This window comes from Rhinatrema bivittatum, chromosome 2 (assembly GCF_901001135.1).
Source record: "Rhinatrema bivittatum chromosome 2, aRhiBiv1.1, whole genome shotgun sequence".
Lineage (NCBI taxonomy): Eukaryota > Metazoa > Chordata > Amphibia > Gymnophiona > Rhinatrematidae > Rhinatrema > Rhinatrema bivittatum.
In genome coordinates this window covers 500,354,628-500,642,985 of record NC_042616.1, presented here as the reverse complement: position 1 = coordinate 500,642,985, position 288,358 = coordinate 500,354,628, and the positions used below count along the sequence as shown (strand labels likewise).

General features: G+C 44.8%; 1 protein-coding gene across 3 annotated transcripts; it reads left to right on the top strand.

Moving 5' to 3' along the window:
• The first annotated feature begins 61,175 nt into the window (after positions 1-61,175).
• Positions 61,176-279,429, top strand: MAK (male germ cell associated kinase). 3 transcript variants are annotated; one of them, XM_029590648.1, is made up of 14 exons: positions 61,176-61,505; positions 86,233-86,287; positions 93,214-93,335; positions 131,750-131,829; positions 148,366-148,498; positions 150,963-151,134; positions 170,925-171,092; positions 183,895-184,179; positions 220,348-220,535; positions 237,375-237,505; positions 240,468-240,599; positions 259,706-259,831; positions 276,053-276,206; positions 278,357-279,429. In XM_029590648.1, exons 1-14 carry the CDS (start codon positions 61,405-61,407, stop codon positions 278,403-278,405), a joined length of 1,896 nt encoding a protein of 631 aa, XP_029446508.1. In that variant the 5' UTR covers positions 61,176-61,404; the 3' UTR covers positions 278,406-279,429. The 3 variants fall into 3 exon arrangements, with proteins under 3 accessions (XP_029446508.1, XP_029446510.1, XP_029446509.1); XM_029590650.1 differs by having other exon boundaries at positions 276,053-276,211; positions 278,357-278,455; XM_029590649.1 differs by having other exon boundaries at positions 276,053-276,242; positions 278,357-278,444.
• Positions 279,430-288,358: the final 8,929 nt, after the last annotated feature.

The following is a 288,358-nucleotide window of genomic DNA, read 5'->3' as shown; positions in this document are numbered from 1 at the left end:
CTCGATTTAAATATTGTAATCAATTTGAAAGGCAGTCCATCGCAAAATGAAGTAGGTTCAGGGCTGGTGCAAGGGGATTAGGCGCCCTAGGCATCTTCTGCCCGTACGTGAAGAAATACTTCCTGACATTGGTTCTGAGTCTTCCTCCCTGGAGTTTCAAATCGTAACCCCTGGTTCTGCTGATTTTTTTCCAATGGAAAAGGTTTGTCATTGTCTTTAGATCATTAAAACCTTTCAAGTATCTGAAAGTCTGTATCATATCACCTCTTCTTATAATTTTTCAGTACATCTGAAAAGCACTGTCTGTTTGAAGGCATAGTATAACTTTTGCTTAAAGTGGACAATGAATGAGAATCTAATTAGTGAATATATAGTAATTGTTGCATCTGTCGCTGCTCGACGCCCTCACTCCGCCCTCTTTACCTCTGTGGCGACTCCCTCAGGGTCTGATGGACAGTTAGCTGCCGCGGCGTCTTCTTGCTGTCTCCCTCCGGCGTCCCTGGAACAGCACGATGCTGCAGATCTGCCATGTTCCTGATGACATAGGGCGCGCGTGCTCCGATTGATGTACTAGCAAGGGCGCGAACCTCGGGGGCGTTCCCCTGAGATGACGTCATCCGCTTCCAATATAAAAGCACTCAGTATTCGCTAATGAATTGAGTTAGCAAGGAGAAATTCTTTGCTTCTAGCGGGGATTGACAGCAAAGATTGACTTTGGACTTACTTGTCTCTCTATGCTATTCTGCCTCCTCGGACTTACCAGGGGTACCCGCTCCTCAGGGGCCTTGCTCTCTTTTCTTTATTTCAGATTGCAGATAGGAACCGGTACTCACTCCACGAGGGCCCTTGTTCCTGGACACTCTGAAGATTCTCTACTGCCTGGAAGCTATCGCAGATACAGACATTTGTGAGTTACCATCGCTCTCTCAGAGCTTTCCTTGGAACCAGGTACTTGCTCCTCGAGGGCCTAACCCTTTCCAGCTACTGAGCTTTCTAAAGATCTTATGTGAGTTTTGTCATCCAGTTCTGGCAATGAACACAGCATACCCTGTCTACTCACTATCTATAGTTTCTGTACAGCTCAGCAACCCTGGGATCGTTGTTCCAGTACCTGAGGGACTTCAGCCCTGCCGGGCATATCAGCTCACTACTGCCACCTCTGGTGGTTCTACTAACCTGTCTAATAAAAGAATTATCTGTGTCTGTCTCCGTATTCAAGCCTAGCTGGTGGTCCCTCTCAGGATATTCTCCTGGGGGCGCACCATCTGCCATCGGCCTGGGGGCGCAGTCATCTGCCATCGGCCCAAGAATCTACCTATCTACATTCCTCTACAGCTGAGTGCCCTCTCCAAGCACTCCGCTGGTAACAGATTGCTACTCCTTCGCCATCAGGAGTCTTCAGCAACAGATTCATAACAGATTGCTATCTCCACAGTCTAAACCCTATCAGATTGTTAACTACTCCCTCTACAGGAGCTGAGCATATCTGATTGCTAACTCCTCCTTCCACAGGAGCATATTCATTACAGATTGCTAACTCCTCCCTTCTTGAAGAGTAGATCACAACAGATTGCTAACTCCTCCTTCCACAGGAGCAGATTCATAACAGTAATGATTTGTCCTGTCTGCACAGCATGTTGCTTGTGGTACTTACTGTCGCTCTGTGCAAGCCTTCTGTTAAAGGTTGTCACTGCCGCTTGGTGAAGGTTACCTCAATGCACCCCTTTCTTAATTTCCAATAACCTTTAGGGATTCACATTGTTTATCCGTTTTCCTCCTTTCCACTTGTATCAGGATGGCATTCCAGGCATCCATCACTCTCTCTTTGAAGAAATATTTCCTGTTGGTTCTGAGCCATCCTTCTTGGTGGATGACTCAGAACTCGTGACCCCTAGCTTTACAGTTTATTTTTCAATGGAAAATTTTGAGGTTCGTGTATCATTAATACCTTTTAGGTATCTGTAGATCTGTATCATATCTCTCCTGCACCTCCTCTTCTCCAGGGTTTATGTATTTAGATCCTTCAGCCTTTCCTCATGTTTTTCAATTATAGACCCCCACACCATTTTGGTTGCCTTTCTCTGGGCTACTTCCATCCTGTTTCTGTCCTTTTTGAGATATAGTCTCCTGAACTGAATACAGTACTCCAAGTGAGACCAAAGGTATTATCACCTCCTTTTTCTTACTGGTTATTCTTCTCTATGCAGCCCAGAATCCTTCTGGCTTTAGCTATCGCCTTGACACATTGTGTCACTGCCTTCAGATCACTAGATACTATTTCTCTAAGGTCCCTCTCCCAGTTTATGTACATTAGGCTTTCGCACACCCCCTCCCCCCATTACATACAGCTCTTTTGCATTCTCTTAGGACAAGCAGGATGGCAGTCGACATACTCCAGAAGGAGTACTTTGTCCATATTTCTTCTTTCCAAAAAAGGTTCTCGTCTGCTGAATGTAACTAAAGCATTGGGGATTGAGAGCTTTTGGCTGCAAATTAGCCCTCAAGAAATGGCGTCACCTACTTGAAGGAGCCTAACACTGTGTTACAATATACACGGATCACAAGAACCTTGAACACCTACATCAAGCTCAGTAGCTAAATGCAAGACAAGCCTGTTGGCCTTTGTTGTTCACTCGTTTCGACTTTGAATTGCGGTATTACCTAGCACTCAAGAATCAACAGGCAGATTCCCTCTCTTGCTCTTTCCAGTTTGAGGATATTCCAGAATATCCCAGACACATTATTGATCCTGCTAAAATACTGCTGGCTACTACAGTAACCATCTCTTCAGAAAAAAGGTCGTACTCTCCAGACTACATGAGAAACTGTTAAAATGGGCCCATGACGTATGTGTCACAGGTCACCCTGGGTGGGCGCGAACTCTTGAAATGCTTCAGTGACATTACTGGTGGCTTCCTGATTGAGAGAGCCGTTGACAGAGCCAAGTGAACTGCGAATGCCCATAGAAGACCAGCTTCCTATTTCAAGATTGGAGAGAAAGTGTGGCTGAATACTTGGCATTTATGCCTGTGGCTTCCTTACATGTGCCTGGTTCCACAGTATGTTGGACCTTTCCCCATTCTTCAACAATTGAGGCCCATCACATACCAATTAAAATTACCACCGACATTGAAGATTCACAATGTATGTCATGTGTCACTACTCAAGCCAGTGGTACTCTCATGGCTCTTTAGGGCATCATCCGAACCACAGGATGTGGCTATTGATGGAGATGTCATATACGAAGTCTAAGAGGTTTTAGACTCCTCCATAAGGACAAAAGAATTGCATACTTATTTGCATGGAAGAAGTACGGCTTGGAAGAAAATTCTTGGGAGCCAGCCTCCAACATCTTGGACCGCAATCTCTTGAGAGACTTCCATCGTTGGTACCCCAAGAAACCGAAAGGGAGGGGACTTAAGAGGGGGGTACTGTTAAGTTTGGCAGTCTGTGGGCTCCTCCTTGACTAGGCCTTTTCTGCCTGCTCCCTACGCAGCCTTGTCCCATGCGACAGTCCACAGTGGCAAGACACCACAAAGCTCCCATGCAGCCTGATGCTGCTGGCTCCAGCTGACGCACCTCTCCTTAGGCATGCATGCACCAGACCTCTGCTGATTTAAAGGGCCAGTGGCAGAAAAAAAGCCTAGTGGTACAGGATGATGAGGTCACTGCTAAAGCCCTATAAAGGGCTCCCTTGCTCCTGCCCTCATCAACTCAGCAACAGGTCCTCCTACACTTCTGTAGGGCATGTTGTTATCCAGCGTCTTTGTCTTCATTTCTTCAGTTCCTTCCTCATTACCTGCCTGTTGTTCTTCTCGCTTTCCTGCCCTGCTTATCTGCCCCCCTTTTACTTTTGGATGGATTCCTGGTTTTGACATCAGCTTGGTTCTGGATATGTTTGACTACTTCTTTGCATCAGATATGCTCAACTGCTGCCTACCACTGACCACTGCATGCCACTAGATATGCTCGACTGCTGCTTGCCACTGACCAATGCCTGCCACTAGATGCACCTGACCACCACTAGCTCCTGACCCCTGCCCAGACCTTGGATTCGTCTGACCTCCATCTGCTTCAACTCAGCTACCCTACGTTATCTACTTCCTCCATCAGCAGAGGTCCCCACCTAAGACCTGCTGGCCCCGGCACCCAAAGACTCAATCTGAGGAGAATGAGGGCTGGCACAGGTGAAGCTCCAGCTGGGCCTCTGCTTCGTCTTGGTCTGCCTGCTGACGATGGGAACCTGTAGGGCTCCTCCCTGCAGGTTACACCAATCCTGCCTTGGCTCAAGGGTCCACGAATGCAACAAACAGTCTTTTAACCTTTTCAGTGCTCTGTGCACAGCTAGGGGCTCTGCTTTTGTCCCAAACTGCTTCTATGACAGAATGCAGAAATCTCTGAAATGACACCATGTGTGTGATAGCCGAGTAAATTCTTAGGCTGGAGACATGTACCACACTGACTCCAGCCTTCTTTCTTGATTCCACTTTATTGTAACACCAGCATTCATAACTTGTAACCTGTTTATCTCTAGCAGCTTCACTTCAGGATAGTTCTGTTTCAGGAACTGCCTTTTCTTGGAGACGTGGGGCCTGTCTGTTCCCAGATGCCCTCTCAGAGGATCCACCCACAGAGCTTTCGCTCTGTTTATTTTAAAGTGGTCCAGGCTAGATGCCTGTTCCTACACAGGTAGGGTCACTCCATTTCAGACCTTATCTTCCCTAATTGCCCCTTTAAACCCTCAATCATCCAAAAAGTCCAACAGACTCCCTCGCAGGCTTTCTGCTTCGGCCCGCTTATCAATGTTTTATATCTAACTTGCAGTAGATACGCTTTTTCCTATTTTCCTTAGATGGATCCTTTTCCAGTTTTTGAAATAAATCTTTCATTTCACCTTTTAACCATGCCTACAGTCGTTTGGCCTTCCTTTTGCCTTTTCTAATGCATGGCAGACATCTGGTTTGGGCTTCCAAGTGGTATTTTTTAACAGTGTCCATGCCTGATGTAAACTCTTTACCTTTGTAAGTGCACCTTTTAGTTTTTTTTCTAACTATTTCCTCATTTTATCAAAGTCTGATAGTTTTTATAGTTAAATGCTAAAGCATTGCATTTACTTAATGTCTTTCCTCCAGTATTTAACTCAGATTTGATCGCACTATGCTCACTGTTGCTGAACGACCCCACTAATGTTACCTCTTGTACAAAATCCTGCATTCCACTAAGAATTAGGTCTAAAATGCCTCCCCCTCTCGTTGGTTCCCAGACCAGTTTTTCCATGAAGCAATCATTTATTTCATCTAGAAACTGTACCGCCCTAGCATGTCATGGTGCGACATTTATCCAGTAAATATTGGGTTAATTGAATTTTATCCAAAAGTCAACAGAAGCAAATCTTGCACATAAGCAAGTATTCAAATGAACAGGTGCAGGAAAGAAAATAAAGTTCCATTCAGAATTCAAAAATGTATTTATTATATATCTAAAGTCTTATAGTTCATTTAATACGGCAACTCCTTCTGGTAAACAAAGAAAGTTTCTAAATACATGTCCCCCGACACGGTCCGTGTTTCGTGTGAACTGCATCAGGAGGGACCACAGCATATTATAATCTACAATAAAACAATATATATCAGAAATGGAACAAGTAGGCTGCAATAGATATAAATGTAACATGACACGTACATACCTTTAAAGTTAAACACAGGAGCGCAAGCGCCCTCTAGCAATGACAGCCATTTAAAAGGAAAAAAGGTGCGAAAGGGAAGTCTCTCGCGAGATGCTGGAAACCGCAGGAACGCACAGCAACACACATGTCGAATTAATAGGCAATTAATAGAATAGGTACCACTCTATCTCCTTGTTCAAACCATTGGGGAAAACCGAATCCAAAGTGAAAATCCAACGCTGCTCTCTCCGTCCTAGCATCCCGGAAAAGTCTCCCCCCCGTTGGGGACATGCGACCACCTCCAGGACCAGGAAGGAGAGAGCATCGATGGAATGACCAGCCTGAAGCCAATGTGATACAAGGGGCTCATCAATCCTAGAGGATCTAATATTACAACAGTGCTCAATAATCCTTGTCTTAATCATACGCGAGGTTTTACCCACGTATAGTAAAGGGCAAGGACATTTAACCACATAGACCACTCCTCTGGTCGTACAGTCAGTATTAGAAAACAACTTAAACACTCGTCCAGTCTTGGGGTGAATAAATTCCGTGGATGATTCTGTATGCCGGCACATAGAACAGTGACCGCAAGGGGAATGCTGACCTCTCCTATCTGATCGCGGGTCACTAGGACGACTCGCTGTGTGAACCAGTCGGTCCCAATACGGGACCGACTGGTTCACACTAGGACGACTCGCTGTGTGAACCAGTCGGACCCAATACGGGACCGACTGGTTCACACAGCGAGTCGTCCTAGTGACCCGCGATCAGATAGGAGAGGTCAGCATTCCCCTTGCGGTCACTGTTCTGAATGGAACTTTATTTTCTTTCCTGCACCTGTTCATTTGAATATTTGGTTAATTGAATTTTCCCATTATTACTGTGCTGCTAAACATGTTAACTTCCCTAATTTCTGTTAGAATTTCATTGTCCGTCTTCATTTTGAGCAGGCTGATGGTAGATACCCTTACCACTATACTCTTCCCCATCACACATGGAATTTCCATCCATAAAGTTTCTTCTGTACATTTATTCTTCTGCAGGATCCTGCAGAATCCTGTTGGATTCTAAGCTATTCCTAACCTAAAGTGCTACCCCCCCCCCCCCAAACCAAGTTGATCCACCCTATTGTTGCAATATAACTGTCCCATTTGTTATCCTCCTTCCACCAGGTCTCTGAAATGCCATTTAAGTCTACCTCTTCATCCAATGCTATACACTCAAATATTCCTATCTTACTTTTTAGACTTCTGGCATTAGTGTACAGACATTTCAAGGTACATTTATTTGTATTTACAACTTTCTTAGCAGTTGACCGGGATAATTTCAAATCTTTTAACTCAATCTGTTCTTATAGGCACATGGGCTATGTTTGCTTTTATTGGAACACCTCTATCAGGATGCCCTAATTCAACCCTATTATTTTACTATCCTTTTAAACTAAAACGTGGGGGAAAGCAGATAGTTGCTGCTGAGCAACTATCTGCTTTCCCCCACGTTTTAGTTTAAAAGTTGCTCTATCTTTTTATTTAATTTTAAAAAGTTAACACTCAAAGCCAAGTTGGTGAGTGGTTTTTGCACATCTTCCTAGAACTTCACCTTACAGTAGCTATAATTGAACCAGTGATAATTCAAAAGGTTAGCACCAGCAGCCTGGTTCCACTCCAAGTAAGGTGGAGTCCATCCTTTCGGAATAGGCTCCCCCTTCCCCAAAATGTTGCCCAGTTTTATTTTTTTAAAAGCATTTATTACCCACCCCTCTGGAGAAACTGTCTGGGGCGGGGTACAACAAAGCAAGTTTGCTTACTGTAAACGGTGTTTCCGTAGATAGCAGGATGAATTAGCCATGCTGTCATGGGAACTGTCCATCAGGACCCGGGAGGCGGAGCTTCTTAAGCAGAGGTTAAAGTTTTGCATCCTCTGCGGCTGCGTGTGTGTTTCCGCGCAGGAAAGCAACAGATTCTCCTCAGTCTGTAATTAAGCTTAGGCGTAGCCGTAGAAGAAAAAAGGGTGACTAACAGGGAGGAGGGTGGGTCAGCATGGCTAATTCATCCTGCTATCTACGGAAACACTGTTTACGGTAAGCAAACTTGCTTTTTCCCATTGATAGCAGGGCTGAATTAGCCATGCTGTCATGGCAGTCCCAAGCTCCCGATCACGCTACCCTACTTGAGTCATTCTTGTGCATGATCCGAAGAAGTGGTAGTTGACCCCTTGTTTCATTGTGCAATTCTTCTGTCCTCTTTTTTTTTTTATTTAAGAGGAAAAGGACTGCAGTACAGCTCGACCTAACATTGCATCAGTCATTGATTGTTGGTCTGAGCAATAAGGAGAAGTGAATGTGTGAAGAAATGACCACGTAGCCGCGTTGCAGATGTTTACCGGTGGAACATGGCGGAGATTTGCTATGGATGTTGCCATAGCTCTAACTTGATGAGCGTTTGGAAAAGATGCTAGAGTTAGATTTTGCTTATTATAGCAAAATTGGATACATTGTGCTATCCAGCTAGAGATGGTCCGTTTAGTTACCGGAAGTCCTGGTGCATTAGGATTGAAGGAAACAAAAAGTTAAGAAGAACGGTGATCAGAATGCATTCTGTCCTTGTAGTATGCTAATGCACGTTTGCAGTCAAGCGAGTGAAGCATACGCTCCCTGTTGTTTGAATGGGGCTGTTGCAACCATCCCTTCCCGATAGCTGCACTCCTACCTCTCTCCTGTTGCTCCTCCTCTTGCTGTTAATGGACGTCTGTCTGCCATCCTCTCCGAACTGGCTTGGGCGCTGCCTCCCGCCATGCTCCTTCTGTACCTTAGTGTGTGCGCGCACCACGCAGCCCTCACTCTTATTTCCTACTTGGCACGAACCTTGGGGGCGTCCCCCTGTGATGACGTCATGCTGCCCGGATATTTAAAGCCTACACGGGATGGGATTCGCTCTCCGTACCCAGCTACTCTGCCTCCAATCTTCATTGGACTCTTAACGCTAATGGGGTACTCGCTCCTCGGGGGCCTCACTTGCTTTTCAGGTCGCTATCAGGAAACCGGTACTCGCTCCTCGAGGGCCCATGTTCCCTGACTCGCTGCATGCTCCTACCTTCTCTTCTGCCTAGAGGAATTCGCTATCTTCAACACCAGTGAGTACTACCATCTCCACCTCAGAGCTTTCCCTGGAACCAGGAACTCGCTCCTCGAGGGCCTGCCTCCGTTCCAGCCCTGGTGCCATCTCCTACGTGGAACCGCTGTGTGAGTACATCTCCTACAAGCCTCTCAGCTCTCAGGGATCAGGTACTCGCTCCTCGAGGACCTGCTCTTCCTATCCTGGGGTTCTCTATACTGGGGCTTGTTCATATTCCACTGTACTCAATATTCTCAGTTCTTTCCACTACACCACTACTACCGGAGGAGTCGCTGGTCCAGTGCCTGAGGGATACTAGCCCAGCCGGGCTACTTCAACTACTCATCACTGCCACCTCTGGTGGTTACACAACATTGTTTAAATAAAGATCAGAATTCTGAGTTAGTGTGTCATCAGCTGAGCCTGACCTGTGGCCCCTCACGGGACTGACCCCCCGTGGGCGCGGTTAGCTGCCACAGTGTCCAAGGGTCCACCCTAACCTCACTAATTATAACAGGGGCTTGGGAAAGAACATTGGTAATTCAATCGTTTGATTTAAATGGAATTGCAATACTACTTTTGGAAGGAAATTTGGATGAGTTCGAAGAAATGCTTTCTGGTGGTAAAATTGCAGATATGGAGCGTAGTGGACTAAGGCTTGTAATTCACTGACTCGTCTTGCAGAAGTGACTGCTACTAAGAATACCACTTTCCAAGTTAAGTATTTTATGTGAGCAGAGTCCATGGGTTCAAATGGTGGTAACATCAGCTGTTCCAATACTACGTTCAGATTCCACGGAACTGGTGGTTTAGCGATTGGAGGACGAAGATGCAGGAGGCCTCTGATGAAACGAGACACCAAGGGGTGAGTGGATATAGGTTGATTTTGGTACGGCCTGTGATAAGCCACTATTGCACTAAGATGAACTCTCATTGAGGAAATTGCCAAGCCAGAAGTATATAATGTATAAAGGTAGTCTATGAGTAGCTCCGGGGAACAATCTAAGTGGGAGATCTTATTAGATGTGCACTATTTGGAATAGTGTTTCCATTTAAAACTATAATTGCGTCTAGTTGATTGTTCCTAGACTCTATCAAGATTTATTGGGCTGTTGCAGAAATGCCCTGTTCTTCTATTAGGAACCGCTCCTCGGGGGCCTCACTTGCTTTTCAGGTCGCTATCAGGAAACCGGTACTCGCTCCTCGAGGGCCCATGTTCCCTGACTCGCTGCCTGGTCCTACCTTCTCTTCTGCCTGGAAGAATCCGCTATCTTCTACACCAATGAGTACTACCATCTCCACCTCAGAGCTTTCCCTGGAACCAGGTAATCGCTCCTTGAAGGCCTGCCTCCGTTCCAGCCCTGATGCCATCTCCTACGTGGAACCGCTGTGTGAGTTCATCTCCTACAAGCCTCTCAGGGATCAGGTACTCGCTCCTCGAGGACCTGCTCTTCCTATCCTGGGGTTCTCTATACTGGGGCTTGTTCATATTCCACTGTACTCATTATTCTCAGTTCTTTCCACTACAGCACTGCTACCGGAGGAGTCGCTGTTCCAGCGCCTGAGAAATACTAGCCCAGCCGGGCTACTTCAACTACTCATCACTTCCACCTCTGGTGGCTACACAACATTGTTTAAATAAAGATCAGAATTCTGTGTTTGTGTGTCCTCAGCTGAACCTGACCTGTGGCCCCTCACGGGACTGTCCCCTGTGGGCGTGGTCAGCTGCCACAGTGTCCAAGGGTCCACCCAAACCTCACTAATTATAACACTGCCATGTCCATACGCTTGACCATTCAGAGGTTGGAGTCACTAGGGTTCAATCTCAACTACCCAAAGTCCCATCTCATTACATCATTTCAATTGGACTTCATAGGAGCCGTGCCAAGGCCTTTCTGCCGTGCTTGAGGGCTGTCGCCTTGGCGACTTTTGCAGAAGACGTTCAACAGAGCCAGCAGGTATGAGCCTGGCACATGTTGAGGCTGTTGAGCTACATGGCCACGACCATCCATGTCACTCCCTTGGCACACTTACACATGTGCAGAGCCCAATAGACCCTGAGGTCACAGTGGCACTTAAGAACATAAGAACATGCCATACTGGGTCAGACCAAGGGTCCATCAAGCCCAGCATTCTGTTTCCAACAATGGCCAATCCAGGCCATAAGAACCTGGCAAGTACCCAAAAACTAAGTCTGTTCCATGTTACCATTGCTAATGGCAGTGGCTATTCTCTAATTAAACTAATAGCAGGTAATGGACTTTTCCTCCAAGAACTTATCCAATCCTTTTTTAAACACAGCTATACTAACTGCACTAACCACATCCTCTGGCAGCAAATTCCAGAGTTTAATTGTGCGTTGAGTAAAAAAGAAATTTCTCCGATTAGTTTTAAATGTGCCACATGCTAACTTCATGGAGTGCCCCCTAGTCTTTCTATTATCTGAAAGAGTAAATAACCGATTCACATCTACCCGTTCTAGACCTCTCATGATTTTAAACATCTCTATCATATCTCCCCTCAGCCGTCTCTTCTCCAAGTTGAAAAGTCCTAACCTCTTTAGTCTTTCCTCATAGGGGAGCTGTTCCATTCCCCTTATTTTGGTAACCCTTCCCTGTACCTTCTCCATCACAATTATATCTTTTTTGAGATGCGGCAACCAGAATTGTACACAGTATTCAAGGTGCGATCTCACCATGGAGCGATACAGAGGCATTATGATATTTTCTGTTTTATTCACAATGCCCTTTCTAAAAATTCCCAACATTCTGTTTGCTTTTTTGACTGCCGCAGCACACTGAACCGACGATTTCAATGTGTTATCCACTATGACGCCTAGATCTCTTTCTTGGGTTGTAGCACCTAATTTGGAACCCAACATTGTGTAATTATAGCATGGGTTATTTTTCCCTATATGCATCACCTTGCACTTATCCACATTAAATTTCATCTGTCATTTGGATGCCCAATTTTCCAGTCTCACAAGGTCTTCCTGCAATTTATCACAATCTGCTTGTGATTTAACTACTCTGAACAATTTTGTGTCATCTGCAAATTTGATTATCTCACTCGTCGTATTTCTTTCCAGATCATTTATAAATAAATTGAAAAGTAAGGGTCCCAGTACAGATCCCTGAGGCACTCCACTGGCCACTCCCTTCCACTGAGAAAATTGTCCATTTAATCCTACTCTCTGTTTCCTGTCTTTTAGCCAGTTTGCAATCCACGAAAGGACATCGCCACCTATTCCATGACTTTTTACTTTTCCTAGAAGCCTCTCATGAGGAACTTTGTCAAACGCCTTCTGAAAATCCAAGTATACTACATCTACCGGTTCACCTTTATCCACATGTTTATTAACTCCTTCAAAAAAGTGAAGCAGATTTGTGAGGCAAGACTTGCCCTGGGTAAAGCCATGCTGACTTTGTTCCATTAAACCATGTGATTTTGATGTTTAAAACACTTTCCACTATTTTTCCTGGCACTGAAGTCAGGCTAACCGGTCTGTAGTTTCCCGGATTGCCCCTGGAGCCCTTTTTAAATATTGGGGTTACATTTGCTATCCTCCAGTCTTCAGGTACAATGGATGATTTTAATGATAGGGTACAAATTTTTACTAATAGGTCTGAAATTTCATTTTTTAGTTCCTTCTGAACTCTGGGGTGTATACCATCCGGTCCAGGTGATTTACTACTCTTCAGTTTGTCAATCAGGTCTACCACATCTTCTAAGTTCACTGTGATTTGATTCAGTCCATCTGATTCATTACCCATGAAAACCTTCTCCATTACGGGTACCTCCCCAACATCCTCTTCACTAAACACCGAAGCAAAGAAATCATTTAATCTTTCCGCATTGGCCTTATCTTCTCTAAGTGCCCCTTTAACCCCTTGATCATCTAACGTTCCAACTGACTCCCTCGCAGGCTTTCTGCTTCAGATATATTTTTAAAAGTTTTTACTGTGAGTTTTTGCCTCTATGGCCAACTTCTTTTCAAATTCTCTTAGCCTGTCTTATCAATGTCTTACATTTAACTTGCCAATGTTTATGCTTTATCCTATTTTCTTCTGTTGGATCTTTCTTCCAATATTTGAATATAGATCTTTTGGCTAAAATACCTTCTTTCACCTCCCCTTTTAACCATGCCGGTAATCGTTTTGCCTTCTTTCTACCTTTCTTAATGTGTGGAATACATCTGGACTGTGCTTCTAGAATGGTATTTTTTAACAATGACCACGCCTCTTGGACATTTTTTACTTTTGTAGCTGCTCCTTTCAGTTTTTTTCTAACAATTTTTCTCATTTTATCAAAGTTTCCCTTTTGAAAGTTTAGCATGAGAGCCGTGGATTTGCACACTGTTCCTCTTCCAGTCATTAAATCAAATTTGATCATACTATGATCACTATTGCCAAGCGGCCCCACCACTGTTTCCTTTCTCAGTAAGTCCTATGCTCCACTGAGAATTAGATCTGAAATGGCTCCCTCTCTTGTCGGTTCCTGAACCAATTGCTCCATAAAGCTATCATTTATTCCATCCAGGAACGTTATCTATCTAGCGTGTCCCAATGATACATTTTCCCAGTAAATATTGGGGTAATTGAAGTCTAAATAGAGAAGAAGCAAAACCTTGCACATCCGCAAGTATAGGAGAACACTGGTGCAGGACAAATCTTGTGACCACCAACAATTTCAATAGGCACTTTATTATTGTTCCAAAAGTATTGAGTATATCAGAATTGTAATGGCAACTCCGTGATTCATAACAATAATCTATGACGGTCCCCCGACACGGTCCCGTGTTTCGCTAGGCTGCATCGGGAGGGACCATAGGTACAATTATAATCTGGAATATAAGGCAAATATAAATAACAGTGAGTAGATGGTGGAAAAGGCTACTGTAAGAATACAACATACAGTTCACATACCTTTAACAGTGGTACCCGGAGCGCGAACGCCCTCACAGGTGACAGGCATTTAAAGGGGAAAAAAGGCGCGAAAGCGGTTAATCTCGCGAGAGCTGTCAAAACCAAAAACCCTCACGGATCCATTCACTCAGTCAAAGTGATACCATTTGATATCTTTATTAAGTCCTTTAGGGGAAACAGTGTCCAGGGTAAAGATCCATCTCTGTTCCCTCCGACCCAGGATCTCAAAAGAAATAAAAAGTTAGGTGGATGGTCTATGGACTTCAGTCCACTCCAGTTAGAGGCTAAGGCTTGCTTGTAGTCCAAACTGTGCAGGAAGAAAACGGGCAGGATGAAAGACTGGTTAAGATGGACGTCTGTCACCACCCTAGGCAAGAACGTAGGATACGTACTTAAGACATCCCTGTCATGATAAAACTTAGTGTAAGGTGGATAAAGTCACCAGGGCCTGGAGCTCACTGACTCTGTGCACTGAAGTGACTGCCACCAAAAATATGACATTCCAGGTCAGGTACTTCAGGTCACAGGTGTGCAGCAGCTCAAAAACAGCTTTCATTAGCTGAGCTAACACGATGTTGAGGTCCAAAGACACAGCAGGAGGCCTTAGGAAGAGGCTTCAACTGAAGCAGGCCTCCCATGAAACACACAACTACAGGCTGTACAGAGATGGGCGTACCATCTACACCATGGTGGTATGTACCAATTGCACTAAGATGAACTCTGATAGAGTTGGTTTTTAAGCTAGTCTCCGAAAGGTGTAGAAGATAATCAAGCAGTTTTTGTATGGGGCAGGAAACAGATCTAGGGCCTTCTGCTCACACCACATGGAAAACCTCCTTCTCCACTTCAGTCCACAGAATGGAACCCCCTGTTGGAAGGCCTTCGTCAAACGGCCCACCACTTCCCCCTCCGACAAGCAGCACAGCAGCTAATCGATCTCGAGTGGAATGCGCCGGAGGCCTCATTCAAAGGGGGTCGGGCCTTGTCTGGCATGTACCCCCTGGACCCGGCAACCAAGGAGCTGCTGGCGTGCCCCAAGGTAGACGCCATAGTTTGCGCAATTGTGAAGCGCACCACCATTCCGGTGGAGGGAGGGGCGGCCCTCAAGGATGCACATGACCGGCGCATGGACGCCATTCTGAAACAAGCTTTTGAGGTGGCAGCCATGTCCCTACGAATTGCGACCTGCTGCACCCTGGTGACACGTTCCTGTTTATCACAAGCCAGGAACAACACCCCGGGAGAAGAAATGGAATCAGCCCTCTCGTTCCTCACTGACGTTGCCTCTGACCTAGTCCGTACGGTAGCCAAGGGAGTGTCATCCTCAGTGGCAGCCAGGAGACAGCTCTGGCTACGAAATTGGTCAGCAGACTCCTCCTCCAAGACGCGCCTTACAAGAATGCCCTTTAAGGGATCCCTCCTGTTCGGCAGTGACCTCGAGAAACTGGCTAACAAATGGGGCGCCTCTCCATTGCCCCGTCTACCAGAAGACAAGTCAAGGAGGAACTAGTGCCCTTTTCCTAGGCCATCCAGAGGTAGAAGCTTTCAACGCTTCAACCCTTACAGGACTCGCTACCAAGCACCTCGTTCTCAGACCAGGAACCAGTCCTTTCGGACCAGGCACAGCAAGCGGGGAACCGGCTCGGGTTCGGGTCCCAGCCTCACCCCACAATGAGAATCAGCCGACCCATATGGGGGAAGAAGCCATAGGGGGCAGGCTAACCCTATTCTGCCGCAGGTGGGTCCTCGCCATTGTCCGGGAAGGGTATTACCTGGACTTCCTCCACTTCCTTCCGGACAAGTTTGTGGAATCTCCTTGTCCGCCCCTCAAGAGGGGGTGGCGCTGGAAGCTACCTTGGGGAGGCTCCTGTCCCTAAAAGCCATAATCCCAGTGCCTGCATGGGAGATAAATTCTGGGCATTACTCCATTTATTTCATCGTGCCCAAGAAGGGGGGCGCCTTCAGACCCGTCCTGAACCTCAAGTCTGTCAACCGGCACTTAAGGGTCCCAGGATTTCGCATGGAAACTCTGCGGTCAGTCCGAAGTGCCATACAGCCAGGGGAGTAGCTCACATCCCTGGATCTGTCAGAAGCTTACTTGCATATCCCAATCCATCGGGATCATCGGCGCTACTTACGCTTCAAAGTCCTGGGACAACACTTTCAGTTCCGGGCTCTACCCTTCGGGTTAGCCACCGCGCCACGGACCTTTACCAAGGTAATAGTAGTGGTGGCGGCGTCACTCAGGAAGGAAGGAATTCTCGTCCATCCCTACCTAGACGATTGGCTGATCAGGGCAAAGTCACCGGAGGAGAGCCACCGGGCAACCAACAGAGTTATATCTCTTCTGGAAAGCCTAGAATGGGTAGTCAACACAAACAAGAGTTCCCTATAGCCTTCGCAATCGCTGGAATACCTCGGAGTCCGATTCGACACCCTGGGAGACAAAGTCAGCCTGACCTCCAAGAGGAAATCAAAACTCCGGAATCGTTTGCAGACTTTGCTGAGCGCCACCCGGCCCACAGCTTGGGATTACCTACAGGTCCTCGGCCTAATGGCCTCCACTCTGGAAGTGGTACCATGGGCGCGGGCTCATATGAGACCGTTACAACGCGCCCTTCTATCTCGGTGGAGCCCACGATTACAGAACTATACCGTGCATCTACCTCTACCGGCCAGAGTACGGCATCAGTTACGGTGGTGGTGGTTGCAACCCGGCCACATGAGCCGGGGGTCAAAAATGTCCTCTCCAACCTGGACCCTGCTCACTACAGATGCCAGCCTGAGCGGCTGGGGAGCACACTGCGAAGAACTAACCGCCCAAGGGCGGTGGAACAGAGAAGAGTCGGGGTAGAACATCAACCGACTAGAGGCACGGGCAATCAGGTTAGCATGCCTGTGATTTGCCCACAGACTTCACAACAGAGCAGTCAGAGTGATGTCGGACAATGCCACCACGGTGGCATACATCAACCGACCGGGCGGAACCAGAAGCTGACAGATATCCTTAGAAATAGCCCCCCTGATGGCTTGGGCGGAAGCAAATCTCCAGGACATCTCCGCCGTCCACATCGCCGGGAAGGACAACGCCACGGCAGACTTCCTCAGCAGAGAAAGCCTAAACCCGGGAGAATGGCAGCTGTCGTCCACGGCCTTCCAGATGATCACGGATCAATGAGGGACGCCGGGCATGGACCTACTAGCGGACAGGTCCAACGCTCAAGTATCCAGATATTTCAGTCGCAGGTGAGATCCTCAATCCCAGGGGATCGACGCCCTGGTACAGACATGGCCTCAGGGGATCCTGCTATATGCCTTTCCCCCATGGCCCCTGCTGGGTGCCATTATACACAAGACTCAGCGGCACAGAGGCCTAGTTCTTCTAGTGGCCCCGGACTGGCCAAGAAGCCTCGCAGACATGAGAAGACTACTGGCAGGGGATCCTCTACCCCTGCCTCCTCACAGGGACCTGCTGCGGCAAGGTCCCATCCTCCACGAGGATCCAGCTCAATTCTCTCTTACGGTCTGGCCATTGAGAGGACTCGACTGAAGAAAAGGGGATACTCGGGGCCGGTAATAGATACACTCCTCCGAGCATGCAAGTTCTCCACATCACTAACTTATATAAGGATCTGGAGAGTATTTGAAGCCTGGTGCGAAACTCGCAGCACCAATCCACATGCCGCTAAAATCCCCATCATTTTGGATTTCCTGCAAGATGGGCTCCAGAAGGGTCTGTCCCTCAATTCAATCAAGGTTCAGGTGGCAGCGCTATCCTGCTACGGCCCCAGGAGTGACGGCAACAGCATTGCCACACACCCAGACGTTTCACGTTTCCTGAAAGGAGTCAAACACATTCGCCCACCACTGAAGTGGCCAGTGCCCCTGTGGAACCTCAACCTAGTTTTGGAATTCCTAGCGGGACCTGCCTTCAGACCCCTCCGAGGCCTGTCCCTCCATTTGTTAACCTTGAAGATGGTGTTCTTGCTGGCCGTGTGTTCAGCACGCTGCATCTCAGAGCTACAAGCACTGTCCTGCCGCGATCCGTTTCCCAGGATCACCCCAGGGGCTATCCATCTTCGCACGGTTCCTTCCTTCTTACCCAAAGTAGTCTCGCACTTCCACCTCAACCAAACCATATCCTTGCCAACCATGGAAGGTTTGAAGAAGTCGGAAGAAGGGCGAATACTGCGCCATCTCGACATCGGCAGGCTGCTGTCCAGATACCTGGAAATGTCGGAAGCAGTACGAAAGACGGACCACCTGTTCGTCCTTCACAGCGGGAAGAAGCAAGGGGAAGCAGCCTCACGGGCAACCATTGCCCGCTGGATCAAAGAAGTTATCAAGGCGGCCTACGTAGAAGCGGGAAAACCACCACCTCTACGGGTCAAGGCTCACTCTACCAGAGCGCAAGCGGCCTCCTGGGCAGAAACTAGGATGCTGTCACCTGCAGAGATATGCAGAGCGGCAACGTGGTCCTCCCTCCATACCTTCTCCAGATTTTACCGTCTGGACGTCCAGGCCAGGGAGGACACAGCATTTGCAAGGGCAATCCTAAACGGACCTCGAGCAGCCTCCCACCCAGTCCGGGAGTAGCTTTTGTACATCCCATTTGTAATGAGTCCATCTGCTACACGCTAGGAAATGGAGAGATTATTTACCTGATAATCTCGTTTTCCTTAGTGTAGGCAGATGGACTCAGCATCCCGCCCGGCTGCCGATATACATGGGAATTCACCGATTCAAGGTAAGCCATGTTTTCTTACATAGGGCATCCACCCTGCTGGGTGTTGACGCCTTCCGGTTGAGAGCACTGGCGGTCTCCAGCTACTATCAATCGGTCAGGTTAATCATGTTCAGTTAATCAATCAGTCAGTCACACATATATCCATGAAGCTTTTGCAAGGAAGATTACTGAGCTGCTGCACTTCCTGCAGGGGTATATGTACCACGTGCTGACATCAGATCCGTCTCCAACTGCTAGCACGAGCACACTATACCCATTTATAATGAGTCCATCTGCCTACACTAAGGAAAACGAGATTATCAGGTAAGTAATCTCTCCATTTAGATATCTGTATGCAAATGCAAGAAGTCTAAAAAAAAAAAAAAAGATGGGAGAATTAGAGTGTATGGCACTAGATGACAATATTATCATAATAGACATCTCAGAGACTTGTGGGAAGAAGGCCAGCCACTGGGTCACAGTGATCCCAGGCAGGAGTGCTTAAGCAATCTGTTGCCTGAGGCAAAAGATGATATGACACTCCTTCCTTCCCAAGGCACAATACAGGACAAATCACCAAGAGGCCCTTACAGTTATTTGAATTGCTTAGAAAGGGGAGAGACAGGGGTCAGGGTTTCCGGAGGAGTGGTGGCAGATGAGTATAACGTTTTTGCCAACCGTGGGGCCTTCCTGCAGTCAGTCTCACCCCGATGCCACTTCTGGTCCTGCATTATGATGCCATAACACTCTCTACACGTGCACTTTTCTCAATTTTGTGAGCCCTGCGTTGGGAACTTGGCTGCGGCACCCGAAGATGATGTCATGGGAGGCTGGGTATTTAAACTCCAGCTGTCCCACTCACCAGTGCCTCAGCAACAGGAATCCTGCTGTGCCTTGCCTGCAGTGCGAATTGCTTTTTCAGTCTCATACAAGCTGTATTCCAGCCTTGCTTCGTTCCAGCCCAACCTCAGCCTTTCTTTGTTCCAGTTCTCATTCTGCTCCTGCCTAGTCCCTGCTGTCTCATTAGCTTCCTCTTTCTGTTCTCCTCTCTGACTGTTCTCTTGTGCCTTGACCTCTGCTCTGATACTGACTCCGTCTGATTGCCGCCTGCTTTGACCCCCTGCTTGGATACGGACTCTGTCTAATTCGCTGCCTTCCCTGACCTCTGCTGTGTCCAGACACTGCTTGGCCGCTCTTTTGCTGGTTCCTCACACAAGTCAGCAGTTAGTTGAAGCATTGCTACAGTAACAAAAGCTTGTAGAAGAAGTTTCTTCTCCAGGAAAGTTGGACACTGCATTGCACATGGTACCCAGGGATAGAACTCTAGCCAGAGAAGGTTCTGCAGATACAGTGCAAACCACCTTGGAAGTTGAGCCAGAGGAGCTTTGGATCAATGGCGGGTAGTGTTGGGAGAGAGCTGCCATCCTGGAGTCACTTAGTCTGATCCTTCTGGATTGTGCCCTGAGCTTGCCTTGGCTCTCTCCCTCCCTCAGGCACTATAGGCTGCACTGACGGAAGGCTGCAGGCATGGTTCTCCTATTGCTGCTCTCCAGGAGAGGCAGCAATATCAGCTCCAGGCAGCATAAAATCACCCTTTTCTCCTCCTCAGCTGCAAACAGCTCTTGGATCTGGCAGCTCCACAGTGGTCCCTGGAACATGTGCCTGGCCGCCTAAGCAAATAGCATGCCTGAGTGGCTACTGTTCATTGTCAGCCTGGGGTGACTTAGCTCTGGGGTAGTTGAGCTGCTGTACTTTGTGTGCTTCTGCCTATCTATTCCACACAACTCCATCCTTTATCTCACGCCCACCTCCACCAGGTGGTGGTCTTCCTGCCAGCAGGGTATGGGAACCTTGCCAGAATGTTGTCATCTAGAGCTGCCATGTGGGTCATGTTCCTGATGGCGGGTTGTGGGAACACCACTAGCTTGTTATGAAACTTGTGCTATTGGTGTTTGCATGCAAATTACAAAATGAGGCAGCCATGGCAGAGGTGTGTTTGGGGGCACATGCTGCCACTTGAAACTTTTGCAGCTTGAGACAGCCACCTCACTCTGGCTAATTTTACAACTACCCCTGGACTAGAGACACTTCATAAAACCATGGGTAGCATATATGAAACAAACTGGACAAAGTTTTTTTTTTTTTTTGTTTTGTTTTGTTTTTTTTACTCCATGCACAATTAAGTTATGGAATTTGTTGTGAAAGGAAGTGGTCAAACATCTAGCAGAGGTGAGCTTAAAAAGGATTTGGACAAGTTCCTGGGAAAATGTCTATAAACTATTAGCCAGATAGAATTGGAGAAAGTACCGCTTGTTCCTGAGAGTGGGCAACAAGAAATGATGTGCCAGGTAGTTTCTAAAGATCTGGATTGGCCACTATTGGAGACAGGATGTTGGGCTAGAGAGATCTTTGATCTGACCCAACATTGCATGTTTTTTGTTATCAAGTTAATAAGCATTGTATTTTTTGGGGGGTTGGTTAAGTGGCAGAAGTTACCTGCTGTACCACTCTGCTTCTGAAACAAGATCTTAAGGAACAGCTTCTGAACATAAGAACATAAGAAATTGCCATGCTGGGTCAGACCAAGGGTCCATCAAGCTCAGCATCCTGTTTCCAACAGAGGCCAAACCAGGCCACAAGAACCTGAACAAGTACCCAAACACTAAGAAGATCCCATGCTACTGATGCAAGTAATAGCAGAGGCCATTCCCTAAGTCAACTTGATTAATAGCAGTTAATGGACTTCTCTTCCAAGAACTTATCCAAACCTTTTTTTAAACCCAGCTACACTAACTGCACTAACTACATCCTTTGGCAACAAATTCCAGAGCTTAATTGTGCGTTGAGTGAAAAAGAATTTTCTCCGATTAGTTTTAAATGTGCTACTTGCTAACTTCATGGCGTGCCCCCTAGTACTTCTATTATCCAAAAGTGTAAATAACCGGTTCACATCTACTTGTTCAAGACCTCTCATGATTTTAAAGACCTCTATCATATCCCCCCTCAGCCGTCTCTTCTCCAAGTTGAACAGCCCTAACCTCTTGATTTTCTAACAACTGTTTTTGTACTGGAAAGACCCCAGAATATGGTACAAGAGTTAAAAATGAACAAACTAGGACTGATCATTTGCTCCTTATGACCTGAAGCCAGGTAATCGCCTGAAGCTCGGCAATAATTTAGTAATGTCACTCGATTGATAGTCTTTCTTGTTAGATTATGCCCTTGGACCAAAAATATGATAGACCTTTAAACTGCCATTTTCATCACCATGCACCCACTTATTTGCTTTCAAAAGAAAAGATAAAAGACTGGTCCATAGTGCACAGAGAGAGGGTAATTTTAATAAGAAAATGTTTTTTTTTTAATAATCATTAGCATATATTACATTACACGTTTTATAAAGATTTTAAAATTAAGAATTGCTGTCGTCATGTCTATCCCTCTATCCACATGTATTGAGGGCCCTCTCTATGGACAGACTTAACTGAAATTTGAGAGTCCCAACACTCTGCTAAATATCAGCCAAATCTATCTAGCAAGGACAGCTGTCGATAGATGTATACAGAAAGTATATATGGGTTGCCATCCATGAACTGGCAGAAGCAAGCAGGAATAAGAGCCTAAAACGCACACCAAAAAGCTATGAAGCACGCCTTGCTAGTATTACTAGACACTTATTTTTCTCCAACTTGTTTTCAAAACAAGAATAAGGAAAGACCTTACAGAATTCCTACTAACCTGACAAGAACACACAGTAGTGAAAAAATATAAAATAAATAAATACTTGGCTACAAATGTGCTTTGCATTGATGAAATGTGCCTAAAAAACCTCCCAAAACATCTATTTAATTTAAAACATTTAGCTTAGGCCTAGATAACTCAGGTCCTCAAATTCTAAATGCACCAGGTTTTCAGGATAATCAAAACATGAACATTTATTGATGAATTTTCAATTTGGATATCCTAAAAACATGTCCTGTTTGTAGCTCCAGAGCAATATAGTTGCCCTGCTTAAGCCACTGCTTGGCACCATCATTTAAAAAACCTCATTTCTGAAAAGTCCCAAGTCACACAAATGATTGCAAATCTGGAAAAATTTGGTCTAAGGTAGCAATTAAAGAATATTCAAGTTGAGTTGGGGAGCATATAGATTTGTCCTACTCAAATATATTCTTGTGCATAATTTTTTGATTATCCTTGAATTTCATTTGATAGAGGCCTTTGATAGAATTCTATCTTACCTGAAAGAAATTTCAGGTAATGTGGATTTCTGCTTTTAATTAATTCATTAGAGAAAAGGAGAGAGGAAATGAAAATGTACAGACTGACTCAGTTTTATTCCTTAGAGGTGGTAGGAAACAAAACAGTGACGTCAAAGAATGCCTCAGAGGAGGCTTGTGCTAATTAGATTGGATAGTGTGCAGTTTTTATTTACAAGAGTTTAAGAAACCTTGTGCAGTAGGTACTTTGTGCTTTCAAAATTCACACAAACGAGTTGATTTTAATAGATAATTCACCATTTTTGTCCAGCACATGCAGGTATAGTTTTGTGTATAAAGTAAATTACTCCAAAGCAAAGAAAGCAGAAGTACTTTCAAAAAAAAATTTTTTTTTGCTTTCAGCACTGGAAAAGTAACAAGCAAAAGGTACAAAAGAATAGGATACTTTTGTGTCTGTAATGTTTATAAAAACAAGATTGATTGAGATGGCAAAATCATACAGAATACCAGAGAAAAGCATTATGTCTCTTATGACATCCTTTCATAAACTCTCAAAATAGAACTTGCATGTTTTGTAGGGCAGCGGGTCTGTACAATTTTGTTCATAAACACAAGATTTGTCATGATGGATCAGAACAAGATCCATCAAGCCCACCATCCAGTCTCTTACAGGTTGCAGTACCTGGCAGATATAAGAACAAGTGCATCACCCTCCCAAAACTAGACAGAAAGTCCCTGAGCCTTCCCCTGTTTGTTCCCAGAATTAGATGGGCTGCCCCTCTCCTTTCAGTGATTTCTCATCCCACCACTTTCCAACTCTTGTAATGCATCTTCCATCATCTCAGATTCTCAGCACTCTGTTCCTTACCACTCCATCTCCCTTTCTTTGATTTTCCTCTCATACTGTCTCCCTATGTCTCTCTACTTCCATCTTTCCTTCCCTGTCACCTTTCTCAGTAATTGTCTTCTCTGCCATTTCTTTCACCTGCTTTTCTCTCGAGTTCTTCTGAAAGCTGAAGGCACTTTTTGTACGAGCAGTGCTCCTCCTCTGTTCAGTGATAGTTGGTAGCATGGGCTGTTTTAATTCTGATTCATTTGCTGCATTCATAGTAATCCCTAGCAGCTAGTTTGTTTCCCCTAGTTTGAAAACTCCTGTTGTATGGAGTGGTAGCTTGTGCTGGTTAAACATGATGGGATAGAGCAAAAGTTAAGTTTGGCATAAATGCTTTTTACTGTTAAAAATTTAATAAGCTGAACCTGAGTTTCCATAGGGAAACTATAATTATGTGAGCAATTGAACATAGGAGAAAATGATTTTGTGTGGACTTCATCTCATTTTCACCATGTATGCCTCCCAGCAGTGCTGGAGGAACCACTAGACGAGCTAGGCCTGTACCTAGGGTGCCGCGATTTAGGGGGCGCTGCGGCAGGCGGCAAAATTTCAAAAGGGCAAAAAGTGCCCTTTCAAAATTCTGCCAGCCCCCGCCTCACCGTGCCACCCTTCCGATGCCCCCCTTGTGGTCCAGTGGAGGGCCCGGGAGTGATCTGCCACTAAGCAAAATGGTGCCGGTGGCCTTTAGCCCCTACCATGTGACAGGGGCCAACCAATGGCACCGGTAGCCCCTGTCACATGGTAGGGGCTAAAGGCCACCGGCGCCATTTTGGTTAGTGGCAGCCGAGGCCCCGGGAGCGGCAGATCTCTCCCTGGCCCCCACCTGGACCACCAGGTATTTTTTTAAGTTTTCTTTTGGGGTGGGGGAGGAGTTGGGGCTGGGGCTGCGGCTGGGGGCGGCGCCAGGCTGAAGATGCCTACGGCGCCCAATCCCCTTGCACCGGCCCTGCCTCCCAGACAAGCTTGTTGCTCTGTAGTGCACCTCTGTTTAAGAGGGCAAAATGTCCAACGTTCTCTGAGCATATTATCAGGATGAACATAAGATAATCCATACTGGGTCAAACCAAAAGTCCATCAAGCCCAGAACCCTGTCTCCTTCAGTGATCAATTCAAGTCACAAGTACCTGGCAAGTGCCCAAACATTAAATAGATCTCATGAAACTAATGCTGGCAACAAGCAGTGGCTATTCCTATTGATTAATAGCAGTTTATGGATTTATCCTTAAGGAACTTATCCAAACCTTTTTAAAACCCAACTACACTAGCTGTCGTAACCACATCCTCTAGCAATGAATTCATGAGCTTAATTGTTTGTTGAGTGAAAAATAATTTTCTCCAATTTTTTTAAAATGTGCTACTTGCTAAGTTCATGAGTGCCCCCTAGTCCTTGTATTATCCGAAAGAGTAAATAACAGTTTCATATTTACCCGTTCAAATCCTTTCATGGTTTTGTAGACCTCTATCATATCCCTCCTCAGCTGTCTGTTCTCGAACCTGAACCTCTTTAGCCTTTCCTCATAGGGGAGTTGTTCCATGCCCTTTATCATTTTGGTCCCCCTTCTCTCAACTTTCTCCAGTGCTACTATATCTTTTTTGAAATGCAGCGACCAGAATTGCACACAGTATTCAAGGTGCGGTCTCACCATTGAGCGATAGAAGCATTATCACATCCTCCATTTTATTTGCCATTCCCTTCCTATTAGTTCCTAACATTCTGTTTTTTGACCACCATAGCACACTGAGCTGACAATTTCAATGTAATATCAACTATAATACCCAGATCTTTTTTTCTGGGTGATATGTCTCCTAAAATGGAACCTGACATTGTGTAGCTACAGCATGGGTTATTGTTCCCTTTATGCATCACCTTGCACTTATCTTCATTATATGTAATCTTCATTATATGTCATCTGCCATATGATGCCCAATCTTCCAGTCTCGCAGGGTCTTCCTGCAAAGTTATCATAGTCTGCTTGTGATTTAACTGTTCTGAAAAAGTTTGTGTCATCTGTAAATTTGATTACCTCACTTGTACCTCTTTCCAGATCATTTATACATATATTAAAAAGCACCAGTCCAAGAACAAATCCCTGAGCCACTCCACTGTTTACCTTTTTTCCACTGTGAAAAAAGACTATTTAATCCTACTCTCTGTTTCTTGTCGTTTAACCAATTAGCAGTGCACAAAAGGACATTGCCTCCTTTCCCATTACTTTTTAGTTTTCTTAGAAGCTTCTCATGAGGGACTTTGTCAAGCACATTTTGAAAATCCAGATACAGCACATCTAGCGGGTCACCTTTATCCACATGCTTATTTACCTCTTCAAAAAAAATGTAGCAGATTTGTGAGGCAAGACTTCCTTTGGGTAAATCCATGATGACTGTGGCCCATTAAATCATGTCTATCTATATGTTCTGTGATTTTATTCTATACAATACTTCCATGATTTTTCCCAGCACTAAGTCAGGCTCACCAATCTATAATTTCCTGGATCACCTCTTGAGCCCTTTTATATATTGGGTTACATTGACCATCTTCCACTCTTCAGGTACAACGGATGACTTTAATGACAGGTTACAGATTAATTATAATAGGTCTGAAATTTTATTTTCAGTTCTTTCAGAACCCTGGGATGAATACCATCCATTCCAGTTGTTTTGCTACTCTTAAGTTTGTCAGTCTGGCCTACTACATCTTCCAGGTTCACTATAATTTGGGTCAGTTCATCTGAATCGTCACTCTTGAAAACAGTCTCCGGAATGCGTATCTTCCCAACATCCTCCTCAGTAAACACTGAAGGAAAAATGTGTTTAGTCTTTCCACAATGGCCTTATCTTCTCTAAGTGCCTCTTTAACACCTCGATCATCAAACGGTCCAACTGACTCCCTCACAGGCTTCTTGCTTCAAATATATTTTTTAAAGTTTTTTTATTATGAGTTTGTACCTCTGTGGCCAATTTCTTTTCAAATTTTCTTTTAGCTTGTCTTATCAATGTTTTACATTTAACTTGCCAATATTTGTTTTTTCCTATTTTCCTCAGATGGACCCTTCCAGTTTTTGAAGGAAGATATTTTGGCTAAAATAGCCTCGTTCACCTCACCTTTTAACCATATTGGCAATTGTTTGGCTTTCCTTCCACCTTTCTTAATGTGTGGAGTACATCTGGACCGTGCTTCTAAGATGGTATTTGTTAACAATGTCTATGCCGGTTGTACACTCTTAACTTTTGTAGCTGCACCTTTCAGTTTTTTTCTAACTATTTTTCTCATTTTCTCAAAGTTTCCCTTTTGAAAGTTTAGTGCTAGAGCAGTGGATTGACTTATAGTCCCCCTTTTAGTCATTAATTCAAATTTGATTGTTATGTTCACTGTTGCCAATCGACCCCATCATGGTTACCTCTCTCATCAAATCCTGCGCTTCACTATAAATTAGATCTAAAATAGCTCCCTTTCTTGTCTGTTCCTGAACCAACTGCTTCATAAAACTCTCATTTATTCCATCCAGGAACTTTATCTCTGATGTTACATTTACCCAGTCAGTATTGGGCTAATTGAAATCTTCCATTATTACTGCACTGTCCTCAAATTACAGTGTCATTCAATTGGTTGTTTTGTCTCTGTAAATTGTTTTTTGACTTTCGCAGTAGTCTAGAATTGAAAGATGAAATCACATTTCTTAAAAATGTTGTTGGATTGACTATTTTTGGTTTGTGGTTTACAATTTTATAACAAGATATTTCTGCAGATAAAACACTTATTTGCAGACATACAGTACCTTTTTAAAATATCCTCTGTATGACTTAAGTATTGGTTTTTATTGTGTATGGCTGATCTCTCAGTTCTATATTGTATTCTATAAGGCAAGAAAACCAATTGCTTGCCACTAAAGAATCAAATAATCACAAGAGGTCTGCTGTATCCTCATTAATGGAAAACACCTCCTACTTCCTGGAGATTGCTCAGCAGCAGAATTGTTTTTATTGTTAGAACAACATTCATTGTTCTAGGTGGCATTGCAGAGCCAACACTTGTTTATGCAATAGAAGAATTTTCAGATTATATCATGATCACAGACCCTCCAAGTCTTCAGCATTTTACTCATGACAACAGTATTTAAATCATATGCATTTTCCTTGAAAGTCTGTTTGCATTTTTGTGTTTTAACTAAAAAAGGAATGAAAGAAACACCTATTTAGAAAATGGGATAAACTAAAAATCAGGTTTTCTCAAACTTGTTCCTTAGGACCTTGAACCATGTCTGCTATTCAGCATATCTGTAATGAATGTACATGATGTATGTTTTTTTTATGAACTAAGTTAATTGTACTTTTAGAGACCAGTGTTCAAAATAATTTAAAACTGATAAATGATCAGGCTAACATTAGCCTGATAATTTATCGGGAATATTCAGTGGGATAATTGTCATACTGAATATCCCTGAATAAAGTTTTCTGGCTATCTTTGAATATCGCTGGTTAAGTTTCGAAGTTATCTGGATATGTAGACCCTTAACTGGCTGCATTCAAAAGATATAGCAGTTAAGAGCTGAAACTTGGGGAAACCCCCTCCCCCCAAGACTGCATTACAGGCCTCCTAGCCCAGTTCCCACCATCCCCTTCACTCCAGTTAAATGTTTGACTTGGTGGTCCTGCTCCTCTCCCCCCAAAACCCCCAAATTGAGGCTTAAGGGATCAGATCTATAAACCTAACAACCCCGTCCCTTCCCCACCAGAATCGCAGAAAACACAAAGGCTGAATATGTCAAGTTCCCCCTTCCCCCACCTCATATTTCCACTATTGAACTTGAATACTGCCCTTTGGAAGAGATGGTCACAGATAAGCTGACAAAATCGCTGTCCAGAGACTGCCACTATGACCTCAAGGAAAGGTTGAATCTCAGTGGCTGACTGAATGGGTGCTGGAGGATGACATTCTGCTATTGGTCCTCCAGTACCTCTTCTCAACAGCTGAATGATCAGAACTGAGGTTCATCCTTTCCATGAGGTCACAGTGGAAATCTCTGGGCAGCGGTTTTGTCAGCATCTGTGACCGTTCTTTCTGATGGGCAATATTCAAGGTCAGATGTGCCCTTCTCTTGCAAGTCTCTCAGAAGATAATACTTCACATAATTCTCAGTTTTTGCTAGCTTTGTGCACTGCTGGTTTTCTGCTAGTAGATTTATGGATTTGTGCATGCCCTCTGCCCTGTCAGCAATTGGCTGTGCCAGATTATTTTCTGGCACACCTGGGCTGTTGCTTCAGTGGATGAGAGAGCCACTGTTTACTTCTTCTTGCCAGCCTAACTGATGGTTCTACCTCCAAATTGAAAGACTTTGCCATCTGGTAGACCAGACCAGGATGTAGATCTATCTACTATTGTCTTTAGAGTAGACACAAGGATCTGTCTTACTTCTCATGAATCCTCTTAGGGTGAGGACTTTGTTGACTTTTTTGTTCCAGGCTCTGGCAGTCTGAGTCCATAAATGCTCTTTTGGAGTTTACATATCAGGTTGTTGTGCCCTGGAACTGTGAATCCACGTGGTTGCCTCATGTACAGATTGTCGCTGATGTCTCCATACAGGAAGGCTGTCTTCACATCTAAATGTCTCACTTGTGTGCCTCTACTGACTGCTATGCAGAGTAGAGTACTCATAGCGGTGAGCCTGACTATCTCATGATAGTCTTGGCCATTCTTCTGCGAGTAACTTTTGGCTACTAGTCGGGCCTTGTAATGTTCCACTTCTTCTGCTTTGGCTTGACTTTGAATGTGTTCACTTACATCCAAGTGTCTTGCACCTTGATGGCAAGTGCATACGTTTCCATATGGTGTTCTTACGAAGGGAATCTATCTCTCACTTCACTGCTGCCTTCCATTTTTCAGTTTCACATCTGGGCAAGTTCTTGATATCCTCCCAGGTGGAAGGTTCTGGTGTGTCTTGAATTTGGTCCATATACAAGAATCTGTGAGCTGGTATGCCTTTTGGTGTCAGAGTGAACCATCGAAGCATGGCCTCCTATTTAGGCTCTGCCTATTTGGCATCACTTGAACTTTTCTTCCTTTGCCTCAGCTTGTTGCTCCACAGTCTCATCTGGATCTGCACTGACGCTACTGTTTATGGGTATTATCTATCCCGAGCTTGGGGCTTATGATTTTTGAGGGTGTCTCACTGAAGTACATGCTCCAGCTTACTATGGGCTTATCTGTCCCTTGGAATAGGATTCTGTATCCCTTGCTCTGTTTTGCTGTATTGCAACAACACACCCTCTGTGGCTCTGTCTACCAACTTGGATTGTTTTTCACTCAAGATGTGTGTGTAGGCTTTGCATCCAACCACCCTCAGGTGGTGCACATAAAGACTTCTGCCATACCATGTTTTGTGTGTTATCTCATTTACTTTTGCTTGCAGAAGGTTCTGCAGATAATTCAATCATTGCCTGCCTTCAGAACTTATTCAGAGGGTTGGTGTCCAACAGTATACTCCTTGTCATCTCCATCTGCCCAGTTCTTCCTCCCATCTGTGCCATTCTGTTTGGGAATTTAGGGCACTGTGATCTGATGCTTGATCCCCTGTCATTTGAGATATATCTGAGTTTCTCCATTCACATACTATCCTCTGTTGTCTGCGCAGATGGTTCCAGGTTTACACTAGAACTTATGTCACCACCAAGTATTACTTAAATTTCTCCAGTGTCTCATTTTTGTTTCTCAAGAGATAGGTCTTTGTGCATCTGGAATAATTATCAATGAAGTCAGAAAATATTTGTTTCCAGAAAGGGTTGCTGTCTTCATTGAGCCATACAAATCACTGTGGATTAGCTCCAGTGGTTGACTGGCCCTGTGGCGACTTGCCCTCAGCAGTGGTGCAAGTATTGCTTTGCTTTTGAAACAGCACCTGTATTTCAGTATCTCTGTGCATGGAGCTATCTTTAGATCTACAATTTTGTTTTGTTTTTTGTTCAGCCGGTTGTTTATTGCATTTTGGCCCAGGCGCATGTGCCGTGTGTATGTATTTCTAGTGATGGGGTTGGGTATCTGCTTTAACTTCCTCATTTGTACAAATGAGTATGTAGATGCTGTTACCTGCAACCTGTAGAGCCTCTATTCTTGTCCCTTTTTTAATTCTGCAAGTATTTTTGCAAAAGAGAACATTGAATCCCTTATTTGTCATGCATTTCACTGACAATAGGCTGCCCTTCAGTTCTGGTACAAATAGCCCATCTTTCATGAGCATTAAAGAATTTTCACAGACATAAACTATAGCGTGAAAGAAAGTATTTGTGGCAGATGGGAAGTGCAATCATTTATTTATTTAATTAATTTAAATCTTTTATATACCGACGTTAGTGTACAACTTCATACCGGTTTACATTTGAACTGCCAGTTAGAAAATACAATGAACAGGTTAGGGGAAGGGGGATAACAAAATTGCACAGCATTAATAGAAGGAAAGTAGGAAGTGAAGCAAATAAAACAACAATCATCTTCTTAGAATAAAATGTAACAATGAGTAAAGGAAAACAACGCATCTACAAAGGGATGGTAAGTAGAAAATTATATACAAGGGGAGGCTGAGTGGGAAGAGTATATGACCTTTGGCGATTGAGACTGGAAAGATACAGGAAGGTTGGGTAGCAGGGTAGTAAGTGATGTCTAGTCGGGGAAGGCTTGCCTAAAAAGCCAGGTCTTTAGTTTCTTTCTGAATTTGGAGGTGCAAGGTTCAAGGCGGAGCTGTGTGGATAGGGAGTTCCAGTGTTTGGGACCTGCAATGGAGATTGCACGATCTCTGGTGGAAGAGAGATAAGCCTTTTTGAGTGAGGGTACGTGGAGGGTTTCTTTATTGCTGGTCTTGGTGGGCCGGTTCGAGTGTGTGAGGTGGAAGGGTTCATCTAGCCAATTGGAGTTGTGGCAGTAGATAGATTTATGAATTATAGAGAGGGTTTTGAATAGGATGCGTGCGGGGATGGGGAGCCAGTGCAGGTCTTTGAGTATGGGGGTGATGTGAGCGGATTTGCGTGTGTTGGTGATGACCCTGGCAACTGCGTTCTGGAGCATTTGTAAGGGTTTTACGGTAGTGTAAGGGACAGGGGTGACTAGAATGTACCATTATACCTGGATACACGCACTTATGTCTTATGTGTCTAGCAGTGCCTGAATCAATGCACCAGTTTCCTGTGTTGCTTCTGTCAGGGAGTTTAAATCTGAAGCTGTAAAACAGTTCAGTGTTTCTCTGCTGCTTGCAGTCTTAGCTGCTTTTATTGCCTCAGCTGATAACTAATTGCTGTCAGGTATTCAGGCCAGGCAGTTCCCTCTAAAGTGGTCCATCTCTTTGCAGTGATAACAGTTTGGGCATAGATCACTCCCCTTCTGTATAGCTACATCTGCTTTTCCCAGGCCGTGCTTGCCCACAAGCTTTACTCCCTGCTCCTGAGGAATTTTTTTTTCTTCTGGGCTGCCTTCATACACCAGCCCCTCCCCCAGCCGCAAGGGCAGTTTGAAGATCTTTTGTTTCGTTTTTTCCTTTTACCATGCAGGGCCGGCTCATGGTGCTTGGATGCTTACCTTTGTTTCCTTTAGTTTTTCATTTCTATGAACAAATTTATCTGAGTCTTTTTCATATAGTTTCTAGTTTCTAAAACATTGATGAGCACATCACAGGCATGCTATACAGTAACATTGCAATCATATGACTATCTTTCAACTCTTTTTCCATACATTTCAATTTCTCTGTGATCTCTAACAAGGTATTATGCTCTATCATTTTTTTAGGATTTTTTCAGCCTTAAACTGTATAAATTGTGAAGCAGAAACAGTTTTTTATTTAAATTAAACTGTTCATGTAATCTTTTCAAACTTTCCAACATCTCTTGCGATGGCGCAACTGTATGTATTGATTATATTTAACAAGAAAACAAAGCAGAGTTGCTTACCTGTAACAGGTGTTCTCTGAGGACAGCAGGATGTTAGTCCTTCACACATGGATGGTAGTCGTCATACATGGGTGACATCATCAGATGGAGGCCCGATTTGAAAAACTTATGTCAAAGTTTCTAGAACTTTGACTAGGCATCCATGTGGGCTCCCTCTCCAATCTTGTAACACAGAATTATAATTAAAACAAAAAATAGGAGAAGCCCAACTCCGTGGTGTGGCAGATGTGTTTTGTGAGGACAAACATCCTGCTGTCCTTCAAGAACATCTGGTGCAAGTAAGCAACTCTGCTTTCTCAGATGACGAGCAGGATGGTCGTCCTCACACATGAGTGAATCCCTAGGTACGGGCTGCTCCCTAACACAAAAGGTTACCAGTGGGCACAACAACAGTGCTGTTGGTAACAGATGGTGAGGATAGCCTGAACCCAAACAACGGGCCCTAGATGGGAAGAGTTGAGTCCTACAACTCAAAAAGGTTCTGAAGGACAGACTGGCCAAACATACTGTTGCGAAGGCCATCCCTATCCAGACGAAAATGTGATGTGAATGTGTGGAGAGAACTCCATGTTGCAGCCTTGCAGATCTCCTCCACAAGAACGGGTTGCAAGTGGACTACCAACGCTGCCATGGCTCTTACAGAATGAGCCTTGGCATGATCCCCAGGATGCAGCCGCACCTGGGGATAACAGAAGGAGATGCAATCTGCTAGCCAATTGGATAAGAATATAAGAACATAAGAACATGTCATACTGGGTCAGACCAAGGGTCCATCAAGCCCAGCATCCTGTTTCCAACAGTGGCCAATCCAGGCCATAAGAACCTGGCAAGTACCCAAAAACTAAGCCTATTCCATGTTGCTAGTAATAGCAGTGGCTATTTTCTAAGTCAACTTAATTAATAGCAGGTAATGGACTTCTCCAAGAACTTATCCAATCCTTTTTTAAACACAGCTACACTAACTGCACTAACCACATCCTCTGGCAACAAATTCCAGAGTTTAATTGTGCGTTGAGTGAAAAAGAACTTTCTCCGATTAGTTTCAAATGTGCCATATGCTAACTTCATGAAGTGCCCCCTAGTCTTTCTGTTATCCGAAAGAGTAAATAACCGATTTACATTTACCCGTTCTAGACCTCTCATGATTTTAAACACCTCTATCATATCCCCCCTCAGCTGTCTTTTCTCCAAGCTGAAAAGTCCTAACCTCTTTAGTCTTTCCTCATAGGGGAGCTGTTCTATTCCCTTTATCATTTTGGTTGCCCTTCTCTGTACCTTCTCCATCACAACTATATTTGTTTTGAGATGCGGCAACCAGCATTGTACACAGTATTCAAGGTGCAGTCTCACCATGGAGCAATACCGAGGCATTATGACCTTTTCCGTTTTATTCACCATTCCCTTTCTAATAATTCCTAACATTCTGTTTGCTTTTTTGACTGCACACTGAACCGATGATTTCAATGTGTTATCCACTATGACGCCTAGATCTTTCTTGGGTGGTAGCTCCTAATATGGAACCTAACATTGTGTAACTATAGCATGGATTATGTTTCCCTATATGCATCACCTTGCACTTATCCACATTAAATTTCATCTGCCACTTGGATGCCCAATTTTCCAATCTCAGAAGTTCTTCCTGCAATTTATCACAATCTACTTGTGATTTAACTACTCTGAACAATTTTGTATCATCGGCAAATTTGATTACCTCACTTGTCATATTTCTTTTCAGATCATTTATAAATATATTGAAAAGTACAGGTCCCAATACAGATCCCTGAGGCACTCCACTGCCCACTCCCTTCCACTAAGAAAATTGTCTATTTAATACTATTGTTTCCTGTCTTTTAACCAGTTTGTAATCCACGAAAGGACATCTCCACCTATCCCATGACTTTTTACTTTTCCTAGAAGCCTCTCATGAGGAACTTTGTCAAACGCCTTCTGAAAATCCAAATATACTACATCTACCTGTTCACCTTTATCTACATGTTTATTAACTCCTTCAAAAAAGTGAAGCAGATTTGTGAGGCAAGATTTGCCTTGGGTAAAGCCATGCTGACTTTGTTCCATTAAACCATGTATTTCTACATGTTCTGTGATTTTGATATTTAGAACACTTTCCACTATTTTTCCTGGCACTGAAGTCAGGCTAACTGGTCTGTAGTTTCCCAGATCGCCCCTGGAGCCCTTTTTAAATATTGGGGTTACATTAGCCACCCTCCAGTCTTCAGGTACAATGGATGATTTTAATGATAGGTTACAAATTTTTACTAATAGGTCTGAAATTTCATTTTTTAGTTCCTTCAGAACCCTGGGGTGCATCCCATCCAGTCCAGGTGATTTACTACTCTTCAGTTTGTCAGTCAGGCCTACCACATCTTCTAGGTTCACCATGATTTGGTTCAATCCATCTGAATCATTACCCTGAAAACCTTCTCTGATACAGGTATCTCCCCAACATCCTCTTCAGTAAACCCTGAAGCAAAAAAATCATTTAATCTTTCCGCGATGGCCTTATCTTCTCTAATTGCCCCTTTAACCCCTCGATCATCTAATGGTCCAACTGATTCCCTCACAGGCTTTCTGCTTCAGATATATTTTAAAATATTTTTACTGTGAGTTTTTGCCTCTATGGTCAACTTCTTTTCAAATTCTCTCTTAGCCTGTCTTATCAATGTCTTACATTTAACTTGCCAACACTTATGCATTATCCTATTTTCTTCTGTTGGATCCTTCTTCCAATTTTTGAATGAAGATCTTTTGGCTAAAATAGCTTTTTTTCACCTCCCCTTTTAACCATGCCGGTGATCGTTTTGCCTTCTTTCCACCTTTCTTAGTGTGTGGAATACATCTGGACTGTGCTTCTAGGATGGTATTTTTTAACAATGACCATGCCTTTTGCACACTTTTTACCTTTGTAGCTGCTCCTTTCAGTTTTTTCCAACTATTTTTCTCATTTTATCAAAGTTTCCCTTTTGAAAGTTTAGCGCGAGAGCCGTGGATTTGCTTACTGTCCCACTTACAGTCATTAATTCAAATTTGATCATATTATGATCACTATTGCCAAGCGGCCCCACCACCATTACTTCTCTCACCGAATCCTGTGTTCCACTGAGAATTAGATCTAAAATTGCTCCCTCTTTTGTCAGTTCCTGAACCAATTGCTCCAAAAGCTGTCATTTATTCCATCCAGGAATTTTATCTCTCTAGCATGTCCCGATGATACATTTACCTAGTCAATATTGGGGTAATTGAAATCTCCCATTATTACCGCATTACCAATTTGGTTAGCTTCCCTAATTTCTCTTAGCATTTCACTGTCTGTCTCATCATCTTGACCAGGTGGACGGTAGTATACTCCTATCACTATAGTCTTCCCTGACACACAAGGGATTTCTACCCATAAAGATTTGATTGTGCATTTAGTCTCATGCAGGATGTTTATCATGTTGGACTCTATGCCATCCCGGACATAAATTCTCCCATCTTACTTCTTAGACTTCTGGCATAAGCATACAAATATTTCAAAGTTTGTTTTTTGTTTGTATTTTCATTCTGCTTTTTAATTGATAGGGATAGGTTAGAATTTTTTAGCTCAAGTGAATTTTTAGTTTCAGGCACTTGAGCTACTTTTCTTATTATTGTAACCTCACTGTCGGGATGCCCTAATTCTAATGCATTATTAGTATCCTTTGAAGATACCTCCCTCTAACTTCAGTTAGAAAGCCAGAGTGATTCACTGCTCACTTGATTAACAAATGTTGGTACCTAATCAAACCAAATCACACTACCTTAACACCTTTCCAAGGTGAGTGCTGAACTTTTCAACCTTTTTACTTAGGTATACACTGCTTCTAGCTTCTGGCTACTTTTTTTTTTTAATATACAGACACTAACTTCAGTTTATTCCCTGCCTTACTGACTATTAAAAGCACAAACACACTAAATAATATTCTCAAATAGTTAACTTCATCCCAATACTTTTAAAAAAGAAAATTTCCCAAGCAAAAATTTACTGATTCCTTTCAGCCACCAGCAAGGTGATCCTCTCCTCTCAGTGCTCCCACTGGAGCTTGTCTTCTGAGAATACTTTTTGTTTTGATATCCCTCTGGTCTCAAAGTTCTATATTTTCGGTAGATCTGAACTTGCATATCACATCGCATAATTTATCCTTATTCAGCAGCATTTCCACCTTTAATTTCCATATCTGAAAATTACTTGCATGTAAGTTAATGATAGCAGTTCTGAGACCTACAATGGATGTCGAACTCTGAGTCAGTTGCTTTCTTTTGTTCTACTCACTGTTTGTGCTCACAGTGGTTTGCCTGCTTTTTTTTCAGCTTGTGTCAAGCTTGTATTAGCTCTTTGTTTCCCTGGGTCACTGCAGCCTGGAATCGGAACTTTTCTCGGGGCCCATAATCCGATGGATTTTTTCTCCTTGTCCGGTAGCAGTTCTGGCCTGATTTCAATATTCAGGGTCAGAACTGAATGTGTGTGTTAGTGTGTATATAGCAGACACCCTTACCCTTTCAGGAAACACACTTAACGGTTAAGCAGAAATGAGTCTGAGCTCTTCTGTGGCAGCATGCAGTTTGAGGCATGGGAGATTTCGGGTGATGTGGGGTGGGTTGACTGGGTTGGGAGTGGGGGACAGAGGAAGGTTGGGTAGGCTTGACCACATATTCAATTTTTGTACAGGGGGGAGGGGAGGAGGTATGAGGCATATGGACCCATTGCTTTTAAGCCTTATTTTGGAGGTCTTTGGAGGGAGGGCCTGATCACCAAGGACATTAAGCATTTAACTGAGGTGGGGAGAATCTGTCCAGGAGGCCTGCACTGCCTTTGGTTGTCTTTTTTTTTTTTTTAAGCATTGGCACTTAACTGGCTATATGTTTTGAATATAGCCAGTTATGAGCAAAGTTATCCAAGATCATATTCCTGGATAACTTAACTTTGCTTTTGTCAGTGTCTGCAGTTAGCCAAATAAGTTATTCAGCAGCTCCAAATATCAGAATTAACCAGATAACTTGTTCGGTTAACTTGACTCTGCCCCTGAAATGTTCTTTACTTATTCAGTTAGACTTTAGCTGGATATTGACTTATCTCCTAAAATTTTTGAGGTAAATGCAGGGATATTCAAAAGTAGTGATTTATCTGGATAACTCCAGAGTTATTTGGATAAATGCCTTTGAATATCAGCCTCTTAGCTGTGAAAATTAGATGTTGGTCAAGGGTCCTTAACATATCTAGGAGCTTTTCAATTGTTTTCCCTCAGATAATCAGGGGGTGGGAATGGGGAGATGGGAGTATTCCTGGGGGAGTTTTGTGCAGTGCGGAAGTTGCATAGATTTTGGTTCTTGCGAAGAAATTGATGGGGCATCAAGAGCTGGCAGTGTCACATAGAGGTCACAGTGTTACAGTAGTAGTGTCTGCTCATGCGGCCTGGAATACAAAGTTTGCAGTGGCAGCATAGGCCACACAGACTGCAGAATGGAGAAGATGGTAGCTCAGAAGGCATAGAGGCCATTTGTGGCAGCGTCAGCCAGCACAGCTAAAAAATTGAGGAGTCATCAACGAAAACTGCAGGGTTGGAAGATAGAAGAGGAAAAACGGGGATGGAGTTTAGGAGAAAACAGCTGTGGCAAAGGAGAGCGAGAGAGAACTGAAGGACTTGCAGTAGAGGAAGGAGAGAGCTTAGAGTCTAACTGGAGCATGTGAGAGAGCTGGGGGTGACAGTTGGAGGTCTTGGTGAGGGAAGGAGTTTGGGGTCTTGCCTTGAGGAGGGTGGCTGACAAGGGAGAGCGAGATGGGGACATTGCTAGGGAGGTGAGGGCACTTGCTGGTAAGTGAAGGGGGAGAGAGCAAGCTGGGGTTCTTGCTAGGGTTGGAAAGGGGCACAGAACAAAAAGTGGGGAACTTGTTGAGGTATGGGGGAAAGGTAAAAAGCCAGGGAGAGAATCAACCCCAAGCAGGGGAACCAGAGATAGTGGGGAAGAGAGAGAAAGTTGTGGGGAGGGTTGAGTTTGGAATGGGTGGCAGAGGGAGAAAACTGGTGGGAGGGAAAGCTAGAAGTGGAGGTAACATTAGGCAGGGAGGGTAAGGAGAGAGCAAACAGGGGGGAGGGGTTGGGAGGGCACATCCAGCCAGAGGAGGATGAAAGCTGGAGGGAGTTGAGCCTTGGAGGCAGGGTGCAAGTGAGCCTTGGAGGCAGGGACTTATAATGGGAGAATTCTGCACAAAAGTGCTAATTACAAGACTGAAGGGATCCCTCGTAGATGCTTGATAATAGTAGAATGCAGTGGGCATGCCCAGTGAGGCTCAGTCAAATTTCTAGAAACTTTGACACAGTTTTTCTGTGCAGAGCTACATCGGATGACGTCGCATGAAGTGGCTGCCACCAACAGGTCAGGTACTTCATATGTCAGGTGGAACAAAAGCCTCGGGCCCTAGGTGGGAAAAAGTGACAGGGACTTGAATTTGGGATGGTACAACCTGCCTTTATCCTGAGAGATGAGATCAGGGGAAAACCCCAGCCTGATCAGTTCCCAGTTTGACATTTCCCATAGGACTGGGAACCAGATCTGTCTCGGCCAAAAGGGGAATGAGAATCATGACTCCCTTATCTTTGATCTTCAGCAAAAACTTCACCACTAGCATAATCTGAGGATACACATACAGGTGGCCCCTTCCCGAATGCAGGGCAAAAGCATCTTAGGCTATCTTGCCACACAACCTCAGCCTGGAGCGAAAAGTGGGACCTTCCAAGGAAACACAAACAGATCCACCTCTGAAGTTCCCCCAGTAGCAGGTTTAGGAACCACTTCTGGCTGTCTGCTAACATGTTCTCCACTCCAGCGAGATTAGTGGCTCTGAGAACTATCCCCTAAGTGGCTTAGCCTCGCAAGTGGACATCCTCCTAACACAGACGTTACGAGCCCATTCCTCCCTGCTTGTTGATGTTATACATTGCCACTTGGTTGTCCGCCTGGACAAGAATAACTTTGTTGGACAGCCAATCTCTGAAAGCCCATAGAGTGTACAAATCACTCGGAGCTCCAGGAATTTAATCTGATGTAGCTTTTCCTGCACAGACCAAGAGTCCTGGGTACAGAGTCCCATCTGCATGAGCTCCCCAACCCAGGTTGGATGCATCCGTTGTGAGGACAATTTGGATCGAAGAAATTTGGAAAGAGACTCCCTTGACCAGACTGGAATTGTCCCGCCACCAGGACGGAGAGTCCTTGAGTGGCTGGGTGATCTGGATTCTGTCCCGGATATCTTGCGTGGCCCGCAGTCACTGAGACCTCCAGGTTCTTTGGGCATTTTGCATGTATAGAAGAACAATGAGAGTTACCTGCACTGTTGATACCATTGTGTGGAGCAAGAGAAAAGATGTAGGACATGTTGCTCACACCATATGGGAAACCTCCTTCACTTTAGTAGTTGGGAAGGGGCTTAAAGAGAAGAGAAAAAATGTCAAGCATTTTTTGCTAATGCTAGAATCACTATGTAAGCTAATTTGTCTACTTATAGGAGATAACACAGCAATTTCTGCAGTATCATGTGCACCAAGACATTGAATAATTTTCAGCTTCCTCTTTTTCCTAAATTTTTCCTCCCCTTCTCCCAATGTCTCCTCATTACCATCTCCATTTTCGGTCACCTTTCTTACATTTCCTCTGCAGCTTATCTCCCTTAGTTCTGCTTGCATCCTCTTCCTCCAGCCTTTGAGAAGGCCCCAGCTTTTCCTTCCCTGTATCTTCTGTCTTTCTCCCCTCAATCTCCTGTGACCAGGTCCCCCAAAGGAAAATTAATTCTTACCTGTTAATTTTCGTTCCTGTAGTACCACGGATCAGTCCAGACAGTGGGTTGAGCCTCCTTTCCAGCAGGTGGAGACAGACTAAAACTTGCAGGATGCCCTATATCAGGACAGAGCCTATCCTCTCACCCTTCAGTATAACATATGTCAAAGCATAAAACAATAAACCCAAGAATAGGATCAAGCAAGTAACCAAAAAGCTCAACGGAGCAACCATAGATTAATGTAGAAGCATGGTATACCTATACGCTCTTGCATAAACTTGGTATAAAATAACCACCAAGGCTTCTGGTGTAAATGCTCAGTAATCTTGCACCAAGGAAAATATGAAAATCTGCAGACCTGCAAGAAAACAAGCTTCGAGAGGACAGAAGACAGACAGGGAAGGGCGTCTGGATTGATCCGTGGTACTACAGGAACGAAAATTAACAAGTAAGAACTAATTTTCCTTTCCTGTACGTACCCGGATCAGCCCAGACAGTGGGATGTACCAAAGCTTCCCTAAACTGGGTGGGACCGAGACAGTCCCGCTCGAAGCACTTGCCGCCCAAAGGAACCGAACACCGGAGCGTGGACATCCAGACTGTAGTGCCGAGCAAAAGTGTGCAGAGACGTCCAAGTGGCAGCCCTGCAAATCTCCTGCGGGGAGACAGACTGACTCTCAGCCCACGAAGTAGCCTGAGAACGGAGAGAATGGGCTTTCAGACCCTGAGGAAGCGGACGACCCTGACAAAGATATGCCGAGGAAATGGCTTCTTTCAACCAGCGCAATCGTGGTCTTAGAAGCCTGTTTACCCCGGTTGGGACCACTCCAAAGGACGAGAGATGGTCCGATATGCGGAAGTCATTGGTGACTTGAAGATAACGAAGCAAGACTCGCTTGACATCGGAGGTCGCCCCCAGCTGTACCTGCAGTCTCCTCTGGAGAGAACGCGGGGAGTTCTACCGACTGGTTGATGTGAAAGGCGGAGACAACCATAGGCAAGAAGGAAGGAACCGTCCTGAGAGAGACCCCGGAATCAGAAAAACGCAAGAAGGGCTCCCGACAGGACAGCGCCTGAAGCTCGGAAATACGACGAGCAGAGGAAATATAGACTAGAAAGACAGTTTTAAGAGTAAGATCCTTGAGCGTAGCGTGGCGAAGAGGCTCAAAGGGAGCCGCACAGAGAGCACGAAGGACCAGGTTGAGACTCCAAGATGGACACGTGGCCCGGGAGGGGGGGCGGAGGTGTCTAACACCCCTCAGGAAACGAATCACGTCCGGGTGAGCAGCTAAGGCATGACCGTCCACCCCACCCAGGAGAGAGCCGAGTGCAGAGACTTGAACACGTAAGGAACTGAAGGAGAGACCCTTAGAGAGACCCTTCTGAAGAAAAGACAGAACCAAAGGGATCAAGGCGGAGCGCGCCGGGACACCCGCCTCCGTACATGCGGATTCAAAGACCTTCCAGATGCGCACATAGGCCAGAGAAGTCGACTGCTTCTGGGCTCGCAGCAGGGTGAGATGACCTCCTCCCTATAACCTTTGCGCCTCAGGCGACGCCGTTCAAAAGCCAGGCCGCTAGACAGAAGCGATCGGCCTGGTCGAAAAATACAGGCCCCTGCCGGAGGAGACGAGGGAGATGATTGAGGCGCAGGGGCCCGTCCACCGCTAGATTGATGAGATCCGCGAACCACGGCCTTCGTGGCCACTCGGGAGCGAGAATCACCGGACCCCGGTGGAGTTCAATTCTCTTGAGAATCTTTCCTACCAGAGGCCACGGGGGAAACACGTACAGAAGGACGTCCACTGGCCAAGGGAGAGCCAGAGCATCCATGCCCTCTGCGCCGTGCTCCCGCCAGCGGCTGAAGAACCAATTGGTATTGGCATTGCGCAGAGTCGCCATGAGGTCTAGATGAGGAGGACCCCACCTGTCCACTATCAGAGCCATGGCTGCGTCCGAGAGTTCCCACTCTCCCGGATCGAGCGACTGCCGGCTGAGGAAGTCGGCTTGAACATGGTCTTTTCCCGTGATGTGAGAGGCCGCAAGGCACTGTAGGTGATGCTCTGCCCAGGCGAAGAGGCGGCTGGCTTCTAAGGCTACCAGGGGACTGCAAGTACCCCCTTGGCGATTGATGTAGGCGACTGTGGTGGAGTTGTCGGACAGGACTCGTACCGCCTTGCCGCGGATCAGGGGAAGGAGCTCCTGAAGGGCCAGGCGGACCGCCAAAGTTTCCAGTCGATTGATGTGCCAGCGCAACTGAGTCTGAGACCATGTCCCCTGGGTGGACTGAGAAAGGCAGACCGCACCCCAGCCCAGCAGGCTGGCGTCCGTGGTTACTATCGTCCACTGTGGAGCTTGAAGAGGCATCCCCTGCAGGAGATGAGGAAGAGACAGACACCACTGTAATTTGTCGGTAGTAGACTCCAAGAACGGAAGGACTACATGGAACTGCTCCGACACTGGTTGCCAACGAGACAGCAAAGCTTTCTGTAATGGACGCATATGAGCAAAGGCCCAGGGGACCAGATCAATGGTAGAAGCCATGGAGCCCAGGACTTGGAGATAATCCCAGGCTGTTAGGGAAGATAGCGCAATCAGATTCTGGACCTGATCGATCAGCTTGAGGGCTCGCGCCCGAGGTAAGAATACCTTGCCTACTCGGGTGTCGAAGTGTGCTCCCAGAAATTCCAACTCCTGGGAGGGCTGAAGCTTGCTCTTGGAAAAGTTCACTATCCACCCGAGAGAGGCAAGGAGCTCCAAGACGCGATCCACCGCCCGCCGGCAAGAGGTCTCCGACTTGGCCCTGATGAGCCAATCGTCCAGATAGGGATGGACGAGAATCCCCTCCCCACGCAAGGCCGCTGCCACTACTACCATGACCTTCGTGAAGGTGCGAGGAGCGGTCGCGAGGCCGAAGGGGAGAGCTCGAAACTGGAAGTCCTGGTTGAGAATGTGGAATCGGAAATACTTCTGGTAGTCGCGGTGGATGGGAATATGAAAATATGCTTCTGCGAGATCGAGGGAAGCAAGGAACTCTCCGGGACGGACCGCCGCAATGACCGCCCGTTGGGTTTCCATGCGGAAGTGGAGGATCTTGAGGGCCCGATTGACCCTCTTGAGGTCCAGGATTGGGCGGAAGGACCCGTCCTTTTTTTGGCACGGTGAAGTAAATAGAATACTGGCCGGCACCAATTTCCCCTTTTGGGACTGGGACCACCATCCCCAGATCCAGAAGCTTGGAGAGAGTCTGGACCACCGCGTCCCTCTTGGCCTGGCTGCAAGGGGAGAACAAAAAGAGATCTGGAAGTTCCCTGACTAGGTCGAAAGCGTACCCGTCTCTGATAATGTCGAGGACCCACTGATCCGACGTGATTTTGACCCATTCCTCGAAAAACAGGGAGAGGCGTCCGCCGAGGTAAGGGACCGAGGAATGGGTCGGCTGAACTTCATTGCGTGGCAGGTTTAGCGGTGGTACGCACGGGCTGGCCCTTGCGAAAAGGCCGCCTGCCACGAAAGGACTACGACCAGGACTGCGCACGAGAAGACCCCCTCGCAGCACCGCCCCGCCCGTGAGAAGCGGAGCGACGCTGACCCCTGAAGCAAAAGCGAGAGGCCGCGAAGGACCGAGAAGACTTAGGGGCGGTCCTCTGGAAGCTTATGGACCTTGTTGTCAGCCAAGGAGTCCATAAGCTTGTCTAAGTCCTCGCCAAAGAGCATCTTACCTTTGAAGGGCAGCATGCCCAGCCAGGTCTTCGAGGACTGATCAGCCGACCAGTGGCGTAGCCAAAGGAGCCTCCGGGCAGCCACTGCTGAAACCATCGCCTTCGCCTGCACACAGACCAAATCATAGAGGGCGTCTGACACGTAAGCGATTACCGCCTCCAGACGTTCAGCTTGTTCTGCCTCACCTGGCGGAAGCTCCCGGGCGCAGAGTAACTGTTGGACCCACTGGAGGCCCGCCCACATCATGAGACTGCTATAGCAAGACGCCCGAACCCCGAGGGCTAGGACGTCAGAGATGTGCTTCAGGTGAGCCTCCAGCTTACGATCTTGTGAATCCTTCAAGGCCGTGGAACCTTCCACCTGAATCGTGGTGTGCTTGGCCACTGCAGAAACATAAGAATCCACCGATGGATATCGTAACAGCTCTAAGCCCTCTTCCGGGAGGGGATAGAGCTTATCCATCGCACGCCCCACCCGAAGCGCACCCTCAGGAGCCTCCCATTCCCGCAGGATAAGGAGCTTAAGCATGGGGTGGAAGGGAAAGGCCGAGGCCGGAGCCCGGAGCCCTCCCAAAACCGGGTTCATATCCTTAGGGAGTGAGGCCATGAGATTATCCACGGAGGGACTTTCCAGACCCAGCTCCTCTAAAACAAAAGGGAGGAGGGGCTCTAACTCCTCCTTACGAAAAAGACTATTTATTTATTTATTTATTTAGAAACTTTTATATACCGGTATTAGTGGGGACATCATACCGGTTCACATAATAACTGAAAGATTGGAAAATACATTTCAACAAGGAGAATGTAACTGGGCGAGGGTAGAACAGAGAGGCAGTAGAAAGGAAAGGGAAAACAAGAAAGTCATAACCAAAACAATTTACAATTTACAATGAATGTCTCCTTAATATAAGGAGAGGGTGGTCACCTGAAAGGGGGGGACTACGAGGGGAATGGAAGGAATTATTCTGTGTAGGCATGGTTGAACAGGAGAGTTTTTAGTTTCTTTTTGAATTTAAATGCACAAGGTTCAAGTCGCATGTGGACAGGTAGAGAGTTCCAGAGAGCCGGACCGGCAATAGATATGGCACGGTCGCGGGTGGAGAAGAGATGAGCCAATTTCAAGGATTGGACATGTAGGGTGCCTTTGTTGGTAGATCTGGTGGCTCGGGTGGACAGGGGGGCAGTGAAAGGGAGGTCGAGCCAGTTGGAGTTGTGGGTGTGAATGGACTTGTGAATTATGGTCAAAGTTTTGTAGTGTATACGGGACATTATGGGGAGCCAATGTAGATCCTTGAGGATAGGGGTAATATGGTCATGTTTGCGTGTGTTAGTAATGAGTCTTCCAGTAGCATTTTGCAGAAGTTGGAGGGGTTTTATAGAAGACATTAGGAGCCCTAAGAGGAGGGCATTACAGTAATCTAGTTTGGAGGTGAGGGTGGCTTGGATCACTGTGCGGAGGTCATGGGCGTAGAGCAGGGGTCTGAGTTTCTTTAGCACATTGAGCTTGAAGAAGCCAGTTTTGAGGATGGAATTGATGTGAGGTTTCATACTAAGATTGGGATCAAGAAGGACTCCGAGGTCTCTAACGGAAGGTTGAGCTGTGAGGAGGTTAAGTTTGGGGTCGTTAGGCAGGAGGTCAGGGGGTGCGAGGAGATGTGGAGGAGTTCCGTTTTGTTGGTGTTGACAGCAAGCTGAAGGTTGGTGAGGAGGGCGTTGATGGCTGCAAGGCACTTTTCCCAGTGCTCCAGGGCGTCAGATATAGAGTTGTGAATGGGAATGATGATCTGTACATCATCAGCATAGAGGTAGAATTTGAGTTTAAGGTCAGAGAGGAGGTGGCAGAGAGGGGTGAGGTAAATATTGAATAGGGTAGATGAAAGTGATGATCCTTGCGGCACTCCTTGTTGAAGGGGGTATGAGGCAGATAGGTTGTTTCCAATTTTAACAGAGAACTTTCTGTTAGAGAGATAGGATGTGAACCAAGCTAGAGCTATTCCTGAGATGCCGATGCTTTCTAGCCGTGTCAGGAGGTGGTGGTGGCTGATGGTGTCAAAGGCCGCTGAGATGTCAAGAAGGGCTAGGAGGTAGCTGTGGCCTTGTCCCAATCCTCTGAGAAGATAGACTAAGGGCTCTGGTGTCATCCCCCTCTAGGGGGGAGGGGGGCATCCGCCGAATCCGAGGAAGCAGCGGGGTCCAAGGGGCACCCCAGGACCACCCGAACTGGTCCCTGAGGCTCCGTGGCCAGTCCAGTGGTCAACGGCGCTGAACGAGGGATTTTTGGCAGGGGGGGGCAAGGGGGGGGGGCTTTCATCCAGCTCATGCAGGCTAGCTAGATAAGATTTGTGCATGAGGAGGACGAAATCCGCGGAAAAAGGGACCCTGGATTTGCCAGAGGGGGGGGGGGGGGGGCGAGGGAAGGTCAGGACCCCCCTCCTGGGGACCCGTGGGGGCCAAATCGGGGGTTAAATCAAAAAGATCTGGCCCCCCAGCCCCAGGGAGCACTGAAATCGGCCCCGATGAAAAATCCAAGATGGCGGCCGTTCCCGGGCTCTGCCGACCCGGGAAAGGCCTAGCCATGCTGGGAGGAGTGGAGCCCCGGGCTAAATTTGCTTGTCCTGCCGAGAAGGGACCTTCCCCACCCGGAAGGCAAGCAGTGCAGAGGCCCTGATGCGAAAAACGCGAAGAGGATAGCCCACAAGAAAGACATGCTGTCAGCCGGGACATAGCTAAACCTTGTCTGAAGAAAAAAAAGTTGAAAAAAAAGCTTGATTGACAGCCTGCACAGCAGGAGAGAGCAGGCGGGAAACCTGCTGCCTTCTGCTTCTCTGGCTGCCGGTTCTAGCCCTACTCTGACCAGAAAAAAATAAAAAAGCTGGTCAACTGCTGCGAATAAGTTAGAGGTAGGTGAGTACCTGCAACTTATTGAAGTTTAACACCTTTTTTTTTTTTTTTTTTTTACTGAGCGCAGCAGCGGGTTCAAAACCCTCTCGGCACCCAGAGGGGGAACGAGGCCCTGAGAGCGTCGGTCCCCACATCTGGAAGCGTCCACGGACTCAGGACTATGCAGGGAACCCTCTCCTGCAAAAGGGGACAAGCCCCCCTGAGCCGGGCAAGAGCTGGGAGACAGACGTCTCCCACACAAAAAAACAGAAAGCACTAAAGAAGGCAGAAATTTCTTTCAGAGATCCTTTTTTTTTTTTTTAAAAACAAGAACCAAAAGAAGTACTTGCTTGAGCCTAAAGAGAAAGAAGAGGCTGACTAGCCTACAGCAGAGAACCGAAGGGGAGATGCTGCACCTGCTGGAGACAGACGAATACTGAAGGGTGAGAGGATAGGCTCTGTCCTGATATAGGGCATACTGCAAGTTTTAGTCTGTCTCCACCTGCTGGAAAGGAGGCTCAATCCACTGTCTGGACTGATCCGGGTACGTACAGGAACCTTCCTTGTCTTTTTCTATCCTTCTCCCGCTTCCCTCCATTGTGCCATTTCTTTCCTCCTTCCAACTTAAAAATGATAATAAATAACCATGGCAGTGCTGCAGAGTCAGTGTAGAAAAGCACTGTGGGGGAGGGTGCAGTCTTGGTCACATGTTGCTGTCGCACTGCTCAGATTGAAAGGGAGAGGGGGAATAGTATCGGAAGCAGTGGAGGTGAGAGAGTCTGTTTCCTTTCCCGCAGAGCTTTTAGGAGTTAATTTTCCAAAGGACTTGTATGCATAAAATACTATTCTATGTGCAGAAATGGCCTTTTAGAAATGTGTGCGACTGTTGCACACATAAAATTAGTGCATGTGCATGCTTTTACTTATATAAGAGAAAGGTGTTTGGAAAGTGGGGGGTAAAGTTGGGACTTATCGACATACTTTTTGATTTTCAAAAGTATGCACTTAAGTTAACTTGCATAAATTGTGCCCTGAGAAGAGAAGGTGTAACTTTGTGCGGGTTATTTTTTATGCAGTAAAGGGCTCTCACCCAAGCATTTTCAAAGCAAATTTATATGCGTAAGTTCAGTTTAACAATGTGGGGTAAAGTCTGCCTCTAAAAACTGAATGCAGAATTTACCCCTACCCATACAGTTATAAACTTCCCCTGTTAAAATGCTGCCATACCCTTTTTAAAAAATTCACAGGCCCAGAGAACATGAGAACTTTTCTGAAGTTTTTAAGCAAAAGCTAGAGATTCAAAATCAACCCTAGAGAATTCTTGGGATAGAGTTTAGAAAACCATAGACTAGACTACTTATGGTTCTTCTCAGACCCCTCTTCCTCTAATTTTTCCCTAATGCTATAGAATTTTCTTTTCCAAACAATTTGTAATGCAAATAGTACTTTTTTCTTTTCTTTTTTTTTTTTACCTTGACAACCTTAAAGAAACAGCGGCTCCACATGAAATGCCAGGCTGTCCCCTAGATTTCATTTCCTGAGTTCAGTAGAGATCTTTATTCACCTTTCTTACCTGGAGGAGGTCTGTGCAAAGCAACAGGATGGGTCCATCCTGCTAAGTTGTTCCTTGTTGAGCTGTAGTTGATTCTGTTGCTTCAGTTTGCTGATTTTTACTGCTAACAAATGTTAACCATAGTGGTATGAAGCACACTTTGAACTCTTAGGGGCGGATTTTAAAAGGGTTATGTGCTTAACCCTTTAAAACCTGCTCCTGCGCGTACTGAACCTATTTTGCATAGGCCCGGCGACGCGTGCATGTCCTGGGGCTTGAAAAAAGGGGCAGGGAGTGGGCAGGGCACGGGCGGGACTGAGGCCTCCGGCACAGTGACCATGCCGGGCGATCACGCACCGGCACTCAGCCGGCGCGCGCATCCTACGCCTGCCCAGAGGCAGGCGTAAATTTAAAAAATAATGGTGGGGGGGATTTAGGTAGAGCTGGGGGGCAGGTTAGATAGGGAAAGGGAGGGGAAGGTGGGGGGGGGGAGTGCGGAAGGAAAGTTCCCTCTGAGGCCGCTCTGAGGGAACGGGGAAAGCCATCGGGGCTCAGCGCGCGCAAGGTGCACAAGTGTCACACCCTTGCGCGTGCCGACCCCGGATTTTATGTATGCCGGGTTGCGCGCACAAATCTACACCTGCGCGTAATTCTTAAAATCCGGCCCTAAGGGTACTAAAAGATTGTCCCTATTTTGTGTCTGTGGGATAAATGGGAAGCCAGTCATTGTCACATTGCTGGCTGGAACTCATCAAAGAGGTTCTCGGTGTCTTTAGGATTTTGCTTCAAAGATAAACTAAAAAATGGAACCAAGTCTTGGTTTTCCCGTTTATGTCTGGGCAAGGGCTCCAAAGCTTTGTGCCAGGAGCCAAAGACAGAAAATACTGAATTTGCAGCAGAAGCATAGATTCATTAGCTCAGTCCTTCAATGTATGGCTGTGAGACAGCAGAAATATTGGTGATTTCACATACTGCACTGAAGGTTTGCTCAGTCTCCCACATCAGGACTATTCTGCACTGGCCCTCCAAGTGCCATCCTGATGCCTTTGTGTTGTCCCTTGGTAGGACCATCTACAATATACTCTTATGAGGCCTATCTTGTTATTGCCATACACAAAGTTGGAAAAGAAAAAAATTCTCTTATAGTTGCTGGATGCACCATCAGCACCAAGGATCAAACATTGCATCCCTTGATCTTGATGGGTGTTTTTCTATCTCCATCGACTCAGTGCTGACAGTGACTCAACTCCCCAAAGGATTGTCTGTTGGCTGCTACAAGATTCAAGGCAACGGCTAGGTCTGGAAACCTGAGCAGATTTCTCCCTTGATTTCAGTCTTAGGAATAATTGATTTGAAATTGAGCACATTGCTGCTATCAGCTTCTGGCCTGGCACCATCTGGATGCTGTTTATATCCTCAAAATATAGAAGACTCAGAGTCCAAGGAATCCTATTGCTCTGATAATAATAGGTGATATCTCTCCAGCTCTCCCTTCAGAGCCCTCTTCATAACAGCAGAAAATGTGTTCTTTGCCTGAGGAACATTCCTTGCAAAAGTGATCCAAAGATTACAAAGGATTTGTAGGTATAAAGAGAATCCAGTGTGCCTTTATGTGGTCTTCTGAATTACCTCAACGCCCTGAAAGAGTTGGTGGCAGTGCCCATCCAGCTGCTCTTCCAGGATGTACGCAAGAGTATGTGGGGAAACCTCACACATTGTATTCTCTGTGGGAAAGAAGGTGGATGTAAAGTATTGAATATATTTGTATTTTATTAAAATTTGTTAATTGCTTGTGCCTTGGCGCTAAGGGATATACATAATAACATACAAGAGAATTCAAACTTAATTCAAACTTAAGACAGACTAAAATTAAATTAAAGCAAATCACAGTCCAGGGTGAAAACTGTTATGCTTCCCGACGGCGGCAAGCCGCCGCCGGGGCTGCCCACTCACCGGGGCAGTGGACCGCGCCGCTCCAGGTAACCTCCGTCGTTGCCTCGTGGTCCCGCGGCGTTCTTGCTCCTGCTCCAACATGGCCGCGGCGTCTGCAGCTCCCCAACGCGCGCCTGACTCCGCCCCCTGCTGGTTCCTCTAGAGCCGCGCGTGCGCGGCTGAAGAATTCTTAAAGGAGCCACTACAGGAAATTGAGTGGCTCCTTCCTGTCAGCTCCTGCCGGCTAGGGTATTTAAGGCAAGGTCTGCACCTCAGACCTTGCCTTGGCTTCTTGGCTCCCAGTGGTTCCTGTACTTGTTTCCTGCTCTCCTGTGATTCGACTCTTGGACTGGTTTTGGTGTGGTATCTGGCTCTTGACTCCTGGACTGGCATTGGCGTATTCTGGCTCTCGACTCCTGGACCGGCTGAGGTGTATTCTGGCTCTCGATCCCTGGACCGGCTGAGGTGTGTTCTGGCTCTCGACCCCTGGACCGGCTGAGGTGTTCTCTGGCTCCGATCCCTGGACCGGCTGCGGGTTTCCCGAAAATCCTCTTGTTTTGGACGGCGCCTATTCTTCTCCTTCTCACGACCTGCTGGAGGCGCCAGCCATCTGGACTACACGACCTGCTGGAGCCGCCAGCCATCTGGACTACACGACCTGCTGGAGGCGCCAGCCATCTGGACTACACGACCTGCTGGAGGCGCCAGCTATCTGAACTACACGACCTGCTGGAGGCGCCAGCCATCTGGACTACACGACCTGCTGGAGGCGCCAGCTATCTGGACTACACGACCTGCAGGAGGCGCCTGCATCCAGATCTTCTTCTGTTTCCACATAAGATCTTGACGAGGCCTCGCCTTCCAGTGTTTGAACACCCGTTCTTCGCTGGACCAAGGGTTCACACTCCGAAGCATAACAGGAAGCCAAGGCCATGGACCCGGCAGAGGCTTCAGCAATACGAGCGATTCCTGGTCTAGCACAGAGACTTGTGGAACAGCAGAACATGCTAGAATCCATGGCCGCCTCCATTGAACGGCTTAGCGCTCGATTAGATGCGGTGGTGGCAACGCACTCTAATCCACCTGTAGGCAGTTCTGTGGCCACACCTGCTCAGCCAAGTCCACAAAATCTCTCCCGACCAGTCGTACCATTACCTATTCCACCGCGGTATGCAGGAGATCCGCGTCTATGTCTAGGATTTCTGGACCAATGCAACATGCATTTTCGCCTACAGTCTACACTTTTTCCGGATGATATGACCAGAACTACTTATATACTGTCCTTGTTGGATGGCAAAGCACTCGCCTGGGGGTCGGCCTTATGGCAACACTCTGATCCAGTATTACAGGACTTGCCCCGTTTTTTGGAGTTGTTTCGATCAGCGTTTGAAGAACCTGGGAAAAAAGCAGCCGCGGGATCTACTCTTCTGCATCTCAGACAGGGAGGTCGATCTCTCATGGATTACAATATTGAATTTCGGACTCTGGCTATGGAACTGCGGTGGGAAGAATCTACCCTCCGAACAATTTACCTGGAAGGACTGTCTGGCAAAATTAAGGATGAATTGGCCGCGCGGGAGCTTCCTACCTCCTTAAACTCCATGATCGAATTAGCCAGCAGGATTGACCGACGACTTCAAGAGAGAGCTTGGGAGAATCCAGGAGGTAGACGACGCCTGACTAATTTTCTGGCCTCATCATCCCCTCCTGTGAACAACCGCGAAGGGCCCACCACTGAAACAACCACTGAGGAACCTATGCAACTTGGCAGAGGTCCTTTATCACCTGCTGAACGACAGAGACGGCGCAGAGAAGGACTTTGTTTGTATTGCGCTGGTTCTGGCCATCGTATTGCTAGCTGTCCTATCCGTCCGGGAAACTTCAGAGCCTAGGGTCCATGGGGGGAGTAACCCTAGGTTTGACATCTCCAGCTCCCCCACTCACGATACCGGTTACGCTCTTGATCAATGAACAAGAATTCACCACCTTGGCCCTGGTGGACTCCGGTGCCGGGGGAGAATTTATTCTGCAAGAAATAGTTGAACAATTACAGATTCCTATTCGACCCTGTCCTACACCATTAGTCGTTTCCTCCATCCATGGGGATCCACTACCTGGGACCATTACTCATCAGACGGAGCTTCTGGACTGTCATATTGCACCTAACCACTCTGAACGGATTACCTTCTATGTACTCAAAAAAGCCATTCATCCGGTGGTTCTTGGCATTCCGTGGCTTCAACGTCATAATCCTCAAATTGACTGGACACTTTTAAGACTCACGAAGTGGGGACCCAATTGTTCGGGAGCATGTTTAAATCAAACTCCTCAATCTCGAAACTTACTTTGCACCTCTGGCCTAGGGGGATCACCCCTCAATATAAACAATTTGCAGATGTATTTTCCAAAGAGGCCGCGGACATCTTACCTCCACACCGGGAGTTCGATTGCACTATTAATCTGATTCCAGGTCCTACACCTCCGCGGGGGAGAACATATCCATTATCCGCTTCAGAGACTGTGGCCATGTCAGAATACATACAGGACAATTTACAGAAAGGCTTCATTCGAAGATCTACCTCTCCGGCTGGAGCTGGATTTTTTTTTGTTAAAAAGAAGGATGGTACCCTACGACCTTGTATTGATTTTAGGGGACTCAACGCTATAACTATCAAGGATCGATACCCGCTACCCCTTATTGCGGAATTATTTGATCGTTTACAAGGAGCCCGAATTTTTTCTAAACTTGACCTACGTGGAGCTTATAATCTAGTGAGGATTCATGAGGGGGACGAGTGGAAGACGGCTTTTAACACTAGAGACGGACACTACGAATATTTAGTCATGCCGTTCGGATTAACCAATGCTCCAGCCGTCTTCCAACATTTTATTAACGAAATCTTCAGGGATCTGCTCTATATTTGTGTGGTGGTTTACTTAGACGATATATTAATTTTTTCTAAGGATCTTCAAACACATCGTCAACATGTTTTGCAGATTTTGCAACGTCTACGAGACAATCATCTATTTGCTAAATTGGAGAAGTGTGTTTTTGAGACTGAATCATTACCTTTTCTGGAGTACATTATCTCCAAACAGGGGTTTCAGATGGACCCTGTTAAGTTAAAATCCATCCAGAACTGGCCTCAGCCCACGGGTCTACATGCACTTCAGAGATTTCTCGGATTCGCTAATTACTACCGCAGTTTCATCAAAGACTTTTCCAAGCTTGCCGCTCCCCTGACGGCACTTACACGCAAAGGAGCCAATACTAAGACATGGCCAAGAGAGGCCATAGAAGCATTTCAAACCCTTAAGGAATCTTTTCTACGACAACCTTGTCTGCATCACCCAGATCCTAGACGACCCTTCATAGTCGAAGTCGATGCTTCCACAATTGGAGTTGGCGCAGTATTAAGTCAAAGGACTGCTACTGGTACGTCCCATCCTTGCTCTTATTTTTCCAAGAAATTCTCATCTGCAGAACGCAATTATTCGATTGGTGATCGGGAGCTGCTAGCCATTAAGCTTGCCTTGGAAGAATGGCGTCAGTGGTTGGAGGGGGCCCAGCATACGATTACCATTTTTACAGATCATAAAAACTTAATCTACTTACAACAGGCCCTACGTTTGAACCCACGCCAGGCCCGCTGGGCACTTTTTTTTACTCGCTTTGATTTTGAGATTCGCTATCGACCTGCTAATAAAAACATTAAAGCCGACGCATTGTCACGATCTTTCATCAGCGAAGATATCATAGAGCCTAAACAGAATATCATCGATCCTGCCCGCATTATCCTTTCTGCTACTTTCACGGTGCCCGTCGGCAAGACGGTAGTACCTCGAAGACTTCGCAACAAAGTATTACAATGGGGACACGACTCTAAAGTAGCTGGGCATTCTGGACAAAAACGTACGCTTACCCTTTTACAAAGGCACTATTGGTGGCCAGGAATGCGCAAAGACATCCGCGCTTACATAGAGTCGTGCCCTGTATGCGCTCAACATAAAGGTTCTACAGGGAAGACTTGGGGGTTGTTACAGCCACTTCCGGTGCCCACTTCACCTTGGTCACACATTTCAACGGATTTTATTGTCGAACTACCGTCTTCTGAAGGACATACTGTCATATGGGTGGTAGTGGATCGATTCTCTAAGATGGCTCATTTTATACCATTGCCCTCCCTCCCTTCTGCTCCCCGTTTGGCTCAACTCTTTATGTCTCACATTTTTCGTCTCCATGGGATTCCGCAACACATTACCTCTGACCGCGGCCCACAGTTCACTGCTAAGTACTGGCGGAGCCTTTGCACTGTTTCATATTGCTCTCGATTTCACCACGGCTTTTCACCCCCAGGCTAATGGGCAAGCGGAGAGGACCAACCGGTCTCTTAAGCAATTTTTGCGTACTTACGTGAACTCCCGACAGGATGATTGGGCAGCCTTATTGCCCTGGGCGGAGTTTTCCCACAACTTTCATTCCTGCACCTCTACGGGAGCGTCTCCGTTCCAGATTGTTTATGGCCGGCAACCCGCTCCGCCTATCCCTCTACCGGTCCCGGTTGCCTCCCCGGCGGCTCACCTTACGGCTCTCCAACTTAAGAGGCTATGGACGCAGACCCAACAGATGCTTCGAAAGGCGGCGAGTACGGCTAAGAGATTCACGGATCGCCATAGACGACCTGCACCACGATTTTTGCCGGGTGACAGGGTATGGTTAAGTACCAAATACATTCGTTTAAAGGTTCCTTCTATGAGATTGGCTCCACGATACATTGGCCCGTTTCCAGTGCTGAGACAATTGGGCCCTGTGACGTATCAATTACGTTTACCTTCTACTCTTCGGATTTATAACTCCTTTCATGTATCTCTCTTAAAACCGGTTCTCCTCACCTGGTCGTCCCGTAAGATGCCTGTTTCCCCAGTGGTTACGACTGCGGAGGATTCTATCTATCAAGTGCACGAAGTTTTGGATGTGCGCAACCGAGGTCGCACATGGGAGTATCTTCTTGCCTGGGAGGGGTTTGGGCCAGAGGAGAATTCTTGGGAGCCAGCCGCGAACATCTTCGACAAAGATCTTCTCAAGAACTTTCATAATAGTCATCCGGATAAACCCAGGCCTTCTAGGGGGAGGCCTAAGGGAGGGGGTACTGTTATGCTTCCCGACGGTGGCAAGCCGCCGCCGGGGCTGCCCACTCACCGGGGCGGTGGACCGTGCCGCTCCCGGTAACCTCCGTCGTTGCCTCGTGGTCCCGCGGCGTTCTTGCTCCTGCTCCAACATGGCCGCGGCGTCTGCAGCTCCCCAACGCGTGCCTGACTCCGCCCCCTGCTGGTTCCTCTAGAGCCGCGCGCGCGCGGCTGAAGAATTCTTAAAGGAGCCACTACAGGAAATTGAGTGGCTCCTTCCTGTCAGCTCCTGCCGGCTAGGGTATTTAAGGCAAGGTCTGCACCTCAGACCTTGCCTTGGCTTCTTGGCTCCCAGTGGTTCCTGTACTTGTTTCCTGCTCTCCTGTGATTCGACTCTTGGACTGGTTTTGGTGTGGTATCTGGCTCTTGACTCCTGGACTGGCATTGGCGTATTCTGGCTCTCGACTCCTGGACCGGCTGAGGTGTATTCTGGCTCTCGACTCCTGGACCGGCTGAGGTGTATTCTGGCTCTCGACCCCTGGACCGGCTGAGGTGTGTTCTGGCTCTCGACCCCTGGACCGGCTGAGGTGTTCTCTGGCTCCGATCCCTGGACCGGCTGCGGGTTTCCCGAAAATCCTCTTGTTTTGGACGGCGCCTATTCTTCTCCTTCTCACGACCTGCTGGAGGCACCAGCTATCTGAACTACACGACCTGCTGGAGGCGCCAGCCATCTGAACTACACGACCTGCTGGAGGCGCCAGCTATCTGAACTACACGACCTGCTGGAGGCGCCAGCCATCTGGACTACACGACCTGCTGGAGGCGCCAGCTATCTGGACTACACGACCTGCAAGAGGCGCCTGCATCCAGATCTTCTTCTGTTTCCACATAAGATCTTGACGAGGCCTCGCCTTCCAGTGTTTGAACACCCGTTCTTCGCTGGACCAAGGGTTCACACTCCGAAGCATAACAGAAAACAACCATCACCAAGATTGTGATTAAATAATTTGCAAGCTTAAGGATGTTCTAATCACACAAGATAATGCAAAAGCCAGTCCCAGAAAAAAAAGATGTTAGGAATGCTTTAAATGTTTGTATGCATTCCATGAGTCTTAGCTTCAGTTATTGGAGAAAGTTCTTTTTTACTCAATGCACAATTAAACTCTGGAATTTGTTGCCAGAGGATGTGGTTAGTGCAGTTAGTATAGCTGTGTTTAAAAAAGGATTGGATAAGTTCTTGGAGGAGAAGTCCATTACCTGCTATTAAGTTCACTTAGAGAATAGCCACTGCCATTAGCAATGGTTACATGGAATAGACTTTAGTTTTTGGGCACTTGCCAGGTTCTTATGGCCTGGATTGGCCACTGTTGGAAACAGGATGCTGGGCTTGATAGACCCTTGGTCTGACCCAGTATGGCATTTTCTTATGTTCTTATGTTCTTATTCCATATGAAGGGAATAGCCACAGAGAATGCATTGTCTCTTGTCACGGACAATCATGCCACTCTCCTTGAGAGTGCCTCAAAGAGGCCTCTTTGCTGGAATTGAAGGGTTCGTGTTGGTTGATAAATTCATAGCAAAAAGTTTATCCATGGGAGGGAGCTAGCATTGAGCAGTTTGTGAGTTATAAGAAGTACTTTAAACTGTATCCAAAGCTAATACAGGCAGCTACAGGCATTCAGGCAGCTACAGGATTTCACAGGCTTCAACTTCCTCACCAAAGTGTAGTCATCAAATCTGCCCTGTAAAGGGCAAGAATACCAAGACCCAGACCTTATTACTCCTGGGTTGTGAGCCTAAAATCTGGAAGCTTATTGGATGGTAACATTGTAAAGATGCTATGCTACAGTCTCACATAGCTTCTTAACAATTTTCTAAGGATTAGTATTTGCATAGCATTTTTCAGTATGCTGTAAAATTTATTTACCATCTCCCTAAGGAGAGACAAAATGAATTTCTCACTGTATGGAAAAATGCACGATGTGAGAGAAAAATCTAGTTTGAATGACCCTTGATGTTTTCAAGATGAAATCAAGAGCCTTTACAGTGGCCGTCGACACTGACTCTCATGTCTATGTGCTTCAGTCCTTTAAGGTGTGCAGGTATAGATGCCTAATATGTTGCGCAGCAGGGACAGTCTGAAGATGAGGTTAAAAAGGTAATGGATGTAATAAAGGATTACTACAGGAAACTTCAGTTTTTCCCTGCTGCCACTTCTTAGCTGACTTGATATCAGAATGGTTTCCTGAAGCAGCAGACTATTTTTTTTGGCCTGGTAGCAATGTACCCTTTAGTGTTTTGTGGGCCAAGTGTGAAAAATAGTTCTCGTGTTAAACATTTTAGAAGTGTACAAATTTTTACATGGTGTTTGAAACAGCATTCTAGTTTCCTTTTCTTGTGCGTGCTATGCTTTCCTGTATATGCTTACAGGGAACATTGAATGATAGGTTTCCTTCTGCTTCTCTGAGCTTCCAGCTCAATCAGAACCAGCCTCTATTGAGCTATGGAACTATGAGTCTTCATGACTCTCCAGGGGTTCCCCCTATTTACTTATATCCCAAACCTAACTCAGTTCTACCATTGCAGTGGCAATCCTTTATTAGGGGCCATAAATTGTAGCCCCCTCTGGAACCCAGCTAATGTGGACCTCAAGTCTGCACTGTAATTGTTACCACTGAGAGGTTAGTGAGACTTCTCTATAGGAGTTGTGAATGCTGTCACCTCAGCACACCTAACCCAGTCCAGTAAAGTCCAGCCCAGGGAAAGGAAGACCTAACCTAGGATTCAAACCTAGGACTCCTGTATGCCAGCATGCAGCACTGCCACTGAATTGGCTCTTGAAAAAGCAGTCTTAGAAAAAATACTACCAGGGACTGTCTTGCCTAAGATAGCAGGGTTTGAGATCTCACCAAGGAGATTAAAAGAGCTCAAAACTCCTTATAGCCACCCAGTAAAAACCAGGATCAAAGTCTTTACTAGATTCAAGGGAAATAATTACTATTGTAGTCTCTGTTATTAGACATCTTTCAGTTGTGGAAAGGCTGAGATTTTTCATTAGCTATTGTAACCGTGGATAGCTGGATTCTCTAGATCAAAAGGAACAATTACATAATAAATCTGTTGGCAATCCCTGCAAATTGTAAGACCAATAAGCTTTGTAACTGGACCAAACATAGAACCTACTCAGGTTGGAAATAACTTCTGTGTTATAGGCTAAGGTGGTTGAACCTGGTTCACCTCAGGAAAGAGGGCAGGGCTTTTGTCCCAAGCACTTCCTGGTCCCCTACCATATTGGAGGATTCAGCCATAAGGGCCTTGAACAAATTCCTGAAAAAGAAAAAGTTGAAGATTATTTCCTTGTCCACTATTCTGCTGTTCTTAAGTAGAGACAATTGGCTGTGTTCACCGAATCTCAGGGAGGCCTATATCCAGATACACCAAAGTTAGAAGTGCTATCTCAGATTTGTGGCAGGAGCACTGCACATCCAGTACCAGGTACTGGCGTTTGATCTTAGATAAGCTGTGTTGGTTTTCACCAAATACCTAGCTGTCATTGTGTCAGTTGGTCAATTAGGCAATTGGTTAATCAAAAACACATACCAGTCAGGTGAAAACAAATCATCAAATTGCCTTAGTCACTAGAGTTCATTTTCAGTTGCACCAGGTATTATCTGAACCCTTCACCTCAATAGGATTTCTTTGGGGATCTGCAAGAAGTGCTTTAAACCATGGCCTATCTCTATGTAAACATTGTGGCTGCAGTAGGAGATGTAATATAGAATCAGTAGACATTAGCTTGATCCATGTTAAGAATGCTGGACCTCCATGGTGTATGTGTCTGCTACTACATGCTTCTATATTAAATAAGTTTCAGTGGAATCAAGCCATGCAGAATTTTTGGGATCAAATCCACTGTATGTTATAAAGAGCTGAAATATGTCTTTTCTTGTTGATTTTTCCATTCTGATTTGACAAAGGGTTTACCTTTCCAAATTTTCTCCTCATCAAATTATTCTCACAATAGATGTATCAATCTGAAATGGCGAGAATACTTAAGAGCCTGTTTGTTTAACAGAGTTAACATTTAATGCAGGCATTAAAGAATGTTAACTCCTGTATTACCACTTAATCAGGTAAAATTTAAAAGGAGTTACACATTAAAATGTAACATATTATCAGAGCAATTTTCCAAAGCTATTTACCTGCATTAAGTGCACTTAACACAGGTAAAACTTATTGACAATTCAATGGTATATATTGTAGCAATTTTCAAAAGCCCACACATGGGTAAAATGCATTTACACATGTAAAACCCAGTTTTATGGGTGTAAATGCTTTTGAAATTCAGGCCCATTGTATATAAGTGCAGCTGTGTTAGTATTAGAGAAGAGATTTCAGTCTTAATGCTCATTAATGGGAAAAAATGTAAATGAGTTGCAAATATGCAAAATTATGCAGAGGGACTCATTTACATAAGTTGATTGCATTAGCACATGCATTCACATTAATGCTGATATTAATGCAAATTAATTACAGATCTAGAGGTAGTTAAAGTTTTTGTATTAAATGCACACCGTAATGCATGTTACAGTGCGTTAAGATGCTATTCACTAAAGGTGAATTTTACACATGTAAAAATTAGCATATATTCATATAAGAAGCTTCTACTTGCATATTCCACATTTTATAAAAGTCCAAAATATGCATGTATTTTCACTTTAGTGCACATGGGATTCTCTCCACCCTACCAATAGAAATAACAGGAAGAGTTACTTTTTAGTTTGTTTCAGAAGCACCACCATAGAGAGCTATCGTGTAGTCCTATGTACTCCCTATATAACTATGAAGCACTTGAGCAAAAGGCAGATTTTCCTCCTTTCCCAAACTCATAGAGACTGTGCTTCCTCTTGTCCTCCCTACTCCTAATCTTCTGGCTGGAAGATTCTTGAGCTTCTCTCTCTCCAACCTGTGAGCTGTAACACTGTGGCTACTCCTATGAGGGAATTGCTATAGCAACTGACTTACTCCACTCTCTATTTTTCAAATCTCAATATTCTGCCCCTCCCCCTTTCTTGGGAGGAGCATGAAGCTAATGAAGGGGGCCGTAGACTCTTTTACAGTTTGAATCTAGATTTCTCAGAGTCCAACCTCAAAACCAACTCAGTTAGGGTATACCTTATCACCAAAATGTTCAGTCTTCAGTTGAATCCCCTATGTCTTGAAACATCAACAAGTTTCTAACCCAGCTTTTCGAAACCACTTTTGAGCCTCTGAACTCTTGAGAGCTTAAATACCTGACCTGGATAGTTGCTTTTTTTTTTTTTTTTTGATGGCCATCACTTCAACTTGTAGTTGGTGAGCTCCAGGCCTTAGTGACTTATCCACCTTGCCCAGATTGAGTGGGAAGGACCATTGTGGGAGGAGGTGGAGGCAGGGCAGGATGTATTACGATGTAATTCACGGTTTGAAGCTGCTGCTCTCATTTATACTCCCTAAGCAGTTATTCTCAACTTCTGTAGGTGTTAGTAAGATAGGAATCAACAGTAAGCCAAACATCCCAGTTTTTTAATTCAGATAGTTTAGTTTTTACTCTGTTTAATTATTGAAGATTTATAACAAAATTCTCTTTTTTCCTTTTAATGATTTTAAATATACCATGTTTGTTTATTTTTTAAGGATGCCTCTGAGAAGGCAATATTATTCCTTGGTCTGCCACTACATGCCCGGATCTGATCAAGATTAGATTTGTTGGGAAAGGAAAACTGGCTGTCTTAATAACAAATCACCCACATATGTAAAGGCAATTTTTGAAAAACCTGATGCTTTACTAAAAAGGCATGTAAATTACTTCATTCAAGAAAAGAAGAAATTAGAGCTAACAAGGTTTTATACTTTCCTGGCTTTGGAAAATGAACCGGTACACAACGTTGAAACAGCTTGGAGATGGCACCTATGGGAGTGTACTTATGGGGAAAAGCAATGAATCGGGTGAACTGGTGGCAATCAAAAGGTAAGTGTCACTAGTAAAATACATTTTAATGGTTGGAGTTAATCCTTTTTAACCCAGTCACATGAATTGTTTTCTAGCAGAGACAGATTTTCAACTATAAAAATTGTTTTCCATAAAGTAGGAATGAATAATGCTAGGTTTCTGAAAATAGTTCAAAGAGATGATATATTTATAAGGCTTGCATCTTTAAACATTGGTTAGTCTTCTAATGGAATCCTCACTATCCAAATACTCTGCTGATTTTCTTTTTGGTCTTTGTAGCTTGTTTTCCTTAGGATAAATTTTGTGCTTCCCACTGAATGTGCTCTTTGATGAGCTCATCTTAAGAGTAAACTGGTTTTAAACTTTTATGTGTAATACATATGGAATTAGCACATGAAAATGTTTGAGAGCATTGTTAAAGTAAAAGAATATTGCTAGTCATATAGCATAACCTCTTGAAAGTTTGTCTTATGTAATTTTGCAGAGCTGGTGTCTGAGCCCTGCATTGTAATCCGTTACTTAGTCATTCTAATTTGAAGCAAAAAATATATCAGTTCACATACACTTGCAATTTTGACTATACAATTATCAAGTAAAAAGGAAATAATTGAGAGGTTGTGTTCAGCTTCTTTTGCTGACACAATAGGCATCTACTGTATCACTGAGGAGACAAGATTGTGCCAGCTGTGCAAAGGTACTTGTGCAGTGCTACTTTATATTCTGTGATTTTTTGAATGTATGTTTTTATGCACATCGCTTAGGGCTTAGTTATAAGTGATTCATAAATTTTAGTAAAGATAAAGAAACTACTGAAATGTTTTTTAAATGTTTATTTCCATTTATTTTCATGCATTAATATATATAATTTTTTCATGTATTAATATATATAATTTACAGTGTATAGAAGGGGTCAGAAAATTGTTGGGGTAGAATGCCAAAAGAACTGGAACAACTACTTGTAAGATGTTTGCATGCTGGACTGACTAAACAGGGGGTGAGTAATGGGCTAGATAAGAGTGGGAAAATTACAGCCTGCAGGCCAAAACCAACCCATGGACTCACTGTACATCAGGAAAACTTTGATTAAGTTAAGTGTTACCGGCTTGCTGGCACTGTAATTTTGTGACTGTTCCCCCATACATCATCATTGAAGGCCTGATGTAGCATGCATTAAGGTGCGTCATAAAAAGTGGCTTTGCAGATGATACTGACAGGGTCAGACGTGAAGGTTTGATTTTCCTATTTTGTTTCTATTCTTTTTTTTTTTTTGCCACCACTGTCAAGCACCACCTGAAACTGCTACCGCTTCCTCCTAGCTGAACATTTCAACAGCAGAAAAAGCCAGCAAAAGAAAAACATTTCCATGGCGGCATGTTTTTTGGCTCCCTTTTCATGCATCTGCTTTGGCTGCCACTACTGAGCCTCACCTGAGATCACCATCCCTGCACACATTTCTAGTAGCCGGAAAAGCCAGCCTCAAAAAAACAAACAAGCCAAAAAAAACAAACACTGTTGCTGCTGTCCGTTCCTTTTCTTTCCTGTAGAAAACCATATCCTCTACTGTGCTGCAAGGATCCTAATAACACCAGTTAATATTCTTTATTCTTAGGTTTGAATTGTTCTGTAGCTTCATTTCTGCTCAGTTTTTAAAATGCATCACTCAAGCTCCAGGGTTTGTTTTTATTTTCCCGTAGATAAGAAGCATGAATTAGCCATGCTGTCTAGGACGTCCTCCAGGCGGCTAGGTGGCGGAGCTGTCCTAGAACACTGAGTCTTTTAGTGCAGTGTGCCTGCGTGGATATTCCCGCGCAGCCTCGGTCTCCCTTAGTCCGTTTTTTTTCCGCACACCAATCAGCATACAGAGCTCTTCTTTCCTGACAGGGAACAATTCAGATTGTTTGTTTGAAAAAGCATTTTTTTTCATCAAAATGCAACGGCCGCCTGGCTTTAAATTTTGCCAGTGCAGCAAAATAATGTCCGTGACTGATGGTCACTCCAAGTGCTACATCTGCCTTTGTGCAGATCATGAACAGGCGATCTGTAGGGACTGCGGACGCATGTCCACTCGGGCCCAGTGGCAGCAGGCTGCCAGGATTGCCAAGTTAAAGGAAGCAGCATCGGGCTCGTATGCCCCCTCTGAGGAGTTGGCCAAGCCCTCTCTGGGACCACCAGACCTCCAAAGCGTTGACTCATTGAAGAGCCTCCTCGGAAGGACTTCCTGGTTTGGCGGGCCGGCACCAAAGCAAGTTCCCATCATACCGGCGCACGGCGTAGGGGATGCATCAGTACCTCCGATGCCGCCATCAGCGCTGCTCAGCGTCGAGCCCCTGACGCACCACCGACGCAACCGAATTGCAGCGTCGACCGCATGAGCACACCACGAAGCACAAGCATAAAGTGTCGACGACGCAAATTGATGCCAATGCAGACTCCATCAACCCATAGTGCTCCCAAAGCCCCGAAGAAGCCCCAGGGAACCTTATCCTCTGTTGGTGGTGGACTCTGATATGGCTCAGTCATCTCCAGCTGCCTCTCACAGCTCCTCTGCCTCATCTAGAGTGTATTCAGGCCTGTCCACTGCTTCCCAGCACAGGGACAACTCAGGACTCCAGGAGCCGCTGAAGAAAAAAGATAAGCGGCCACCTGAAGACACCCACAGACCAAGGGGACCAAACTCAGACATACTCTTGGCAGCTGTACCACTCAGGGGTGCTCCCAGAGAACCTCCGCCTGCCCCCCAGGATACCTTAGCCTCCCAGGCTGTATCACAGATATCGCTCATCTTATCTCAATTCCTCAAAATAGTTGAGCAGCAAGGAAAGTGCCAGGATGAGGCACCCCTGGAGGTCCCTCCATCACTGCAGGAAAGCCTCAGCCTAGGTCCCTCTTCTCCTTGTCCATGCCCACTGGCTTCTCCTCCTGGGGACGATTTCCCCCGAGCTCCTTCCACTTCTTCAGGATCCTCCACCAGGAATCCTTCAGACCCTGCAGCAGAACAGACAGAACCGATATCTCCACCAAAGGATCTTTCATACTCTAAATTTGTAGAGCAGGTGGGGCAACGCTTAAACATTGAGACCCGGAAAATACCTGACCCGAGGGCAGAAGTCCTGGGATTCCTAAAAATTTTTGAGTCCCCCTCAGAATCCACAGCCTTACCCTCCCACACCGTCTTAGATGCAGTAATGACTAGAGCCTGGGAGTGTCCCTTTGCCGGACCGCCCACCACTCGCAAAACGGATTTGAAATTCTGTATGAGGCAATCACCGTTCTACTCCATGATACAGCTTCCACATGCTTCAGTGGTAGTGGAGTCGGCGATGCAGAAAGCAAAGAATTCATGTGTGCATTCAAATACTCCACCCCGAGAAAGATGCCAAGTACTTGGACGACTTCGGGAAGTGGGTCTTTCAGTCGGGGATGCTGAATGCCAAACTTCAGCAGCACCAATTTTATATTACGCAATACCTGTATGACTGTCTGCAATCAGTAAAACCACTATTACAGGAGGCTTCCCCGGACCACCAACCTCCTGACCAGTTTCATGACTCGAAGGAGGGACTGTGGCACTTCCTCCATACTATTTATGAGGCCTTCAACACTTTGGCTAGATATACAGCAAACGCCATTGTGGCACGTCATTTAGTATGGCTTTGGTCGAGTGCGATTTGTGAAGATGTGCACGAAAAGCTGGCCGACCTTCCCTGACTCCCAGACAATCTTTTTGGAGACAAATTACGGGAGTCTATAGCACATCTCAAGGAGCAGAAGGTAGCCGTCATGCCATTAACTATTCCTTCAGATTCAACGGCTGCCAGGCAGTACTACCCATTATATTGGAAGCCTTACTACCAGCAGCGTGCCTACAGACCTTACCCGTCCTACCGGCCGCAACCATGTCCGCCAACTCGCTCTCAGTCACCTCAGCAGGAAACGGCTCGACAGCGCCAGCACCTTCCTCGACAGCCTCACCTGCCTCAGGACACCAAACCCCATAAGCCCCCACAGGGTTTTTAGGGGACATGAAATCATCTCTACTGCTACCAGTAGGGGGCAAGCTCTCCCACTTTTTTCCGGCATGGAAGGCAATCACATCCGACCATTGGGTCTTATGAATCATCAAGGATGGCTACTCCCTCAATTTTGCATCCATTCCACCTGTTCCGCATATAGTGCGCCAAAGACAGCTGGATGCACAGCGCAGACCCCTATAGGAAGAGATCAACAAATTACTTCACCAGAGCTGTATTCACAAACTATCCTCTTCTCAGCTCCACCAGGGGTTCTACTCCCAGTACTACCTCATACCCACGAAATCTGTAGGTTTATGACCCATCATGCGTTCTCTCAACAAATACCTAATGAGGAAGAAGTTCAAGATGACGTCACTTAAGTCCATCCTATCTTTCCTTCATCCCAACAACTGGACGTGTTCACTCGACCACCAGGGATGCCTATCGCACATCCTGATTAATCCCACGTCCTGGCAATACCTGTGCTTCACAGCCATTGGCCGCCACTTCCAATACAAGGTGCTTCCTTTCGGCCTTTCCTCATCCCCCAGAGTATTTAAAATATGCCTAGCGGTAGCGGTGGCTCACCTTCGAAGGTGGGGAATTCAACTGTTCCCCTACCTAGATGACTGGCTGCTGGTAGCCCCAAATCCTTACTAGTAACCATACTCTGTCTGGGCAGCCTAGGGCTGCTTGTCAACTACGAGAAATCGAATCTGCAACCCACTCAGATTCTACAATTCACCATCTGAGACAGAGCCTTCCTCCCAGAATCCCAGGCCCTTGCCCTCACATTGCTAGCCGGCCACCTACACGAGGCCACCATTGCCCCTGCCTGTCAGATCCTGACCATCCTTGGACACATGGCCGCATCCATGTATGTTGTTCCCCACATTCACCTCCACATGCGTCGTCTACAATGGGGTCTGAAGCCCCAATGGAGCCAGTTCTTCAATTCTCTCTCCTCTCCAGTCACCCTCATGTCCAGCATGAAACAAAATTTGGAGTGGTGGCCAACACCATCGGTCCTCCTGACGGGAGCACCACTACGGCCCCCAGTACATCACACCGTCCTCACCACTGATGCTTCCACCAAGGGGTGGGGTACCCACCTAGTCCACCTCCAGACTCAAGGCCTGTGGTCCAACTGGGAAGGGTCACAACAGATCAACCTCCTGGAACTCCGTGCCATTCGGAATGCTCTTCAGGCTTTTGAACACTCGCTTCGGGGGAAGACTGTCATGGTCCACATGGTCAACCAGGTCGTCATGTTCTACATCAACAAATAAGGAGGGTTCAGTTTCTGGAACCAGTGCAGAGATGCCGTAAGGATACTGGAATGGGCGAAGAGCAAATCCATCACCCTAGGCCACTTACCTGCCAGACATCAACAACTCCAGAGCAGACAGACTGAGCAGAATCTTTCACCCCCACGAGTGGGAGCTTCATCAGGACTTGGTGGAAAGACTCTTTCAAACCTGGTGTCTTCTGCGTGTCGATCTTTTTGCTACAGAACAAAATCAGAAGTTGCAGACCTGCTCAGTGTACCCCAGTTCCTGGGTCCTAGCTCAGGATGCATTCCTCATCGAATGGACAGGGGACATTCTCTACGCTTTCCCTCTCATACCCTTGATATCTCGCACAGTCCAGAAGTTCATTACGGACAACACAGATCTGATACTCCTTGCTCCAGCGTGGCCCAGACAGCCATGGTATGTGTATCTAGTTCGGCTATTTTTGGACACACCGATTCCCCTGGGCAACAGTTCAAATCTGCTCACCCAGGAAGAGGGGGCTCCTTGCTTCACCCCCTTCACTCATCCCTGCATCTCACCGCATGGAGATTGAAAGGGTGGTATTCCACCACCTGAACCTTTCCCTGCAACTTCAGGATATCCTAGTTTCCTCCAGGAAACCCTCCACTAGACAGAATTATCAAAGGTGCTCAGAACATAGTACAGACCCATTCATCTGCTCTCCTGAGCAACTGCTGGAATACCTCCATCTGCTCTATCGAAAAGGGCTAGCTAGCCACGGCGTAGGTCAGAGTCCATTTCAGTGCCATAGCAGCCTACCATTCCTTTCACAACTAGGCCTCAATCTCCTGCCACCCACTTATCTCCAAATTTATGAAGGGGGTTCTACGCCTGAGGCCTCCGATCCAGAAACCTCCAGTTCCATGGGACCTAAACGTAGGCCTGGAGCAATTAATGCTACCACCCTTTGAGCCTCTGGACACTTATCACCCTAGATTTCTCTCCTGGAAGTGCTATTCCTGGTCGCCTTGACCTCAGCGAGACACGTCAGCGAGTTGCAAGCCTTAGTGCACTACTCCCCATACCTAGAATTCTACCATGATAAAGTCACACTGCGTCCACCCAGTATTCCTTCCCAAGGTGGTTTCAGTCTTCCACCTCGACCAGACCATTGCCCTTCCGACCTTTTAAACAAAGCCGCACAGCAACGATGGCGAATGGAAACTCCATACATTGGATTGTAAGCGGGTACTCGCTTACTATAAACTCTGGACTTACTCTATGCACAGAGCCTCCCAGCTTTTTGTTTCATTCAACCCGAATGCCCCGAGACTTCCAGTTTCCAAAAGAACGCTTTCATCCTGGATCTCAAACTGCATACAGTTCTGTTATCAGAAACGTTCGGAAGCCTTAACAACCTCCCCTAAGGCTCTCCAAGTTCGTACTATGGCAGCTTCTACCGCACACCTTCATGAGGTACCCATTCTGGACATTTGCAGGGCTGCCACCTGGTCTTCGCTACATACGTTCACAGCCCACTACTGCCTGGACAAGCAGACCACAGCAGACACAGACATGGGCAGAACTATCCTCAAATCGGGCACTTCTTGAGCACTGGAAAGCCAACAACAAGAACTGTCCGCTTACATTATCTACTGTCTTGTGCGCACTATCTGACCTCACTGTCAGGACATACTCAGAGACTTTGCACTCAGCATATCAGCTGGGGACTCCCAGCAGCATGGCTAATTCATGCTGCTTATCTACAGGAAAAGAGCAAGTTTGCTTACAGTAAACTGTGTTTTCCATAGATAGCAGCATGAATTAGCCATGCTGACCTTCCCGCCTCCACGGACCATTGTTGTTGTTCCACTTCGTCTTGCTTAGAAAAAGACCGGGCTGCGCGGGAATATCCACGCAGGCACACTGCACTAAAAGACTCTGTGTTCTAGGAGAGCTCCGCCACCTAGCCGCCCAGAGGACGCCCCAGACAGCATGGCTAATTCATTCTGCTAATACGGAAACACTGTTTATGGTAAGCAAACTTGCTCTTTTGTGCTTGAGAAGAGAGAGAAAGCTATTAAGCAGAAAAGAAACTGCAGAAGTTTAAAAATAAGTTTTGCAAATGCTGTCAATTTTTTTGTTTTCTTTTTTATAAACATTGCAAAGCTTCACTTTTCTCTTTAAGAATTACACTTAAAGCTAGATTTTAAAAGAAGCGCCGATTTTATAACATGCGCATGTCGCCGCACACGTCATAAAATCCGATGTCCGTGTGCACATTCACGCCTGATTTTGTATTGGTGCTCGCATCTGCGAGCGGGTGTACACCCGTACATACAGGCCGGGAATTTTGTAAAGCATGCGTGGTGACACGATCGGGCCCTCTACCTAACCTTCCTCCCTTTTCCCCTCTCTACCCCGACCCGTAAATCTACCTTACCTATCCTTTTTTTTTTGTTGTTGTTGTTTTTGAACTTACTTCCTCTTCGGAGGTATAGTAAGTTCCGTGTGCCGGTCAGCTGCTGGTGCTCACTAATGGCCACTGTCCCGGTCAGCCCCCGTCATGCCCAGACCCCGCCCCTTTTGAACAACCCGGCACGTCCGTGATACCAGGAGATACGCATGTGGCCGGGCCTTTTTTTAAATTCATTTGGCGTGCGCTCGGTCCGGCTGCGCTCGTATCTGTTTAATTTGTTTGTATTAAGTATTGTAATTATGTTTTTAATATGTGATCAAACTATGTATGTCTGAATATGTGAACCGCCTAGACGGATAGTTTACCTACCCATTGTGCGGTATATAAAACTTTTAAATAAATAAATAAAAATACTGGTTTTTGCGCACACTGGGCTTTAAAAATTTTGCCGTTATTGAGTGTAATTTTCAAAACTATTTCCGCAGGTAAAACTGCCCACACTAGGTGCACACAATATTTTTTCCCTTTTTGCAGAGGGGATATTCCACACACATTCCTCACTATACTTTACTTTGTGGAGGCGAGAGCCGCTAACTAATGTGGCCCTGTGTTAGAAATAAAAACAAACAAAAAAAAAAAATGTTTCCCCATCCCTGAGTTAGGGTCTCTTTCTCATAGCATTCACTCTTACCATCTGGCTCTCTCCCTGTTTGTCTCTCTCCTTCCTCTTGCAGACCAGACTGGTCAAGCCTGTGCTACTGCAGGAGAGAAAGTGAGGATTCTATCTACACCAGGTATTTTCAGATACCCAAAGAAACTGGAGGATAACATGCCATCTTAGACTAAGAGCCTTGAACAGATTTCTATTAAAATATGTCTTTGGGTTCCATTATTCCCCTTCGAATTAAAGGCTGGCTGTGCTCTTTGATACTCAAAGATGCAGCTCAATGACAGAAAATATTTTAGATTCATAGTAGGGAAACATCATCTCCAGTATTGGCTCCTTGTGTTTTTACAAAATGCTAGCAGTGATCACAACATAATAATGCAAACTGGGGAGTTATATATTTCCCTAGTTGGATGATTGATCGAGAGTAGCTCTTAGACAAGGGTGTTGAAATCCATGTGTATCACTATCCAGGTGTTTGAGTTACTTTCATCTCCCAGCCTCCACTTCTAGTTTAAATACTTGTCAAAATATGATCTGAATCTCTGATCTAGGATCCTTTTTCTCTCACAGATAGAAGTAGGCCATTTCTATAGAAGCAAAAAATCTGATCAACAAAAACAGCGGACTCACTCTGAATAAATCAAACCAAGACAAAAGAGGGGAACACTTTTAGATATCAATATTCAAAAAATATATATATCCACACTCAAACAATTCAAGAATCAGAAATTAAAATTAATGACATATCAGAAGAAATGCTCAGAGAATGTAATCTACTGCCTCCTGCCACACAATGGGCCCCAAGCAGTCTGAGACCAGTGCTAATGCTCCATCACCTACTGGTCCAGTATATAAAAAACTTCTTAATATCCCTCTAACAAAAAGTAAACATCATCATCATTCAAAAAATGTGAAAAACACTGGGGCAGATTTGGATTCTTACGTGTGCGGGGTATATTTGTGTGCGCTACCCGACGCGCACAAATGTAACCCCGATTTTATAATATGCGCGCGCTGCTGGGTGCATTTTATAAAATCCGGGGTCGGCGCGCACAAGGGGGTGCACACTTGTGTACCTTGTGCTTGCCGAGCCCAAGGGGAGCCCCAATGGCTTTCCCCATTCCCTCCAAGGAAATCGGAGCGGCCTCGGAGGGAACTTTTCTACCGCTCCCCCCCACCTTCCCCTCCCTTCCCCTATCTAATCCACCCCCCAGCCCTAACTAAATCTCCCCCCCCCACACATTTTTTGCTCAAGGAAGGGGTAACTTGCGCGCGCCGGCAGGCTGCCAGCACGCCATCCCCCAGCACAGCCCGCTGTGCCGGAGGACTCGGGACCGCCCCCGGACTGCTGCCACGCCCCTGGCCCCACCCCTGGACTGCCCATTTTTTAAAGCCCTGGGACATATGCGCGTTCTGGGGCATGTGCAGGGGTAGGTTTTTGGGGGTTACGCGCTTATCTTATGCGCGTAACCCTTTGAAAATCTACCCCACTGTCTTTACTTATCTTAAAGAAAAAAAAACAAAAGTTGGTGTTGGTGTTGCATAGTTAACTTGTCCACCCCAGACATTTACTAATGTTTTGGTGAAAACTCATCACCTGTTTCAAGTGTTACAGATTCTTCACCTATTCAAAACTGTCACAAAATGCCACGACTGGTCCAGTTTGAGCGTTCACAAGGACCTTGTGAGACTGGAAGATTAGGTGTACAAATGACAGATGAAATTGAATGTGTACAAGTGCAAGATGATGCATATAGGGAAAAATAACCCATGTGTAGTTACACAATGTTAAGTTCCATATTGGGAGTTACCACCCAGGTAAAAGATCTAGGCGTCATAGTGGATAATACATTGAAGTCATCGGCTCAGTGTGCTGTGGCAGTTAAAAAAGCAGTGTTAGGAATTATTAGGAAGGGAATAGTGAATAAAATGCTTCTATATAGCTCCATGGTGAGACCGCACATAGGGTACTTTGTACAGTTCTGGTCACCACATCTCAAAAAAGATATTGTACTAGAGAAAGTACAGAGAAAAGTGATCAAAATGATAAAGAGGATGGAAGGGCTCCCCTATGAGGAAAGACTAAAGAGGTTAGAGCAATTCAGCTTAGAGAAGAGACGCCTGCGAGGGGATATGATAGAGGTCTATAAAATCATGAGAGGACTAGAATGGGTAAGTATGAATCAGGTATTTACACTTTCAGCTAATAGGAGGACAATTTAAAACCAGATAACATTCTTTTTCTCTCAACACACAATTAAAATCTGGAATTTGTTGCTGGAGGATGTGATTAAGGCAGTTAGTGTAGCTGGATTTAAAAAAAGATTTGGAGAAGTGTTTGGTTAAGTCCATAAACTGCTAATAATCAATGTTATGGCTTGCTGCTGTGCAACCGCCTCACCACCAGGGGTCCCTCAAGAGCAGGCTCCCCTGGCTGACCCAACCCGTCCTAGTCAGCTACTCTATGTCCTGGACTGTCCTTATAACCCTGCCTTCCCAAGACTCCAGTGCTTCGGCATCAAGCTCGTTTGGGCTCCCTGCTCTAGCCTCCTTGCTACCTGGCCTTCGGGCTTCTGCCTTGCTACCTGGCCTTCGGGCTTCTGCCTTGCTGTGTTTGCCTTCGGGCCCTCTGCCTTGCCGTGTGTGTGGCCTTCGGGCCTTCTGCCTTGCTGTGTGTGTGTGGCCTTCGGGCTCTCTGCCTTGCAATAAGGTTCTTGTATGGTTGCCTGGTTGTGGACTCCTGTGTTTGCCTGCCTTGACCCTGCCTGGACTTTGACTTTGTTGCCTGCCGCCTGCCTTGACCCTGTCTGGACTTTGACCTTGGTTTGCCTGCCGCCTGCCTTTACCCTGCCTGGACCTTGACCTTGGTTTGCCTGCCGCCTGCCTGGACTTTGACTTTGTTTGCCAGCCAGTACTCTGCTCCACATATCACAGCCATCACCCAGTTCCATACTCTCCTGCCTGCATCGCATTCCCTTTCCAGCCATCATCAGAGACTTTCCAGCAATCCCTGTCTCTCTCCACCTGGAGTCACTCCTGAAGGTGGTGTTCACGACACCTGACCACTGCCTAAACGTAACAGTATGCCGAAGCCATCCTCCAGAGAGAGAGATAGGACTTTGTGTAAAACTGGTGAGTCAAATTTGTTTTCCACAAACCACAATATGCCTCAGTCTCAAAGATTTTATAGCTGTGCATGCTGCCAAACCTTGAACTATTTAAGCTAACAAGACTGTCTAGCATGTCAACTCCCCGACCAAGAACATTGGGCATGTAATAACTGTCAAAGGAAGAATGTGTCAGTTTAACAAACATGCTTAAACTGCAACTCGCCTAGACCAGGATGGTGGAGATGTCCTTGTATACCTAGTCTGATACCCCCAGGCAAACCTTGTCCCCTGTGCACTGCTACAGGACCAGCTGTCTCACAGGAATGCTCAGTCAGTTTAATCAGTCCATGCTCTGCTTCTGGCCCCACTAATAAAGTAGTTATTACAGGTAGTTTGTGGATTGAGACATCCCTTCATGAAACCTTGAAGAAAACCGTTCACCAAAAACCACGGCATTTTTCAGAAACTCCTAGAGCTTACCTGGTCAGGGAGGCTCCTGTAACTTCCACGTTAAAACCCCAGAAACAAAAGCAGAGAGAGCTAATTAAACCCAGCAGAGCTCTGTCTCCCACAGCTGCAGGTCCATCACAATTAATGAACTGTGTTTCAAGGCGTTCCAGAGCTGCCTGTTCCTTCAATAAGCTGCGAATCCACACTTCAGAACCAGGGTACCATGATTCAGGCTTCAAGAATCCATCTCTGTTTACCAAGTCCTCAGCTGTTCCATATTTATCCTCCTTTCAATCCAGCACTAATACTCCCACAACTGCCGTGCTACCCCAGGAGGGGCCTGAGCCTGCCGTGCTACCCCAGGAGGGGCCTGAGCCTGCCGTGCAACCCCAGGAGGGGCCTGAGCCTGCCGTGCAACCCCAGGAGGGGCCTGAGCCTGCCGTGCTACCCCAGGAGGGGCCTGAGCCTGCCGTGCTACCCCAGGAGGGGCCTGAGCCTGCCGTGCAACCCCAGGAGGGGCCTGAGCCTGCCGTGCAACCCCAGGAGGGGCCTGAGCCTGCCGTGCAACCCCAGGAGGGGTCCGGGACTGTTTGGTCACCCCAGGAGGGGTTTGAGACCGCTTCGCCGCCCCAGGAAGGGGTGGAATTCATCACATCACCCCAGGAGGGGTGTGAGACTGCTTGGTCGCCCCAGGAGGGATTTGAAACTGTTCGGTCGCCCCCGGAGGAGTTTGAGACCGCTTCGCCACCCCAGGAAGGGGTAGAATTCATCACATCACCCCAGGAGGGGTGTGAGACTGCCTGGTCGCCCCAGGAAGGGGTAGAATTCACCACTTCTCCCCAGGAGGGGAGTGAAACCGCCGCATCAGCTCCGGAAGAAGTTGAGCCCACCTCGCTACTTCAGGAGAGGAATGAACCTGCCACTGCAATTCAGGAGGGGTTGGAGATTGCTATGCCACCCCAGGAGGGGGGTCTAACTTTATTATCATTCAGTACCCCCTGCAGAGTTGGGACCCAGGAGGAGGGGGAGGCCTTAGAAGGGGGGGGTACTGTTACGGCTTGCTGCTGTGCAACCGCCTCACCGCCAGGGGTCCCTCAAGAGCAGGCTCCCCTGGCTGACCCAACCCGTCCTAGTCAGCTACTCTATGTCCTGGACTGTCCTTATAACCCTGCCTTCCCAAGACTCCAGTGCTTCGGCATCGAGCTCGTTTGGGCTCCCTGCTCTAGCCTTCTTGCTACCTGACTTCGGGCTTCTGCCTTGCTGTGTGTGGCCTTCGGGCCCTCTGCCTTGCTGTGTGTGTATGTGGTCTTCGGGCCCTCTGCCTTGCTGTGTGTGTGTGGCCTTCGGGCTTTCTGCCTTGCTGTATGTGTGTGACCTTCGGGCCCTCTGCCTTGCAATAAGGTTCTTGTGTGGTTGCCTGGTTGTAGACTCCTGTGTTTGCCTGCCTTGGCCCTGCCTAGACTTTGACTTTGTTGCCTGCCGCCTGCCTTTACCCTGCTTGGACCTTGACCTTGGTTTGCCTGCCGCCTGCCTGGACTTTGACTTTGTTTGCCAGCCAGTACTCTGCTCCACATATCACAGCCATCACCCAGTTCCATACTCTCCTGCCTGCATCGCATTCCCTTTCCAGCCATCATCAGAGACTTTCCAGCAATCCCTGTCTCTCTCCACCTGGAGTCACTCCTGAAGGTGGTGTTTACGACACCTGACCACTGCCTAAACGTAACAATCAAGTTAACTTAGGGAATAGCCATTGATTATTACTGGCATTAATAGCATGGGTTCTATTTAACGTTTAGGTACTTGCCAGGCAGGACTGGCAAGTACCACATCCATTGCCCTGGCAGTCGCCTAGGGCACTGGATGTGGGCGGGGCACCGTAGTCCGATGGTTGGGCAGTATTTTTGAAATGTAAGGAGGCTGGAGAGGCTTGCAGCAACAGGAGAAATCGCATGTCTGAACAGAGGTGCGTTTTGTGTGATGGGTCGGGTAAGAGAGAGAGTGATGATATCATGACAATGTCACCGCCTAGGGCTGCTGGAGTCCCTTGCACCTGCACTGTTGCCACATACTTGTAACCTGGATTGGTCACTGTTGGAAACAGGATGCTGGGCTTGATGGGCTCTCAGTATGACCCAATATGGCAACTTCTTAAATTCTTATTTGTTTTTGGTTCCCATTGAGGGTCTATTCAGATCTTTTGGATTCACCTCATCTCTTTATGTGGATGATATCCAACTTCTTGTTCATTAGAAATAGAGAAGAGGAAAGAGTGGTTAAATTAAATGAGTGTTTGTCGTTTGTGGTATTATGGTTACAAAGCAATGGGCTTGTTCTTAATCCCAGAAAATGTAATTGTTAAAACTGGGATTAGGGGAAGGATTATTTAATCCTTAATTATAGGACATGATGTCTCCAGCAGAGGAGGTTATATCTTCAGGGGTTAAGTTAGATCCAGGATTATCATTGGAAAAACATGTTACATCAGTGTGAGAGCAGCATTTTAGAGAGTGATATGGGTCAGGCGTGAAAACATTTCTGGATTTGGGTGCATTAAAAAAGGTGATCTATGCTCTTGTGCTGTCGTATTTGGATTACGAAAATGCCATATTTTTGTGTTGCCAGATAGGGTAACTAGGAGTTTGCAAGTGATCCAGAATGTGGCAGCATGGGTAATAATGGGGTTGCCCATGGAATGTTTCAGCTGCACTGTGGCTTTTGAAATTGCATTGTCTGGCCATAGTTCAGCATTGTAAGTTTAAATGCTTGCTATTGGCCTTTAAATTTTACATGAAATTGGTCCTCCTCAATTAAGAGGCCGTATTAAGTGGTATCAAAGTAAGCGGCTGCTAAGAACGAATTTGAAATCACAGCTTCAACTGCCTGCGATAAAAATGTTTAAACAAGTTCACTTACTGAACAGGGCCTTTTCTTCAGTAATACCAAAATTGTGGAATGAACTTCCAAGTTCTTTAAAAGAAGAGAGAGATTTGTTAAAATTTAGGAAAGGGCTGAAAAAATAGTTTATGATTATGGGGATTTAAGGTAGGATTGGAATAGAGCTGATAAGGAAGGTAACAGCAGATCTAAATATGTTTGTGTATTATGTTGTTTGATGTTTTAATATTTTATTATGTTTTATTTTGATTTATGATTTTAATTGATGATTGTACATTGTTTCAAGTGATTTTTTTAATCTGGAGGAGCGATTAAGATATACATTTTAAATAAATAGATAAATATATCACCTAGTAACTTCATTATGTGTCCCTTAGTATTTGTACTCTTTTTGAAAGAGTAAACAATTGTTTACTCATTCCACTCCACTCATTTTATAGACCTCTATCATACCTCCCTTCAGCTGTCTCTTTTCCAAGCTGAAGAGCCCTGCCCTCTTTAGCCTTTCCTCATAGGAGAATTATTCCATCCCCTTTATAATTATGGTTGCCTTTCTCTGTACCTTTTCTAATTCTGCTATATCTTTTTTTTAGTTGTGGTGACCAGAACTGTACACAGTATTCACGATGAGGTCACACCATGGAGTGATTAGAAAGACATTGATATTCTCTGTTTTAGTCTCCATTCCTTTCCTAACAATTCCTAATATTCTATTTGCTTTCTTGGCTGCTGCTGCACACTGAGCAAAAGATTTCAATGCATTCTCAATGATGATTCCTAGATCCTAGTCACAGTTCTTAATTAGCCAATACCTTTGGATCTCAAGGTGCTCCAATGATTTGGGGGTTTTGCTAACTATTATCAGTGCTTCATTTAAAATTTCTCTAAGGTATTGGCTCCATTTACTACCCTTACACAGAAAAACACACACACAAATTTGTGGAATCCTCAAACTCGGTGGGCATTTGAAGAGCTGAAGCAATTCTTTGCATCTGCTTCAATCCTGTATCAACCTGACCCGGCCAAGCCTTTCATCTTAGAAGTAGATGCCTTCAAGTATAGCGCAGGCTCAGTCTTCTCACAGGCTCGACCTGTATTCTAGGCTGCACTCATGTTTCCACTACTGGAAGTTCTCTCTCGTGGAACATAACTATGATGTGGGAGACCAATAACCTCTTGCCATCAAATGGGCCTTGGAAGAATGGAGAATCTTCTTGGAAAGAGACACCTTCCTGATTACTATCCTTACAGATCGCAAAACTTTATATTGAAGCTGTGAAAAGTTTGAACCCCCTGGAAGCCCAGTAGGCCATGCTCTTCGCCTGTTTTCAGTTCATTACTTCCTATTGCCCTGATTTGAAAAATGTTGAGGTTGATGCATTGTCACACAGTTTTCCTCTGAAGAGACTCCTGAATCTTGAGATAAAAGCCCTATTATACCAGCCTCTAAGATTGTCACAAATGCTGTCAAGAGTGATCTGATAGAAAAAATTAACCTGGAATCGTCTGACCAGGAACCGCCTATTGGGCATACTTTTGTTCCAGATACTTGTCGCCCAGATATTTTCAAATGGGGCCATGATTCCAAGCTCTCTGGACATCCAGGGATTAAGAAAACGTTTGAAATGATTTCCAGGATTTTTTAGTAGCTTTACCTGCAGAAGGACTGTAGAACTTATGTTTTGATTTGTCCAGTATGTGCTAGATCCAAGCTCCCTTGTGTCAAGCTTGGTCTTAAGTACATAGGACCATATGCCATTATTGAAAAAATAAATTCAGTAACAGTGTGCCTTCTTCCCAGCACCTTTAAGATACCATCTTTATTGTACATCTCTCTGTTAAAACCGGCCATACCAGATCTTTCGATAGGCAAGAAACACCTCTGGATCCAGTTCTAGTTGATGGCCAACCTGAATTTGAGGTTGAAGAGAATCTTCATTCTAGAGTGTCCCATAATAAAGTACAGTACTTGGTCCATTGGAAGGGGTATGGCCCTGAAGAATGATCTTGGGTTCATGCATCAGACCTTTATGCATCTAGTGTTTTGAAGAAATTTCTTGCAAAGCAATGCAAGGGGCCATTTTGAGGCTGTCCCTGAAGAGGGTGGGGAGTACTTTAAGGATCTGTTGCTGGATTCTTCTCTGGCCTGCAGGTGCCACTGTGAGCTGTTTTGGACTATCTAGCCAGTATTTCTACCCAGTGCCCGACACTTCCCCTGGCAGCCATCTTGTTTCTTTTACAGACCTGTATTTATACTGAGGCAGGTTCATCTTGTCAGTTGCCAGAGCTTGGTGCTACCTTCCGGCCCTCATACACTGGATCTGTTCCCAGAAGTAGTGTTAAGGAAGTTTTAATGATGGAATGTTTGGGTACTTAATGTACAGATCATGAACCCATGTGATTTTAGCCCAGTTAGAGAATGGAATGATGGGTAATATATACCTACAGACTGCACAGTACACATTTATTCTTGAACTTTTCACACTCTGGCACAAATTCTATGACTCTGAGATAATGTATATAATGTAATTTATTGTTGGTAAATACGTATAAGTAATTTTATATTTTCACAGTTCAATTTTCAATTTCTTGTACTATATGATATACAAACAGTGTTTCTAACTACCAAGTGTCCTCCCTTTCTTACCACTCCCTGAAGTGAAGTGTCTTGTAACATAGCCAGGAGTCCATATCGTCTCTGCATTTCTCCTTCTGGTCTTAGGCCCACCTATGATGTTGTGGTGACAGACACTGCCACTTGGCTAGTTGGTGACGCTGTTTCTGCCTACTTCTAAAGCACAAAGGCTATAGTTAAACCTTACTAGGCTGGGAACTACCAGCAGAGGGAGTGTTGCATAGCAGGGACTTGAACTATTGCCTCATCTGTAGCTTCACCATGGCCTTTACAAAGCTTCCTGCTCTTAATTAAGTTCACTTAGAAAATAACCACTGCTATTACTAGCAATGGTAACATGGAATAGACTTAGTTTTTGGGTACTTGCCGGGTTCTTATGGCCTGGATTGGCCACTGTTGGAAACAGGATGCTGGGCTTGATGGACCCTTGGTCTGACCCAGTATGGCATGTTCTTATGCTCTAAATACCTAATCCCTTAGATAAGCCTAAAATAGACCCTTTCATGTAGAAGATCAAGAAAAACCAAAGTGACAACCAAGCTATGGTTTAATACAAGATTTTATAATTTCAGAAAGTAAGTTTCCAGGGGTTTAAAACAATAACAAATGCACAACACACTATTTTGCTTTGGTTCTAATAATCAAGTTTATTTATTTATTTTATTTGGGTGTTTTATATACCATCGTTCCAAAAGAAGATCACAACCAATGCTTACAATATAAACTTTTCCCTAGAGAGCCCTTTTCTCTGTTCTCTGTATTTCACCTTAGTTAGTCCTAACAGGGGTGAATACTAAGTCTTGCTTGCTTGATCTTAAGTTTCTGCCAACTACAAACATATTCTTAAGAAAGATTCCTGGCTTAACTTCCAGGTCTTAATTCCTCCCAGTTCCCTAGAGACCTCCAGTTTACTGCAATTTAAACTGGCTGTATAACAAGTGTAAATATCTGAAACTCTTAGTAGAGCAAGTACTAGTGAGGCTTAAGTTGTCTTCATCACTTTAGGAACTTCCACTAGCTGCTTTAAAATTTACCAGGAATTAATTTCTGTAGCCAACCCTTCAAGCAGCTTCCCCAGCACAGCTTCTAAACAAGGAATCACCTTTCCCAAGCCTAACATTTATAGGAATCCCATTACTGCAGCCAAACATTAAGCAGTTTCTCAACATGGCTCTTAACACTCAATAGTGAACTTAGTAACTTTAAATGAACTGTTAGTAGCTGACTAACTGAAGTTAGACTGTTTGGATTTTAGACAGTGCTGGGGAGGAGCCGGCTGTCGTGATACATGTGGGCACCAACAATATAGAAAAATGTGGGAGGGAGGTTCTGGAAGCCAAATTTAGGCTCTTAGGTAGAAAGCTTAAATCCAGAACCTCCAGGGTAGCATTCTCTGAAATGCTCCCTGTTCCACGTGCAGGTCACCAGAGGCAGGCAGAGCTCTGGAGTCTCAATGCATGGATGAGACGATGGTGCAAGGAAGAGGGATTCAGTTTTGTTAGGAACTGGGGAACATTTTGGGGAAGGGGGAGTCTCTTCCAAAGGGATGGGCTCCACCTTAACCAGGGTGGAACCAGACTGCTGGCGCTAACCTTTAAAAAGGAGATAGAGCAGATTTTAAACTAGAACAAAGGGGAAAGCCAACAGTCGCTCAGCAGCGCATGGTTCGGAGAGAGGTATCTTCAAAGGATACTAAAGGTGCATTAGAATTAGGGCATCCCGACAGTGAGGTTCCAATAATAAGAAAAGTAGTCCAAGTGCCTGTAACTAAAAACTCACCTGAGCTAAAAACATTCTAACTTATCCCTATCAATTAAAAAGCTGAATGAAAATACAAACAAAAAACAAACTTTGAAATGTTTGTATGCTAATGCCAGAAGTCTAAGAAGTAAGATGGGAGAATTAGAATGTATAGCAGTGAATGATGACATAGACTTACCGTATTTTTCGCTCCATAAGACGCACCTGACCATAAGACGCACCTAGGATTCAGAGGGGGAAAATTAAAAAAAAAAAAAAAATTGTGCTAAACCGGCTCTGCGTCTGGGCGTCTTATGGAGCAAATTAGGGGAGTGCATAGTTTGTTTTTTTCTCCCCATTTTGTTTTCGGGTCTGGGGAGGGCCATTTCGGTCCACTCCCCAGATCAGAAAATTTTTCTTTCTGTGGGAACCCCCAAAACCCCCCCCCCCATCCCAACCCTTTAAATTAACAACCTCCACCCCCCTGACCCCCCCCAAGACCTGCCGAATTAATTTCCTGCAACCCCCCACCCTCCTGACCCTCCCAAGACCTGCCGAATTAATTTCCTGCAACCCCCCACCCTCCTGACCCCCCCAAGACCTGCCAAACGTCCCTGGTGGTCCAGCGGGGGTCCAGGAGCGGTCCGGGAACGATCTCCTGGGCGTGAGCCGTCGGCTGCCAGTAAACAAAATGGCGCCGACGGCCCTATGCCCTCACTATGTCACTGAGACCGACCGCTGCATTGGTCGGTCTCAGTGACATAGTGAGGGCATAGGGCCGTCGGCGCCATTTTGTTTACTGGCAGCCGACGGCCCTATGCCTTCACTATGTCACTGAGACCGACCAATAGCAGCGATCGGTCTCAGTGACATAGTGAGGGCATAGGGCCGTCGGCTGCCAGTAAACAAAATGGCGCCGACGGCCCTATGCCCTCACTATGTCACTGAGACCGACCAATAGCAGCGGTCGGTCTCAGTGACATAGTGAGGGCATAGGGCCGTCGGCGCCATTTTGTTTACTGGCAGCCGACGGCCCACGCCCAGGAAATCATTCCCGGACCCCCGCTGGACCACCAGGGACGTTTGGCAGGTCTTGGGGGGGTCAGGAGGGTGGGGGGTTGCAGGAAATTAATTTGTCAGGTCTTGGGGGGGGGGGGGTTGTAGGAAATTAAGTCGGCAGGTCTTGGGGGAGTCGGGGGGGGGGGGTGTTTGTTAGATTTTTGTTTGGTTTTTTTTTTATATTCGCTCCATAAGACGCACATACATTTTCCCCCCACCTTTGGGGGAAAAAAAGTGCGTCTTATGGAGCGAAAAATACGGTAATTGGCATCTCAGAGACATGGTGGAAGGAGGACAATCAATGGCACTGGAACTCTGGCTCTCCTCTGGAACTGGGACTCTTTCATGTCTGAGAACTCCCTCATTTATAGCATCTGACCACCAATTACGGGAAACCTGCTGAGTCACTATGGCCCGGCCCACTCTAGCTCATGCTTTGACATACTGGGTACCAGGAATTTTGGAATTTATAGTCCCCTTTAGCGTTATCTTAGCTTTTCTCTGTCTTGACAGGTAGCTAGATGATGTCTACCAGCACATTATTTGCTCAGGGACTATCATAAATACTATCAGTCCATCACACACCTCAGCATGGTTTGGCCTGTCTCCTGGTCACATCTGTGGCTGAGCTACTTGCATCTGCGTTGGGCTGGATCTCTCTGTCTGATCATATGCCCAAGGCTTGGTCATCTGCCCAAATTGTCTACATTAAGACTGATGCCTTACATTGCCCAGATAGTTTGGGGGGCTGAGTGTTTGCCAAATGTTTAGGGTCCGGACTCACTTTTTTATGGTGTTGTCTTATGCAGTCAAGGAGCAAGATTGCATTTCTTTCATCTCATTGCCTGGATCTGAATGTATGTCTTTCATCTCATTGGTTGGATCTGATCAAAAATCCACACCCCTAAAATGTCAGGGCATCTGGGTTATTTGGGTCAAAAGAGACCAAAATAGTTCATTACAACATCACGTGCTGTTTACCTCTTCTTCCATATGATGAGGGGTGGAAGAAGCTTCTGAATATGAAGCCTCGCTTAATTGTTTGTTTCTTCTTTTAAAATACATATGATGCTTATATGATACTTATTCTGCAGCTCTCATAATTCAATTGATTTCTGACAAAGCTGAGCTTTTTAGGCTCATTCTCACAAAAAGTATTTAAAAACTGAGCAAGTTTGTAAAATACAAGGATCTTAATAGAATATCCATAAATTATTGAATTATTAACCTATGATCAAAAAATTAGTCTTTTATATTCAAAGATTCATATTTGTAAGATCTTTTTCTTTAGAGCAACAATACAATTTAGGTCATATTATCCGCAATTCAAAACAATAGAATTGGCCAGAACAATAAACAGACACCTGCTCTGCAACTGACTGTTACAGCTCTGACTTTTAAATGTTGTGAAATATTCTAAAAGACCCAAATGCTGGAAAAGTCTTGAGGCCTAGTTTTTCTTGTGGTTTGGTTAGGGTATGTGTAGATGTCCATTTTATTTAAATGTCCATTTTTATCCATAGTATGCCCATTGCAGAAACTTAAAACTGTTTGAGTTTTAAATGTCCATTATTCTTTGTATTATAAAAGGCTTATATGATAGGCCAAAAGTAAAAATATCAATATGAGAGGCTTCTTAGAGACAAATAGGATAAGCTCCCGAAGAATTTCCTATCAGAAATCTTATATGTAATTCTCTACCCAAGCTCTAATCATAATATTGAAGATTGCTTTGCCTTCAGATTCTACATTCAGTGTGCCTGCTTGTTCTCCCTCCTAGGTTCTTGGATTCCTGATTTGTTCCTGTTCCTCACCCTGCTTCCAGGTCTGTTGCTTCCTGTTTATGCCTGGGTCCAATCCCACTTCTTATGGCTTGCCGGACACAAGCACTAGAGGGAAGGTGGCTGGCCTAGGCAGAAGTCCCTCTATTGTCTGAGACCTCGATTTGACTCCCCTGGAACTAGGTCTCTCATTTCTTTTTTCTTTTTTTTAATTTTTTTATTTATTGCATTTTAAAAATTAATACAAGCAACCACTTGTCAAAGAAATATCTCAAGTACAGTTAAAGTAATACATAAAATAAAATTTCCATTTATCATTTAACAAATAAGCTCAATATTAATAAAGGAAATACGGGAGAGCTATGGAAAAAAAGGAGCGATACAGTATCAGAAATAAAACAAAATCATTGGTCATCCTACATAAACCTCCACCTTATTACTTCACATACACCTAAGCTGTAAACTTAAATGGGGTTGGTATGAGTGTCCAAGAAGGATCTTAACTGTGATGGTTCTAGAAATATATATCTCTGCTCCCCAAGCATTACATGACATTTACAAGGAAATTGTAATTTGAACGTTCCCCCTTCTGGAGAACTTCCATTCTCATATTAAGAAATAGTTTTCTCCGCGATTGTGTCTGCTTAACCAAGTCCGGGTAACACCATATCTTTTGTCCAAAAAATAACGTTTGATTATTTTGAAAGAACTGCTTGAAGACATTATTTTTATCCATTAAGAATGCAAAAGAAACTAATAGTGGCCTTCTTTGAGTAACCACCATTTCTTGCGATGAATCCAAAAGAGCTGTTAAATCAGGCAGTGATATTTCTTCCAAGTTGCTTTGATTTACTCCACCAGGAAATAAATAAGCTTTTGTAAAACAGGCTTAATTTCTTCAGGAATTTTCAATACCTGAGAAACATACAATTTGAAAAGTTCCACTGGGGAAATATTTCTAAAGACTGGGAAATTAATAAATCTCAAATTGTGAGCTCTTAGATTATTTTCTATCCTTTCCAGTCTCTTATTTACATCTATTTCACTCTGTACCAAATTTGTCTGTATTTTCTCAACACCATCAATTCGTTCTTCTATTTTTTCCAATTTCACTTTTTGATTAACCAGTTCAATTGCATTATGTTTAGTTTGACCTTTAATATCTCACACCTCACTTGTCAATCCCACTATTGCCATCTCCAAAGATTTAAGGGCTGCCCAGACCGTGGAAAGCGTTACTTCCCCTTGGGGAGGCATTAATAAAACATTTCTAACTTCTTGGTTCACATCTTCTCTTCCCCCACTTACTGCTTCATCGATGCCATTTCTTACTCCCAACAGGCCGGGTCCTACGGCAACTCCAGACCTTCTCCTTCTCCACCTCCACTTGAATCTGTGTTAATTTGCTCCATGTTGGTAAGTCCCAAAGATGTTTCCCTCTGCACTACCGACTCTGCCCCTCCTCTGGTCTCCTCGGAGGGGGAGGTAGTGTCCAACTGCTTCTGACTTTCTCCACGGCCCGGCGGTGGCGGTCTCCTCAGTGAACCGGGACTCAGAGATAACTCGGTCGGTGGGGACAGTCCTCGTTCCTAGACTACCCCCAATGCGACCCGGTCTCCCGGCGTTGGTGGGGAAAGCATGGCAAAGAAGCTGCCTATCCGTGGCTGAGAAGCCTCGGTCAGTGTGGAGAAGCTTTCTCCACATCGAACCCTGGCTTTCCGCTTTGTATGTGCTATAGTGGAAAAAGGTTAGAGGAAAATTCGGGAGCCCCTTTCTGCCACGTCCGTTCAGGACGCCATCTTGAAAGCTCTCAGGCCTCTCATTTCTGGGGCAACTCACGGACAACAACCATCACACTCCCAATTTCTGGTGGTCATCTAATCCCCTCTCCAATATCCAGAGGTCATCTATCCCCCACTCCCCTAATAGAGAGGATAAAGCTACCCTTACCATCACTGGCAACTCTCTACATCCACTCCCAGGCCAGTATTGCTCATCATACAACTGAAGACAGAAGACGTCAACCTCATGGTCACAACTGGCCCGCTCTCCTTCGCGTCCTCAAGAGTGGGATTCAAGAGTCAAAATCGCATATTCTGGTAGCCTGTTCTCCTGCTTCAACCCATGCAGCATGCTCTCCTCCTGGATGGGGACCCTGGATCGGCCATGCAGCATGTTTCCCTGGGGACGCTGAAGACTGGATCTGCAGCATCCTCATTCCTGGTCAGCACAGGAGGCACAAGCCCAGCCCAGAAATTGAACCCCAATCTTCTGCACAGCAGCTTGCAGCACTCTTAATTAGCCACCAAGTCAGCTTAAACTTAAGAGCACTCCTAGGATTTCTGTTTATTGTTCTGGCCAATTCTATTGTTTTGAATTGCGGATAATATATGACCTAAATTGTATTGTTGCTCTGAAGAAAAAGATCTTACAAATATGAATCTTTGAATATAACAGACTAATTTTCATAGGTTAATAATTCAATAATTTATGAATATTCTATTAAGATCCTTGTATTTTACAAACTTGCTCAGTTTTTAAATACTTTTTGTGCAATCTTCCTGTAACATCTTCATAGGAGTGTTTTTATCGGAATATAACTTTCAAAGAAGCAAATATGCACAAAAGAAAAGAAAAACAAATCTTTGGCTTCAACACATTCAAGATCCAAAGTAACTTTTTTTTTTTTTAATATTGGTGTTATATTTTTACAGGATGAAAAGGAAGTTTTATTCCTGGGATGAATGTATGAACCTCAAAGAAGTCAAGGTAATGATATTCTTTATTATAGAGGTCAATATTCAGAGATCCAGCAAGTGGCAGAAATATCTGGAGAAAGTTATGCACATAACTTTTCAGGGATATTCAGAGAAACATGCATATGAGTCTTCTGTTAAATATAGTCAGATAAAGCTACAAGTGTAATTTTATCCAGGTAAATTTAGGTCTGTGAGTTTTTCCGAACAGACATATGCATGTAGTTTTCTTCGGAGAGCACGGAATATGTGTGCTCAATGGGTAAAAGTTAAATTTGCCCCCAGAGCGCCTCTGTTTACACTCCTTTTTGTGTGGATAAATTGTGCACTTAGTTTTTATAAACATAACCTGAAAAATTATGTACATAAGTTTTCAATATTGTTGAGCAACATGGTATTTTTATCTTTAAAAGTGAACCCTTATATCATCATATTGAACAATTATCACATAACTGATGATATCATAGTTGTTTATTCTACATTATTTATTCATTTGTTTGGATTTATTACCCACCTTCTTGAATATAAAAATCACCCAAGGGATACAGCATATTAGAATGGTAACATACCCTCAGAGACTATTGGGTATAGCAGCATGACATTTCATATTTGAAGATGGTGGACAGTTAGAACAAGACTTGAAATAAATAAACAAACATCTCAGCAAAGCAAAATGTTTTAACAGCATGTTCAAGGCACATATGAAAATGAAAAATTATATATTTTGTATATAATAATTTATTCCTTTCTCCGAAGACAAGCAGGATGTGACGTCCTCACAGGTGGGTGATACCATCCAATGAAGCCTCAGCCAGTTAGGTTTACTTCATAGCTTCTAGAAGCTTTTGGCACACTGTAATGAGCATCTGCATGCTATCTGCCTCATGGATAATGTGCGGGGGCCCCTTTCCGTTTTTATTTTTTTGTGGAACCCAATAGTTGCATCTCTTATCTGAAGAGATTTTTTGCTAAAATTGTATGTGTTTTCATTACATGGCCTCTGTTTGCTTTCTCAGCCCTCTTAAGTTCACTAGGTAGGTTTTCGATTACTTTTCAAGTTTTCTTGGTTTTTTTTCAGCAGCCGCTGTTTGGATCGGTATTGCTACATTTGGTGATCTCGGTCAAGGTTTTCTTTTAAAATTGTTATTCAGGTTTGTCTTGTTTTTCGGCTGATGTCCCATAAAGAGAAGAGGGCCAGTGCCTTCAGTAAGTGCCTCTAATATGGACTTATCATGTCTGTCAAAGATTCTTATGATAGATGTGTGCTCTGCCTGGGAGACGAACACAACATCTCAAATGCTCCAATTGTGGTAAGATGACCTCCACTGAACACAGTTCCTGATTAAAGCTAATGGAAATGATCTTTGGGAAAAGTTAATCTGGCCCATCGACTTTGGTATCAAAGGGCCTAGGAGCTGCACCATGTGTTGGCGGTGCATTGACATCAAGGAAGCATTGATTTCCCTCAACATTGAGCACCCATATAAGCCAGGGAGATAGATAATTATCTAACTTCCCCCACCTGATGAAAATGAAGGATTCTGCTTCATTGTTACCTGCATTGAGGCATACTGATACAGTGGGTCAGGCAAAGGCTAACATTTATCAGCATTTGCCTTCAGTGATTCACGATGCTGGAAGCAGGATGATTCTGACTGTGGCGGTAAATCCCCCTAAGCATTCCTGTAGAGGTGGCAACTCACCCTCACGTACATCTTGGGAATCACAGCAGCCTGTAAGGGCACAGATACCAGCCACCAGTCTCTCTCAAATGTCCTAGAAACATATGACCACTCTTCCTTTCCATGCGGCATTGACAGTTTTTGAGGAAGAATTGTAAATAAGGATCCAAGCAGTATTGCACCATAGGATTGCGACCATTGGTGCATCAGCATCAACATCCTTTAACTTTGTAAACCGAACTCCAACCCCTGCTGGAAACTTATGGCATCTGGTGGAAGGACTCTTTGCTTCTTCCTGGAAATATGTCAGGAACCCCACACCATTATCAATTTTGAGTGCATCACATGAGACAAGCTTCTCCAAGGCCCAGAGGTTCATCAGGGTTTATACAATAGACAAGGGGGATCCTCACTGAGACCTTGTCTTTGACGCAAGTGCACACTCAGACCAAACTGCCAACCTTTGTTTCTGGCTCAAAGTCTAACTATTCTTGAAGGTATGCCTATGAATCTGAGGATTACTCTGATCAGGAGGAGTCAACAAGCTTCCCTTTGGTCTTCTCTCTTCTACAGGAAAGGGGAAAGTCTCTGCTATTCTTCTTGCAAAATTGATGAAGGAAAAGTCTTCCAAAGGAGATTTTTTTTTTTTTAAATAATTTCTTTATTGGGGCATGACAACAGAATAACATCCAGCATTATTCCAACTTGGACACATACATACCACCAAATTTCAAAATGTATATATAGATATATAAACTATCAACAACCCTTCATCAGCGGTCGCTTCCTCCTCCCCCCCCCCCCCCCCCCGCCTTTGCAGAGAACCTCACTCACAACCTTATGGGTAACAACGAACAGTGGTCCGCAAGGAATAGAAACATGAAAAGTGTACATTGCCTACAATATACCACGAGGAAATGTGTGTCCAAAATAGTAAAGATGGTGTTGTACTAAAAAGAAAACAAAACAAAACTCTCCCTTTCTGTAAATTACATCGACTCTTCCAGGGGCGCAAATGTCTTAGTGCATTGGGGAAGAGCATTATAGTAGGGCCCCCAAATCTCTCAAAAAGTATGTTTTTGGTTGGGCCAAAAGACTTGTACATAGAACCATATTCCAGTTGATATAATTCCTTCATCAAAGCAACCCAAAGATCTCCGGTAGGTGGACATTCTTCAATCCATTTTAGTCCAAAGGAGATTATTTCATTAAATTTATAGGAGGAGGAAGAGTATAAGGCCAAAATGTGTGCCATCCTTCAGTTCATTGATTTCTCTAACCTCCACCTCCCAAAGAAGATCATGGCAATGCCTCTCCACAAGATCCTTCAGGAGCCAAAGATGTTAACAAGATGATGGGCACAGTGACATCAATATTCAGCCGCTGTGCTGCTTGGCTAGTTAGCCGGATAAACTTATCTGGCTAACTTTATATATTGGTGCAGCTGCGCCGCTGAATATATCTGGCTATCTTAAAGTTAGCCAGATAAGTTTATGTGGCTGTCTTTAGTACAGGTGTATGGGCCGTCAGAGCTAGCCAAATAAGTTGTCTTCCCTGTTATATCCATTCTTCTGCCACCACTTAACTGTATTAATACTTAGCCAGATAAGTATATATCCGACTAAGTGATGGTCGCTGACTGTGGCCAAATATTTAAACCACGCCATTTAGACAGATAAGGCGGAACTTACCCAGCTAAATGGCACTGAATATCAGCCTAATTATATCATGTCCAAAAGGCTTCTAGATTCATAGAAACATAGAAATGACAGCAGAAGAAGACCAAACGGCCCATCCAGTCTGCCCAGAAAGCTTTCACACTTATTTTTTTCTCATACTTATCTGTTACTCTTGGCCCTTATTAACTTTTTGGTTCTATTTACCTTTTACCCCCGCCATTGATGTAGAGAGCAGTGCTGGAGCTGCATCTAAGTAAAGTATCTAGCTTAATTGGTTAGGGGTAGTAACTGCCTCAATAAGCAAGCTACTCCCACGCTTATTTTTTTACCCAGCCTGTGCAATTCAGTCCTTGTTGGTTGTTGTCTGAATATAAATCATCTTTTCTTCATTCCTCCGTGCCGTTGAAGCAGAGAGCTATGCTGGATATGCATTGAAAGTGAAGTATCAGGCTTATTTGGTTTGGGGTAGTAACCACCACAACAAGCAAGCTACGCCCCTGCTTTTTTGTGAATTTTTTTTTTTCAAGAAGCAACAATTGTCTCATCAGTCAATTGTAGTCCAATCTGTTCTCAAAAAAGCCCTGCGATCCAAAATACAGTCTTGAGAGCCTCTGAGAGAGATTCTTGGAGCCTAGACCTTATTGGGAGAAAGGTTTATCAGGCCAAAATGCTCAATGCCCTCATAGCATCCTTCCAGCTGTTCATTAGTCAATATACGTGACACATTCTGAAAAAGGTGAAGGGCATGTCAGAGTATCTCCCTCAAGACACATGTGATGCTCAGATTCATATAGATGTATTTCCAGGTCACAGGAAATATCTCAGATTTGTAGTAAGGAAATACTACCTCCAAAATCATATGCTGCTGCGTTGGTGCCACATGTATTCACAAAATGTTTTGTGGTGGTTGCTGCTCATTTATGCAAATTGGAGGTTCACATTTTTTGCTGCCTAGATAATTGGCAGTTCAAGAGCACATATCAAGTAGGTGCTATAGACTCAGTGATAAAAACAATCTGGGAGTTTAATTTATTAGGATTCATCATAAATGATCCCATTTGAGCCGGTCATCTCAATTTGAGTTTATAAAGAGCTCTGCTAGATATGACTCAGGTAAAAACCTTTCTTCTACAAGTAAGGATTATTGCATTGATATCTGCAAAGGGAGAAATAAAAATAGCAAGGATCAGCATGGGATATGATGAGGGTGTTGGACACCATGGCATAAACAGTATAATTTGCTACCTTGATGCATCTCCATATGAAACAAGCCTGGACTCTATGATCACAGTGGACTCAGGCTACTCATGATCTTTGAGACAGCATCCAGCTTACCCAGTAGTTCAAGGATTCTGTCCTGGTAGCTGATTCAATCAAATCTGGCTAGAGGAATTTCCTTCCAAATTGTTCTAACTTAAATTAGTCATAACCATAGCTGCATCCAGCCTGGGCTGGGGAGCTAATGTAACCTGGAACCACATGAATGGTCCTTTGGCAAGGGGTATAAAATTAGATATTCCACATCTGTAGTGGATCTATTAATGACTCTTCTGAATAGAAAGGTCCTGAACTTCTGTTCCAGGAGAGGGTCTCAAGGGAAACTATCCTTGGATGCTTTCTCCTTAGGTTGGGGAGAGGGTCTTCTGTAATCTTATTCTCCAAATCCTGTAGTAGCAAAATGTTTGGTAAAAGTCAGGAGAAATCAGGGGACCATGATCCTCATAGCCCCCTTTTAGCTAAGACAGATTTGGTTTCTGCTCCTATGGCAGTTGTCGAGGAATCTATCAGGTTGAGGTTGAGGGATTCCTGAACTGTCATCGCTCATAATCAGGAAACACTGCATCATCCCAACATCAGCTCCCATAGCCTGGATGTTTGATCTGGTTCAACTGGATAATTTCCTGTTTAATTCCACATTTTTCAACCCATTTCAGTTGGGCTTTAGGAGGTAATTCACTACTGAAACCTTGTTGGTCACCTTGTTAAACCATAAAGGGCATGCTCTTATTCTTACACTTAATTTAACAGCAGCATTTGACACTGTAGACCAGTGGTTCCCAACCCTGTCCTGGGGACACCCCCAGCCAGTCTCGTTTTCAGGATATCCACAATGAATATGCATGAGAGAAAATGTGCATGCACTGCCTCCATAACATGCAAATTTTCTCTCATGCATATTCATTGTGGATATCCTGAAAACCCGACTGGCTGGGGGGTCCCCAGGACAGGGTTGGGAACCACTGCTGTAGACCATACAGTCTTACTGGGTAGTTTGGCTAGTGTTGAGACTATGGGACAGTTTTAGCCTGACTCTTAAAAAAAAAAAAAAAAAAAAAAAAAAGGCGTAAAGACAGAATTTCATCTGTTCTCCTGGATGAAATTTTTCTCCAATATTTGGCTTTGGAATTGCGGAATGCTCGGGATTATTTACTTTCATTGTCATTTAACATTTATGTGACCCCCTTGGGGATTGTTTCGACTGAGGCAGGTCTTCATTGTTATATCTAGGTTGATGATCTGTAAATTGAGGTCCTGTTAAGAAGTGGTCCATCTGAGGATATTACTAGTATGGACTAATTATTTCTTTATAATATGTGAACATTGGTGAAACTCAACTTGGACAATTTTGAAAAGGACATTTAAAAATGTTGATTGATTTTCAATATTCTTAATTATGTTTCACATTTTAGTGAATTTTGGGGGGCTTGAGTAGTGAGGGTTTGTGTCATAATCAAACTAATAATTGGTAATAGTGATAGTAGTATTTAATATTTATAAAGCTGAGAATATTTCTAGGGCTAGACAAGAATTGCCCCAATGAACCATTTGAGACCTTTCTGAAAAGATCGGAACCAACTTGCCACTATATCACCCTAATCTCTGTCAGCCTTTGAAGCAATGTTTCTTAATCGATCATATCGAAGGCTGCCAAGAGATTGAGGAGCACAAGCACCCTTGGTACCTCTTTGTCCAGATTTCTTCTCAAGTCTTTGACCAGTAGTAATACAATTTTATTGCAAAGCCCTGGTCTTAATCATGATTGGTGTGGATCCAGGAACTTCTTGACCTCTAACATAGAATGCAGTTTTGAATGCACACAATACAAGTGAAAGTATGCACTTTGAGAAACAAAGATCATACTTTTACCCACATGAATGGTGGGCAGTTTTCAAATACTGAATACACATTCACTTACTTTCAGGGGTGTGATATACAATATTTTATAAACTGTTTGGCTCCTGTTGTAATATTTATAAACTACAGGCAAAACTTTAGGGACACCTCCTTATGCAAGTTTGTATTGAGTTATGCACACTCTTGAAAATGATTCTTTCTTTGTTAAAAAAAAAAAATACTATATGTAAGAACTGGCATTGCAATAAGCTGATGTCAATTAAACATGAGATTTACCACAGCCATAATGTCTCTGTTTTGTTGCACTGTTTAAACATGTTGAATAAAAATGATAAAGACACTTTGTGGTTTGAAGTGCTTGCATTATTCTGTGTAGTATTTGTTTGTAGCAATGTTAAAGAGCAGGTAATATCACTTGTTTTATGTTATTTGTTATATTGCAGTCTCTAAAGAAACTTAATCATGCCAATGTAATCAAACTGAAGGAAGTGATCAGAGAAAATGACCACCTCTATTTTGTCTTTGAATATATGAAAGAAAATCTTTATCAGCTAATGAAAGACAGGTATGTTTCCTAAGCAGAATAAAGAGTATGCTGCCTTCTTTGTTCTTTTTTTTTTTTGTCTTCACCAACAAAATGAACATTGCATTAGTAGTTCTTTAATACATAGAATGTGTGCTGCTCATGTGGAGAGGCTTGTTTGCTTATAGTGGGTAAATAGCCATGAGCCTATAATGCATGCAGAATATTCACTGGACAGCCTGTAAAATGTGCAGCCTCAAAAGCAAAAAAGAGAAAAAAGAGAGAACGTTCTTTTTTTTTTTTAAGTTCACAAAAGTTTTATTGAATTATATGCATAAAAACATTTTTTAAAAAACCCCCAAGGAACAAGTTCATCAGGAACAATATAGAACCATACAACAAAAGAACATCAGCTTGGTAACAGTGTAAACAAAAAAGGTTCCTTTAGCAAGGACGTTAACCCCAAAAGTCATACAAAATCATATAGTGGCAGTGTATGTTAGCACAGAGCTCCAAATCTTAGATACAACAAAATCTCGTTCAGTCTTCTCAGGTGCAGACACCTTTTATTTATGTGTGAGGCAGACAGTATTCCACTAGAATATGACATTAAGCAGTGAACAGTCTTTCCAGCAGCCTACAATACTTTGACAAGCAAGAGACAGTAAAATATTCAACAGAATTCTAACAGGAGATGATAGCCTTATGGAAATAATTCCTTTTAAAATGACAATAGAATAAGAGAGTGGCGGGTTAAGACTCCGTATTTTACTCACAATCTCCCATATCTTACACCAGAAGGTCTCTATATTAGGACAGTAATACATAAGGTAATACAACTTTCCTATCTTTGCTAAACAGAACCAATACAGATTTGCAATTTAAACATGGTCAAAAATATACGAGGAGCAAGAAAGAAATTAAACTATGTTAATGAAGCAGACAAAGAGCAACATACTACAGTTCCCCAGAAGTATTCCCATTGGGTAGCAGGTAAAGTAGTTGCCAGTTCACGTTCCCACACCAGTTCCACTCCTCTACAATTTAGGGGGTAAAGCCTGAACTAGTACTTTGTAAAAGCCAGACACTATGTGCCCGGTATCATTTAATTTCAAGCAGTCAGTAAAACAGGAGGGTAGGTTGTCTAAAAAAGCCATTTAGGCAATAATGTAGATTAGACACCAAGGAATGTCCAAGTTAGATCTTTATTTAAGAGCAGACGTATATTTTGTACTTGTGCCCGACTCAGGCCGAGTTAGATCAATTTGCAATTAACTTTAAAGTACAAATGCCCGGCAAATAGCGTGCAAAATGGAAATACCCTCAGAGGTTTGGGAAGAAGACACGCAGGGAGATATAGTAATTGCAAGGGTGTTATGATTGAAGCTGCCAGGCAGGAACACTTTCACTAGGTTTCATTGTCAACTGCCTTGAACCTTGTCTCAATATGAAAGCAACATAAAAAAAAAAATCTGGAAAATTAACCCCTCCCCCAAGTGATTTGCGGAGTTTTAATTTCTGTAAGGCTGTGCAAGGTGCTCGTCCTTTCCATAAAAATGCTATCAGCAGTTTATCTAGGGAAGCATAAAACCTGTGAGGAAACAGAACAGGGAACCTATTAAAAGTATAAAAGACTAAAGGTGCAACCACCATGTTAATGGACTCGTATCTTCCGCACCATGATAAAATTAACAGGGATCATCGACTACGGATTTCTCAAACCTTAGATAGTAAGAATTCAAAGTTCACTAGCAAAGAGGAATCCAGATCTAAACCAAACCTGACTCCCAAGTATTTGGAGCCAGCGGAATTTCAACGAAATTGCAACAATAGACACTCAAAGGTACAATCTCAGATTTTGTCCAGTTGATTTTACACCCAGAAAATTCCCCTAAACAGGTGATTAAAGACATTTTGTCAGGAACTGTCCGTTCTGGAGAGGATAAATATAGAAGAATATCATCAGCATAAATAGAGATTTTATAGGCATGCCCAAGCAATAAGCTCGATATTTGGGGTGCTTGTCAAATGGCAATAGCTAAGGGTTGTAAGGCGAGATTAAATAGGAGAGGAGACAGTGAGCAGCCTTGTCGAGTACCCCGCTCTAGTAGAAAAAAAGAGACGAGGCCATTCACTAAAAAGCAGGCAGTCTGATTACTATACAAAATATTCACTATACTAATAAACTGGTGACCAAACTTAAACCATTCAAGGACACACACGAGATGTGACTACTCCAACTGCTCAAAAGCCTTTTCGGCATCTTGAGAAAGTAGAAGGAAGTCAACTAGCTTAGTTGAATGTAGTATGTGACATAATGGACGTATATTATCCAAAGAGTGTCTATCACACATAAATCCAATCTGATCACTTTGGATTAAATCGCCCAGGACCACCGCAAGCCGAACAGCTAAAACTTTAACATAGATTTTGCAGTCCAAATTTATCAAAGAAAAGATCTGCAGTTTTGGACATTTAAAGGAGCCCTACGAGGTTTGGGCAACAACAATCATAGCTTCAACAGAGAGAGAGAATGCTCTTAGGTTGATCTTCAAACAGTATTTCACTGGATGCAGCATAAGGTAAATAAGCAATAATTTTGCAGATGTTTTGGGTTTTATTAATCAGAAGATTGAAAGTAAGTAAAACCTTTAGTTGAAAATTAAGCAAAATATGTTGGTTGAAGTTAATCCTCCATGCTGTACATTGCCTAGCTCCAAAGCTGCTAAACAGTTTTTACCAACAAAAACTAGGTGATTGTATTTGGAGGGTCTAGATGGAGGTGATGGGTTATACAGGAACATCAGAAGGACATGATTTTGTCTTGTGGCTGTGTGGTGCTCACATCCATAGCTAGGTCTGTCTCAACAGACAAAATTCCCTAACCTAAACAAATATCATTGGTATGTGAGGTATTGCAGATTTGATCCCTGTAGAGCACTCGTTTTTTTCCATTGAGCAGCAGGGCTGAATTGGCCATGCCATGTGGGTGATGTCGTTCGCTAGCACCAAATGGCCTGATCTCCAAGCTAGTAGAGCTTTTGCTGTACTAAGCATGTGTGGGAATTCCCTCTTGGGTGTTGCATTGTGAGCCCCCTCAGTCTTTTTTCATCCAAGCAACAGTACGGATGTGAACCTCTATCTCTCTAATTTTTTTCTTCTAACTATATTTTTTCTATTTAAAATTTGCCTTACTGCTTTAGAAGCCTTTCAGACAGCACTTTTCAGTGCTACCTCTACAAAAAAGAGAAGAGGATTTTTTTCTCACAATGTTAGGAAAGAAGGCCACAGTAAGTGGATTTAAAGACAGCATTTCTGACAGAAATATATATTTATCACAGATGGACATGAGCTTTGTTATATTTGCTTGGGTCCTAACTATGACCTGGCCAGTTGTTAAAACTGTGGATGGATGTCCCCACATATGCAGAAAGCAAGGGCCTACAAGATGGAGGAACTACAAAAGGTTTGAAGAAACTGTAGCAGGTCCTCCTCCCGAAATACAACCTAGTCTGCTTCACTGGGAAGGGAGTTGAGCAGAAGCTTCTCTAAAATATCTGCCTTGTTAGCCGAGGAGGCAGAATCCTTGGGATCGAGGAGGCACAGGTGACATGCATCTAAGAAGAAGTGCTCCATGGAATACTTGGAGCTCTCTGTGTTGAAAAAGCATAGATGCTTGAGTGCAACAACACCGTTGACGCATGGAGCATTGGTGCCATCACTGCATGGAGCACCATCAACGTAAAGAGCTATATCAGCGCATAGGCCTCCATCAGCACCAAAGCAAGTCTCCGACATCATTGACGCAAAAGTCTTCTACACAGTGTTTGATGCCTCTACCATCAGAAGCATCAACACATTGGGCTGCACATCTCCCTATGTAATTGTATGTGGGTCACACAAGTCAGTTTAAGGGATCAGAGGGCGATATGTTACCTCTCCCTCCACCAGTCACAAGAACAATCTCCCCTAGAAAATTACTAGGCCAAGGACTGCTTCTAGAAACCAGATCCCTCTTTCTGTCTAGTGCCTCAAATTTCTAGCTGAACTCTGACCCAAATTTTATAGAGTCCGGAAGATATTCAAGTCCTAGTCTCAGAAGAGGATGTTCCATTACCCACTGCAGGTCAGAAGATACATCAGCCACTTGACCTAGTAGTGGAGTTAGTTAAGGATTTCTTTACATCTTTGGTGGCTAAGGAAAAAAAGGGTACCATCCAAAATCTCCTTTCCAGGATTCCAACTTTACTCCACTTTACTCCATGAGAGGGAGTTCCACTGTCTCCAGTTCACAATTAAATGCCTCAGAACCTCCCCCAAGGCATTTGTAGCCCATGGTCTCTCTCAGTGGACTCGAGCCACTGAGAGGATGTATACCAGGTCCCTCTGAGGTGACTAAGGACCCCTCCTTAGTTGCATCTTCAACACTAGAACCTTGGATTAGTGTTCCCTCATCTCTTGGCTCTGAACAGGGTTCGACAGGTATACTATCCAACACCCGCTCCACAACTTCCAGAACACTCATCTCCCCTGGAAGACTTTCCTACTTAGAACTTTTGAACAAACTGGGAAAAGCCCTAGCAGTAAATATGTGCAAGGACAAAAGACCCTTGCACAAATATTACGGGGTTTTTCCAAATTCTGGAAACACCAGTGGAGCCAGCAGCTTTTCTAATCCATCAAATTCTGCAAGAATTACAAATGATAATATGGGAAAATCCTATTCCTTGCATCCCAGTATCAAGGAAACTTGATCTTAAATACAGGGTACAAAAATTTCCAGGGTTTGGAATCGTGCATCTACCCCATCAATCTGTTATGGTAGAATCAACTCCAAAGAAATCTACGATATAAAATACTCTGGCCAGCTCCTAGACCATTTTGAAAGAGAGATGTTTCAAAACTCCATGCTAACTACAAAGATTTCTAACCACCATTTCTACATGGTCCAGTACTTGTATAACTGTATACAAAAGATGAAGCCTTTTATTCTGGCTAGAGATACTGGCATTGCATACAGTCAACCACTTTTAGATGCAGAAGAATGTATATATCATCTGATTTGTTCTGTCTAGGAGGCATTTAGCACTATCATATGTTCCTCCTTAGCTTCCATTGGAGCTTGGATCGTGGCCTGGTTCAAAGCCAGGAGCCTTCGAGATGATGTCAGCGAAATGTTGGAAGATGTGCCCTGCCTCTGTGACAATCTCTTCAGAGAAAAACACAAGGAAACAGTGGCACACATTAAGGAACAGAATGCAGTGGTCCATTCCTTCTCCATGGGACTAAAACAGCAACCTTCCATTAAGCGTCCTTACTTTTCTTGTAAAAGATCATATTTCCAGCAACGCCCCATACAGCAATTCCAGTGCCACCTGTACTTCGCAGCAACAGAAACTTCTGTCTCGTCCCAGACAACTTGAATGCTGTCAGCCAAAAGCCAGGTAACAAGTCCAACCCAAACCTGGACAAAGTTTTTAACCACCTTCTGAACCCAGCAACCAAACGCTCCTGCAGGAGAGAGAATCCAGCACTACCTGGAACAGTAACCTAGTGGTTAGAGCAGTGGTCTATGAACCAGGGAAACTGGAGTTCAAATCCCAGTGTTGCTTCTTGTGAACTTGGACAAGTCACTTTATCCTCCATTACCTGATTTTTAAATCAGGGTTTTACGTGTGTAAATGCACTTTACATGTGTAAATGGACTTTTGAAAATTGATACAATATATGCCATTAAATTTTTCATAGGTTTTACCCATATAAGTAATAGTATGCTATATTTACACTCCTTTGAAAATACCTCCTGAAATTGTAAGCCCTCTGGTGATAGGCTGATCGTAATCCACTTTGAAGTGCTGAAAAGCAGAATAAAAATCAAATAAATAAAATAAAATAAAAAACCCCATGAAAAATAGCTGGATTCTCAGAATCGTGAAGGTTTATACCACTTACATTTCTCCTGTTTTCCCATATACTTTCATCATTCAGACTTCAAACTTGTTGTGTCTCACTCTACACAATTCTGCCTGGAGGTGTAGTTTCTTCTCGATCAGTGGGCAATAGAACAAATTTCTTCACATCTGCATGGCCAGGTGTTCAACTTAGATTGTAAGCCCTCTGGGGATAGAGAAATACCTACAGTACCTGAATGTAAACCGGTGTGATATCTCAATTGAGATGAATGTCGGTATATAAAAATAATAAATAAAATAAAAAATAATAAATAAATAAATAAATAAATAAATGTTCTCATCCCCAAAAAATCTGGAGGACTGAGATCCATCTTGGATTTTGGAAGCCTGAACAAGTACATACTCTGGGAGAAATTCAAAATTAATTCCCTTCACACAATCCTTCCCTTCATCCATCCCTCCCACTGGCGTTACCTGTGCTTTATAGTAGATTCTTCTCACTACCAGCATAAAGTGCTCCTCTTTGGCTTGTCATCAGCACTGAGATTCTTCATGAAGTGCCTAGCTTTAGTAGTAGCACATGTGCGACAACAGGGCATTCAAGTCTTACCTTATGTGGACGACTGAATGCTGACAGTATATTTCCAGGAAGCTGCACTAATCTTGTTGCAAACATCAATACAACTTCTGCGGGTCCTGCGATTCCTAATAAACTCTGAGAAATCAATTTTAATTCCCACCCAGAAAATCAAATATATTGGAGCATGGATAGACTCCCTACAGGACAGAGCATTCCTTCCCTTAGATTTAGCAACTATTCTAAAGTCACTAGTAGACTTCCATCATATCCTCCCTCAGCCATCTGTTCTGCAAGCTGAATAGCCCTAACCTCTTTAGCCTTTCCTAATAGGGGAGCCATGCCATCCCCTTTATTATTTTGGTTGCCCTTCTCTCTACCGTTTCCAGAACATTTGTATTTTTTTTTTGAGATATGGCAACCAGAATTGAATACAGAACTCAAGGTGCGGATTCACCATGGACTGATACAGAGGCTTTATGACATTCTCAGTTTTGTTTGCCATTCCCTTCCTAATAATTCCTAAAATTGTTTGCTTTTTTCACCACTGCAGCACACTGAGCCAATAATTTCAATGTATTGTCCACTATAACGCCTAGATCTTTTTCCTGGACGGTAACTCCTAATATGAAACCTAACATTGTGTAACTACAGCATAGGCTATTTTCCCTATATGCACTTGTCCTTGTTAAATTTCATCTGCCATTTGGACACCTAATCTTCCAATCCTCATCTCCCCTTGTCCCACCCCTCAGATAAGCCCCTCCGATACAATAAGTCATCTTGTACCCCTCACCTAACAATGAACTCTGCTTAAGTTCTCCCCCTTTTTAAATGATTATTTCGTCTGTTGTAAAAATGTTCATTTCCAGTTTGTAATCATTGCTCTCTTTAAACCTATGACCCGAACACCGTTCCTAGTATAATAAGTTGTCCCAATGTTATTATATTGTATTAAGTTGTTACCATGTAAACCGGAGTGAAGGCAATCTGCTATACTTCGGTATGTAAAAGCCTTGAAATAAATAAATAAATCTCGCAAGATTTTCCTGCAGTTTATCACTATCCTCTTGTGATTTAACTAGTCTGAATAATTTTGTGTCATCTGCAAATTTGATCACCTCACTTGTAGTTCCCCTTTCCAGATCATTTATAAATATGTTAAAAAGTACCGGTCAAAGTACAAATCACTGAGGCACTGCTTACCTCTGTCCACTGAGAAAACTGACAATTTAATCCTACTCTGTTTCCAGTCTTTTAACCAGTTTAAATACACAAAAGTACATTGCCTCCTATCCCATGCCTTTTTAATTTTCTTAGAAGCCTCTCATGAGGTAGTTTGCAAAAGCCTTCTGAAAATCTAAAATACTATATCTACTGGCTCATCTTTATCCACATGTTTATTAACCCCTTCAAAAAATGTAGCACATTTGTAAGAACATAAGAACATGCCATACTGGGTCAGACCAAGGGTCCATCAAGCCCAGCATTCTGTTTCCAACAGTGGCCAATCCAGGCCATAAGAACCTGGCAAATACCCAAAAACTAAGTCTATTCCATGTTACCGTTGCTAGTAATAGCAGTGGCTATTTTCTAAGTCAACTTAATAGCAGGTAATGGACTTCTCCTCCAAGAACTTATCCAATCTTTTTTAAACACAGCTATACTAACTGCACTAACCACATCCTCTGGCAACAAATTCCAGAGTTTAATTGTGCGTTGAGTAAAAAAGAACTTTCTCCGATTAGTTTTAAATGTGCCACATGTTAATTTCATGAAGTGCCCCCTAATCTTTCTATTATCCGAAAGAGTACATAACCGATTCACATCTACCCGTTCTAGACCTCTCATGATTTTAAACACCTCTATCATATCCCCCCTCAGCCGTCTCTTCTCCAAGCTGAAAAGTCCTAACCTCTAGTCTTTCCTCATAGGGGAGCTGTTCCATTCCCCTTATTTTGGTAGCCCTTCTCTGTACCTTCTCCATCGCAATTATATCTTTTTTGAGATGCGGCGACCAGAATTGTACACAGTATTCAAGGTGCGGTCTCACCATGGAGCGATACAGAGGTATTATGACATTTTCCGTTTTATTCACCATTCCCTTTCTAATAATTCCCAACATTCTGTTTGCTTTTTTGACTGCCGCAGCTCACTGAACCAATGATTTCAATGTGCTATCCACTATGACGCCTAGATTTCTTTCTTGGGTGGTAGCACCTTTTATGGAACCTAACATTGTGTAACTATAGCATGGGGTATTTTTCCCTATATGCATCACCTTGCACTTATCCACATTAAATTTCATCTGCCATTTCAATGCCCAATTTTCCAGTCTCACAAGGTCTTCCTGCAATTTATCACAATCTGCTTATGATTTAACTACTCTGAACAATTTTGTATCATCTGCAAATTTGATTACCTCACTTGTCGTATTCCTTTCCAGATCATTTATAAATATATTGAAAAGTAAGGGTCCCAATACAGATCCCTGAGGCACTCCACTGCCCACTCCCTTCCACTGAGAAAATTGTCCATTTAAACCTACTCTCTGTTTCCTGTCTTTTAGCCAGTTTGCAATCCATGAAAGAACATCGCCACCTATCCCATGACTTTTTACTTTTCCTAGAAGCCTCTCGTGAGGAACTTTGTCAAACTCCTTCTGAAAATCCAAGTATACTACATCTACCGGTTCACCTTTATCCACATGTTTATTAACTCCTTCAAAAAAGTGAAGCAGATTTGTGAGGCAAGACTTGCCTTGGGTAAAGCCATGTTGACTTTGTTCCATTAAACCATGTCTTTCTATATGTTCTGTGATTTTGATGATTAGAACTATTTTTCCTGGCACTGAAGTCAGGCTAACCGGTTTGTAGTTTCCTGAATCGCCCCTGGAGCCCTTTTTAAATATTGGGGTTACATTTGCTATCCTCCAGTCTTCAAGTACAATGGATGATTTTAATGATAGGTTACATTCATTTTTTAGTTCCTTCAGAACTCTGGGGTGTATACCATCCGGTCCAGGTGATTTTACTACTCTTTAGTTTGTCAATCATGTCTACCGCATCTTCTAGGTTCACCGTGATTTGATTCAGTCCATCTGAATCATTGCCCATGAAAACCTTCTCCAGTACGGGTACCTCCCCAACATCCTCTTCAGTAAACACCGAAGCAAAGAAATCATTTAATCTTTCCACAATGGCCTTATCTTCTCTAAGTGCCCCTTTAACCCCTCAATCATCTAACGGTCCAACTGACTCCCTCACAGGCTTTCTGCTTTGTATATATTTTTAAAAGTTTTTACTGTGAGTTTTTGCCTCCACGGCCAACTTTTTTTCAAATTCTCTCTTAGCCTGTCTTATCAATGTCTTACATTTAACTTGCCAATGTGTATGCATTATCCCATTTTCTTCTGTTGGATCCTTCTTCCAGTTTTTGAATGAAGATCTTTTGGTTAAAATAGCCTTCCCTTAGGTATGTCCATGCTGGCTTTGTCCTGTTAAATCATTTCTATCTATATGTTCTGTGATTTTTTTCTTTAAAATAATTTCCACGATTTTTCCAGGCACTGAAGTTAGCCTCACTAGTCTATAGTTTCCCGAATCATCCCTGGATCTCTTTTTAAATATTTGGGGTTACATTGACCACCTTCCAGTCTTCAGGTACAATGGACAGTTTTAATGATAGGTTACAAATTCCAAGTAATAGATCTGAAATTTCGTTTTGGAGTTCTTTCAGAACTCTAGGGTGTATATCATTTGATCTGGGCGATTTGCTACTCTTCAGTTTGTGAGTCTGGCATACTACATCTTCCAGGTTCACTGTGATTTTGTTCCGTTCATCTGAATCATCACCCTTGAAAACAGTCTCTGTAATAGATATATCCTCAACATTTTCATTTTTAAACACCGAAGCAAAGCATTCATTTAACCTTCCCGTGATGGTCTTATCTTCCCTAAGTGCCCCTTTAGACCCTCTATCATCTAACTGTCCAACCAACTCCTTGTCAGGCTTCTTGCTTTGAATATATTTTAAAAAGCTTTTATTATGAGTTTTTGCCTTTACAGCCAACTTTTCAAATTCTCTCTTAGCCTGTCTTATCAATGTTTTATATTTAACTTGCCAATGCTTAAACCTCTTACTATTTTCCTCAGAAGGATCCTTATTCTTATTTATGAAGGGAGATGTTTTGGCTAAAACAGCCTTTTTCATTTCACCTTTTAACCAAGCTGGCAGTTATTTGGCCTTCCTTCCACCTTTCTTAATGTATGAATTACATCTGGACTGCGCTTCTAAGATGATATTTTTAAACAGTGTCCACACCTTTGTACACTCTTAACCTTTGTAGCTACACCTTTCAGTTTTTTTCTAACTATGTTCCTCATTTTATCAAAGTTTCCCTTTTGAAAATTTAGTGCTAGAACTGTAGATTTACTTATTGACCCCTACCAGCCATTAATTCAAATTTGATCATGTTATTCAATTAGTTTTAGGATATGTACATACAAAAACATAGATTGTAATGCATAGATTGCAATAAAAAAAAACAATACAACAATTAACGCAGCCTAGTGAATTACATATAACACATACATCGAGAGGAATATGAAAGAATCATATGTCAGACAATGTTGGGTAAGAGGGATGAGAAAGTCATTTTAAAAAATCACAAATTATTAAGATAGCCTTGAACAGGGTACCAAATTCTAGATACCACAAAGGCTCAATTTGTTTTACCAGCTGCTGCCGTATCATATTTATGGATAAGAATTCTGTGTTACACCAGAATGTTACATTTAAGAAAGAACAGTCCTTCTAGCACCCCAAAACATATTGTTATGCAAGGGATAGTAAAACATTCAAAAGAATCCTTTCAGTATAATTAAGTTGATGGTATAGTAGAGAAGCATGAGAAGTATGAAAAAACGCCGAGAGCCATGTTGATGCAGTAACGAATTTTGCCCTTGAGGAAGGACGACACCGTCCGAAACCTGTACAGCGTTGGGCACAGACTCAGTAATGTGGTATCGGTCACATTGCTGGATCATCCGATTGGAGCAATTTGGGCAGAAGTTGTGATTGTGCAACTAAAAGCTAAGTACCAAAGCACTGAGTATTAAGAACTGAGAAGATACAATATGCTTGGTTAAAGGTGTTAATAGCACAGTGGACATTTTAAGTATTTTAAATACACGGAGCACTATAGCACTATAAAAATCCTTAAAAAAAAGTATTACGGACTGACCTATGATTAAACATAAGGCAGAGTGATTGACAGGCATGGATTGCCACACAATGACGCCTATTATGATGGTCTATTAGGAATGCGCAAGATAGATGGTTCACATTAAGAGGCGGGGGGATTGAGAGTTATCCACATATAGTAGAGAAGCTTTCAGGATAACAATGTAATAAGAAAGGGAAGTATCCAAGTCTAGTATGTTGGATACAGTATTCCACACATTTTTCCAAAACGGCTGTACATTATTATAGAAAAATGTAATATGATCTAAGGCAGTGGTTCTCAACCGGTGTGTCGCGACATCCCAGTGTGTCGCCAAGCACCGGCAGGTGTGTCGCGGCTCCTGGTGTTCCACTGCCCCGCTTCTGCTTCCCTTCTCCCCAGGCGCGGGGCTGAAGAATGGGGAGATGCTGCGCGCCACTGCTGGAGGCCAGGCCGGCGGGGCTGAAGAAAGAAGAGACGCTGCGCGCCGCTGCTGGCGGCTGAAGAGCGGAGAGACGTGTGCCCCGACGCCACCGGCAGCGGCTGAAGAGCAGAGAGTCCTGTGCGTCGACACCAGTGGGGCCGAAGAATGAAGAGACCTGCGTGCCGCCGGCAGCGGCTGAAGAGCGGAGAGACCTGCACGCTGACACCAGCGGGGCCGAAGAATGAAGAGACCTGCGCGCCAACGCCAGCGGGGCCGAAGAATGAAGAGACCTGCGCACTGACGCCAGCGGGGCCGAAGAATGTAGAGACGCTGTGCGCCGCTGCCGACATCTGAAGAGCTGAGAGGCCCTGCGCACCACAGGAGGCGGCTGGAGAGATGTGCATGCAGGAGGTCAAGCCAGAGGCAGCTGAGAAGTGGAGGCCAGGCTTATTGGGCCAAACATTGAGAAGAGGCTCCATGTGAGCTTGTGTGTCTGTGGTAGAATGGGTGCATGAGTGAGAGCTTGTGTGTCTGTGGTAGAATGGGTGCTTGGGTGCATGAGTGAGAGCTTTGTGTGTGTGGTGGAATGGGTGCATGAGTGAGAGCTTGTGTGCCTGTGGTAGAATGGGTGCCTGGGTGCATGAGTGAGAGCTTGTGTGCCTGTGCTAGAAATGGTGCCTGGGTGCATGAGTGAGAGCTTGTGTGTGTGTGTGTGTGTGTGTGTGTGTGTGTGTGTGTTGGAATGCATGCCTGGTTGCATGAGTGAGAGCTTGTATGCCTGTGATAGAATGGGTGCCTGGGTGGTGAGTGGCAGCTTTGTGTGTGTGTTAGAATGGGTGCCTGGGTGCGTGAGTGGCAGCTTTGTGTGTGTGTGTGTGTGTGTGTGTGTGTGTGTGTGTGTTGGAATGCATGCCTGGTTGCATGAGTGAGAGCTTGTATGCCTGTGATAGAATGGGTGCCTGGGTGGTGAGTGGCAGCTTTGTGTGTGTGTTAGAATGGGTGCCTGGGTGCGTGAGTGGCAGCTTTTTGTGTGTGTGTGTGTGTGTGTGTGTTGGAATGCGTGCCTGGTTGCATGAGTGAGAGCTTGTGTGCCTGTGATAGAATGGGTGCCTGGGTGGTGAGTGGCAGCTTTGTGTGTGTGCCTGTGGTAGAATGGGTGCCTGGGTGGTGAGTGGCAGCTTTGTGTGTGTGCCTGTGATAGAATGGGTGCCTGGGTGCATGAGTGAGAGCTTGTGTGTGTGATACAATGGGTGCATGAGTGGCAGTGTGTGTGTGTGGTACAATGGGTGCATGAGTGGCAGTGTGTGTGTGGTTGTAAGTGACAGAGTATGTGTGAGATTGTATGTAAGTGAGAGAGCATGTGTGTGATTGAGAGAGACTGGTCAGGGAGGTGACTGGTGTGTGTGTGTGAGAGAGAGAAACAAAGACTGGTCAGGGAGGTGACTGGTGTGTGTGTGTGTGTGAGGAAGAGATACTAGTTAGGGAAGTTACTAGTCTGTATGAGCAGAGGCTGGTTGTGACTGGTTGTGGGCCTTAAGGAAGAGGACTGTGAGGACATAGCTTTAGCAGCCACTGCTGCTTCTGGTGAGTGCTATTGGTCTGCAAGGGAAAGGAGTAGGAGAGTTGCTGGAGAGGGTAAGTAAAGGCAGCTCTTTAAGTTTATTTTTCTTGATTGACTGCCATTTTAATTATTGCGTATTATGTGATGTGTCTGCTGTTTTGAAATATTTTGATATTTAGACATTTTTTATTAATTTTTATAAGTTTTTAATTGTTGGATGTTATTCTGTTCATCAGCTGTTTTGTAACATTTATTAGTATAGTTTTACAATTATTTCTAAGTGGGTATCTATAAAAGCTTGGCTTGCTCTGTTTTCCCAATAGGAGGTGTATTAGTGTTTAGGGCCTGGTTAAATATTTGTAGTGGTAAATTACTGTCTTTTCATAAGGAGGGGTATTGTGCCTGCCAGTATAAAGAGTTTGTTTTGCTTTTACTGAGATGTCATCAGATCCAGAATATCTTTTTTTGTATGGTGAGCTGTACGGATAATGCCCTAGTTCTGCTCTGCACCCATTTTTGGGGGTCGACGTGGTTCCTGAGGATGCAGAATGTATATTTACATTTTGTCCCGTGATGGTCACATGTCAAGTGTGTCACGCACTTGAGAACCATCTGTCAGGTGTGTCCCGGCCGAAAAAAGGTTGAGAACCACTGATCTAAGGTGCCCAGTTCAGAATTACTAAACCAACAGTTAGGAGATATAGCGGGATCCAGTCTATGTAGTCAGACTGGGGACCATAATTATCAATGAGCTAACTAAAAATTGGATTGGGAAAAAGATGCAGATAGAGAGCTCTTCAGTACCCTATCCCAATAATATTCACATCTCAGCAGGTATAACCACATTCAGCTCATGCTCCCATACTTTCTCAATCCCACTAGAGGAAACTGATGAAACCTTTTTAGTTCTTTAAAGAAACCAGAAGCAAAGTGTCCAGTGCTACCACTTTCCTACAAATAGTCATAACCTCAGGTTCTGCAGAAAGGATGGAGAGAGCAATTTTCCCTGAAGACACACAATGCTGTAACTGGAGCCTCAGGCAGGCATAACTTACGCGATAAAGGTAGGGGGGGGAATTAGTCAGGGCCGGGGGGCGGGTTAGTTAGGGGAAGGGAGGGGAAAGGTGCAGGGGGGTGGAGGGGGGTGGAGGGAATGTAGGCAGGCTGTGCGGCTCGGTGCGCGCAGGCTGCCGATTTTGCGCAGGCTTGCGCGCGCCGACCCCGGATTTTAAAAGATACTTGCGCGTACTTTTATAAAATCTACCCCAAAGTGAATTGAAGACCTAAATATTTCAGGCCTGTAATCTTCCACTAAAAAGGAAAGCCAGAAAGCATTGCTTTCTGGTAATGGATGTTTAAAGTTATGACCTCTGACTTTGTCCAGTTTATTTTATATCCAGAAAATTTACCAAATTGATTGATCAGACAATATAAAGAAGGAATAATCTTGTCAGGAAAAGAGAGCTATAGTAGCACATCGTCTGCATATAAAGAAAGTTTATGTTCCTGAGCCCCAAAAGTAATATCCGAAATAAGGAGGGATTGGTGGAAGGTAATGGCCAGGAGTTCTAAAGCTATGTTGAAGAAAGCAGGGACAGTGGACAACCGTCAGATGCCCCGACCCAAAGAGGAAACAGAATTATAGGAGCACTATATAAAATTTTAACCATTCTAGGGAAACTAGGGGCGAACCCCATCCATTCCATGGTCCTAAACAAATGAACCCACTCCACTTTATCAAAGGCTTTTTCGGTATCGTGATAATACAAATGTTGGGTAATCCACCTGCTTGGCACCATGTAACAAATGCAAAAAAGGCAAGTATTATTCGAGGAATATTGACCCTTCATAAACCCAGTTTAGTCAGTATGAATCAGACTTCCCAGCACTGAAATTAATCTTATAGCTAGTATCCTTGCATATATTTTACAGTCTACGTTAATTAATGAAATGAGTCTATAGTTTTTAACATACTTTGATTCTCTGCCAGGCTTTTCCAGAACCACCCTAAGTGCTTCCGCAAAAGTACCAGACATCTGTCCTTTGACAAAACATTCTTGATAAAGAGAAGACAATTTAGGGACCAAACCTGAGCTGAAACATTTAAAAAAAAAATCTATTAACCCATCCCCACCCAGAACCTTGCCAGATTGTAAAGAGCGTATAGCCTGCAGAATTCTTGATCACTAATAGGCATCTCTAGTTTCTCTCTTTGACAAGCTGAAAGAGAAGGACCTTTTAATTTAGATAAAAAGAGAGACCATGCAGAATCAGAATTGGAAGATTCAGAAGTGTACAAGTGTTGAGTAAAATTCTTTAAAGCAATTAAGGATATCATCATTAAAAAAAACTGCTGATTATGATTATCAGTTATGGTACTGATCCTTCTCCTGCCCTACTTCCCATGCAGATATAGAGCTAAAAAATGACCTGCCTTATTATTATAAGAATAATAATTCAGCTTTCTTATGAAAATAGACTTACCGGCCCTGTGACTTAACAAGGTATTGTACTGTTATTTGAGCTTACGCAGTCCAAAAGGGATGCAGAGGATATAAAGGACTTGGATCTATTTTCCAAATCCCGTATATGAGCTTCCCGTTCTAGTTCCACTGTTCGTTGCTTATTGCATTTTGCCACGTAACTAATGATAACACTTCGAAGTGTAGCCTTAAAAGCATCCCACTTGACCACATGGGAATGAACAAAGATCATTAAAGTAAAAATAATTTTCTATGGCAATAGTCAACTCATTGTGAGTCATCTTTCCCTAAAAAGGAGGCTTAAGACGCCACAAGGAAGGATGTGTTTTCGCTAAATGTATAGATAATACTAAGGAAATACCAGCATACTTGGAAATTATGATATTTCCAATATCCGCACTTATAAGAAAGGGAAGGAGACAGATAAAAAATAATCAGTTCTAGAATAGGATTGATATGCATGAGAAAAAAGGTATAATCCTTATTTGTGGAGTGACATAATCTCCAGAGATCAGCGAAGCATCTGACTTCAATAGCCCCATTAGTATTGTATGTGAACGTGACAAAAATAATGAATTACATGATTGCCTATACATCCGTAGGTACAAGACCAGGTTAAAGTCTCCCCCCCGTGATAGTAGGGACTCTAGCCAATGAGAGAACTATTTCAGAAAGTTCTTGAGAAAAATATTGGATATTCAGAAGATGGAGCATATTCATTAACAACTTAAAATTTAGTGGTCCTTGATTCCAGTATTTCATGCACCCACCTTTCCTGAAAATCTGATTTTTGATTAAGTATCAATATCACTGGGCTTATTAAGCAATCATTCGGCCAGATTTTAAAACTTAGGCGCGGGCGTAGATTTGTGCACGCAACCCGGCGCGCACAAATCTACGTCCGATTTTATAACATGCGCGTGCAGGGGCAGAAATCAGAGCGGCTTCGGAGTGAACTTTCTTTCTGCCACCCCCACCTTCCCCTCCCTTCCCCTACCTAACCCGCCCCCCAGCCCTATCTAAAACCACCCCCTTACTTTTGTTCGCGAAGTTGCACCTACCTCCAGGCAGGCGTAGGTTACGCGCGCCGGCGCCCGCTGGCCCGCAATCCCGGGCACAGCGGCAAATGGCCGCCCCCCTCAAAGCACCCCACCCACGCCCCACTCCCTTTTTCAAGCCCTGGGACATACACGCGTCCCGGGGCTTGCGTGCGTCGCCGAGCCTATGCAAGATAGCACAAAGAGGTAGAAAATGATGGTCAGCAAAGATCAGCTCCAGCAAACAAGAAAAGCAATTATCACAAGCCCTGTAAGAAAATCATATATAGGAGAAAAAAGGCAAATATGTAACCAAATGAAAGTCATATCAATAAAACACTAGGTTCAAAAAAGAGTCCAATTTTCATTTAAAACAGGTAATGCCAAGAAAGAAATGTATCCATACTCAGAGCAGTGTATTGTGAGTCCACAAATCAAAAGTAAAAATGTTGCCAGTGATGTAGAAGTTGAGAAGAAAAACAGAAATACTCAGCGGTCTATATTTAGACACAGTCTGGATAACAAAGTTAGCCGGTAAACTTATCTGGCTAACTTTGGTGGCATATTCAGTAGTGCAGCCGTACAATTGAATATAGCTAGCTATGTTAAGTAATTAGCCGGCTAACTATAGCCAGCTAACTTTAGGACAGCTTTTTGACCCGACCAGAGTTAGCCAGTTAAGTTAACCAGCTAACTCTGAATATTGGAGATAGCAGGTTAACAGGCCAATACAGTACAGTGCTGTGGAGCCTGCGTTTTCGACACGCTATTTTTACCCCTTATACAGTAAGGGGTAATAGCACGTCGAAAACGCGCGGCCAACCCCCCCCCCCCCCCGAAACTAATAGCGCCCGCAACATGCAAACACATGTTGATGGGTCTATTAGTTATTCCCGCGCGATTCAGAAAGTAAAATGTGCAGCCAAGCCACACATTTTACTTTCAGAAATTAACTCCTGCCAAAGGCAGGCATTAATTTCAGCCGGCACCGGGGAAGTGTACAGAAAAGCAGAAAAAACTGCTTTTCTGTACACCCTCCGACAATATCATAGCGATATTAAGTCGGAGGTCCCAAAAATAAAAAAATTTTTAAAACATTAAAAATCAGCCCACAGATCGGAAGAGGGATGCTCAATTATGCCGGCGTCCGTTTTCCAAGCCTATAGCTGACAGCGGGCTGAAGAACCGATGCCAGAAAAATTGAGCGTCGGCTGTCAAACCCACTGACAGCCGCCGCTCCTGTCAAAAAGGAGGCGCTAGGGACGTGCTAGTGTCCCTAGCACCTCTTTTTACCACGGGCCCTCATGTGCATGCGGGCCAATACTAAATCACGCACACAGGAGAGTGGCCTGTGTGCACGTCGGGAGAGCGGGTGCTCGCCGGCTCTCCCGCACTTTTTTATGTATCGGCCCGTAAGTTAGCTGGCTATCTCAATTCCTCCCAGTTATGCCCCCGTAACACCCTCAAATTATCTGACTAAATTGTAGCCACCTAAAATATTAGCTGGCTAGAATTTGTTATGGTTATTGATGTTTGGGTGGATCCTTGGACACTGTCGCAGCTGGCCACGCCCATGGGGGCAGTCCCGTGAGGGACCACGGTGTCAGGCTAGACTCTGGACACACAAACACAGATTTGAATCTTCATTTAAACAGTTTGGGAAACCACCAGAGGTGGCAGTAGTGAGTAGTAGATGTTGAGCCTGGCTGGGCAAGTATCACACAGGACGCTGGAACAGCAAATCCTCTGCTTGGCTGTGCTGTAGTGGAAAGAGACTGAGAGTTATGAGTACACAGTGAACATAAGAAATTGCCATGCTGGGTCAGACCAAGGGTCCATCATGTCCAGCATCCTGTTTCCAACAGAGGCCAAAACCAGGCCACAAGAACCTGGCAATTACCCAAACATTAAGAAGATCCCATGCTACTGATGCAATTAATAGCAGTGGCTATTCCCTAGGTAAAATTGATTAATGGCCATTAATGGACTTCTCCTCCAAGAACTTATCCAAACCTTTTTTGAACCCAGCTATACTAACTGCACTAACCACATCCTCTGGCAACAATTTCCAGAGCTTTATTGTGCATTGAGTGATAAAGAATTTTCTCCAATTAGTCTTAAATGTGCTACTTGCTAACTTCATGGAATGCCCCCTAGTCCTTCTATTATTCGAAAGTGAAAATAACCGAGTCACATCTACTCATTCAAAACCTCTCATGATCTTAAAGACCTCTATCATATCCCCCCTCAGCCGTCTCTTCTCCAAGCTGAACAGCCCTAACCTCTTCAGCTTTTCCTCATAGGGAAGCTGTTCCATCCCCTTTATCATTTTGGTTGCCCTTCTCTGTACCTTCTCCATCGCAACTATATCTTTTTTGAGATGTGGCAACCAGAATTGTACACAGTATTCAAGGTGTGGTCTCACCATGGAGCGATATAGAGGCATTATGACATTTTCCATTCTATTAACCATTCCCTTCCTAATAATTCCTAACATTCTATTTGCTTTTTTGACTGCTGCAGCACACTGAGCCGACGATTTTAAAGTATTATCCACTATGATGCCTAGATCTTTTTCCTGGGTGGTAGCTCCTAATATGGAACCTAACATTGTGTAACTACATCAATGGGTTTTTTCCCCTATATGCAACACCTTGCACTTGTCCACATTAAATTTCATCTGCCATTTGGATGCCCAATCTTCAAGTCTTGCAAGGTCCTCCTGTAATGTATCACAGTCTGCTTGTGGTTTAACTACTCTGAATAATTTTGTATCATCCTTTCCAGATCATTTATAAATATATTGAAAAGCACCAGTCCAAGTACAGATCCCTGAGGCACTCCACTGTTTACCCTTTTCCACTGAGAAAATTGACCATTTAATCCTACTCTCTGTTTCCTGTCTTTTAACCAGTTTGTAATCCACGAAAGGACATCGCCTCCTATCCCATGACTTTTTAGTTTTCGTAGAAGCCTCTCATGAGGGACTTTGTCAAACGCCTTCTGAAAATCCAAATACACTACATCTAATGGTTCACCTTTATCCACATGTTTATTAACTTCTTCAAAAAAAATGAAGCAGATTTGTTAGGCAAGACTTCTCTTGGATAAATCCATGTTGACTATGTTCCATTAAATCATGTCTTTCTATATGCTCTACGATTTTGATCTTGAGAATAGTTTCCACTATTTTTCCCGGCACTGAAGTCAGGCTCACTGGTCTATAGTTACCCGGATCGCCCCAGGAGCCTTTTTTAAATATTGGGGTTACATTGGCCACCCTCCAGTCTTCAGGTACAATGGATGATTTTAATGATAGGTTACAAATTTTAACTAATAGATCAGAAATTTCATTTTTTAGTTCCTTCAGAACCCTAGAATGCATACCATCCGGTCCAGGTGATTTGCTACTCTTTATTTTGTCAATCTGGCCTACTACATCTTCCAGGTTCACAGTGATTTCGTTCAGTTCGTCTGACTCATCACCCCTGAAAACCATCTCCGGAACTGGTATCTCCCCAACATCCTCATTAGTAAACACGGAGGCAAAGAATTCATTTAGTCTTTCTGCAATGGCCTTATCTTCTCTAAGAGCCCCTTTAAACCCCTCTGTCATCTAATGGTCCAACCGACTCCCTCACAGGTTTCTTGCTTTGGATATATTTTAAAAAGTTTTTATTATGAGTTTTTGCCTCTATGGCCAATTTCATTTTGAATTCTCTCTTCGCCTGTCTTATCAATGTTTTACACTTAGCTTGACAATGCTTATGTTTTATCCTATTTTCTTCAGATGGGTCCTTCTTCCAATTTTTGAAGGATGTTTTTTTGGCTAAAATAGCCTCTTTCACCTCACCTTTTAACCATGACTGTAATCATTTTGCCTTCCTTCCACCTTTCTTAATGCGCAGAATACATATGGACTGCGCCTCTAGATTGTATTTTTAAGCAATGTCCATGCCTGTTGAACACTTTTAACCTTTGCAGCTGCACCTTTCAGTTTTTTTCTAACTATTTTCCTCATTTTATCAAAGTTTCCCTTTTTAAAATTTAGTGTTAGAGCTGCAGATTTACTTATTGTCCCCCTTCCAGTTATTAGTTTAAATTTGATCATGTTATGATCACTGTTGCCAAGTGGCCCTACCACCGTTACTTCTCTCACCAAATCTTGCGTTCCACTAAGAATTAAATCTAAAATAGCTCCCTCTCTTGTTGGCTCCTGAACCAATTGTTCCATGAAGCAATCATTTATTACATCCAGAAACTTTGTCTCTTGCAAGTCCTGATGTTACATTTACCCAGTCAATATTGGGGTAATTGAAATCTCCCATTATTATTGCACTGCCAAATTGGTTTGCTTCCCTGATTTCCCTTAGCATTTTATTATCTATCTGACCATTTTGTCCAGATGGACGGTAGTATACTCCTATCACTATACTCTTACCCAACACACATGGGATTTCTACCCATATAGATTCTACTTTAGTCTCTTGTATGATCTTTATCCTGTTGGACTCTATACCCTCCCGGACATAAAGTGCCATACCCCCACCAAGTTGATCCTCCCTATCATTGCAGTATAATTTGTACCCTGATATAGCACTGTTCCATTGGTTATCCTCCTTCCACCAAGTCTCTGTGATGCCAATTATGTCAATCTCATCATTTGCTGCTATATACTCTAACTCTCCCATCTTACTTCTTAGACTTCTGGCATTGGCATACAGACATTTCAAAGTGTGGTTTTTGCTTGTTTTAACAACTTGCTTTTCAGTTGTTTGGGATAATTCGGAACTCATTAGCTTTGGTGATTTGTTACATATAGGCATATGAACTATGTTTGCATTTAATGGAACCTCTCTGTTGGGATGCCCTAACTCTCCTGTTTCATTAGTATCCTTTAAGGATACATTTCTCCGAACCATGCACTGCTGAGTGACTGTCGCCTTTCCCCCTTGTTCTAGTTTAAAAGCTGCTCTATCTCCTTTTTGAAAGTTAGTGCCAGCAGCTTGGTTCCACTCTGGTTAAGGTGGAGCCCATCCTTTCGGAAAAGTCTCCCCTTTCCCCAAAAGTTTCCCCAGTTCCTTACAAAGCTGAATCCCTCTTCCCTGCACCATTGTCTCATCCACGCATTGAAACATACAGAGTCCCAGGTCTCATCCACGTGAGAAACATACAGAGTTCCAGGTAGAATAGGAGAAGCTCCAAGATAGGGAGAGCAGGCCCTCGAGGAGCGAGTACCTGATCCCTTAAAGTAGAGAGACTCAGTGGTATTGTACTCACACAGCAATTCCACTAGACGAGAGGTCTGGCACTGGAACAGAGGGCAGGCCTTTGAGGAGCGAATACCTGGTTCCAGGGAAGCAGTACTGTGGAATAGATGGTAGTTGTACTCACAGATGAAAACTGTTAGTGAAGTCTTCCAAGTAGAAAGGGTTGTAGATGCAGGCAGCGACTCAGGGAACATGGGCCCTCAAGGAGCGAGTTCCGGTTTCCTGATAGCACCTGAAAGAAGCAGAAGAGGCCCCCGAGGAGCAGGTACCCCGTTAGCAATAAGAGTTCCAGATAACACTGGAGTGGCAGAGCAGCTTCGGTACGGAGAGCGAATCCCATCTGTAGAATTCCGGTTGCTAACTCGATTAGCTAGCAAAAGTTGTAGGCTTAAATATCCAGGCAGCGTGATGTCATCTCATGGGGACGCCCCTGAGGTTCGCGCCAACGAGGAAATAAAGATGAGGGCAGTGTGCGCGCGCCCTATGGTACCTTGGAGGAGCATGGCGGGAAGCAGCACCAAAGCCGGTCTGAGGACGCCGGAGAGGTCGGCAGACGCCGCAGCAGCCAGTAATCCAAGGTGAGCAGGAGGAGCCGCAAGAAGAGTGAGGTAGGCGGGGCGAAGCCGTCGCAGACCAACGGTCGCAACAGAATTTAGGAAGATAAATTCGGAATATAGTTGGGTAAGTCATTTAAACGGATAACTATTACGTTATCCTTCTAAATGTATTTTGAATATGGACCTCCTTGTGTCCAGTAGCATATCTACCAATCCTCCATGAACAAAGAAATTTCCAAACCTGAAGACTGTTCTGAACAGAATCAGCGCATATCCTTTCTTGTAGAAGTGTGATCATTTAGAAACTTGCGCAGGTCAGCGGATCTGTAAAATTCCAAGTGTCACGCACATCCGCACGGGATAAAAGATGCCAAATTGGGCACCCAGTGATCGTAACTGTGGCCAAATGCCAAAAATTGTTTTCTGCACGCTGCCGTAGATTTGACTGTCAGCGACCACAAGTAGCCTATGGCCCTGCCAGCACATAGGCGATTTTGCTTTCACCCCATGTAAGACAGCAAGGGCTTGTGGATAATGCAAGATCTTGACAATGAAAGGCCTGAGATATTTCACAGATTGAGAGGCCGAAACAATAATCCAATGCACCTTTTCTACCTCAAACAGTCATGAAAAGGAAAGTTGAAGTATTTGGGGAAAAAACACTTTGATAAATTTGACCGGGTCTTGTCCCTCTGCACTTTCCGGTAGGCCAAGCAGACGCAAGTTATTTCTCTTGTTCCTTTTGTTTGACTCCTCCAAGTCACAATTCATCTCAGCCAAGATTTTCCTATCTTGTCCGTCGCACTTACTTTGTCCTCCAGTTGAGAAACCCTATTTTCCACCTCTTCTGCTCTTTGATGGAAGGAGGAGATCTGTGCTGATATTCCCTTAAGCTCCTGCTTAAAGGTTTGAACTTCATCACTGTTAGCTGTGAGCATTTCCTTCAAGGTAAGAAGCTCTGCCATAGTAGGGGCTAACAGCTCTGGAGTATCCTTAGCAGCTGTTATTTTAACAGGAGACAGAGGATCAAGTTTCGACCTTTTAATGTCACTAGTGATTTAAAAAGCCGCATTGATTTTGTGTTGCTTACCTTGACATACTCAAAGATCAAGAGGGGGAAAAGATTCCTAAAATTATGTCCAAAAATAACACACAGGGCCTTAATCCAGAAGAAAGATCCAGAGCTTATTTGTTATGTGGCCATCTTGATCAGTACCTAGGCCACACCCCCAATTTGATCATGTTATAATCACTATTGCCAAGTGCCCCCACCACTGTTACCTCTCTCACCAAATCCTGCGTTCCACTAAGAATTAGATCTAAAATAGCATTGGTTCCTGAGCCAATTGCTCTACACTGGCCACCTCCCCCTCAGATTGAGTCTTTGAGTTCTGGTGGCTGGCAGGTCTTGGATGGTCCAAAGACAGGGACTTGAGGGCACCCACAAGAGAAGGCTAACTGCAGAACAAAGGAGACAGACCAAGGTGCTCACAAGAGACTGGTCTGATTGAGAAGGTTTTTAAAGTGCATCTTCATATGTTGCCTGTTAAGGTTACACCTTATGAACTCTAGAAGGAGGCTCTCTTTGATATAATGCAAGTACTAAGAAAGGCATTACCAGTAAATTTGAGAGATTGAGATGATCCTCAATATACCATGGCTTACAAATGAGGTTCATTTCTCTCAAGGTATGCACAAAATTAAACCAATTTGGAGAAATTGCCCCGAAACAAACAAACAACCAGGACGGGGGCACACTGGACAAACAAAGAGGAAACAGGAGGCCTCAAACAAACAGAATCAAACAAGAAAAAAACTACAAGCAAAGGAAACAGAGAGAACAGACAACAATAATGGGCCAACGCTAAGAACAAATACAAGAGCAAGGAACAAAGTGAGGTAGGACTCAGAACCGGAAGCTAGGAACCGATTGGCCCAACTAGGACTAGAGAGACCCAAGAAGAGGCAGAGAGCAGCATGTGAGGCAGGTTATATGGGAATAGCTGATAATGCTTTAGGGAGCCTGCAAGGCATAGGCTTGCAGCTCAGACTATGGCCCACTGAGGGCCCCTGCTGGAAGGAGGGCCACACATCCAGGATCCTTACACGATCCTAACCAACTAGGCTTAGCAGTGGCTGAACAAATATTGTCCAATTGGCTAGCTGACTGAATTACATATTGTTATACTCTAGCAGGCATCTAGATAACAGACACGTATATCAAAGTTCATCAAGTGAGAACTATGGCTGCATCAGTGTCAGTGCACACCTTTACATCCAGTTAATGTCTGGACAATTTATCAAACAATGACAGTAAATTCGGACAAGCAGTTTTGCATACCATGTTCACCCAGGTGTCTTCTCTCCATGGTGGAGTCCAGGTTGCTTTTTCAGTAAATGCTCTGCTGCAACTTTCATCTTGGGTCCCCAGATGTCATGGCTAATTCAGCCCTGCTTATCAACAGAAAAAGCAAGTTTGCTTATGTAAATGTTTTTTCTTTAGATGGTAAGATGAAATAACCATGATAAATACCTGCCTGCCTCCCTGGAAAGTTGACTAAATAGCTACATTTAGCTCTCAAATCGACTAGGGGTGGGGCTCACAAGGCAATGCCTGAGCAGGAATTCCCACACATGCTCAGTAGGGCAAAAACTCTACTAGCTTGGAGCGAGAAGTCCGTTTGGTGCCGCCGAATGACATCATCCACATGTCCTGGCTAATTCATGCTTTTATCTTCGGAAAACACCATTTATGGTAAGCAAACTTTCTTTCTCATTGCATTATGGATCTTACAAGAGTGAGTGGTAAAACCAGTAGTGCTAGCAAGCCCATTGACTAAGTGGCAGTACTGCTATGCAGAAGTTCCCTGATTTGATTCCCGAGTCGGGTTTTCTGCTCCCCATTTTGACTGGGCTGGGGATGTTGTGGGGACAATGTTCATAGCCCACAGAGAAGGGGTGGGAGTCATGATTATCATTTAAGGATGACACCAAGTGGCTGAATTCAGGGCTCATGATTGCAGGGTTCTGGCTGATGATTTTCACTGTATTGACTAGACTAAGTATGTTGGGAGGGTAAGGGTTATAAAATAGGAGAAAATCCCTGGATATCAATGAATGAAGCCCCTTTGCATCAGGATCCCAGCTCTGGTTCCCTAATTCTGATTGAGCTGGAGGCCCATAGGAACAGAAGGAAACTATTGGGTCAAAAAACCCCAGTTTTGCTGTAGTTTTCATGAGTTTTAGCCTGCAGTATGGTGGGTCCTTATTCACTTGGCATTGAAAGGTGGCATCAAAATTAGATTAAAATTTTGCACCATGTAAACCTACTTTCTTTGCTGTTCATGATGTTTTCTTTGGTACTTAACTACTGATATATTGCTGTTGGAAAATTTATCAAGATAAAATTTGTAATTAAGGCCATGTGGCAACTGAGACAAGATATTTGCTGCCAGATGACAGAAAGCCAGTATAAAAAGACACTATAGACATAACATTCAATATCTTAAATGTGAAGGGTATCAGACAAAAGTGGTGAGTAGCTCAAAGGGCTTACTCAAAACCACAAAAAAACCCCCATTCATTTATCCATAAGATTTATCATATTTAGATATTTTCTTCAAATATTCTTCTTCAAAATGCAAATAAAATCTAAGTCTAAAAGCTGGGAGGCAATGCCGGTTCTGGAAAAAAGGCTTGATATTAACCGAACTCAGCCCTGAAGTTGCACAAAAAACAGCCACGTCTCAGGTGTATAGTACCCAACTATCATCTCAGGCTCCATTTGAAACTTTTGAAGGCTGACATCACTGGAACCCCATAATCAAACTGGCAGTCAGGTTACCAAATCAGTTCAATGCCCTGATTCTCTGAAACACAGAACAGACATAGGCAACATAAAAGAACAAAAACATAATGAATAAAACCAACATTTATAAGAACACAGTGAAATCTTGTTCAATTTTCAGTCCCCTAGGTTCCTGCATGTGCAAACTGTATATCCAGTGTTGTTCAAGTTGTAAAAGTTTTTTAGAGCAGTTGCCTCCTTGCTAGTGTATTGGGATTTAATCAAATATAGTGAGATGTAATCAATAAGATAGAAACATAAGCATGTAAACATGATGAATTGCAGTGCAATGTGACACAAGAGGTGCTGTCATGCATAAGTTCTTTAAACAGCAGTGATGTTCCACCTTGCGGGTGTGTCTTACCAATATGCAATTTAGAAAAAGGGCATTTAATGATATATATGATGGAAGAAAAGCAGCATGTCATTCTATGATGGAGATGAATTACCACTTGGAAGTTAGGGACTTCCAACACATAGGTCTTCATGGAAACTGAACACATGACCACAGGGAAAATGTCCCACATTGGAAGCCAGTAGTACCTGGTTGACTATGGAAAAATCCGAATGCACCAACTAATCTCTAAGATTTGAATTGTGAGTATATGTAAATCAAGACAGTTCCTGAAAAACAGAGTGAATGCCAATATCTCAAAATAGAGTTCTAGATCTTTTGCACATGGGGTTAAAATGGAAGAATGCAAATAAACCTGCTGTCGCATGAAAGAATCAACAGTTAAAAAAAAAAAAAAAAAAGCTATGCGCGATGGCAATGAAAAGCCCAGAATAAATTAGATCTAATGGCAGGACCGTGGATACCCCTCCTCCTTCGGAAGCATTTTGCCATGACTGCAGCCTGTTGGACAAAATCATTCTCCGAGAACAAGCAGGATGGTAGTGCTTACACATGGGTAACATCATCAGATGAAGCCCAGATACAGAAAACATATGTCAAAGTTTCTAGAACTTTGACTAGGCACACTGAGAATGCCCAGCTTGCCCTTATCACACGTCCACATGAGTTCCCTCTTCAGTCTTTTTTTTCGTGGAGCTGTAAGCCTCGCGGTGTGATTGAGCTCACTTTGGCTGTTTTTGCCTTGTGGAAAACATTTGCTGTTCGTGTTTTTTCACGGTTTTGCCTTTGATCCGTCGCTGGGTCGCTCTCTATGTCTTCTCGTAGTGTCCATAGTCAGGGTTTTTGGTGTTTTGGGTAAGTTTCCTTTCACGGTTAATTCCCCCCATGGTGGTGGTGCCTCTTTGCCCACAGGCCATCGATGCCCGCTGCCATCGCTTTCAACTTACGACCCTTTCATTTCACCCCATCATGGCCACGTCCAGTTTTCGATGGTGCCCCCAGTGCCTGAGAACCGTGTCTATAGCTAATCTTCATGAGGTGTGCATCCTGTGCTTGGGGGCATCACATGACATCTAGGGTTGCTGCTTGTGTACCCAGATGACCCCAAAGTGACGTCTACTTTGACTCGACCAGATGATCAGCTCTTTGGGCCGAGGAAGTCAGAGCCATTGACATTGAAAGATCTGGAAGCTGCACCAATGGAACCATGCCATAGACATCGGCGGGGCCATCAGTTCTGTCAATGTCGCCGTTGGATAGGGACGCTGGAGCCCAACTGTTGTCAATCTCCTCCGGGCTGAGGATGCTGGCTTTGTTGTCTCTGACCTCGGCACCAGGGAAAGACCGGGCTGAGCTTCGAGGGAGGCCTAAGAAGCATCAGCACTGGTCCCCATTGATGCATAGTGCCAGGCAGAAGGATGCATCAGCTTTTGCCACGATGCCCCCGAAGTGACCCTGTGGCAAGGAGTGTCCATCTTCTTTCTGTGCCTGGGGTCTGTAATGGTCCCCACAGCTCCTGGTGCCAGTCGCTGATCTCCCTTGTGGGTCTGAAGAAGATTCAGCCACCCCTTCTTCCTTAAAGTCAGAATTGGCATCGGCAATGTTCAAGGAGGAGCTGGAGTGCCAAGTCCAGCTGGAAGTGGAGCGGGTGCTGCATTGCTTCAGGCCGGTGGCATTGACGGCACCAGAGCCGGTGCTGCCCATCCTCGTACTACTTCTGGAGAAGCTCAGTGTGCTCATTGGTGCATTACCGACCCAGCTAATGTCAGTTCCTGGGGCAGCTTCGGTGCCCAATAGGGCACTAAGGCCTCCCCCTACCAATACAGAGGTCGTTGCCAGTTCCTCTGAGGAGGAAGATCCACCGAGGCTGGCAGAGATGCCAAGACCTGCAGGCCCTTGTCCAGTCTACAGGTGCCTGCACCTCTGGCCCTAGGCCAAGAACCTAGGGCCCCATCCCCTGTATACAGTGAGGATGAGGGTCCCTATGATTCCTGGGGGGATGATCCAACAGAGTCCTCCTCCGAGGACTTTGATGGTCTCCCGTTAGAACCTTCTCCAGATGAGTGAAGGAAGTCTCCACCTGAGGACTTAACCTTCACAGGGTTTGTGAGGGTAATGGCAGAGTCCATCCCTTTTCAGCTTTTGTCAGAGGAGGATGCTAGGCACAAAATGCTTCAGATCCTCCAGTTCATGGAGCCTCCGAAGGAAATCGTGGCAGTCTCGGTACATGATCCTTAAGGAGTTGCTGCTTAGGATATGGGAATACCCCCTCATAGTACCTCCCATGTGCAATTCTAGTCACTGCATCTCAAAAAGGATGTAGCTGCACTGGAGAAAGTACAGAGAAGGATGACTAAAATAAGGGGCATGAAACAGCTGCCCTATGAGGAAAGGCTAAAGAAGTTACGGCTGCTCAGATTGGAGAAGAGACAACTGAGGGAGAATATGATAGAAGTCTACAAAATCATGAAAGGACTTGAGCAAGTTAATGTAAATCGATTATTTACTCAGATAAAAGAAGGACCAGGGAGCACTCTATGAAGTTAGCAAGTAGCTCATTTAAAACAAATCAAAGAAAATTATTTTTCACTCAGCGCATAGTTAAGCTCTGGAATTCATTGCCAAAGGATGTTTTTACAGCAGTTAGTGTAACTGGGTTTAATAAAGGTTTGGATAAGTTCCTAGAAGAAAAAATCTATAAACTGCTATTACGGTAATTAATAAGCAATAGTAGCTTGTGATTTATCTAATGTTTGGGTACTTGCCAGTAATCTGTGACTTGGATTAGCCACTGTTGGAAACAGGATACTGGGCTTGATGGACCCTTGGTCTGACCCAGTATGGCATATCTTATGTTCTTAACAAGGCGGATGGGGTCTACCTCATCCAAAAGGCTGCCGAATTCGATAAACATCAGCTGCCTCACCAGTCAGTGGTGGTCAAATCCAATCTCGAGAGCCATGCGCTCTCTGACCCATTCCTCTGTGCCCCTGGGGAAGGACCACAGAGCGATGGATGCTCTTGGGAGGAAGGTGTTTCAAGTTGCCATGCTTAATGCCTGCATCGCTGCCTACCAGCTCTAAATGAGCCAATACTCACAGGACATCTGGAAGCAGATGCAGGACGTAGCTGAGCAGTGCCTCAATAGCAGCAAGCAGCCTCCTATCGCTGGTGCACAAGGGTCTGGAGTGTGGAAAACATGAGGTCTGTGTGACCTTTGAAATGGCATCGAAAGTCTCTCAATTGGGAATCGGCGCCTTGCAGAATGGCATGGCTGTGGGCCTCTGATCTCTGACTGAAGTTACAGGAAAGATTCACTGACATGCACTGGAGAGAATCTCTGTGGAGATAGAGTGAGGGATGCTGTGGCCCAGCTTCGGGACCACCGTGAAACCTTCCAGCAGCTCTCTGCTAGTACTTTGGACCAGTCATCCTCATCGAGGAGGTCATCAAGACTTGGGCCAAAGACATCCTTTCGCCAGAGGAAGTAATATCCTCCTCGATCCTGTCAGCACCATCAGAGCTCCTACAGCCATTCTAGACAGCAGAGATCTCCCAAACCCCAGCCAGGTCCTCAGTCAACTTCAGGGACAGGGTTTTGACTGGGCCATAGGAGCATAAGCTAGTTGCCAGTACCCGGGACGATGGACCCTCCGGTTGGGGACAAGCTGCATATTTTGTGAACCAGTGGCCCAGTGTAACCTCAGACCAGTGAGTTCTCTCCATTGTCCATCAGGGGTACTAATTAAATCTATTGAGTGTCCTACCAAATTGCCTCTGTGCCCACATTGGGTGCCGGTAGCACATCAGTTGGCACTACAAGCGGAGCTCTCCTCCATCTTTATGGCCAGAGTGGCCGAGCCCATACCACCAGGGTAAAGAGAGCGGGGATTCTAGTTCAGGTACTTCCTGATTCCAAAGAGAACAGGGGGACTCCGTCCCACCCTAGACCTAAGGGCCTTAAACAGGTTTCTAAAAAGAGAAAAGTTCAAGATGGTTTCCCTGGCACCTTGATCCCCCTTTTGCAAAAAAGTGACTGGCTATGCTCCGTCAACCTAAAGGATGCATACATTTACATTGAGATCTTCCCCAGTCACGGGAAGTATCTCTGATTTGCGGTGGGAACACAGCACTTCCAGTACCGAGTGTGGCCGTTCAGGCTTGCATCTGTCCTAAGGGTCTTCACAAAAAGCCTCACCATGAAGGTGGCGCACCTACACAGACTGGGAGTGCATGTCTTCCCATATCTGGATGATCGGCTAGTCAAGAGCACACCTCAGGCAGGGGCCATCAGGTCCATCAGGAAGGGGCCATCAGGTCCATGCTCTTAACCAGTCGGGTGTTGGAGTCACTAGGGTTTGTTCTCAATTGAACTTCAAAGGAGCCCTGCTAGACACTGCTCAAGCTAAAGCCTTTCTGCCCTGCCAGAGGGCTCTCACCGTGGCGACCATTGTGGCAGAGATTCAACAGAGCCAGCAGATATCAGCCTGGCACATGTTGAGGCTGTTGGGCCATATGGCCGCAACCGTCCATGTTACTCCCCTGGCATGTTTACACATTTAAGGAGCCCAATGGACCCTGAGGTCACAGCAGCACCAGGCCACTCAGAGCCTCCAGGATTGCATCCAAGTCATTCCATCTTTCAAAGACACATTATCCTGGTGGCAGGTACTTTCCAATCTGGACCAGGGATCTTGTTTCAGAGTCTCCCCACTCAAATTGTTCTAAACACGTATGCATCTACCCTGGAGTGGGGAGCTCTTGTAGATTGGCTCGGTACCCAGGGTCTTTGGTCCACTCAGGAACGTTCTTGTCAAATTAGCTTCTTGGAGCTTCAGGTGATCTGGTACGCACTACGGGCTTTCAGAGAATGGCTGTCCAACAAAGTTGTCCTGATCCAGATCGATAGCCAGGTAGCCATGTGGAATGTCAACAAGCAGGGAGGCACAGTATCGTACCTCCTGTGTCAGGAAGCGGTCCATATCTGGTCGTGGGCCCGTCCCACAGGATTGTGCTCTGGGCATGTACCTGGCTGGGATGGATAACGTGGAAGCTGATAGGCTGAGTCGAGTCCTATAAGTGGACCCTGGACCAGAGAATAGCAAATCTGATATTCCGCCTCAGGGGACGCATGGACATAGATCTGTTCTTGTCCCCTCAACAAGAAAGTGTAACAGTTCTGCTCCCTGTACAGGTCAGGTGGCAAATCAGCCTCAGGTGCCCTTGCCCGTTATTGGGGCAAGAGTCTTCTGTATGTATATCCTCCGAATCCCTTAGTGGCGAAGACTGTCTTGAAGCTTCGCAGGCCCCTCATTGGCCGAGACAGGTCTGGTTTCCATTCCTGTGGGAGTTGTCCATCCAGAAGCTGATCAGTCTGGGGACTTCCCCAGATCTTATCACGCAAAATCAGGGCAGGCTGCGGCATCCCAATCTCCAGGCCCTGTCACTCATAGCCTAGATGTTGAGAGGTTGATTCTGCTGCCACTTGATCTTTCAGAAGATGTGGTTTGGGACCTGGTTGCTTCTAGAAAGCTTTCCACTTGAAAGTCCTATGGACTGAAGTAGAGAAAGTTTTCTGTGTGGTGTGGACAGAAGATCCTAAATCCATTCTTCTGCCCCCCACAAAAACTACTTGATTACCTTCTAACCTTCTACACTTATCAGAGGCTGTCTTGAAAACCAACTCTGTTAGAGTTTCTTTGAGTACAATTGGTGCATACCATCAAGGTGTAGATGGTTTTGTGTAGGGCCTACTTCAATTGAAGCCTCGCCTAAGGCTTTACACTGTTTCTTGGGACTTCAATGTAGTGTTAGCTCAACTGATTTATTTATTTATTTAAAAACTTTTATATACCGGTATTAGTATGCATACATCATACCGGTTTACAATGTAACTTTAAAGGTAGAAATTACAATGAACAGGGAGGGCGAACAAGGAGGAGTATACAAAGAGCAGGAGGTGGAGGAATTAAAGCAATAAATAAAAACTGCAACGGACTATTTACAGGAATATACAAGGCGTAGGCAAGATACTTGCAGAAGTCGGTGTACTTAATCAGGGTAGGCTTGTCGGAAGAGCCATGTTTTAAGTTTTTTTCTGAACTTGGCGTAACATGGCTCTAGCCTGAGAGTGGTAGGGAGGGCGTTCCATTGTTTAGGGCCTGCAATGGATAGTGCACGGTCCCTAGTAGAGGAGAGGTGGGCTTTTTTCAAAGGGGGAATGGAGAGGGTGCCTTTGTTGACAGTGCGAGTGGGTCGTTCAGTGCGTATAGGACGAAAGGGTTCATCCAACCAATTGGAATTGTGCGAGTGGATGGACTTGTGCACTATGGTTAGAATTTTGAAGAGAATTCTGGATGCGATGGGGAGCCAGTGGAGTTCTTTGAGTATTGGGGTAATGTGATCAGCTTTCCTTGAGTTGGTGATGACCCTGGCGATGGCATTCTGGAGCATTTGTAAGGGCTTGGTGGTGGAGGAGGGTAGGCCAAGGAAGAGGGCATTACAGTAGTCCAGCTTTGAGGAAAGGGTGGCTTGGACGACGGTGCGGAAGTCATGATAGTGGAGGAGGGGTCTGAGTTTCTTCAGGATGTGAAGCTTGAAGAAACCTTCTTTGAGGATGGAGTTGATCTGTTTTTTGAGATTGAGTTGTTGATCTATGATAACCCCAAGGTCTCTTACTGTGGGTTGGGGTGTTATGACGTTGAAAGCTGGATCGTTGGAGATCGGTGGTTTGGGAGGGAGGTGAGGAGAGATAAGGAGCAGCTCTGTTTTGGAGGAGTTTAGAGCGAGGTGGATGTTGGTGAGGAAGTCATTGATGTTGGCAAGACATGTGTTCCAGAAGGCAAGGGCATCTGAGAGAGAGTTGTGAATGGGAATGACGATTTGAACGTCATCTGCATAGAGGTAGAATTTGAGGCCGAGGTCTGTGAGGAGCTGACATAGAGGTGTGAGATAAATGTTGAAAAGGGTGGAGGAGAGGGAGGAGCCTTGTGGGACACCTTGAGACAAGGGATAGAGTGTGGAGTTGGCGTTTCCTATCTTGACGGAGAACTTTCTGTTAGATAAGTAGGATTTAAACCATAGTAGGGCTAGGCCTGAGATGTCATAGGTGCGCAGAGGCTTAAAGGAGCTTAAAGCTCCTTTAAGCCTCTGCGCACCTATGACATGAAGTACCTGACCTGGAAGGTCATATTTTTGGTAGTGGTCACTTCAGCGTGCAGGGTCAGTGAGCTCCAGACCTTACTGATTTATCCACCTTATACTAAATTTTATTACAACAGGGTTGTCTTGCGTATACACCCTAAGTTCTTGCCTAAGGTGGTGACGGATTTTCATCTTAATCAATAAATTGTCCTGCCAATATTCTTTCCCAGGCCCCATTCGAACCAAGGTAAATGAGCACTGCACAGTTTGGACTGCAAGCAAGCCTTAGCCTTCTACCTGGAGCGGACAGAGGCCCATAGATAATCCACCCAACTTTTTATGTCTTTTGAAAAGAATAGGTTGGGCATTGCCTTTGCATCCCCTTCTGTTATGCCCAGGCGGGACTGCATCTTGCGATTCATGTCGAGGCCCATTCTGTGAGAGCCATGGCAGCATTGGTGTCACACTTGTGAGCAGTTCCCGTGGAAGAAATCTGCAAGTCTGCAACATGAAGTTCTCTCCACACGTTCACATCACATTACTGTCTGGATAGGGATGGCCGATGTGACAGTTGGTTCAGTCAGTCTGTCCTTTGAGGTGTAAAACCCAACTCTCCTGATCTAGGCCTGTTTGGGTTCAGGCTGTCTCCCTCTCTGTTACCAACAGTACCGGTGTTATTGTGCCCATTGGCACCTAGTTAGGTGTCTGTTGGTACCCTTTTGTGTTGGGGAGCAACCTGTAGCTAGGTATTCACCCATATGTGAGGATTACTATCCTGCTTGTTCTCGGAAAAAGCAGAGTTGCTTACCTGTAACAGGTGTTCTCCGAGGACAGCAGGATGTTAGTCCTCACGAAACCCACCCACCATTCTACGGATTTGGGTTTCTTCTATTTTTTATTTTTAATCGTAATTCTATGTTACAAGACCGAAGAGGGACACCGCAGGGACGCATGGTATAGGGCATGCTGGGTATGCTCAGTGTTCCTAGTCAAAGTTTTAGAAACTTTATCATAAGTTTTCTGCATCGGAGCTCCATCTGATGATGTCATCCATGTGTGAGGACTGACACATTAAGAACTGGTGTTACCACACAGCTTTTAGTAGGTTTGTTTTTACTTGCATTTTGAAGTTGATATCTAAATCTAATGAACCATGGGGTAAATTATTGATTTTTGTGGTTTTGAGTAAGCTCTTTGATTCCACTTCACATTTAAGAGATTGAGCATCAGGCCTTTGGTGTCGTAATGTACTTTGGCTTTCTGTCACCCCCTTCTGAGTGGTGATATTTTTGCTCCTTCAGCTTTTGATCTATGATGTTTATATACCAAGATGCTTACCATATGTACTTTTTATAAAATGTATTAACAAGACCATAGTCTAGACCCTGAAGCATGTTCTTATATAGGAGGTAAGTTTCAAAGGAGTTACGCACATAAAAGTAGCAAATATCGTAGCAATTTTCAAAAGCTTATTTATGCACATAAAACCTATGGAGTAAATTTTCAATGGAGTTAACATGCATGAAAGTAGCAATTTTCAAAAGCCCATTTAAGCATGTAAAACCTTTTGAAAATTACCTCTATTGGTTTAGATAGCAAGATACGACTGTTCAAAGGAGCAGTCAGTAAACAGTGTATAGTACTTCTGCAACTTTCCCAAAGCCTGCAATTTGAGTCCTGCTTGAAATGCTGACATTTTGATGAGTTAATTTCAGAATTTCTTCTGCTTTTGAATCTAATAAGATTTATAGCCAGATTTTTGCAGCAAAAAATTACACTAATCTGAACTTTGCCATGCGGAACCAGGTAAAATATTCTGGCAGAGAACATGAACTTACTGGCAAATGGCTGTTGTAATTGAGAGGTTTTACCACATTTCGTAAGAAGCACAAGTAAAAAGTGTCTCCCCTGTTTAATAATACCTTTATACTGACCCAATAAAGAAAGCAAGACAATGTGTAATAACCTTTTGAAACCACATTAGACTACATTGTTGCTACTGAAGTGGTAGATTGCATTTTAGGCCTTACTTTTTATGTATTATCCCACTTGTATCTTTTAAATATTTAGGGCATGATTTTAATAAACATTTACATGCGTACTATTGGGTTTTACATGTATAAATGCACTTTACCCATATAAGTGGGCTTTTGAAAATTGCTACAATATATGCCATTGAATTGTTAATAAGATATTCAAGTGTAAGTGCACTTTACGCACATAAATGGCTTTTTAAAATTCCTACGATAGTATGTTATCTTTACATGTGTAACTCCTTTTAAAATTACCTCCATAGTTTGTTAGTCATTTTATTTGAACTCAGAAAACAAAGTTTAAAATTTTAGTAAAAACTACTAACATAAGTATGAAAATCTGCTGGCTGAAAATTTTCTCTACACTTTGACACTGAGTTGGAGTTTGTTATATGTGGCGGTTGGAAAGGGGCTGCTGGGAAATGTAAGAGGAAAGTACAAGTTTTATGCTCACCTAACAACTTTGAGAGCAATTTTCAAAGTCATTTTCCCAGGTAAACTGACCTTTTTGAAAACTACCCTCAGAACCCCTAAACTGTATTTGAAGGGTTCACAACATGCATACTTTTAGCCACATTAAAAAGACACATTTCGAGGAACACATTTAACCCATAGGAATAAAGTTTGCATGCAGAATGTCATTTTCAAATTTGTATCTCTGCTTTTTTCAAAACTCTTTCCCCTGCCTGCAAGTAAGAGGTACAAAGTGCATGCCCATGTATCCATGTAAGTGAATTCTCACAAAAACTATACAAGTACATTTTCTTTAAAAGAAAACAAAACAAAACTGCCCATGGACTTTGCACTTAGGCAAAGGGGAGCAATTTTCAGACTTCACTTTGAGAAGAAGCCCAAGCGTAACTTTTACCTATGGATTTTGCACCAAGTTTTAAAGAGAAAGCACATGCATACTTTTCCTTTGAAATCTACCATGGATATAAAGAACTTATGGACTTTTGCACCTGTTTGTTACGTAGTTAGATTTTTACAAGGAAAATAACATATGCAGACTTGAAAATAAAATCAATATGCATTATTTTCTGATCACACCCAAAATACACCCTTTGGAATATATTCATAAATGTAGCTGTAAGTACTTGGGTTGTGGAACAATGTGCATGCTTTTTGCCATATATTGAGTGAGGGCAGTTTTCAGACATCCAGTTTCCACGCATAAATTGCTATTTACTCCTGTAAATGACTTTGAAAATTGTCTTCCATATGAATATGGATACTGATTTTACTCAGCATCTCAACTGGCGCTCTGCAATGCAATATTAAGGATTACAATTAAGCAATCTGTAGTACTTGAGGAACTGAGTTATAGACTCTTAGGAGCAGCCAAAGGCTTTATTCGTCCAAGACCGCCCTTTTCTGGAGGGACTGAAAATTGCACCAGGACTTGTATAACATAGCATTACTATATGGCTTTACATTAACTTATTAAAACATTGAGGGTAATTTTCAAAGACAATTCTGTAGGTAAAACAGTGATTTACCCCCAAAAATGACTTGTTATGAAATTGCCTGCCTCATATGTAGATCAAATTGCATGTATATGTCCTGTATGTGCATTAGTTTACCAGGACCAAATGTAGATGACTTGGGGAGAGGTTTGGACATAGTGTATATATTTTGATCTTCAAAAGTATGTGTGTAAATTTCCTTGAAAATTTCTTGCACATAAATTATCAGGTGTAATTGTAAGCAGGTAATTTTGGTGCGAGAATTTTCAAAGCAAACATGCATGCATAAATTCACTTTGAAAATTGGTGTAATTTATGCATATATTTGGCAACTTTCTTGTGCGGGCTGTTACCAAATTATTTGTTTATATTGTTGGAAGAGTGCTTTAGTTTTCTCCCCCTCTTCATTCCGTATCATTAGGAGACATTTCTGTTCAGTTTACTTATTATTGTATCCCTTAGATTTAGTTGCTTTGTATATTTTGCTAAGTGTTGAAAGTGCACCTACTTTACTATCAAAATCAAAATGTAAGAATCATTTGAAAATGTTAATTTGTTTCTTCACAGAAATAAGTTGTTCCCTGAGTCAGTCATCAGAAACATAATGTATCAGATATTACAAGGGCTAGCTTTTATCCATAAGCACGGTAGGTTTCTTGTGAGGCCTTCAACTGCTCTTTCTTCTCTGAGTAAAAACAAGATTTTACACAGTAAAGCATACAAAAGCATCTACATAGGGCATGTTACTATATGATTAATACATGACACGACAACAGACATATGCAATTTTCATCTTTTTTTTTGTTGTTGTTGTATATTACTTGTGGTAAAAATTCATATCTATAAGGTTTCAAGTTTTCTTTCAAATTACTAATTATCCCACTAAAAAATATTTTGCTATTATGGCATTACTCTGATTTTCTACGAGGTTTGATCCTATTTGGGCAAAGGAATTATTTAAATCAGATATCCCATTTTGCAGATTTAATCCAGAGCATATAATTTAAATTTCTCCTAGGACAAGCAGGATGGTAGTCCTCGTAGATGGGTGACATCATCAGATGGAGCCCGGCACGGAAAAGTTTTGTCAAAGTTGACCAACACACTGAGCATTCCCAGCATCCACTATCCATGTGTCCATGCGAGGTCCCCCTTCAGTCTTTTTTTCCGCAGTGCATTTGCCTCGCAGTTTTGGAGCTTAGCTCTTCAGAGTCTTTTTCTTGTTTTTTTCCTGGTTCTTCTCAATCCAGACGCCAGGTCCCCCTTCTCCAGACGGTGTCCCCTCCTCGGCATGGCAGGTTACATTTTTATACCTTCTCTGCGGTCGATTCCCGGTGTGTCGCTCCTGAGTGGCCCGCCGGCCATCGACCATTTGCTGGTTGTTTTTATTTCATGGCATCGTCCAGTTTTTGCCGGTGCCCCCAGTGCCCTTGGACCATGTCCATCATGGATCTGCATGAGGTTGTATCCTCTGCCTGGGGGCATCACACTACGTCCGAGAGAGTCAGCTGTACAACCAGATGATCCCCAAGGGTTGTCGTATGCGTCTTGATAAAATGGAGAAACAGACTCCAAGAAGTCTACTCCATCCATGCCTGCATCTGAATCATTGACGCCCCGGGGTCAAAGGGGACTGCTCGATACACTTTCCCTTTCTACACACCCAGCGGCATCATCTAAGGACCATGGAAACAGTGACCGCTGTTCCATGGTCTCTCCACTTTCAAGAGCATCGGGAGCCTCAGCATCATTGACACCAGGGAAAGAACGGGTCAAGTATCGTGGGAGATCCTGGAAACACAGACACCAGTCGCCACTGACACATGGCACTGGTACCGGTACGGCATCAGCGGCTGCCATGCCGCCACCGAAGCGACCCTGTGGCAAGGAGGCCCCCACCCTTCAACAGACTCGGGAGTCCCAGGCATTCCCCACAGATACCAGTGCTGGGCACTGTGCCTCCTTGGATCTCCAAGGAAGTGCCGGTGACACCTTGTCCCCCTCCATTAGTCCTGTCCTCACAAGACTTCAGTAGGAGTTGGACTGCAGGGTGCAGTGTGCGGTACTCCGAACCCTATGGAGCACTGAACTGCCCCTGCCACCAGCCCCCATACCGGTGCCGGAGCCCGTGCCATCTATTCTGGCGCCCCTGCTTGAGCATCTGGATGTCCTGCTTGGAGCACTCCTGATGCAACCGGTGCAGTGGTCCCGAGGCCTTTGTTCCCCAAGCCCTTACCCAGGCCATCTGGCCTTCCGAGACCCTCGATGCCCCGCTACCACCGGGGCCATTGGCTCCATCAGTGCTTTTGGTTCCTTCGAGGCCCTTGGTGCCTAGGTCCAGGGATTTACACAGACCTCACCTACATAGGCCCTACAGGGACCTCAGCGAGGAAGAAGGGTCCCTATGATCCAGGGGAGATGACTCTTCTGAGTCTTCCTCAGAGATATCCGATGATCCTCTCTCGGAGACTTCGCCCCCGCAGGAAAGGCGTCACTCTCTCCCAGAGGACCTCTCCTTTGTGGGCTTTGTGCGGACCATGGCCTAGACCATCCCCTTTCAGCTTCTCACGGAGGAGGATGCGCAACATAAGATGGAGGTCCTCCAATTTGTTGATGCCCCGAAGGAGATAGAGGCTGTTCCCATCCACGATATTTTTAAGGACCTCCTTCTTTAGATGTGGGAACACTCGATATCCATCACCCCAGTAAATAGGAAGGCGGATGCCACCTATTTGGTGCAACAGGCCTTGGGCTTCGAGAGGCGCCATCTCCCCCACCAGTCTCTGGTAGTGAAGTCAGCTCTCAAATGGGCCAAACTCTCCCGCACCCATGCCTCGGCCCCTCCGGGGCGAGAGCATAGAGATCTCGATGCCTTGGGTAGGAAGGTTTTTCAGGGCACCATGCTCATCGCCTGGATAGCCTCTTACCAATTGTACGTGACCCAGTACAATCGGAACCTATGGAAGCAGGTCCAAGAACTTGCGGAGCATCTCCCGCAACAACAGCAGGAGTCATTGTCCGCTATCATGCAACAAGGTCTCAAAGTGGGAAAACACAAGGTGAGATCCACCTACCATGTCTTTGAGACCACTGCCAGGGTGGCTGCCATGGGCATCAGTTCCCTTAGGATGGCCTGGCTCCATGCTTCCAACCTGTGGACAGAGGTCCAGGAGAAATTGGCTGACCTCCCCTGTACAGGAGAAAATCTTTTTGGGGACCAAGGTCAGGGATGCGGTAGTCCAGTTGAAGGATCACCATGAAACACTTCAACAGCTATCCACCAATGCTTCAGACCCGCCATCATCCGTACAAAAACCTTCCTGACCCAGTCTAGGAGGTCTTTCTATAGGCAGCGGAAATATTATCCCCCTGCCTCCCGGTCTCACATGCCCTGTACTGCTTCCAGGGGCTGCTCCCGTCAACAGAGAACTCCTAGACCCCAGCCAGCCCCCCAACAGGCCCCAGCTACAGGGTTTTGACTGGAGACAAGGGAGCATGAGTCAGCCTTTCGTACCCCTTCCACCCTATCCCCCAGTGGGGGGGCAGACTTCTCTGCTTTGCCCATCGTGGCCCACTTATGTGCGGTCCCCATCGCCGAAATCTGCAGGGCTGCGACGTAGAGTTCCCTACACACATTCCCTGCCCATTACTGCTTGGACAAGGATGGTCGACAAGATAGTAAATTCGGCCAATCTGTCTCTCGCAATCTCTTCAAGACTTAAACCCAGCTCTTCTTACCTAGGGCCCGCTACTTGAGACCAAGCTGTCTCCCTACCTTCCAACAGCACCTCAGTTGTTTTGTGCCTGTTGGCACTTTGTTCAGTACTTGTTGGTGTTTATTGTTGCCGGGAACAGCCTGGAGCTTGGTATTCACCCATCTGTGAGGACTACCATCCTGCTTGTCCTAGGAGAAAGCACAGTTGCTTACTTGTAACAGGTGCTTTCTTAGGACAGCAGGAAACCTGCCCACCACCCTGCAGAGTTGGGTTCTCTTGCATTTTCTTATTTTCATTTTTTGCTTGTATTTTGCTATGTTACGAGACTGAAGGGGGGACCTTGCGTGGACGCGCGGATAGTGGTATGCTGGGCATGCTCAGTGTGCCAGTCAAAGGTTCTAGAAACTTTGACAAAAGTTTTCTGTGCCGGGCTCCATCTGATGACGTCGCCCATCTGTGAGGACTAACATCCTGCTGTCCTATAAGAACACCTGTTACAGGTAAGCAACTGCGCTTTTCCTTCATTATGAAGTAAATAAGAGAGTTCTATGCTCTAATATACTGTGGTTTGCTGTTTTTTCCCTCAGTTGGGATATGTTGGGAGATCCATTGTAATGCCATGTTAATTAATACAGTTTCATGCTTTTTGGAAGATTTTCAATAAATAATTTGTACTTTACAACTGTCTCAAATGCCTAAGAAATCTATTTGTTTATAAACCAATTACAAATATAAATAAATACCATATTTAAATCTTAGGTCATGGGTTCTGTTCATTTAAGTTTATTTCTTGGAATCTTCAGACACCCTTCCTGGCTATTTAAAATTTGCGTAGCTCCCGCGCAGCCCGCTTACGCATATATGTGGTCGTTTTTGCATGTGCAAGGCTTTTAAAATCTACCTCATACTTTTTAAAATAAGAGAGTATGTGCTTAAGTTCCAACTCTGCGCCCCCCCCCCCCCCCCAGAACACCTTTCTGTATAAAAGTACATATGTAACTGGGTTATATATGTGCATATTTTTATGCACACTGAGTGACGGGCTATTTTATAATAGATATTTACGTGCATAAATTCCTTTGAGATTTGGACCTTAATGTTTTGTATATGTACGTCCACACATGCACTGACAGTAACAACTGAACTGCATAGTATGGCCCTAGTAAATAGTACTATATTTAGTGCGCACAGTAAATGTGTTTGCCACACATGCAAAATTATAGCACTGGTTTAGTAGAGAGACCCTTAAATTAGCTCAGTATGGGAAGAAGTATGAGTCTACAAGTAGTCTTTGAAATTTCTCGTTCATATAAATAACATTGCAATTTAATTCTGATAGCGTTTCCCTTCACTTTTTCAAAGTAATATGCCCTGCTTCCAACCAAGAAAAATTCATTTTACCACCTCTGCAGTTAGTCTGTGCCTAGTTCCTCATCTCTTCAATTGTTTCAGTTTAGAGCTCTTCCCTTTAATCTGCAGTGATCCTCTTTCCTACAGAATGTTATACAGCATCCTTCCCATTTGCTCTCCTATCAGTATAAGGATCTGTTCTGTGCAGCATGCACAGAAGATGTATACTTATTGAGTTGCTCTAATGTTGCAAGCCCTGAGACTTGTTAAATCAACACTTAAGGAGCTAAATCATAAATGGATAGCGCCCTCAACCTAAATATTACATTATATACATGTATTTGGCAGACATCTGTAAACTGTATTCTGAAACCATGGCATTATGTGATCACCAAAGTAAACAGAATGATTCTTCTGCTTTTTTCTTCTCATTTCTCTTTATTTTATGTCCTTTCTTCCCTTCCATTGCTTTTTTATCTTTGCTTCCTACCAGAGAAAATAAGATGTTCACTGAAAATGAAATACGGAACATAATGTTCCAAGTGCTTTCTGGTTTAGCCTTTGTGCACAAGCATGGTAAGGATTATTTCTACTTCACAAAAATGCTTCTGACCGATTACTGAGTAAATAAAAAAAAGTGCTGGTTATTGTATCCAGCTTCCACTAGAGCTTGTCCTGTTTTGTCCCTATCAGGAAATGCTTTTGAAAAAAAAAGCCCATTAAGTTATATCGATCATATATTAGTCCTGGGGGAATTCTGCACTACTGTAAAGAGCCGAATTTGCACAGAATTGCCAAATTCTGCGCAGAAAATGGCAGAAGAGACCCCAGCATGCCGCGAATGGAGCACGCACCGTTTGCGATGAAGGTCTCGGTGAGAATGAGTGTATGTAGAGAAGTGTGTGTATGAGAGGGGGATGTGAGAGAGAGGAGGGGAGGGGTGTAGAGGGGGTGAGAGAGGAGGGGAGGGGGTGAGGGGAGGAGGAGGAGGTGGAGTGTGAGGGGAAGGGGAGAAAGAGGTAGTGTGTGAGAAGGGAGTGAGGGGAGGAGGAGAGGGAGTGTGTGAGGGGAAGGGGAGAAAGGGGTAGAGTGTGTGAGAAGGGAGGGGAGAAGGGGGTGTGAGGGGATGGGGAAGGGGTATGAGAGAGCAGGGAGAGAGGGTGTGAGAAAGGGGAGGGGAGGGAATGTGAGAGGGAAGGGTGAGAGCAGGGGGTGAGCAGGGGAGATGAGAGAACAAGGGTGTGTGAGAGCGTGGGGGGGTGCTTGAGTGTGGGTGTCAGAGAGAGGGAGCCTATATGAGGAGATTGTGAAGGAGTGTGTATGTATGTGAGAGAGTTTGGGAGCTGATGTGTATGAAAAAGGGATCGTGTGTATGTGTGAGAGAGCCTGTGTGAAGTGTGTGAGAGAGAGACATAGGTAGTCTGTGTGAGGATGTATGTGTGAAAGAGAAAGGGAGCTTGTGTGGGTGTGTTTGCAAGAGAGATGGACCCTGTATAAGGGGATTGTGTATGTGCGAGAGAGAGGGAGTCTGTATGAGGGGCTGTGTGTTTGTAAGATAGTGAAGGAGCCTGTATGAGGGTGTGTGTATGTGAAAGAGAGAGACAGAGAGCCTGTGTGAGGGGCAGTACTGAGAATGAGGTAAAACTCTGGGAGTGGTGATAGAGTGGAAGGGGTTGAGCTTAGAGGTGGAGGGGAGAGATACTGGCAGGTGGAGGTGTTGGGGGCCTGAAGAGGACAAAGTGGCCAGGGGAGTAAGGAGAGAGTGGAAAGGACACTCTTACAGTGAATTTCTAGGGAATTTCTGCTCAAAACATTTAAAATTCTGCAACTTTAAGTATGAACTTTTTTCTGTATTAATTTAATATGTAATTATTTAAAGACTGTTATGTAAATTGTGTTATTTTGACCAATATAAAGTATGCAGAATTTTGCAGAATTTTAAGATTTTTGCGCAGAATTCCCCCAGGAGTAATATATGTATGTCCTGTTTTTTGTTCCTCATCGACTCTTGGCTGTGATAGCATGACTTATTTGATCTACTCAGGAATAGAATCTAGTAGATTCAGTATTGCTTTATTCACCTGGTTCTGTCTTTGTAATCCTTTAGGACCCCTACCATTAAGCTATTAACATTGGAAAAAACATCACAAAACACTAAATAATATAAACTGCCTTGCATTTTAAAAGTTTAGGTACACAGATGAGCAATTTACATTTCTTAGGTGAAATAGGTATAACATCTTATAAAAACATAAGGCTTTAAGCTGCACATCTTTTATATCTATTGAAATATTTGCAAGGAATTGCTCTATTGAGAGCAAATATATGCTGAATTCCCTATAGCTCTATTGATTACATATTCTTATGTAAAATCATGAGATATTTCCTTGAACTAAGTTTTATAAGACCAGAGTTCACAAAGTACACCCAAATGTTTTTTTGTATTATAAGGTTAGTGATAAAATCACCGGCAAGATGTATTATCTGCTGGCAGTTTAAAAGTGTAGCAAATAGTGTATATGACTAGGTTTTGAACTGTTTTAAATCTGAAAACATTTTGCATTAGATGTACAATTGTACAGGGTTATTAGATGGTCCAAAAAGATTTTGAAAAAAATGAAAGGCTCTATATTTCAAAGGGTTTTTCTGCCATAGAATAGAAGAAATAATATCATATCCATAGTTAGGCTTCTGAAGTTAAAGCCTTTGCCTTTCTCTTTTTCAGCACAATAAACACTGAGCTTGCATGATGATGCTACCAGCCCAGCATAGTCTTCTCCCTTCTGCTGCTGATGCCCATCCCTTCTTTCCTTCCACCATGAGGGTTGATGCCACCGTTCCATTCCCTTCCACCCTTGCAATGCCTCTGTTCCCTGCTTTCTCTTCCCATAATGACACTCTCTATAACTGATAGCACTCACCCCTCCCCAGTGATACCTACACCTCATAGTAATAGAGGGAAATTCATTAAGCTGCTATAGTTTCTTGCCAAATATCATAGGGGGGGGGGGGGGGCGGGCATCCCCATGATATTTGGCCCCTCCCTGACAAATTATTGTGGCATTACCGTGGCATGATTTTTTGTTATGGGAGCACAAACGCACGATACATAATCATGCAGCAGTAAGGGGACCTCCTATGCAATAGCGGCCCACCTTAGCCGAGGCCCCATCGCTTAAAAGGTCCTGAGGCCCAAAAGAATCCCCCCCCCCCCAAAGGCACGAAAGATAACCCCAGAGGCCTCTGCCTGGCAACAGTCCTCTCCCCTCCCCTTACAATGGAAAAAAGCCCCCTTAGTTAAAAGAATTGTCCCCACTCCACCCTGGCTCATCACTTCTCCCCATCCAAATAAATGACAATCCCTGGTGTCTAGGACTTCCCCCATCCCCAAATCGGAAATAGATTCCCCCCACCCGTACCTCAAATCTTGCTGAGAGGGGACCTGGAGCACCCCTAGCTGTGGGCCTGTCGACACCATTTTGAAAAATGGCACCGACCTGACCTTGTCCCTATCACATGATGGGGTAAAGTCCAAGGATTGGACTATATTGTGGCTTAGTAACTCCACTTAATAGTAAGATAGCAGATGACAGCAAAAAAAAAAAGACCAGTTGCCCATTTAGTCTACTTGCTCGGTCTTCCTATTTAGAATAATTTTCTGTCTCTCTTTTCTGCCACTTTTCCCCGACTTATATACCAGTGATGCTTCCACCTCACCTTGCCTTCCTCGTTTAGAGAAGCTTCCATCTCCTCCTCTACTGCTTCAAACCTCCTTGCCTGTGAAATCTGAAATGTCTCATCCTAACCCCCCCCATGAGGGCCCTCTTTATCTCCTCCCTTGCATGATGTTCCTTTCCCACCCGCCAATACACACACACCACATTCCCCTCTTGTGATGTTCCTTCTGACCCTTCTCTCTAGCCTTCTAGTGACAACACTTTTCTTCCCCATCCCCCACAATACAGTTTATCCTTCTTGACCCTCTTTTTCCACCTTTACTCTCTCTTCTGTTAATGCAGTGCTCCCTTACCAAGTGTAGCACATTTTAGAACCCTGAAGGGCAGGAGTGTGGAGGAGTGTCAGTGGTTGGGAAGGGGAAACGTGAGGACAAATGCCGAAATTATTGATTTCATGGTGTTGTCCCTCCCAACGCAGCCAGTGGGCGAAACACGGGGTCCGTGTCGGGGGACCCCCACTTGTGCTTGGAACCATATGCAAAAATTTACAGTGGAGTTGCCATTTGAACTGTGTCAGAATATTAAAAAAATTTGGATCTGATAAGATTTCTGCACTTGTTGTGTTTTTGGACTTTGGATTAAGAGTGCAGATCCAGCCCATATGGTGTTTGAAGGGTGAGGAGGCCCATCACAGAAAAGGAGGAAGAGAGTCATTGGCATTGGGGGCAAGCAGGAGAGTATTAGTATTGCTGAGGTGGTTCAACATAAACATCATGGGGAAGGAAGAGAAAGGAGGAGCATCAATCACTGGTGTGATGGGGGAGATAGTGAGGAAGAGTAGGAGATGAGCAGGGTAGGAAATGATGGAAGGAGATCATCCACACTGCATAGTGGGCACAAGGAGGAGAATGATTGCCCACACTTTCAGAATGCAAAAAAAGTGCAACATTTACAGTGAGCATTTTTTTTTTTACTGCTTATTTATGCCAGAATTCTCTTTCCATCTTATGGGTGAAGAAACAGCCATAGACCATCTACAGTCTGATATAATCTTTCCTTTCAAGTTAGTGGATTGCTGTTAAGTGATTATTGGAACATTTTCTAGAGCAGTACTCCAGTGCTCCAGTTAATCTTAGTGCAGCAGCTTTTTGCTGAGAATTAAATGGGTTACTTGTTGGTAATTCAGTACACTTAGCATCTGTTGAGCCCCAGTCTTTTACCTATAATGGGTCTGTCTAGGTTTATTTGAGATTGCACATCCAAGACAAAAATGTCATGCTCATGTTAGAATAAGTAGCACATTTGTAATCAGAAAAGAACAAATATATTTCATTCCCTGTATGTACCCAGATCAGTCCAGACTCATGGGGTTTTGCCTCCCCACCATCAGATGGAGACAGAGAAATTTTGACTGACTCTGCCCTATACCCTCAGGTGCCACCTACAGTCCGTCAGTATTTCTCTGTCTCCAGCAGATGGTGGAAGTGCAAACCCCTACAGTCTATAGTTAGATAGTTTAAAAAAAAAAAGTTAGAGAACAGTTTTAGCTGAAGGAATAATTAAAACAAAAAAAAAGAAAGAAAGAAAAGGAAGAAGAAACTCAGCAAGCACAAGGCAGCCTCTCAAGCCTCCCAGGGGGGTTGGCAGGTCCTGAGGGGACCATCCCCCCTTGAGGCCGTTGAAGTGAGGGTCAAGGACCCTGTCTACCACTCCGACCCCTGGCGTTGGGGTGAAACCGGGGAGCCCAGCTCACTCACCCCCGGAGGCACAGGACCCGAAGATGCACTCTCACAGGTTTAAAAAAAAAAGTAAAGCAGAGTTGCTCACTGACTGGGCCATTCCCTCTGTTGTGCTCCAACGCTGGGTGGGTAAGCCGCAAACAGATTGCCTTTCTCCTGCCGTTCTCCCTGTCGCAGTCAGCTCCATCGATGCCAGTGCAGCCTGTCGCAAGTGCGTCTTGAGGGATGGCCTATGCTCCGCCTGCCTCCCCGAGGGGGAGGGAATGTTAGGAGCCGCTGGAATCACAGTTTTTAAAGCCACATCGAGAGTTGGAGAGGCTCAGGCGGCCACGGCGCAGTTCTCCGGACCCGTTCCCGCTCAGTGCGGGAATGGGCACCATTTTAGCACTTTTTTTTCCGCGTCTGATCGGGCCGCGGGGGAGGGAGGGAAGTCTCCTCCTCTATTATTGCCGCATCTGGCAGCCCCCACGGGGGGCAGGCTTACAGAAATTTCGGCAAACGTGACCGAGGTGAGCCCTGAGGGGGCTTCTGTCTCCTCTTTATCCTCCTTTTTTCCTCGGACTTTATAATATTGTTATTCAAGGCCTTTAAGGCCCGCAAGTCTGTCAAGAGATGTCCAGAAGCCGCTTCTTTGATTTCAGGGGCTCGGGGACCTGAGTGCCCAGAACACCCGAGACGGGGGGGGTGTGCCCCAAGACTGCAGTTCCCCCTTTGGGCCACAGCGTCCCGTCCAGGGGCCGACGGCTCCTCGATAGATTCTGAACCGGAGGATCTGGAGTTGAGGGGCAAGCCCTGCAGGGGGTAGATCCTGATGGCGGCCTGGACCATTCAGGTCCACATGAGATGGATGGTGATGACCCTGAGGTGGTCAGTCTCTTCAGGAGATGAGTTGGCCCGTCCATTCCTGGACTCTTAGAGGAATTGGGTATTGAGGCTCTTCGGGAAGATTCCCATCATGGTTGGCCTTCGTAGGCCAACCAGGTCCTTTCCTTTCATCTCTAAGTTACGGATTTGCTGTTTCGGGAATGGGACACCCCAGATTTGGGGTTGAAGGTCAGTAAAGGGATAGATTAGTTATATCCTTTACCGGAGGAAGCCTTGGACCTTCTTCAAGTTCGCAAGGTGGATGCGGCAGTGTCAGCAGTAACCACAAGGACCACCATTCCGGTGTCGGGTGTGACGACGCTTCAAGATCTCCAGGATCGTAAGCTGGAAGTCCAGCTCAAGAGAATGTTTGTTTATTTATTTTATTTAACAGCTTTTCTGTACCGACATTAAAATACTCATCATATCGGTTTACATTTTAACGTAAAAAAGGTGGAAAATTACAATAAACAGGGAAAGGGGGAATGGGGCAACTGATAAATACGAAAGGAAGCACAGAGAGGCGAAATTTAGCAAAATGAAAACTAAAGAGAATACAGTATGCAAAATGTAAAACCTATCTACAAATATACAAGCAGTATTATGTGGCTACATGGAGTCATCAGAGAGCAATTGAGAGGTGTCATGGAGCGACGGGAGGAGTAAGAGGTGCCGGGGAGGTGTATAGTAGTCAAACGAGGAAAATTAATCAGGGAAAGCCTGGTGAAAGAGCCAGGTTTTTAGCATTTTTCTGAACTTAAGAGGGCATGGCTCCAAACGAAGGTTAAGGGGTAGAGTGTTCCGGTGCATGGGGCCAGCAATCAACAGGGCGCGGTCCCTGGTGGCTGTCAGACGAGCCTTTTTAAGTGGGGGGACTTGTAAAGGTGTATTTGCTGTTCGCTCTGGAGGGGCGGGAAGAATGAGTAAGTTGTAAGGGTTCACTGAGCCACAAGGCGTTATGGTTGTGGATGGCTTTGTGAATGATAGTTAGCATTTTGAACAGAATGCGGTATGTGATGGGGAGCCAGTGTAGGTCCTTGAGGATGGGGGTTATATGGTCTGATTTACGAGTATTGCTTATCATCCTTGCCATTGCATTTTGTAAAATCTGGAGAGGTTTGATGTTAGAGAGAGGAAGGCCCAGGTACAAGGAGTTGCAGTAATCGAGCTTGGAGGTTAAAGTGGCTTGGATGACTGTTTTGAGGTCTTGTGTGTGGAGAAGGGACTTGAGCTTTTTTATGACCATAAGTTTATAGAAACCTCCTTTAATGACAGAGGAAATATGTTTTTTTAGGTTCAGGTGCGTGTCCACAAAGACGCCTAGGTTCCGTACAGGGTGGTGAGAAGTGAGTGTAGCAATCCTGGGGTCATTAGAAGGGGAGAGTTTGAGGGTCTGTTGGTTATGGATGAGGAGGAGTTCAGTTTTAGCGGAGTTCAGGGCAAGCTGGAGGGAGGTCAGGAGAGTGTTAATGGAGGTGAGGCATTTTTCCCAGAAGTTTAAAGTAGCAGATAGTGATTCTCGGATAGGGATAATGATTTGAACATCATCAGCGTAAATGTAGAATTTGAGACCAAGATTTGAAAGATGATGACAGAGGAGGAGGAGGTAAATATTGAATAGAGTGGAGGAGAGGGAAGAACCTTGGGGCACCCCTTGTGGAAGAGTAAAGGAGGAGGATTCTGAGGAGCTGAGTTTAACGGAGAAACGTCTGTTTGCTAGGTAGGATCTGAACCACAAGAGGGCTGAGCCATTTATGCCGATGTCAGTAAGGCAAGAGATGAGTAGATTGTGGCTTATCGTGTCAAATGCCGCTGAGATGTCAAGGAATGCTATGAGGAAACTATGACCTTGGTCAAGGCCAGTGAGGAGAAAGTCGGTGAGTGAAAGAAGGAGGGCTTCTGTGCTTAAGTTTTTGCGAAAACCAAACTGTGAGGAATGAGGTATGTCATTATCATCAAGGTATTCCATGAGTTGGTATTTGTGGTGTCCACGCTGGGAGTGCGGGCTGCCATGCACAGCAGCTTCTCCTTGAGGGCAGGCCTTCATTGCAGAGTAATTCTCTTTTGGAGGAACAGGCCGCTCAAGCAGAACGCACTCTCTACCATGCAGAGGCAAACTACTTTTGGACAGGATTTTCAAAATATGATTCAATCATTGGAGGGGAACATGGTCCATTGGCTGCCAGAGTATAGGCTTAAGACGAGAGGCTCCTTTTCTCCTCGGCCCCATTTCTGGGGGAATCGGAGGTTCCAGTCTTCACGATCGTCGGGTTCCTTGGCAGACTTCAGCCAGGCAACAGTCCTGGTCTCAGTCCTTTTGCGGGCGTCAATTCGGTGGGACCGGGATACTCTAGTCTGCAGGAGGTACAAAATCTTCTCAATGAAATGAGGCTGGTCCATTCCTCCGTTCCAGTTGTAGGAGGCAAGGCTGTCTCTGTTTCTTGTCTCCCCATGCTCGTACAAGGAAAAGTGTTGGGCGGTGCAAGACATTTTACAGCACCTTCTCGGACTCTGAGCCATTGTTTAAGTTCCTCCCACGGAACAGCAAAAAGGCCTCTACTCCATTTACTTCATGGTGCCAAAGAAAGAGGGCACCTTCCGGGCCATTCCCAACTTAAAAGGGTTAACAGATGCCTTCAGGTTTTGCATGGAGACCCTGGGGTCGGTCATTGCTTCAGTGCACAAGGGGGAATTCCTAGCGTCTCTGGATCTCACCGAAGCATACTTGCGCATTGTCATCCGAGCCAACCACCAGAAATTCCTGAGGTTCTCCATCCTGGGAGATCATTTTCAGTTCGCGCTCTGCCATTCCGGCTAGCCATGGCACCCAGGATCTTTACCAAAGTCATGTTTGTGGTGGCAGCACAGCTGCGGTAAGAAGAATTTTTTGTTCATACGTAACTGGACGATTGGCTGATTCGGGCAAAGTTGGAGTCTCTCTACCATTCGGCTGTGCACCGAGTTCTTCAGCTATTACAATCGCTAGGTTGCGTGATCAACCTTGCCAAGAGTCACCTGGCTCCCTCCCAGTCCCTGGAATTTTCTGACCAGAGACCGCATCATCAAGCTGCAGGGACAAGTTCGGAATTTGTTGTCCAAGCATCCTCCCAGAGTCTGGGACTATTTACGGGTCCTCGGTTCAATGACTTCTACTCTGGAATTAGTCCCATGGGCCTTGCTCATATGAGACCTATGCGGCCAGCATTGCTTTCCCGTTGGAACGCGGTGTCTGAGCAATTTCACTTTCCTCTTCCTCTTACAGACCCTGCACGTTCCAGTCTCTATTGGTAGCTCCTCTCGGACAATTTGAGCCGCGGTATGCCCCTGGAAGTTCCACGGATGCCAGTTTCTCCAGCTGGGGAGCAGTTTATCAGGAAAATTTGGTGCAGGGTCAGCGGAAGAATCCCGATGGTCAGCGGAAGAATCCCGATGGTCGATCAATCGTCTGGAGACCAGAGCAGTGTGTTTAGCGTTGCTGGCTCTCCTGCTGCAGGGGATGTCTTTCAGGGTTCTGTCCGACAATGCGACTGCGGTGGCTTATATCAGTCGCCAAGGAGGAACCAAAAGCCAGCCGGTGACGATCGAAGCTCAGCTGTTCATCGACTGGGTGGAGCAACATCTTGTCAGCATTGCAGCCTCTCACATCGCCGCAGTCAGCATTGTTCAAGCCAATTTTCTCAACCGCAACAGTCTTGATCCCGGGGAGTGGGAGCTCTTCAAGGAAGCATTCCGTCTCATATGTGACAGGTGGTCCACACTGAGCATGGACCTGATGGCAACGTTTCGGAACTCCAAAGCCCCACGATTCTTCAGTCGATGTCGGGGGCAGAAGGGGTAGATGCCCTGGTTCTTTCCTGGCTGACGAACGTTCTGCTGTATGTGTTTCTGCCCTGGCCTCTGATAGGCAAGGTTCTACAGCGCATAGAGGCTCATCCGACAGAGGTGATCCTGGTAGCCCCGGAATGGCCAAGACATCCAAGGTTTGTGGATCTAGTCAACCTAACAGTGGACGGCCCCCTGAGGTTTCGGGATCTCCCAAACCTTCTGCATCAGGGACCTGTTTGTTTGGAAAAGGCAGATCGCTTTTGTCTAGCAGCCCGGCTTTTGAGAGGCGACGTCTAAAGGATAAAGAATATTCAGACGCAGTTGTAGCTACCCTTTTGCGGTCAAGGAAGACCTCTACCTCCCTGGCTTATGTCAGGGTGTGGAGAGTTTTTGAGTCTTGATGTATGGAGCGTGAGGTGGTCCCTGCTCTTGCGTCAGTGTCTGATATCATGTCCTTCCTACAGGCCGGCTTGGCTAAAGGCTTAGTGTGCAGTTCTCTAAGGGTGCAAGTGGTGGCCCTCTGTTGTTTCCGTGGTAAAATACATGGTGTAGCCTTAGCCGCGCATCCGGACAAGGGGCATTTTCTCCGAGGGGCAAAACATTTGCATCCTCCAGTACGTAATCCTTGTCCATCTTGGAGCCTAAATTTGGTCCTCAAAGCTCTGTGTGTGGTGCCTTTTGAATCTCTGAAGAGGGCGACACTCAAAGATCTCACGTTAAAGGTGGCTTTTCTCATGGCTATTTCTTCAGCTCGCCAGGTGTCAGAACTTCAGGCGTTGTCCTGTAGAAAGCCTTTTTTTGCGGATTACGGATGCGGGAGTCTCCTTATGGATGGTGCCTTCTTTTCTCCCAAAGGTGGTATCCTCTTTTCATTTGAATCAGTTGTTGGAACTTCCATCCTTTTCCGGATTTCGATCGTTCTGATCCCCAGTCTAGAAATCTGAGGAACCTTGATGTGCATCAAGTGATGTTGAGTCATCTGGAAGTTACAAATACCTTCCGTATGTCGGACCATCTCTTTGTGCTGTGGAGTGGCCCCAAAAAAGGGCATAAGGCATTTATGGTGACGATTGCTCACTAGTTGAAAGAGGCTATTGGTTCGGTGTACCTGATTCATGGCCATCCGCTTACAGTCGGACATCGCGCATATTCTACCCATTCGCAGGCATCCTCGTGGCAGAGAGTGTCAGCAAGTTTCGCCGCAAGAAATTTGTAGGGCGGCTTCTTGGAAATCTATGTACACCTTTGCTAGGCATAATCGGTTGGATGTCCAGGCCCCAGGCTCTGGTTCTTTTGGTGAAGGTATGATCCGAGCGGGACTCTCAGGGTCCCACCCACTGTGGAAAGCCCTTGTTCATCCCAGGAGTTTGGACTGATCCGGGTACGTACAGGGAAAGGAAATTTGGTTCTTACCTGCTCATTTTCATTCCTGTAGTACTACGGGTCAGTCCAGAGTCAATCCCTTTTCCGTATGAGGTAACGGAGAGTCCGCTCGTTCAGTACTTCTTTATATTCCGCAGATTTTTTAAAAACAGTTCTCAGAGTTTTCAAAGTTGTCAAAGTTTCCCGGGTTCTGCTCTTTCTTGGGGTTAGTGGCCAGGTAGTGTGTGAAAATTAAGGTTGTTCTGAGTTATGGTTTATAAATGTTCTGCTTGGATACAGTGTAATACTGACAGACTGTAGGTGGCACCTGAGGGTATAGGGCAGAGTCAGTCAAAACTTCTCTGTCTCCATCTGCTGGTGGGGAAGCAAAACCCGAGAAGTCTGGACTGATCCGTGGTACTACTGGAATGAAAATTAGCAAGTAAGAACCAATTTTCCTTTAACTAGTAGGAATTTCTGGCCATCGTTATAGATAGATTTTATTTAAAAACATTTCCAACATAACTGCAGAATTTCTTATTTTCTGTATATGATGAAACTCCTTAACTTGTATTCTTTCTCTGTTAGTGCTAGATCCCACTAGAATATAACATGAGCATTTACTGTCTTTTCTGTAAATACTTGAATAGGTTTTTTCCATCGGGATATGAAGCCTGAAAACCTACTCTGCATGGGTCCAGAACTTGTGAAAATTGCTGATTTTGGATTAGTCAGAGAACTGAGGTCTCAGCCACCCTATACAGATTATGTATCTACCAGGTGGTAAGCAATTTGAAGAGTTAACATATTATGGCTATAGTGTTACTGCAGAAAATTTAACACAACTGCAATTTACAATATTGGCTGATTTAGTATGTGCTGTAAATTTGGAAAATCACCTATGGTAACCTTCCATATTGAAAGCAAGTTAGTGTATAGGCCCCAGGATGTTCATAGAAATGCAGATAAGGACTGTAAGGCCCACCTAGTCTGCCCAATTAATTTCCTGGTACATGCCATAAACACCAGTTTATCTTTAACCTTCCTTTCCCTTCTTTGCAAGTATAAAATATATAAGAAACAAATTATATTCTTTCACAATACAGCCTTGGTAGAAATAAAAATATTTTCTAGTGTAATTGCAAACTGAAGTTGGGCACATGAAATTGTATCTGAAATAACTGAAAAAATAAATGTGGACTGAATTGACCTTATTCATCAATACATGAGATATTGCAACCATGTGAATCATATTTTCAAATGAAAAGTTCAAGGACTAAAGGTCATCATATGAAGTGGAAGGAAAAAAAGCATAAAAGGAATGGGAGAAAATACTTTTTCACTGAGAGAGTGGTGGACACTAGGGATGTGAATCGTGTCCTCGATCGTCTTAACGATCGATTTCGGCTGGGAGGGGGAGGGAATCGTATTGTTGCCGTTTGGGGGGGTAAAATATCGTGAAAAATCGTTAAAAATCGTGAAAAATCGAAAAATCGAAAAACCGGCACATTAAAACCCCCTAAAACCCACCCCCGACCCTTTAAATTAAATCCCCCACCCTCCCGAACCCCCCCCCAAATAACTTAAATAACCTGCGGGTCCAGCGGCGGTCCGGAACGGCAGCGGTCCGGAACGGGCTCCTGCTCTGAATCTTGTCGTCTTCAGCCGGCGCCATTTTCCAAAATGGCGCCGAAAAATGGCGGCGGCCATAGACGAAAAAGATTGGACGGCAGGAGGTCCTTCCGGACCCCCGCTGGACTTTTGGCAAGTCTCGTGGGGGTCAGGAGGCCCCCCACAAGCTGGCCAAAAGTTCCTGGAGGTCCAGCGGGGGTCAGGGAGCGATTTCCCGCCGCGAATCGTTTTCGTACGGAAAATGGCGCCGGCCATACGCGTATGGCCGGCGCCATTTTCCGTACGGAAAATGGCGCCGGCAGGAGATCGACTGCAGGAGGTCGTTCAGCGAGGCGCCGGAACCCTCGCTGAACGACCTCCTGCAGTCGATCTCCTGCCGGCGCCATTTTCCGTACGAAAACGATTCGCGGCGGGAAATCGCTCCCTGACCCCCGCTGGACCTCCAGGAACTTTTGGCCAGCTTGTGGGGGGCCTCCTGACCCCCACGAGACTTGCCAAAAGTCCAGCGGGGGTCCGGAAGGACCTCCTGCCGTCCAATCTTTTTCGTCTATGGCCGCCGCCATTTTTCGGCGCCATTTTGGAAAATGGCGCCGGCTGAAGACGACAAGATTCAGAGCAGGAGCCCGTTCCGGACCGCTGCCGTTCCGGACCGCCGCTGGACCCGCAGGTTATTTAAGTTATTTGGGGGGGGGTTCGGGAGGGTGGGGGATTTAATTTAAAGGGTCGGGGTGGGTTTTAGGGGGTTTTAGTGTGCCGGCTCACGATTCTAACGATTTATAACGATAAATCGTTAGAATCTGTATTGTATTGTGTTCCATAACGGTTTAAGACGATATTAAAATTATCGGACGATAATTTTAATCGTCCTAAAACGATTCACATCCCTAGTGGACACTAGCACAAACGTCCAGCAGAGGTGATAGAAGACAAAACAGTTGCAGAATTCAAGCATGCATGGGATAAGATACAAAGGGACCTTAGTGACTGAAGGAAGAAAACAGAGCAAGTAAGACCTGTGACAGCACAATAGGCAGGCACAGGTGAGCAGACCCAGAGAACCAAGTAGTCCTTATCTGCCAACATCTGCTATGTTTATATATTTTAGTGTTGGCAATACTGTGTAAGTAAATGTTATTGTAATCATCATTATAAGACTACAGAGTTAAAAATTCATGTGGTTGATATTCAAAGGATGATAATAAGTTTCAAGTTAGCTGGACAAACTTCAAGAATAAAATTTCCTTCTCCACTGCCGGCAAAATCTTATCTGGGTAACTTTATCTCGGAAAAAGTTAGCCTGGTGAAAAAAAGAAAGATGGAGGGTGTTCTGGAGACGGGGCTTATGTTTAGCCAGGTAACACTGAAATTGAATGCTACCTGGCTAAATTTAGATAAGTCTGGTCTAACAAAACATTGCCATGCATTTACCTGTGTAACTTTACCTCATCAACTTTAGACAAGTATATTCAGCAGCAAATTTACCCATTTAGGGTCCTCTGAATATCTCTTCTAGTTAACCCAGTAACTTACTGTTTGCTGCCCTGCTGAAATTTGACCTCATATAGCAATAAAGAGAAGTAAGATAGTTGATCATGATCAAATTATTTCTTTCTAGGTATCGGGCACCTGAAGTGTTACTGAGATCCTCCAGCTATAGCTCCCCTATTGATATCTGGGCTGTCGGCAGCATAATGGCTGAGCTGTACACGCTAAGACCTCTTTTCCCAGGAACTAGTGAAGTAGACGAAATCTTCAAAATTTGCCAAGTCATAGGTACACCAAAGAAGGTGAGCAGTGTTTTCCTCATCAGTAGCCCTAGTTCTGTCCTGGAACTCAGTAATTTTGAAGAAGACAGCACAATGCACCTTCCATCTTTATTACATCCTTGGGCAAGCACTCTTAAACCAGCAATTCAGAAAGCTGCGCGCAGTTCTGTTATAGTCACTAAAATAGGGGTGGGCAAACTTTGTGGTTGGAGGGCCACATTAGTGAGCCCTGTCAATATGGTGAGCTACTCTGTCAGGAAGGTCTCCCTTGGAGCTCTAGTTGAGGAATGGGGTGGGGAATGGGGAAGAGATACATCTTATTGGCAGAGAGACAGCTACTGTCTTAGCACCGGTGCTGTGGAATTCAGAAGCCTCCAATCAAGAATGGGAAGCCCATTCTGAGCAATCTTCATTCACAGGAAACTTGGTCTCAACAGGAAAGATTACTTCTCATAAACTATTATAAGCTTAGAGCAATCTTCAGTGCTTTAAAACTGTTCAATCCATTGTTAAAAGGCTAAGTGATATTAATTCAAACAGGCAACCAAATTGCAATATGCTACATCAATAAATCAGTGGCGTAGCCAGAATTGATTTTTTGGGTGGGCACAAGGTTAACATGGGTGGGCACAAGGCATGCAGGTCTACTAGTTGTTTTCTTACTGATAAATAATGCCATATACTGCACCCTAGAATGGCTTTCTAAGTAGTTTGCAACAGCCATTATGTGTCATGTATGAAACTTTAAAATAATTTACTTCAATTATTTCAAGTATAGAAAACAATCAAATCCAATCATATAATAAAACAAAAATGAATGTATTCTTTCATGAACCATCTTTGCAGAAACCCAGAAATCTTCATAAATACAATAAAATATAATTAATCATCAGAACAGGTGCAGCGCAGAGCTAGGGCAATTCACATTACAAGTAACATGAAAAAAAAAATTCAAATTCTGGTGTAATCTCAGCAAAAAATAACCCTCCACTGCTATTTTGTGAAGTAACAAACTCTTGCAAAGAAAGAGGCATCTGGAACCTTGCCAAACAATCACAGCACTGACTCTCAGGATTCAAACAGCAACCTTATGAAAAAGCAGCAATGCAAATACTACACCAGGCCCTAGAACATTAATACATCACCTACGGGAATAACAGAACAGGCTGGACTACTACTACAGAGAAACTATATGCTAGAAATACTCATTTCTGTCACAAACAGGCAAAACTGAGACCGACCCTTACCTAATATAGAAATAAGAGACTATAAATTAGAAACAGAAACATGTAGATAAAGCCAAAATAGAAAGCCTGAGAAACTAAAATGTCTGAACAGTGGAATACTTAAGAAAGAGCAAAATACAAAAATATAAGAATGCACATTCCCAAAGATGACATATTTAAATTGCTATATGCCAAAAAGACTCTCTACAAAAATTACATGCAGTGATAACAGCGAAATATAAATCTCTCAAAAAACTGCTGTAGCATCACAATTTTCACCCAGCTGGGTGGAAGAAACGCTGGGTGGAAGAAACGCAACATCGGCAGACGCCGCCATCCCATGCCGTCCCTAGCACCATCTATTTCGGCCCCCGACGAAGGCACGAGCCGAAACACGGATCCAGTGTCGGGCTTTTTCTATGCTAGCCTCATCTGAAAAACATGGCGTTTCTTCACATAAGTTAAGTTCATGTCAATGTGACTTACTATATCTTTACCACCAATAAGTGACAATTTTTATTCTCACGGAAGCATAAAAAACACGGAAGCTTAAAAAAATATATAGAGCTGTGACCTATGATTATAAACGTGGGCAAATACAATTTATGCTAACTTAGCATTACTAATTATGCCGGTTTATGAGGTCTGGTATTTCAAAAAAAATTTCTCTCACTTGAGGTGACTCAGAATTCTTGTTGTTAAAATTGTGATGCTACAGCAGTTTTTTGAGAGATATTTAAATTGCTAACATCTCTCTCTCTCTCTCTCTCTATATATATATATATATATATATATTTTTTTTTTTTACCTTTGTTGTCTGATCTTTGTATTTTTCTAATCAGTTGGTCCTGGTCTCTCTTTCCCATTTTTTCCCTTGTCGCTCATTTCCTAATTCCTCTTCAGTGTCTTTTCTACTACTGTCTTCTTCCCTTCCACACACACACACACATATACATAAATGCTTTCTCTCACAGACTCCCTCACACACTCAGGCTCTCACTCTCATATGCTCTCCCCCCCCCCCCCCCCCCCCCCAAGCTCACATTCTCTGCAGACACACATACAAGCTCTCACTTTCTCACCCCTCCCCAGGCTTATATTCTTATGCACACACAGACACAAATCCAGGCACCCATTCTCATCCACACACACAAACCCATTCTCCCATTCTCACCCACACATACACACATTTAAGGTCCCATTCTCACCCACACATACACACTTTCAAACACCCATTCTTACCCACATATTCAAGCTTCCATTCTCACCCACACACACAAACCCAGGCTCCCATTCTCACCCATATATACACACATTCAAGCTTCCAACCTCACCCACATATTCAAGCTTCCATTATCACCCACACACATTCAAGACTCCATTCTCACTCCCATACACACCCAGGGTCCGATTTTCACCCACACACACACAACAAGGCTCCCATTCTCATCCTCACATACACATTCAAGCCTGTGCACAGTTTCCGCTTCCTCCCCCCAGAGCAGGAAGATCAGCTGGCCTCTCCTGCTGCCACTGGCCTCCTGCTATCTTCGGGCCGTATGGCCGACCGATCTTCCTGTTTGGGGGGGGGGGGAGGAGAGCGGAAGCGCCGCGCACAGTTTCCGCTTCCTCCCCCCAGAGCAGGAAGATCAGCTGGCCTCTCCTGCTATCTTCGAGCCATACGGCCGACCGATCTTCCTGCTGGGGGGGGGGGAGCGGAAGCTGTGCGCAGCGCTTCCGCTCTTCTCCCCCCCCCCCCCCCCCCCCAAACAGGAAGATCGGTCGGCCGTACGCAGGAGGCCAGTGGCAGCAGGAGAGGCCAGCTGATCTTCCTGCTCTGGGGGGAGGAAGCGGAAACTGTGCGCGGCGCTTCTGCTCTCCTCCCCCCCCCCAAACAGGAAGATCAGTCGGCCATATGGTTGTAGGACCGCTTCCCCACATGTGCCGTGATGGCGTGCCTAGCATGGGTTCTCCTCTTCACTGTCGCGGGGATGGGATCCCGCGACAGCCTTGCAGTTCTGGTGTCAGTTGGGTGGGCCTGGGTCTAAATTGGGTGGGCAGCTGCCCACCCAGGCCCACCAGTGGCTACGCCACTGCAATAAATAACGAGGAACAGGCTCTTTCAACACTTCTTAAAAGACCTATAAGATAAGGAAATGGGCAACTTAACAAAAGATATACCTGATGGCTGTTATCTTCCTAGAAACCAAAACCAGATAGCCAGCACATTGAGGATTACTTTCAAATCTGCTCATGCATGCCCATATATGCATGTATGTGACTGCGCATAAATGGCCAGATTTTAAATCACCTACATGCGCCAGGCCAATTTTCAAAGGCCCAGCCACGCACGTAAACCCCTGGGACGTGTGTATATCCTGGGGTTTGTGAAAGGGGTGGGGAGGTCTGGGGGGCAGGCCTGGGCTAGAGGCGCCCGGCACAGCAACCATTTGCCGCTGTGCCAGGGGATCACGTGCCGGCGCACGCAACTTGCGCCTCGAAGCAGGCGCAAAAGGTAGGTTAAAGATTTTGGGAGGGGTTTAGGATTGGAATAGGGGGAGGGCAGGGAAGGGGAAGGGAAGTCAGGCTAGGGGGTTGGGAAGTTCCCACCCAGTCCGCTCCTTAATTGGAGCGGACTGGGAGGGAACTGGGAAAGGCCCCGATGCGTCGCCACGTGTAACTGCGGAAATCTTCCCTCCCTTGCGCGCGCTGACCTGGCATTTTTTTAACAAATGCGCGCCAGCGCGCACATGTTATAAAATCGCGTGTCCATGTGTGCGCGCCAGGTAGCGCGCGCAGTCTTTTAAAATCTACCCCAAAGTTCCTATAGTATTTTATATGTTGCGTGCAAATGATATGTGTAGGTTAAAAAAATGGGTATATATGTGTGCAAACATGCTCGCTTATGTAAAAATGTACAACTAAATCAGATAGCCAGATAAGAAGGGTTTTAACACTTATCTGTCTAAGTAACACTTATTTATAGACTTATTCAGCAATCTTGCATAGCTGAATAATTCAGAAAAGTACTATTTAGACAGACAAGTAGAGTTTTTCAGACTTATCCAACTAAGTAGCTGCTGTTGCTACTTCGCCAGATAATTGGCACTATTTAGCCAGATAAGTTGAAATTTGTCCGTCTGAGTAGTGGCTAAGGTTCTGCTTAGCCGGATAAATGTGTATTTATTTATTACATTTCGTAATTACATCCATGCAATAAACTTATACAGAACAGCATGCAGAGATCAAAAACATGAAGAAAACATCATTAGCAAACAATATAAATAAATCTCTCATACCCTGTCAGCCCACAAATATAAACTGAAAATTTAAGAAGAAATACAGTCTGATGTAGAGGGGAGACCTATTAATATTGCATTGCCTATTTCTCTTAAGAGGTATCAACTTCTAAATTTGCAGTAGAGGGAGCAATATCCTGAAGGCGCTTATTAAGAAAAGCAATCAATTGATTTTTACTTCAAATTTTAAAGAGATACAAGAGTAGATTTAACACGCGTTATTTAGATCCACTAACCCTCCCCCCCCCCCCCAGTAAGTTGTCTTTTATATGTGTAAATTGGGGGATTTTCTAATATGCATATGGCAATGAACTAATCAGGTTTACTAATTAGTCTGCCAGTTCGCCGATTCCATCTGCAGCTTGTAAAAACCCTTCTGACTGAAGTCCCCACATTTCATCCAGACCCCTCACTCACTCATTTTTTCACTTTTGACTTTAATCACTTACTCCAGTTATTGAGCAGGAGTAAATATATGCAAGTAAGGTGCCAAATTTACATGCGTAAAATGATTATAAAATAGCAACTTACTTGGCCCCTCCCCAGAATGCCCCTAGATTGCCCCATTATTACACGCGCAAATTTTCTCTTGGACCTTGAGTTACACGTGTATGTTGAGATTTCTAAAATAGCATACACTTGTGTAAATACTATTTTACACTTAAGTCCTATTTTTTTTGTGCACGCGCAACTTTTGAAAATTCAGCTTTAACTCACCAGCTACAACCACATGACTGATGATTGGACTAATGTATAGCCAAAGAACTGTTTCAGCTTTGGGGAACTATGCAAATAGATCTCTCTTCAGCCCCATTCAACAACAGAGGGCCCATCTAGTGTTCCAAAATACTAGGAAGAACAGTCTAGCGATGGAATTCTTTGGAATCACAGACCTCTTTATGCATTTCCCTATATGTTTTTGTAACCAAAATTATTTAAACATTAAGAAGAGAAAAGGGCTTGATGATTTTGATAGCTCTTTTTTTGGGCACACCAAATTTGGTTTCTGTGTCTTCGATGCCTAGCTGTTAAACAGCCATTAAAGTTGCATATATTCTCATCTCTAATCACTTAACATAGTGGGAATCTTCTCCTTCCCAGCTTTCAGTCTTTGGCTCTGTCTGCTTGAATGTTGAAAGTCAGCTATGCACTTACCTATGGATGTAAATAAGATAATTCTAGCATCAAGAAAATGCTGCTCCATTGGAAGATCTACAACTTTAAGTGGAAAATATTTTCTATCCAATACACACGTCAGTCATGTCCTATCCCCTCCTGCTTCAAAATCATTTATGCCTTTCTTAATCAGGATTAAAAACTAGTAAGAGTTTACCTTAATACTATAGGAGTATGCCACTAGAATTCAGGAGGAATTCCTAATTCTCTAACTTACAGTTGCTTGATTCATGAAATGTCTAAGTCAACTTTGACCTCCAGTTAGAAATCTTCTTGATCCTTGGGAATTGAATAAAGTTTTCATTTAGCTCTTGAAATCTCCTTTTGAGACTCTAGCCACTGCAGAACTTAAATATTTTTGCAAGGTTTTGTTTTTGATAGCTGTAAACTCTACCACATTAATTGGAGTGCACGGAGAATATGAACCTTTCAACAGAGTAGATTTGAAAATTCATTCTAAATTTCTACCAAAAGTAGAAAGTCTTTTAGTAGAAAGTCTTTTAGTAGAAAGTAGAAAGTCTTTTAGTTTCACTTGAATCAATTCCCTGTATTACCAACATTTTTTCCAAAACCATACGCCAATAAATGTGAACAGGCTGTCTTCATGCCTTGGACTGTAGAAGAGCTTTATTTTCTCATAGGACAAGCAGGATGGTAGTCCTCACATATGGGTGACATCAGGATGGAGCCCAATCACGGAAAATGTCTGTCAAAGTTTCCAGAACTTTGACTGGCCCCTACTGGGCATGCCCAGCATGGCACTAACCCTGCAGCCAGCAGGGGTCCCCCCTCAGTCTTCTTTTTTCCACGCATCAGTAGCCTCGCGGTAAAGGAGCACTGAAGAGATTCCTGACAGGAATTTTCCTCACGGAATTATTAAAAGTTAAATTGCCCCACAGGGGTCCCTCCTCTACCTTATATAAGTCTGCGGTACTCCGGTAAGTTTTTACCCGTTTCCTGTCGATTACAGTCTAGTTTGGCCTTCGCGGCCTACTGGCCGTAGACCGTACTGCGGCTAAATTTTTTCCATGGCCATGGCGTCGGGGTTTCGTCGGTGCCAGGACTGTACCCGCACCATGTCTATCACAGACCCCCCATAAAGTCTGTGTTATGTGCTTAGGACGATGTCTTGACCTGCACCAAATGTGCCCTGATGACACCGAAGGGTCGCAAGGCCAGAATGGAGATGATGGAACTTCTCTTCCGTGCTAACACCCCGACTCCGTCCATTGCATCTTCGTCGTTGGAACCGGCACCATCGACTTTGCGCCAGTATCGACCGGTGACCGACCGGCATCGACGACTTCTCGGCCATCGACACCCTCTACTCCCCCTCAGGATCGAGGGGATCGAAGTGAGAAACTTCGCCTTCGGCACCGTAAGACTCGGACCATCAAAGGAGCGAAATCATCGACCTCGCCATCATTCGAGCCGCTGTCAAAGAAGCCCTGTCCAGGAAAGGCACCGACCATTCCTACTACCGGGTCTCCAAGGCTACCCTCACCCGATTGGGGATCGGGAGCCGTGACTCCGCCTTTAACGGTGGTCCATCCGGCTATGCCTCTGCCTCTTTCTTCTGTTCCAGAGCCGGGGCTACTTGCTTCAGGTCTCCGAGAAGAACTGGACCAGATGGTCCAGGAGGCCATTGACAAGGCGATGCAACGTCTCCAGGTTCCTCCGGCACCGACTCCGGCACCGACTGTGGAACCGATCATCAACCTGCTGGCACCGCTGCTGTCCAGGATGGAAGCGCTTATGGCCGCTTTTCCACCGATGGAACCTGGGTCTCTGATGGCTCCGATGCCCTCCCCACTGACAGCATCATCGGGAGGAGAAACACCGTTCCGCATTCCTCCATCCAGAGTTATGCCTCAGCCATCGATGCCTATATGTCTTTCGCCAATGATCCAACCATTGGTGCCGATACGTCCATCGGCGCCACCGAGCCATCCATCGATGCCCTCGATGCCTATACCGGTGCCTTCGATGCTATCGTCGGTGCCTCCGATAATTCATCTGATTCCTTCGGAGCCTAGACCAGGACCTTCAGGTATCCAACCACCCTGTCCCCCTCTACTTCCTAGAGGAAAGGGTTTTGATCCTTATGATATCTGGGGAGATGATACCTCATCAGACACTGATGACTTACCTTCCCCACTTTCACCTACTGAGAGTAGAAAGCGTTCTCCTCCAGAGGACCTCTCATTTATAAATTTTGTGAAGGAAATTGCTGAATTAGTTCCTTTTCAATTGCAGACGGAACAGGATGATAGGCACCAGATGATGGAGTTGCTCCAATTCTTAGATGCCCCCAAGGTAATAACCTCTGTTCCAGTCCACCAGGTTCTTCTTGATCTCCTCAAAAAGAACTGGGAAAATCCAGGAACAATTGCTCCAGTACACAGGAAAGCTGACACTACTTATTTAGTACAGTCAGCCCCAGGTTTTCAGAAGTCACAGCTTGATCACCACTTGGTCGTGTTAGTCTGCACAAAAGAGGGCAAAAAGGGCAAAACCTCACTTGTCTATCCCTCCTGGTAAGGAACAAAAATTCCTAGACAATATTGGTCGCCGAGTATTCCAAGGGGCAATGCTCATCTCCCGAATTGCTGCTTATCAGCTTTATATGACCCAATATAACAGGGTAATTTTTAAGCAGATACAGGACTTCTCAAACTCCCTGCCTTAGCAATTCCAGGACCAACTGCAAACCCTTGTAAGCAAAGGTTTTGAGGCAGGCAAGCATGAGATCAGAATATCTTATGACATTTTTGACACCTCTACCAGAGTATCTGCAGCTGCTATTTCGGCAAGACGGTGGGCCTGGCTCAAGTCTTCTGACCTTCGCCCAGAAGTGCAAGACTGGTTGTCCAACCTGCCTTGTGTAGGAGATAATCTGTTCGGCGAACAGATTCAATGGATGGTGGCCGAATTAAAAGACCATCATGAGACTCTAAAACAGCTCTCTTCAATGCCTTCCGACTTCTCCTCAAAGCAGCCCTTTAGAAAGGTCTCTAAGAAGTCATTCTACCGTCCAAGAAAGTCCTACCCGCCACCAGCTAGATCCCGTGCTACGAGACCTTATCAAAAGCCTCAGTCTCGCCAAACCCGAAAACAAAAAGCACAAGCAGCTCCCCAGCCAGGGCCTGCTTCAGGTTTTTGACTTCCACTTGGAGAGCAGCAGCTAGATTCCTCTGTCGCACATACCAGTATGAGGTCGACTGTGCCACTTCCACAACATGTGGCATTCAATTACATCCTACCAATGGGTATTGGCAATCATCGCTCAGGGTTACCATCTGAACTTTCTCGCCCTGCCACCGGACTCCCCACCTCTACAGACGTGGAGAACGTCCGACCACTCTATTCTTCTGGATCAAGAGGTCTCCCTCCTTCTCCAGTCAAGAGCAATAGAACCCGTTCCACACTCTCAGCAAGGCCTAGGGTTCTATTCCTGGTACTTCCTAATCCCCCAAAAATCGGGGGGTGGGAGGTGTCCATCCTATTCTAGATCTACGGGCCCTCAAGTACCTCCAGAGAGAAAAGTTCAAGATGGTCACCTTGGGATCGCTTCAACATCTTCTACAAAGAGGAGACTAGCTCTGCTCTCTGGACTTCCAGGATGCATACACCCATATTGCGATAAGTCCAGCTCATCGCAAATACCTGAGATTCCTAGTAGGCCTCAAGCACTATCAATACCGAGTGCTTCCATTCGGCCTAGCATCTGCTCCACGAGTCTTTACAAAATGCCTCATAGTCGTCGCAGCATTCCTCAGGACACAAGGTGTTCACGTCTACCCGTATCTGGACGACTGGTTAATCAGGGCTTCCACTCAGCAAGCGGCTCTGTCGTCCCTCAGTCTAACCTTACACACTCTAATTTCGTTAGGGTTTCTCGTCAATTATGACAAATCCTACTTAGTCCCATCTCAAACCTTATCGTTCATTGGGGCAGACTTGGACACCTTACAAGCAAAGGCTTTTCTGCCTCGACAACGAGCACTGACTCTCGTGTCTCTTGCTCACCAACTGCAATCTCAACACGCTGCGACTGCACGCCAAATTCTTTCTGTGATAAAACACTGCTACGCTTTAGATTTTGCACGCCGTTCGCTCCACCAGTTTCTGACATCCCCATGCGGGTACGCCGCAAAGCACCAGGCAGTAAAGCAGACCTTGCAGCGCCTTCTCAATCTCAGCGCAATTGTTCCAGTTCCCCGGTGGGCTCAACGTCGAGGGCGTTACTCTAATTATTTCGTCGTGCCAAAAAAAGAGGGGTCCTTCTGGCCCATTCTCGATTTAAAGCGGGTCAACCAGTGTCTTCACATTCCACGATTCCACATGGAGACGTTGCGGTCAGTCATTGCTTCAGTTCGACCGGGGGAGTTTCTCGCATCTCTGGATCTGACAGAGGCATATTTACACGTCGGGATCCGAGCAGATCACCAGAAGTTTCTGAGGTTTGCTTTTTTCAAACCTCTCTCCCCTTCGGTCTTGCTACCCCCGGACGTTTACCAAAATAATGGTAGTGGTGGCTGCAGAGCTCTGCAGAGAGGGGTTGTTAGTGCATCCGTATTTGGACGATTGGCTGATTTGGGCAAAGTCGGAAGTACTTTGTCAGCTAGCGATCCAACATGTACTGCAGTTGTTGACTACGCTAGGCTGGGTAGTGAACAGGGCCAAGAGTCATCTTGTCCCCTCCCAATCCTTGGAATATTTGGGGGCTTTGTTAGATACCCGTCAGGGGAGAGTTTTTCTAATAGCCAACCGCGAGGTCAAATTGCAAGGGCAAGTGCAAGCGTTACTCTCCCAGCATCCTCTGAAGGTTTGGGATTGCTTGCAGGTTCTAGGTTCCATGACTTCGACTCTGGAATTGGTTCAATGGGCTTTCGCTCACATGCGTCCTTTGCAACCGGCCTTGCTCTCCCATTGGAATCCTGTTTCTGAACAGTTCCAGCATCCCTTACCATTGACAGAGTCCGCTCTGTCCAGTCTGGATTGGTGGCTAGTCTCGGACAGTTTGACCCGGGGAGTTCCCTTGGTTGTCCCCGACTGGACAGTGGTCACCACGGATGCCAGCCTTTCCGGTTGGAGAGCAGTTTGTCTGCGGAAAGCGGTGCAGGGTCTGTGGTCCCCAGAGGAGGCTCGATGGTCTATCAATCACCTGGAGACCAGAGCGGTGCGACTGGCGTTACAGGCCTTCCTCCCGCTTGTCAAGGGGAAATCGGTCAGGCTGCTGTCCTACAATGCAACCACGGTGGCTAACATCAATCGCCAGGGAGGTACCAAGAGCCGGCCAGTGGTGGCGGAGGCTCGGCTGTTAATCAGCTGGGCAGAGCAGAATCTGCTCAGCATAGCGGCGTCCCACATAGCCAGGGTCGACAACGTTCACGCGGATTTTCTAAGTCGCCATCATCTCGATCCCGGAGAGTGGGAACTGGCAGACAAAGTTTTTCAACTCATCTGTGACAGGTGGGAAACACTTTGCATGTACCTGATGGCGATGTTCAAAAATGCCAAAGCTCTGTGCTTCTATGCCCGCCGCAGGGACGGGAGCAGAAGGGGTGGATGCCCTAGTTCTGACATGGCCGACGACAGTACTGCTTTAAGTCTTCTCTCCTTGGCCTCTAATCTGCAAGGTTCTCAGGCGGATAGAGGCACACCCGTCTGAAGTGATCCCAAGTGGCTGCGTCGCCCGTGGCTTGCGGATCTGGTCAATCTGGCGGTAGAGGGTCACCTGAGGTTCCCGTGTCTGCTGAATCTTCTTCATCAGGGGCCCGTATGTTTCGACCAGGTTGATCACTTCTGTCTAGCGACATGGCTTTTGAGAGGCAACATCTAAAAGGCAAGGGATATTCTGATGCGGTGGTAGCTACTCTTTTGAGATCATGTAAGCCTTCCACTTCCCTGTCGTAAGTACGAGTCTGGAAGGTTTTTGAGTCGTGGTGTGTCGATCGGGTGGTGGTGCCCACCCAAGCGTCCGACTCGGATATTTTAGGTTTCCTTCAGGCGGGATTAGCTAAAGGATTATTGTGCAGTTCCTTGAGGGTGCAAGTGGCAGCTTTGGGTTGTTTGTGCTGTTCCATTCAGGGGGTACTTATTATTTGTAAGGGTTTTGGGTGGATCCCTGCACCTGTGGCAAATGACCACGCCCACGGGGGGAAGTCCCATGAGGGGCCACAGGTCATGCTCAGCGTAGGACACACACACACTAGTTCTTTTATTATACAGGATTGGTGAACCACCAGAGGTGGCAGTAGTGAGCTGGAAAGTAGCCCGGTTGGGCTTGTAGTCCCTCAGGCTCTGGGACAGTGATCCCACAATGGCTGTGCTGTAATAGAGAGAACTGAGATTGTGAGTAGTAGTAGGATATGCATAGTTCAGGAATAGATCCTTGTTGGTAATGTACTCACACAGCGGTCTCTCAGCATGGAGCACAGGAGCTGGAGTAAAGGCAGGCCCTCGAGGAGCGAGTACCTGGTTCCAGGGAATAGCTCTGAGAGACAGAGATGATAACTCACAGATGTTATAGGCAGCAGTGTTTTCCTGGCAGAAGTGGAATCCAAGAAGCGAGTCCAGGGACATGGGCCCTCAAGGAGCGAGTACCGGTTCCAGACTGCGACCTGAAAGATAAGAAAGAGAGAGAGGCCCCCGAGGAGCGGGTACCCCAAATAGAGTAGGTCCGAAGGAGGCAGAGTTGCAAGGTATGGAGAGTGAATCCCATCTGTCTGAAACCTGGAACGGAAACCTATAGAAACCTTTGCTAACTCGACTAGCTAGCAATGCGTAGGCCTCTTATATCCTGGGTGCATGACGTCATCACAGGGGGACGCCCCTGAGGTTCGCGCCACTGAAGTTACTTGAAGCAGGGCTGCGCGGCGCACGCGCCCGAAGGCAGCTGAACAGCATGGCGGGAGGCAGCGCCCAAGACGGTCCGGGGATGCTGGAGAGGATGGCAGGCAGACGCTGCGGCAGTCAAACATCCGTCACCCGCAGGGGGAGTCACCAGAGAGGTAAGGAGGGCGGAGTGGAGATGTCGGGCATAGACAGTCGTAACAGTACCGTTGGCTGCGCATCCTGATGTGTCTCATTTCCTTAGAGGGACAAAGCATTTACGCCCTCCAATACATCAGCCATGTCCATCCTGGAATCTAAATTTGGTACTTTCCGCTTTGCACAGCGCCATTTGAATCTTTGAATTGGTCAATGCTAAAGGATCTCACGTTGAAAGTGGTGTTTCTGGTGGCGATTTCCTCGGCTCGTAGAGTATCTGAGCTTCAGGCCTTGTCTTGTCAAGAGCCTTTCTTGCAAATCTCGTATTCTGGTGTATCCTTGCGAACAGTTCCTTTCTTCCAAAGGTGGTTTCCGCTTTTCATTTGAATCAATCGGTGGAGCTCCCGTCCTTCTCAGACCTCGATAGGTCAGATCCACTAAGGATTTTAAAAAGTTGGATGTGTGCAGGACTTTACTACGTTATCTAGAAGTCACCAATGATTTTCGGGTTTCCGATCATCTGTTTGTTTTATGGAGTGGTCCGAAAAGAGGTAATATGGCATCTAAGACCACGATAGCTCGGTGGCTCAAGGAGGCACTAAATTCTGCATATTTTTTACATGATAGACCCTTACTGATAGGGCTACGGGCGCATTCTACACGTTCTCAAGCGGCTTCCTGGACTGAATGCTCTCACATTTCACCGTAGGAGATTTGTAGAGCGGCTACATGGAAATCCTTGCATAATTTTGCGAGGCATTACAAACTGGATGTCCAGGCTCCAGGTATGGAGAATTTTGGAGAAGGTGTGCTCAGAGCGGGCCACTCCGGATCCCATCCCAGGTAAGGGAAGGTCTGGTACATCCCAGGAGTCTGGACTGATCCGGGTACGTACAGGAAAAAGAAAATTGGTTCTTACCTGATGATTTTCGTTCCTATAGTACCACAGATCAGTCGAGAGTCCCGCCCGTTTGCTGTAGAAAGCTAATGGAGAGTCCGCTTCTTCAGTATTTGTTTATCCTTTGGGTCTGCAGATTCATCTTGTTACCCTGGTTAATGAATTTGGTTCGCAGTTGGGGTTAGTGATCCAGTTTGGGTTATGATTCCTGTATATAGTTAGTTTGGTTTTGTACCATTCTGCTTTTACAATACGTAATACTGGCAGACTATGGGTGGCACCTAGGCATATAAGGCAGAGTCTGTCGAAACTTGCTCTGCATCCATCTGCTGGAGGGGAGGCAAAACCCAGGAGTCTGGACTGATCCGTGGTACTATAGGAACGAAAATTATCAGGTAAGAACCAATTTTCTTTTCCTGGCGTTCCTACAGCCAGAAAGCTAGATCTCAAGCTCTGAGTTCAGAAGTCTCCGGGGTTCGGTGCCATCTGACTACATCATCAGTCTGTCATTGTCGAGACTGCACTGAAGACGACGAAAAAGACAATAATTCATTCTAATTTTGCTCTAGGCAAAGACCATAGGCTACTAGATACTTTTGGGGAGGTTTTTTTAGACCTCCATGCTTACTGTTCATATCTCTACTCACCAGTTTAATATGGTGCAATATTTGCATGACTACATTCAAAAACTAAAGCCTTTCCTACAACCTTTGGATGGTGACACTTACTACCTCCATCCGTTGTTGAATGTGCAGTAATATGACATTTTCTTCATTCTGTCTGAGTCATCCAGTTCCGTCTCACGTACTCATCAGCTTCTATCAGAGATCAGTTTATGCCATGGCTTAGAGCCAATATCATTCAAGACGATGTGCATGAAAAGTGGGTGGACCTCCCTTCTCTGGGGGACAGCCTTTTTAGCTAAAAACTCTGAGAAACTGTCACTCAAAAAAACAGAATATGGCAGTCCAATCCCTCAACTGTTCCCAAGCAGCCTTCTTCATCGAGATTCTCCTTTTCTTACAAGAGGCTGTGGGGCAGATTTTAAAAGCGCTACACTCACCGAGCCTAGTTTGCATAGGCCCGGCGACGTGCGTATGTCCCGGGGCTTTGTGAAAGGTGCGGGGCGGGGGCAGGGTGAGGGCCTCCGGCACAGTGGCCATGTCAGGGGATCTCGCATAGGCACATGACTGGTGCGCGCAACCTACGCCTGCCCAGAGGCAGGCGCAACTTATGGAATAAAGGTTAGGGGGGAGTTTAGGTAGGGCTGGGGGGCGGGTTAGGTAGGGGAAGGGAGGGGAAGGTTGGGGGGGTGGGGGGACGGAAGGAAAGTTCTCTCCAAGGCCGCTCTAATATAACAGGAAATTGCTATAGCATGATATTAATCTGCGATCAAAACTATGGGTGTTCTAATTTATTGACAACACTATGGGACTAAAGACCAAGGCTTTCCTAGAATTTATAAACACTTGCAGTTGTCAGGTGCAAAAAATATGTAACTCTCATTACTCAATTTAATGAAATACTTACAAGGATATCTTAACTTAGGGGGTAGTTTATCAAATTGCTTTATGGCGTTTTCGCATGCAAAAACATCATAATGCACGCAAAAAAGCACCATAACGCATGGTGCGATGCTAATTTGGAAAAGGGGGAGGAGTTTGGGGTGGGATTTATATCGCACAATTTTAATGCGGGAAATAACTACAACTTTTTCATTTGCGTTAAGCTGTGTGATATTTTCGCAAATAGCCTTTTCACTATTTTAAGCTGTTGAGAGAGAGAGAGAGCGCCTAGCTATAAGGCCCTTCTAGTAGTTAAGTATGTATACCTCTATATGAGGCCCACCTAGTAACTCGAGGTGAAGTTTAAGTAGTAGTGTAGGGGTTAGGGGCCCCTTTGACATTCAGAGTGAGACGTACAAACAGAACAGTACACTCTTGTGAAGATTTTATGTCCTTTGGAGTGAGGAAACTCACACAAAGATGAGATTTGTACAATGTTCTCTCAACTTAGCTTGATGGACTCTTTGAGTGAACATTGTACAAATCTCATCTTTGTGTGAGTTTCCTCACTCCTCTCCTGAGTATGAAGAGAGATCAGGAAAGATCTGAACAACACAATCCATAAAAAAATTGCTAATATTTTTTAAGAAACATTTCATAATAAAGCTAAGATCCAACACTGAAAAAAAAATAGCATAGCTCTTTCAGTGATCTCTAAATGTGAAGTTTCTAAGAAAGCTGTTAAGTCTCAACTTGCGACTGTGTTCACAGATGAAAGGAAATAAACTTTGTTTAGAGTAGGAATGGTCTCATTAGAAATCTTCAAAGTATCGCCTCAAAGTTACTCTAAGGGGTTCACCCACAACTCTAGCAAAGTCAGTAAATTTTAAATTGAGATGACGCAATCTATTTTCGAGAAATTCTACTCTTCTCTGAAGACTGTTACACTCTTTTATTAGCATAGATTGATTATTTTTTAATGGTGGAGACATCTACCTCTAAAGATGAAAATCTCTCCTGAGATTTATTTTGAAAAATTTAATATGTTGAAATATGAATCTCAAGACAGTGAGAAACATTATCAGCCTGAGCAGAACAGTTAGCACAAGCCTGGCTAATGGCAACTATTAAGTCCCATAGTGTGGCCATTGTAACCACCTCTAGTTTAGGAGAAACTGCAAATGCTGAGGCAATACAAGGAGCCTGACTGAACTCACTATTAGATTCCTCAGCACTCTCAGGTAATGCGGAAGATGACAGAGCTGCAGCCTCTGCCAAGGAATTACCAACAGCAGCCATAGCCAGCCCAGGATCTCTTTTCAATGCAGCTACAGCCATAATGACTTCACTTGGCAACGCGGCAACATCTGGGATAGTGTCGCGCTGATCCGGCAGCAGGCGATCATTGAGGGGGGCTGAGGGAAACCTCCTCCCCAGCCAAAACTAGCTCTCTTCCACCAGAATTGGCAACAGGGGATCCCCCTCCTGGAATACATAGGCCACGAACTCAGATATTAGCCGCCTGTTGATAGATTTGTATCATGTTCAGTTTGCTCCTTATAATTGGTTGATAAGTTTTGAGATCAGCTACTGGCTGTTTTCAGGTTATGGTGGATTTTTAAAATTCATTTGGCAAACATTTAGTATTAAACCATGTCAGTAAACTCTGCTAAAGACCAGCCATCAGAGAAATTGTGCTCTTGACTCCTGAGAAGTAAATGTTTTTCAAAATGCAGCCACATCAGGTCTATAGCAATTACATTTTTGGGACATGTTGATGGCGGTGGCTTATTTAAGCTAAATATTTTAGATGCAAACTTTAAGGAAAAAAAAAGGGTCAAAATGTTTTCATAAAAAATGTTTGAACTGGTCGGGTGGGTAAGGTGGTTTTGATGATTATATTAAGGCATCCTAAGCATGTTGCTATTGAGGTGGCCACATACGAAATTACCATCTTCCATCCTTAAAAATGTTTTCTCATACTATTGGAGCAGAATGACTGGAAGAGGAACAGTGTGCAAATCCAAGGCTCTCGTGCTAAACTTTCAAAAGGGAAACTTTGATAAAATGAGAAAAATTGTTAGAAAAAAACTGAAAGGAGCAGCTACAAAAGTAAAAAATGTCCAAGAGGCGTGGTCATTGTTAAAAAAATACCATTCTAGAAGCATAGTCCAGATGTATTCCACACATTAAGAAAGGCAAAACGATTACCGGCATGGTTAAAAGGGGAGGTGAAAGAAGCTATTTTAGCCAAAAGATCTTCATTCAAAAATTGGAAGAAGGATCCAATAGAAGAAAATAGGATAAAGCATAAACGTTGGCAAGTTAAATGTAAGAGATTGATAAGACAGGCTAAGAGAGAATTTGAAAAGAAGTTGGCTGTAGAGGCAAAAACTCACAGTAAAAACTTTTTTAAATATCCGAAGCAGAAAGCCTGTGAGGGAGACAGTTGGACTGTTAGATGATCGAGGGGTTAAAGGGGCACAGAGAAGATAAGGCTATCGCGGAAAGATTAAATGATTTCTTTGCTTTGGTGTTTACTGAAGAGGATGTTGGGGAGATACCCGTAATGGAGAAGGTTTTCATGGGTAATGTTTCAGATGGACTGAATCAAATCACAGTGAACCTAGAAGATGTGGTAGGCCTGATTGACAAACTGAAGAGTAGTAAATCACCTGGACCGGATGGTATACACCCCAGAGTTCTGAAGGAACTGAAAAAATGAAATTTGTAACCTATCATTAAAATCATCCATTGTACCTGAAGACTGGAGGGATAGCAAATGTAACCCCAATATTTAAAAAGGGCTCTAGGGGCAATCCGGGAAACTACAGACCGGTTAGCCTGACTTCAGTGCCAGGAAAAATAGTGGAAAGTGTTCTAAACATCAAAATCACAGAACATATAGAAAGACATGGTTTAATGGAACAAAGTCAGCATGGCTTTACCCAGGGCAAGTCTTGCCTCACAAATCTGCTTCACTTTTTTGAAGGAGTTAATAATATGTGGATAAAGGTGAACCGGTAGATGTAGTATACTTGGATTTTCAGACGGCGTTTGACAAAGTTCCTCATGAGAGGCTTCTAGGAAAAGTAAAAAGTCATGGGATAGGTGGCGATATCCTTTCGTGGATTGCAAACTGGCTAAAAGACAGGAAACAGAGAGTAGGATTAAATGGACAATTTTCTCAGTGGAAGGGAGTGGACAGTGGAGTGCCTCAGGGATCTGTACTGGGACCCTTACTTTTCAATATATTTATAAATGATCTGGAAAGAAATACGACGAGTGATATAGTCACATTTGCAGATGACACAAAATTGTTCAGAGTAGTTAAATCACAAGCAGATTGTGATAAATTGCAGGAAGACCTTGTGAGACTGGAAAATTGGGCATCCAAATGGCAGATGAAATTTAATGTGGATAAGTGCAAGGTGATGCATATAGGGAAAAATAACCCATGCTATAATTACACAATGTTGGGTTCCATACTAGGTGCTACAACCCAAGAAAGAGATCTAGGTGTCATAGTGGATAACACATTGAAATCGTTGTTCAGTGTGCTGCGGCAGTCAAAAAAGCAAACAGAATGTTGGGAATTATTAGAAAGGGAATGGTGAATAAAACGGAAAATGTCATAATGCCTCTATATCGCTCCATGGTGAGACCGCACCTTGAATACTGTGTACAATTCTGGTCGCCGCATCTCAAAAAAGATATAATTGCGATGGAGAAGATACAGAGAAGGGCTACCGAATGATAAGGGGAATGGAACAGCTCCCCTATGAGGAAAGACTAAAGAGGTTAGGACTCTTCAGCTTGGAGAAGAGACGGCTGAGGGGGGATATGATAGAGATGTTTAAAATCATGAGAGGTCTAGAACAGGTAGATGTGAATTGGTTATTTACTCTTTCAGATAGTAGAAAGGCTAGGGGGCACTCCATGAAGTTAGCATGGGGCACATTTAAAACTAATCGGAGAAAGTTCTTTTTTACTCAACGCACAATTAAACTCTGGAATTTGTTGCCAGAGAATGTGGTTCGTGCAGTTAGTATAGCTGTGTTTAAAAAAGGATTGGATAAGTTCTTGGAGGAGAAGTCCATTACCTGCTATTAAATTCACTTATAGAATAGCCACTGCCATTAGCAATGGTAACATGGAATAGACTTAGTTTTTGGCTACTTGCCAGGTTCTTATGGCCCGATTGGCCACTGTTGGAAACAGGATGCTGGGCTTGATGGACCCTTGGTCTGACCCAGTATGGCATTTTCTTATGTTCTTATGTTCAGAATTTATTTAGATTTGGGAGTGATTGATAGAATTAGTGATTTTACATTTTCATTCCTGTGTGGAGATTGTTGTTCATTGGTGTGGTTGAAAGTATGGCATGGGATTTTCCCAAATACTCAAAACTGAAAAAAAAAATTCATCCAAGATCAAAAAATTGAATTTTCTACAGTTAATCTACCAGTAAAGTCTATTTAGAGAAAGTTTGTTTTTCATGATGGAAGAAGCAAAATTTATATTTTGAGGTGGAATTTTTAATTAGTACTTATGTGCTTAATGAAAATAGAGGACATCCTATATCATCACTTTATCGCTTAATTTAGTCTAATATAAGAATTTTTAGAAACAATCTTTGTTTTGTCTTTAAGAAACATGTATTGTTTTCCCATCTTACATGTTTTATATCTTTTTTTTTTTTTTTAAACAGTCTGAATGGCCAGAAGGGTACCAGCTTGCATCAGCTATGAACTTCCGGTTTCCACAGTGTGTCCCTATAAATTTAAAAACCCTTATTCCCAATGCTAGCAATGAAGCTTTACAGATAATGAGAGACATGCTGCAGTGGGATCCCAAGAAACGACCAACAGCAAGCCAGGTACAGTAGGTTAGAGCAAGTACTTAAAGCATGCTTCCCAAACTGTTAGCTGACATGACCCTATTTTTAGCACTTTAAAATTCACATGACCCCCGACAGCTACCAAAACAAATTAGCTGGGATAAAGTGAGGGGAAGACATCACACCCCTTTCCAAAATGCTGAAAAAATCCATGAAAGTCCCTGATAATAAGTAATAGATTCAATATAAGATAATAAGAAATGCCATACTGGGTCAGACCAAGGTCCATCTAGCCCAGCATCCTGTCTCCAACACAATGGCCAATCCATTTCATTAGGAAGTACCCTGCAGATCATAAAGAGAGTTTCTTTACATTTGTAGCATCATGCAATATAAATCTATGTATTTTAGGTAATTATCTGATGTAATCCTATTCAGCCTCCCCTTCCTCCAGTTTAACTGCTCTCAACCCCTCTCCCTTACCACCTCAGCTGATTTCCTCTCTTTTCCCATATTTAGCTCATCTCCTGTTTCAATTTTCCCCACCCCCAACCTACAGCCAATCTTTCTCAAAATCTGGAGCTTCCCCATGCAGCTGTTTGGGAAATAGCAAACTATTACCAGTGCAAGCAGCGGAATCTCACCAGATTGCATCTGTTATACCTCTCCATGGCACCTCAGATCCTTTTTTCCTCCCTGGTGTAATCCTGTGCTGATACCCTACCTGAACCCTTCTTCTTTGTGCTGTTGTCCCATTGGGGTGTAGCATTGCACCTGTCATGGAGGGGGTGAGGGGAATTGGAATAAATTCTGATCCCTTGCTCTAAATCTACTCCTTGCTTTTGTTGAGATTTTCCCCATTGTTCTGTGTCCTTGAATCCTGGGAAGGGTGACGATAGGATCAGTACTCTAAGGGCACAACTTTTCTTCTGTGCTTGTGTATACTTTATTATGCTGTGCATGAAGGATCCCAACCCATGTGCCATTTCAGCTCTCGTGTGGAAAGAGACCTGGCCCGGATATAAACTATGCACCTCCTGTGTGGGAAGGGGCCCAGCCCTCTGCCTCTCTGTAGCTCCTACATAGGATGGAGGCACAAGCTGCATGCTCTTCTCAGCTTCATTGTAATGCCTTTTACCTCTCCAGTGGTTACCCCCTGACTGCAGGTTCCTCCAACAGAGCTTCCGGCACTGTGCTGCATATCTTGGCTGTGAATAGAAAGTAGACTGCAGCTCCTGAGCCTTTATAGGCCCTGCATTCAGGAATTCCTTGGGTGCCAGCTGATGACATCATCACTCTCCCTGGAATTAAGAGCGTCCATTACAATGAGCCAGTGCCTCAGCAACAAGTCCTTCTGGATACCTCAGTCTAGGTGTTGCCTTTGCTCTGATCCCTGTCCCTGCTGGTCATCTTGCCTTCACTCCAGTTCTGCCTTTATCTGCCCTACTCTGCTTCTGTCTGCCCTGCATATCCTTGATTTCGGATTGTCCGCTCGTTGGCCTGATCTTCGATATTGCTCTGCCTGAACTCTGCCAGCCCTGACCATTGCCTGCTTTACTCTGCCAGCCCCAACGTCTGCCCACTCCTCATCACTGCCTTGTCTCTGTCCACCTTGAATACAGCTTGCAACACAGCTGCTGCCTATCAGAACTTGGTCCATGCTTACACAAACCAAGCTGCACCAATCCAGCAGTGGCCCAAGAGCTCACCTCTCTGCAATGTGACATTCAGCATAGGCTGTAAGCAAGGCACCAACAAGTTCAACTCACCGCACTTATTTCTTACCAGGAAGAGTCTAGATATAAGTTGCCTCCTGGTTGGTAGCCCTGGAGAGCTGCTGATTGGCCACAACTTTGTTGCTTTCAGACCTGACTACCTCACTGGTCAGTATGCTTTATTCATCCCCTACCAGGTCACAAATTTAAAAAGCCTTCCTTACGGAAGTGGCTGTGTGCTTGTTTTAAAAATGACACTAGGACCCACTCTTGACCCCATTTAATGATGTGTGACCCCATTTGGGATTGTAACCTACAATTTGGGAATAATGTTTTTTGTACACTTACACTCTTTTTCAGATGCAATAAGGGTTTATTTTATTTTTAAAGGGACTATATCACTATATTCATCTCTTAGTTCAAATTTCTAGTCTTGACAGAGAAAGTTGCCTTGTTATTTTGTAGGAAGTTATGTAAGCTGACTTTTAAAACTCTGTATGGTTACATTTTGTTTCTATTTATGTTCAGTTATACCGCACTTAATCTTTTTTTCATTGATTGCATTATAGCTCAGTGTTAAAGATCATAGACAATGTGGTCAGTTATCCTGCTTATTCTCTTAGAAACTCCTTCCTTTATCAATAGGAGGAATCCCCACTTTTTATTTCAGGAGGGGGAGACAAATGATCAACCCTGAAAATTAATTTTTTTAGTGTTGAGTGTCTTTAATGAGACTATAGGAATGTCTTAAATTACATCATTTTAGCCACACCCAAGCTTTTCCAACTTATCCTATAAAACCAGAATTTGACTGTATATACAGACACATAATAACAAGCATCAGTCCAACAATAAGATGCATGAGATTATAAACAAATATTCCTGTAACTAAATAACATTACCTGTGATCGTTGACGATATGTACCTCTTTCTTTGTAACATTGTAAATGATCCAATTTAAGTGTCTTCCATGTAGAAAACAAATCAAAAAATTAAAAATGTTTTAACCCTTTTTCAGTACTCTAAGGGAGATATCTCTGTTTTGTAACAATACAATTGTTTGGATGATATGCTTTTGGGGCCTTAGTGCTTCATTTTAGTGCACTGATACAGTGTGCTAATTTCAGTACAAGACGTTCTTGCTCTAAGTTCACCCAACTTGGTATGTTTCGCACTTATCAACCCATAATTAGCCCTTATGATTCACTTTCCGACACTGCTGGTTCCATACGTTGATGTCACCATATAAAAGCCTAGCCTCTAGTGCTCTGCATGATTGAGATGATGGGCACTGATGTCAGTGTGGTGAACCCAGAAGTAGTGGTGGGTGCAAAGCTGACAGCTCCCGCTACAATACACTACCTTGGAGGGAAAAGTATTTTGAAAGCGAAATAGCAGTGAATTTAGGCAGGAAATAAGGTTTGTCTGGATTATCATGCAGGAGGTTGCCCTGCGGCTCCTCTAATTCACAACCAAGGTGCTACCTTCACTGGGATTAGTGATCATATTCTCACACTCATACCTCACACTGAACACTCGGCTGCTTTTCATTAGGCCACTTATGCACAACTATCTGGCCAGAGCCTTTCATCCTCGGGAAGGTCCAGTCGCCATGGCAGAGATGACAGCATCTATTGGGCCAGCTCTTTTATCTCTGTCCATCAATTTATGCACCTCCTGGACCACATGGCAGTGTGGCCGCATACTAACCAGTTGGTCACCTTGCACATGTTTGTGGCCCAGTAGATGCTCCACTCACAATGTCTCCAGGCCTCCATGACCCTCTTGCCACTTGCTGATGTCATGTCTCCCCTTACCGAGCCCCTCTCCTGGTGGGAGCATGTGACCTAGTTGGAAAGGGAACATCCGTTTCTGGTACTGAAAACAAAGGTATTTAGTACTACTGTGCATCCAACCTGGGTTAGGGAGGGCATGTGGATGCTGTATGTACAGAGGATCTGTGTACTAAGCAGCAAGCTATGTACCTGATCTACTCCCTGTAACTGCGTGCAATCAGATATGCCCTTCTCTGCGTTCTATGGTCATGTGGACCCCAAGACAGTATGGATCATGACAGACAAGCACGTTGCTATGTGGCAACAAATCTGCTTCATTTTTTTGAAGGGATTAATAAACAAGTGGATAAAGGTGAACCAGTAGATGTAGTGTATTTGGATTTTCAGAAGGCGTTTGATAAAGTCCCTCATGAGAGGCTTCTAAGAAAACTAAAAAGTCATGGGGTAGGAGACGATGTCCTTTTGTGGAATACAAACTGGTTAAAAGATAGGAACCAGAGAGTAGGATTAAATAGTCAATTTTATCAGTGGAAAAGGTTAAACAGTGGAGTGCCTCAGTGAACTGTGCTTGTCCGGTGTTTTTTAATATATATATATATATAAATGATCTGGAAAGGAATACGACGAGTGAGGTTATCAAATTTGTGGATGATACAAAATTATTCAGAGTAGTTAAATCACAAGTGGAGTGTGATACATTACAGGAGGACCTTGCAAGACTGGAAGATTGGGCATCCAAATGGCGGATGAAATTTAATGTGGACAAGTGCAAGGTGTTGCATATAGGGAAAAATAACCCTTGCTGTAGTTACACGATGTTAGGTTCCATATTAGGAGCTACCACCCAGGAAAAAGATCTAGGCATCATAGTGGATGAATCTTTAAAATCATCGGCTCTGTGCTGCAGCAGTTAAAAAAGCAAACAGAGTGTTAGGAATTATTAGGAAGGGAATGATTAAGAAAATGGAAAATGTCATAATGCCTCTATATCGCTCCATGGTGAGACCGCACCTTGAATACTGTGTACAATTCTGTCACATCTCAAAAAAGATATAGTTGCGATGGGGAAGGCACAGAGAATGGCAACCAAAATGATAAAGGAGATGGAACAGCTCCCCTATGAGGAAAGGCTAAAGAGGTTAGGACTATTCAGCTGGGGGAAGAGATGGCTGAGGGGGGATATGATAGATGTCTTTAAGAACATGAGAGGTCTTGAACGAGTAGATGTGAATCGGTTATTTACACTTTCGAATAATAGAAAGACTAGGGGGCATTCCATGAAGTTAGCAAGTAGCACATTTAAGACTAATTGGAGAAAATTCTTTTTTCACTCAATGCACAATAAAGCTCTGGAATTTGTTGCCAGGAGATGTGGTTAGTGCAGTTAGTGTTGCTGGGTTCAAAAAAGGTTTGGATGGATTCTTGGAGAAGAAGTCCATTAACGGCTATTAATCAATTAGTATGATATATTCCAATAGTCACTTATATTAAGAACTTCTCGCCAGTTGCGCTATTTTTTCTATGCCTTTCTTTATGCGTGCACCCTGCCCTACCATGTTGTACCCTTGTTAAATGTATTTTCTAAACATTTTGTTATGATGTAAACCGGTGTGATGTGCACACTAACACCGGTATATAAAAAAGTTTTAAATAAAAATAAATAAATAAATAATCAAGTTTACTTAGGGAATAGCCACTGCTATTAATTCCATCAGTAGCATGGGATCTTCTTAGTGTTTGGGTAATTGCCAGGTTCTTGTTGCCTGGTTTGGCCTTTGTTGAAAACAGGATGCTGGGCTTGATGGACCCTTGGTCTGACCCAGCATGGCAATTTCTTAGGTTCTTATGTTCTATGTGCTCTCCTAGAGCATAACCTTGTACAGTTCTTCAGATATTGAGTTGAAAGGGAGCTCCTCAAAAATATCTCCCTCTTCTGCACTGCAAGCCAAATCATCAGCATTGAGCAAGGATAAACAGTTGCAGTATGCATTGATGAAAAAGAAGCACCATTCACTAGAACTGCCAGTGCAGCTGTCACCGATATAATACAAAGTCTCAGCACTGTCAGTGCACCATTCTCTGGCGCACCAATCCTTGACACATGGCACATTAGTGGTAGCAGAGCACAAGACCTTGGCACCATTGATGTATGTATAAGTCCTTGACGCATTGAGCTCCAAAGCACAAATTGCATTGAATCTCATTCTTGTTCACACGCAGATCTGTCCAAACTACTGGGTTTTGCCTCCCTACCAGCATGTGGAGACAGAAGAAAAGCTATAATGACACTGCTACTTAACCTAATGTTCCACCTGCAGTACCTCAGTATTTCTCTGTCTACAGCAGATTTAGAGATGTAAAACCTGCAGTCTGGAGAATTTTTTTTTAAAAAGGAAGAAATAAGAAGCAAGTGGAAGAGATCCAAGTTAGGATCAGTCCTCTTGGCGGGTTGTGAGGTGCCTGGTTGGGCCATCCACCCTGGTTGAGGAAGCCAATCAGGGTGTTGGTGACCCTTTTCGGAGGCTCGGTCTTTGGCTCAGTTGGGGGATCTGATATCTAGTGGTCCAGTTCCCTTGTTGTTGCCCCAGATGGCCCTTCCCCAGCGCTGACTTCTGCAGCATTGGACTTAGGGAAGTATATTTTTTTGCCTTTTGTTCTTTCTTGTTAAAGTTAAAAAAAAAGAAAAAAATCAGTGTGTAGAGAGTGGTTAAGCTGACGTTGAGGGGCTGTGACGGAAGACTGACAGGCTTTGGCCATCTCTCTGGGTGATCGGGGATCGCCTCTAAGTCAGGGAGTGACTTGTCCTGTGGTGTTTGTCCCAGCATGGAAGGGGCCATTGCAGAGGTGCAGTCAGCAAATGCAGGAGGTTATGTCACAGCTATGGATTGTAGCAGGAGCTGCTGCTTGAGTGGGAAATCGCATGCAGAGCTGAGTACAGCTGGGCTGTGTGCGCGCTGCATCTCTGGGGGAAAGGGCAGCCCAAGCACAACTTGCTCTGCACCGGCAGAGAAGAGAATGCCAAGATTACTGGGGGAAGGCATTATTGCTGTTCCTGAGAGAATGAAGGGGATTCCTCTCCCGCCTTTTCTCTGCGAGGCTGCAGACGGGGTCCAAGAGCACTGAGGTCTTTCTGGAGAAGGATTTTGAGGACTTGAAGATGTTTTTTCTCAGAGTTTGGTTTACTCCTCCGTAAGTTCTTTCTGTCCCAGAACTACTCCATTCGCTTCCAGCTCTCGGAGGAAGTTCGGACCCAGCTACAATGGTGGCTACAAGAAGACCATCTGAGCAAGGGAGTAAGGCTATCCCCACCAACCTGGATCTTGCTCACCACGGAGGGAAGCCTACGATGGTGGGGAGCCCACTGCCAGGAACTGACCGCCCAGGGGCAATGGGACAAGGAAGAGTCGGGATGGAACATCAATCAACTGTAAGCCCGGGCAGTCAGACTAGCCTGCCTACGGTTCAGTCACAGACTCTGGGGCGAATCGGTCAGAGTCATGTCGGACAACGCCACAACAGTTGCCTACATCAACCACCAGGGAGGAACCAGAAGCCAACAGGTGTCCCTGGAAATAGATCCCCTAATGACATGGGCGGAATCAAACCTAAAAGAGATCTCAGCCATCCACATCGCGGGAAAAGACAACGTCTCTGCGGATTACCTCAGCAGAGAAAGTCTAGACCCAGGGGAATGGAGGCTGACAACCACAGCCTTCCAGTTGATAGTAAACCGGTGGGGAACATCAGCCATGGACCTCCTGGCAACCCAGTCCAATGCCCAAGTTCCCAACTTCTTCAGTCGCAGACGGGAACCACAATCCCAAGGGATCGATGCCCTCGTCCATGCCTGGCCACAGGAAATCCTGCTATACGCCTTCCCACCGTGGCCACTACTGGGCAGGATCATCCGCAAGATAGGACACCACAGGGGATTAGTACTTCTAGTGGCCCCGGACTGGCCAAGAAGACCGTGGTACGCAGACATGCAGAGACTACTAACAGGGAGCCCTCTCCCTCTACCTCCACAGAGGGATCTGCTCCAGCAAGGCCCGATCCTCCACAAAGACCCAACTCGATACTCTCTTGCGGTCTGGCCATTGAGAGGACACGCCTGAAGAAGAGCGGATACTCATTGGCGGTGATTGACACTCTGCTCCGAGCACACAAGTTTTCCACATCTCTAACCTACAGACGAATTTGGAGAATATTCGAAGCATGGTGTGAAGACCGTGACATCCTCCCGTGGACAGTCAAAATTCCCACGATTCTGGAATTCCTGCAGAACGGCTTACAGAAGGGGTTGTCACTCAACTCCATCAAGGTGCAGGTGGCCGCGTTGGCCTGCTCCAGCACCAAGGTGGAGGGCGGCAGCCTAGCCTCTCACCCAGACGTCTCCTGCTTCCTGAAAGGGGTCAAACAAATTCGACCACCCCTAAAGTGGCCGGTACCTCTATGGAATCTCAATCTAGTCCTAGACTTCCTAGCAGGATCCTCCTTCAGACCCACCCGCGGTCTGTCCTTCCGACTCCTAACATTGAAGACTGCATTCCTAATGGCAGTCTGTTCGGCTCGTCGCATCTCCGAGCTTCAAGCACTGTCCTGTCGAGAACCGTCCCTCAGGTTCACACCAGGATCCATACAGCTACGCACGGTCTCCTCCTTCCTCCCAAAAGTGGTTTCTCACATCCATCTAAACCAAACCATCTCGCTGCCATCGCCAGACGAGCATATGGACTCAGAGGAATCTTGCCACCTTCGCCATCTTAACATTGGCAGACTCCTAGTCCGTTACCTGGAAAGGTCAGAATCCGTACGAAAGAGGGACCACCTATTCGTCCTTCATAGCAGGAAGAAACAAGGAGAAGTGGCCTCGCGGGCAACCATAGCCTGCTGGATCAAAGAAGTTATCAAGGCGGCCTACGTAGAGGCATGCAAGCCTCCACCTCTACAAGTCAAGGCCCATTCCACTAGAGCCCAGGCAGTGTCCTGGGCGGAAACTAAGATGCTGTCACCCGCTGAGATCTGTTGGGCAGCGACATGGTCCTCCATTCACACCTTCTCTACCGCTTGGATATTCAGGCTCGGGAGGACACAGCATTCGCAAGGGCAGTAGTAAGTGGGCCACGGGCAGCCTCCCACCCGGTTCGGGAGTAGCTTTTGTACATCCCATTGGTCCTAAGTCCATCTTCTACATGCTAGGAAATGGAGAAATTACTTACCTGATAATATCGTTTTCCTTAGTGAAGACAGATGGACTCAGTATCCCGCCCACGGCTGCCGCCAAACACAGAAACCTCGGGTGACAAGCCCTGAGAGCAAGACAAACATGGGTAAGCCATGCTTCCCTCTAATTAGGACACCCATACCTGCCAGGTGTTGGCATTTCTCGTTTGAGTACACTGGTGGTCTCCAGCTATAGTCACATCAACCAGTTCAAGTTAATCGCGTTAACCAAGTTATTCAAGTTAATCAAAGTTAACCAAGTTAATCAAGTGATTCAGACACACATATATCCACAATTGCTTTTCGAAGAGAATACTGAAGAGCAGAGCTTCCTGCAGGGGTATATGAACTAGTGCTGACGTCAGAGTGAAATCTGACTCCGTCTCCAACTGCTATCAGGAGCACACTATACCCATTGGTCCTGAGTCCATCTGTCTACACTAAGGAAAACAAAATTATCAGGTAAGTAATATCTCCAATTTGAACCACTGGAATCAGCTTCTCTCAAGTTTCTAACATGAAAAGTAATATTTCTTGTAGCAGTTACGTCAGCCAGAAGAGTCAGCAAGCTTCAGGCTTTGGTTCATTATCATCCTTATATGGAGTTCTTCTACAATAGGGTAGTGCTCCACACCTACCCAAAGTTTCTACCAAAATTAATATCAGCTTTACATATTATTCAAGCCATTTTGTTACCTACATTCTTCCCAAGGCCAAACGCACATAAAGATGAGAAAGCCCTTCATACCTTAGACTGTAAAAAAAAAGCCTTGATTTATTACAAAAAAAGAACTCTCCACATCATCAGGTTTCGCAACTATTTGTCTCTTACAATCCTAACAGACTGGGCATAGGAGTGTCCAAATGTACGTTGTCCAACTGGCTCAGCAGACTGTATTGAGCACTGCTATACACTAGCAGGCATACAAGTTACAGAAACTATCAAGACTCAAGTTAGAACCATGGCGGGGGTGAAGCAAGATGTCCACGAGAGGCTCGACTGAGGATGCTGACTAATACTTTCTTGTTTGTTTTATTTCCTCATTGTAATCATGCGGCCTAAGAGGAAAGGAAAGATACTGGTTTTACCCTCTGAGCTCGTACGTCTACCCGGTAGCTGACCATCAAGTCCTTCATGTTTCCGGACTCTATTTTATACAGGGTCATGTTCCCCGTTGTTGGTTCCATTGTGGGAGCGGCGGGCCAGCCAAGGGAGGATGTATCCCTCAGACCCCATGAGCAAGATTACCCTCCGCTGCAGAGATCTGGCTCCCCCTAGAATGTGACATTGGCACGTGTTGATGAAGTCACTGCTGCTTCGATGCAGGCGGGGGCAGAGGAGGGAGGCATGTCTCTGCCTGAAGTGGTTTCCTCGGCTGTTCATATCCCTGGTTCTAGCGCTGTTGGAGGAGAGTCTTTTCATAACAGGACTCTTCAAGTTGGTGCTGCTCCCGGGCTGGTCTGCGAGACTGATTCATCTGCTGTTGCTGAACCGGGTGAGTTGCCAGCCAGATTTGTGAAGCCTGCGGTGGTCACATTCGACGCCATGTGGGAGCTTATGGAGCATTTTAACAAGGTCTTGGCTGTGACTGTCACTAAATTAGATTCTGTCCTCAGTAGATTGGATCCTCAGGTCTCTAGCCACGATTCTTTGCTTCAAGAACACGGCAATAGACTAACTGGGTTACATCAAGAGGTGATCAAGATTCAAGTAGTTCAAACCACCTTGATCCAGGACAGAGCTTTCCTTTCACGAAGATTAGAGTCCCTTGAAAATTCCTCACGCAGGCTTAACTTCTGTAAAAATTTTCCTAAGGTTATTGGGATGTGCCAGTGGTGACTTTGAGAAGATATTTTACTGAGGTTTTAAAATTCTCATTTGAATAGTTTCTTTCCGTAAGTAAGATTTTCTTTTTGCCAGCTTCAGCTCATTCTTCTGGGCTTAATTAGTTTCGGACTTGGCTAATTTAACCTAATTTCTTGAGATGTCACTTTCGGAGATTGTTGAAATAGCAACTGTCTTAACTTCTTTTGTTTCAGAAGCTGATGTTAGCTTTGTGATGTCTTCTTACTTTAAAAATTTGAATTTTCTTTTTTATGGTCAGATTGTAAGAATTTTTCCTGACATCTCTAGAGTTACCCAGGAAAGAAGGTAGTTTTTGGCCCTGCAGAAAGACTCTTTAGATTTGGAAGCCACATTTACCTTTAAATATCCATGTAAATGTTTTATTAAATTTCAGTCTGGTCTTTTTGTTTTCTTTTCTCCCAAACAGCTCAAATCCTTTTTAGATGCAAGGAAGAATTGTAACATCTTCTCCGGTTCCTCTTTTGTCTTAATAATCTTGAATTGTACTTATAAACTTGTTTTATTTTGTTTTTTTGCCTCCTGGTAACTCATTTCTTCATTTTGTTTCTTTTATACTCCCTTTATTTCTCTCCATCCCCTTTTTTGTTTTCTTATGGATTAATGTAAGCACATTTATGGAATATATGTATTCTATATTACATTTTCTTGGGGTTTTTTTTTTATTATTGTCTTTAATGTTGCACTTACAGGGGTAGATTTTAAAAGAAGCGCGATCAGCCTACTTTTGCTTGCGCATCAGACTCAAGCAAAAGTACGCTGGATTTTAGTAGATACGCGCGGAGCCGCGCGTATCCACTAAAATCCTGGATCGGCGCGCGCAAGGCTATCGATTTTGTATAGCCTGCGCGCGCCGAGCCGCGCTGCCTCCCCCCGTTCCCTCCAAGGCCGCTCCGAAATCGGAGCGGCCTCGGAGGGAACTTTCCTTTGCCCTCCCCTCACCTTACCCTCCCTTCCCCTACCGAACCCACCCACCCGGCCCTGTCTACACCCCCCCCTTACCTTTGTCGGGGGAATTACGCCTCCCGGAGGGAGACGTAAATCCCCGCGCGCCAGCGGGCCTGCTGCGCGCCGGGCCGCGACCTGGGGGCGGGTACGGAGGGCGCGGCCACGCCCCCGGGCCGTAGCCACGCCCCGTACCCGCCCCCAAAACGCTGCCGACACGCCCCCGCAACGCCGCGCGCTCCGGCCCCGCCCCCGACACGCCCCCCTCCGAGAACCCCGGGACGTACGCGAGTCCCGGGGCTCTGCGCGCGCCGGGAGGCCTATGTAAAATAGGCTTCCCGGCGCGCAGGGCCCTGCTCGCGTAAATCCGCCCGGTTTTGGGCGGATTTACGCGAGCAGGGCTCTGAAAATCCGCCCCACAGAGTATGTATTTGCTTTGTTAATAACAAAATTCATAAATAAAAAGTTTTAAAAAAAAAAGTTAGAGCCATGGCTGCATCAGTGTCTCATCTGCAAGCCATACCACTTGAAGACATCTGCAAAGATAGAACATGTCATCAGTACAAACCTTTATGTCCCATTACTGTGTTGGACAATCATTTAAAGAGTGACAGTAGATTCGAACAAGCAGTTTTACCTAGCCTGTTCACCCAGTAGTCTACTCTCCATGGTGGGGTCCAGATTGATTATTCAGTAAATAATCCACTGCAATCCTCAGCTTTGGACTCCCCACCTGTCATGGCTAATTCAGCCTTGCTTATCAATGGAGAGAGCAAGTTTGCTTACCGTAAACGGTGTTCTTATAGAAGAAAATAACAATCAATAAGTGTGTAGCGGTACTTAATTGGATTGTTATTTGTATCTCTATTGTGATTTGATATTACTCTGTCTCATCATCCATCACTATCAGATAAAGTGACACTATTAAAATTAGCATTGCTTTTAATTCCGAAAAAACTCCATACAGCATTTTATCACTCCACAATTATATCATTTTATTTTAAAAAACTATGTACCGTACCGATATGGCACCTGTGTAAAGTAACGTCTCAGAATCCTTATCTTTATGTGCCTAGTGTAAACCGTTGTGACGGAAGCTTCTAAACGACGGTATAGAAAACTTTTATTGTAGATACAATCACAGCAGTGGTGTAAACTACAAATTCTTTAACTAATGTACACCATTGTTGTGATTTATGTTTGCCACGCATTAATTCAAAATTTATCCAGACTCCTTTGAATATGGACTTCCATGTTACTAATTTATGAGCTTTTGTCGTATTATGTATCTTTTTCAGGCCTTGAAATATCCTTACTTCCAAGTAGGACAAACATTAGGACCTCCACCACACTATCTAGAACAGAAACAAATTCAGAGTAAAGCAATCCTGCCTGCAGAGTCAAAGTCATCAACTATACCAAAGATAGAGGTTCCAGCTCTACTGAATGCTCCTGATGAGACTCAAATTCAGCCCCAGCCAAGGATCAATCAGCAGCCCCTCCAGCAAATTCAACTGCCACAGAACATACCTAATAACCAGCAGCAAACATTTCTTCGAAATATTAACAAACGTTCATCTCCAGTAAGTAAGATCAATAAAGCTTAAATGTGAAGAAGAAATTAGAATCTATCAGAACTGATGAAGTAATTGTAAATGTTATATATATTATATGTCATATGAAACTAGACTTTAACACTATAAAAAGTAAAATATATATGCAGTAACAAGATTATTGAAGCAACTAGTTCCTGAGAATTGTTTGTTTTTGGAAATTTCTGCCACAGGTATCGTGTTGCTTGTGTTTCAGTCAGAGTGGTGTACTCAAAACATCTGGAGAAAAAACTTGATCATTCAGAGAACCCAGTATAAGAACATACTGTAATTTAATTTTTGTATTAGCTTATATGACTGAGCTAAAGAGTAGAGATTCTTTAAATTATGTCGAAAGCAGCAACTGAATGCTTGAGCACAAATATCTAAGTGGTATGTTTATTTATTTAAAAAGATTATTATGTTGCAACTTCTAAAGTCCTACATGGCAATCAGTGATACACTAATATTAAAATAAACTTACAAAGGATAAAACTGGACATGCCCAGTTTCCTAGCTTTAATCACCTTCTTAATCAGGCTTACAAATCTTCTACCTCAAATGCCTGCCTGAAAAGTAAAGTCTTTAATTTTTTCCTGAATGCCTCTGCCTTTAAATCCTCTAGAAGAAAATTCCAGAATTTGTCCCTGCCACTGCAAGGATTTTTACACGTGTTTCTGTGAGGCATACTTGTTGGACAGAAGTTATATGTAGTAAATTACACCTAGCAGGCCCTCGGTACTTTAATAGGTTAATAGATCTTTAGTAATGCACTTACATATTTTAAGAGGCCGATAGTCAAAGGCTTTGTTTGAGTGACTTTTGGAATCACCTGGACAAAAAACGAGAATTGGAAATTCCCCCACTCCCGGAATAAATTTTATTCATGTAACTCATTACCCACACAAAATTTAGAAAGCTGTTAACTGTTTATGTTTGTATTGGTCTTCATTTGTATGTGACTGAATAAAAAGTTAATTTAAAAAAAAATTAGCCAGATAAAAATAGAGATGTTACAGGATGCATGGTTAAATTTCAGTCCATTATTTCTGAAATTCACTCTTCCCAGCTTAGCCAGGTAAGTCTGGCCAGAAAATATCTGCCCTTACATCATCTGTAAATTTCATCTGGGTATGTCCAGGAGAATACTTAACTGGATATGTTCAGCTGACTCGCTGGGTAAAGTTTTCTGGGCAACTTACCAATTCACCTGCTGCTGAATGTTGATCTCTAACGGGTAGATTTTATAAAATTACGTGAGCGTGTACTTTTGTTCGCACACCAGGTGCGAACAAAAGTATGTTGGATTTTATAAGATCTGTGGTCGGCGCGTGCAAGGGGGTGCACATTTGTGCAACTTGCGTGCGCTGAGCCTGGCGTGCGCTGCCTGTTCCCTCCGAGGCCGCTCCGAAATCGGAGCGGCCTCGGAGGGAACTTTCTTTCCACCCCCACCCCGCACCTTCCCCTCCCTTCCCCTACCTAACCCCCCCCCCCCCCCCGGCCCTATCTAAACCCCCCCCTTACCTTTGTTGGCAGATTTACGCCTGCACCATCACCCGACCCAGGGGCTGGTCCGGAGGCCTCGACCACACCCCCGAGCTGGCGCCACGCCCCCGGCCCCGCCCCCTGACCCCGAAGCCCCGGGACTTACGTGCGTCCTGGGGCTGTGCGCGTGCCGGCGCGCGTAAATCTGGCCGGATTTACGCGTGCAAGGCATTTAAAATCCGGCCCTAAGTTTCTAAAAAGAGAACTTGAAATAAGAAGATAGTCTATATTGGCATTTGTTTTCATCTGCCATCGTTCTTTTGTAGCAGCCAACTCAAACGAGAAATGTGATCCACAATTTTGCCAATTCATAAAAGAGGCAATTTTTATAGTAGCTGCAAAGTCTGCAAGCTTTTTTTATCAGCAATTTTTGCAGTAATTTTCAAAGTAAAAATACACGAATACCTTTACTTTGAAAATTGCACACGGAAAAAATATGGGGTAGATTTTAATACCTACGTGCGCACACAATTGGATGCGCAATTTTATAACATGCGCGTGCAGGTGTGCGCATGTTATAAAATCGGGGGTCGGCGCACGCAAGAGGGTGCACAATTGTGCAACTTGCGTGCATCGATGCCCACGGCCTTCCCAACCCCATAACCTATCCTCCCTTCCCCTAACCCTCCCCCCCCCCGACCTTTACGTTACCTGTTGCGCCTGCCGGCACTTAATCCCCCAGCACAGCAACAAATGGCCACTGTGCTGGGAGCCTCTGACCCCGCCCCCTCCCCACCCCTTTTTCGAAGCCTCGAGACATAAGCGCGTGGCCGGGCCTTTCTAAAATAGGCCCGGCGTGCATAGGCGTTTTATAATCCAGGCCTATTTTTAGAGATACCTCCTTTTTCTATGGATATGTTTTCTGACCAAAACTACTTGCATGTAGTTTTCTCCCCTCAACCTAACCCCTCCCTGAGAATGCCTTCACTACAATATGAGAACAAAGTATGCATGTTGTGAAACAACACTTGTACTTTTACCTGCATTCAGGTGGGAAATTTATTTATTTATTTATGTATTTAAAATCTTTTCTGTACCGTCATTAAGTTATTTCTCACAGGACAAGCAGGATGGTAACCTCACATATGGGTGACATCATAGGATGGAGCCCAATCATGGAACACTTTTGTCAAAGTTTCTAGAACTTTGACTGGCACCTACTGGGCATGCCCAGCATGGCACTAAACCTGCAGCCAGCAGGGGTCCCCCTTTAGTCTTCTTTTTTCCGCGCAGCAGTAGCCACGCGGGTTAAGGAGCTCCACAGAGATTCCTGACAGGAATTTTCCTCACGGAATTACTAAAAACTTTCATACCCCACAAGGGTCCCTCCTTCGAATTTTTTGACTCCGCGGTACTTCGGTAAGTTTTTACCCATTTTCGGTCGATTCCCGTCGAGTTTGGCCCTCGCGGCCTAATGGCCGTCGACTGTACCGCAGCTAAATTTTTCAAAGGTCATGGCATCGGGGTTCCGTCGGTGCCCGGACTGCACTCGCACCATGTCCATAACAGGCCCGCATAAAGTCTGTGTAATGTGTCTCGGGTGCGAGCATGATGTCCTGACTTGCACCAAATGTGCCTTAATAATACCAAAAGGTCGCATGGCCAGAATGGAGAAAATGGAACTTCTCTTCTGTTCTCAGACTCCGACACCGTCTATTGCATCGACGTCGTCTGAACCGGCACCGTCCACTTTGCGCCAGTATTGGCCACCGGCCGGTGACCGTCCGGCATCAACGACTTCTCGGCCTTCGACTACCTCGGCATCGACACCGCAAGTCTCGGACCATCGAGGAAGGAAAATCTTCGACCTTGCCATCGTCTGAGCTGCCATCGAAGAAACCCCATCCAGAAAAGGCACCGACCCTTTCTGCGACCGGGTCACCAAGACAACCCTCACCTGGACAGGTATCGGGAGCCGCAACTCCGCCTTTAACGGTGGTCCCTCTGGCTATGCCTCTGCCTCCTTCTTCCCTTCTGGAGCTGGGGCTGCTTGCTCCAGGTCTCCATGAAGAACTGGACCGGATGGTTCAGGAGGCCATCGATAAGGCGATGCACAGACTCCAAGGTCCTTCGGTGCTGAAATCGGTGCGGGTCGCGGAACCGACCATCAATCCCATTCCAGCAGCATTGGCACCACTGCTCTCGAAGATAGAAGCGCTCATAGCCGCTTTTCCACCGATGGATCCTTGGTCACCGATGGCTCTGGTGCCTTCCCCGCTTACCCTGTCATCAGAAGGGGAAACACCGTTCCGCATTCCTCCATTGGGAGTCCTTCTGATGCCTCAACCATCGATGCCTATGCGCCCATCGGCGCCACCGATCCATCCATCGATGCCCTCGATGCCTTCATCGATGCCTCCAGTACATCCCTCGATGCCTTCAGATCCTAGACCAGGACCTTCAGGAATACCATCGTCCCATCCTTCTCAGGTTCCTACAGGGACAGGTGCTGATCCCTATGACACCTGGACTGACTATTCATCTCAAGACACCGATGATTTACCATCGCCACCTTCTACTGAAAGTAGGAAGCATTCTCCTCCAGAGGACTTGTCCTTCATAAATTTTGTGAAGGAACTGTCTGAATTGCTTCCCTTCCAATTACAGACTGAGCAAGATGATAGGCATCAAATGATGGAGCTGTTACTATTCCTGGATGCTCCCAAGGAAATAATCTCCATCCCTATTCACCAGGTTCTTTTGGATCTCCTCAAAAAGAACTGGGAACACCCTGGTTCTGTTGCTCCAGTCAACAGAAAAACTGATACCACTTATTTGGTCCAGTCAGTCCCAGGATTCCAGAAACCTCAGCTGGATCACCAGTCTGTGGTTGTAGAATCTGTCCAAAAGAGGGCAAAAAGATCAAAACCCCACTCTTCCTTTCCCCCAGGTAAGGAACAGAAATTCCTGGATGCCATTGACCAGCGTGTCTTCCAGGGATCAATGCTTATCTCTCGGATCGCCTCCTACCAGCTGTATATGACCCAGTACAACAGGGTCTTATCCAGACAGATACAGGACTTTGCAGAATCCCTGCCTCAGCAATTCCAGGAACAGCTTCAAACCCTGGTACACCAGGGTTTCGAGGCAGGGAAGCATGAAATAAGATCCTCTTATGATATTTTCGACACCGCTTCCAGGGTATCTGCAACTGCTATTTCGGCAAGAAGATGGGCCTGGCTCAAGTCTTCGGACTTGCGCCCTGAAGTACAAGACAGATTATCTGATCTGCCCTGCATAGGAGACAATCTGTTTGGCGAACAGATTCAGCGGACGGTGGCGGAACTCAAGGACCATCATGAGACCCTTCACCAGCTCTCTCTGATACCCTCTGAGTATTCCTCCAAACAGCCTTTCAGGAAGGATACTAAAAAGTCATTCTTTCGTCCAAAGAAGTCCCATCCACCACCGTCTAGAACTCGTTCCACGAGACTTTTCCTAAAGGCCCAGTCTCGTCAACCTCGTAAACAAAAGCCACAAGCAGCTCCTCAGCCGGGCCCTGCTTCTGGTTTTTGACTCCTGCATAGAGAGCAGCAGCAGTTTCCACTGCCTCAGATACCAGTGGGAGGTCGATTGTGCCATTTCAACAACAGGTGGCATACAATCACTTCAGACCAAAGTTCACCTGAACTTTCTCTCCATACCACCGGACTCCCCACCTCTGCTGACGTGGAGAACATCTGACCACTCACTACTCTGGGAGCAGGAGGTCTCCCTCCTCCTCCAGTCCAGAGCAATAGAGCCAGTGCCCTACTCCCAACAAGGCCTAGGATTCTATTCCCGGTACTTTCTAATCCCCAAAAAATCAGGCAGCGATCGTCCAATTCTGGACCTACGTGCCTTCAACAAGTACCTCCACCGAGAAAAGTTCAAGATGGTAACCTTGGGTACCCTCCTTCCTCTTCTGCAAAAAAGAGACTGGCTCTGCTCTCTCGATCTCCAAGACGCGTACACACACATTGCGATAACTCCATCTCATCGCAGGTTCCTGAGATTTCTGATAGGCCCCAAGCACTATCAGTACTGAGTGCTACCATTCGGCCTGGCATCTGCACCACAAGCCTTCACCAAGTGCCTCGTAGTAGTAGCAGCCTTCCTCAGGACTCAAGGTGTTCATGTCTACCCCTATCTAGATGATTGGTTGATCAGGGCTCCCACTCAGCAAGCTGCTCTGACGTCCCTACGTCTTACTTTACACACTCTGATTTCGCTAGGATTTCTCGTCAACTACGCGAAATTCTGCTTAGTCCCATCTCAAACTTTATCATTCATAGGGGCAGACTTGGACACCTTGCAGGCAAAGGCATTTCTGCCTCAACAGCGAGCTCTCACTCTCATCTCTCTCGCACGACTACATGCCACTTCCTCATCCTGCTGGGACACATGGCATACTCAGTACAGGTTACCCCAAAGGCCCGCTTGGCCATGAGAGTCATGCAGTGGACTCTGAGGTCACAATGGACTCAGTCCGTCCAACCTCTATTGACCACTGTCCACATCAACGACTCACTTCATCTGACTCTAGCCTGGTGGCAAAATCAGATCAATCTCCTCCAAGGCCTACCCTTCCAGGCTCCAGACCCTCAAATAATTCTCACCACCGATACTTCCAACCTCGGCTGGAGAGCCCATGTCGCCGATTTGCAGACACAAGGAACTTGGTCTCCAGAGGAAGCCAAACACCAAATCAATTTCCTGGAGCTGTGAGCAATCAGATATGCTCTCAGGGTCTTTAAGGATCGCCTTTCCAATCAGGTTATCCTGATTCACACGGACAACCAGGTGGCCATGTGGTACATCAACAAACAGGGAGGGACAGGCTCCTACGTACTGTGTCAGGAAGCTGCGCAGATATGGGAGGAGTCCTTCTCCCATTGGATGTACTTCAGAGTCACCTACTTGTCGGGAATGGACAATGTGTTGGCGGACAAGCTGAGTCGCGCCTTTCAACCGCACGAGTGATCCCTCAACCCCACTGTAGCGGACTCAATATTCCAACGTTGGGGTTACCCTCACATAGACCTTTTTGCGTCACCTCAGAACCGCAAAGTAGAGAACCTTTGCTCTCTCACTCGCAGCCAACACTCTCAGCCAAGAGATGCATTCTCCCTCTCATGGGCAACCGGTTTCATATATGCATTCCCTCCACTTCCACTTCTATCAAAGACTCTCGTGAAGTTATGTCAGGACAAAGAATGCATGATCCTGATAACACCTCACTGGCCTCGCCAAGTGTGGTTTCCAATACTTCAGGATCTCTCCATTCGCAGGCACATTCCCTTGGGAACGGACCCGCTTCTGATCACTCAGAACGATGGGTGCCTAAGCCACCCCAATCTTCAAGCTTTGTCCCTGACGGCCTGGATGTTGAAAGGTTAATTCTTCAACTACTTAACCTTTCGGAGCCAGTTTCCCGTGTCCTGATTGCTTCATGGAAGCCTTCCACGAGAAAGTCTTACCTCTACAAATGGAACAGGTTTAAGTCATGGTGTTCTTCTCAATCCCTTGATCCCTTTACCTGTTCCACCACAAAGTTTCTAGACTATCTCTGGCACTTGTCAGAATCAGGTCTAAAAGCTTCATGTCATGCGGTGGCCGCCTTCCATAAAGATGTCGGGGACGTTCCTATTTCGGTACAACCCCTCGTAACACGTTTTCTCACAGGACAAGCAGGATGGTAGTCCTCACAAATGGGTGACATCATCAGGATGGAGCCCTGATGATGTCACCCATTTGTAAGGACTAACATCCTGCTGTCCTGTGAGAACACCTGTTACACCAGGTAAGCAACAATTGCTTTCTGAAAGGCTTGCTTCACCTCAAGCCTCCATTGCGTCCTCCGGCCCATTCTTGGGACCTTCTTTGGGTCGGCTCATGAAACCACCATTCGAGCCTCTCCAGTCCTGTGATCTTCACTTTCTCACATTGAAAGTGATCTTTCTTTTGGCAATAACATCTGCTCGCAGAGTTAGTGAGTTACAGGTCCTAGTTACCTATTCGCCTTACACTAAACTTCTGCAGGACCGGGCAGTACTCCGCACTCACCCTAAGTTCTTATCTAAGGTAGTATCGGAGTTTCACAATAATCAATCCATTATACTACCTACCTTCTTTCCCAGACCCCACTCCAATCCAGGAGAACAGGCTCTGCATACCCTTGATTGTAAACGGGCTCTAGCATTCTATCCAGACCGTAAAACTGCCCACAGGAAAAGCACGCAATTGTTTGTCTCTTTCCATTCCATCAAATTGGGGCAGCCTGTGGGTAAGCAGACTCTCTCCTCCTGGTTAGCGGACTGCATTTCCTTTTGTTATCAACACACAGGCATTCCACTTCAAGACCATGTTAAAGCACACTCTGTGAGGGCCATGGTGACTTCAGTAGCACACCTACGCTTGGTGCTGCTTCCTGACATTTGCAGGGCTGCTACCTGGAGTTCCCTCCATACCTTTACAGCCCATTATTTCTTAGACAAGGCCAGAAGACAAGATTCCATCTTCGGCCAGTCTGTCTTGCACAACCTTTTTACAACTTCATGTACCTACACCCTTCCGCCTGCCCATTAGGGTTCAGGATGCCCTCTACCAAATTCTACCCCAGTCCTTGTGCCTATTGCACATCTTGGGTACATTTGGTGCATTTCTCGGACATCCTCAGCTCGGTACTCACCCATATGTGAGGACTACCATCCTGCTTGTCCTGTGAGAAAGCAAATGTTCCTTACCTGTAACATGTGTTCTCACAGGACAGCAGGATGTTAGTCTTCACGAAATCCACCCTCCACCCTGCGGTGTTGGGTACATTTTCTTATTTTATTTTTCGGCACTTCCTGTAGCTTTAAACAAGACTGAAGGGGGACCCCTGCTGGCTGCAGGTTTAGTGCCATGCTGGGCATGCCCAGTAGGTGCCAGTCAAAGTTCTAGAAACTTTGACAAAAGTGTTCCGTGATTGGGCTCCATCCTATGATGTCAACCATATATGAGGACTAACATCCTGCTGTCCTGTGAGAACACCTGTTACAGGTAAGCAACATTTGCTATACTATCACAACGGTTTACAGAAAGGCACATATAAAATTATGGAGGTTGTGTATATTAATACTATCTATAAAAGTGCCATTAAAGTTTGGTAACATGGTTTAATAATAAAGATTAATTGGTGAAAGTTATAAATATTGTCCTTTTTCTTGTCTATGATAATTCTATTGAACTGTATATTTTTACTTATGTTAAAAGTGCAATAAAATAAATTATCCCAGGACAAGCAGGATGCTAGTCCTCACATATGGGTGACATCAGTAATGGAGCCCTATGTACGGAAAACTTCTGTAAAAGTTTCTATGAAACTTTTGACTGGCACCAGTGTGCCTACTGAGCATGCCCAGCATGCTATGATATTCCCTGCCACAGGGGTCTCCCTTTAGTCTTCTTTTTTCCGCGAAGCAGTTAGCCTCGCGGTTATTGGGAGTCCTGTGGGATTCTCCACAATTTTCCTCACGGAAAACTTTCAAAAAAACTTCAACCGCAAAGGGTCTCCCTTAGTTTAGTCATCGCGGTGAGTTTTTACCGTTCTCGCGGTTCCGTTCCGTTTTTTGGTTAAAAACATTTTTACCTGAGTCTTAGGCCGTCGACGGCTGTCCGGCCACAAAATGGCTACAGGTTTTAAAAAATGCCCAAAATGCGCGAGAAATATGTCTATCACAGACCCACACCAGGACTGTGTACTTTGCCTTGGTGAGGGTCATGAGGTGAAAAATTGTCCCTTATGCGCTACGATGACCTCGAAAGGTCGACGTCTACGGCTGGACAAAATGGAGCAGCTATTCAAGATTCAACTAGTTACTGCTCCATCTACTTCCAAACAATCGTCTCCGGCTGGATCGATTAGAAAAGTAGTATTGAAAAAACGTCACTCAGGTGAGTCGGGAGACGCTCCATTTTCCTCCCCCTCACCATCGTCCAAGGCCTCAACATCGGGCAGTGAGAAAGCCCGCGAAAAAGACAAACATCACCATCGGCATCGTAGGCCGCATACGGCATCACCTACCCCGATAGCCGGTGAGCCATCGACAGATGACGGGGCACCGTCCAAGAAACCCCGGCTCAAAGGTAAGGCTTCCGAGCCATCGACAAGGCGATCCTCGCCGATTCCGGCGGAAGGAACCGTACCTCCTCAGGGCTCTGAGGTTGTACTGATGTCGCCACCACCGCCTCCCCCCATGGGTGCTCTGTTCACACCATCCATGCGGGCGGAACTTGACGTTTATATACGCCAAGCGGTTCAGGATGCCTTTGTGGAAGCGATGCCACGACCGACTACTCCTCTCCTGCCATCGACACCGGCCTTCATACCATCGCCGATTCCATCGCCAGTACACGCGATGCCGAGGAAATCACCATCAACGATGCCGTCGGTTCCAGGACTGGTACCATCCAGGGCGCAACCAGCGGTGCCTTTGATGTCGATGCCCCAGATTCCATCGATGCCAATGCGGCCATCGACCTCGATGGCACAGCCGGTACCATCTCATGATACGTCCATTTTTCAACCTCTGATGGAAAAATTGGACTCACTTATATACGCTCTTTCCTCTGCACCTCAACATCCAGGTTCTGATCTCCATCAGGAACCGTTACCAGGCCCCTCAGGTGTCATACCACCCATCAGGCCACAAACACCACTCTCTGACACTCCTTTTAAGCCTTCTAGGCCTATAGAACATCCTCTGGACTCTAGTGACTCAGAATATTCATCAGGGGAAGATATCCTCTCTGAGCCCTCACCACCAGAGGATAGAAGAAAATCACCACCGGAGGATCTTTCCTTCTCGAATTTTATAAAGGAAATGTCTGAAACAATTCCCTTCTCCCTCCTTTCAGAGATAGACAGCAGACAAAAAACTTTGGAAGTTCTCCAATTCGTAGATCCTCCTAAGGAAATTCTTGCCATTCCAGTCCATGAGGTCCTACAAGAATTGATGTACAGAATGTGGGAGCACCCTGGGTCTGTGGCAGCGGTCAATAAGCGTGCTGATGCCACTTATCTGGTACAGCCCATCCCAGGGTTTCAAAAAACACAATTACCGCATCAGTCAGTGGTGGTCGAGTCGGCCCAAAAGAAGGCCAAGAGGTTAAAACAGCATGCCTCTACACCTCCTGGTAAGGATAACCGGTTCCTGGACAATCTAGGAAGAAAAATATTCCAAGCTGCCATGCTGGTATCTAGAATAAATTCTTACCAGCTCTTTATGAATCAGTACCAGCGAGACCTGTGGAAACAGGTAGAAACACTGTCACACCAGTTACCTGACCAGTTTCAGGACGGATTACTAAAACTCGTGCACAAAGGCCTGGAGGCGGGTAAACACGAGGTTCGAGCAACATATGATTCCTTTGAAACAGCCTCCCGACTGTCAGCGTCAGGAATCACAGCCAGAAGATGGGCCTGGTTGAAATCATCGGAGCTGAGACCAGAGGTACAAGAGCGCTTGGCAGACTTGCCTTGCCTTGGAGAAAACCTCTTTGGGGATAAAGTTAAAGAGGCGGTGGCGACAATTAAGGATCACACTGAGACCCTTAAACAACTATCTCAGCTGCCGCAAGAAGTACACCAACCTTCTAGGAGGCTTCCAAGAAGAGAACCAAGGAAACCATATTACCGCCCTCGGCGGTATTATCCCCCAGCAGCCAGACCCAGACAGCAAAGGCCTACTCAAAGGTCACAACCTCGCCAGAGACCTGCCAGACCTCAACAGCCTCCACCTGCAGCGTCCACGTCTGGATTTTGAAATCCAACCAGAGAGCATGAGTCATTCCAAAAATCCTTGCCCACAATTACCTGTCGGAGGCCGAATTTCTCATTTCCATCAAAATTGGAACTCCATCACGACAGATCAATGGGTACTCTCAATTGTATCTCAAGGGTACCACTTGGATTTCCTCACTGTACCAAACGACAATCCTCCTATCCCATCTTGGACAGTGTCTTATCATTACACAATTCTACAAGTAGAATTATCCACCCTACTGACTGCCAAGGCCATAGAAAAAGTTCCCAGGCCTCAGTGGGGCAGAGGATTCTACTCCCGATATTTCCTCATTCCAAAGAAAACCGGGGGCCTACGCCCAATCCTAGATCTCAGAAATCTCAACAAATTTCTAAAGAAAGAAAAATTCAGGATGGTGTCATTAGGCACCATGCTACCTCTTCTTCAAAAAGGAGATTGGCTCTGCTCTCTGGATCTTCAAGACGCTTATGCTCACATTCCCATTTTTCCTCCTCATCGACAGTACCTGCGATTTCTGGTGGAAGGTCAGCACTTCCAATATCGAGTACTGCCTTTCGGCCTAGCCTCAGCACCTCGAGTGTTCACAAAGTGTCTTGCAGTAGCGGTGGCACATCTTCACAAGCAAAGAGTACATGTGTTTCCCTACTTGGACGATTGGCTAATCAGAAGTCAAACACAAAACGGTGCTCTCACTTCTCTCCATCTCACAATGCAGTTACTTCACTCCTTGGGGTTTCTCATCAACTACGAGAAATCCCATCTCACACCATCTCACCAGTTACAGTTCATAGGTGCAGATCTCAATACTATCACAGCAAAAGCTTTTCTTCCAAGAGACCGTGCTCAGGCACTCGTCCTCTTAGCACAATCAGTTCGCAATCAATCTCGAGTTACAGCTCATCAGTGCCTCACCCTACTCGGACACATGGCCTCAACAGTTCATGTAACTCCCATGGCCAGACTGACCATGCGCCTACCGCAATGGACACTCAAATCTCAATGGATTCAAGCCATTCAACCATTGTCCACTCCCATTCGTATCACACCAGATCTAAGATCATCTCTTCTCTGGTGGACATCCGTAATCAACTTGCTCAAAGGCCTGCCTTTTCAGCAACCAGTTCCACAAGTGACTTTAACAACAGATGCATCCACCTTGGGGTGGGGTGCGCACATTGCTCACTTAAAGACGCAAGGCACGTGGACAAAACAAGAAGCCTCTTTTCAAATAAACTTCCTGGAGCTTCGAGCTATACGCTATGCTCTACATGCGTTCAAGGACTGCCTTTCACACAAGACTGTTCTGATCCAAACGGACAACACAGTAGCCATGTGGTACATCAACAAGCAGGGTGGTACGGGCTCGTACCTCCTTTGCCAGGAAGCAGCTCAAATATGGGACTGGGCCCTAGCACACTCAATTCTACTACGGGCCACCTACCTAGCAGGCATCCACAACACAGTAGCGGATCGCCTCAGCCGCCACTTTCAACCACACGAGTGGTCCCTCGACCCAGCGATAGCAACCAAGATATTTCAACGCTGGGGTCAACCAACAATAGATCTCTTTGCGTCACCTCTGAACTACAAAGTGAACAATTACTGCTCTTTCCTCTTCCGGCAGAACAACTTACCAAAGGACGCGTTTGCTCGCCATTGGAACTCAGGCCTGTTATACGCGTATCCACCAATACCGCTCATAACCAAAACATTAGTAAAGCTACAACAGGACAAGGGGTCCATGATACTCATAGCCCCATATTGGCCTCGACAAGTATGGTTCCCCACACTGCTAGATCTCTCAGTCAGGGATCCCATTCGCCTGGGAGTAGCTCCCAATCTCATAACTCAGGAACAGGGTCAGTTGCGCCATCCCAACCTTCAATCCCTGTCCCTGACAGCATGGATGTTGAAAGCTTGATCTTGCAACCATTCAACCTTTCAACTAATATATCTCAGGTACTAATAGCTGCACGTAAACCTTCCACTAGAAAGAATTATTCCTACAAATGGAAAAGGTTTACTTTATGGTGCACTCAGAAAGATTTAGATCCTTTCACTTGCCCCACTACCACGCTACTAGATTACCTTTACCATCTCTCAGACTCTGGTCTTAAGACGTCATCTGTAAGGGTACACTTAAGTGCAATCTCAGCTTATCATAACAAGCTAGGTGATGCGCCTCTCTCCACACAGCCTCTCGTCAGTAAATTCATGAGAGGCCTAACTCACATTAAACCTCCAATTCATTCCCCAAGCATTCAATGGGACCTAAACGTAGTATTAACTAGGCTCATGCGTTCCCCATTTGAACCCATAAATACCTGTGACCTTAAGTACCTAACTTGGAAAACGGTCTTTCTTATAGCCATTACATCAGCTAGAAGGGTCAGTGAATTACAAGCACTAGTCACATACGAACCTTTTACAAAGTTCCTACATGACAGGGTAGTCCTCCGGACACATCCAAAGTTCCTTCCTAAAGTTGTCACGGAATTTCATTTGAACCAATCCATAGTTTTACCAACATTCTTTCCTAGGCCTCATTCCCATCAAGGTGAACGAGCCTTACACACTTTGGACTGTAAGCGTGCGTTATCCTTCTATTTAAACCGCACTACAGCCCAAAGAAAATCCAGTCAGCTGTTTGTATCCTATGATCCAAACAAACCAGGTAAAGCAGTGGGTAAGCATACTCTGTCAAACTGGCTTGCAGATTGCATTCAATTTTGTTATGGAAAAGCAGGCCTTACTCTTCAAGGGCGAGTAAAAGCACATTCAGTCAGAGCAATGTCAACCTCAGTAGCACACCTTCGCTCTGTACCTATTCTGGACATTTGTAAAGCAGCAACCTGGAGTTCTCTTCACACTTTTGCAGCTCACTACTGTCTAGACAAAGAAGGAAGACAAGATTCAGCCTATGGACAATCTGTCTTAAAGAACTTGTTTCCAGTATAATCCCAACTCCTTCTACGTCCAACCTGCTGTGATCTTCGGCTGATTCATTCCATCAACAATACTTCACTGTTGCTACATGACAAATTGACTCAGCCTCTAGCTTGCTAATCACCCATATGTGAGGACTAGCATCCTGCTTGTCCTGGGATAAAGCAAAATTGCTTACCTTGTAATAGGTGTTATCCCAGGACAGCAGGATGTAGTCCTCACGAAACCCACCCGCCACCCCGCGGAGTTGGGTCCGATACGTTTTATTATTTTATTTTTGGCTAACGCTATTGCTACAAACCAAGACTAAAGGGAGACCCCTGTGGCAGGGAATATCATAGCATGCTGGGCATGCTCAGTAGGCACACTGGTGCCAGTCAAAAGTTTCATAGAAACTTTTACAGAAGTTTTCCGTACATAGGGCTCCATTACTGATGTCACCCATATGTGAGGACTACATCCTGCTGTCCTGGGATAACACCTATTACAAGGTAAGCAATTTTGCTTTACCAGCTGTGTGCTGGTAATTTTCAAAGAACCTATTTCCACCAGTAAAATGTGGCTCCCTGTACGTACCCAGATCAGTCCAGATTCCTGGGTTTTGCCTCCCCTCCAGCAGATGGAGACAGAGAAAGTTTAGACAAACTCTGCCTTATATGCCAAGGTGCCACCCACAGTCTGTCAGTATTACTCTGTCTCCAGCAGATGGTGGAGGTGCAAAACTCACAGTTTGTTCTGGTTACTTGGTAAAAAAAAAAAAAAAAAAAAATTAGTCTTAGTCAGATAGGTTTTAATTTAATTAAAAAAAAAAAAGACAGTCAGAAGGAGAGCATCTTTCAGCCTCCCAGGGGGTTATCAGGTCCTGAGGGGACCATCCCCCCTGGTGTTTGAGGTGGCTGCGGCTAGGGGTCGAGGGCCCTTTTGCCACGGTGCAGCAGTGCTTGGGGTGATACTGGGGAGCCCAGATCACTCGCCCCAACAGGACCACACCAGGACCCCAGGACCCAGGAACTGTCGGGCAGTTTTGGAAAAAAAAAAAAAGTCTTGCTGACCAGTTTGTTTGTTTCCTCCCAGGGCTCTCCTTTACTTCTCTGCCGCGGCCACGGGGAGCGCTTGATTTTGTATTGCTGTCCTTTCGCCGTTAAAAAAAAAAAAAAAAAAAAAAAAAAAAGTTTCTCTGTTCTTTTTTTCCTGGCTCTCTCATGCCGCGCAGAGCGTCGTGCTGCGCGGCCTCTCAAGAGATGGACTGTGTTCGGCCTGCATCCCCGTAAGCGAGGGAACCTCCGAGGCCACCAGGGGGTCGTTCTTCACGGGAGATCAGTGTCGCTAGCGTTTGAAGATCTGCAGGCGCCTTCCTCCAGTCTGTTCCCGCTGAGCGCGGGAACCGGCGACATTTTAGGCTCCTTCACTTCGGCGGCTGAACTCGTGATGGGGAATCTCCTGCCCCTGTTGTCTCCCCAGCAGCCAGCTCAGTGGCCTAAATCTCCCGTGCTTGCTGACTTAAATGCACAGGGGGGTGACAAGGGGACGGATTCTGATGGCTCTTCCTCCTCTTCCTTTTCATCAGATTTTATTTTATTACTACATCAGGCTTTTAAGGTCAGGAAGGTGTTTTTAGCGGGTAGTAGGAAAGCACCTTCAGACAGCTTTATGATCTAAAAGACAAATTTATTGATAGCAATACAAAGACAATATAGAAAGAGGAACAAGGAAAGAGGAAGTCGTTGTTTCTCTGGAGACGCAGGTCAGTGGCAATTGGCGTTCAGCTTGCTTCTCAAAGCGCAGAGCCCTCGGGCTGGAGTTTTTAAACTTTTTGCATTGTCCAATAGAAATACATTGATGCGCATCCTGGGTGTATTATCTTCTTCTAATATCCAATTATGAACGTTGCTTTATAGTCCAATCAGGTACCGTCTCTGGGGTGTTGCCTTCTTCCGGTATTGAGCTTGCCAAAGCACATGGTTGCGAAATATGTTGCCAGCAAAGTCAGGAAATACATAGCTCAGGCCTAAGGCCTATCTACATCCCCCCCTTGAATCGTTGGGAAACGATTCACCAATAAAAGGCTGAGATTGTATTTCCTGGATTGAAATGGTCATAGCATCAATTTAGTATGACCCACCTTTTGGACTGTTAAAAATGGCTTCCATATTCTTTATGGTGTTGAATCATTCTTTTTATACAACTCACATTCACAATCACAATCGTGCACGCATTCTACTTTGCTTTAATGACATTCAGTCTCACATTCATTCTTCATTCAGATATTGTTCTGGCCTTCTTCCAGTTGATCCAAGATTCTGTAGTGTGTTCCTATCAGCAGCATATAAATCAATTGATCCTCTTAATGATTGATTATTGATTGTCAATGAATGGTTAGAATAGTTGAAGCAATAATCCATCATTTTACTCAGGGTTAATGCCACTGTCTTAGGTTGCCCACGGTACGCAATCCTAATGATTGGCTACCTGGTGCTTACCCGTCATCGTTAAGCATAACAGCCTGAGGAGATAACATTGCTGCTGTTATTGATGTCATCTTCACCGATGATGTCATAGGCCATTAAAATAACAAACTTCATTCATTCTCACAATTAACCATTGCAAACTCACTTAGAAATGTAAGCCACTTTAAACTGTGTTTCCCGTCAATTAAACCAAATTCTGTGAAAATACAACCTTATCCTTTAGAAAATCTCACTCATTAGTTTCAGAAGGAGATTCAATCATGTTCATCATTAGGTGTTGTCTAACTGTAGCAGCTTGAGAGTGTGCTTCAGATGTAGAATTTACCATGGTATTGAGTCCTGGCTTTTTAGGCATAGCAGAAGCAATAGTTAGAATTAATTAATAGAAGCAAAACCACGCTTGGGAGTACTATTGCTTATGTCTTAACCTACCATGCATTTGAACGTTATGAGAATATAAACAAATGCTTCAAATCTAAATTAGGAATAGGATGTCGAAGGAGACATCCATATGGATGAGGGATAAGAAATCTCTGTAACCAATGGGATGGTATCTGCAAACTCTAACTGTGTAGTGTTTAAGAATTGGGGAATCAAATGAATGTCATAATTCTGTCTTCAATTACCAAGAATAACTATATAAACATTTGGGACTACATTAAACCTTTAGACTTACTAAATGTACTCGAATTGAAGAGGACATACTTGTCTGTGCAGCCTATTCACATGAGCTGCCTAAGAACGGTGTGAAGGTTGAACTGACAAACTATGCTGCGGCACACTGCGCCGGTCTGCCACTGGCTCGCAGACATCTGAACAAGTCTGGACTAGAAAGGGCAGAGTGTAGCAACTGGAGATGAATATAACGTGGAAAGCAATAATGAAATCATATAATAGATGGTAATTCAAACCAGTTATCTATAGTTATCTATGGTTAATCATATAATGGATATGAGAGAACTGGGAATAGCAGCAAAACTTTAGTGTTTTTAGGGTAATGTAATGTGTAGCGTGTAGGTGTATGTAGATGTATGTAGATATCCAAATCATGGCATTTGCAGAATGGCATATGGGCTTGGAGTATATGGCAATCAATTATCAATGACATTTGACAAAGCATAGTGTGGTGTAATGCATAACAGTTAGTCTTTGTGTAAAGAGATGACAATAATTGGGAATGGATCTAATCTGATCAGGGCAATAAGATTCACACAATCATGAGAACTGCATTAATGTAGAGTACAACAACATAAAGGCAAAATATAATCAAGCAAGAGTAATAAACTTCAATGATGAGTGGAAGATGAATTCTGTGTTAAGGCCGAGACTTCCGTAGAAGGGATGGGAAGAATGGAGTAAGTCCCATAAATGTTGTTTTCAAGCTTTCAGTAAGGTGTAACAGCTTTTCATTCATCACGGCCTAATGGGGATATGTGCTTCTTTAATGGTTTCAGATACCTAATATGGTAAAGTAGCATAAAAGCAAATTAAGCATTTAAAGAAAAGTCATCTGTGGTAAGCTAAACCACAAATAACGAATATTTCAGACATTACATTAAACATAAGTCACACTAGACTGACACACACTCATCCATCCAACAAATATACTTTCCTTGTCTTCATCACATAGGACAAACAACAGATAACATATAATTTGAGCTCAAAATTCATATCAAAATATGTATCAAAAGAAAAGTGGATCAAAAATCAAAAATGTGTATGAAAAATAAAAGTTCAGAATTCTGTCCAAAAGGTAGAAGAAGGAAAATAAAACTAAAGGTCCTTGAAGTCCTTGAAGACCTGAAAAGTAAATACTAGCATACAATTGAAATATCAATTTAGCAAATATTGTACATATAGATTTCCAACCAATAATATTAAATAAATTTAATCAATAATGTTCTGAGCTTATAGTCAATGTGTCATACCAAATAATTAGAATAATTAGAACTCAAATATCAAATAATTAATACTTAAATATGCTACATTTTAAACTAGAAACTATTTCTCCTTTTTTTTTTTTTCTTCCGTTCACCGCACAGCCAGTGCTGGCAGAACAGATAAGCTGTACTCTGCAGGTTTGCAACACAGACAACTTCCCCTTTTTTTTGTAAAGATACAATTTAACTCTCTTTAGCTAAAATGTCCTTTCAAATTCATAATTCTCCTCTCAGAATCATAATTCAGTAGCTCAGATTCTAAATTTTAACACTAGTATATGTTCTTGTCAGTACTCCAGTTCAGTATTAAAGGAATGTGAAGTCAGTAACGTAATAAAGGATCAGTATGTAAAGTTGAGAGCAAAGGGGATTTATATTGGTGGGAGGTGTGTCTCGCTCCCCCCCTTGATCCCTCTTTTACCACAAACGTACAGTTTAGAGCAGAAAGGAAATAACATGTTGTAAGAGAAAGATATCGCATGTGCTTGGTGATCACCTTAATAAAAATGCATTCACATTGAAAAGAGGAACTTACACTTAAAACTTAAAACTATACGGTACCATTTAAAAATTAACTTACTTATACTAAAAATCCTTATAATAAAAATATACCTGCAAATGATAATACAACTAAATCTTAATAGCTTGAACAATAAGACCGGTAAATACATTAACATGGGAAGCCTAGCAACCCGTCATATCTGTCCACAAGCCCATTACTTTTAGGGCGTTAAACGTCTGTGATGGCATTACAAAAGTTCTTCAATCTGATAAAAACTGACCACATGCAACTGATCCCAGTGCATGGCTGCTGTCCCTACTACAGAAGACAGGGAAGCACGTAATTAGTCAGGCAAAGTCTGTAGAGACATATCTATTTATTTTTGGATTTTATATACCGGAGGTTCCTGTATGCTACGCGTATCACTCCGGCTTACATGACAGACATCGGGAAGGCTGGCAAGGATTTACTAGTCTCTATGTACACAAATATCCTAGGTAAGCAAATTCTTATCTTAGCTTCTTTGTCCTGAAATGAATATTGCAGTAATGCAAGCAATAGCTATAAAAATAAGGCTCAGAATAAGGAGGTTTTCCTAAATGTGGTTCTATTCAAAACTGTATTTCATACTAAGTTCACACTGTGTCCTGTCCAAGCTTCACTAAGGTGGCAATGTAAGGTCCTACATACGCTGATACCTTCTCTGATAGGTGTGAAATCACTTTATCTGGGGACATGCTCTCTAAAAACTCAGGTTTCCTGTAACGGAAAACAAGGGCCCATGAAAGGCACTCCTTCCAGGTGTTTTCTGCTTGCCCCATTACTTGGTGTAATCTGGTTTGAAACAGGCCATTATATTGTCTTACCAGATCGTTTATTTCACGCCGACACTGTTTCTGTTTATTATGCCACTGCGATGTCAGTAGTGATGCTACCTGGCCCAAGGTCATGCATCTGGTCATGCATTTGGAGGCATGGTTACGGCTTCCAGCGCTCCGAACAGTGTTCAGTGCAATTGCAGTCAGGGATCCTTCTAGAGGACAGACTCTCATTTGTGGGCTTAAGGCAAGTGTCCATCCATGAAATGAATCAATCCAAATAGTGACATAAAAAAATGAACGATCTAATTTGGCAATTTTGGCTGCTGGAGGACCAGCGGCAGCTGAAGTTACAGTGACTAGTTCAGTTTCCTCACTACTTTCCGTATTCTCATCGCTACTTACAATCAAAATAGGCATAGGTCGGAGGCAGGGAGTGGGTGACAGGTCAAAAGGTTCAGGAACTGCTGGCAGTTCAGGAATCTCAGAAGGTGGTGATAATACTGGAGGAGGCGGTGTAGGAGGAGGTGAAGGAGGAGGCAAAGGAAGAGGTGTGGGAGGAGGTGGTGGACGAGGGGGTGATGAATCATCTGGCACAAGAATAGTACTCAGTGCAGAATCTACTGGCATTCCAGTGTCTGCTGAATTATGCATATCTACAATTACTGGTCTTTCTACTGGGTCTACTAACCACATGCCGTATTCCTCAAATGCAGGAACAGCATCTTCAAAAAGGTCATCTTCAATCTCAACTGTACTGAGTTGGGGTGTGCTTGTGTGAACTGTGGGGCTTACTTGGGGTTCTCCTTCCCTTTCTAAAAGTGCAGCAGGATCTGAATGTAAATTACCCACTGCAGTCACTGTTTCTTCAGGCACTAAACAATCACGAACATATAGTGAATCATATGGGGGTGGTGACACTTCTCTATCACCAGTAATAGCTACTAAATATGTGCCTGTCATAGCGAACCATCTGGACACTTGTATATGGTCCGCTAGCCTCTTATTGTCTTTTGCCCTTGGCTTGCTATACCTGTTCTTAAAATAGGCTATTAGCTGTATGAGCGTGGACGGGTCAAAGGAGCCCCCTACTGGCCATTCTAGGGAACTATCCCTTGCTGCCCACGCAACCCACTTAGAGTGGCATTTGCGAATTAGTTTCTCATTGGGCTTATGCAGAGCAATGACTCTGCTCAGGGGACATGACGGACAGACCTCCCCTGCTATCTTGGGACCTCTTAATATTGCAGACCAAAACTTCGACATAATTATTTAAAAATGATTTTCGTGTAGCCACTCTCTTATGAGAAAGAGTGGTTCAACCTTACCTTAATTGTAGTTTTCACCGTATCGCGGGTCCACGCTTCCGGTGTGCTGTACTTCTTCAAACGCGAAGGTATTCACAGCGGGGCAGGGAGAGACAGCCTGCAGATAAAGTACTGAAGACCTATCTACTCCTTTCCGTTTGACTGGTTACCGTTTTCTACTGTACTCGGGCTCCAGTGCGTTACCGCCGAAACAACCGGGATAGGGCCAGAAGGCAGCGTCAAATCTGCCAACTGTTTTCGAACTTATTAGTACACTAACGGAAAAACCTATGACTCACTCGTATAAGACAAGTTTTTACTTACCTTTCCAGACAGCTCCAAGTATGTATTCCGTGGAATGCTCGATCTGAAGGCTTCTTTTTTCTGCGGCACGTATTCCCGCTTCGGGATCCACCTGACTAGTTTCTACTCCGTCCCGGTACGCATCCCGCGTATCCCAGTATATATCCCACGTATATGCCCGGAGCCCCAGGTGGTATGTCGAAATATTCAGCTTGGACTTACTGATTGGTACTGTACTAGATCTGCCAGATAGCAGTGCGCGCCAAGGTCTAAGAGATAATAAAAGTTACTGAACAGTTTTTTTTTTTTTTTTCTTTGAGAGTAAGACTTACTTCCTCAAATGCTTCCTTCGTGGTTTCTGAAGTGCCTCAGGTCTCAAAAATCTCAAAGTAGATTCTGGATGCTTCAGGGTAGGTTCCCACTCCCGATCAACGGCACCCTTACTTCCTTCGATGCTGGCAATGAGATATTCCTGAAGGTGTGCTGGTCCGCGATACCCGCATTAGGCCATCCGAGTCACGGCACCATTATGTTTTTAGCGGGTAGTAGGAAAGCACCTTCAGACAGCTTTATGATCTAAAAGACAAATTTATTGATAGCAATACAAAGACAATATAGAAAGAGGAACAAGGAAAGAGGAAGTCGTTGTTTCTCTGGAGACGCAGGTCAGTGGCAATTGGCGTTCAGCTTGCTTCTCAAAGCGCAGAGCCCTCGGGCTGGAGTTTTTAAACTTTTTGCATTGTCCAATAGAAATACATTGATGCGCATCCTGGGTGTATTATCTTCTTCTAATATCCAATTATGAACGTTGCTTTATAGTCCAATCAGGTACCGTCTCTGGGGTGTTGCCTTCTTCCGGTATTGAGCTTGCCAAAGCACATGGTTGCGAAATATGTTGCCAGCAAAGTCAGGAAATACATAGCTCAGGCCTAAGGCCTATCTACAAAGGCCAGTAAAAAGCAGTCTGCTAACAAGGCAGCCTTCTCGTCTCCACTCTCTAAGGTCAAAAAGCAGCCTCGGTCTGAGGGGCAAGGTGGGCCCTCAAAAGCAAAGCACCCCTTAAGGACCATGGCGCCACAGGACGACTCGGACACGTCCTCAGACACAGCTGATCCGGATGGTCAGGACCTACCAGCCCAGCCCCCAAGGGGTTGGAGGGTGATGGGGACCCGCAGAAGAGTGCTGCTCACGAGTCCCATGTCGTCGAGGGAGACGACCCAAAGGTGGTCCACCTATTTAGAAAGGAGGAGCTCGGGCCTTTCATTCCCGCTATTTTGGGAGAATTGGGAACTGATGCTCCACAAGAAGAATCTCGCTTAGGTTCTATGGATCCTGTGTTATTGGGCCTGAGGGGTCCTCCTACGTCTTTCCCTTTCCATTTCTCGGCTACTGACCTGCTATTCAGGGAATGGGATACCCCAGATTTGGGGTTGAAAGTCACTAAAGCAATGGACAAGCTCTGTCCTCTGCCTGAGGAAGCTTTGGATATTCTTCGAGTTCCTAAGGTTGATACAGAAGTGTCAGAGGTCACGAAAAAGACCACTATCCCAGTCACATGGTCGAACAGCCCTCAAAGATTTGCAGGACCGGAAGCTGGAGTTGCAGCTTAAGAAAATCTTCGAGGTCTCTGCGCTGGGGGTCCGAGCAGCGATGTGTAGCAATTTTTCTTTGAGAGCGGACCTCTGCTGGGTGCAGCAGCTACAGGCCAACGAGTCACTGTCTGAAGGAGAAACTCTTCAGGCAGGGCGTCTTGAGGCTGTGATCGCTTATAGTGCGGATGCTCTTTATGACCATACGGACGTCTGCTCGGCAGGGGAGAAGAAAAACTGATACTTCACGCATATCCAGCACAGCTCTCTGCTTCAACGGCAGGGGAGAAGAAAAACTGATACTTCACGCATATCTAGCACAGCTCTCTGCTTCAACGGCAGGGGAGAAGAAAAACTGATACTTCACGCATATCCAGCACAGCTCTCTGCTTCAACGGCAGGGGAGAAGAAAAACTGATACTTCACGCATAACCAGCACAGCTCTCTGCTTCAACGGCAGGGGAGAAGAAAAACTGATACTTCACGCATAACCAGCACAGCTCTCTGCTTCAACGGCAGGGGAGAAGAAAAACTGATACTTCACGCATATTCAGCACAGCTCTCTGCTTCAATGGCAGGGGAGAAGAAAAACTGATACTTCACGCATATCCAGCACAGCTCTCTGCTTCAATGGCAGGGGAGAAGAAAAACTGATACTTCACGCATATCCAGCACAGCTCTCTGCTTCAACGGCAGGGGAGAAGAAAAACTGATACTTCACGCATATCCAGCATAGCTCTCTGCTTCAACGACAGGAGAGAAGAAAAACAACCAATAAGGGCTGAATAACATAGTCTGGGTAAAACAAATAAGCATGGGTTAGCTTGCTTATTGCGGCGGTTACTACCCCTAACTAATCAAGCTTGATATTTCACTTGGATGCAGCTCCATCACTGCTCTCTACATCAATGGTGGGGGTGGAAGGGAAATAGAACCAAAGAGCTAAGAGAAACAGATAAGTATGAGAAAAAAAATGTGTGAAGCTTGCTGGGCAGACTGGATGGGCCGTTTGGTCTTCTTCTGCCGTCATTTCTATGTTTCTATATTTCTATGTTTCATGGTTTCAGCGGTCTCGGTGCGTAGGTTATTGTGGTTACGAAACTGGTCTGCAGATGTTTCTTCTAAATCCCTATTGGGGTCCCTGCCTTTTAAGGGCAAGCTGCTGTTTGATTCAGTCCCTGGGCGAGAATAAGATTCATCAGCTGCCGGAAGATAGGCCAAGGTCGAGAGTGTCCTTTTCTTCTAGGTCTCGCTTTCATGGAAATCGAAGGCCTCGAGCGCCGCGAAGCTCATCTTCCTCCTTTCGGCAGAATTCTAGCAGACAGCAGTCGTGGTCTCAGTCCTTTCATGGACGACGCTCACGGTAGACCTGGTAACACACAGTCCGCACAGGGAGGTAAGCCTTTGCAATGATGTGCGGCCAGGCCATTCCTCGGTTCCAGTTGAAGGGGGCAGATTGTCTCTGTTTTATGAGGAGTGGGCCAAACTCACATTGGACCAGTGGGTTTTCTCTGTGAAAAGACACCGCTACACTTTAGATTTTGTATATCGGCTCCGTCATCAGTTCCTGGTCTCCCCATGCAGCTATGCAACAAAGTATCGGGCAGTAAAGGAGACGTCGCAGCGCCTTCTTGACCTCGAAGCAATTACGCCGGTGCATGCGTCGGAACAACAAAAGGGCCGCTACTCCATATACTTTGTAGTACCAAAAAAGGAGGTGACCTTCCAGCCCATTCTTGATTTAAAGCGGGTCAACAGATGTCTTCGGATCCCCCGCTTTCGCATGGAGACACTGCGGTCCATCATTGCTTCAGTTCGATAGGGGGAGTTTCTAGCATCCCTAGATCTGATGGAGGCGTATTTACACATCACGGTCCGAGCCAACCAGCAGAAGTTTCTGAGGTTTTCTATCCTGGGGCATCATTAGAACATAAGAACATAAGAAATTGCCATTTTGGGTCAGACCAAGGGTCCATCAAGCCAGCATGCTGTTTCCAACAGAGGCCAAACCAGGTCACAAGTACCTGGCAATTACCCAAACACTAAGAAGATCCCATGCTACTGATGCAATTAATAGCAGTGGCTATTCCCTAAGCAAACTTGATTAATAGCCGTTAATGGACTTCTCCTTCAAGAACGTATCCAAACCTTTTTTGAACCCAGCTACACTAACTGCACTAAACACATCTTCTGGCAACAAATTCCAGAGCTTTATTGTGTGTTGAGTGAAAAAGAATTTTCTCCGATTAGTCTTAAATGTGCTACTTGCTAACTTAATGGAATGCTCCTTAGTCCTTGTATTATTCGAAAGTGTAAATGACCAATTCAAATCTACTCGTTCAAGACCTCTCATGATCTTAAAGACCTCTATCATATCCCCCCTCAGCCGTCTCTTCTCCAAGCTGAAGAGCCCTAACCTCTTTAGCCTTTCCTCATAGGGGAGCTGTTCCATCCCCTTTATCATTTTGGTTGCCCTTCTCTGTACCTTCTCCATCGCAACTATATCTTTTTTGAAATGTGGCGACCAGAGTTGTACACAGTATTCAAGGTGCGGTCTCACCATGGAGCGATATAGAGGCATTATGACACTTTCCATTTTATTAACCATTCCCTTCCTAATAATTCCTAGCATTCTTGTTTGCTTTTTTGACTGCTGCAGCACACTGAGCTGACGATTTTAAAGTATTATCCACTATGATGCCTAGATCTTTTTCCTGGGTGGTAGCTCCTAATATGGAACCTAACATCGTGTAACTACAGCAAGGGTTATTTTTCCCTATTTGCAACACCTTGCACTTGTCCACATTACACTTCTTCTGCCATTTGGATGCCCAATCTTCCAGTCTTGCAAGGTCCTTCTATAATGCATCACAATCCGCTTGTGATATAACTACTCTGAATAATTTTGTATCATCCGCAAATATGATAACCTCACTCGTCGTATTCCTTTCCAGATCCACTGTTTACCCTTTTCCACTGAAAAAATTGACCATTTAATCCTACTCTCTGATTCCTGTATTTTAACGAGTTTGTAATTCACGAAAGGACATCGCCTCCTATCCCATGACTTTTTAGTTTTCCTAGAAGCCTCTCATGAGGGACTTTGTCAAACGCCTTCTGAAAATCCAAATACACTACATCTACCGGTTCACCTTTATCCACATGTTTATTAACCCCTTCAAAAAAATGAAGCAGATTTGTTAGGCAAGACTTCCCTTGGGTAAATCTATGTTGACTGTGCTCCATTAAACCATGCTTTTCTATATGCTCTACGATTCTGATCTTGAGAATAGTTTCCACTATTTTTCCCGGCACTGATGTCAGGCTCACTGGTCTATAGTTACCTGGATCGCCCCTGGAGCCTTTTTTTAAATATTGGGGTTACATTAGCCACCCTCCAGCCTTCAGGTACAATGGATGATTTTAATGATAGGTTAGAAATTTTAACTAATAGATCAGAAATTTAATTTTTGACTTCCTTCAGTACCCTAGGATGCATACCATCCGGTCCAGGTGATTTGCTACTCTTTAGTTTGTCAGTCTGGCCTCCTACATCTTCTAGGTTCACAGTGATTTCGTTCAGTTCGTCTGACTCATCACCCCTGAAAACCATCTCCAGAACTGGTATCTCCCCAATATCCTCATTAGTAAACACAGAGCAAAGAATTCATTTAGCTCTGCCTTTTGGCCTCACTACAGCACCCAGGACGTTCACCAAGATAATGGTGGTGGCGGCGGCGGCGCAGCTACGCAAGGAAGGATTGTTGGTACATCCATAGTTCGAAGATTGGCTAGTTTGAGTGAAATCGGAGGCACTTTGCCACTCGGCAATCCACCGGGTGCTTCAGCTATTACGAGCGCTCGAATGGGTTGTCAACCTTGCCAAGAGTCATCTAATTCCCTCCCAGTCATTGGAATTTCTGGGGGCTCTATTCAATACACAACAGGGCAGAGTATTTCTGACGTCCGAACGAATCATCAAGTTGCAAGGTCAAATTCAGGTCTTGTTGTCCAAGCATCCTCCCAAAGTCTGGGATTACTTGCGGGTCCTGGGATCAATGACGTCTACGCTGGAACTGGTTCCATGGGCCTTTGCTTTCCCGGTGGAATCCAGTTTCCGAACAATTTCATTTGCCCCTGCCTCTGACGGAGTCCACACGGTCCAGTCTGGATTGGTGGCTACTCTCAGACAACTTGAGTCGTGGAGTTCCTTTAGTGGTTCCAGAATGGACGGTGGTCACCACAGATGTGAGTCTTTCCGGTTGGGGAGTAGTGTGTCTCGGGAAGTGACTTCCCGAGACACACTACTTCCCAAGAGGAAGTCACAATGGTCCATCAATCGTCTGGAGACCAGAGCAGTACGGCTGGCGTCGGTTGCCTTCTTTCCGATCCTCAAGGGGAAATCAGTCAGGGTGCTGTCGGACAATGCAAACACAGTTGCTTACATCAATCGACAAGGAGGATCAAAAAGCCAGCCAGTAGCATTGGAAGCTCGTCAGCTCATCAGCTGGGCGGAGCAGAACCTGGTCAGTATAGTGGCGTCCCACATTGCTGGGTTTGACAACGTTCACGCAGATTTCCTCAGTCAACATCAGCTCGATCCAGGAGAATGGGAGTTGGCTGACAAAGTATTTCAGCTCATCTGCGACACGTGGGGCACACCCTGCATGGATCTGATGGCGACGTTCAAGAATGCCAAGGCTCCGCGATTCTATGCTCGCTGCAGAGACACGGGAGTGGACGCTCTGGTTCTTCCCTGGCCGTTGAACGTCCTGCTCTACGTATTCCCACCTTGGCCTCTAATTGGCAAAGTGCTCAGGTGAATAGAACTACACCCAGCAGAAGTGATCCTGGTGGCTCCCGAATGGCCACGTCGGCCATGGTTTGCGGATCTGGTCAATCTAGCGGTGGCGGGTCCCCTGCCGTTTCCGGATCTTCTGGACCTGATGCATCAGGGGCCTGTCTGTTTCGACCAGGCCGATCGCTTCTCTCTAGTGGCATGGCTTTTGAGAGCAGCGGCTGAAGGGCAAAGGGTATTCAGACGCTGTAGTGGCTACTCTTTTAAGGTCGCGTAAAACTTCTACATCCCTGTCATGTCTGAGTATGGAAGATCTTAGAGTCTTGGTACATAAAGCGACAGATTGTCCCTACCCGGGCATCAGTGCCCGATATTTTGGGTTTCCTTCGAGCTGGGTTAACTAAGGGCTTATCGTGTAGTTCCTTGAGGGTGCAGGTGGCAGCTCTTGGTTGTTTATGTGGTATCATACAGGGGGTAGTGTTGGCTGCGCATCCAGATGTCTCGCGTTTTCTTTGGGGAGCGAAGTATTTACATCCACCGGTGAGGCATCCTTGTCCGTCTTGGAACCTGAATTTAGTCCTCACAGCCTTGTGTGTGGCGCTCTTTGAGCCTTTGAAAAGGGCAATGTTGAAAGACCTCATGTTGAAGGTGGTTTTTCTAGTGGCAATTTCCTCTGCTTGTAGAGTGTCTGAGATTCAAGCAGTATCTTGCAGGGAGCCCTTCTTAAGGATTTCAGATTCTGTAGTATCCTTGCGAACGGTTCCTTCCTTTCTTCCAAAGGTAGTTTCCTCTTTTCATTTGAATCAATCGGTGGAGCTCCGTCCGTTTCGGAACTGGACCGGTCGGATCCCCTGTCTAAGGACTTAAGGAAGTTGGATGTTCGCAGGGCTTTACTGCATTATTTGGAAGTTACCAACAGTTTTCGGGTCTCGGATCATCTCTTTGTGCTCTGGAGTGGCCAAAAAGGGGTAATATGGTGTCTAAGACCACAATAGCCTGTTGGCTGAAAGAGGCTATAAATTCTGCATATTTGCTACATGGTAGGCCCTTACCAGTGAGACTTCAGGCACATTCTACCCATTCTCAGGCGGCTTCTTGAGCAGAATGTCAACAGGTTTCGCCACAGGAAATTTGCAGGCCAGCTACATGGAAATCCTTACATACCTTTGCGATACATTACAGGCTGGATGTCCAGGACCCAGAGGTGGGAGGATTTGGAGAAGGTGTGCTGAGAGCGGGCCTTTCCGGATCCCATCCCAGGTAAGAAAAGCTCTGTTACATCCCAGGAGTCTGGACTGATCCGGGTACATACAGGAAAAAGAAAATTGGTTCTTACCTGATGATTTTTGTTCCTGTAGTACCACGGATCAGTCTAGAGTCCCGCCCGCTTGGCCCATAGAGGTAATGGAGAGTCTGCTCATTCAGCATTTGTTTACTTCTGGTCTGCAGATAAATCTCATTTACCCTATTTAACGGGTTTGGTTCACAGTTGGGCTAAGTGACCCAATTCGAGTTTACACAAATGTGTAATTGCATATTTTATTATTTTGCCTCATACGTTAATTCTAATGATAGAGACAGTTTAAAGTACTATACCTATATGATTACCCTATTAATCATACATATGGATAAGATCCATGTCACCTTGCATATAGATTGTATTTTTGAAATATGTAACCGAAACTATCTTGGCACTATGTAAGATAGCATTTCCTCAGCGGAACAGTAAAGATATGTGCCTCTCTGTAAACCGTTGTGATGGTACACGACCGAACGATGGTATAGAAAAGATTTTAAATAAATAAATAAAATAAATAAATATATAGTTAGTTTGGGGGGCACTCTTGAGCAGCGACAAGATGGCTGCCTGATTTCTCAGCTCCATGAGATTCTCACAACTAGATAGTTAAAAAACATCATCTAATTGCTGTAATTTGTTTGGAGATGAGTTTCCCTACATCAAGAATGTCTTCGAAATCCGGGAAAATTGAGGCTTCATTCGTGGCTTCAGCGGGCACCAAACGCTCAAAACCAGACCCACCATCGCCAGTCAAAGTTCAATTACCAAAAACAATGGCGTCGGCGGACTTGGTTCTAACAGAGCTTAAACAGCTCAAGTATTTAATCCAATTAAATATCGAGTCGACCACTGCAATTCGAAATGACCTACAATCGATGTCTATCCAAATGTCATCTTTTCAGGCTAGATTTGATGACATGGAATCTCAAACTTCCTCTCTGCTCATAACTGCGCCACTACCGCGCCTTACTCAAGATCTCAAAAGTCTGCAGTCTGCTGTGGAAGATTTATCAAATCGTAATCGGAGGAATAACATTCGCATTCTAGGCATTCCGGAAGGAGCAGAAGGCTCTAATATGCTGGAGTTTGTTACTAAATTAATTCCATCTTCTCTACAACTAACTTTTGCTCAACCGTTTGAAGTCGAGAGGGCACACAGAGTTCCTTCTCACCCGATTTGGAACTCCAAGTACCCCCGACCCATTGTTCACAAAATTCTACGATATCCACAAGCTCTGGACATTGTGGCTGCAGCACGCACTCAAGCTCCGATTAAATACCAGAGCTCCACGGTCCTATATGTACCGGACCTTTCAAAATCGACGGCGGAGAGACAGAAGGCTTTCTTAGCGCTCAGGCCACAACTTCAGGCTCTTGGAGCGCGATATGGTATTCTTTACCCTGCTCAGCTGAAAATTACCTGTAATAATCAAACTAAGCTTTTTCACCAACTAAAGGAGGCTGAAGCATTCATTCTAGCATAAGAAGGGGGCTTTGACATGGTTACATGACTGTTTTACTCCTGCATACCTGGTTCTTCATCTCTCTTAGCGCCGATAGTGCCCATTTTTCTTTGTCATTACTAATGTACTTGGGTGCACGTTTCTAGCTGTTATCTTTTGAAATCATTTTTTTCTCGGATGTATTACATGTTTAAGGGAACTTTTTCTCCGTTTGTGCGCAGAATAATGATGTCTTGTCAATTATCTCAATTTCCAAGTTCATATATAAAATACTTGAGCTGATATCTCATGAATGTTGAGAATTTGGAGTCACTTGTCTATCTAGAGGCTCTTGATTCCCCAGACCAGACTTGCTGGTCCTGTTTGGTTTGGCTTAGTAGGTTTTCCTACAATTTCCTATTCAGCTATACTTGGCTCTACTATGTCTTTTTCCTTTTTTCTTCTAGTTTTCTTTTTCCTCTGTCGTCTTCTTCCTATTCCTGGGGCCACTAACCCTCAATTCAATGTTTTCTTATTGATACCCTACATAGAGACTGATAATGTACTTTTGTTTTTTCACAGTATCCCTCATGGCTAATTCAACCGTTAACCTAACCTTGGTTTCACTAAATGCAAATGGTTTTTCTCATCCTATTAAGCACAGGAAAATACTCACCTATCTACAATCATTACATGCCGATATTGCTCTCATCCAAGAGACGCATCTCAACGCCACAGAATCTCTTAAACTGAAACATCAATGGGTTGGTCAGGTGTTTTTTAGTCCAGCAATCCACAAGAAACGTGGTACAGCCATTTTACACCATAAAAAATTGACTGCACAAATCCTACATCAATCCGCTGATCCGGAAGGAAGATGGAATTTCCTACAGATTTCTTTACAAAATGATGAAATCTGTGTACTAAATCTATACGCACCAAACCAAGATGATCCGGATTTTTACCAATCTACTTTCGCCCAACTGTTATCTTTGGACTATTCATCATGTATCATAGGAGGTGACTTTAACCAACCACTGGATCCCATTTTGAACAAAAAATCTACATGTAAGCTTCATCTATCTAAATCTATCTTGGCTTTGCGTCATTTGATCAAATTGTTTGGTCTCACTGACTCATGGAGAGTACTTCACCCTACCACTTTGGATTATACTTTTTACTCATATCCCCACTCCTCTTACTCAAGGATTGACTATTTTCTGACTTCTAACAATATGGTTCCCCAAATAAAAAGTGCAACTATTTGCCCCATTCTCATCTCCGATCATGCGGCCATTACGCTACAAATCAGCATTAAAGACTTATCTTCCACTGACCCTCAATGGCGATTTAATTCATCACTTTTAGCTGAGCCAGAGTTTCTTCTCTTTCTTCAGGATAAAATTCAGGAATATTTTAAATTTAATAACACATCAGACATCTCTTCCAGCACGCTTTGGGTGGAGTTCAAAGCCACCATTCAGGGTGAAATTCTTACTCTATTTGCTCCAAAAAAAGACAAAAAGTGGAACTTCACTCTTTAGCTCAAGAAGTTGCGAATTTGGAAACCGTCCATATTAAATATCCTATTCCATTAACCTATAATTCTCTCATTAAAGCAAGGTATAAATACAATCAGCTACTAAGCTCTCAGGTGAAGACTGCCCTCTTTCGGACTAGAGCGTTATATTATGCAGAAAACAACAAAAGTGGTCACCTGCTTTCCACAATGTTAAAGAAGCGACAGGATAAAAAGCGCATTGTCAAGATTTCCACTGACTCTGGACGACTGTTAACTACTGATACAGATATACTACATGCTTTCCGAGACTTTTATGCGGAACTTTATCAATCAGAAGCTACACAACCTCCAGAGGCTATTCAATAGTTTCTATCTACTTTACCTCCTGTTACTACCTCAACTATTCAAAGCTCTCAATTAAATGCTCCAGTCACTCCCTCTGAAATCCATACAGCAATCTCCTCTCTACCCTCTGGTAAAGCACCTGGCCCTGATGGCTTCACAACTGATTTTTATCAAGCTTTCAAAAAGGATGTCACTTCACATGCTTCTCTTTTATTATCGCGAGCTGCTTCCTCGGCTTTTATTGAGGCGTGTGTGGTTGTGATTCCTAAGCCAGGTAGAGATGATACTAAAATTGCAAATTATCGTCCTATTTCTCTTAACACTGACTACAAAATTTTTGCAAAAATTCTAGCTAATCGAATTTCCTATATTATGCCTGCTCTCATACATAATGATCAATCTGGTTTTATCAAAAATAGATTGATATCCAACAACTCCCGCCTTTTTCTCCACTTACACCATAAGGTCTTTTCTGCTGATTTCCCCGCCATGGCCGTAGCCCTGGACACTGAAAAGGCCTTTGATCGGGTCGAATGGCCTTTTTTATTTCAAGGGTTGCAATGGTTTGTATTGATTCCCTTTTTCTTTCTTGGATTCAATATATTTATCAATCTCCAACAGCTTTTTTATATATCAATAATCGTGCCTCTTTACCTTCTTCATTATTCAGGGGCACTAGACAAGGTTGCCCCCTTTCACCACTTCTTTTCAACCTGGCTTTGGAACCACTACTATCAACAATTAGACAGGATTCTTCAATTCATGGTATTAATATCAGCTCACATACTTATAAACTTTCAGCATATTCTGATGATGTTCTCCTTTTTCTTACTAAACCTGAAATTTCTCTTCCAAATCTTCTTAATCTCATTTCTCATTACTCCATATATTCTGGTTATAAAATAAACTGGCACAAAACAGAACTCCTCCCTCTCAATTACAGAGGAGCACTGTTCAATGCTTCTCAATATCAAATCGAGAACGTAACTAATGGGCTCAAATATTTAGGTGTTCATTTCTTTACGTGTCCAGAAGATACTATTACGCACAACGAAGTTAGGATATTAAACCTTCTGAGGTCCATCACACTTAAATGGTCTCCGCTCCATCTTACATGATGGGGCACACTAGACACCATCAAAATGGTTTTGACTCCCAAAATAGTATATATCCTTTCAATGATCCCTATTCTTTTTTCCAAAGATTTCTATTCTCATGTGGATAGAATCCTTAAAGTATTTTTATGGAAAGGAAAAACTCCTAAGATTTCCTTAAAAAAACTAAAAATGTACAAACAAAATGGAGGAGTTACTTTTCCGGATTTTTACACATATCACAGAGCCTTTATATTACAACAAGGCTATCATTATGTTGTCCCACATCAGTCCAAATCCGACCCTCCAAGATGGCTCCGTATAGAACACCTGCTTTTCCATACCCATTGGAAGTATTCCCCGGGTTACTCTAAAACCCTCACATTTAACTTCTCCAATCTTGCAGTCACTACATACCACGTTAAAAGACCTAGAAGCGCTGCGTCCTCCCTCTACTCATGCATGGCAGTTAGCTAAATTTGCCCTTTATGGAAAAATACTGCAATCCGAATAGCTAATAAAGTCATTAATTGGCCAATCTGGCAACACAGGAATATTTGGTCTGTACAAGATTTAATTCAGAATGATATAGTTATGTCTTTTGACCAGATGCAACAGCAATATAGTCTGCCCTCCACTCAATTCTACTCCTGGTTACAACTAAGTAAAGCTCTCCATGATGCCATATCTCTCACCAGCTCCCTCCATAAATCTCCTTATCTCTTGGATATCTATTTGGAATTTGGTCCCAAAGGACATTTAGCTTCGAACTTCTATAAATTATTTCATCACCTGGCTAATTCTAACCATTTGCAGGCCCTTCACAATACCTGGCACTCTGACATGGGAGAAACTTTCTCTAAACAAACTTGGTATCATGCCTGGAGGGTTTCCGTTCGCGTTTCCCTCTCTTCTAGCTTAACACAATCCTTCTCCTTTATTTTACCCAGAGCTGTTTGGACCCCATGGAAACTACATAAGGCCGGTCTTACCCTATCACACAATTGTTGGACCTGCTCAACACCTAAGGCCACCCTGCAACATCTTCTTTTTTCCTGCTCTTATGTGCACACTTTTTGGCAGCAATTATGGACCACAATATCCAAAATTCTACCCATATCTCTACCAATTTCATATGCCATAATTGTTTTAAAAGGAGCCTTCCCTCATCTCTCACTTACAGTTCCCCAACGTAAACTTCTGGATTTTGTATTAACTGTAGCCCAATTTAATATTTTATCTAACTGGAAGCGTGGTGACTTATTAGCTGAACATCTCTGATGGAACTCAGTTAACTTATACAGTAAATACGAAAAGGCGATGGCCATTAAATATAATAGACTTTCTACTTGGTCACAAGTTTGGCAACCTTTAACCAATTATATCATGTCTCTATAATATACTTTTTTTGACCTGTTCTGTACTCCCACTTTTGAACCTAGGTCTTCTTTTTTCATCTCTTTTTTGTTCTTCTTCTCTTTCTTTCGCCTACTTAATCTTCTCCTCTGATTTCTCTCCTTACTTCTCCTATGCTATTTTTTGGTTTTCTTTCTTTCTCTGCTTATTCTTATGATCTCCTTTTGTATAACTTGACATCACTATATCTTCTTATAGCGCATTATCCTCTAATGTCTGTTCCACACATTAGTTGTTCTACCGTAATGATGTCTTCCCTTTGAAACAATTTATACTTGTGATGTTATGCTCTTCAATGTATTTTTTTTGTTTATTGTTCCTGTTTCAAACATTAATAAAAACATTGAAACAAAAAAAAAAAAAGTTAGTTTGGTTTTGAACCATTCTGCATTGACACTGAGTAATACTGACAGACTGTGGGTGGCACCTTGGCATATAAGGCAGAGTCTGTCAAAACTTTCTCTGTCTCCATCTGCTGGAGGGGAGGCAAAATCCAGGAGTCTGGACTGATCTGTGGTACTACAGGAATGAAAATTATCAGGTAAGCACCAATTTTCTTTTTTATCTGAGGAAAGTGGCTTTGAAAATCGATGTCAAAATGAGGAGAAGAGACAAAAGAGCAGTTGAGCCAGAAGAATCAAAGAAAGCCATCTTTTGCTGAGTCCTGTTATGGCACAGTTCTCTCATCAAGTGTAGTTCTGTGGATCATAGGTCTTGTACAACAGAGCTCAGTAGAGGGGGAGACTGTAAGAAACGTGTAAATACTTGAGATTAGAAAGAATGGGAGGGGCTGTGGTGAAGAAAGAGATTGGAAAAGCTGAGAGGACCATAAGAAAGAGAGTTGAGTTTTATATTCTTACAAGAGAGTATGGCAACATAGTCAACTGAGTTTGTCAAGAGTTACTCTCACTTTATTTTTGTTGTACTTCAGTTCCAGCCAAAAAAATGTTAAAAATGCCCATCTATTGATTGTATGTTGTCTGCATACTCACAAAATAAAACAAGAGTGGTAAACTGGTCTTTTATTTAATGACAGACACAAGCAACCATGGGACCTCAAAACAATGCTGTAGGCTTTAAAACTGTTAGGAGGCGCTGGGGCCAATCTGTGTTAAAAACTTCGAGTAGCTGGGATGATTTTGATGACTCTGAGTTTGGAGTTTCCTTTTCTAAGAAGCCAAGCATTGCAGCTAAGGAGAATAAAAAGGAAGAGCTTCATTATAGGTAAGTCATACAGTGCATTAGACAATATGGCCCAAAAATACACTTTAGTCATTTTATCTTTTATTCTTCTTATCATAGATGATTTCTGTGAAGATGAATAGGTTCACCCAGTCACACTTGATGCTAAATGGATTGGATACATGTAAAGCCTTCTGGAAAGGTCTAAAGGGCTCTTAATGCTCACGCATAGCAGTTCCCATGCTGCAGCAGCCCTGCAACTTATCTCAGTTCCTCTTTATCTGCTGAGACTATCAGATACGCTAATGCTGTGTATTGTTTTCAGGCTTTGCTTAAAAGTCTCCTTAGTACTCCTTATTTAATATCTTTGGCACTTCACAAAAGTTTTTTTTTTCTTAATCATTCTGCTGACCTGGCCTGCAAGTTTGTTTGATAACAGCCTTTCCAGCAGTCTGCCTGCCAAAATGTCCTTTGTTTTGTGATTGTCTTCAGTAAAGAACATTTCGAGGTCAATATTCAAAGGGTTTGTCCAGCTGACTTTTGGAGATAGCTAGACAAAACCTGAGATTTCAATATTTCCTCCCAGTCCCTGGTAAAAAGAGAGAGCACTGGGGGCATTCCTGGGGCATGGTTTCACTTTGTCCATGCAGGGCTGAATATCAGCACTGTCCAGACAAAGTTAGCCAGATAAGTTTGGTTGAATAAATACCTGTCCTAAAGTTATCTGGAGAACTTTATTCAGATAAAGTTAACTGGGTAATTTTGCAGGATAATTTTACCTGGTTATTTTAAAACATTTCTTACCTAGATAAAGTTAATTGGCTAAAGTTCTCCAGGTAAAGATACTCAGTTCAATTTATCCAGGCATATTTATTAGAATACATATCCAGATAAATTCCACTGAATACCTGGTTAAATTTATCAAGATAGTGTTACACTGAGAGCTTTCTTGCTCCTTGTTTTACTCAATATGGATCTCTACTTTTTTTTATTCTGCCTCATCAAATTTTCTCTGTGTCAGAGAAGCACATCAGCAACTTCAAGTTCTATCCCAAGTGCAAACAGAAAATATGCGCCACCACTTATTATGACATATCAGTCATAACTGGACTAATTGCCGAAAAAGCTGGGTATTTGAAAGTGATGTTTTCTTACTTCCAGTGTGGATTCCATTACCAGTGACTGAACATTTCTTTCTGCACAGAATCTAGGTTCCTGAACATACCCAGATCAGTCCAGAAAAGTGGGTTGTGTATCCCTACCAGCAGGTGGAGTCAGAGAGCAAAACCTTTGGGCACTGCCATATATACAAGAGTCCCACCTGCAGTCCATCAGTATTTCTCTGACTCCAACGGGTGGTAGAGATGCACACCTGCAGTCTGACTACTTTTATTTGATTTTTAGTTACTTAGTATTTTCCTTTCAGGGGTTTCTTTTTACTCTATCTCAGCTGCGCTTCCTGAAGTGTTAGGCACCTTTGTGAGCCATCCCTCACTGGAAGCCGGGCGTCTGAGGGGTTGGACACCCCTGTCTGTGTTTCGCCCACAGGGGCTCCTGGTTACTTCACTCCAACCAGGGGCTCCTGGTTACTTCACTCCAAAGCTGCTACAGCTGCTCCTTTTCCTTCTCCCTTTTTTGCTACTTAATAAAGTTTAAAAAAAAAAAGGAAGCTGAGCTGGTGGACATCTTTTCTGAGGTAAGATGTCTGGGCAGAGGCTCTGGAGCAGCCATTTCAAAAAAGGAGCAGCGTCTTCCCTCTAAGCCCGGGGCTCTGGATGATTTATAGAAGTGAGGGTGAGTTGGGCTTTCAGCCCGTGTTTCCCTGTACGTACCAGGATCATTCCAGACGGTGGGTTATGTCCCCTGTCCAGCAGATGGAGTCAGAACCAAAAACTCCCAGGGAAGGAGCTATATAGCCACGCCTCCCTCGCCTCAATCCTCAGTATAGTTCTGACTCCAGCAGATGTGAGCAGGGGACACGGTGGTCCCCAGGACTTCTCTAAATTTATTTCTCTCTGAGGGATCAATTAAAAAAAAAAAAAAGAGGAAAGGTTTTTTCTTTAGGATAGGTTCTGTAGTGTTTACTGCCAGGACCACTCCGTTCTAAGAGAGACACTGTTTCCAGTCAGGAACTTGCTGACAGGCTGTGTTTTTTGCCTGTCACTTCATTTCTCTCTCTTTCTATTCTTTTGTTTTCCTCTTCCTTGCCCGGCTAGAGTGTGGTAAGTGTTGTTTTTATTATTTACAGTCGTTGGTAGGAACAGGAATTTCTGAGGGGTGGAAGTTGGTAGTGCCGACCGCTCCCCCCTAGCCCCGGAGTTTTACTTTTACCCTCCTACCCTTCGGGGAGTGATTGGAGTCCCGCCCCGCAGCTCTGCGAAGACCCATTCCCCGGAGCTGCTCACCGTCGGGACGGCGCTTTCCCCGACAGTCTCTTGGGGACGGTGAGGGGTCCGGAGGCCGGATAGCTTTATTGCTTCGCCGCTTCAGTTATTGCCGCGCGCCGCAGCCACCCCTCCCCCTCCCTCCCGCCGCGATGCAGAGATCTCCTAACAGCTCCGGAGCTCGGCAAGGGGGTTCAGCAGCCCTCGGAGGGATTTTCTTCGGCTTTTGAGGGGGAGTTTAGCTTACCTGGTGGGCAGCTTGGAGGAGAGTCGGACCGCACCGGCAGGAAGTGTCATGCCCCGTTTCCCCTCAGCGCGGGAACGGCGGCCATTTTGTTAGCTGACTCGGAGGCAGCTCTCTCTGAGGAGGACGTCGACGCTCTGCTCCAGGTTTCCTCTCACGCTATGGGGTTTCGGAGCGCAACGGGCCAGGGCAGGCAAGGGGATGACACCTCGGGGAGCCCTTCATCAGCACTGCCTGTTTTTTCGTCAGAATTTGTCATTTTAATCCACAAGGCATTTTTACAGAGCAGGGATCCTCCCAAACTGTCTTGCTTGACCCAGCTTTCGACGGCAGACCCTCCCTTAGGGAGGGCTTCTTTGCCCACAGGGGGTGCGGGGTCCGCTCGGCCCCCTCCCGTGGTCCCTACGCCGCTGCAGCAACCGTCGGGGGATTCATGGCAGGACCCAGATGCGGATGATCCCTCCCTGGCAGCCCAGGTAGAGGGTGACGACCCGAGGGTCCTCCGCATTTTTCAAGCAGCGGAGTTGGATGATCTCATCCTCCACATCCTGCAGGAAATGGACATCGACCCTCCTCCGGATCCTGTGGCTCAGGATCCGAAGATTAAGAAAGGGGATCCTCTGCTAGCGGGCTTACGACCCCTAGCGAAAGCTTTTCCCACGCATCACAACATCTTGCAATTGATTTCAAGGGAGTGGGATACTCCTGAGGCCAATCTTCGAGTCGGAAGAGCCATGGAAAAGTTATATCCTCTGCCTACTGATTTCCTAGAGATTCTTAAAGTTCCTGCGGTTGATTCGGCAGTATCCGCGGTCACGAAACATACCACCATCCCGGTCACGGGTGGGACGGCATTGAAGGATGTTCAGGATCGCAAGCTCGAGGTGTACCTCAAGCGTATCTTCGAGGTCTCAGCGTTGGGGATGAGGGCTGCTATCTGCAGTTCACTAGCACAGCGAGCAGCTCTGCGTTGGGTACAACAGCTTCTCACATCCCAATCTTTGCCACAGGCAGAGACTATTCAGGCTGATAGACTTGAAGCGGTGGTTGCCTATGGAGCTGATGCCTTTTATGATCTGTTAAGGGTTCTCGCTCGATCCATGGTGGCGGCGGTGTCCGCTCGCCGTCTTTTGTGGCTACGCAACTGGGCGGCAGATGCTTCGTCCAAGACGCGCCTGAGTTCCCTTCCTTTCAAGGGTAGGTGCCTGTTTGGGGAAGATTTAGATCAGATCATCAAATCTCTTAATGAGAATGCAGTGCACAAGCTACCAGAAGATCATCCACGTTCTTCTAGATCCTTTTATTCCTCCAGGAACAGGTACCGGAATCAACTGAGGTCGCGTCCTACCAGACAGCAGACACCTCGGGCGCCTTCTACACGATCACACACCTGGAACCGGTCCTTTCGTGGACGCCGCCACGGTAAGGATACTCAAGGGGCAGATGCCTCCTCAAAAGCTTCACAATGATGCCAGGGGGACCCTCGAGGGGATCCCCTACCTGGGGGGTTGCCTTACTCTCTTCTACAAAGAGTGGGTCCAAATTACATCAGATCAATGGGTGCTGGACATCTTAAGACAAGGCTACGTATTAGATTTTGTACACGAACCCCGAGACCGTTTTCTGTTTTCTTCTTGCGGTTCCCGCCTCAAACAATTAGCAGTTCGGCAGACTCTCGATCGTCTGCCACAGCTAGGGGCGATAGTCCCGGTAGCGGCCTCCGAACTGGGAAGAGGACATTATTCGGTCTACTTCGTGGTTCCCAAGAAGGAGGGCACTTTTCAACCTATCTTGGATCTCAAGACGGTCAACAAGTGTCTCAGAGTTCCTCGTTTTTGTATGGAAACGCTCCGGTCAGTGTTAGCAGCTGTGCATCCGGGAGAATTTTTGGCCTCTTTGGACCTTACCTTCACATCCCGATCCATCCCCATCATCAGCGCTTCTTACGCTTCAAGATTGATTATTGCAATGCGCTTTTGCTTGGTCTCCCGGCCTCCTCTACCAAACCTCTTCAAATGCTGCAAAACTCTGCAGCCAGGATCCTTTCAAACTCCCGACGCATGGACCACATAACCCCGATTCTAAAAATACTTCATTGGCTACCCATTCGCTACAGAATTCTCTTCAAGACACTTACTATTATCCACAAAACCTTATTTCAGGAATCCTCGCTTCAACTTACTATACCTCTCAAACCACATTCCTCTGCAAGACCCACCAGATCTGCATACAGAGATTCCATCCAGGTTCCCCCCAAAAAATCCGTTCTGCACAACACTATTCAAAAACGAGCAATTTCAACTGCTGGGCCCCATCACTGGAACTCTCTACTGCCAGATCTCTGCCAGGAACATTGCCATATCACTTTCAGAAAAAAATTAAAAACTTGGCTGTTCGCCCAAGCATACCCATGAAGAAGCCTCAGGGTCACCCACACAGTCACATACGGTTGCGTCCCTTTCCGCAACGCAAAGGAACTGTTTTTCGCCTTATTGCACTTTGATAAAATTTGCCTAATTCGTAGACACAATGTAAATTTGTATATAATTACTACCTTGTAAGCAATCTCTCCTGCTTATATGCCATTCTCTCCAGTTAGAAATTGTTTAACCTATCCTCTTCTAACAGCCTAGTTCAACTTTCCCTGTTTTAATGTAACTTTTTTGCTTTCTTTATTAACTGGTTACCCCTAGTTCATTGTAAACCGGTACGATAAGACCTTGTCTTGAGAATCGGTATATTAAAAGAATTTAAATAAATAAATAAATAAGATTTTGGGATAACATTTTCAGTTTTGTGCTCTCCCCTTTGGCCTGGCGACGGCTCCGCGAGTCTTCACCAAGATCATGGTGGTAGTAGCGGCGGCACTCCGCAGCGAGGGTATCCAGTGCATCCCTATCTAGACGACTGGCTCATTATACATCAACACTCTCAGCTCAACTCAGCTCAACTGGCTCATTATACATCAACACTCTCAGCTCAACCTTCAAATTCCTCTCAAAATATTTACTTCAAATAGACCAATCAGAGAGTCCTACAAAGAATCCTTACAAATACCACATTCCAAAACTATGCGACACATAACAGCCAGAGACAGGGCTTTCTCCACCGCAGGACCATCACTGTGGAACTCCATCCCACCAGATTTGCGACAGGAACCCTGCCTCCCCACTTTCAGGAAAAGACTCAAAACATGGCTTTTTATGAAAGCATTTCCTGACCTAAACTGAACCTTAATCAGTCTTTGACTAATCACTCTGACATTACCTTAACATAGAAATTAACTCCACAGCATTAGGGCAATTCGTTATTACCTCAAATGCATTGATATGCATATATGTATCATATGTATCTAGTTAAAAACCCCAGCTTCTTTTCTCTGTTCCAAGTTATTACTACCCTGTTTTATTGTAACTGCAACCCTTAACTTTCACTTGTATATTGTTACTTTACTACTACCTTTTTTAATTTTTGTTATTTATTGTTATTTATGACCTCTTGTTACCTCTTCACTTGTTAATTGTAAACCGACATGATGCGATACTCATCGCGAATGCCGGTATAGAAAAAAACTTAAATAAATAAAAATAAATAAATAAATTAGAGCGAAGTCGAGAGCGCAGGGCTACCGTGCAGTCGACAGAGTGGTACAGCTTCTTCAATCTCTGGGATGGATTGTCAATTTCTCAAAGAGCAAACTGATACCGTCCCAATCACTGGATTTTCTGGGAGCACACTTCGACACCAACCGGGCCAAGGTGTTTCTGCATCCGAACAGAGCTCGGGCTCTACGCGCTCAAGTAACAGGTTTTATGGCTCTTGTCGCTCCAATGGCATGGGACTATCTTCAGGTGCTGGGAACCATGGCTTCAACCATCGATTTGGTACCGTGGGCCTTTGCTCATCTCCGACCTCTCCAGAGGTCCCTACTTTCACGATGGAACCCGATGTCGAGAGATTTTCAGGCAGTGCTGCCCATTCCGGGTGTTGTCTTGAGCAGTCTACAGTGTGGCTGGACCCTCAACGATTGGCTCATGGAGTGTCTCTGCAGAACCCGGATTGGGTGGTCGTCACCATGGATGCCAGTCTCACCGGCTGGGGAGCGGTTTGTCAAGACAGGTCTCTCCAAGGCCGATGGACGGTAGATCAGTCCACCTGGCCCATCAATCGGCTGGAGACCAGGGCAGTCCGTCTAGTGCTGCAGGGGTTCTACCCACTGGTACGCAGTCGAGCGGTTCGGATTCTTTTGGACAATGCGACCACAGTGGCGTACGTCAATCGCCAGGGGGGCACCAGAAGCCATCTGGTCTTGTTGGAAACCGACGAGTTGATGACATGGGCGGAGCTACACTTACAGCGTCTAGCGGCTTCGCACATAGCGGGCGTGGACAACGTTCAGGCAGATTTTCTCAGTCGACAACACCTGGATCTCGGAGAGTGGGAACTCTCGGAGGACGCAATGCGAAGGATAGTACAGCGTTGGGGGAGACCCCATGTGGATCTAATGGCAACCGCGACAAATACAAATGCTGTCCGGTTCTTCAGCCACAGGCGAGAGCGCGGCGCGGAAGGAGTCGACGCGCTGGTTCTTCCCTGGCCTCGACACTGTCTCCTGTATGTCTTTCCTCCGTGGCCTCTAGTGGGCAAGGTTATCCGACGGATAGAGATGCATCACGGTCCGGTGATTCTAGTTGCACCAGAGTGGCCTCGTCGACCATGGTTTGCAGATCTTCTCAATCTGGCAGTGGAGGGCCCTCTTCGGCTCAGTCATCTGCCACGTCTTCTTCGCCAAGGACCAATATTTTTCAAGGAGGCAGATCGCTTCTGTCTTGCGGCTTGGCTTTTGAGAAGCGTCAATTGAGACGGCGCGGATATCCAGAATCTGTCATCTCGACGCTCCTGAAAGCTAGGAAGACATCCACGTCGGTTACTTATGTCAGAATATGGAAGGTTTTTGAGGAATGGTGCGAGTCAAAATAGATTCTACTAACGCAGGCCTCGGTGACGCATGTGCTTTCCTTCCTACAGGCTGGTCTGGATTTGGGCCTTGCTTATAATTCTCTTCATGTGCAGGTGGTGGCGTTGGGAGCCTTCCTACGTAGTAACGACAGGGGGCTCCTGGCCTCACATCCGGATATCCTACGTTTTCTAAAGGGGGTAAAACACTTGAAGCCTCCAATTAGACCACCTTGTCCTTCTTGGAATCTCAATTTGGTACTCCGGGCTCTATGTGCACTGCCTTTTGAGCCTCTGAGTTCAGCCACACTCAAGGATGTCACCCTTAAGACCATCTTCCTGGTGGCAATCAGCTCAGCACGTCGGATCTCTGAACTTCAAGCTCTATCATGTCAGGAGCCATACCTTCGTTTCACGCCAGGGGGAGTTTCCCTGCGGACAGTTCCATCTTTTCTGCCGAAGGTGGTCTTGGCTTTCCATCTCAACCAATCGATAGAGCTTCCGTCATTTTTATCCTCTGATTCGTCTGACCTGCGTCGGCTGGATGTTCGACGTTCCTTGATACATTATTTGGAGGTCACCAATGATTTTCGACTCTCCGACCATTTGTTTGTACTTTGGTCAGGGCCCAGGAAGGGTTACATGGCATCCAAACAATCAATCGCTCGCTGGCTGAAGGGAGCGATAATAGCTGCGTACATTGGAGTGGGTAAGTCTCCACCTTTAGCTGTTAAGGCGCATTCTCTCCGCGCTCAGGCGACGTCGTGGGCGGAAAGTTCTGCAGTTTCTTCTCAGGAAATCTGTAGGGCGGCCACATGGAAGTCGCTCCACACTTTCGCAAGACATTATCGTCTAGACGTCCACGCACCGTCTCACGGTCAGCTTGGAGACAGGGTCATACGGGCAGGGCTGTCCGGGACCCACCCATGATGGGGAAGCTTTGGTACATTCCACCGTCTGGAATGATCCTGGTACGTACAGGGAAAAGAAAATTATTCCTTACCTGCTAATTTTCGTTCCTGTAGTACCATGGATCATTCCAGACCCCTCCCTTACTTGGGGGTTCTTTGTGGGCCATCCCTGCTTTCCTGTCTTCACAATATTTTCACTCTGTATCTCTAGTTATTGCGAGCTGTGTCTTTGTACACAGTACTGTTTGCAAGTTCTCATTTACTGTTTTTTGAGTACAAGTTAGTTGCTGTCGCTTTCAGCTGTTATTTTCTCTATATTTTGAGATTAATTGATCCCTCTGGTTCTGTCTCTTCTCGTCTTGGCTTTGCTAATCCAGTTACTGAGGATTGAGGCGAGGGAGGCGTGGCTATATAGCTCCTCCCCTGGGAGTTTTTGGTTCTGACTCCATCTGCTGGACAGGGGACATAACCCACCGTCTGGAATGATCCATGGCGAAAATTAGCAGGTAAGGAATAATTTTCTTATTTTTCTACGCATTTCGCCACTTTTTCGCTGCGTTTTCAGCACTACTATGCTGGGGACAATTTTGTTTTTCTTTTCACCTCCCGCTCCGACGGAGCGTGCTTTTTTGCCGGCAGCTGTTTTTTCTCCCCTCAGGCAGACCGTGTGGCTGTGCAGCCAAATTAATGGGCCCTCGAACAAAATCCCTGGCCTGCCGTGCTTGTGGTGTGCGCGGGCAGGCTCTGGACTCGGCTGCTTTTTGCATCGCTTGCTCCTCCGGCATGGAGGGCTCATCGGGGCCGACCAAACTCCCCAGCGGGGATGGGGGGGTGGGAGGGCATTGCTTCGCGGGTCGCTTGAGGAGGATTCCCCTGCCATTTTGGCCCCTGTGGGGGATGATGTTGCAGACGGTGCCATCCCACGTGATTCTCCTGAGGAAACAGGAGAACCGGAGGAGTTTTCTCCGGAATTCGTTTTACTTCCGCACCAAACCTTCCTGGCTAGGAGGCAGGCGGTGCCAAAGAGGATCGGTCATATGTGAATTCTGTCGGAGCCTCCGCCGAAAAAGGCTCACGGCACAGAGCCACGGCAGCGTCTGGGGGATTCCTCTCACCAGTTGGGATTCTCCCCGAGGACCGCAGGACCCGGGATCGGGTGTAGACGCTGCGGCAGACTCTGGGACGGTTTTGGGAGTAGACCCGGATCTGACTCCTGATCTTGATGGTGATGGCCTTCCTCCAGTGGAGAGGGATGATCCCAGCGTGGTCCACCTTTTCAAGCGGGAAGAGCTCCGTCCTTTCATTCCACAGGTCTTGGACGTCCTGGGACTTAAAGTTTCTCAGGAGGAGTCCGACAACGAGGGAGTTAATCCTGTCCTTGATTGTATCTGAGGTCCGACAACTTCCTTTCCGCTACCTAAAAAGGTCCGCAAACTAGTCTCCAGGGAATGGGATGTGCCGGATGCGGAACTGAAGGTGGGCAGGGCTATGACAAAGCTTTACCCCATGTCCTCAGATGTTTTAGATCTTCTGAAGATTCCAAAAGGTAGATGCGGCAGTTTCTGCAGTCACTAAAAAGACCACTATCCCAGTAGCTGGGGCCACGGCACTAAAAGACATGCAAGACCGCAAGCTTGAGATCCAGCTAAAGTAAGTTTTTGAGGTAGCAGCCTTAAGTCTTCGGGTAGCAGTTTGCGCTAGCCTCATGCAGAGGGCGTTTCTATGTTGGGTTCAGGATTCCATCTCCTCCTCCGCTTCTGGTGGCGATGGAGTGCTTCAGGCCGCTCGTTTAGAGGCGGGCATTGCGTATGTGGCGGATGCGCTGTAAGACCTCTGCAGACATCAGCTTGGAGTATGGTATCAGTGGTGGTGGCGCGTCGCCTTCTTTGGCTGCGTAATTGGGCAGCGAATTTGTCCTCAAAGTCTCAGCTTTGTAACCTTCCCTTTAAAGGCAAGCTCCTGTTCGGAGATGACCTTGATAAGCTGGTGAAGCTGCTCGGAGAGTCCAAGGGCAATAGGTTGCCGGAAGATAGTAGGTCTTCCAAGAAGGTTTTTCCACCACGGCCTCGTTTTCGGGACTTTCGCCGGTATAGAACCCCCAGGTATTCCGCACCTTCTACTTCCAAACAGACTCTGGGACGCCAGCAGTCCTTTCGTGGTGGCCGCCGCTCCAGCATAGACTCTGGAATCCTCAGTGCCGGGAACAGTAAATCCTCCCAATGAAGCCACGAGCACCCTTTCTGTCGTCGAAGATGTCTTGAGGCAGATTATCCAGCTTTTACACGGAATGGGCAAGAATCACTTCAGATCGTTGGGTCCTGGAAGTGATCAGAGACTGCTATGCTCTAGAGTTCTCCCGACCGGTTCAGGAGGTATTTGTGGAGTCCCGCAAAGCATCCCACAGCAAGCAAGATGCGGTGTGGGCCACCCTGCAGCGCCTTCTTGAGCTCAAGGCTATTGGCCCCATTCCAGAGGCTCAACAGGGTCGGGGCCGGTACTCGGTTTACTTTGAGGTTTCCAAAAAGGAGGGCACCTTTCAGCCCATCCTTGATCTGCAGAAGGTGTAAACTATTGTCTTTGGATCCCTCGTTTTCGATTGGAGACCCTGAGGACGGTAATGGCTACAGTCCGAAAAGGAGAGTTTCTGGCATCCCTGGACCTCATGGAGGCATATCTACACATACCAATCTGACTTCAAGGTCTTGGGACAGCACTACCAGTTTTGGGCTCTTCCATTTGGCCTAGCCACAGCTCCTTGAACTTTCACCAAGGTGATGGTGGTGGTAGCTGCCTTCCTTCACAAGGAAGGGATTTTAGTCCATTCTTACCTGGATGATTAGTTGATTCACGCAAAGTCTCGGGAGGACTGCGAGAGGTCTGTTCAAATGGTGATGCTCACCTTGGATGCACTTGGGTGGGTCATCAATGTTCAGAAGAGTCATTTGGAACCCACCCAAGATCTGGTTTACTTGGGAGCACAGTTCGATACCTTGCGCAGCAAGGTGTTTCTGGCGACGGACCGGGTAACAAAGTTGCAAAGCCAGGTCCAAGCCCTTCTTCGGAGGAAGAATCCCACTGTCTGGCATCACCTACAAGTTCTGGGATCCATGGCTTCTACCTTGGACTTAGTGCCATGGATGTTTGCTCACTTACGACCGTTACAGCGTGCGCTTTTGTCACGATGGAGTCCGGTGTCAGAATAGTTCCAAGTGCCAATGCCTCTTCTTCCAGAATCCAGAGCCAGTCTGTCGTGATGGCTATCGAGCGACATTCTGGAGCGGGAGGTGGATTTGGACCCTCCGGATTGGCTAATAATATCCACCGATGCCAGTCTTACCGGTTGGGGCGCAGTGTATGCAGACAAATCATCCCAAGGGCTATGATCGCTGACGGAAGGATCTTGGTCCATCAATCATCTCGAGACAAGAGCTGTTCGACTTGCCCTACAAGCATTCCGTTCCTGGATTCAGGGCAAGATGGTTCGAGCGTTCTCCGACAATGTGACGATGGTGGCTTACATCAACCGTCAAGGAGGAACAAAACGTTCCATGGTGGCTCTCGAGGCACAACTCCTTTTTGCCCGGGCGGAGCGTCATGTTCATAGCGTAGCGTCATCCGGGCGGAGCGTCATCTCCATAGCAAAATACATAAACATGGACTCCCCAGCTATGATCTTGTGGGATTTCAACCTCCACGTTGACTCAACGCCGCCCTCCTCCAACTGTGAAGCCTTTCTCACCTCCCTCATGGCCATGGGCTTTAAACAAATCATTAACAAACCCACCCATAAAGCTGGCCATACTCTAGACCTTATTTTCATAAACTCTGGCCTCTCGCACACTATATCTCTAGACTGTATCCCAGTCCCTTGGTCAGACCACTCGCTGATATCCACCACCCTCACAGTGAAAGAAAGTCCGACCTCTCCCCTCCTCCAATCTACCATTCACTTCAGGAAACCGTGCGCCCCAGATGTCCTCAGTGAACACCTATCCAAAGAACTTCTTAACCTTGATGTTTCAAACCCTAACTCAGCCCTATTCTCCTGGCACAATATCACAGAATCGATTGCCAACAAATTATGTCCTCAGTCAGTCAAAAAAATCAACCTGGCCCTGAAAAGAAAACAACCGTGGTTCTCCCCTGAACTTCAGAAGCTTAGGCAAGACCTCAGACACAAGGAATGCAAATGGCGCAAGGCCCCATGCCCCATCACCCTGTCCGCCTACAAATTCTCCCTCCACTGCTACAGGAGCTCCATCTTACGAACAAAACAAGACTTTTACGCCCGCAGAATTCATGACCTCCAATTCGATGCCAAGGCTCTGTTTACTTACGTTTCTGAACTCACGAAACCTACCACCCCGGCCATCCCTGACAATCAAGCACAAACTAAGGCCAACAAACTCGCAACCTTCTTTCAGAAAAAAATCTCCAACTTTCTGACACTCCTCCCCCCCAGCACAACTTCATCTCCTATCCCTTTCGCCACATCATCTTATGCTGGAGCTAACCTAGACTCCTTCGAACCTACGTCCCCATTGGAGATCGAATCCTTACTAAAGAGATTGAAACCATTTACCCACCCATCCAACCACATCCCGACAAAACTACTCTTATCAGTTCCGGACACTATCTCCAAGCCTTTGGCAGATATTATAAACTCCCTGCAGAATGGGAGGTGCCCGATGCATAGTGGACTCCCCCCACCCAACGCTGCTTTAATTTTTCATGCTCTACGAGACTGAGATGTGTTTCTTGTAATAAAGCCAGATCTGCCTTTTTTTTTGTTTAATGCTTGCAATATCTTAGACCTTTTGATGGGTGAGTTGATACCCCCCACATTCCAGGAAAAAATAGAGAAATTATTTGTACTCACGGTGGCTCAAACACGCAAGGAATGCAAACATGTACAACTTGCTTTGAGGGAGAGGGGAGTCTCCCAGCTGAACTCACCCCCCCCCAGAAACTGACGCAATGCCTGTCTCACCCCGGACCGTCATCACAACTAGAGCAACTAAAACATAGCTCAAGATCTGTCTGCCATCCCCCCTCCCCCCCACCTTCCCAGCCCTCATCTGAATCCCCTGCCCCCCACTTCCCAGCCCATCTCCCCACTTACTCCAACTACTTTGAACCCCCATCCCCACCAACCGATTAGTGGGCCGAGAACACTACAACCCCACCCCCTTCCCCCCCATCCATCCACATCCACATTTCCATTCTATAATAGCGGGAACCATTCATAACAAGGTGTACAATGACTATTTAAATTAGCAAAGTGCCAACAAAAACAAGCATGCGTAGGCAACGGTAAAAAGTCCAGTCACTGAAATGTCTGTTGCACCTATCACTAAACCAGGCATGGGTAATTTGCCAATGCCACGCGGCAAACAACCAACCAGCCTCTACGTTGCCACTGGGGGTCGCTCCGAAGTAAGCAGGGTGCCTGTATCCCTCAGAAGCCTCCGTGGGGGCCGGATTGGGTCGCGTCGCTCAGCGCCCCACAGTGCGAGTTGCAGTCTGATTAGCCGCCAACCCGGCCGAAAGATCCGTGTCCAGAGCGCCCCACCATGCGAAACTGTAGAAGGCCATAAAGCAACTGAAACATGAACTTATAGTCCAATAGCGTCCTCAGGCGCTCAGCAGGTAGTGGTCCACTGCGAACACCATTGCTCCATTAAGCATCGATAAATTAATGCATCTCCCCAAGCGATATTGGTGATCAATCACGCATCCCCCGGTACAGGTGCCGGCAGTGACTGTGTATACTTTTTTTTTAGCGTCCGCATCATTAAACCATCTGGCCCCCTGCATCGTCTGCACTCGCACCCGGGCGGGGTATACCAATGCCGCTCTGATGCCCCGGTTGAACAATTGGGAGCAGTAGGGGGCCAAAATCCTGCACTGCTGTGAAACCGCTTGGGAAAAATCTTGAAAGATCAACACCTGTGAGTTTTCGTAGGTCTGTTTTGCTCCCTGCTGCACCGCTCGGATGATTGCCGCTTTATGCGCATAATTTAAGATCTTAGCAATAACGACTCTAGGCTTAATCTGGTCATCCTTTTTCGGCCTGAGGCGGTGCGCACGCTCCACCTGGAGAGCCCCCGAGAGCCCAGAAAGGCTCAGCGTCGTCAGCAGCCATCCCTCCAAGAAACCAGGTAGCTGAGCCTCCATTAAGTGCTCCAGGAGGCCGACCAGCCGGATGTTTGCCCTCCTCGAACGATTCTCGAGGTCTTTCACTTTCAGGGCCTGCTTTGCCATGGCTTGTTTTAACGCCGCTATCTCTTGCTGAGCCACGTGAAGGTCATCTTGATTGGCCGAGACCTTATGCTCAATATCGGCACACCGCTGTTCAAAGCCCGCCAACCCAGACGTTAACTCTTATAGTTGTGCCGAAATTTTTTGTAACTCCGGTCCAAGTGCTGCTAGTACCGCCGCCGTTAATTCCGCCGTGGGGCTCTGGGGTAACGAACCTGGGTCGGCTGCACCAGCGGCCATTTCCGGAATGGGGTCCGGGGTTCAGGCCTTCTCACACTCCTTCTCTTTCTCCTTCTCCTTTTTTCCTGTACGCGTCGCCATCGCTGGTAATGTTGCCATGTAGGGTCACTAGCAGGGGCACCCTGAAAATCGTGAGAATGATGCAATTATTAAGTTAGGATGTGGCTGGATGGTGAGGCCCGAGCGTAGAGGCAAGAGCTCACATCCGCTCTCGCCAACGGGTCACGTGATCTCCACTGTCTGCATTTAAGAGCTCATGGTGGTCAGGAGCTCTCTGATTAGACGTCCTGTCTGCTCCACACCGTCACTCTCCTCGATTATGGTTAGATAATGCTTGTTATGGGTAAAATGGTAAACCCGTATGAAGGCTCTTCTTTCCCACAAAAATAAGTCTGGTAGCAGTATGTCGTTGGCTGGTGTCTATCTGAGACTGCTACGTATGCTATCCTGTAAAGATGGTCACCTCAAAGTATAACTGCAAGCTAGGTTATCTGGCTCCTGCAGCACCCCCGCTCCTTCCAACGGATCCTATGGCTGCTGCACCTTATAGCCTGCTCTCCCCTCCGTCTCTCTCCAACCTCACCACCCAACCAGCGCTCCCAGGGTCTTTGCAGCCTCCCCAAGCTATTAGGTGCTAGAGTCTGCTTTATTTATGTGTCTTCTGCTCTATAAGCATGCAGTTGCAATATGAAACAGGAGCGGAGGGGGGGAGGAAGGGGAAAGGGACCCCGGCACCAGGTCACCTGTTCTTCCCGCAGTGCTCACCGCCACAGCAGTAAGTACAGATCAGAGTACAGTTAGTGCTTTCTTTGGAGCTTTTGTTGTCCACTGATATTTGCCCGGAATTCGCCCGCTCCAGCAGGCTTACCGTTAACTCACACGCGGCAAGATGGCGGTCGGGAAAGCAGGCTGCTTAAATCTTCTTTGCGGCTGAGCGTGTTCCCCTCAACGCAAACTGACCGTTTTTGCTGGCGATTTTAATCCGCCCTGCGTGCTGGAGCTGCCACCGCGATAACTCGCCTGGTCAAAGCGAAATTTCGGGAGGAAATAAGGAGACTGATTGTTCTCTGTGTGGAGCCTCAGGCTCGAGCGGCCATCTTCTGGCGCGGCAAAACCGAGTCCAATTTTTAGGTAACAACCTCTAAACGACGAGACTGTTCCTTGTATGTAGAGGACATACCTGCAATCAGGTCCCAAAGGGACTCTAATGTGACTACCTCCAGTTTTTTTATCTCTGAGGTCTGCAGAATATTCACTCCCACATCTTGCACCGATTCATTCCCCACCAGGGGACTTGCTCCACCAACTGCACCCCTCTCCTCGGGAGCCTCTATCTGTGCAGCAGGAAAGGGAGTCAGGACCTTGTCCGAGCAAACGCTGGCAAAACCACCCGACTGAGGCTGCCCGGTGATGTCATCATCCAGCGCCCAGCTAGGACAGTGGCGCCCAGAGGAAAAGTCGAAGGAGGTTGCCATGGATCCATTAATTATGCACTTAATGCCAATTTTTGAATGTCAGCATCATATATCTGGCTAAATTTTAGTCTTGGGGTATTGATACCAATCTTCTTGCTGCCTCACACTGTACTCTTTGCCTTGAGATATTGATGCCACTGTTGTTGATCTGGTGGGGTGTTCATGCTATTGTTTTGGCGCCCTTTGCCCTTCTTTTGGTGTCTTGAAGTGTTCATGCCACTGCTGTTGGTGTCTTATCAGGCTGTCTTTAAGATAGTCTGGTATATTCAGTGGTGTGGCTGCATCACTGAATGTCCTGCCAAAGATAGCTGGCTTGCCTGATTAGCTTTGCAAGCTGGCCAGTGACTTAAAATGGACCTCTATATCACCATATTACATTGATTTGTTTAATGCTGTCTTTTGCTTTGTAGTGTATCAGAGCCCTCTGGAGGAGAAAACAAGGTTATTCCTAATGCTTATATGATAAAAACAGAGTCTGAGTTGGCAACACCGTCTGCATCAGCAAAACAGCACTATTTGAGGCAATCAAGGTATCTTCCCGGTAAGATCAAGCTCTTCAGACCACTAAGATGTTGATATTTTAGAGTTCCTTATTTGTTAAAGTATTTATTCTTTGTAATGAACATTTGGTGTTTGTTACTGCTTGGCACATTCCACAATCTGTGTATACTATTTTGTACTGAATTTGTCCTATTACATGAATATTGAAGAAGTGTATTAATGTCACATCTTATCTGAAAAAACAGTACTTATCTCTAGTGGTCTGAAACCATTATGGGGTAATTTTGTAGCATTGCACATAAGCTATCAGTAAATATGCACATAAGTTGCATCAGTTTTCAAAGCAGACTTACATGCACAAGTCCATTTTGAAAGTTACCCCCGCACAACTATGCATACACAGTTACACCTGCTATTTGATGTGCATAATTTTGCTGAGAGAATTTGCACACCATATATTTTACAATCAAAAAGTATGCCTGTAAATTTCCTGGCGTGTAGCCAGATGGACTCAGTACAAATGGGATAGTATCCGCGTGCTAGCAGTTGGAGACGGATCTGACGTCAGCACGGGGGCGTATATATCCCCACAGGAAGCATAGCTATTCAGTAATTTCCGTCTCCAAAGCAGTTTGGAGTGCCTGCACGCTAGTTGAGCGTGCTTTCCAAGACTACTTTAATTTTTCTCTTTTTTTCTGGAGAGTGGCAGCTCTCACCCACGGCCTTCCAGATGATTGTGGATCATTGGGGGTTTCCGGCCATGGATCTCCTGGCAGACGGGTCCAATGCTCAAGTACCCAGATTCTTCAGCCGCAAGCGCGACCCATGCTCACACGGAATCGATGCCCTGGTTCAGCCGTGGCCTCCAGGGACTCTACTGTACGCCTTTCCTCCGTGGCCTCTGATAGGCGCTGTCATCCGCAAGATTCAGAGGCACCAGGGCCTAGTCCTTCTAGTGGCGCCAGACTGGCCAAGACGACCCTGGTATGCAGACATGAGAAGACTACTGGCAGGGGAGCCCCTTCCCCTGCCTCCTCTTCGGGACCTTCTACATCAAGGTCCCATTCTTCACGAGGATCCGGCTCAATTCTCTCTTACGGTATGGCCCTTGAGAGGGCTAGATTGAAGAAGAAGGGTTACTCGGAGCCCGTGATTGATACCCTCCTCCGAGCTCGCAAGTTTTCCACATCCCTCACATACATCAGGATCTGGAGAGTATTTGAAGCCTGGTGCGACTCGCATGGCACCAATCCACATGCAACCACGATCTCTATTGTGTTGGATTTCCTGCAGGATGGCCTTCAGAAGGGTCTCTCCCTCAGCTCCCTCAAAGTTCAGGTGGCTGCGCTGTCTTGTTATGGTCCCAGGAGGGCTGGCAAGACCATCGCTAAGCACCAGGATGTTTCTCGCTTCCTGCAGGGGGTCAAGCATATTCGTCCGCCACTGAAGTGGCCTGTGCCTTTGTGGAACCTCAACCTTGTTTTGGATTTCCTTGTGGGATCCACCTTTCGACCCCTTCGGGGCCTGTCTCTTCGTTCCCTCACTTTGAAGATGGTATTCTTGCTGGCTGTATGTTCAGCCCGCCGCATCTCAGAGCTACAAGCATTGTCCTGCCGGGATCCATTTCTCAGGATCACTCCAGAGGCTATCCATCTTCGTACGGTTCCCTCCTTTCTACCTAAGGTGGTTTCACGGTTTCATCTTAATCAGACCATAACCTTGCCTACCACGGCGGGGCTGAGGAAATCTGAAGAAGGGCGTTTATTGCGCCATCTCGACATTGGCAGATTGCTGCCCAGATATTTGGAACTTACACAAGACCTACGAAAGACGGACCATCTGTTCGTCCTGCACAGCGGGAAGAAACAAGGTGAAGCGGCCTCTCGGCCCACCATCGCCCGCTGGATCAAGGACGTTATCCGGGCAGCTTACGTAGAGGCTGGAAAAACCCCGCCTCTACATGTCAAGGCTCATTCTACCCGAGCTCAAGCGGCATCCTGGGCGGAATCCAGGATGCTATCGCCTGCGGAAATCTGTAAAGCGGCGACATGGTCCTCCCTCCATACCTTTTCCAGATTCTACCGCCTGGATGTCCAGGCCAGGGAGGACTCAGCATTTGCCAGGGCGGTGTTACATGGGCCTCAGGCAGCCTCCCGCCCAGGTGGGGAGTAAAGCTTTTGTACATCCCATTTGTACTGAGTCCATCTGGCTACACGCCAGGAAATGTTGGGATTACTACCTGATAATCCCCTTTTCCTTAGTGTAGACAGATGGACTCAGCATCCCGCCCAGCTGCCTGTGTACATGGGTATCACCGATTCCAGGTAAGCCATGTCATCTGTTTCCATGAGAGCGTACACTCTACCAGGTGTCCACACCTTTCGGTTGGGAATGCTGGCGGTCTCCAGCTCCTATCAATCGGTCAGGGGAATCCTGTTTCACTTTTTAACTGCGTCAGTACACTATAACAGCTTTTGCAAGGAAGATTACTGAATAGCTACACTTCCTGTGGGGATATATACGCCCCCGTGCTGACGTCAGATCCGTCTCCAACTGCTAGCACGCGGATACTATCCCATTTGTACTGAGTCCATCTGTCTACACTAAGGAAAAGGGGATTATCAGGTAGTAATCCCAACATTCTAACCCATCCAGATTACACCTTCTGCACCACCTCTCCCCTTGAATGCAGAAATACGTGCATACAGTGTATATGCATATGATTTTATGTATGTATTGGTCGTATAGTTTTCTAAAGGGCCATTTCTGCAGGTAAAGAAGAAGTCCCTTTGAATTTACCCTCCGATTGCCTTCTACTTAATAGCATTAATCTTTCAAAAGTGTAACAGCATTTAGGGTAGTGAGCATACACACTAAAAGATATTTTTAGCCAAGATTAAATCCTAATGATTTTTCATTTTTGAGATTGGAATTAAATTTTGTACTCAGTAAATTTTTTCTGAATATTCAGTTTCTAACCTTCAAATATTTGTTTCTTTAAGGTGTAAATCCCAAGAGCATCTCTTTGTTGTCTGCCAATAAAGAAGGAAAACCTGCTACTTGGAATAATCCGTTAATTTCCAAACCATTAGGAACAATTGGAATAGGTCTGCCTTTCAATAGAGCTAATGCAGGTATAAAATGAACAGAATTCAATAGTTCCAAGTAAATATTATTTTGAAACATGAACCTGTGCACTTAGACAGTTTTTAAATATGCATGCTAAACACCATACATTGACAGTGTGCTGAAAAGTGTTATTTGACCAGAACAGTGAATTTCTTGATCCATTGTATACTTAGTATATTTCAGAATGCAAGCTTTTTCATTGTGTTTACTGGTGTAACCTACTATGTTTCTTTCTTTTTTTTTTTTCTGTTATTTCTTTATTATTTTTTATATACCAACATTCGATCTGAGATATCACATCTGTTTACATTCAGGTACTGTAGGTATAGATGACAATCTAACCACTAGGATATTCCTCCTCACCTGTCAGACACTTCACAGTAGATTACATTCAAGGTACTGTAAATAGTTCCCTGTCCCCAGAGGGCTCAAAATCTAAGTTTGTACCTGAGGCAATGGAGGGTAAAGTTTGTACCTGAGGCAATGGAGGGTAAAGTGATTTGCCCAGGTCACAAGGAGCAGCAGCTAGATTTGAACCTTGGCTTTTCTGATTTGCATCCTTTTGCTTTAACCAATAGGCTGCTCAGTTAGACAGCTAGATGACAATATTAAAAAGCCAGATTTTGGTATATTTAGCCTCTTAAGTCATTATTCAGCTAAAATCTAGCCATAAAAAAAGAGACATTTCTGGGGCATTTTGGGAAAGAGTTAGGTTATCCAGCTAACACAGCTGATTTTTAGTTTCAACAATTTTTTATTTGCAAAAGTAATAACATCATCCCGAGGGACTTGGATTTTGAGTCCTACATGGGGAACATCAACACAAATAGTATTTTCTTTAACAATGAGTATATAACCATATGCCACTTACATTCCCCCCCCCCCACCCACCCTTTTTTTTTTGGCCCCCTTTCCCTCCCACCCGAAGTTGAAACCCATGGACCAGTGTTTGTGCGTTTTTGAGTGGTGCCAGCACAGAGCTTCGATGCATTCAATCATTCAGAATTAAACTCCTGGCATGAGGTGACAGAGATTGTATGTAGCTATTCCAGGTTCATAAAAACTTCTATCGCAGGTGCGGAGAACTCCAGGATACCATTTTATCCATTTGCATCATGTGATGAAAACCATTCCACCACTGCCAGAAGGAAGGGGAGACCGCTACTGGCAATGTCGAAGAATTAGCCGCCTTCCAACCATTCTCGCCTTTTTGATTAAGAGATGATGTCCTTGACCCCTAATTGGTGTAGTGGAAAAAGTCAAATAAAAGCAGCTTGGGGGAGAGAGCAAGTGGAACCTTAATTATTTAAGCTAAATAATCAACAACTCTACTCCAAAATCGCTTTATCACAGGACATGCCCAGAACAAATGAGAAAGGGACCCCACGGCAGCATGACATTTCACACAGCATGCAGAGTCTGAAATTTTGGACATGTACCGAACCTGCAGGGAAACATAGGCCCAACATATTAATTGAGGTATTCGAGATTTGACCAAAACCAGCTCAAATAACCGCAGGGGTCAGTGTGAACACCCCTTCTTTATTCCAACGTTACGCTACAATCGAGCAGGCTTCAGAGACCCTCAACCACCCCAATCCCTTGTAATATGTTGACAAAGAAGGACATCTGGGGGCCTCCAGCAGTAACAGAGCATTTAGTGCATTGAAAACGCTGGGGGTACGGGAAGCCTGTGGCAAAGAAAGTACATAATGTCGTATTTGTAGGTAAGGGAAAACCTGTGATTTGGGCAGCCCATATATGTCCACCAGTTCCTGAAAGGAAAGAATAGTCCCTTCCCCATCCAAAAGGTGCCCCAACTGGCAAAGACCTTGTCCCTCCCTCAAGCGAAACGCTCCCAAATAAGCCGGGGGCGAATGTATAATTACCTCTGATTGGTAGCAAATAGGAGCAAAGATTAGGGACACCCAGCTTTTTTAGTAACTTGTGTCCATGCCTTGTAGAGAGGGTCTAACAATACATGGTGTTGCAGTGAGGTCGGACGTTCAGTCGTGGGGGCCTGCAGTACATAACATAAGTTTAGCGGGGCCACCAGTGCCTTTTCTGCCTCAACGTTAACAAAGGTGAAACTGCCCAGTATCCAGTCCCTAATGATGTAAAAGTTACTAATGATGTGAAAGTTACTGACCCATGTCAGGGACCCCCAGGCCTCCGCTATCCCATCGGTTCTGCAGCCATCTCAGGGATATTCGCGGCTTCTTCTCCTGCCATATGAAGGTACATACTGCTGTATTCAAGGCAGTTAGGTCCCTCGGCTTGATCCGAAGAGGTAAGTTCTGCAACAAGTATAACCACTTTGGTAGAAGGATCATCTTAAACAAATTTGCACAACCTCCCAATGAAAGTGGCAGGTTATGCCAGGCTCGCAACTTGCCTTGAGAATGCCGCAGAACTGGGCCTACATTCAAACCATAGAGCTGGGATAGGTTTGTAGTTAACTGGACCCCCAGATACCGGAACGAGCCATCAGCCCAGCATAAAGGAAATTGGCTAGCCCAACATTCTTTTAACGCATCTGGGAATGCTAGGGCCTCGGATTTATCTCAATTTAGGCAGAGGCAGGAGAAGGCTCCATATTCCTGAATTATAGCCAACAGGTTAGGGAGGGAACGTTGTGGCTCTGTCAAAAAAACAAATATAGCATCAACAAACACCACATATTTAAATATTGAGTCCCCAAATTTAACCCCCTTTATTGATTGGGAGGCCTGAATAGTTAGGAGTAATGGTTCCAGCGTCAGCAAGAAAAGCAAAGGCGAAAGAGGACATCCCTGCCGAATACCCTGGAGTATTGGGAATGGACTCAATAAGGCTCTATTCACAGTTATGACCGCTGTAGGGTTCTTATATAGGTCTTATACAGCGTCATAAAAAAATCCCACCTGGCCTATATCAGCTAAACACTGAAACAAGTAATCCCATTCGACCCTGTCAAACGCCTTTTCGGCATCAAAACTGACTACTAAATATGGCTCTTCTATCTGGCACAAAGTGCTATAGCATTTAGCACCTTATGAATATTGGTTGATGCATAACACTTAAGGACAAAACCCACTTGTCCCGGAGCAACTAATGAGGGTAAAATGGTGGCCAACCGATCTACTAAGATTTTTGCCATTAACGTTTGGTCAAAATTTAATAATAAGGAAATAGGAGTCGGGGGACAGCGGATCTTTCCCTGGCTTAGGAATAAGGGTTATATGGGTGGGGTTCATATGGGGCGGGTATGCCCCTCTGCATATGAGCGAATTGAACATCTGCGCTAATGGGGCTCCCACCTGATCTCAGATGACTTTGTAGAACTCTGCTGTGAACCCGTCTGGTCCAGAAGCTTTAAGGCGCTTTGCCTGCTGTATAGCAGATATGACCTCTTCTGCCAAGATTGGCCTGTTCAACCAAGAATGTTGGTCTCCACTGATCTTAGTGTAATACGTGACTTAAAGGTATCATAACGGGCGACATTCCCTCTTTCGGTCCCATATAGGTGGGAGTAGTAGGTCCGAAACTTTCTAGAATATGGGGTGTGTCATTTACCACCCTAACCATCAAGGACCGCAGCGCTGCAATATGCTGTGAGGTTCGGAACGTTCTGACCAAATTTGCTAATAGTTTCCCAGACTTGTTCCCAATCCGATACAATTTAAATTGGTAGTACAATATACTTTTCTTTGCTCGCTGATGGAGGAGGAATTAAGTTCTGTCTGGATGGACAGATAACACTCTTGGTTAACCGCAGTATGGGCTCTAAGTAGGGCATTTTTTGCCTGCTGTAACTGGGCTCCAAGAGCCAGCAACCTCTTATCCAAAGTTTTCCTATGATGAGCTAACTAGGATATGATATTCCCCCATAACACTGCCTTAGCCGCATACCAAAAGAGCACTGGGTCTTCTGAGTGAACTCCATTTAGCTCTGCACGGTCTTTCCACTTAGTACGGTTAAAATCATGGAATTGGAAATCATCCGCTAAGAAGTACGGAAATCTCCATGGACAAGGGGAAGAAATGTTATCAGGCCCCGCCAGATCCATCCAGATGGGCGCGTGGTCAGAAATAATAATGTCGTCTATTCCGGCCACCTTGGAAAAGGCATGGGCACTTACCAAAAGGTAGTCCAATCTGGAGTGAGTGGAGTGAGCCCTAGATGTGTAAACTTTCTCAGTAGGGTGTAGGGTCCTCCATGCATCTATCACGTGACGAGACCTTTCAAATAAAGCGATCCCTTTATTCGAGCCCCGGGTAGTGGAAGCAGCAGGGGACCGATCCAAACATGAGTCCCGAACTGCATTGAAGCCCCCACCTATCACCATAGTAGAATTTACATAAGGTAGTAATAAGCTATACATTTCTTGAAAAATGCCGAATTGTACACATTAGTTGCATAGAGATTACAGAAAACCACAGGCATGTGGTTCAATTCTGCTGTTAAGATTTCATAGTGGCCCAAAGGATCGTCGAGTTTTCTCTGTACTTTTAAGGGGAGGCTCTTATGGATCAGTATGGCTTCACCGGCCGATTGAGATGAGGCAGAGGCGAAATGGACCTCACCCACCCAATGCTGACGCAGTTTCCCGTGCTCTATATCAGTGAGGTGTGTCTCCTGTGAAAACACTATATCCGCAGATTTTCTTTTTAACACTTAAAATTTGTGTTCTCTTAATCAGGGAATTTATGCCACAAACATTCCAGGAGATAATACAGGTTCCCTGCTTATTCATTCAGAATAAATTCTAGTGAGAAGGACCCTAGCATAGAGAATTGCTATCAAGAAGGGCGACCCGCCCAGCCAGAGCCACCCTCCTATTCCAACATCAAAGAGATGCACTGCATTGGTCAAATAACAAGCAAAATACATCCAGGACACAGATCCACAACAAAACAACAACTCCCCCAGCCCTCCTCCCTTTAATCTCCACCCCCCCCCCCCCCTCCGTTTCCCCAACATCTTTAGCTAGCAAAGAAGGCGAAAGACCACTACTGTGCCTACGAGCCCCCCTCCCCAATGGGCAGATCCAGCCCCATGCGCCCACCCCTCCCGGCCACCCAAAATAGCACTTAAACTTGTCTCCAACTTATGTTGCTTAGCAGAACAGATGTCCTTTGCGCAGATGGGTAGCCTCCAGAACCATTATCTAAGTTCCAGCCCTAACCAGGCAGACAATTAAGACCTGACCCTCCATGTCTGCATTATCATTCGTATAGTCCTCGATGCATCTGTTGTAACCATTTCCACTCCTGTGAGCTCGATGGCATTGGTACTGCAACTCAAACAGGATCCAGTCAACATATAACTGTGTGTGCTGGCTCCAAATTTAATGCACCACAAACAGAAGCAACAAAATCTGGGAGAAACTGGCTCACAGGGTATCATCTTCTGCTCTGCTCGGGCTGGGCAGTGCCATCTGCTCCCGGGCGCTCACAAACATCTGCAACTCTCCTGCATCTGAAAACCACTGTACACCATCAGGGGTCTGTACCCATACCCATGCTGGATATACCATCACTGCTCAAAGCCCCAAGCTAAACAATTTGGAGCAGAGAGGAGCCAGCCCCCGACGTTGTGCAGCTAGGGACGCAGAGTAATCTTGAGATACCAGAATCTTCTGGTTATTATATGTTAACCCTTTCTCAGAACGAATGGCTTGCAAAATCTCCGATTTATGAGCAAAGTTAAATATTTTGGCAATGACAACTTGGGGTTTCCCTGACAGTGCACTCTTGGGTCCCAGTCGATGGGGCACGTTCCACCTGGAGGGATCCATGGGACTTAGGCCCAACTCCCGAGTAAGCCAGTTCTCCAGAAAGGGGGCCAGCTCTCTCTCATTCACAGCCTCAGGTAATCCTATAAACCACAAGTTTGAGCGGCACGAGCGGTTTTCTAAATCATCCAGGCGGTCTGTATGTTTTGTGAAAGCATCCTTCATCCGGGTTACTTCTGCCTGCAGGTCCTGCAGGCCTTCCTCTGCGTCAGACACCCGTTGCTCCACTTGATTAAATCTCGCCTCATATCCAGCAATAGCGTTGGTGATGTCAGTCAGTTTCACGGATATGGTTTTTAATTCTGGCTCCAGCGTGGCCACCACTGCCGCTTTGATGTACGCAGTGGTGTTACTGAGGATCGTGGCTGTGCTTGTAGGGTTCACGTCATCGCGGCCGCCATCCTCCTCAGTCGTGGGGTCCGCCACATGGGCCTTCTCTCTATCTTTTTCCTTCTTGGCGTTCCTGGATGTCATGGCTATCCCAGGTCACTCTACCGAGGCAGTGGGAACACAGGTTTGTGGATATGTTACCAAAATTAGCCGGGCCTCGTTGCGGATGGGGCTGGATCTGATTAAAGGGACCCAGGAGGAGGGCTCACGTCCGCTGTCCTCAATGCATCACGTGATCCTAGCTGATTTTTAATTATAATCAACTAAAGCCTAGACTCATCATTTTGCTATAATTTTGGCATGAATAGCACCTGCGATAAAAATAGGGGCGTGGTTAGGGTAATATTTTAGTTACCGCAATGCACGCTATTTTAGCTTTAGCGCTTCGCATAGGTATTTACTGAGGGTTTTGGGGCCAGTTTACATTCACAGTGAGACATAGGAACAGCACAGTACACATCAGTGAACATTTGATGTGATATGGAATGAGGAAAGGTACAATGTACTCTCACCTTAGCTTGATAAACTCTCTACCTAGGTACTATCAAGCCAGAGCGAGAGTACACTGTAGAAATCTCATCTTTGTGTTCCTTTTCTTATTCCATATCACATCAAATGTTCACTAATGTGTACTGTGCTGTTCGTACGTTTCACTGTGAATGTAAAACTGGCCCCAAAACCCTAGACCACCACCAAAACCTTACCTCAAATTACTAGTTGACCCTCCTACAGTGGTATAAATAGTTCACTAATAAGTGTGCCATCCCAGAGGCAGTCTCTGTCTCTCCCCCTCTCTCGCAAATCCTTTTTTGGGCATATCGTACAGCTTAATGCCAGGAAAAAAGGTGTTATTATTTCCGGTGTTAAAATGTTTGCTAACATGCATTATGCTATCGCATGCAATGTTAAACGTCCCTCATTTTCATAAACCCCGCCCAAACTCCTCCCCCTTGACTAAAATTTGAAAATTTGCATATGCATCTCGCAATGCGATAAATAATGCATGCGTTATGGTGTTGATGAATGACTCTGTAAGATGGCTGGATAACTTTAGACCTGTTTCAGAGCAGGTCAAAAGTTATCTGGTCTTGTGTGGCTGGATAACTTGCTACTTATCCAGATATCTTCAAAGGATATCCAGGTTAGTAGCGCTTTGAACAGGAAAATAAAATAAGTTGTGGATCTAGGGCTCATTTTTCTGTATTCCCATACGAAAAGTCGTATGTGGCCCTGTCAGGCCAAGCACTGCTCAGCCCGTAATCCCCTCTTAAATTATTAAACAATTATTCTTGGGTCCACAGGTGCCCTCTTTCCCCTCCCCTTTTCCACTTCATTCAGTATTATCTTTGCTTAATCAAGGAAACCAAAAGCTAATATTATTCTTCCTTAAGATGCAATGCTGCTAACAAAACACTACAATTGTTTTCAGTGGTCTTGCTCCCCCAAAACATAGCCATACCAGTTGTGAGGTTCTTGCCAAGTTGTTGTTTTTTTTTTTTGTAGAAAAGGTTGAAAAGCTGAAACATATGTTAAATGGTAATGGCATAAAAATTGATAAGGTTGATACATTGCCTATAGCGAACATGATGTGGGATAATTTCCAGTTGATAAATAGATGTGGACTTGAGGATATTTTTGCCAAGATTAGAATAACCAGTAAAAGGTGAATTTTAAGACCAACGCACGGGCGTACACGTGCATGCGTTTGCTGGCTTGCGCACATGGACGCAGCAATTTTATAATATATACGCATGTATGCACACTTGTAATAAAATCGGCTATACGCACATACATATGTACATTATTTTATATTGACGCAAGCAAATGCTGCCTTGATCGCGTAAGTGGAGAGATTTTAGTATATATATGCATGCGGATGCAATACCTATTTCCCCTGTTCGCCCCAGTAAAGGAGAGAATTCCCTAAACCCCTAACGTGCCTCCCTTTTACCCTATTAGTCCCGATCCTTAAACCCCGCCGACCAGCCTAGGTTTTTTTGTTTCATGACTTTCACGCCGTCCATAGCAGAAGTAAAGTTATGCGGATAGATACCCTGGCACGTGCTGGTGTGCCGTACATATTTACACTCTGGTTTCATTCATATTTCCTGGAATACCCATTCCCCGCCCAGACCATGCCCCGCCCCTTTTATGGAAAAAAAATGTTACTCGCATACCGGGAGATACACATGTACCTGGGCGTCTCTTAAAATCCACGCATCGGGCCAATGCACACATTTGTCTCCCAGCTTTGATGCACACAGGGCTTTAAAATTCACCTATAATTGTTTAGATCCATGTCCTTTTTTGATAATTAAGCAATTGATTTTTGTATTTGCAGGTTTTCTCATTTTTATTATTAACATGAAAGTGGTCCCTCTTATGTCAAAAAGGAACAATTGTTAGATCAATTTTGAAAGAACCTACTATAGCTACTGAGGATAAGACAAATTACTATCACATTTCAAAATTGTGCTTCTTATCTAAGTTATTAGAGAAATGGGGTTAGAGCAACTAAATGTTTATTTGGAAGCTTCCCAATTATTAAATAAGTAGCAGTTTGGTTTAGAAAGGGTAGAGGTACTGAAACTCTTATCTTTTTTAGATGATGTTTACCAGAGTTTAGATAGTAAGAAAACAGGAATTATGGTTCAAATTGATATATCTTCAGCTTTTGATGCTGTTTGTCATGCAAAATTAATTGAGATATTAAGATTGATTGATATTTAAGGTATTGTCTTGCAGTGGGTCTCTTCTTTCTTACATGGTCAAATACAGCAAGTCTACATATAGGGATGTAGTTCTGCCTGCTATCATAATCCTTCAGGTGTTTGCAGAGATCATCTTAACTCTGGTTTTGTTTAATATTTTCATGCAGCCTATCAGTCATCTCCTGTCCTTTATTGGATTGTTTTATAAACCATATGCAGATGATGTGCAGTTTTCTATTCTGAGTGAGTGAGAGGGTGTGTTTCCCATGGAGAAGTTTGTTTTAGCTTTTAATGCTATTAAAAACTGATAAAGTGGGAGTAGATTAGTTCTTAACTGTAAAAAAAAACAAACTATTATTTTATGGTTGGAAAGGATTCTGGAAATTATTTAACTGTGAAGGTTGGTGATTGGCTTATAAGTCCTTGCGTGAAAGCAAGGAATTTAAGTGTGATCCTGGATTTGGAGCTTTCTTTTCATGCACAAGTAGAAAAAGAGGCGCGTATATCATTTTTACGTTACGGATAGTTAAACCTTTACAAGAATTAATTCCTTTGCAAGAATTTTGTATAGTTATACAGGTTCTGGTTCATTCCCATTTAGATTATTGTAATTCTTTATATGTAGGATTGCTTAAATATCTGCTCATTATGTTATAAATAGTACAGAATGCGTCAGCTAGAATGATTTTTAAACTACCATGGGAGATCAGGATTATGCCTTATTTGAAACAACTTCATTGGTGTCCTTTAGAAAAGAGAATAGAGTTTGTTACTGATAATAATCGATAATATAGCTGATGTGCAGAGAACCATTGTTTGACTGAAAAACCTTTGGGATATGTGCCAACACATCCTCTGCATTCATCCTCAAAGTTGCAGCCCTTGTCATTTACAGAAAATCAGAATTAAGGCCTCTTCTGTTGAGGAACCTTCTTCCTTTAGAAGTGCAGGGTGAAGTAGATTATTTTATGGCCTTTCTTTTTAATTAGGATTTGTTGATTAATTTGAATGATTCTGTTGATTTTAGAACAAGATTTTTTTTTTTTAGATTTTTTTTAAATTATGTAACTCAGTGTTTTGTTATGTTATTGTAAGTGCATGTGTTTTATTTTAAATTGTTTTATGTGTTTTACAATGTATATGATTTGTAAGCTACTTTGAATCTTAGAGAACGTGAAGTAATATTATAATAGCCAGAATATTATCTACACAAAGTGGAAGAATCACAACTGCAAACTGGATGGCACAAGTGTAATTTAATCAAAATATTTGGTGTTCTAAAGTACTTTATAGCATACATAATTTATATAAATTCATCGATACATTTTTTGATTCGTTTTTTTTTTTCTTTTTTTTTTTTTTTTAACATAAAAAAATAAGAATTTGCCATTCTGGATCAGACCAAGGATCCATCAATCCCAGTATCCTGTTTACAAAAGTGACCAATCTAGGTCACAAGAACCTTTCAAGATCCCAAACAGTAAATAGATCCCATGCTACTATTGCACAGTGATTAGTGGCTGTTTCATAAGTCTATCTGGTTAATAATTTGACTTCTCCTGCAGGAATTTGTCCAAATCTTTTTTTAAACTTAGCTGTGCTAACTGCATTAACGACACCCTTTGGCAATGAATTCCATAGCTTAATTGTGCATTGAGTGAAAAATAATTTTCTCCGATTTGCTCTGAATGTGCTACTTACTAACTTCATGGAGTGTCATTTACTCGTATATTTTGAAAGAGTAAATAACTGATTTCTCCGAGGACAAGCAGGATGGTAGTCCTCACACATATCATCAGTTGGAGCCCGATGTGGAAAACTTATGTCAGAGTTTCTAGAAACTTTGACTAGGCACACTGAGCATGCCCTATACCATGCGTCCATGCGGGGTCCCTCTTCAGTCTCTTTTTTTCTGCGAATCGATTAAAATTCTTTTTCACTCAGCGCATAGTTAAGCTCTGGAATTCATTGACAGAGGATGTAGTTATAGCATTAGTGTAACTGTGTTTAAAAAAGGTTTGCTTGCATAAGTTCCTAGAGGAAAAATCCATAAACCGCTATTAATTAATAAGCAATAGTAGCTTGAAATTTATTTAATGTTTGGGTACTTGCCAGGTACTTGTGACTTGGTTTGGTCACTGTTGGAAACAGGATATACTGGACTTGTTGGACCCTTGGTCTGACCCAGTATGGCAGTTCTTATGCTCTTATTGAGCTCTAAAATTTTTGGCTTTTTGAAAACTTTTGGAAAACCTTGTTTTTGCAGTTTTTTGCTGTCTTTCTTCAGTCCATCACCGGGTCCCTCTCGGTGCCTCACTGTAGTGCCCCCAGTCAAGGTTTTTGGCATTTGAGTAAGTTTTCTTTCACAGTCTGTTCCCCCCCGTGGTGGCGGTAGTTCCTTGGTGCCAGTCTTCCATCGATGCCCACTGTCATAGTTGCGTGTTTTTTCTCGTTTGTTTCATCCCATCATGGCCTTGTCTGGCTTCCACTGATGCACTCAGTGCCTGAGGATCATGTTGATCACTGATCCTCATGAGGTTTCATCCTCTGCCTGGGGGCATCGCATGATGTCTGGGGTTGTCGCTTGTGTGCCTAGATGACCCCGAAGGGACGTCTGCTTCAACTCGACAAGATGAACAAACTCTTCAGTCAAAGAAGTCTGAGCCATCGGTATCAGAGAACCTTGCAGATGTACCAATACACACCACAGCACAGACATGGGTTGTGTTGAGATCACTAGTGGATAGTGGCGCCGAGCCCGACTATTGTCAATCTCCTCCGGGCCGAGGACATCAGGTTCATCATCCTCAACACCAGGGAAAGATGTGGTCCAAGCATTGTGGTAAGAAGCATAGACACCGATCTCCATCAATGCATGGTTCTGGGCAAAAGGACGCACTGGCTTTTGCCGCGATGCCCCCAAAGCAACCTTTTGGCAAAGAGCACCAAACCTTTATTGATTCCCAGGGTCCACAATGGTATCCACCAGTCTTGGTGCCAGTCGCTGATCCCCCTCATGGGTCCAAAGAAGATCTGGCCACCCCTCCTTCCTGCCAGTCAGTTTTGGCATCGGCAACATTTGAGGAGGAGCTGGAGCGGAGTCCAGCTAGTGGTGGAACAGGCGCTACAGGGCTTCAGTCCCATGGCACTGGAGCTGGTGCCGCCTGTGCTTTTATTGCTTCTGGAGAAGCCCTATGTGCTCATTGGTGCCTTACCGAACTAGCTGAGTTGGTTCCCGGGACAGCACCATGCTCCGCAGAGCACCGAGTCCTCCCCCTACTGATACTGTAGTCGTTGCCAGTTCCGAGGAGGAGGAAGCTCCGCCGAGGCCGGTAGTCCCCTATCCAGTTCCATCAGGGCCTGCAGTTCTGGATGTCGGCCGAGCACCTAGCACCTCTTCCTAGTGAGGATGAGAGTCCCTATGACTCCTGGGGGGATGCTCAGACGGAATCCAAAGGATCTCCCATCCTTTGGATGGGAGACCATCCAAAGTATTTGGATGGTCTCTCATCAGACCCTTCTCCTCCAGAGGAGTGAAGAAAGTCCAGGATTTAACTTTTGCAGGGTTTGGCAGGCTGATGGTGCATTCCAGCTTTTGAGTGAAGATGCCAGGCAGAAAATGCTTGAGGTTCTTCAGTTTGTGGAGCCTCCTAAGGAGATTGTGGTGGTCCCGGTACATGAGATCCTTATGGAGTTGCTGCTGAGGGTTTGGGAACACCCCCTCACAGTGCCTCCCATGAATAAGAAGGTGGACAGGGTTTACCTCATCCAAAAGGCTGCCAGATTTGATAAGCATCAACTGCTACACCAATTGGTGGTGGTCGAATCGCCCTCAAGAGTGAAAAATAGAAAATATCCAGATGGCTAGCAGATTGCTTCTCCTTCTGTTATGCCCAGGTGGGACTGCATCTTGAAGGTCATGTCAAGGCTCATTCGGTCAGAGCCTTGGCAGCATTGGTGACCCACTTGCGAGCAGTTCCCTTGGAGATCTGCAAGGCTGCGATGTGGAGTTCTCTTTACACATTCACATCACATTACTTTCTGGAAAGGGATGGCTGATGCAACAGTGGATTTGGCCAGTCTGTGCTCCGGAACCTGTTTGAGATGTAGAACCCAACTCTCCCAATCTAGGGTCGGTTGTTTGGGTTCAAGCTGTCTCCCTCTCTGTAACCAACAGCACCGGTGTTGAGCACATTGGCACCTTGTAAGGTGTCTTTTGGTCCCCTTTTGTGTTGGGGAGCAACCTGTAGCTAAGGATTCACCCATGTATGAGGACTACCATGCTGCTTGTCCTCGGAGAAAGCAGAGTTACTAACCTGTAACAGGTGTTCTCAGACGACAGCAGGATGTTAGTCCTCATGAAACCCACCTACCAGCCTCCAGAGTTGGGTTTCTCCTATTTTTTAATTATTTAATTTTATCGTAATTCTAGATTATGAGCCTGAAGAGGAACCCTGCATGGATGCGTGGTATAGGGCATGCTCGGTGTGCTTAGTCAAAGATTCTAGAAACTTTGACATATGTTTTCTACATCAGGCTCTGTCTGATGATTTCATCCATATGTGTGAGGACTCTGCTGTCCTCGGAGAACACCAGGGTTCTGAAGGAACTCAAAAATGAAATTTCAGATCTATTAGTAAAAATTTGTAACCTATCATTAAAATCATCCATTGTACCTGAAGACTGGAGTATGACTAATGTAATCCCAATATTTAAAAAGGGCTCCAGGGGCGATCCGAAAAACTTCAGACCAGTGAACATGACTTCAGTGCCAGGAAAAATAGTGGAAAGTGTTCTAAATATCAAAATCACAGAACATATAGAAAGACATGGTTTAATGGAACAAAGTCAGCATGGCTTTACCCAAGGCAAGTCTGGCCTCACAAATCTGCTTCACTTTTTTGAAGGAGTTAATAAACATGTAGATAAAGGTGAACCGGTAGATGTAGTGTATTTGGATTTTCAAAAGGCTAATGTAATGATAAATGATTAAGGGGATGATAAATGATAAAGGGGATGGAACAGCTCCCCTATGAGGAAAGATTAAAGAGGTTAGGACTGTTCAGCTTGGAGAAGAGACGGCTGAGGGGGGATATGATAGAGGTGTTTAAAATCATAAGAAGGCTAGAACGGGTAGATGTGAATCGGTTATTTACTCTTTCGGATAATAGAAGGACTAAGGGGCACTCCATGAAGTTAGCATGTGGCACATTTAAAACTAATCGAAGAAAGTTCTTTTTCATGCAACGCACAAATAAACTCTGGAATTTGTTGCCAGTGGATGTGGTTAGTGCAGTTAGTATAACTGGGTTTAAAAAAGGTTTGGATAAGTTCTTGGAGGAGAAGTCCATTACCTGCTATTAATTAAGTTGACTTAGAAAATAGCTACTGCTATTACTAGCAACAGTTACATGGGATAGTCTTAGTTTTTGGGTACTTGCCAGGTTCTTATGGCCTGGATTGACCACTGTTGGAGACAGGATGCTGGGCTTGATGGACCCTTGGTCTGACCCAGTATGGCATGTTCTTATGTTCTTACCCTTTCTATTCCACTCATGAATTCATAGACCTCTATTATATCCTGCCACCCTCATCTGTCTCTTCTCCAGGCTAAACAATCCTAACCTCTTTAACTTTTCCTCATAGGGGAGCTATTCCATCCCTTTTATCATTCTGGTCACCCTTCTCTGTACTTTTTCCAATGCAACAATATCTTTTTTTGAGATGTGTCAAACAGAACTGCATACAGTACTCTATATTCAGCCTTACCATAGAGCAATATAGAGGCATTATAACATTCGCAGTTTTAGTCTCAATTACTTTCCTAATAATTCCTAGCATTCTGTTTGCTTTTTTGATCACCGCCACACACTGAACTAATGATTTCAAACTATTGTTCACTATGAATCCCAGGTCCTTTTTCCTGGGTAGTAACTCCTAATATGGAACCTAACATCGTGTAACTACAGTGTGGGTTACTTTTCCCCATGTGCATCACTTTGCACTTATCCACATTAAATTCCATCTGCCATTTAAATGACTAGTCTTCCAGTCTCACAAAGTTCTCCTGCAATTTTTCACAATCCACTTGTAATTTAATAACTCGAAATAATTTTGTGTGATCTGCAAATTTGCTCACTTAATTTGTTGTTCCCCTTTCCTGATCATTTACAAATATATTAAAAAGAACCGGTCGCAGTACAGATCCCTGAGTCAATCTACTTTTTATTCTTCCCCACTGAGAAAACTGAGCATTTAGTCCTACTCTGTTTCCTCTCTTTTAATCAGTTTGCAGTCCTCAATAGGACATTGCTTTCATTTTCTCAGGAGTCTCTTATGGGACATTTTGTCAAGGAGGACACCACCAAGGATACCTGGTGGGCACCATTCGTCTGATGCAGCTCTGGTCAATACTACCTTTAGCTTTTCTCATTTCTCTAGGTTGTCCAAAGGGCCTTCCTGCTATCCTGTGCCAGGATAGATAAACCTGTTCTTGACAGGTGTTCTTGGGTGAGCTTGAGGCTTATCTCATCTCCCTATTCAGGAGTTTTGGGCTGCAGGTCTATTTCAGGAATTGCCCTTCATCCCCTGAAACCCTTGACGCTGTCCTGCATGGTCAGCTAGGTCTGATGCTTTGGCATGTAGTGTTTGTTCCAGGCCCTGCCATGATTCGCTGCTTGTTTTGTTTGAGGACAAGCAGAATGACAGTCCTCACACATGGGCAACATCATCTGATGGAGCCCGGCATGGAAAACTTATGCCAAAGTTTCTAGAACTTTGACTGAGCCTTTCTGAGCATGCTCACACATGTATTTATACCACACATCTATGCGGGGATCCCCTCAGTATCTTCTTTTCCTATGGATCCTAATGTTCGTGGCAATTTTGGAATCTCTGAAAACTTTGCTGAAGGTGTTTTTTCTTGAAATGTTTTCACGGGATCGCATGGTAGGCGCAGGGGCCCCCCTTCTGATTCTACCCTTATCATCTTTAGCCAGGATCATCAACATTTCTGGATAAGTTTTATTTCACAACCAGACCTCAGAGTGGCAGTGCACTTGGTGACTGTCAGCCATCAAGCGCCACTGCTATCGATTTCGATATCGTGTCCTTTTTGTTTCATGACAACACATTTCCATCCAGGTTTAAGTTGCACCCTCAGTGCACGAGGATTGTCTATTATGGACCCCCATGATAGATGTGTCCTCTGCCTGGGGGCATCACATAACATCCAGGGTTGCAGCAAGTACACCCAGATGACCCTCAAGCAACATAAGATTTGGCTTGATAAGATGGAATGACACTTCAGGCTGCAGAAGACCAGACCATCAGCATCGAGGGACCTCAGAACTGCACTGATGGACATTGAGCCATCGACATCGGTGGTTCCATTGGCTAGCAGGAACGCCGGAGACGGGTCATCGGCCTTGACACCAAAGAAGCATTGGTCCCTGAAGCATCTCCGTGGTGAGGAACGCAAGTCCTCCTTCGATACTCGGGGTTTGCCATGGTATCCACCAGTCCCGATGCCTGCCACCATCCTCCTCTTGGTTCTGAAGATGATCTGGTCACACTTCCTGCAACCCAGTTGGTCTTGGCATAGATGCTCTTTGAGGAGAAGCTGGAGAGCATGCAGATGGCAGTGGAGAAGGCAGTGCAGGGCCTCAGCATCAGGACACTGATGGCACAGAGGCCTGCTTCGTCTCTGCTCGAGCCACTGCTAGAATCCCTACATGCACTCATCAAAGTGTTACTGATACAGCCACTGCCTGTACCTGGTATGGCATCAATCCCCGGCGGGGTATTGATCCATAGTTCCTCGAAGGAGGATGCTCCCCCAGTGAAAAGGTCAACATCGAGCACTGAGCCCCATAGTCAGTTGAGTCGATTCTTATATAGATAGGCAGAGGCCGAGCACCCAAGGTCCCGTCCCCTGCATTTGACAGTGAGGGCAAAGGCCCTTAATATCCCTGGGGGGATGACTGTTCTGATGTTTCTGACAACATGTCAGATGGTCTCCCCTCAGAAGAATCTCCTCCGGAAGACCTGTCCTTCACAGGGTTTGTCAGGGCGAAGGCCATCCCATTTCAGTTGCAGACTGAGGAAGATACTCAGCACAAGATGTTAGATATCCTCCAGTACATGAAGCCTCTGAAGGAAATTTTGGCAGTCCTAGTACACGAGATCCTTGTGGAGTTACTGTTGAGGATGAGGGAACACCTCCTCTCAGTTCCTCCCAGTTACAGGAAGGCAGTCAAGATTTATTTCGTCAAGAAGGCTCTTGGATTCAATAAGTGTCAGCTGTCCCACCAATCAGTGGCGGTCGAATCCGCTCTCAAGAAGGCAAGCACACTCAGACTCATTCCTCAGCGCCCCCGGTGAAACATCAAAAGCCATGGATGCTCTTAGAAGAAGAGCATTTCAGGGTGCTATGCTCATCGCCTACATAGCGGCCTACCAGCTCTAAATGGGCCAGTATATGCGGGACATCCTTGAAGCAGGTGCAGGAGTTGGCTGAGCCACTGCCTCAACAGCAGCAGAGCACCCTCCAGTCGCTGGTGCATAAGGGTCTGGAGTGTGGGAAACAAAGGGTCCGTTCGACCTACAATGATTTCAAAATGGCATAGAGGGTCTCTGCTACAGGGAGTGGCGCCTATAGACTCGCATGGCTGTGGGGTTTGGATTTCCATCAGGAAGTGCAGGAGCGACTCGCTGACATGCTGTGCACTGGAGAGAGTCTCTTTAGAGATAAAGGATGCAGTGGCCCAAATAAGGGCCCACCATGCGACACTCCAGCAGCTCTCCGCTGGCACCCAGGACTCATCCTCCTTTGCTAGGAGGTCCTCAAGGTGTGGTCAGAGGAATTCTTTCTTCCACCTGAGATACTATCCTCCGTCTCCTCAGCCCCGTCAGCAGCAGGCCTCTTGTAGCTGTCCCAGGCAAAAGAGAGCCCCCAAGCTCCAGCCAGTGCCTGAGTCAACTCCGATAAAGGGGATATGATTGGATTTCAGGGAGCATAGCCATGTCTGCCATACCTGTGGCAATGGACCCTCCAATTGGGGGGAGACTGCAGTTCTTTTGAACCAGTGGCTCGGTGTAGCCTTGGGCCAGTGGGTTCTGGCCATCATCCACAGAGGGGCATAAATTAGATCTATTGAGTATCCTGCCAAACAGCCTCCCCCAAGTCAGTTTTGGGGACCGTTAGCACATCAGGAGGTATTTTTCATGGAGCTCTCCTCCCTCTTAATGGCCAGAGCGGTCAAGTCTGCAGGGATTCTACTCCCAGTACTTCCCGATTCCAAAGAAAACAGGAGGACTCTGTCCCATCCTAGATCTGAGGACCTTGAACTGATTTCTAAAAAAAAAAAAAAAAAAGAGAAGTTCAAGATGGTTTTCCTAGGCACCTTGATCGTCTTACAAAAAGGGGACTGGCTATGCTCTCTCTATCTAAAGGACACACACACTCACATCAAGACCTTCCCCGGTCACCGGAAGTATCTCTGATTCCTGGTGGAAAAACAGCACTTCCAGTATCACGTTTTGTGAGGATGTCAGTCCTCACGAAACCCGCCCACCCCTCCACTGAGTTGGGTTTCCACTTCGTGGGTTTTGGTCTTATAGAATTGATTAAAATAATAAAATAAGACTGAGGGGAATCCCACATGTATGTGTGGTATAATGCATGCTCAGAGAGGCTTAGTCAAAGTTCTAGAAACTTTGACATAAGTTTTATATGCCAGGCTCCATCAGATGATGTCACCCATACATGAAGACTGACATCCTGCTGTCCTCAAACACCTGTTACAGGTAAGCAATTCTGCTTTATATGCTATACATGGAGGAGAATGAGATGTAATTGCTTATGGCATTGCGGGCTATATGATATCAGACACTGACACAAATCTACTCTTTGATAACACATGGATATTTACAATAAATTGCTTGAAAATTCTCCATAAGAAACCAGTGAATTTATTTCTGTGTTTCCAGAGATTTGTGAGTTATAATATCGCATTCTTCTACTACAAAAGCATGTTTTCCCAGCCACAGGTTTTTTAGAAATTAAATAGTCATGAAGTGTGGCATCTGACTTTTATGTAATGGGGGTATAAAGATGTGGGGTGCTTGTTTAAAAAAAAAGATTTTGCTTATGGGAAAATAGCTTTCAAAAATCAAATTTGACTACCGGTAGTATTCGTACTAATCCTTTATGATATGTTGCTATATCCACAGGAAATCTCGGGGGTTATTTAGGTCCTGCTTACATCCCACATGGAGGCTATATCCCTTCATTTCACAAAAAAGAGGTTGGATCAGCTGGACAAAGGATACAGCTTGCACCTATTGGAGCAGCAACAAGTAAGCCAGATCCCATATGCAGCTCTATATAAAGCACAACATTTATAGTAATTATTATGTTTCCCACTGAGATTTTGTAAAGTTGTGATCTTAAATTTTGGTTTTATTTTTAAGGGACTGCCGGCTTATAACTCAATTGCCTTATTGGGGAAGGGTGGTGTTGAGAGCTGGGTTTGTACTTCTGACCCACATTGGTCTCTGTCATAGGTACAATGCTGGGCTCAGTGGACCTTTGTCTGGCTTGGCATGGCATATCTCATGGTTTTATTACTTAGATATCTAGCTGATATCCTCTTCTTCACAGCATTTACCATTCTCTCTCTTTATATTATTTGGATATTCCTTGATATCCATTTTTGCTATACAGGGGGACAAGAATGAAACCCCACAGGAATCTGTTTAATATGGCAGAAATGCTGTATAATAGAGAATAAATACATAGGCACACTATTAAAAATTACCTTCCCTAAGTCAACACACATGCATATAAGGTGGTGCTTCAAAGTATAGTTTGTAAAATACAGTGTATATCGACCCTGAAATTATGCACGTATGTTACGGTGCATGCACAATCTTTTTTTAATGCAGGGAGCTGCGTACTTTCTACACCTGTTTTGTAAAAGTACATGCACATAATTTACGTGTGAAATTATTGCAGTTTTTGCATGGAGGCAGGTTTTTTATAAATTATGTACTTTCTCCGCTTATGAAAGTACTTATCACCAGTTCAAAAACCCCTCCAGCATTTCACTCAGACCCTCACCCAAAAACTGCAGAAAGGCAAGAGGAGCTGACCCAACCCATATAGTGGAGACCACAACCGTAGTGGTGCTCCACCTCTAGACACCAAGGGGGGGGGGGGGGTAAGGCATCGCACAGGGAGAGAAGGATGAGGAGTATAGGTAGGCATGGAGGGCAGTCCAGCAATCACAATATAAGAGTGAGCCGGCCCACGCACCGTCCTCTTCTTGCGCTGGTTTTTACCTGGTGGTGAGCGTGATATCTGTTAATTTTGCTAGCCATGGAGCCCCGTAACCAGGGTAGATAGAACAATAAGCAACTCAAAAGCTAAGACATCCTGGAAGGTCAAAAGTAAGACCACATTTAAAATAGTTTTCTTAGTGTGTAGACAGATGGACTTAGGACCAGTGGGTTATGCCGCCCTGGCAGCAGATGGAGATGGAGCATGTTGACGTCATAGGGCGGCATAACCCACTGGTCCTAAGTCCATCTGTCTGCACATTAAGAAAACTATTTTGCCAGTATTTTCCGTCTCCAGCAGATGGTGGACGTGCATATGATTCTTTCCCAGTCTCTGAAGAGGATGTTCCATCTCAAATGCCCAAAGGCCATGTCAGCCCTTTGACCAAGTGGTTGAGTTGAAGACTTTCTATCTCGCTGGCAGCTAAGGACAAGGAAGGTACCCTTCAACTTCTCCTTTCCAGGATATCAGATTTACTCTTGCAAGAGGGAATACCAGTAACCCTTGACCAGATGGTTACTCTGTCAGACTATCTATAACGGCAGGGTGGTTTTAGTACTTGGCACTCACTTGCAGTAGAGTCCAGCAGAAAAACACTCCTCAGAGGTGACCAAGAATCATTCCTCAATCACCTACTTCATCATTGGTATCTTGGATTAGTGTTTCTTTCCCACTAGAATCTGAGGGTTTGACCTCTGACCTGACCCCCCCTCCCCCTCCCCATGATTCTCCAGAACACTCTTCTCCACCTGAGGACCTCTCTTACTGCAAGTTGCTGGACAAGTTGGGTAAAGTGCTTGGAGTTAATGTCCATAAGCATGAGGACTCTCACACAGAAATCTTCGAGCTTCTGCAGATCTTAGATACCCCCACAGCACTGGCAGCCATTCCAATCTGTGGTATTCTGCAAGAGTTACAATCAAGAATGTAGAAGAATCTAATTTTCTGTGCCCTGGTAGCCAGGAAATTAGACCTAAAGAATAGAGTCCAGAAGACCCCAGGTTGCAGAGTAGTGCCGCTGCCTCATCAATCAGTTGTAGTGGCGTCAGCTCTAAAAAGAGCAAAGAAAACAAGGATATTTTCACACACTGTACCAGGGAAAAGCCTGAAGATCCTGAACAATTATGGCAAAAAGGTGTTCAGAGTTCCATGCTTAATACAAGCATTTCTGCTCATCAGTTTTGCATTGTTCAGTACATATTTGATTGCATTGAAAAACTGAAGCCCTTTTTTCCTCCAGGGCATAGCGGCTCTGCATACCCACAGCCACTCCTGCATGTGGAAGAGTGAGTTGATCAGTTTACAAAGCAGTCGATATGAGGGCCTGCTCCTTATCAACCTCTATCAGAGCACACTGAATGGATTGGTTTTGTGCCAGCAGTTTACACAATGTCATCGAACCACGCAACTATTAGTCTCATATGATTCTAACTATCTAGGTATAGAAATTACCAAACAAACATTTTCCGCTTTTCTAGCAGACTATATCATGCATTGTTATGCACTAACAGACCTTTGATTACAGACTTTATCATCTATTAAAAAATGATAGTAGAACCGGTGATACAGGTCGCTCGACATGACATAGAGCATCTGTCATCTTCCCAGACCGAGACATCGTTGAGTCCCAGTGCCCCTATTACTCCTCCTCCACCAGTTCAAATTTCTTCTAACATTAAGGGATCGCAAAATGTTTCTTTAGGGTATGGAGAAGGAACCCCAGCCATAATGAGGGAAATGGAACCAAGAAACCCTGAGATTTTCTTACAACTGGATAAACCAATGGTAATTACTATGGATACACTCTGGGATGCTATAAAAGCATTAGAATCAGCGGTAATTAATCTTACTAAAATAACAACCGATTCAAATCAGAGATTCAAGAACATTGAAATATCAATGTCCAATTCTGAAGCCAAGAACCAACAAGTGGAGAAGCGTCTTGATAAATTGGAAACATGGCACCAGAAGTTTGCCAGAGCTGAAATAATTTATGATAAAAAATTGGAAGCTCTGGAAAATTCATTTAAATATTTAAACTTAAGGATTATAAATTTTCCAAAACTGGAAGTAATTTCTCCATATGAAATGCTTAAAGAGTACTTGGTAGAAGTTTTAAAGATACCTTTATCTACTCTCCCTACTTTTTCAAAGGTATACTATGTAAACCCAAAAGGGGCTACTATTCAAAATAGTGGAGAAAGACAGGTATCTTTGAATTTAACAGATGTACTAGAATCTAATATAGATACAGTAATTACAAATATATCAGTATTACATGTAGCATTTTCCTTTTCTATAGATAGAGATCTTGTATTTAAAGCATTTATGAGAAATAGGATGGCTTCCTTTCATGGTGGAAGAATTTGGATGTATCCTGATTTATCTAAGCAATCCCAAGATAGGAGGAAAAGATTTTTAGCTTTAAGAACAGAACTAGAAACAAAAGGTGGTAAAATGTTATTGAAATACCCTTGTAAATGTGAAGTTGTATATCAGCAACAGAAATATATATTTTTTGAGGTTTCACAGTTGAGGGTTTTTCTTGATTCACACCCTCAAGAAGTTATAACAGGGGAGATAGCGGCTAGTTAGAGAGAATCCTGTGTTAATACTCAGTTTCAGTTGTTCTCCTGGTAGAAGAGATTCTCCAGGTATTGTCCTCAAATATTGCTCTATTAGTAATAACTTCATGAGGTATTACTACTTATCTATTCTAGAAGTGAATATGGGAACAGGATTATTGAAATGAAAGACAAGAACAAATTTTGTAAAATCATATTTATCCTGATCTGTATCCATGTAAGTTGATTATAGTTTGTAAAATGAAATGCATAAATAAATAAATAAAAAGATAGTAAATGTGGACAAGCAGTTTGGCATAGCTTGTTCCCCCTGACTACCTCCTTAATCCAGCGAGCTGTAGTAGGCCGCGAAGCTAGTTCGCCCTGCTTCCTCCCATCATGAAGGACAAACAAGCGATCTGTCCTATGGAAAGGTTCAGAAATCTCCAGATACCGTACAAAATGTCTCCTGACATTCAAGGGATGCAAGAGGCGATACTCCTCTGCATCCCTGTCCTTATCCAAGAATGCCAAAGAAATGGACTGATTTAATTGAAAATCTGAAACCACCTTAAGCAAAGAGGAGGGAACAGTACGCAGTTGTAACGCCCCAGGAGTCACCCTAAGGAACGGCTCCCAGCAAGACAAGGCCTGCAACTTGGAAATTCAATGTGCAAAACATATTTATTTATTAGCTTTTATATATCGACATTCGTGGGTACATCGTGCTGGTTTACAATATAACTGAAGGAGGAAATTACAAAAACCCAGGGTGGGGGGGAGAGGGAGCAGATAGGAAGAGAGAAGGGGCGAGAGAAGAAAGGGAAAAACAGGAAGAGGAGAAAAGGAACAGTATCTGATGGAAAACAACCGAAGAACATAATAAGTAGCATTGCAAATTATACACTCAGTAAGGGACTGTGTATAACCTTATACACTGTGGATAACCTTATATAAATTATACACTCCAAAAACATATCTCCACCAGGAACAATTTTCAAGGTCAACAATTGCAAGGAGAGGCTATGCAGCAGTCAAACATTGGGTCCACCAAAAAATCCAACACCAGGTTAAGACTCCATAATGGTAACCTCAAGGGAGGCCAAAGATGCTTCACTCCCTTCAAAAAAAACAGGTCACATCAGGATGAGACAACAAGGAGTCACCATTTACCTGTCCCCGAAAACGGGCAAGAGTCACAACCTGCATCTTCCAAGAATTAAGGGCCAGGCCTTTATCTAACCCATACTGTAAAAACTCCAAAACAAGCGGAATCTTAACAAGGAAGAACATCGCGATCCTCACACAAGGCCTCAAGCACTCTCCAAACCTGTACATAGGCTAAGGAAGTGAAGAACTTTCAAGGGCGGAGCAAGGTGTCAATCAATGCAGAATATCCGTGCTTCAACAGGCAAGCCCTCTCAAGGGCCAAACCATAAGATAGAATCAAGTCGGATCTTCATGAAGAACTGGTTCCTGCTGAAACAGATCCTTGTGCAGCGGAAGACAAAGGGAGGTCTCCACCAGGAGTCTTTGCAGATCTGCATACCATGGTCGCCTGGAGCACCATCCCCCTGTGGCATTCGATCTTGCGAACTATTCTTCCCAGCATGGGCCACAGGGAAAAGGCATAAAGCAGCTCGTCTTCAGGCCAGACCTCTACAAGAGCATCAATACACAGAGAACACAGATCTCTCCTGCGACTGAAGAAGTGAGGAACCTTTATATTGCAAGAAGTCGCCAGCAGGTCTAGGGAGGGAAGGCCCCACCGATCCACTATGAGCTGAAATGCCTCATCTGACAATATTCATTCTCCTGGGTCCAGACTCTCCCTGCTGGGAAAATCTGCTCTTACGTTGGCTTTTCCTGCAGTTTGAGAGGCCGAGATCACCTGGAGATGCTCTTCTGCCCATTCCGTAAGTTGGTCTACTTCCAGCGACACTTGCTGGCTCTTGGTTCTTCCCTGCAGATTGATATATGCCACAGTCATTGTGTTGTCTGACACCACTCGAACTGCTTGACCTCGCAGTCTGTGGCTGAACTGCAAGCATGCCAACTGGACCACCCGGACTTCCAGGTGATTGATGCTCCCAAGGGATTCTTCGGCATTCCAGCGCCCCTGCGCCGTCAGCTCCTGACTATGAGCTTTCCAACCCTGGAGACTCGCATCTGTCATGAGGATCAACCAGTTTGGAGAGGTCAAGGAAACCCCCTTTCTCAGATAAGAACATAAGAAAGAACATAAAAAAATGCCATACTGGGTCAGACCAAGGGTCCATCAAGCCCAGCATCCTGTTTCCAACAGTGGCCAATCCAGACCATAAGAACCTGGCAAGTACCTGGCAACCACCACTGGAAGTGAAAGCAGAATTCCATCGGCAAGTGGAGCTGAACCGAATAGACCCGAGACTGTGGGTTCCAAGAAGACAGCAGGGAGCGCTGAAAAGAATGCATATGCGCTCTCATGCACGGTACCATTTCCAGAGTTGCTGCCATTAAACCAAGTACCTGTAGATAGGACCATACGATCGGGCGTTTAGTGTTCACCAGAAACGTACCTGCAACTTCAGCTTTTGAAGTCAAACATCTGGCAGGAAAACCTTGTCCTGTCTCATGTCGAACCAAACCCCCAGATAATCTGGCTGAGAAGGGTGAAGACTGCTGTTGGCCAGGTTCACCACCCAACCGAGCTCCTGCAACAAGGAGATTACCTAGTGGGTCACCAGGCGGCTCTCTTCCAGAGACTTGGTGCAAATCAGCCAGCCATCCAAATACAGGTGCACCAGTATTCCATATTTTCTCAACTCTGTTGCTACTAACACCATATCCTTGGAAAATGTTCTGGGAGCAGTGGCTAGACCAAAGGGCAGTGCTCGAAACTGATAATGTTGAGGTAGTGTGATTCGGTTTGATTTGGTACCAACATTTGTTAATCAAGAGAGCAGCGAGTCACTCTGGCTGACTAACTGAAGTTAGACTGTATTTCCCAACTCTCCCACCCCTACCCACCCACCCCTAGCTCATCCTTTAATTTATAGGCAGGTGCCATTTAAAAAAAAAAATAAAATAAACACCTTATTGAGAGTTTGATCATTGCCCTGTAGGCCACTACTAGACATATAGGGGGTAATTTTCAAAAGGAGTTACACATGTAAATGTAACTACTATTGTAGCAATTTTCAAAAGCCATTTACTGGAGTAAAGTGCATTTACACAAGTAAATCCTATGGACAATTCAATGGCATATATTATAGCAATTTTCAAAAGCCCACTTACTCAAGTAAAGTGCATTTACTCGAGTAAAACCCTGTTTTACTCGAGTAAATGCTTTTTAAAATCAGGCCCATAGTGAATTCACTAATACATTTAAAGGACATTAACTAGACACATTCCTACTCCCATAGCAACCTAAAACTTAAGTAGGAACTGAACAAATTTGAGATGAAGGCAGCAGTCCAGCAGCAAGAGGGGGGCTTCCCAGTCTTTTGCATAGAGTGTCACATGTATGATTTTTTACCCACCGGTGAGAAGTTGTACATGTGCATGCGATGCAAAGCGCTCCTGGCTCTTAGAGAACGAGTCAGATCTATGGAGGCTAGACCTGGAGGAGCTGAGGCAGAGAGGTATATAGATGAGACCTTCAGGGACATAGTAGCCAGGTCCCAACTTCAGACGGGCAGCCCTGGTGCTGCCTTGGAGGAAGAAGGTCTCATGAATGGAGAGCATGAACTTGGTGCAGCAGGAAAGGCTCCTGTAGCAAGGACCTGCTCTCCAGGTGTTGCATTGTCCTTTCGCACCGAGGATATCTCCCCAAGGCCTACTGTCCAGGAGGGAAGGGTTAGGTCGGCCGTCATAGTTGGTGATTTGATTATTAGGAATGTAGACAGATGGGTGGCTGGTGGGCATGAGGATCGCCTGGTAACATGCCTACCTGGTGCAAAGTTGGCGGACCTCATGCATCACTTAGATAGGATTTTAGACAGTGCTGGGGAGGAGCCGGCTGTCGTGGTACATGTGGGCACCAACGACATAAGAAAATGTGGGAGGGAGGTTCTGGAAGCCAAATTTAGGCTCTTAGGTAGAAAGGTTAAATCGAGAACCTCCAAGGTAGCATTCTCTGAAATACTCCCTGTTCCACGCGCAGGTCACCAGAGGCAGGCAGAGCTCCGGAGTCTCAATGCGTGGATGAGACGATGGTGCAAGGAAGAGGGATTCAGTTTTGTTAGCAACTGGGGAACCTTTTGGGAAGAGGGAGTCTCTTCCGAAGGGATGGGCTCCACCTTAACCAGGGTGGAACCAGACTACTGGCGCTAACCTTTAAAAAGGAGATAGAGCAGCTTTTAAACTAGAACAAAGGGGAAAGCCGACAGTCGCTCAGCAGCGCATGGTTCGGAGAGAGGTACCTTCAAAGGATACTAATGAGGCATTAGAATTAGGGCATCTGGACAGTGAGGTTCCAATAATAAGAAAAGTAGTCCAAGTACCTGTAACTAAAAACTCACCTGAGCTAAAAAATTCTAACATATCCCTATCAATTAAAAAACAGAATGAAAATACAAACAAAAAACAAACTTTGAAATGTTTGTTTGCTAATGCCAGAAGTCTAAGAAGTAAGATGGGAGAATTAGAATGTATAGCAGTAAATGATGACATAGACTTTACTGGCATCTAGAGACATGGTGGAATGAGGACAACCAATGGGACAGTGCTATACTGGGGTACAAATTATATCGCAATGACAGAGAGAAGCACCCAGGAGGCGGTGTGGCGCTTTATGTCCGGGATGACATAGAGACCAACAGGATAAACATCTTGCATGAGACTAAATGCACAATTGAATCTTTATGGGTAGAAATCCCTTGTGTGTCGGGGAAGACTATAGTGATAGGAGTATTCTACCGTCCACCTGGTCAAAATGGTGAGACGGACAGTGAAATGCTAAGAGAAATTAGGGAAGCTAACCAAATTGGTAGTGCGTTAATAATAGAAGACAATTACCCCAATATTGACTGGGTAAATGTATCATCGGTACATACTAGAGATATAAAGTTCCTGGATGGAATAAATGACTTTATGGAGCAATTGGTTCAGGAACCGACAAGAGAGGGAGCAATTTTAGATCTAATTCTCAGTGGAGCACAGGATTTGGTGAGAGAGGTAATGGTGGTGGGGCCACTTGGCAATAGTGATCATAATATGATCAAATTTGAATTAATGACTGGAAGGGGGACAGTAAGCAAACCCACGGCTCTCGTGCTAAAGTTTCAAAAGAGAAACTTTGATAAAATGAGAAAAATTGTTAGAAAAAACTGAAAGGAGCAGCTACAAAGGTAAAAAGTGTACAAGAGGCGTGGTCATTGTTAAAAAAAAAAATATACCATCCTAGCAGCACAGTCCTGATGTATTCCACACATTTAGAAAGGTGGAAAGAAGACAAAACGATTACCAGCATGGTTAAAAGGGGAGGTGAAAGAAGCTGTTTTAGCAAAAAGATCTTCATTCAAAAATTGGAAGAAGGATCCAACAGAAGAAAATAGGATAATGCATAAGCGTTGGCAAGTTAAATGTAAGACATTGATAAGACAGGCTAAGAGAGAATTTGAAAAGAAGTTTGCCGTAGAGGCAAAAACTCACAGTAAAAACTTTTTAAAATATATCCAAAGCAGAAAGCCTGTGAGGGAATCAGTTGGACCGTTAGATGATCGAGGAGTTAAAGGGGCACTTAGAGAAGAAAAGGCCATTGCGGAAAGATTAAATGATTTCTTTGCTTCGGTGTTTACTGAAGAGGATGTTGGGGAGGTACTTGTACTGGAGAAGGTTTCCATGGGTAATGATTCAGATGGACTGAACCAAATCACAGTGAACCTAGAAGATGTGGTAGGCCTGATTGACAAACTGAAGAGTACTAAATCACCTGGACTGGATGGTATACACCCCAGAGTTCTGAAGGAACTCAAAAATGAAATTTCAGACCTATTAGTAAAAATGTGTAACCTATCATTAAAATCATCCATTGTACCTGAAGACTGGAGGATGGTTTATGAAACCCCAATATTTAAAAAGGGCTCCAGGGGCGATCTGGGAAACTACAGACCGGTTAGCCTGGCTTCAGTGCCAGGAAAAATAGTGGAAAGTGTTCTAAACATCAAAATCACAGAACATATAGAAAGACATGGTTTAATGGAACAAAGTCAGCATGGCTTACCCAAGGCAAGTCTTGCCTCACAAATCTGCTTCACTTTTTTAAGGAGTTAATAAACATGTGGCTAAAGGTGAACTGGTAGATGTAGTGTATTTGGATTTTCAGAAGGCATTTGACAAAGTTCCTCATGAGAGGCTTCTAGGAAAAGTAAAAAGTCATGGGATAGGTGACGATGACCTTTCATGGATTACAAACTGGCTAAAAGACAGGAAACAGAGTAGGATTAAATGAACAATTTTCTCAGTGGTAGGGAGTGGGCAGTGGAGTGCCTCAGGGATCTGTATTGAGACCCTTACTTTTCAATATATTTATAAATGATCTGGAAAGAAATACGAGTAAGGTAATCAAATTTGCAGATGATACAAAATTGTTCAGAGTAGTTAAATCACAAGCAGATTGTGATAAATTGCAGGAAGACCTTGTGAGACTGGAAAATTGGGCATCGAAATGGCAGATGAAATTTAATGTGGATAAGTGCAAGGTGATGCATATAGGGAAAAATACCCCATGCTATAGTTACACAATGTTAGGTTCCATAATAGGTGCTACCACCCAAGAAAGAAATCTAGGCGTCATAGTGGATAGCACATTGAAATCATTGGTTCAGTGAGCTGCGGCAGTCAAAAAAGCAAACAGAATGTTGGGAATTATTAGAAAGAGAATGGTGAATAAAACGGAAAATGTCATAATGCCTCTATATCGCTCTATGGTGAGACTGCACCTTGAATACTATGTACAATTCTGGTCGCCGCATCTCAAAAAAGATATAATTGTGATGGAGAAGATACAGAGAAGGGTGACCAAAATGATAAGGGGAATGGAACAGCTCCCCTATGAGGAAAGACTAAAGAGGTTAGGACTTTTCAGCTTGGAGAAGAGATGGCTGAGGGAGGATAAGATAGAGGTGTTTAAAATCATGAGAGGTCTAGAACGGGTAGATGTGAATCAGTTATTTACTCTTTCAGATAATAGACTATGGGGGCACTCCATGAAGTTAGCATGTGGCACATTTAAAACTAATCGGAGAAAGTTCTTTTTTACTCAATGCACAATTAAACTCTGGAATTTGATGCCAGAGGATGTGGTTAGTGCAGTTAGTATAGCTGTGTTTAAAAAAGGATTGGATAAGTTCTTGGAGGAGAAGTCCATTACCTGCTATTAATTAAGTTGACTTAGAAAATAGCCACTGCTATTACTAGCAACAGTAACATGGAATAGACTTAGTTTTTGGGTACTTGCCAGGTTCTTATGGCCTGGATTGGCCACTGTTGGAAACAGGATGCTAGGCTTAATGGACCCTTGGTCCGACCTATTATGGCATGTTCTTATGTTCTTAACACCGCAAAAATCCAGAAAACGTTGGTACTCCAAACAGCTGGGAATATGAAGGAAGACCTCGAACAGATTCAGTGATGTCAGAAATTCCCCCATCTGCACGGCCAATATTATCGAACGCAAGGTTTCCATGCGAAAATTAGTCACACGCAAATGACGGTTGACTCCCTTGAGATCCAGAATGGGACGAAAGGAGCCCTCCTTCTTGGGCACAACAAAATAAATGGAATATCGCCCCATACTTTCTTGAGACGGAGGCACTGGGACCACCGCCTTTAGACAGAGGAACCTTAATAGCGTAGATTCCATTGCCTACTTCTTCTGCGGGGAGTGGCAAGGAGACACCATGAACATATCCCAAGGAACACTGCGAAATTCCATCGCATATCTTTGTATCACCCCCGGGACCCACTGATCCGATGTGATGTCGACCCACATCTGGTAAGAGAGCAGCATCCCCCTGTCTTTTGTTCCTAAAGGTGGGTCGGCAAACCTTCATTGGGAAGCTCGGGATGATCCGCCGTCCGAGCCCACTCCTCATCTGGGCTGTCTGGGACGGAAGGACTGAGATCTACTGAAAGGCCAAGTCCTCTCAAAGGTCGACCCTCTGTAGGGACCAAACCACTTGGAACCCCGGAGACGACTCCCTCATACCAAAGGGGCACTGCAAATGATTTTTATCCTCCGGCAACCGAGGAACCAGAGATGCACCCTACTTACTGGCCAGTTTCTCTAACTTGCTCCCAAACAAGAGCGAGTCTTTAAAAGGCATTTTCGTAAGATTAGCTTTGGAGGTTGCATCGGATGACCAATTTCGCAACCATAGCTGACGTCTGGCTGCTACCATGGAAGCCACTCCTCTAGTTCAGCTATGGACCAAATCGCAGCCCATATCAGCTAAAAATGCGGCAGCATTCCATAACTGCTCTGGAATTCACTCTAGAATGAACTTCCTGTGAGAGGAGTAGACAAGAGCGAGCCACTAGAGCGCAACAGGATGCTATCTGTAAAGTCATCACTACTGCTTCAAAGGCTTAAGGATGGCCTCAGTCCTATCATGCATATCCTTCAAGGCTGATCCTCCCTCCACGGGGATAGTCGTCCACTTAGAGACAGCACAGACAAGTGTATCCACTTTCAGAAAATGCAAACGTTCCTTCACCACCGGATCCAGGGGGGTACAGGCCTTTCAAAGCCCGACCCCCTTTGAAATTTGCCTCTGGAGCGTCCCATTCAAGATCAATCAATTCTCCTTCCAAATCTGAAGCAACCCCCTTAGGGCGATGCACATCCACCATCTGCTGGAGACGGAGAATACTGGCAGGCTGAGGTCACTGCAGGAGTATGTGTACTGTGACATCAGCATGCTCCGTCTCCAACTGCTGGCAGGGGGGCGTAACCCACTGGTCTGAAGTCCATCTGTCTACAAACTAGGAAAGCTATTTTAAATGCGGTCTTACTTTTGTCCTTCCAGGGTGTCTTAGAACAATAAGCAACTGAAAACTATCTTCCCTCCTCTTCAGCAATTACTTGCCTTGCTTTTTGTGCTGCTGGGCATTACATATTCCATTAGGGGAAGCTGCAGATTGCTGACATGACACAGAGCCTGGTAGAATAAAAATAAGAGGATGTTTAAGAGAAGAAATCATTTTACCTGTCATCTTTTTAAGAAGTATAAAGACAACTTCATTTTAAAAGTACTTTCTGGTTGTATTGTCTCCTACCAATTAAACTGTAAATTCAGTACCTTTGCCTGCACGGACTGAAAACCCAAGGATGATCTTGTGATCCAAACGAAGAGCACATGGTCTAGCAAGATGGTATGCTCTAATCTGGTCAATCTTCATTATTATGTTGGACTGGGTAGGGAATTTCACATATCCCGTAACAGGGTATGATTATTATACTATTCCAAAGACTTCTTGTTCTTACAACTGATTCTTAACTGGGATCTACTCGTTTCCCTGAGCGCAGTAGTCCCCAACCCCAGCAATAATTTAGTTTTGTCTCTTGCATACAAAACTTTACAGCAAAAGTGTTATATTCTATTCTGTGATATTTCAGGAGAGGTTAAATGTATACTACCAGAGTTTGTATAAATCATTGTTTATTTTTCAAGATAAAGGTACTACATCTTGCAGGTAGTATTTCACTTGTATTTCAGGCCTTACTGCTTTCTGGAAATATGAGGCTCATATTCAAATTTAGACTTGCTATTCATTTGACTAGATTTAGGAACTTAAGGGACCTATCTACGAAAGGTTTTCTCCTTCTTTATATGTATGGGAAAAATGATTTGTAAATAAGCCCTTAAGTTAGGTGCCTTGTGCTGAAAATCACTGCTAAACTACTAACTTCAATTTTAGGAGCCTATTTATTCAAATTACTTATAAACCACTAAATCCAATTACAAATTGAAAAATGCAAATTACAATATAACATTCATAAACCCATCTCAACAGTACAAAACCATAAGACAAATACTTAACATAAATTATAATTTAAACAATGAATACCCACGTAAAAAGCCAGGAGCTTAAATTTAGGGATTCAGCCCTACTAAATTTTCAAAAGAGCCTACTTAGGATCTTATACCCTTTGAAAATCGGCCTCTATGAGGTACATTTTTAAAAAAAGCGCGAGCGCATACTTTTGTTCGCGCACCAGGTGCAAACTAAAGTACGCCGGATTTCAATAGGTACGCGCGTATCTTTTAAAATCCGGGGTCGGCGCGCACTGCCCGTTCCCTCCGAGGCTGCTCCAAAATCGGAGAGGCCTCGGAGGGAACTTTCCTTCCGCCCCACCCCACCCCCCCCCCAGCCCTATCTATACCCCCCCTACCTTAATCGCACAAGTTATGCCTACCCGAAGCAGGTGTAACTCGTGTGTGCCGGTGGCCCGCTGGCGCGCCATCTCCCGACCCGGGGGCTGGTGCGGAAGCCTCGGCCACACCCCCCGGAACGCCCCGAACATTGTGCCGCCCCCCAACACTTCCCCCTAGCAAAGCCCCGGGACTTACGCATGTCCCGGGACTTGCGTGTGCCGCCGAGCCTATGCAAAATAGGCTCGGCGCACGCAGGGGTTTTTTTTAAGGGCTACGCGCGTAACTTATGCACGTAACCCTTTTAAAATCCGCCCCATGTGTTTAGTTTCTAGAATTAGTAACTCAGTGTAGAGCTTCTAGTGCAAAGCTTCTTTATTTATTTATTTATTTTATTTAAAACTTTTTCTATACCGTCGTTAAGGTGGGTACCATCACAACAGTTTACAGTAAGGCACATAAAAGTAATGCTATTAAAATCTATCAGTTTACACAGGTGCCATAAGGTTCAGTAACATACTTTTTAATCAGTTAGTTGTTAAATGAATGTCTACAACATCATGTCCAGGTCAATTCTATAGCAGTTTTGAGTCTAAGACTCATTCTATAATTGTAACTTATCCTTTAGTGATGAGTTCTATTAAAAACTACACCCTTAGTGATTACTGTTTGTGTGGGTGTTCATTGTTTGTACCTTGCACTTCCCTGGTTTCTATTCTCCCTTCTCTTTTTGAAAAGCTTGTTTAAAGAGCCAAGTTTTTAGATTTTTTTCTAAATGTTTTGTTTTCTCTTTGTAGTCTTAATTCCAAGGGCATGGAGTTCTATAGTATAGGTCCCACTAAGGATAACACCCTTTCTCTTACCTGGGTTAGTCTTGCTGTTTTGACTGATGGAATAGTTAGAAGTGCTTTGTTGGCTGATCTTAGGTTTCTGTTGGGGATGTGTACGCGAAGGGCTGTGTTGAACCAGTCTGCATTTTCGTTGTGTATTAATTTGTGTATGGTGCATAGTATTTTGTACTGTATTCTTTGTTCAATGGGAAGCCAGTGTAACTCAGCCAGTGTTTCAGTAATGTGGTCTCTTTTCCTTTTTCCAGTTAATATTCTTGCAGCTGTGTTCTGCAAGATTTGTAGTGGTCTTATGGAGGTGTATGGTAAACCTAGTAGAAGGGTATTGCAATAATCAGTGCTTGCAAATATTAACGCTTGTAGTACTGATCGAAAGTTGGCGGTTGTTAGAAGTGGTTTAAGTTTTCTGAGGACCATGAGTTTGGCGTATCCTTCCTTTACTTTTATGGATATATGTTGTTTTAAGCTTAGTTCTGTGTCGATTATTACTCCTAGATTCCGTACTTTCTCTGCAAGTATTATTTGTTTGTTATTGAGTGTGATTGGGTTGTGTGTGATCTCCATGGTTTTTTTTCTTTCTAAATGAAGGAATTCTGTCTTCTCTATATTAATTACTAGCTCCATTTGATTTAATAGTTGTTTGATAATGTCTAGATACATGTTCGCTATGTTTAGTGTTTTCTCAATTGTATCGTCAATGGGTAATATAAATTGAATATCGTCGGCGTATATATAGTGAGTGATTCCCAGGCCAGCTAGCAGGTGGCATAATGGTAGCAGGTATATGTTGAAAAGTGTAGCAGACAGGGCGGATCCCTGTGGTACTCCTGTTTGAAGGTCTATTTTTTCTGACATAGAATCTTTGATTTGAACTTGAAAATATCTGTTGCTTAGATATGATCTAAACCAGCTGATTGTTTTGTTGCCTAATCCTATTTCTTCTAGTCTATTTAAAAGTATGTTGTGATTTACAGTATCAAAAGCTTCTGAGAGGTCTAGCATCACTAGAATGTAATGTTTAACGTTATCGAATCCCCTCATGATGTTGTCTGTCAGCGCCAGTAGGAGTGTCTCTGTGCTATAGTGTTTTCGAAATCCATGCTGTGAGAGATATAGGATGTTATTGCTATCTAGGTGTTCCGCTAGCTGCTTTTGTATAGTTTTTCTATTAATTTTGCAATTAAGGGTAGGTTTGATACAGGTCTGTAGTTGCTCAGGTTAAGTGGGTCGCTGTTTTTCTTCTTTAAAATTGGTTTTACGATTGCTCCTTTCAGTGCATCTGGCATGGATCCTTCCTCTAAGGATAGATTAACGATCTTTACCAGTGTCGGTGATACAGTGTTGGCTAGTTCAAAATACAAAATGTTCTAATACCGTTCCAGGCTGTATGACTTTCTTTTCATGCTGGGACCCAGTTACATCAACTTGCTTTGCTTCAGTTTCTAAATGTTCATTTTATTTGATTTCAGATTATGACAGCTGGAAAACAAAAGCTGCCCGCTCTCAGTTACCAAGCCATAACTATAATGCTGCAACAAAAAACCTTAACATGTTAACACGGCCCCCTCCCATCCAGCCAGTACATGGAAGGACAGACTGGATAGCCAAATATGGAGGACATCGGTAGAGTACGGTTAATTCTGTATTTATTGTACATGTGTATGTTTAACCATTTTATATAACCAATAAATGTATTCTTCCTATTGTTTTATAAAGAATGTGTAATGTCATCTAGTTTCATTAAGTAAGAACTGTTATTTTATTGTATGTCCTTAAATGAAGTGATGATCATTTTGCCTAGCTATAGGTATATAACTTGAAACATTAACTATTGATAGAATTTTAGAGTATTGCATAAAGCAGCTTGCCAAAGCCTGCAGGGTATTTGAACCAGTACTGGATAGTTGTTAAAATTCCAACATAACATTGGAAGCTTTTTTGACCAAGCTTTTTGTCATACATTGTTCCAGAGTAGGTAAAATGTTAAACGTTTTGGTATGAATTCCTGCTTTGCTGATTTGGACTGAAATGGAGCAGTAGGAAGCTTTCAAAACAGATGGTATGGATATGGGGCTCAAATCAGTAAAGTATTGGTATTGGCAGTGCTTTGCAGCCTTGCTGATTGAGACAGCCTTATAGTCTAAAAGAGTTCTCCCATTTTGTGATAAAACTTTGAGGGTCCACAGTTTTCCAGAACTATAGGTTTGCTTTCTAGTTAAAGATGCTGGATGGGAGTACAGGCTACTAGAAAATATCTTATCAAAAAACAAACCTGCCTGAACATAGAAATTTAGGAATTTTTTAAGCCCGGGTACTCCTGCAAGGAACACACAGACCTACTAGCAAGGCTCTCTTTCCTTACTATCCTTCCTTCTAGACTTTAACACAATCTCTTAGCAAGATTTGTGCACTCAAGTGACCTCATTTGGAGCTTCAAAGCTGAGAACTGTTTTTGACTCCATCATCGGGCTTGTTTAGTCATGAAACATTTTAATGAGTTTATATTTATCTAGGAATAAAGTGACATTTTGTTTTGCATCAGTAACACTACATAATAAATTGTATTGTTAATTAAAGAATGCAAAGAAAACAGCAAACAGATGGAAACAAAAATAAAATAGTAGAATACTAAAAGCTGCAAGTTTTTAGAAGACAAAAGTTTGTGGCCTGAAATTTTAAACATAGACCAGGATCTTTCCTGGCATCCTACTAAGCTTGTAGTGCAAATTTTGGGTTATCTAAGAGGATAAAGCAGGCAGCTTGGGGCATCAACCATGAATTTGTCAAATGAGAGCTTTACAGAATAACAGCCCTTGCTATAGATGTTCCTAATAATAATAATCTATTCATTTTAAATGTTTAGCTTGTCCCTTTACACATTTCCCAGATTGTGGGTGGATAGTACAAACAAGGAAGAAACAGGCCAATCTGGGATGCTTGAGCAGCCGCAACTGCTGGCACACCCATTTTAGTATAGCACTACAATCTCTGAAAAACTCAACTTGCTCTGCTTTAACTTTTCTTGCTTTTTATGATTCCTTTCTTTAAGCCTATACATTTCCTTTTTCTATTTTTTTTTTTTTTGGAATGCAACCTTTTTGATTGTATAACCTCCTTAAAAAAAATAGTTCTCCTTTGCCATATCAGTACAGTAACAGTAGGGGTTCTAATGAAGGCCAACACAGCATTAGCCTGAGGGATGCAGCAGAAACTGGTAAATTTACTAGGCATGTGATCAGAGGAGGAACACATCTTGCTGTTAGTTCCTTTTTGTTTTTACTAGTCATCTCTGAACCATGCTGTCTCATTAGGCAAAACACTGAAGTCTATTTTCACTTTTCTTAGCAACACTGCAGTGTAGCGAAGCAAAGAATCCAGGTCCATCAGTTTGTCTTCTGTGGTATACTGAAATTTCTGCAACTTCCCTTTTCTGAATGAGAGAGCAGGCAAATAGGAAAAGTACATAGAAACAAAAAGATATGGCTCCATTTTAACATGAGCAGCAGTAACAAACTAATCCTGGTTATTTGGTTATTTTTCTGTTGGTACCTTGACAGTGCCCAATAAATTGTAAACAAAGTAGTAATTTCATACCCATAAATATTATTTTGTTTCTCACAGCCAATGTTGTCTGTGAAAGCAACTGTTGAATTCTGTATTAAACCTGCCATTTCATTAACCATTCTGAATTTACTATATTTATTTAAAAAGTGAATAAACTGTACTTTAACAATGATTGCGGTATGAATATTGTGATTTTGATTCTTTTGCAGACCCAAATGTCATAACATCAAGGCCATGAAACTTGCGGTTAAGGATTGATGCAACTGGTGGTACTATAATAAAAATAATTTAAAAAAACAATTTAAAAAAAAGTACAGTTTTCTTAAGTATAGATGTCAAATGTAGTTTGAAATGTTGAACAGAAAATGTGTAATTGTTTGATGTTACATTTAGGATGCTGGTATGCAGTAAACCTCAACCACCTTTAGAACAGACTGTTTAGGTAAAGAAGACTGCTGTGTGAAAAAAAGCTTCTTCTTTTGGCCTAGTGACTGATTTTGCACCTTTTGGTATATTAGTGTGTGATAGCTGTAAACACTCCACAGCTCAAAACCCCAGGTGGCCCTGGCTAGAAAGGTTGCAGATTAGTTTTCAGTCTCTGTACAGTGCCAATAGGACAGCACCACTTAAATACAGAGTGCAGCAGTGTTTTTATATATTAGAGTAGATAAAAGCTGGATTTTACTATATCGTACTAGAATCTCTAGTAAAAATTCAGAAGGTATTCAGGTGCTAAACTAAATTGACTGCCTCTTCATAGTGGAGCTAAAATTACAAAGGCCTTTGGAAGAAGGAGACCACCGCTTTCCTGTAACCATTCCCATAACACCAGCTTATTTTTCAAAGTCCATAAGTGGCAAGTAATATACATTTTCCACAGCACAATAAATAGCTCTTTGCCTGCCAGAGGTATTTGACATGCAATGTGTAAAAACCCAAAACAAAGGCAGACTGTACAGTTGCACCACAGTATCCACTTTATTCATTCTAACTGGAGTTCACTGTAACAGCCAGCTTGTGTATTAAAAAAAAAAAAAAAAGTGTGGCAGAAAAACAGGAAAGATTTTTCAGATGGTAAGTCATGGCATCTCCAGCCTGGTAGGGGGGATTCATTTACTACTGTTCAATGGCATTGAAGGGTATGGTAGAAGTAAGAGAGAATTATACACTGATACTTGGAGTAGGATCTAACAAGAGGGCTTTTGTATTTATCTACATCTGTTTAAAATTTGTAGCAGAGTGTGGTAGAGTATATAGAGTTCAAATTAAAAGGAAAAACATTGTATGTCCTTTACATCCACTGTACTGAATTGCCACAGATTAGAAACTTTAAATCACGTCAGGTCATCCCACTGCTGTCTCTCCCCATGTTTCATGACATTCAAATACATACTAGCATGGTACTTAGAAATTATAAAACCCTGTGAAAAAAAAAACCATATACAAAGTTATTTGTATCATTGCACCTAGCTACTATGCTGTGATAAGAACAGAAGTGTTTTGGGTGTTGAGATCTGGACTGAGAATAGTAGGAGCATGTCTATTTTTTTAACTGACACAAATAGTTGCAATTTTCATCTAGCCTAAATAATTTATTTACTTAGCCCCAGCAAAGAATCAAAGCCAAGTAAAATTGCCCAATCATTAAAGGGGCCAATTTTGAAACTGCACAATGGGAAAAAGAGAGTCTGTACTTTGTATTCACAGGCTTGCACAAAGACTCACAGTGAAAGTATGTGTCTTCAAAATATACAACTTGCTGGAATATAGTGATGGAAAGCAAAATTGCTTACCTGTAATAGGTGTTATCCCAGGAAGCAGGATGTAGTCCTCACATAAGGGCAACATCACTAGACGGAGCCCTGTCACGGAAAAACTTTGTCAAAGTTTCTAGAAACTTGACTGGCACACTGAGCATGCCATGATCTCTCGAGCCACAGGAGTCTCCCTTCAGCTCGTGTGTAGCAATAAGCATTAGCAAAAATAAAATAAAACGTATCGAACCCAACTCTGCGGGCTGGTTTCATGAGGACCTCATCCTGCTGTCCTGAGATAACACCTATTACAGGTAAGCAATTTTGCTTTATCCCAGGACAAGCAGGATGATAGTCCTCACATATGGGTGATTAGCAAGCTACAGGCGGAGTCATTCTTGTATTGGAGCAGCAGCAAACAACTTGTGCAACGGGCACAACAACTGGTGTACTGTTAGAAAAAATGAGGCAGCCTGAAATCACAGCAGGTTGGATGCGGAAGGAGTTGGGATTATGCTGGAAAAAAGTTCTTTAAGACAGATTGTCCGTAGGCTGAATCTTGTCGTCCTTCCTTGTCCAAATAATAATGAGCTGCAAAGGTGTGAAGAGAACTACATGTTGCAGCTTTACATATCATCATAGAAGAGAGGATAGCGCTATGAAAGTTCATGGATCCTTGTTTTAAAGGATTCAATTTGCTCAAAGACTCACAGTGAAAGTATGTGTCTACAAAATATACAACATGCTGGAATAGTGCTGGAAAGCAAAATTGCTTACCTGTAATAGGTGTTATCCCAGGAAGCAGGATGTAGTCCTCACATAAAGGTGACATCACCCTTTCAATCCTTTAAAACAAGGATCCATGAACTTTCATAGCACTATACTCTCTTCTATGCTGTTTACCTAACTGTATACCACTCATCGTCTCCACTCCTTATTGGTCTGCAGCTTTACATATGTCAGCTATTGGTACTGAACGATAGTGTGCTACTGAGGTTGACATTGCTCTTACTGAGTGCGCCTTTACTCGTCCCTGGAGAGGAAGGCCTGCTTTTTCATAGCAGAACTCTATACAATCTGCAATACAGTTAGAGAGAGTTTGTTTGCCCACTGCTTATCCAGTTTGTTTTTAATCAAAAGAAACAAAGAGTTGAGTGGATTTCCTATGGACTGCAGTGTGGTCTAGGTAATATGCAAGTGCACGTTTACAGTCTAAGGCAGAGCTTTCCAAACTTTTCATGTTGGTGACACACTTTTTAGACAAACATAATTTCGTGACACAGTAATTCAGTCTACCAGCAAACCAGAAGTTAAAGGTTAAACGAACAAAATGTATTTCAACAATTTATGTATGTTTCCTTAAATGTATACATAAATAAAATGTTTCACAACACAACCTATCTCATAATAAATATTTGCAGGCTTCCACTTCCTCCATGCTGATCTCGTACATTGTGAGATCGGCATAGAGAAAGTGCTACTCTTGCACATTCCCAAAGATTACATGTGCCAATCACTAAAAAGTAATTTTTTTTTTACCTTTGCTGTCTGATCTTAGTTTTCTAATCGGTTGGTCACAGGCTTTTTTTTCCAGCTTTCCTTTCTTGATTTTTTGCCAATTCCTTTTACAGGGTCTTTTTTTCTATTTCTTTTCTCTCCATCTGTCTTCCCTCAAACACACAATCAGGTTCTCATTCTCACACGCTATCTCACACATTCTCACACACACAGGCTCTCACTCACATGTAATCTCACACATCCACAGCTCTCACTCACATGCCTCTCTCTCATACATACATACATACATACTGTCTCTCTCGTGCACATGCTGTCTCACTCTCACACACACAGGCTCTCTCACTCCTACATGCTCTCTTGCTCAAGCACAGGCTCTCACTGGCACATGCTGTCCCTCTGCACGGGTTGCCGAAGGATGGGCTCTTCAGAGGCCCTGATCTTCCCTGGCCGTGACATGGGATCTGCAGTGGCCCTGCTATCGGGTTTCCTCCTCTTCTCGGGCTGCCGCGACGTGGGATCCGCAGCGGCCCTGCTATCGGGTTTCCTCCTCTTCTTGGGCCGTCGTGACGTGGGATCCGCAACGGCCCATTAATGCTGCTCTTCTTCTGTACGCAGCAGATGCTCCTCCTCCTTCCTGCCCACGCGGCTCCGGCAACGTTTTTCTTCCAGGGCTGCACAGGCAGGAAGGAGGAGGAGTGAACGTGACCCTTTTCTTCGGGCCATGGTGATGTAAGCTCCACCACTGCCCGCCGATCTTCCTGCTATAGTTCCCTGCTTCCGCCGGCCCTGTGGCCCGGGCGACACACCTCCACACTACAGGCGACACACTAATGTGTCCCGACACACACTTTGGAAAGCTCTGGTCTAAGGTATGCAAAACCCTCTCACCTTGGTGAGAGTGAAGTCTTAGGAAAAATGTGGGCAAGACTATGGACTGATTCAAGTGGAATTCCGTAACTACCTTGGGAAGGAATTTTGGGTGTGTACGGAGTACCACTTGGTCATGTAGGAACCTTGTATAGGGTGAGTATGTGACAAGTGCTTGTAACTCACTAACCCTTCTAGCAGATGTAATAGCTTCTAGGAAGAGAACCTTCCATGTAAGAAATTTGACATTGCAGGAATCGATGGGTTCAAAGGGAGAACACATGAATCTTGTCAGTACCACATTAAGGTCCCATTCTGTGACTGGTGGCCGTAACAGGGGTTTAAGGTGAATTAAACCTCTCAAATCTACTGACAAAGGGTTGCGCTGATATCGATGCATCCCCTACTGTATGATGGTAAGCTGAAATAGCACTTAGATGTACCCTTACTGACGTGGTCTGGAGACCAGAGTCTGAAAGGTGCCAGAGCTAGTCTAATAAAGATGCTGTCTAATAAAGGGGCAGGAAAAAGGGTCAATACTTTTCTGTGCACACCACATGGTGAATCTTTTCCACTTAGAATGATAGGTTTTTCGTGTGGAAGGTTTACGTGAAGCTACAAGCACTTGAGAGACATTAGTTGAAAGATTGAGTGGTTGCAGGATCAAGCTTTCAACATCCAGGCTGTTAGAGATAGAGATTGAAGGTTGGGATGGTACAACCTGCCCTGATCCTGGGAGCTGTACCCAGGCGAATCGGTTCTCTGATCAAGAAGTCGAGAAGTATGGGAAACCACCCTTGTCGAGGCCAATACGGGGCTATGAGTATCATTGACCCTTTGTCCTGTTGTAGCTTTACTAGAGTTTTGGTTATTAGTGATATCAGGGGATACGCCTCTAGAAGACCTGAATTCCAGGGGAGAGCAAAGGCGTCCTTGGCTAACTGGTTTCTCTGTTTGTGCAGGGAGCAGAATCTGTCCACTTTGTGATTCAGCTCGGATGCAAAGAGGTCCACTGTTGGTTGACCCCCAACATTGAAATATCCTGGTCACTACTAAAGGAGCCAGGGACCACTCATGAGGTTGGAACTGACGACTGAGGCGGTCTGTAACTACGTTGTGTATGCCTGCTAGATAAGTGGCCCAGAGAAACATTGAATGTGTCAGGGCCCAGTCCCAAATCTGTGCGGCTTCTTGACAAAGAAGATACGAGCCCATACCTCTCTGTTTGTTCAGGTACCACATGGCTACTGTGTTGTCCATCTGTATAATAACAGTCTTGTGTGAAAGGCAGTCCTTAAACGCATATAGAGCATAACGTATAGCTCGAAGCTCCAGGAAATTGATTTGAAATGTTGCTTCAAATTTTGTCCAAGTACCTTGAGTTTGGAGATTGCCTATGTGTGCTCCCCAACCTAAGGTGGATGCATCTGTAGTTAGTTACTTGCAGAACTGGTTGTTGGAAGGGTAGGCTTTTGCGCAAGTTGTTCGTGTTCGCCCACTAGAGGAGAGAGGAATGTAGTTGGTGGGTTATTTGAATTGGAGACGACAGTGGTTGAATAGCTTGTATCCACTGTGACCTTAATGTCCATTGGGTTATTCTCATGGCTAATCTGGCCATAGAAGTGACATGTACTGTGGAGGCCATGTGGCCGAGCAGAATTAGAAACCGATGGGCTGTTGCATGTTCCTTTGTGTGCAGAGATTTCACTAATGAGGATAGTGTCTCTGCGCGGTCCTCTGGGAGGAAGGCTCTTGCTATTATGGTGTTCAACTCTGCTACGATGAATTGCAGTAGGCGAGATTTCTGGTAGTCGATTAGGAATCCCAATGAGTGGAGCAGATTGATTGTGAGCCTGAGAGAGTTGAGAGCTCCTTGTCTTGACTGGCTTTTGATGAGCCAGTCGTCCAGGTAAGGAAAGACATGTATACTTTCTTTGTACAAATGGGCTGCTGCTACCGCTAGACGCTTTGTGAATACTCAGGGTGCTGAGGCCAGTCCGAATGGTAGAACCCGGTATTGGAAATGCTGATGTCCCACCAGGAAGCATAGAAATTTGCGATGAGGAGGGAATATTGGAACGTGAGCATAAGCGTCTTGCAGATCCAGAGAACAGAGCCAATCTCCTGCTTGAAGAAGGGGAAGCATGGTGCCTAAGGAGACCATTCTGAATTTTTCTTTCCGTAGAAATTTGTTGAGATTGCGGAAGTCTAAGATGGGACGTAGGCCTCCTGTTTTCTTTGGAATGAGGAAATAACAGGAATAGAATCCTCTGCCCTGCTGAGGTTGGGGAACTGATTCCACGGCCCTAGCTCTCAGAAGGGTGGATAATTCTGTGTGCAGGAGAGATATAAGATCTTTGTGTATCCAAAGAGACTTTGGTGGAGAGTCTTCTGGTACTGTGATAAAATGCAGTTGGTAACCTTGTGTGATAATGGATAGTACCCATTGATCTGTTATGTTTGACTAATTGGGTTGGAAGAAAGAGACCCAATCTCCCACTGGTAGATTTGGGATCAGGTTGGTGGAGTGAATGCTGTCCTCTGGCAGGTTCTCAAAATCCTGATGCTGGGCCTGTCTGAGGAGGAGGTTGAGGCCTAGATGCCCTTGGTTGCCTAGGCTGACTTTCTGTGCTAGTCTGGATGCCCTAGCACGGGGTGCTGATGGATAATACCTCAGTTGTCTGTAATAGGGTTTTCTGGTGTACTTTCTTAGGGGTAGATTTTTTTAAAAAGCGCGATCGCGTACTTTTGTTTGCGCAGCAGGCGCAAACAAAGGTACTCTGGATTTTATAAGATACGCGCATATCTTCTAAAATCCTGGATCGGCGCACGCAAGGCTGCTGATTTTGGGCAGCCGGCGCGCTCCGAGCCGCGCAGCCTGTCTCCATTCCCTGCGAGGCCGCTCCGAAATCGGAGCGGCCTCGGAGGGAACTTTCTTTCGCCCTCCCCTCACCTTCCCCTCCCCCTCCCTTCCCCTACCTAACCCACCCCCCGGCGCTATCTAAACCCCCCCTACCTTTATCCACGGATTTACACCTCCCGGAGGGAGACGTAAATCCACGTGCGCCGAGACTCGATCCAGGGGCTGTTCTGGAGGGCGCGGCCACGCCCCCGAAACGCCCCAGGCCGAAACCACGCCCCCACATGCCCCCTTCCAAAAACCCCGGGACCTACGCACGTCCCGGGGCTCTGCGCGCGCCGGCGGCCTATGAAAAATAGGCGCGCCGGCGAGCAGGGGTTTTAAAATCCACCCGTTACTGTTCTACGTGCAGAAGATGGTATTTCTGTTGGAACCGCAGAGAGTTGGCGCAGAGTTTCTGAATGTTCTTTTAGCTGTGCCACTGCATCTTGAACTTTCCCCCCAAAAAGGTTGTCACCAGCACCAGGCAGATCTAACTTTTCCTGAACCTCAGGCCTGAGGTCAGAGGCCTTCAGCCAGGCCCACCTACGGGCACTGATTCCCGTTGCAGCTATCCTGGACAAGGTTTCAACACTATCATAGGCTGCACGGACTTCATGTTTGCCTGCTTCTAGGCCCTTGTGTATGATGTCATTCACCGCGTCTTGATATTGTTGAGGTAAGGACTCAGATAGTTGTTGCATCTGCTTCTAGAGATTGCATTGATACTGAGTCATATATAGTTGATATGATGCTATCCTGGAGACAAGCATTGAACCCTGAAAAACCTTTCTGCCAAGAGTATCTAAGAACTTTTGTTCTTTGGCAGGAACGATGAGAGGGGATGTATCCTCTTTGACTTCTTCTGGGTGGATTCTACCACCACAGATTGATGTAGGAGTTGGGCCTTTTGGTAACCTGGAATATGCTGTACTAGGTAGGTGGCATCCATCCTCTTGTTCACTGGTTTGATTGAACAGGGGTGCTCCCACAGCCTATGTTGTAGGTCAACCAGGACTTTATGGACTGGTATTGCTAAAACTTCTTTAGGAGGATCTACAAACTGCAAAACCTCCAGTGTCTTCTGCCTGGTGTCCTCTTCTGCCACTAGCTGAAAAGGAATGGTATCAGCCATCTCCTTTACAAAATTTGAAAAGGAGAGGTCCTCTGGAGGCGACTTCCTCCTTTCTTCAGGTGGGGATGGCTCAGACAGTATATTTTCTGATGAATCAGTGTCTCCCTCCTCCCAAGTGTCTGATGAAGGGCGTCGTGGAGGAGTAGAGTGAGGTATGAACAAAGGCATCGATGGCTTTTGCGGTGACATCAATGGAGACACCGGAATTCTCAGCCGAGAAATTCCAGACGGCCCTGGAATGGGTTCAGGCATGGGAGAAGCCCTGGAAGCATCATCTTCACTCATGGGAATCTGCATTTTGGGTGTCGTTGGTTGTATCGGGAGAGCACCAATGAGGTCATTGAGCTTCGAGAGAATTGGTGTGAAGACAAAGATCCAGCGCAGGCAGCAGTATCGGTTGAGATGGCATCGATGGTTGAGAGAGTCTGACTGCCTGCTGGATAAAACCGTCCAGTTCCTCCCATATAGCTGGTGAGGTCAGAAGCTATAGGGGGTGGCAGAGAAGACGGAACCGGCACTTCCACCGGTCCCTGTGGAGGCTCTGTACCCAGCACTGTTACCGTTGGGATCGCCTTGGAGTGAGAGGCATCGAGGGAATCGATGGCTCTTCCACTCGCGACCTTTTCAGCGATGGTTCTTTTGGCATCGACGGAGTTCCCGGAATCGATGCAACATAGGGTATCTACGTCAGTCAATGACTATGGCGATGCTTCTCCCGATATTTGCTTTTTTTTTCTTAAGCCCTGATGTAGATTTTACCGATGACCAGGATGGAGGCGGTGATAATCAGTCACCGAAGCCGTCAGGGTGACACTTTCGGATGACTAACTTTTTAGCCGCTCCAGCCGGAGACGACTGAGTCGATGTAGACGTAGATGGTATTAGTTGAATATGGAAGAGATGTTCCATCTTCTGCTGACAGGTTCGCCTGCCCTTGGCCGTCATTTCGGCACATTGTGGACAGGAGGAAACATTATGAGATTCGCCCAAGCACAGCACACACTCGCCATGCGGGTCAGTGATAGACATAGGGCGAGGGCAGTTCAGGCATTTTTTTTTAAAACCCGTTGCCATTATGAAGGCCGCACAGCCGTCGACGACCTTCTGACAGAAAAATTCTGTTTAACCGGAATTGACCAGGAAAAAACAAGTACTCACCGGCCGATGGAGACAGGGAGACCCCTATGAAGGGGTAAATAGAGAAAAAAGTTTAAATTTCTCAAAGTGTTTTGTGTGAGAAAACTCACATAGGGCTCCTTCACCGCGATGCTAACTGCAGCGTGGAAAAACGAAGACAGAAGAGAGACCCCCCTGTGGCTCAAGGGATCGTGGCATGCTCAGTGTGCCAGTCAAAAGTTTCTAGAAACTTTGACAAAGTTTTCCGTGATAGGGCTCCGGCCGTGATGTCACCCTTAGGTGAGGACTATCATCCTGCTTGTCCTGGGATAAAAAGTACACCTGTCCAGTTGAAAAAAGTTGCAAGTTTATTCACTTACTTTTCCCTCCCCAACCTAACCATGACCCTGGAAGAATGTTCTCTCAGAATTAGTCAGTTGGCTGGAAACTTTCCTCCTCAATGCTACAAACCCCCAATATAATTCCTGTCCTCCCACCCCTTTCTCTCACAGAAAAAGAAAACATCTAAACCTGTAACCACCACTCAAAAAACAAACAAACCCAGTGTTCCCAATTGCTAACAAAGGATTGATCACCTTTGGTACACACCCTTTGGTGGTTGCCCCCTACCAGCACTGTATCTCTTATAACCCGCAGCTAGTAACACCAGAAAAGGAGTGGCATCACCATAAAAAATTATCCCCAGAACAACAGAGCCAAAACACTATCATCAGATATCTTGAAGGACCCAGAAGGAACAGGTTCTCCTAACCAGCAGCTTCAGGCTCTCATTGCCTCACACTGCTTATTAATAAGTTCAGCTTTTGAGCAATTTGCTTTAATTTGAGTCGCTAAAACACAACTGTTCAGGGACTGATACAGCAATGCCAGCTTCCTCTGCACTCAGGCAGGCCAATCCACA

Coding starts and splice junctions, on each gene's coding strand:
- MAK (XM_029590648.1), top strand. CDS start 61,405: ATGAACCGGTACACAACGTTGAAACAGCTTGGAGATGGCACCTATGGG. Junction 61,506..86,232: donor GAACTGGTGGCAATCAAAAG/GTAAGTGTCACT, acceptor ATATTTTTACAG/GATGAAAAGGAAGTTTTATT. Junction 237,506..240,467: donor GCAATCAAGGTATCTTCCCG/GTAAGATCAAGC, acceptor TGTTTCTTTAAG/GTGTAAATCCCAAGAGCATC.